This window comes from Pipra filicauda, unplaced genomic scaffold (assembly GCF_003945595.2).
Source record: "Pipra filicauda isolate LSUMZ 115617 unplaced genomic scaffold, ASM394559v2 scaffold30_size5312502_pilon, whole genome shotgun sequence".
Taxonomy (NCBI): Eukaryota; Metazoa; Chordata; class Aves; order Passeriformes; family Pipridae; genus Pipra; species Pipra filicauda.
In genome coordinates this window covers 1,229,707-1,518,064 of record NW_024104432.1, presented here as the reverse complement: position 1 = coordinate 1,518,064, position 288,358 = coordinate 1,229,707, and the positions used below count along the sequence as shown (strand labels likewise).

The 288,358-nt window shown below is 40.5% G+C and overlaps 5 protein-coding genes across 11 annotated transcripts; 2 read left to right on the top strand and 3 right to left on the bottom strand.

The window, feature by feature from the left end:
• Positions 1 to 19,877: 19,877 nt before the first annotated feature.
• On the top strand, positions 19,878 to 21,644 carry LOC113983549 (vitelline membrane outer layer protein 1-like). The gene is made up of 3 exons (XM_039383439.1): positions 19,878 to 20,048; positions 20,632 to 20,735; positions 21,284 to 21,644. The coding sequence occupies exons 1-3, from the start codon at positions 19,878 to 19,880 to the stop codon at positions 21,576 to 21,578; spliced, it is 570 nt and encodes a 189-aa protein (XP_039239373.1). The 3' UTR covers positions 21,579 to 21,644.
• A 25,268-nt stretch (positions 21,645 to 46,912) lies between these two features.
• CWF19L2 (CWF19 like cell cycle control factor 2) lies at positions 46,913 to 117,601 on the bottom strand. Its single transcript, XM_027712755.2, has 18 exons — positions 117,525 to 117,601; positions 106,244 to 106,351; positions 105,404 to 105,523; positions 103,909 to 104,016; positions 101,497 to 101,616; positions 100,240 to 100,333; positions 98,950 to 99,065; positions 97,939 to 98,657; positions 92,331 to 92,424; positions 89,489 to 89,578; positions 77,107 to 77,232; positions 75,826 to 75,963; positions 59,075 to 59,287; positions 57,345 to 57,461; positions 53,381 to 53,536; positions 51,936 to 52,016; positions 49,316 to 49,417; positions 46,913 to 48,474 (listed from the first exon to the last, which is right to left on the bottom strand). Exons 1-18 carry the CDS (start codon positions 117,597 to 117,599, stop codon positions 48,334 to 48,336), a joined length of 2,718 nt encoding a protein of 905 aa, XP_027568556.1. The 5' UTR covers positions 117,600 to 117,601; the 3' UTR covers positions 46,913 to 48,333.
• Positions 117,602 to 134,218: 16,617 nt separating this feature from the next.
• ALKBH8 (alkB homolog 8, tRNA methyltransferase) lies at positions 134,219 to 188,577 on the bottom strand. 6 transcript variants are annotated; one of them, XM_039383452.1, is made up of 13 exons: positions 182,090 to 182,132; positions 177,579 to 177,659; positions 176,824 to 176,964; positions 173,918 to 174,158; positions 172,743 to 172,874; positions 171,780 to 171,875; positions 170,344 to 170,448; positions 166,569 to 166,639; positions 149,438 to 149,544; positions 144,583 to 144,737; positions 143,497 to 143,762; positions 136,099 to 136,248; positions 134,219 to 134,910 (listed from the first exon to the last, which is right to left on the bottom strand). In XM_039383452.1, the coding sequence occupies exons 2-13, from the start codon at positions 177,624 to 177,626 to the stop codon at positions 134,338 to 134,340; spliced, it is 2,085 nt and encodes a 694-aa protein (XP_039239386.1). In that variant the 5' UTR covers positions 177,627 to 177,659; positions 182,090 to 182,132; the 3' UTR covers positions 134,219 to 134,337. The 6 variants fall into 6 exon arrangements, with proteins under 6 accessions (XP_039239386.1, XP_027568544.2, XP_039239388.1 ...); XM_027712743.2 differs by lacking the exon at positions 182,090 to 182,132 and adding an exon at positions 179,806 to 179,867; XM_039383454.1 differs by lacking the exons at positions 177,579 to 177,659; positions 182,090 to 182,132 and adding an exon at positions 188,559 to 188,577.
• A 6,182-nt stretch (positions 188,578 to 194,759) lies between these two features.
• Positions 194,760 to 241,076, top strand: ELMOD1 (ELMO domain containing 1). 2 transcript variants are annotated; one of them, XM_027712749.2, is made up of 12 exons: positions 194,760 to 194,913; positions 210,249 to 210,354; positions 210,665 to 210,752; positions 221,899 to 222,044; positions 222,193 to 222,221; positions 223,403 to 223,500; positions 227,656 to 227,785; positions 230,792 to 230,925; positions 232,131 to 232,199; positions 234,560 to 234,610; positions 236,148 to 236,281; positions 239,690 to 241,076. In XM_027712749.2, exons 3-12 carry the CDS (start codon positions 210,736 to 210,738, stop codon positions 239,860 to 239,862), a joined length of 981 nt encoding a protein of 326 aa, XP_027568550.1. In that variant the 5' UTR covers positions 194,760 to 194,913; positions 210,249 to 210,354; positions 210,665 to 210,735; the 3' UTR covers positions 239,863 to 241,076. The 2 variants fall into 2 exon arrangements, with proteins under 2 accessions (XP_027568550.1, XP_039239391.1); XM_039383457.1 differs by lacking the exons at positions 194,760 to 194,913; positions 210,249 to 210,354 and adding an exon at positions 218,363 to 218,485 and having other exon boundaries at positions 210,693 to 210,752.
• An 18,065-nt stretch (positions 241,077 to 259,141) lies between these two features.
• On the bottom strand, positions 259,142 to 260,927 carry SLN (sarcolipin). Its single transcript, XM_027712742.2, has 2 exons — positions 260,859 to 260,927; positions 259,142 to 259,807 (listed from the first exon to the last, which is right to left on the bottom strand). The coding sequence occupies exon 2, from the start codon at positions 259,698 to 259,700 to the stop codon at positions 259,605 to 259,607; it is 96 nt and encodes a 31-aa protein (XP_027568543.1). The 5' UTR covers positions 259,701 to 259,807; positions 260,859 to 260,927; the 3' UTR covers positions 259,142 to 259,604.
• Between the last annotated feature and the right edge of the window lie 27,431 nt (positions 260,928 to 288,358).

Sequence of the window (288,358 nt, the reverse complement as noted above, 5' to 3'; positions counted from 1 at the left end):
ACTCCAGTACAATTCCTGTCATTTTCACAATGATGTGGTACTGTTGTCTCACACTCAGGTTATGACCTGCTATACTGACAGAGGATCCTTCCCTTTTCCTTCAAACTAAATTAATTTCAGCACTACCTTCCCACACAAGAACAGAAAACACATAAAGGGTCCATTTGTCATAGAGATCTCACTGTGATTTCCACCTGCATAGGATGACCAGCAAGCAAATCAAATATCCTTAAGAAACCTGCTGAGCAGAAAGCAAGGAGAGACCATAGCCAGTACCAAAGAAATTGCTTTGCTTATGTCTCATGGTTGTATACATTCTTTGCACTGAGACATTTATTTCTTTTCAAGGCTGTGTTAGGGGCCAGAATTGGCAGGAAAGGAAGTTCACAAATTAGCACCAGATAATAGTAGCTAAAAAAGTAGGAGTATCTGCTCCAGTAGGATTGTACAAGGGCAGATGGGGACAGAGAGAGGTGCTGTCTGGCTGTAGTCCAGGTGTGCTAGAAGGAGGTGGAGGGAAGCTGTGAAGAGAACAGCTGGGACCTGCAGATAAAGCCAGAGCAGACAACTCCATTCATTTCTGCCCGGGGTACAGGACATCACTGGGTAAGAACAGAAAACGAGGCAATATCTCATTTGGTATTGATATTTGCCTCTTTCTAAAGGTTTAATCCCACATATGCTGTTTTCTAGACCTCTCATCATTTTTGCTGATCTCTTCTGGACTGTACTCAACTAGTCAAATGTGGTTTTGAACAGTATTTCAACAGAGACCTTGCCACTGCAGCATGATGCTTGAAAGGTGAAAGTTTTCTACTTGTTTATTTAGTTAAAATGCCCAATTAGATAGCAAGGGTGAGACTGGCATCTCTCTTCCTGTAGAAATGCTGCCTCGCCAGTCATTCTCTCTCAACTCTCTTTGAAGGTGTCTATTCTTATGTTAGTGTAATACTTTGCATCTGTTTTTATTTTGAATTCTAACCCCATCTTCTACTGTCTCCAGCATCTCCTGGGTTGATGACATCTATAAATTTAATAAGCAAACTCTGTATTCTACTGTGCAAGTCATTAATAAAAATATCAAGTAATTTCAGATGTAGAACAGTCTCCTGTGGAACATGGCTCAATATGTGTGTCTACAATTGGATCAGGCTTTTGACGTTTTTCACCATTGATTCAATTTAATTTAATTTAAAAAAAAAAAAAAAAAAAAAAAAAAAAAAAAAAAAAAAAGGAGAGAGACTCTCCTGTAGTGCAGATTTGCTGACAGCCAGAGATCAAATGCCAATTTACACCCACTGCAAATCTTCAACTAAAGACCACTTGACATATGAAAACTCTAGCAACTTATTCTGAAAATTCACTGTGAAAATTTCTCAGGAAACCTAGCCTTAACCACAGCCACAAGACTGTTCAGTTCCCTGAAAATGAGTGTTGTGGTGTATCCAAAGTGATCCATCCCCTGCTCCATGTCAGAGTCGCACTTCCCTGGCTTTATGTTCTGTGTACACACTAGTGCATACCTGGGTTTCCAGCTTCAGTAAACCAAGTGGGGTCAGGCTGCCACCAGCTACAGCATACATTGCCTTGGGATGCAGATTGATCAGCACTTCAGAAGCAAGCCAGTTCCCACCACTTGGTCATGGAAAGCTGTCTGGTGCTAACAGCAATGCCAGCAGGGGTACTTCAGTCCCAGAGTGTCCCGCAGCTCCCACAGTCACCTGCAGAGAGCTGGGACCTCTCAACTGCTCTTGTCACTGATGTCACTTTTCCCAAGCTCCTAGTGGTGGATCTTGACCATCCTCCTCAGTTCCTTTCCCCCCTCTTTAACTGCCCTGCAGAAAATGGCAGCATGTGCTGTGGCTGGGGTTTGGCCACGCCTGCAGTGGTGGGGTAGCTATGTGTGTTGGCTCAAGAACACCAAGACAAAGAGAACAGACTGGAGTCTACCCAGGGTTGGGGAGGGAAGGAGGAAGGAAGAAGGGAAAGAAAGAAACTCTGCAAAAAGCTCTGAAAATAAAATTTAATATTTGTAGATTATTTTGATAAATACTAGATCAGTCAAAGTTACCTTTATTTTTTAAAAAAGGACTTGATTACCAGATCCTGAACACAGTTGAAGAGAAGGATGAAAAGAAAGGAGAGGGTATGTCTTTCTTTGTCATCAAAATGTCTAAAAGTGTTTAATATATATTAAAGGTTTTTTTCTTATATTAAAATTTCACATCTCCTAAGGTGATTCAGATGTTGGTTGCAAAGACTTTAGCCACCACTGCAAGGTGCGCGCTCATAAACAGAACAGATTACACCCTGATCTCTGCCCAGAGCCAGGCAATATGATGGTCTATACTATGCCACATGTTTTTGCAGAGAGTCTTGAGGCCATCACCCTAAGATAAGGATCCATGGAATAGAGTCTGTGTTTTCCAGGAAACCCACGTGGGGAATTACAATCCCTTTCCAGTCCAGAGTAAGGCAGAAATAATCTATGATCGTTTGGAACTACCATGTGCAATTACTGCTGGCCACTGCAGTCTGAATGTTTGTCGTGATGGGGCAACACAAGAAAAGTCCTCTCCCTCTCAGGAACTCCTCAGTCATGACAACCCAGAGAATTGACTGTGGAACAGACCCTGTCTACTTCAGTTAGCCATCCAGCTCTGGAATTGATGCTGCAAGGTACATTGATTCAGCAAAGCCTTTAAGCACAGTATTAATCTTCCAGAGTTCATTTATATCCCTAAAGTCCAACAAGTGCTAAAGGGTTTTGCTGTACTTGAGCTTGCAACACCTTAAAAGCTCTTCAGTTAGCAGCCTTCAAATCAAGGTCCCAAAGTCCTCACCACTGATCAGAGAACCAGCAACCTGGGAGGCAGCCGTGGTCCTGATACAGTTCTCCTTTGTCACAAAATTGTGTGAACCTCAATGACCTGGACCCAGTGACTTTGCCTGGGAATCTGGACTCACCCATGTGTGATTAACCAGAAGATAAATCAAGTGATCAGCAACTTTGCTGATGTGTTATCCTGGGGCCTCTGTCAGGAACAGATGACTAGGGGAAGCACTAGTTAGGCACAGATTAACCCAAGATATTCTGTACCTGGGAGTAGTTTGGAATGAAAACATGAAGGCTAGTCCTTCAGAGTTATGAATAGATATTTCTTCTGTGTTTTTGAACCTGTTATATGCTTGACTTAACTGCTGCACATGCACTGATCCAAACGTCCATTTCTTGCTTCACCTCTGTCATAGACATCAAGTGCAAGAATTGGTCACCACTTGCAAACAATGGTAGCTGTTTCGGGCATAACCTATTTATTATTTACACTCGGTTAAAAACCTCATCTAGAAAGGTCCAGTTTACCTGCTGAGTTTCCATAGTGTTCTTCCCTGAGGTATCCAAGGGCTCCACAACACTCCCTTGTTTCACATTTCTCCATGCAGTAGTCCAGGCAAAAAAAGAACACACTTACTGCCAGATTTCCTTGATTAGATTTCAAAGTTTCAGGTATTACATAGGATATAATAATTCAAGGCAAAGCTACAACTGCTTGTAGAAAACTTCGTTCTAAAGTTCAGACCCTAGTGCCTCATTGCAAACAACTCAAAAAACACCAAATGATTGGGAATCCATCTATGAATGAGTGAAATGATCCACCTGGAACCACCAAGGAAGGCATGACAGAGGTGCCCTAGGCAGGATTCACACTCAGTCAAGGCTCAGGATCGAGTCCCCAGGCTCTGTCTTGCTGTCAGTCACCCCAGACTAGCATATCTAGACCCTGGCTCCCTGGACAGGACCCTGGTGCTAAGATCCAGTCCACTTTGCAACATTTTCTGCTTTGCCCCTTGCCCAAAAACCTGCAAAGGAAAAGAGGAACAATTATCCCAACATCATTAAAATTGTAGCATTAAATGGGGTATATATGCCACATCCCACTAGTTTGTGCTGTCATAGGTGATGCTGAGAGCTGCAGGGAGTAGGAAAGTCCTGAGGAGATAGAAAGAGTAGTGGAGAGGGAAACAGAGGAGGCAGATGTCTCTCTCCTTGCACCTGGGTACTGACCATTAACATGGAGAGAAGCAAGGGTAGGCCAGATCAGCTATGGATACAAGGCAAGGGAGACACTGCTTGTGGCTCAGGGAGAGAGTATCATCCACATGCCCACAGCGCTCTGTGCAGCCACAGGACTCACTCCCACCTCTTCCTCCAGCCTTGTGCATTCATGGAAGCCCACCTGGAGAAGGCAATGCTGGCTGGGACAGCGCTTGCTGGTAAGAGGAAACTTCTCTTCCAGTGACTTTCTGTATTTCCCACGTTTCCTGAGCTGGAGGGCATGCTTGCAGCCAGCTTCTGGGAAGGTAGTTTAGTCCACACCAAGGCCTGCCACTGTAGTTGGCAGTGAAACATTAACAGACAACTGGTGATCTGAAGAGGGTCTTGCCCATGGCATGTCTCTTACAGCAGCCCTACAGGAAGCCCACCTAACTCCTTCTCTTTTTCTCTTTGCTGCCACACACAGGTTTTCAGATAGCCCAAGAGTTTCTTCTCATGAAAGACTCATTGTGACCATGCCAGGCTCTGCTTTATCTCACTTCTCTAAAGAATCTGCCTATAAGCACTTGCCAGCCATGCTGCTTTTGGCATGTCCTTGAAACCTTCACACTGTTGTTTCCATTTCTTCCCCCCAGCGTTCATCCCTCATGACAGTGTTCATCTCTCATAGCACACTCACACTAGACATGTGAGAGACCCTCTTGTTCAGCACAGTTGCAAAGGGAATACCAGGGAGAGTGCCTGTAGCGTGGGCCTTGCCACCTTGAGGAAGGATCTCTGAAACAGCAGAGAGAAGAAAGCAGACATCTTCTTTCTTTATTTTTATGGATCGTCTGCAGGTCAAAGCCCAAAATGAAGTGGTTTTCTTCACTTCTTCAGGTTTATGTGGGTTGCAGCCAAATGGCAGGTCTGGGTGTCCCTGGCTGCCACTGCATCACCCTGCCTGAGCAAACACACCTGGCCCTTCAGCTACTCTCTGGGGTTCTTGCTTGCTTTCATATTTCAGGCAAAAAAGAGTGTCTTGGTGAAAAATATCCCTTTCTCAGCTATTTGCTATATTGTGGTCCTTTCTTTTTTTGCACTCGGATAAAACTCCTGTGTACCAGCTCCTTTTGAAGTGGGCCCTTGTGTCCCAGTCCTGCTGCCTCTGGTCCCTTCAAAAAACATTTTCTTGCATCACTTTGCTGAGTCCATCTTGTCCTCAGTGTTAAATTAACTATACAAAAATATTAAATCAAACAAATAATTGGTTACACATGCTACACTAGTTCTTGAGTTTCCAATGTACCGTTTATAGTGTTTAATTTTCTAAGTAAAAAGGAGCTCTATCCCTCAAGCAATGCAGACTGTGGCATCAGTAGTATTTAAATTTGCAAATTCATGGCATAAACTTCCACCATCCTAGTGAGTGGGGCTCACTACTGTAGAAGAAATAAGATGCCTTTTTAGTACATTTTTTTTCTGTCTGTCTCTCTCAAGCCATAGTCTTATTATTGTTCCAGAAAACTTTCCAGAGAAACTTTTGCATTATGTCAGGCACTGCAACCACAAATGGGAAATTTCTGCACAAATGGCTATAGACTGGAAAAGCTACAAGAAACTGAAATCAGTCTAGACAAGCAACAGTAGAAAATCAACAGGCATTTCTAGCAAGGCTGTACATAGTAACAATGCATATAACTCTTCCTAGAAGAAAATGTTGGCATCATGCTGAGTCCAGATATCTTGCAGTTCCTCTTCAAAATTGAAATTTATTTCAGGTGGAACTCTAGAAGAGAATTTTGTTTAAAAAAAAAAAAAGAAATTACTGCCTTGAAAAAGACATCTAACAGCCTTTGCGGTGCACAAAAACACTCAGGCTGTGCATGCAAAAAGACAAGAAAACAAGATATAAGTAAGAAAGAGAAATATACTCTGTAAACAAACAACTAAAGCCCTTTACTCTTAATGTACCTTTGAGAAGCACCATTCTTCTTCCCCATGGCAGAGTTAAGGTGAGGTTAGGTTTAGAGTCGGGGTCCCAAGGCCCTCAGAGCTGGAAATCCCCCAGCATCATGCTTGGTGGAAGAGTTTAAAAGAGACAAAACACTATGGTCTAGATAACTGATGCCTGCAGGGAAGATGGAATGACTATCTGCAGAATTCTGAACTTGTTCATAGTGGTGTATAATTATAAGCAATATCAGAGAGGAAAGTTTGAATCTAAAAATATATTTGCCCAGAGCAAGCCTTAAGTGTCAGGCAAGGTTAGAAAATTTAGAGATTGCATGTCCTTTACTGAAGCTAGGAGAGATACTTCTGTGATGACAAAATGTAGGTACAATTTTAAGAGGGAAAACATACTATCACAAGGACTTCTTGGACTTTCCTCAAAGGGAGAAAAATACAGCTATACACTCCTTGCTGTGAAACTGAGCTTACCTTACCTCCAGGACCTGCCTGTGTTCACTGCTCTGGCGTTTGCAACCACAGAAGCATTCCTTGGTAGAAGGTTTTGTTCACCAAGTACTTAATTCTCCTTTCATTTGAGGTTAACCCAGGTTTCACCCCTCTACTCTGAACTGCAGGACCCACCCCCCAGGGTTCCCTATTAGGGCTGCCAGGCAGTGGGGTGAGCAAAAGGAAGCTGTTAATGACAAATGCTGATATGCAAACTACCCACCCTTCCACAGCCTTGTGACAGTGACAGCCAGGACAGGCCATTGAAGACCCGCTCAGACTGTGTGTTAAGGAGCACTGGCTGTGCTATCACTCAGATACTCAACAGGTCACTCACCCAGAGGCTTGGTCTCCTTTTCTCCTGTTGCTTCCAAGGAGCAGGAGCACAAAAGCACATTTTCGTCCTCCCTGTTCCTAATGAGGAGGTTCCTGGGGCAACCAGGGGAATCTCCACTATCACTTCAAGTGGTTACCTTGGATTTGCATTACAGGTAAAAGTCTCCTCCACTCCCATTAGTGTTCCATGCCAGCTATCCACATGTCATTAACTCCCTCTGAAAACCCTCCTTGATTCCAGAACATGATTTTCCACTGCACAACCATCTGCAGTGGCTGCAGTGGTTCACAGTTCCCCCCCTCCCAAAAAAAAAAGAGGCAGTTTTCATTCCAAACTGAGGTAAGTCACTGTGGAAAAATATTAACAGCGTGTGTCTCTTCTGTGGCCACATCTGCACAATTTTATCATGTAATTATACCTTGGCTCCTGCCAATGAGAGATCTATTAGCTAAAAGCTCCTCAGAAAAAGGGAAGCCTTAGTGCATAAATTAATGCAAATCAAGCCTGGGCTCTTCCCTCCCATGATGTTTGGAACTGTTATGATCTCTGTGTTGCTGCAAAAAATTAATGTTCTGCTGAAGCCTGGGGACAACAAGTTGATGAGAGGAGAGACAAGGGCAAGGTAGAAGACAAGGTCCAAGACCTCATCTTTACAGTCCAGATGAGAAGGAAATACTCAGAAAATAGTCTGGTTTGTGGATTGGTATTGAAACCATGTGGTGTGTCAACTTCAGTTTTAATGAAATTTTTTTAAGAGACTCATGTAAAATGAAATTTTTTTGTACAGAATTTTATTTAATCCCTGAATAAAACTGATGTGACTTTTTGTTGTGTTCCAGTCTTTTTTCCTGTCACTAGATCTTTGTTTCGTTCCAGGTGCAGTCTGCCAGAAGTAGAGGTGATGACACAGCTCTGAAGAGCACCTGCTTTATTATACAGGTATCAAAGTCATTAAGTCATTCCCATGAGTGGCAATCGATTTTCTTCTCTTCTGCCATGAAGCACCTCAAACACAGTCATAGGCACTTACCTGTGAGTGGTGCACCTTCTGGGCAGAGGTTGACAACCCTCACCTCTCTACAGGAGGCACGAAGGTTGATTTCTTCAGGGAAACAGTGGGTGGAAAAGCAGGAGGAGGATTTGCACCAACAAACAGGCTGGGTTACCAGGAAAACAAAGACAGTATTTTGGGAGTATGCTACAAGAGTTCAAGAGAGAGGAAATGGGAAAATGTCCCTAGTGTAGATCTGTGTCCCTGGGTGTGGTGGTCTGAGAGCCCCAAAAATCCAATTTCCAAATCCAAGCCCCCCTCCCACAATTTGTTTCAGTGTGAGAGGGTTTTCCACACATAACACAACTCAGTATGGAGGGAAGGGAATTATATTACTGTTTATTACTTACACAAATAAATACTATAATACATTATATACACAATTCTATCTCTCCTATGGTAAAGCAATATATTTACATTGGATCAAGTCCCTCCTTTCCCTCCAATAAAAGTTCAGAAAAGCAGCAGTGTCTCTCCTCTTCAAGGCAGCAGTCGTAGCTGGAGTTGTTGTATCTGGAAAATATCTTTCTCTCTCTCTGCATTACAATGCAAGGGGTCTCCTCTCACCCCTCGGCCCTTCGGCTCCAGCCAAAGGTCTCTCTCCCGTGGACTGTGATAGCCGGGTCAAAGGCTCGCCTCTCCATGCCATATCACGAAGTGCAGGGCATCTTCGTGAAAGTCCCTTCCTTAGGGAATTCAAGCTCCTCCTGAGTCAGAACGTTTAGGGCAGCTCTCAGTTCAGTCTTTGCCACAAGCGTTCTACCAGAGCTCCTTTGCTCTGCCTCAATTGCCAACGTGGCAGCGGGAGGGGCAAGGCCACTTCCCCCGCATTCCGTCCTGGTCCAGCTCTCAGGACGACTCCGAGTTCTCAGCTCTTCTCTCTCTCTCTCTCTAGCTGCTGCTGCATTTCAAGACTCCCTAAGAGTTTGGAAGCCCACCCCTCCTTTCTAGGAGGTCTCAGGGTTTTGGGAAAGTAATTCAGTCTTACCCCAAAACAGCTCTGCTGAGTTTTCTCTGCTCTGTTGCCAGCTTTTGCTCCTTGCAGGACATCTCTGTGTCTCTCAGCCTGGCTATGTGCCATGTTGCTGGTTGCAGGCTATCTTCTTGGCTTTCAGCCACAGCTCTCCACTCAGTGCTGCCTCTGCCACCGCTTTTCCGTCTTCTGCTGCCCATTCACAGCCCAGCCTTTGAACACAGAACCCAATCCAGTTTAACACTGTTCTTGTTTTCTGTAGCCCCAGCCGGGGGCTGAGGGGCCTTGGCCCCCAGCAGGGCTCCCTGGTCCCTCTCTCCTCATGGTCTCAAACCATGGCTGCCTCTCTTCTTCCAGCTACGTCATCTCCCTTTTTTTCCAGCCTGTTGCAATATGTTGATTTCAAAGGAGCAAAATGTAGCTTCTGATTGGGCCCTACACCAAGACCACCAGCCTCAGGGGTTACCACTTTTCTAACTCCAGGGGAAAACACTTTTTACCCCAGGACACTGGGTTAAGTGGTGTTTGCACAGAGACGCTTCTCCTTTCTTGTTTTCACCTTCAGTCCAAGAGACCTTGCTCACACGACCAGGATTTAGTCTGAGCCTTCAGCATCAACGAGACTATAACCTGTGCAGGGTATTTCAAGGCATTCAGTTTCACTTGGAAGTAACACAGAATTCAAGTGCTAGCCCCCTGATAATGCCTACTTCAGACATGTCAGGAAGTGAGCAGATAAACCAAATTGGAGATGGCTCAAATCTCCTTAGCAGCATAGCAGTGTTCAGCTCAGAGTTGTCAAAAAGGAAGATATATATTGATGTTTACCCTTGGAAAAGAAGACCAGCAGGAAGAGACAGAACTGTGAAAGAAATGGATGAAGACCTGTTATTCTTGCTGGTGCCAGGGCAGAGAGACATTTGGAAGCATTGTCTGTGGCCACACTTCTCCCCACAGTAATGGTCACTTCCCCAAACCCTACTGCTGGTAAAGAGGTGACAAGATTGGACAGGCATGGGGCAGCACAGTTCTCCAGTTGGGAGAGACTGGAGTCTTCTGAGGAGTTGGGAATGTTGGAGGCAGTGACTGCAAAAAGACTTCCCTCTGCAACAGCCACAATGCAGCCACTCCAATCTTCTCTCTGCAGCAACCACAGTGCTCCCAGCCTGGCTTTCCAGCCTGGGGCCGCAGCTATTTTGCCCATTGTGGCTCTTGACAATTACTTATTTTACTTTGGCTTGACATGTCCTGCAAACAGGTCCTGCAAACAGGTCCTGTTCTGGTAGTGTGGCAAATGACCCTACAGTGCTTGAAGTACTAGTAGACTCTTTGTCCTTCCCTACAGGGTCTGAAGAAGCTTTTTCCCATTCGCTGTCTGTCATTCCCATTGAGCAGTCTCACACAGTGTTCAAGTCCTTGAAGCTGGTGGAAGTAGGATTTCCCATGAGGCTTGTTATTACTTGGCACTTATCTCAGACAATCCTAACCACTGCAGAGGAGAGCAGTGGTGATGAGTCAACCAGCTGCTGCCATGGCGCTGGCTGCTACTGATGCATTGGAGATCTGCTGCCCCTGCTCCCATATCCGGTTTTCACTGATGCTGCACCAGTGGGTACCCAGACTGGGGAGGCTTTACAACTCCACAGAAGTGTTGCAAAAAAGTGAATATATTACAGGACACACAAACAGTGCAAGTCCTGCTCCTTTGTCCTTGTTCACTTAAATAATTAGTCCCGTTCTGGCAACAGCAGAGAAACTCAGAGGGGGTTTTTTGGGGGGGGGTGTTTTTTTCTTTTTGAGAGAGAGTTTACTCAATTAAACCACTGTTTCTACTCTTCCCTGTTTGAGTCAAAAATGTCCTTTCACCTCCCATCTCTACCTTGAAAAAGAGCTGATGCCCATCTGACAGGGTGTTTCCTAAGCATAACCCAGGCCAGACCTGTGTCAGTGCTCAGGCAGGCGTGCTTGGACTCACCCAGCTCCACAAACAATGCTGTAGCTAGAGAGAAGTGCCAAGTATCCCAGAAAATTTGCTCTATGGCATTTCTTGCATGTAAGTGCTAAGAAGAATTTATTTCCTTGTTTGTTTTCTTCACTGCTGCTTAGGGGATATTTACCCTTTGTTAGGCTCACATTGCTGGTCAGGAAAAGGACTCCCCAGGCAGCAGGAATTCGATGTCCAACAGTTTGCAACTCTAGTCCAGCTTGTATTAATAAAGTTTGAAGATTATTTAGTACTTCCAGTCTTCTGGCCAGCTGCAGAGGGGCTTGGAAACTCAGGACAGGCCTACACTCACAGTAAAACATAATGCATGCAATAATATGTGATTTAATAAATATTTTCATATACTTAATCTGATAAATGCAGCACATGCTGTAATGGATATATGACCCTGTTACTTACAATCTTCATCAACAGTTTGTATAAACATCAAGATCCCAGCTGCTCAACTACCCTTGCTTGTATTCTGGATTTTCTCCCAATTTTACTCTGAAAATACAGAGAAAATAAACACAATGTAACAATGCTTTGGGCAGGAGTCTTCGCCCATTTACCAGTGCGAAGCTCCTGTAGACACCTGTCGCTCGACATTTCACACTCCCCTTTCTGCTGCACCGATGGAGGCTTTGCTGCCCACGAGCACAGTGGTGCAAGGGCCAGGGCAAGCAGCCAGGCAAGGCCCCAGAGAAAGCTATCTCCAACAAGCCTACAGACAAACATGACATGATCATGTGTGGCATCTCCCTCCCACCCCAGTCCATTTGGTCACACCTCCAGCCACTGATACTTCAGCAAGGAGTCTGTGGCTGCAGAGTGCCTGTGGTGAACACTGAACCATGCCCATGGCTCCCCATGAGGCTCTTTCCACCTGGGTCCCCTCCGGCCCCAGGCACAACTACATGTCCAGTGAGTCTCCAGAGGAGAAAATAGCTCCTGGGGGCTCTGCCACAGCTCAGCAGCTGAAGGTCAGGGTGGGCTCTTGACTTGCACAATCATTCGATTAGAGGAAACAGGTCTGGAAAGATGTTCAGGAGGTCTTCTAGTGCATTCCTACACTAAAGCAATCATTGCATGCTAATCACCACTGATGTGTGTCTGCTCAGACTTTGCCAAAAATCCTCCAGTGATAGAGATCTTGCAACCTCCCTAGGTTTAACTATCGTTATCAAGAGAACTCCTTTGGCCAACCTCAGTCTGCTGCAGTTCTCATCCATTATTCTTTGCCTCAGCCAGACAGAGGCCAGGTCATTGCCTTCCACTTTGCAGCAATATTCTGTACCATTGCAGGTTCTTATCCTGCCAACCACCCGCAGCCGCTGTGAGCTGTTTGTAATGCTGGGCACAGAGACTTGCTGACCTTCTCATTCCCTTTAGACCCTCGGTGATTGCACTCCTACTGTGATACGGTTTCTAAGTCCCTGAACCAATGCCTACCTCCCCAATGTACTCCTTACCTCTCCCACTTGAGTGGGGACTCCCATACAGCCACCAGCCACCCTCCCACACTGACTCTCCTCGAAGCCCACCTTGGCCCCTTACAGCTGGTTCCCAGCCTGGGTCTACCTGGCATGGAGGCAGCCCAATCAGGAAGAAGACAGAAAAATTTGGGGTAGATTTTCTCTTCTGAGCATCCTGTATTGTCCTCCCCACATCCTCCCACAGCAGCACTAGCTGCAGACTCCTTACTGAACTACTCTTCCCACGACTCCCTCTCCCCTGTTCTCCCAGTCTCGATTACACTGTCCCAGCTCTCACGCTCGTTATGTACAGGTCATGTTTTCCAGACTGCTGACCATTTTTGTTACTTTCCATTGGACTCTATCCAACTGGGCTTCCTTCTGGAAGCTCAGTGTCCTCAGCTGAGCAGAGCATCCCCACTGGGGACTCACACATGCTGAGAAGAAAAATCACTCCATTTGTCTTGTAGTCTGTAATTTGGTTCATATATCTCAGCATGGAGACGACCTGGTGCCGCTGACTCATGTGCTGCCTTTGATCCATTATGACCCCCAGACCTTCTCTGCAGAGTGATGTTAATGCAGGTATTTTACCTCATGCAGCTGCTTATTTCTGCATAAGGTGGGAGCTCACTCCTGTCCCTGCAGAATTGCATCCTATTTTTCTCAAACTGTTTCTCCAATTTGACAAGATCACTTATCAGACTCAAGCTGTGTCCTCCAAAGCACTTGCAGCCTATTACAGTTGGTTGTGGTTTGCAAAGTTAATAAGCTTGTTATTTATTTTATAGACAACCATTAATAATGACCTGGCCTGGCATTTCCCTCCTCCTGACTTTCTTCCCACAGGCCACCCTGTTCAGTCTTCATGAAGCTTTTCTGTGGAAATTGGATTTGGCCAGGCAAGAGAAAAGAGGAAACAAAGCTAAACTCAGGTTATTACTTGTTTCCCACCTGAGGGTAAAAAGGAGTAACACATAATGCACATCATCTGCTTCATCTTAGTGGTCAGAGCCAGTAGCAAGTCACAAGTATGTGTTCTTATGCTGTGATCATGTTACATAGCCACCAAATCAAGACCACCTCCCACATGCCAGCATGTCCCAAAGAGGAGCTGAAAGATGGAAGAGGTTGCTGCATGCAGTGTCTGGGGCAAAGATTATCAACAAACCTGGGGTAGCTCATTAAAGGGGACACTGCTGATGTCAGGGGTCAAAAGGAAAAAGCCATCAATCCTGCAAATGGGACTGTAAAAACAGAAAAGCTCCCCGACTGCTCCTTTGCTTGGACAACTGAGGACCTAATTTACATCCACTCTAATGTCTGCTTCTCCCATCGATGAACTTCAGAATGTTGCCCAACTGTCCCAGCTCCTCAGTAAACATGGCCAGTTTTCCTGTCTTGTTCCTATACTGAACAGTGCCTCTCCTCCCCCTGACAGCTGCTCTCAGATGACACAGGAGTATATAGTAGTGGTGGTTATAAAGGTTGCATTACTCTATGTTGCTGGAGTATAAATTCATCCATTTGCAAAGCTAGGCTCAAGATGAACTGTTGACATGCAAACCTGTTGCAGCATGCTCTGTTCCTGCATGATAAGGACAATGGAGCTCAGCAGCACAGCACTGTCCCTGCTATGCCTGTGGAGGCTCCTGGGCTAACGAAGGGATTCTGTATTTTTTGTCCTGGGGCTATACCAAGGGATTTGCAATGACATTAAAAAACTCTCCTTTTCCATGATCTCCCCTTCTGCCCTTGTACTTTCAATATCCAGTTTCACAAGGTGAATTAATCTCTCATTGAGGTATTTTCCTTATGAGGTGGTTTGTTGGGTTTTTTCCCCCCCTCTGATTGCAATCAGCAAACAGGCCCTTGGAGTATAAAAGCTGAAGGAATAGCTAAAACTCAAGTTTTAGACTGCGGGGATGTTATTAAAGAAGACTTTTGCGACTGGAGGGATGTTATTAAAGAAGAATTTTGAGACTTTGCAGACAACAGTAACAGAGATTTAACTATTCAAATGTCCAAAGTTTCCAGACAACACAAGAAAATATCAGAATTGAGTGCAAAGGAAGGACTCAGAAGAATAAATCTGTGTGGTTTACGAAAGACAAGGAATGAGATAATGTCTGGAAATTGATTAGAGAAGTGACTGTGTAAACTGGGAAGAAGAGCATAAATCAGGAAAGAAATGTGTTCAGAATTAACTCAGAGGAAAGAAGAAGAGAAGCATTTTTCTGTCACAGTTATGTCAGTGACACTGCCATATATCTAGTTTTATACCAGTTCAGTCCCAGACAGCATCTCAGCAGACATGGCTTTTTCACAGAACCTGAGCATCCTGCTTAAAGGAGGGACAACTTCAAAGAAAAATCAAGTTTCTGAGGGTCATACCCAGTCAAGTTTTCAAGGCTTTTTTTTTCCCCCCACAACAAATTCTTTTGATAAATTTGTTTATTTTCACTCTTCAAAGTGAGCAAGAGCTGTCAGCAGTACATCGTGCAGCACAGCTATTGCTTTGCTTGGTATGAAATACCAACAAAACTTTGCTAGTGCTAAAGTCACCAGGTCTCACCGCCTGTAAGAAATTCCTTGTCAGATTTGATATACAAAGAGAAGCACTTAATTTTAATTCACTTTTGCACCCTCCTCTCTCTTCAGATTTTCCGGAAAACCCTCCTTGTAAGCTCTCCAGGGCAGCTGTGGGACACCATCACTCATCATTCCCTGCCTCAGCTGCAGCCAGGATTCCTGCTCATTGATCAGGAGGGAACAAGTTGGGCAGCTGGCAGGCAAGATGCTTGAAAAAACTGCTGACCTGCCTTCCAGCTTTCCTGGACAACAGCAGTAATTGGTGTAATCTAATAAAGGGAGAATGGTGCTGGCACGGAGCGTGTTCACAGCTGCAGGACGGCAATTTCTCTCTGCATCTCAGGGCTGAGGTGATGCTGCAGGTCTATGTCAGCAAGTCCTCAGGAGTGCTCAGAGTACCTCCTGGCTCTCTATTCCCTTTGCTCACTGACAAACCATAAATACAGACCCTGCACAGGGTCCTTCTCCATTCTTCCTGCCAAAAGGCAGTGTTCAAAGGAAAACCTAGAGCTTGTAAACTGACTGACAGCAGGAGTCTGAAGGTTATGGTGCTGGAAGTACAGGAACACAAAACACAAGTTATTAACATATACTTGAGTAAGGGTAAAAAGAAATAGGCAATGTCAAACCACAAGGCAAGAGAGGCTGCCGGAGACAGTGAGTGCTAAAATTGTGGCCAGATGGAAAAAATAGAAGTAACATATCTGGTGACAGGCTGCATGTGAAAACACAGCAGACAAAAAGCACTTTGAGGAACAAATGGCAAAGGGACTTAACACTATCAGTGTTTCTTCACATCAAAGATTCAGGAGACCATCAGAAAATCTGTAGAACCAGCTGACAGTATAAAAGAAGATTACAGCAGATATGTCTATTTTAAATTATTTACTTGCTCAATGTTCATAGTGGAAGAAACTTGGTGTTCAGACAGTTCCAGTCATTCTTAGGGGATAGGGGTCATAAGAAAGATTAGGTAGAAATCAAAATTACTTTGGAGGAGAGATGAAAAAATCACAGAGTGAATAGCAAGGAATGAGTAGAACTGATAAGAAGTACTCAAGAGGTCTAAGATGTCTCTAAAATGGAAGAGCTAGGGTCATAGCAGTGATGGATAACGTCATTTAAAATTACTGGAAAGCTATACAGTGGTCAGTTGTAAAATTTTTTTTGAAGATTGATCTGAGTAACTATAGGCCTCTTATTGCAGCTTAGATACTACAGCGGGGTCTCTCGATGTGTACCGGATTTATGTGGCAAAGTCTTTGTAGTGGGGGAACTTCAGGGGTGGCTTCTGTGAGAAGATGCCAGGAACTCCACCCATGTCAGACAGGGCCAACACCAGCTGGCTCCAATGACTGCTATCAGTGATGCTGGTGGCACCTCTGCGATAATATATTTCAGAAAGGGTAAAAATGCTGCACAGAAACTGGGAGAGAGGAGTGAGACTAGTGAAAGAAACAGCCCTGCAGGCACCAAGAAAGGAGGAAGAAGAGGTGTTCCAGGCACAGGAGCAGAGATTCCCCTGCAGCCCATTGTGCAGACCATAGTGAGGCAGCTGTGCCCCTGCAGCCATGGAGGACCACGGGAGAGCAAATACCTTTTGAGCCACCGCATCTGTTTTTAAACTGACCTGACAGCAACAGGAGTACTATGTTGGTCAGTTTCAAAGACTGACTGACCCCCTTGGCAGCATCAAAGAGTTCTTGATACTAGGTTCTTTATCAAAAAAACTATCTTTAGTTTTCAGCTGTGGGAACAATTTAGCTGGCTTTATCTCCAGTAACAGCACAAGGGCCATTGCAAGAATGTTTTCAGCCCACACACAACTTAAAGTAGCTGTTTCTCACCACCATCTAAGAAGGTTTATGTTGCTAGAGAAGTTCAACTGAGAACACATCTCCTGGAAAGCCCCATCATCTTATAAATGGGCAGTAAATAAGAAAATACCTTCTGGCCTACAGAAAGTGGGAGTCACCTAATCTGCACTTAGACATCTACAATGTAAATGTATACATGCAATGCAAGCACTTCATTCTTTCATCTTGATGTTTTGGCTCTGTGATCACCTTTTTCTATTCTGCTGATTTCTGATTATTTCGAGCACCTGCACTGTTCAAATATTTTGTCTTCATTGTAACTCACAGCTCTTTTTTGTCATAGGGAGAAGGACTTAAGTTGTCCAAAAAGAAAACCAAATATTTCCTTTTAATTTATATGTTTGAAAAACACAGAACTGATCTTTGGTCTGCATTAGCCATCATATCTTCACTTCTATTGCTTCTATTGAGTCTAATGCTATCCTGCCTTCCAATAGTTTGATTAAAAGAAGATGGGATATGTCACATAACATAACCCTACAACTAGCGGCTATACCTAACCAGCATAGAAGTTGCCAGACTTACTGAGTTCAAACTCCAGCTTTTCAATGTAACATAATTAAAAATCCACCCATTCTGCCCTTGCAGCCTGGAACTTTTCCCGCCTGATTGGAGGACCATAGGTTAACTGAAGGGAAAAACAAGCACAGGGAGAAGAGAAAGAGCTTCCCCAGACGACAGAATGCTGATTAACAGGGATATTAGGAACATCACTGGACACTCAGGGGAGCTCAGCATATGAGCAGATCTACCCAAAAATACTCATTGGCCTTGCACTCCAGCAGCACAAATTCAACTGCTGATACTGATATCATTGTCTTCATTTCAGTCCATTCCTTATTCCCCTCCTAGACCTGGGAAGGTTTTCTGTAGGGAAAAGGCGGGGGAGTGGATGGCAGGATGGAGGGGAAATTCTTTGATTCGAGAAGATGATTTATCACTCTGGAAGAGTCAAAAATCAATGAGAGACAGGAGAGAGAAATATAAAGCTCAGATTAGTTCTTTATTTGTTTTCTTGCTTCCCACTGTGAAGTTATAGAAATGCATACAATGTTCGCTTTCTCCCACAGGCAGTTAATTACTTGTGTGAATAGTTTTCACTGCTTGCTGCTGGAATATCCCATGACCACTGACCCAGTGCCACTGTCTGCCACCTCCTAACCAGGCAGCCAAAAACAACAACAAAAAATGAGGAAAGATGCTGAGCAGGGTCTTTTTGCAGCCAGGATCTTTGTCCTCCCACCAGCAGTGGCAGGACTGTTGGGGCTGGAACCCAGACTGATTAACAGAGAGGAAACAGGAAAAGATGTGTGAAAGTGGAAGACAGAGAAAACAGGCCCCATCAGTAAGAAGGACTTAAACAGAGCAATATTCAGCTCTGTGGATGTAACTACAAACTGTGAAACATCTCTACTTTTTTGGTATCAGCCAGCTCAGGATGTCCTCCTCCACCTAGTTCCTCTTCACTGCTTCTCTTTAAGATCCTTGTACGGTGTCTCTGACACTGCTCCACCCCAAAGCTGTAACTTTCCACATACCCTAAAGCCTCATCCTGCAGTCAGCATGGTCAATGAAGAGGATTGATAATATCACTTATTCATAGCTCTTCACTGCACATGGAACCTGGCAAGGGCCCATTGCTCTTGCTGTGGTTGCTGCCACTCTTATGAGGAAATCCAGCCAACACTTCAAGCTTAGAAAGTCCTATGTCACCAGAAGTAACAAAATATCTATGAGCTATCCATTCTCCTGACCAGGACCCAGCCTTTCATAGCTGTTGTCTTCTTCCTGACATGTTCATGCTGTGTACGAGATACAATGACACATTTCTGTTCTCACTGTCTCCTGTGACTATCTGAAGACTTTTACAATTATACCCAAAAGGTAACATTAGAGGGTTTCAGCTGAAAGCAACACTTCCTCCTGCACCTGCACAAAACAGCTCTTACAGAAGCAGGCTATTCCATTCTTCATTGACTGAAGCCTGGAATAACTCTTTCTCCCTGTATTAGCTACACTTATAGTGCTGGTATATACTGATATATATATATATACTACTCACATATTCTGATATAATGGTGATATAAACCTCACAAGACAAATCTCCAAGTGGCATCATCACTGACTCTTCAATGGACTAGGAGCAGCTCATCCTACTCTGCAACTACTCACAGGATACCCTTGAATATTGCTGTCAATATTGCTGCTTCTCTGCCCAGTTCCTTTGGAGGAACAATGAATGCAACAGGAACTCACACCTGAGAGAGGCACAACAGGAGAAGTAGGGACTGCTTCTGCTGGACATTCTCACCTCTCTGGATGCTCACATCTCCAAAAGATACACGTGAGCAGCTGGGAGCTGCATCTGCACAGCTCCATGGGATGGTGTGACTGCATGCAGTTTTGCTCCCATTCTCCGGTCCCTGGTGCAAGAAAGATGTGAATAACCTGGATTAAATTCAGCAAAGGCTCCATGAGATGGATGGCTGCTGAAGCACTCACTCTGAGTAGGGCTTGACACACTTAGTCACTTACACTTAACGCCTGTCCCAGAGCAAAATGCAATGGCTTCCTGTGCAGGCACTTTCCTCAATCTCAGTGGGATGGTGAGGAGAGAAGGAAAGCAAAGAGGAAACAAGTGAGGACTTCCAAAAGGCAAAGGACCCTGAGACTGCTCCATCTCAAATTTTGCCTCAGCCCCTTCAGAGGTTTCTTCCCCTTGCAGTCCACCACTGCTCTTCCTAACTCTCTCTCTCCAACATCCTCCTGGCAGCATTGTCAGGATCCTCATCCAACCACAGCACTCCCTTGGGAAATAGTCTCAGCTCTGACCCCCTTCCGTTTCCTCACATCCACAAGTTTTCACAGCCCTGCAAGTCCCACGCCCAGTGCATACCAGTGACAGCCCTTCCACCTGGCAAAGGTGGCCTCACCACTGAGGGACAGGCAGTCACCGGGAGCAGTACATAGCAACAAGGAGCACTCCCCATGAGCTTTGTAGACACTCCCCAAGAACTCCCACCCATTCTCCTGGCAAATAAATTCCCCTGTGCCATCACCTCCGTAGCGAGGCATTGAGCAGGTTCCCTGCAATGCAGCTGCTTGTCTCAGCCGTCCTCTGCCTGCTGGGCTCCTGCTGCCTCCAGGGCACAGAGGTACGACAATATGAGTCAGTGCTCATGGTGCCAAATGGAGGCCCCTGGGGTTCCTGGGGGCACAAACAGTTTTGCCCCAGTGGCTACGCTAGGGGATTTGAATTGAAGGTAAGATTTCACTTCTTCTTCAGGGGGGAAAAAACCTGCTGTGAAACAATGTTATTTTGTTCTGGTCCTAGCGGGGCTGGCCACAACACTTTGTCCCATCGCAGCAGTTTGCATTGTGTCTGCGTTTCTCATGCAGGCTTCTCAGCAAGAGTTCTCTAGCATATAATAGCTCTCCAGGCTCCCTGCCAGTAAATGATTTCTTAGCAGAGGAGTCCACTGGGTAAAAAAAAGACCTGGGGTCAGTTCAGCAGATCCTGTTCCCGGGTGTCTGGAAGAAGTCCCACCTAACAGCACAACAGCTTTGAGTATCATAGCACATGCTGAGAGTGTGGGCATGACCTGGGACAGCAGCATTCTTGTGTCCAGAGCCTCTGACCTACCATTTGGAGAAAAAAAGAGGTGGGCAACAGCAAAAAGGCCTTCCTGAGAAATGCTGTGGAGCTGCCTCACAGTCCTGCCCAGCTGCATTGTCTCGCTCTGTACACAAAGCCTCCTACAAACCCTCGTCACGAGGGTTCACCTCATCACTTCTTTTAAATGGGGGATGGTGCTGACCTCTCCTATTTTCTTCCCTTCTTCTAAGGTCCAGCCCTACCAGGGGTTTTGGCTGTTTGCCGACGACACGGCTCTAAATGGCATCCGCCTGCTCTGCACAGATGGCACAGTCATTGAGTCCTCCGTGGGATGGTGAGTATCTTCACTTTCTTATCCTCCTTCAGGGCAGCAGCTTCTGGGAAGCATGAAGGAAAAGCAGCAAGTGGTTTCTGCATAGCCCACATTCCCCTGTGAAGGCGGTTCACCACCTGCTTGCAGAGGTGGGTGAGTTCCCCTTGACCACAAAGTGTGAAGGTCTTACGGAAAAGATCTGGTCCCAGGGAAAGGAACAGTGCTGTCAAAGATGAAGGAGAGTTCAAAAAGATGCAGTTCTTAAGCGTGTACTTTCTCCTGTTCCTCAAACGCTTACTTTGAAAAGGGCATCAAGTAACAGGGACAAAGCAAGCAGCTGAATTGCCAAGGGGTTGTGCAGGAACAGAGCAGCCTGGGGTTGGTGGTGTCTGGGCATCCAGGGAATGATGGAGAAGCAGATAGAAACAGGTGCTCCTAGAAACCTGCCATCTCTGTGTAGGGGTGCAGGATTGCCCCAGGACTGCCAGGATCCCAAGCACATTGCGGTGTTGATTGCAGCACAGCAGAGGCTGAACAAAGTCTTGGCGAGTTGTTTTCTTCTCTGGCAGGTGGGGAAACTGGACTGAGGCCCAGCTCTGCTCCAGCAACAAGCTGGTTTCCTTCTCCCTGCGTGTGGAAAAGTGGCAGTACTTTCGTGACAACACAGCAGTCAACAATGTGAGGTTCGCCTGCTCAAACGGAACAAAGCTGGAGGGCTGGGGACTTTCAGGGGGTCACTTTGGCCCATGGAGCAGCAACTGCACCTCTGGGGCTATCTGTGGGCTCCAAACAAAGGTGGAGGGACCCCAGGGAAAGAGGGATGACACAGCTCTCAATGACCTGAGAGTCTTCTGCTGTCAGTAACCCAAGTCCCCACCATATGGCAGCATCGACAAAGTTGTAGTGCATTAAACCTTGAATCTGTGCTTGCGCAAGTAGCACTGTACATTTTCTTGTCTTGTTTTATCAAGGGTAGCCAGATCCCATGGCTACAGCACCCTGGGAGTTTCTTCCTGCCACCATCCAGCTGATACAAGGTTGCTGCACCTCCTTGCTCCAGGCCCAGCCTGCATCAAGGCTGAGAACGTGTTACCAGGGGGTACACACATGAGCGCACGCAAACACACACATACATGGCCAGCCACGGATGAACACAGAGAGCAGTGCCTTTACACTGTGCCTACACCTGCATAGACTCATACACACACACACACAGCGCTCACACACACATGAACAGTATGATTCCTTTCCTGCTGATCAGCACTGGCCTCCACCAGTGAAATCTGTACTCACACATGGAAAATGAGTCTCTCTGGTAGCTGGCATTAGCTACTCAGTGTGCATCAGAGCTGGCCTCAGGCCCCAGTTTCCCCAAGTGGTGGCACTGGCACCCTCCGGCCTCTGAGGTTTGGGATTCCATTCCAATTGCCGGCACTGGGCTCAAGTGCTGCTGCCCACTCATCCAGATTGAAGGTTGCTGGTGGTCTCTCACATGTACTCAGAATAGAGGGTGTGCCCACATAGAAAGGCAGTGTAAAGAATGTCAGAGTAATTAGTGTCAGTAGTAACAAATAGTTATTATTATGCAGGAATATTTAGTAAGATTGTAGGCTGTGGTGATGAGGTGCAGGTCTCAGTCCTCGGAACATACTGACTGGCAGATGTCACCCAGACCAGCATCTTTGATCCCCGTTTTTTCTTACATTAGTTCCCACAGCAGAACCTCCTCTGATCCTTCCCCTAAATATCCCATACTAATTCTTGCACATTGCCACAACTCCCTTAATACACTTCATAAGTGGTACAACATCCACAAATGCTATTCCCCTGCAGCCCTTATGAGTCTCATGCCCCTGTGGATGCTCACCCCCACAGTTTGCAGGTCCTTCTGGGGGGGGGGGTGGCCCCTCTAACTCTTCAGTGGAGTTCACCAGGTGCCTGTGGCTGATGGCTCTCCTCCAACAATCAGAGGGAGCAGGTCTGGAGCTCTGTAGGCACTGCTGAGCTTACTGGTTTCTTTGCCTGGTGTTGCCATTGATTCCTGCTGGGTCTTTGTGTAGGTGTTTTATAACCTACCCAATTCCTGTGCAGGAGCACAGGGGATTCCCACACCTGTCAGTAAGGTAGGAGGCAAAACTGTAAGAGCTGAACAGTGAAGTAGAAGAAGGTTCATCTACCCTGGCAGAAACCATGGTTTCAAAGGAGAGGAAAGGGAACTCTTTATCCTATCTCCATTATAACGCTTAAGATGAGGAAGGATGACTATCATACAGTTATTCATCCACAAATAAGTTCAAATATACCATGCAGCTCGTGGCCCCTGCTCCACGCCTCTCCTTCCAGCCTGCTCAGCACAGCATCTCAGCGTCTCAACCTCTCCAGGTGTCTGGTGTAAAAGACACATCCTGAGGACTTTTGTTTTGAAGACTGCAGTAATTCACATGTGATGAAGTCAGAAATGTACCGTTGTATAGGTACCTTTCCTGAATTCACCACCATCTCCTTCAGCATCAAAACCTCCTGCTCAGCACTTCTCTGGACTTCATATTTTGTTCCCATTTCTGAGGCTATAGGCAATATCTTCTGTGTAAGGACTCTGACCATGATAACAAGTATGGTACAGGCAGTAGCCACAAACCCAAGTCTCACAGGGTATTATGTAGGAAGAAGTTGGTTGGAGACTGTTGTGGTGCATATGTGCAGGAAGGCTTCAAGGATGGGGAGAGTTCCACAGTGAAATGCAAAGATTTCAACAACAAACCCTTTCCTCAGTCCCAGGACTACAAAGAGGAGGCAGAAATCTGAGAAAGGGAGAGGGAAAGAGAATATCCTCAGCTCTGTAAATTTCATAGACTTTTCCTATACTCATGTATTTGAAATTTGTTTGCTATGGTATTCTTTCTGATAAGTAATTCTTCCTTAGGAAGATGGTGAATGGCCCTCAGTAACACACCTGTGAGCCAGAAGTTTCTGTGCGCACAGCTAACACGCAGACAATGTTATCTTTGTTTAACCTCTGTTGGGATTCCAGATGTCCTACAGACTTGTGCCCTTATGCATCCAAAACAGACTGCTTGTCACTTGGCATGGTGCCAGGAGAAGCCTTATGACAGGTATATTTACAAGCCTATTTAACTCTTTCCACCAAGATTTTGAAAACTGGGTTTTGAAACTCTAAGCAGTCATATCTTTATTGCCTGTTTGCTTGGTTACCACATAATTTTCTTATTCCTTCCTTTACTGGTAAGCCCCACAGAGCCACCTATTATCCCAGGAGAGCACCAGATTTAAAATCAAAAGAGAATCATTGAATACATGATCTGGCAACAAGGTCACACATCCTCATGGGTGGATATCCAATTTTAAGAGATGAAGGCACTCTCAAGTCAGCTCTGTTATGGGAATCTCTGTTTACAATTAGATATAATAGGAAAATCCGTAAGTCAGCTTTTCTTCTGGAAAAAAGGTTCCCTTAGGGCACTCTGAAATTCACTGAGACAAAAAGATGGGATTCTTGTCATGAATGTCTCAAGAGTTTTTATGTTATCTTTGTATTATTATATTGCATTCATATTACTCATTACTCATTCAGTTAAGCAAGTTGTTGTACACAGCACTTTACATGGCATTAAACATGAAAGTGTTTGTGTCTACACAGGCAGTTCCTGCAAGAAAACTGGTCTTAAAAATAATTTCATGGTCTTTCTGCTCAGCTCTTAGTCCTCCCCATTATAACAAAAACATTTGATTAAGCTGAATCCAAATGCCATAGCAGATCCTCTTGAATAATAAATATCCCAGCTTCTGGGCAGAGCAGATTTAACAGTGAAATGCTGGAAGATAGATCGCTGTCCATTACTCCTTCAAATTCATTATTTGACTAATGTCAGATTTTATACTGTGTATGTCACTACTCTACAACAGCAAACCCCAGGGCTTGCCACAGTCCACTGCAAAGTTGCAAGGCTCATGTTGAGCAGTTGCTTCCTGTCCATTCACAGCAGCATATGGCCCCTCTCCTCTCAAGAAAACCTGAATGAACTACCAGATGGGAACACAAGGCTGTTCAATAATAATCCTGCTTCTTGTGCAGTTATTCACCTTGATGCACAGCAAGGGCTGGTTGAGATGTTTAATCTTACGTTCCTCATTTCATGTGTGTTTTGCCTTGGACACCTTTGATAAAAAATAGCCAGCAGCATCTACTCTTCCCCCATTTACTGTATGTAAGATATTCACAGACACACTTCCTCAAAATAAGTAATTTATGTGCAGCAACAACTGTTAATGAAGTAACATCAGTTATTCAGAAATGTATGGATTTGAGCATCTGGGGAATGGGGACTAGCTCTAAAATAACACCCAGGGCTCACGTTCAACACCTTTGTTGTATATGTGGAGAGACAGTGGTCTTGTTCTACCCAAACAACCAGCTTTCCTCCTCAGAAAGTCCTGGTTACTTGTCCAATACAAACTGATTCAGAGAAGTGCCAATGGAGTTCCACTACAATAAAGAGGTGCATCAGGGGATATCCTCAAGCTAAAACCTTTGTTAAGGTAAAGTAGTAAAGGCAATTGAGTGCAATACCATGTGGGACTGGTAGCACTGCTCAAAATAGCTATCCAGCATCCAGTCCAGAACAGAGGCAGCACTATGCTCATATCTGTTCAGAGCACATCTACAAACTGATAGGCCTACTTTTGTCCTTAGCCTTCTCTCTCCAGGGTTCGGCACTGCTTTCCCACTGCTCCCACACACTCTTCTACACTGAATTTTTATGTAGAACTTTGTACTTGTTCTTCCTTTTGTGCTAGATGCAGGGTAATGCCTGCTTTCCCTCAAACCTCTCAACTCGCTCACAAAAGACAGAGGCGGGAGAAGAACAGGAGCATTGCTTTGACAGCTGCTTAAAGCAGCATTCACATTTTATTATTTGCACCTGATAGGCTGTGTACTATTGGAGGAGCTCTGTCTCGTTTTTACTGTCTATTCCAGTGACAGACTCAGTACATAAAAACCCCAGTCGTGGACCAGGGTCTGTGTGGCACTTGACACTGTGCAACCAGGGAACAGAAGGATGGTCTAATCTTTGTTGCAACTTGAGCATACACATTAGCAAGCATCCTCTTCACATGCTAAGTGAGGTGACAGTGCACTTCTTAGAAGTCATAGGCCTGTCCCCCAGCTGTGACAACACCTGTGACACCCTTTCTGGAGTGAGAGAATAAATATGAGGAATAATATAGAGCAGGATAAAAAATGCCTTGGAAATCTTCCGAGTGTTTCTCTCAAGAGTACTGAAGGAAGACAGAACATTTTGATCTTCCCTGTTTTCATTCCAAGGTTGGTTCCCCTGGTGCATTAGCAGCCTCTGGACATCACTGCCATGTAATCCAGGCAGTACAAGCCCCTTTGCAGATTCTCAAATGGGTGGGTTTAAATCCCCCTATAGATCATATAAGCTGAAATAATGAATACTAAAGCTGGGAAGTAGCACTCCAAAGCTTTGCAAAGTGCTCATGTCAGATATCATGAACTCATCCCTAGGCACTGGGCATTTCAAGCATACTACCTCTGTAACAGCCATCAGACCCAAAACTGTCCTGGAAAGTTTGTTTCCTCCTTAAAAGCAGCAAGTGTTGGACTTCGCTCTAAACTGGAAATAAACTGCACTGGGAGACATTGCAGCCCAGAATCTCTCTTGTGCTTATCAGCATTCTCATCCTCTGAGCCTGCCACATTCCCTTCAGAAAAACTATAATATATCTCCAGCACTGCAAAGTTTGAACTTGGCTCCATGTAGAGAGAATGTCCTTGAAGTTCAGAACTCTTCCAAGCCAGCTTATTGCCTCTGAGAAGATCCTTAGTGAAGTACTTATTTATATTTTCCTTGAAGTAGAAGTACTGTATCTGATTTTATTTGTTATTTTTCATTTTGGTAGGAGATTTGGTTTTGCTTCCACAAACGTGTCTTTGACCTGTAATAAAATCTGTACTGAAGTAATGGCTAAGTTTCAACAAGTAAGTAATTATTCCAGTAAATCCAAGGGAGGGTACAAACAGCTACATCCCTCTAACCTTTCTGTGCCCTTTTTCAGAAACAAACATGTACTTTGAGCAAAATAACAAAATTTCTTGTGCTATGGTTCTGCAGGGCCATAACAGAGTACTGCCTGTATCCATATAATTAGAAGGGAGGTTAATGAATTGCTAAAGCACACGTTTCCAGTGGATAAATGAGAAAGAAAGCATATTTAAATGGCCTAATAGTTTATTAAATGGAATTGTAATAGACATTTTACCCCTCGTCAAGTGTAATTTCAAGGTAAATTGATGTAATCCTTTACCTCAGGAAAGTCCATTAGTAAAAGAAGGACTGTAATCTCTACTGATGCTAACCAGTGTCAGCTGTCATTTCTCTTGGTCTGAATGTTTTCTCCATTTTCTTTTGGTCTGAGCATTTTCTCCTTTTTTCTTTTCTATCCCTTGACATTTTATATATTCTCTTTGATTTTCTAGCAAAAAATAGAGTTCTGCCTCAGCCATAATTTCAGATACATGCTTTCTAACACTCATTGCTGTAATGGAGATTTCCTTCTTTTGCCCAGCTTCACCACAGTGTTTGAAGGGACATTTCCATGGAAAGCAGCTGCCTTTCTTGTGCAGGATTCAGAAGATAATGTAGGAATAATCAGTTTGTTGTGTAGCTTTCAAATGCTGCTGTCACTGGGAAGGAGGAGGGGAGGGGCATCACACCACCCATGCCAGTCTGCCGATACCTACAGCAGATCCCTTTGCATGTCTATGAAGAAGCTGATCACCTGCCAAGGGCTGGAGGTGGCCTTGTTGAAGAAGAGGAAAATACACATTTCTAGGGAGGCTACCCACCCACTGGCATGCAAGGGGACCAGCTCCAGCACTGCTGCTCTTCACAGCCACCTGGACCTTTCATATCCATTTCAGCAATGCACTTTAAACAGAACATTTTATCAAAGGAGGTTACAGTTTTTCTGTCTAAGCTATGATGCCTATGCATCTAATTTTGTTGGGGGAGGATGGAGTTTCTTCTCAGTATTTCAGGGGATAAGGACATTTTTTGAAAGCTTACCACTACCAACCTGCAATGGTGATACTGTTGGTAATACTGTTGGGACAGTGTCTTAACAGTAGGGGAAAAAAATCTCCTCTAATTATTCTCCTCTCTGGCATGATTTTCAACTATATATTAAAAAAACTAAATAAATTTGATTATATGAAGAAAATGGACAGCACCGTTTGCTGTTCTCATGGTGCTTTCAAGCCTCAAATACACAAAACATTTGGTTTTACAAGAACAAGACACCAAGAAGGAGCAACAATTTCATCATCTTGCTAAAATCTGTGTCTTGATTGCAGCTGTAGTACATATACCAAAGTCTCATTATGCAGATATTTTTTCCAAGTTCATCAGAAAGGCCTATCAAAAACCAACTATTAAGTACCCACTTCCTCTTCTTCTCTAGATATCGCTTGTCTGCTTATACAGATTTGTCGAAATGCACCTCTGTCATCTGTAGTAAGGTAATAGGCCCAAAAATCAGATCATTTTATGCTTTCCACTGAGGTACAGAACATGTTTTAAACCTAAACTGATACCTCTATTAGACCTCTTTCTTTCTGCTCCTTGTAGGAGTTTCAGATAATCATCTCCCAATAACTGCAGCAGGGAGAAAAAACATAAAACTGTTCCAAAACTGAGCACAGTATTCCAGGTGTGGCCTGACAAGCACTGAGTAGAATGGGATCATGATTGTGCAAGTCCTGTTTAAACCAGTTAAGATCATTTATGCCAAAATCTTTCTTGTAATGGGGTTTAAGGGCCATTAGCTTACAGTATCACCGACAGAATGATGGCAAAAAGATACAAACACCTGCTAGCTTGTATGCTAGAATCATGTTATCGAGAATGGTACTATAGTTGGACAGGGAGTGTTTGTCTTGTTATCGATAAAAGTCAGTTTTCCCAAACTTCTTTCATCAAGTTTGTGCCTTTTTTCTATGGGTTTTAAGCTGTTCAGGCCAGGTACAATCTTATTATATGTGTAAGGTGTCTAGTGTAAGAGGATACTTTGACCTTCAAACAAGGGGGTTTGCCTCCCTCCTCAAGGCTTTTCATTTGAACTCAGAAAATGTGGAGAGGAAGAAAGGTTATGATTTAGGAGAACCTACCTTTGACTAAGGAATCTGCAACTTTTTATACTCCTGGAAAATTTTTCTAGGCATCCTGTTGAAAGCTGAACATTAGGTTGATGCAAATTTCAATGAGTGAGTTGGAAATACCTCAAAAATACATGATTTATAATGGGAGAGAGACAAAGACCACAAAATGGCCACAGAGCAGCTATTATGGAGTCACGTGTCTTCAGCATTATTTTTCATACAAAGTGAGTAATGTACTTTCAGTCAGCCACAACAGCTACAAGAACTTTGTCATTGCTTTGCACAGGAGGAAGTAATTATGCTAGGGATCAAAATGTGCTGAGGCTTCTTAATATAAAAACATAACTGATAGATTAGCACAAGTCCTTGTTAAGTGATGTTGTCTTGAACAGCAGAAAAAGCAAGTCAAGAGCTAGTATTGTCCTTGGACTTGCTAGGAAATCTTTTTTGCTAGGCTGCAACCTACACCTGTTTGGTTAAAAGGTTGGTGGAAAAAAGTCATCTCCAGCTCCTCAGGTTGAATGTGTGTCAGTTATTTCTTTCTGCATTCCCTACATAAGTATCTGAAGACCCTTCTTTTATCACAGTTTCACAAAGAATGATTGTCCAAATGAAGGTTTTTTAAAAGAAAATGAGATTTGATTTTCTTTTGGAAGAAAGAAGCTAGAGCAAATCCCCTGCCAGGAAAAGGCAGATTTTGTTGTACCTAAACACACTGTTAAAAACACTAATTAATGGAGAAAATGTATTTCAGAGACACTATGATCTGTAGGTCCAGATTAATTAGGATAATACTTTAATTATCCAATGCCACCTTTGAAACCAAAATCATCAAAAGTGGATGCATGCAAGCTCAGCAACTACCTCAAACATATTTTCTTCTGATTTTTTTGAGGCAGCAAGTAGACTTAATGCAATTGCAATTTTTTCTGCAAGGCCTAAGCCACCTCAGTTCAGCAGACTGATTCCCAGAAACACACCCTGAAGAGGAGAGGGGGACTCTGCAGAATATTTTTCCTCCTGATTAGAAGAGATGACTCAGACCTCTTCAAAACTCTTTTGTCTCTCCTGATCTTCATGCCAATCGGGGGTGAAAGTAAGAGGGAAAGCATTCACTCCCAGCTCCTTCTCTCAACTGCTCTTCCAATGTCTCATTTTCCTTCTTATTTTCAAAACCCATTTTCGTAATTTCTCCGAGCACCCTCAGCAAGCTCACACAGCATATTTTCAGGGCAATCAGTTTCTCCCTTGTCCTCTCTGATCAACTTTCCCAGTAGTCCTAGAGCAGCTTCCCCTTTCGTGCCTTGTCTCTCTTTTGGGATTAGCTTTTCTCCATGTTGGCAGGACCTCCTATCACAGAAGCAGTATGCCCATCAAAGCTATTAATCAAGGCTCTGCAACAGGTAGGAGCAGACATTAGGCTGTAACTAGAGGCAGTCAGAAAAACAAGGTTATTTCATTAGCAAATTTCAGATAAAGGCTGGATAACTACAACTCCTTCTGGCTTCAAAATTTTAGAGTAAAACAGCATTACTTTCAAGAATCTAGATCCAGCAGCACTGTGGGAAGAGGACAGTGATGGAATATGTATCTGGAAGTGGTCGTTCTCTTTATGTGGTTCTGCCTGTACCACCACATACATCACTGATTTCTGCCCTAAGTCTTACAGTTTTCTTCCTTCATTTGCTTAGCATGTACAGCAGTTTCCCCAGAACTTTACAGCCATTTTTTCTTCAGCTCTGAGTCAGTAGGTGCTGGAGCTAGGAATCATGGAGGTTTCCATCACTGGAAACCCCACTGGCAGTGTTTTGCCCCCAGCCTAATTCAGTGCTTGAGCTCAAACATGCCATTGAACAGAATCATTCTGAAAGTGATGCCAGTGAGATCTGTTGCCATAAAATTGAGACCCCCACACAGAAACTTAGTAATTAAGGAATAAACAGAGGCAATGAGTCATTACATTCGGTGCTGTGGGAGTTTTAGGAAAGCATGTTTTCAGTAACTCATGGAAATAACACACAACCTTTGACATGACTTTTATTTTTTCTTTTGTTGTTAGCAGACAGAGGAAACAGGATACCATATGGCCACTGATTTAAGAGAGCAATTTAATTAAGTCCATGCCTTTGATACCATATACTTAGAGCCTTCAGGAATGCCAGTAAGCTACAAAGTAGTCTTCAAATATCTCAGATGCTTGCGGGTTTGGCCAGTAGTGGGGTTGAGAGAGTGTCCTTCGCGCACGCACACACACACACACACACAAGCACACAAAGGACGCGATGTGGGCTGCCAGAAAGGCTACCACAAAGACAGCATGGCTTTTGCCAGCATCCCCACAAACATCAGCAGTGTTCGTATACAGGCACTGATGGCTCAGTCCCATCCCTCTTCTCCAGCTGGTTGGGACTGAAACTCAGTAGTAAGAACACATATTCCTTTGCTCTCCAGGTTCACAGGCATGTCCATGTTCATAAAGTTCTCAGATGTCAGCAGAGCCCCCATCAACATCCATGCCCAAACCTGAGCCCCCTTACCCCATATCTCTTCCTCTTCCTAAGTCTCTCTCTTCCTACCCACTGGCTGACCCAGCTTGATGCACACCAGCAAAAGATATGCACACACTCACACACTCATCTTACAGACATCCCACACCTGCTGGCCTCTCAAATATGAGCACAATCTCAATCTTCTTAACATCCATGCAAGACAGGACCCTTATCCAGACACCAACTCAGACTCAAGTCTTGCTGGAGGCAGATCTCCTCCAGCTAGTCCAGTTCAAAGTTTGCTGTAAAACATATGAGCATATGCACACAGGATTAAATTCACCACAGAAATATTCACACACTTAGATTTTTCCAGTTAGTGGCATTTAGGTCTCTCATATGCAGTTACTGACAGCTAGACCTCCTCAGTCCTTCTCCAGATGCTGGCACTTGGACTCACAGCTCTCACAAACAGTATAGCAAGACTACAAAGAAAGAATAGTTTGAGAAAGGATTTAATACAAAAATAGGACAGGAATGCTGGCCAGGGTCAGGTCTCAGTACAGTGAACCATTTCTATCCCTCCTTCTCATTGTCTCATGTTTGTTCCTCATTCATTTACCTTGATCCATCCCCTTCCCCTAAACTTCCCATAATATAGTTCACATAATCCCACAAATGTCTTCCGATATCCCATAATAGGCTTTGCATAGGCCCCAAATCCCCCTCAAATACTGAACAACACTTGCAATAATCATGTTCTCTCTATCAGTTACAACACTGAGGCTGATGCCTTCGAGGTTGTGCCTGAGTAGGTCCTTTACTGGCCCATTTATCTGCAACCAAAGATTTTTTGTCTTAACTGGATTGCATTGGCTTGAGTTCCAATTGTCTCACCAAAGAAGGGAACAAAATGTCTAAGAATAAAGCTTTTTACAGGTAGTTGAAAGTTGTTGTGTACATGCCAACACTTCTCATGCTCAAATCTGAAAGGATTGAAAACACACAACAATCATCTTGAATACAAGTACCCATAACCACAGCTGTAGCATAACAGGAAAAAGTATCTTTTTGTATCTCTGTTTCCCATCTCTAAATAAAAAGCTGATAGTCTTTCTCTTACAATGTATTTGGGACAGAAACTGCTCTTGTTCGGTATATGCACAGCATTTCTTGTCTGATCCTCTTGGAGACTCAAGTAGTAACAAAATAATGTATTTTTTTCATTGTTATTCAAAATCACTTTTGTTTCATGAAAGAAATAACTATTAGACAATAAAATCATCATGCTAATAGAAAAGTGACTTAGTAGTCTGAAATCAATATAATCAGGAATAAGCAATCTAAGATGGAAACATCACTGCATATCATTCACAAAGTCCTGAGCCATTCCACCAGAATAAAGTTATTTAAAAAAAACAAAACAAAACAAAACAAAACAAAACAAAAACCAAACCAAAACAACAAAACACAAGGATACAGAAAGATTCTTCTTCTGCTATAATTGCAATTGCAGTAGCAGTCAAGATTTATATTACAATCACATAATCTTCTCAAGTTTAGGGAAATATTTGTGCTACTTTCTGTTCAGGGAATTTTGGAGGACAGATGCCACATTGTGGGCTGTTCTGTCAGGAGCCAGGGGCTCTTCTCAGTCCTTTGAGCAACAGTTTGGAAAAACAGAGATTTTTTTCAAATGTAAGCTGTCATGAATTCATAACCAGAATCTTGGCCTTTACAGCTGTATGTTATTTTTATTAAATCTTCTATTTCCTGATGCTCTTGCAGTGCATCCAGAAATATGAGCCACAAGGAACACTAGATCCTCCAAAGATACATATCCTATCTTAAATAATAGGTTCACTGTCAGCACAAGAGTCCAGAACTCCATGTCAGCAACTCCTCTTTTTGGCTGTGCTCAGCATGAATATGGAGAATGGAGCTACCCTGCCCCTGGGATTTCTGATGACTTGACTGAAAATGTCAAGTCATGTTGTATTACCCACAATGGTGTGAAGCAAGAGATGTCATTTGTTCAGGGGCCTGTACCAGGGAAAGTAAAAACATTCCACCTCGAGTCATTAAATAGAATGGTTCCTAAAAGTCAGAAAGAATTAAAGACAGGGGGCTTAACTGGTCAGAGGGAGAGGCTATTGCTGTGATTTAGGGAATATATAGCACCATTTGTGCAAGAAAAGCATGAGAGCTGGAACTCAGTGGAACACAATTGACATGTTTAAATTTGACTTAATTGGGGAAAAGAAAAGAAAAAATCAGGTATGCTGCTCTTCCCATGTTCTTTTCACTAAGGGCAGGGGAACAAGGAGAAGAGGGATGTGACTGCTCTTGTCCAATTTACACCCTTCTTTATTTTTTATCACCTCTGGTATGTTACCCTCTAGTTTTTATGTGAAAGGTAGAAAAACTACACTCCAGAAGCATCACATGTTGCTACACACAATGCCTCATCCCATCTTGATGAAAATGGTCTTTTGAGGTCCTTCATCTTTACTGGGTATTTGAATACAAGCTAAAAATAACTTCTGTTCCACCTCTTTGCTGTTCTTCATATTTTCAGGGTTGTGCTAAGGCTTTACAAATTATATATATATATATATATATATATATATGATTATATATACATCCTAAACCTAACAATTGTGTGACATTTCATAGCATCATACTGATCATCTGGATCCCAGTGCCACATGAGACCAAAAATGTGTGGAATCTACCAGCATTTTCAGGGGTTCATTATCCTCATAGGTTGCTTACGGAAGTATCACACATGACTTACAGAATCATGAAAATTCTACATATATCATATGTATTGCTTTCTCTGTAGGCCATTCAAAGCAAGAAGAAAAAAACAAACTTGAGGAATTTTCAAAATCCTTCCTTCTTTGTTTTTTCTTAGCCAGGTTATCACCCTTAGATGTTTACTTGCCTTTTTTTTCCATTTCCAAGGTATGCTATAGAAGAGCATAGGTCTCTGGGTTCTCTTTAGTCTGCTTTTAGAAAAATGTTTGTCTTCTGAAAGTCCTCTGAGATGTTGTCCAATCCCTTTGACTTCCAAAATATAACCACTGGTTTATGTGAAAATGTACCCTCAGCTTTTGGGCCTGGCCTCCACTGGTAAGATCCTGTGGCTTCAGGAACAGGAGCCCTCAGTTCTCCCCACAGTCTCCACCCCTCACTAGAACATTAAAATATATTAACAAACATTTAACATTCAATATGTGAAAAATATGAAACTTTCCCACCTTTAATAAGACACAATTTGACTAGTATCTTAGAACAAGAAAATTCAATACTGTTCTGATGGTTGCTGCAAGACTCACAGTAGAAAAGTTATATCCTATGGAATATAATTCCTATATAGGAGTAAAAAATAATGATTATAATTTTCTGTATAAAAATACAGGCTACAATTCGACCTTCCTGGATTCAAGTTTCTGCAATGCAGGTGTCTACATATGAGGCAGCAGGTGTCCAAGTTCCCATTACAGCCCATGGAGGGCCAGGCAGGACATAGCTTGGAGTCCGCTGACTTATCCAAAAACCACCACCCACACTCAGTAGACTGAATCACTTTCAGTTCCTCTCACTATACTGACTGTAAAAGGAGTTTAGATGTCTTTCCCATACTGGTGCTAAATCGCCCCCTTAAATTTAAGGTGGGATATATTCTAGTCCTTGTATGTCACCACTGAGTAGTGAAAAGCCTACACTTTTTGATACATTTCTTAGTGAAACTGCAGAATTAATTTCCAAGCAAATTATGATGGTTATAGAAGAATCAAAGGCTGAGGATTACATGTCAGCACAGGTAATACTGACTTTGATGGCTCCTCAGAGGAGGAAAGGCAAATTGGTCAATGTAAAAACTGAATTCAAGAGAGATATAAGGGGCCTTGCTTGAAATACATCTACAGTCCACAATCGCATATCAGGTTCTCTTCCAGAGGATGCTGATGGACATTTGAAAGATATTTCTTTCCATATATGGACAAAATATCAAGCAGTTCTGTGATTTAGTTGGGAACAAACATAGGCAACCACTGAGGTACTCAGAACTTCACTGCCTCTTGCTGATGCCTGCCTTGGAAAGAATACATAAGTTGTGCCAGCACCAAAGCAGTTTCTCCTCTCAGAGAGCTTGTCCGAACAGAAGGAAGAGAGATGTTTGGACATGCAGACACAGAACCACAGCTTGGGTTTTTTAATTCCCAAGAATCATTTTTCTGTGATACTACAAAACTTGTCAAAGGCGACAAGAAAATGCTGCAGGACTCCTCCCTGCCTATGGTAGTTATTAAGCATAAACTGAAATGTCACAGGTTAGATTTTTTTTTCCCCCAGCAGTGGTAGAGTACAGTGGAAAGAAGGACAAAAATGTTCATAAAATTGCAAAGTTATTGGAATATATCCTTTTGGAAACAGTTGTGGATTACTTGATTATAAGGAGAGAGCACACAGACAGCTTTCTGAGTCTGAACATTTTGCTTCTTGCAGCAATGTGTTTTATCTGCTTCTGGGAAGCTGGGACTAAAAAAGGAGCCTCATGGTCACAGGAGGGTGCAAAATTACCCAGCACAAAGAGCAGGTTTTTTGCACTTCAAAACAACCTTTCTGCTGTGCAAATCCCCAAAAGGATAGTGAAAATTATACTCTCTTTCTTGGCAGTAAAGCTACATCTGAAAGAATTTTTTCACAGATGAATTTTTTTGGACTGCATAATGACAGAAAACCCAAAGTAGAATTACTGCAAGCTTTGCTTAGAGAGAAAGGCATCTTTTTGAGCAAGAGTGAAGATTCCCGTGAAGAGAACACAAAAAAATGAATTCTCTTTGAAAGTTTGATTGCTTTATTTTATTTTTTTAAACGTTCTTGAAAGCAGGAACAAAATTATGGGCAACAGATTGAGGCAATTTTATACATACTATATCTGAATGTATCTGTAAGTATTTATTGTCCTGCAGTAATAGTATTTTCACATCTCCCACAAATATTCTACAGCATCCAGATAGTTTCTTGCTGATTTTTCAGAGATTGACATGCGTGTACGTTATTGAACATTTCATTCTACCTCTTCTTTTCTTATTCATGACAATAATTTTCTCCTTTGAAAACTTAATTGTGTTTAGAGTCTGGTCAAAATCATTCTTTTTTATAAAGTTAGAAGCCAAAATTACTTCATATCTCATTTGCACCATTATTTGATGTTCTTCCTAACTCAGCAATGATGCCATAGTTTCATTGCCTTCCTATTAGCAGAGGTGCAGAAGGTTCTCCCGTTATCTTTTTATGACCCTACAAGTCATTAAACCCACTTCACATCTTAGCCCTTCTAATTTTATCCCTACACATTCCTATTATGTCCTTACATAGATCTCCAATCATTTTACTTTCCTTAATTTTGAGTGGATTATCATCCCTCCCATCACATATTTCCCTGTGTTGACCACATCTGCACAGGAGGGACTGCACAGTGTTAAGTGGAAGCCCCCCCCAGCTCTACTCTCCCTGTGGGTTGTTCCTCATTAGCAAAATGGGAGTGAAAAGTATGAGCTTTCCTCTGATTTTTTTGTTTGTTTGTTTGTTCATTTGTTTAACTCCTTATGACATGTGTCACCTAATTATGTGACTAGGCAAGAGCCAGCACAACAGCCAATTCAGTCTGTAGCACGCTGATAACAATGCAATATTCATAGATTCTAAATCATAATGTATTTGTTGTATTTGAGAAAGAGTTTCAAAATGCCAATGCTAATCCTTTCCTTTCCCATTATAATGACTTGAAAAATATATCAGAGACTACGACAGTACTACTTTGTTAACAGTTCTGTCTTCACTGCAGGCTGCAGATACACAGCTTTTCCAAGCAACCAAATCTTCAGAAGGTCAAACACTATGAATATTTGATAACTTCAAGTCTAAAATATTCTTTCCTAGCTCCCAACTCTGTCTACACATCTTTGTATTCTTTGTATATTTGTTTTAAATAATAATCCATCGGGAAGATGTGCTACACAAGGATCAACTCCCTCTTCATGACTACTTGTGGCATTGGCCACTCATGGCTGCTAGAGTGAAATACAGTCTAACCTCTGGCCAATGCAAGCAATAAGCTGGGAGTTGGCCTTCAAATATAGGGAGACCAGAGATCTGTGCCCCAGCATGGCAATAAGAAGTATTTTGCCCAGCATTGTGACTGCTCACTATGTTTACCACAAAAGAGAACTCTCCAGCTTGAAATGGTGACTATGAATCAGTAGAAAGTCAGACTTTCACATCTCCAGACAAAATAAAACTCTGAATTAATTCATTTCTTTAATCAAAGAATTGAAAGGAATTGAAATTTTCTGCTAGGCATGCTGTCAAACTGACAAAGTGACTCAGCAAGGAGAATAATTGGTCTGTAATGTGATTATATTTGGGGATTCAGGTTGGGATTTAGACATGCTGTTAAAGACTAAATTGAAATAACAAATTTAACACAAAGTTGTCAGGCCTGCAGTTTTAAAAGGTCCTGCTGTCAGTCATCAAACAAGTGAGAACCCAGTGCAAAAAATAATTGGCTGCTGTGTCACCATACTGGGGTTTCATTAGTAAATGTCCTTAATAAGCTGATCCAGATGTGAAACATGCTCCCTGAGAAGGTGAGTGATAGTTTTTAGATTATTCCCCAAGATCTGTCATCTTGCACAATGGTCTCTCTTCAGAAGAAGGAGACAATCAATAAGCCCATCTCTAATAAACAGATCCTGTCCCCAAGACCCTGTCTTTTAGGAAAGGGAACAGTACGGGTCTCTGAGAAATGCCCAGGATCAGGCAGTGCCAGTCTATCTAACAGAGAAGCTAAGCATGACACCACACAGGAGAGGCACTCTTATTGGCACCCTCATATTTGCAGACACACTGCAGGCAACATGTTACAGGGGGAAAATAAGAAAACCAACAACAAAGACATGCAATGAAACCTTTATAGCCAGAAATTGTCTAAAACACATCAAGTAGAAGTTGCACAAAGATGAGTAACCCAAGTAATGTAGTGTATAGGCTAATTTAAGGAAATGAAACATCACAATTTTATTGCCCTGAATAATGCAGCCACATGTGCGAAACACCACAGGACTGGGAGCATCAGAACTGAGGAATCACCTGATGACAAAAGCAAAGGAAATTATATGAGCAGCAGAGAAACAAAAATTTCTTTTAACAAAAGCATTTATTAGGAGGAGTTGTATTGTTATTAGCAAAATACTTGTTAATAGCACTGTCCTTTGTGCAGGGGACTTTAAGGTAGAATTTTCCAGTTAGAAGAAATTAATTTCTGGATGTTTTACATTGCTGACAATTTTTTTTCCAAAGCAATCACACTGAATTTGGTCTCCTTTTGTGTGAAACTGATCCACGGATTCTTTACTTTCCTGTGAAACACCAGAATAAAGTTATAGAAAGATAGGATGTTCTGCATTTGTAAGTGACACTGGAAACCTGTGCAGATACTTTTTTTCACCCACATTCATTGTTAGCAGTTGCCTGACTTCTTGCCTCTTTGTATCATGACTCATGCTCCGTTCCCAGGCAGCATCCATTCTGAAACAAAAAAAAAAGCCAGTTTTATTTTCTCTTGCTTTTTTTCCTGTAAAATTGTAACTGTTTATAGTTTTTCTGAATCTCTGCAAATCACTTTTTGTTTAGACTTGCTGTGTAATTGGTTTGTAATATGTACAGTCAAGACCAATACTTGCAGATTGGTCCCCTGGAATCGGTGACAAAAATATCTCTTTCCTAATCCTACACTCCTGTGACAAAATAACTGAACTGTCAAGCAAAGAGGTGTGCAAATTTCCTAGAAAACACAGGTCAATGAGGGACTCTGAGGGTGACTTAGTGCACTCCATTGCTCCAAAACAGAATCACCCCACCTGTGCAATTCCCCAAAAATGCTCTTCAGCCAGTTCTCTAAAGCTCTGGATCCCAGAGCTGTGGAGCCCAGAGCAGGGTATGCTACTGCACCTCAGACACTCCATAACTGGCTGGAGAAGATGTCACAGACATTCAGATATGTTGGTATAACATTCACTAAAAAAATGAAGGATGCTGCAACTATTGTTATTGCTACCTGTGTGGGTTGTAACAGGCCATGTATTTGCAACTTTGCTCATCCTTCAGGATCTTGATTCCAGACCTTCCAATTTTTTTTCCAAAGGAAAAAATTGTTTTTTTCAGAGTCTTGAATCTCCTTGGATGCAAATGTGACTCCTGATAATTTCATTCTGTTTCTGCCTTTTGTGCTTTTCCCTGCAGAGCCATTGCAGATGAAGGTGGGAAGGCAATGTTGCCACTGATATCCGGTCTCCAGCGTAAATAAAGCCCAGTTCTGTCACCAGATGGACAAATGCCTTGCAAATTAGCCCCTTCCTTTTAGTTTAGATGAAATCCTTATCACTATCCTATGTTTTGACATCTCTGATACCTTAAAAAGAAATATTAATGTTTAAATCACAGCAATTCACAGAAACGAAGTGTGATAAAAGGTTTGAAGATGGATGGAAAAAGTGAGCATCCTCATGGTACAGCACATTCGCATACTGTGCAATTCTTCTTTGAACCCAGAGCAAGAAAATGGTGAATTGGAATCATAGAATGGTTTGGGTTGGAAGCAACCTTAAAGATCATCTAGTTCCAACCCCTTTACCATGAGCAGGGATACCACCCACTAGACCATATTGCTCGAGGTCCCATCAAACCTGGCTTTGAACACTTCCATGGATGGGGCATTCACAACTTCCCTGGGAAACCTGTACCAGTGCCTCACCACCCTTACAGTAAAGAATTTTGTCCTAATAATCGGAACTCTCTTTCAGTTTGAAGCCATCCCTCCTTGTCCTGTATAAAAACATGCCCTTGTATAAAATCCCTCTTCAGCTCTCTCATAGGCTCCCTTTAGGTACTGGAATAAGCTATAACATCTCCCTGGAGCCTTCTACAGGTTGAACAACAGCTCTCTCAGCCTGTCTTCATAACAGAGGTGTTCCAGCCCTCTGATCATCTTCATGGCCTCCTCTGGAGCTACTTTAACAGGTCCATGTCCTTCCTGTGCTGAGGACCCCAGATCTGGACACAGGACTCCAGGTGGGGTCTCACAAGAGTGCAGTATAGGGGCAGAATCCCCTTCCTAGACCTGCTGGGCACACAGTTTTGATGCAGCCTAGGATGTGATTGGCTTTCTGGGCTGCAAGTGCACATTACTGGGTCATGTCCAGTCTCTCATCCACCAGCACTCCAAGTCCTTCTCCAAAGGGTTGCTCTCAGTGACTTATTCCCCAAGTCTGTGTTCATGTCTGGGATTGCCCTGACCCAGGTGCAGCACCTTGCACTTGGACTTCTTGAACTTCATGAGTTTCTCATGAGTCCACTTCTCAAGTTTGTCCAGCCCCTCTGGATGGCATTCTGTCCTTCTGTTGTGTCAGCTGCACCACCCAGCTGCACCACCCAGCTCACAACCTCTTGCATGTCCTCTCTTCCCATCATTTAAAGACAATCCAAGCTTTCTAGCACTGCTGTTTTGTCAGACAGGGACTGACTGATCTTTTTCAATTACTTAATACTCTAGAATCATATTACGGTTCTCATCTACCTGTATTCCTGTTTGTTTTGTATAAAAAATATACTAAGGAAGATAATCATACTGTTTAACTGCAAGACACTACTTGTTTTTCATTAGTGGAGAGGAAGACAACAAAATTATCTCAGACAGCAGTTCCCATCAAGATTTGATTTGGAAGCTTTGCACAGAAGCTAAAAATACAAGACTGTGCAGTCATAAATCATTTAAAACAGCGTTCATAGACAAGAAACACTCAGGGATGATGTGTTCAACTGAAGTGAATGGGATCTCAGGAGTGCACAAGGAGCTGGGATCTAAGAGGACTTTCTGGGTGCTCTAAGCAACCCAAATCCCAAGTGCTGGGTTGGGGTAGGGCATGTGCAGAGACATGGGGGCAAATTCACTTGATCCAAAGGGATAGCAGATTCGCAGCTGGCAGAGGAAGCTGTGTTTGTCAAAGCTTTCAGACATAGAAAGTTAATGTTTGCAAAGAGTTGTGAAGATCAAAGTCCTGAGGATTAAGATTTCCTTGGAGAAAGCTTTTTCTTTCTTTCAGTTATAACAAAGTTTTTAAAAGGTTTTGTATTTGGTAGAAAATATAAAATGCTATTTATCCACAGTTTTCCAGAAAGCTATAGAGAGAGTCAAGAACTACTCACACAGATGTGAGATGAATTCCCTATCATCTGTTTCTGTTCTAATACTGGCCAAAATATTTTTGCTTTAAAGAGAAAATAACCTAAAAGCTTCCCACAGAAGACCACACTTCAATAAAAGTGGGGAGCTGGTGGACAGAAATCTCTTGATGTTGATGATGATCTCATGTGCTGTTTGTAAAAAGAGATAATAGCCAAATTCTCTGTCTACTCTACCTTCTAAAGCATATTAAGTTGTTTAAGGCTTTTAAAATCCTGAATCTATGTTTTAATTATAGACAACATTTCCCATAGAGTTTCCAGGAATGGTCAGTAGTATATACTTTTAAGTTCAACCAAACTGTCTATAAATGAACTCATGACACATAATTTCAACTAAGTCACTCAAAACTCCTGCTGGATGGCAGCCCTCTTGCTATCTGCCAATAGCAAAGGGCAAAGCTTGTATGGTTCTGTGATTTAGATCTGTGACCAAAACAATGCTGATAGGACACGTAGTTTTCAGACTTTGCTGAGCAGTTCCCTGTTTCTCCTTCTGCCCCCCTAGTGCTGAAAATGTGCAAAAGGTTGGGAGGGGGCACAGCCAGGCAGATGACCTGAATAGGAATAGTATCACAGCAATGTCTGATTTTCAGCCCATTTTTCCCCCATGGAAAACCAGAGTTTTCCCCCAGGAAAACTTCCATTCTGGAGTTCATTTCCATCTCACCTTTTCCAGATGATATTAGTCTCTGTCTCTACTAAAGCGACCCTTCCTATTGCATTCACTACTTGAGATGCCCACAGCACCCACATCCACAGCAAGAATAACAGGATCAGAAGTTGAAGCGAGTCCATCAGCAATAATAAAAGTGATAGCAGGGAAACAGTTTAGACAGTGAACGCAAATACTGCAGGATGTGCACAGTTTCTAGTTGCCACAATACAGCATTGCTGCTTAATTTTGCAGATCTAAGTCCTGCAATAGCAGCCAGGAAAGAAGAGAAACTGACGGAAAGAGTATAAGGTCACCATTTCTGATTCCATTTGCCCACATTAAACTAAAAGCCTACATACTCAGTCCCAGTTGGATATGCCATCATCCATAAAGCCACTAGGACTGTTAGTCATTGTCTTCGACCTCGCAGGCAAGTTCTCAGACCTATTGAATTGTGGTCAAACAGAGTTGTTCTGCACTAAAAGGCAGATCACTGGAAGAGCTGGAAGAACTGAAATGCTTTCAAACTATACAACACAAACCTGGAGAGAGACATTAGAGATCTGCTGGCATTCCCAATTGAAGCCCTGCAAACCTGTGACAACAGTAACGGGGAAGCTGTACAGTGGTAACTATGTAATTTTGCCCCATTAAATACTTACCAGTTGTTAGCTGCTCATATCTTGTCTTACAATTGCTGGTCCAAGACATTTTCACATAAAATATCAGAATTAAATAAGATCTTAAAATCACAGCAGAAAAAGCTGGGAGAGACTTTGAAAAGTCATCTTGCCTGATCTCAAAACCAAACTGTACCTATCTCTCATTCCAGGCTGGTGGGTGACCAAGAGTTGTGCATCAATGGCCAGAAATCACAAAACAAAGAAAAATAAAAATATTACCCTCAAAGACAGTGGTCCATGAAGAATGCCTTCAACTTTATTCTAAAAGGTTAATTATGCTTGCGGGTTTTTGCTAAAATTGGTTTTACTGCATGTATGCTCTAGGGTACTCGCTTTACAAAAGCTAGACATTTAAAAATAATGAATTGATGCATTTTAAGTTCTAATATAGAACTTAAAGCAGGCTCATCAGAGCCATTTCAGACTGCCAGCTGTCCTCAGACCACATGTACAAGGGCATATAAAGCTTGGGCATCGAGAAATGAACTTTTTACAACCACTCACACATCACGAGCTCAGACTCTGCTTTCTCTAGTGTAACCAACACACTCGTTTTGTGTTGCATGATGTGCCTCTGGGCTCTCTGTGTATAGTGCTTAGGTCATACATAGGAGCCAAGACACCAGGGATGGTAAAGATGCTTGTAGGTAAAGATGCCCTGCAATTATGCATTCCTTTTAAAATATAGTTCTAGTACTTCACAGATTTTTATAAGTCTCAGAATAAACAGAGAGAGCAGGGCAGTTGTGCAAGATTAATCACCAAGCAGGATAGCGTGTCAAATGCATCAACTTTGACAATGACAGATACCTCTTCGCCAAAGATTTCCCTGGGACAATCCTGGGATTCTATTATTAGTTTCGAAATCCGGATCCCAAGAAAATCTTAAATATTCGTTTAGAACTAACTTCCAGTGGTTCTTAACTTGGGGGGTAAAATTTACACCAACTTCCCTGTAAAGGGTGTAGCAGCATGTCTTCCTTGAAGTATGTTATCTTCCCTTCTCACTTTTAACAATATAAACAAGTGCAACATCTAGAAAAGTAACATTACCACACAGATACATCAATGTGCACATGAGAATTATGATGTTTGCAAGACTGGATTTCTAATGTCTGTTTCTTCTTATTGGATTAGCTTGTCTTGATTTGTGAGAACTGAAAATGGCACTTTTAGATAGGATATTAAGGATCTTGTTTCAAAAACAGCTACACTTTAAGTAAGAGTATAGCAGCCCCTGTATGAATTTTCATCCATAGTCCAGTTGGGATTAGGAAGAGAAAACATGCTGTAATGATAAAAAGACAAATGTAGAAAACAGGAAATGCTCAAGAAATTTCAACCAAAGACAGAATTCTCAAGGGACTCATCAAAATTTTTCTTCTTTCATAGATTTCAAGAGATTGGTGAACTTCTGCCATGAGAGTTACTATTAATTTTAACATGTTGTTTTCCATTCAGAACTCATATGAAATTTAAAACAAGTTAGTTGAATTCAGTATGTAAAATCTCACTAACTCACATTTGATTATGACTCTGACAATAACCCACTCTTTGGGTTCATGCACCAACTGAAATGAAAAATAATCAGCCCAAACAGACCTAAGATTGAATGTTGCTATATTGTTTTTCTACCAAAGCAACAAAAATCCACGTTGTTCTCTTCCAGGTATTTTAACACACACAAAGCAACAATCCACCACTGTTACACTAAAACTGCACTAAACACAGCATCTCACATCCTTACTCCAAAAGGAAACACATAAGGAGAAGTGAAAAGCAAGTGGAATATGGCCTTAAATGATAACTACCTATTTGGAAAAACACTAATAATCAGCAGAAGGTCTTGCTTTCCACTTTAGCTCCACTGAGTTCACCCAGCTTACAACAATCTCATTTTTCATTACTTCAGTTTACATCCACAGATGACTTCAGGCAATCACCCTGACATCAAGCAACACTGGCTATGGATAAGAATAATGACGCCACGGCAGCTTTTGCACTTCATTTTGTAGCTAATGGTGCGGTACAAATTCACAGTGCCTTCTTTCAATTTGAGCAAAAATAATAACGTCCAAATGTGGCTCCTGAACAAGAAGACACGTGCTTCAGGCAACATTTCTACAACTACATGGGCCTGGGGAGTACCCAGGTTGAACAGCACAGCCTGAGAAAAAGCAAAGAAAGTGAACATCTCAATGGAGCCTGTTTAGCTCTTTTACCCCAAGACAGACTAGGCAGCAAATCCTCAGGGTATCAAGGCGTGAGGGAGATCTGCCTAATTACAGCATCCATTCTAGTTCTCTCTTAGAGAATTTTGTGGCAAACGTAATTGAATAAAGACTCTGGAGTGTGAGTTCCTGCTCAGGCCTCAACCAGTGCTTGACCAAACAGCAGTAATAGCGCTGTGCTGGTGCAGCACCCTTCCCTGAAACTGCTGAAAGACCTGGAATCAAAGTGAGAGGACACAATTCCTTCAGCATAGCCAGGGAATGCAAAGGAGTCCTCAGAGTCAGAAAAAGCTGACTTGATACCAGGGAAACATTGCATTTTATGCCAGGTACTATGCAGAAGAGTAGCAGCACATATTACATGATCTCCCTGTAAGACAGGGCAGGACACAGACATGTTCTAACACCTGTTAAATCACACACACAGATTTGCTTGAAGGGAGAAGATCCTTTTCCTCGCTGATTACACAGAAGAGTATGTGGATGCATGCTTACAAGAATGTAAGAAATCCAGCTTCCAATCCCTGTTCTCCCTGAAGACACCTGAATTTACATTTTCCACCTCTTAGTGCCAAAGAATTTAGGTAGTGGGTGTTCTTCTGGATGAAGGAGATTTATTTAAAATATTTTAATATTTATAAGAGTAAGAACTGAAGTCTAAGCATACCAGGCTGTCCACAAATGCCCTAACAAGCTATGTTGACTGTCATGGCCTCATGAATATTTAGAGATAATTATGAAGAAGAACAGCTTACCCTAAAAATATGCATGTCTGGTCTGTGACCAATTACAAGAAGATACTATTTTCAGAGTATGTGGTAAGCACATTCTCTCATTCTGAAAACTTCTAATAGGGTAAAAAACAATTTTCCCATATCACTAGCTTGAGTTACCCTTATTCCATATTTCAGAGTCCTTTCTGTCCAAAGAAAACCCATAGTTTTGCTGAAACCAGAATAATATGCACAGACTATGAGCCAGAGGACTTTCCTACGTACAAGTCAGATATCCTTTGTGAAACACAGTGCTTCCCTTGAGGAACACGAATTCTCAGAGAAGTGATATCAGTTAGAAAAATTGCATTTTCAGCACAGCACTGGATAAAGACTTTTCCGTGGCCTTAAAAACAGTCACCTCTGCTTTTTCCAGCTATCCTCCCGGGGGGCAGATGAGACTGAAGGTAATATACACTTTCAGAGAAAACTATTTTTAGTCATGCTTTACACAACCAAAGACTGGTTCAGCATTATCACATTCTAAGCAACTACCATCAGCTGCTATTTCACATCCTATTTACTACGCAATCTCCCCAGTAGCCTAAGGAAGATCAAAACTTACTGGAGAACAGTTAGAACTGTCCCTTTTGTCCATGGGTTCCTGGTGGACACTATATAAATAAACATTAAATCACTAAAATTATCATGAAAGCTTATTTTTAAGTTATTTTTCTTGCAGTTGACACCATTTTACAAAGATCCTCCAGAAAATAATTCACAACACAGCAGATTTCTATCTCTACCAGACTTACTTGACAAAATGCGGTGGCAGGTGAGGGAACAGGGTAAGTACAAGCTCTTCAGGAAAGCTGCAAAAGACCACTAGAAATGAACACTTATTCAACCCTTTAACATTTAGTGATTCATTTATTAATCTGAGCAGCTCACAATCTCACAATAGTTAAGGGAGCTGTAGAGAGCAATAGTTCAGTAGGAAAAGAATAGGAAGCACGTTGAGACACTTGCACAATGCTTTAAGTTCTCCTATGCCAAGGGCCTTCCATCTGCTGGTTGAAGCCTTTCCCCATAGCACTGCAGCCTTTTGTTCACAAGTCTGCACCCTTTCCCTGGTGCACTGGGAGGACGCTGTGACAATGTTTCTATCCATGACCTTCTGTCCTTGTCTCCTGTTCTCTTTGTTCTCCCAACTCTGCACCTGCAAAGCCCAAGCGTGCTATGTCAGGGTTCCCATGGAAAATGGTGGACAGTCACGCAAGAATCATTCTTCTTCCCCCTCAAACTTCCCTACCCCATTTCATAACATTTACACAAAAGAAAAAACAAAACCCAGCAAATAAAACAGTGGACAGTGGTCCTTTAGTAGACAGGCATTTCCTAGTGACATCCATGCTTAACAATCAATTAAAGTGCAACTCTTGCCTCTCATCAGAGTGTGCTCCAATCAGCACTAACAGCATCACAAGCAGGAAAACCAGCAGGGAGTTTAAGCAGGTCCTGATGAAAACTACTATGGCAAACTACTATTGCAAACCATCTGTAGCACTAGATGGGATGCCTAGGGAGAGAAGAGTCACCTGGGACGATCCCTATGATGGTTTTCTTTGCTGGTCAGTGCAGAGTGTTTTCCCTTGAGATTCTTCCACCCTTCTCATTTGTTTTTTGGTTTTTTTAATTGTTATCAAAAGTAACTGTTACCATTAAAGTTGTCATTTGTCACCAGCTATGGACTGTCTCATCATCCTTTGTGCCATAATTCTTGTGCAGGGAGGCAGCAGCAGGTTTATCAATCACATCCTTTGTGAATGTTTATGTTACTGCAATGACTGCAACTTAAAGACCACAAGGACTCAGAATCAGAAAATCATTTTCTGTACAGTTTTCTTCCACAACAACGTATTTGTTTTAATCAAAATGTTCTTAAAATGTACACCATTTTCTACAGAAGGTCACCATGACAATTCAGCACTGGCTAAATACAATATAAAAAAATATCAGTTGTCTCAAAGATTGTAAAAACTCTAAAAGTAAAAGTTACATTTTTAAGAACTCCAATGGCCACATGGATATTATTCTTTTGTCTCAGTTGAAAAAGGAAAAACTAAACCCACTGTACAATTCTGGTTTGTCAGGTTTGCAGGTTCATGTGATCCACAGTGTCCAAACCAGAAACAGATAATCAGCAATTAAATATTATCCTATGTTTTAAAATATATTAGCAATACATAACACATTGGTGTTATTCTTAACATACGAAGTATCCATTAAGGAAATTTATGGCTTATATAGTTCTTGACTGCAGGGTTGTTCTCATTCTTTCTTTTTGGTAAAGTCATATGGTTTCCACCACTGTGCGAACTGCAACACCTTCTTCCTCTGTTCTTCAAAGTTCTGTCTGATTCCTTTTCTCCAGAGCCGCGGTTCCAAGTCCAGCATGCCACCAATAATTTCCTTTTCGAGTAGAAGAAAGACAGATTACCATATTAAGACAAAATTACCATATTAATTAACGCTATTTTACAATAAAATAAAGAAATATGTATTTTCAAATTACGAGATTGTCAGTTTTCTTAAAGTGCTAATTAAAACTTGAAATCCTGAAAAATATACCAATTTAAAAAATAAGACAATTTAAAAAACAGAACTGCAGCTGTTAGATGGTTGCCTCAGCAAAATTCTTTTAAGCACAGCATACTGATGTACTGCTTAAACATCCTAACATTGCAGTACCTTTGTGACTAAGGTAAGTTCAGAAAAAGAAAGTTGCCCACTTTGCTGTTTCTGGTGTTATATTTCTCCCCAGTCACTCTTAGTGTTTTTGTCACACTGACTCTTCCCAGAGTACAGCTCTTCCTGTATAAACAGTACACTGTATACCATGGGGAGTAATCTAACCACATGAGGATTTTCATGGGAGTTGTCTGTGAGTCTGTATGTGTATGCACCCTAATTTATACAAGCAGGAATCAGTGCACCTATATGTCAATACTATGGCCATGAAAACTCCTAAATAGATGCAAGTATTTTCCACCTGTAAGATTAAATATCTAAAATGTCAAATATCAACACTTCCTACTAATTCAAAAGTAACACAAATCTAGAACCACAATCTGTGTATCAACTAACGAAAAAATCAACTGATCCTTTATTCAACAAGCCAAGTTACAATGACTCATCAAGAAAAGATAGATAATAGGGTATATCAAAGTAACTGTTCTGACAGCGTTGGTTTTAATTACTTAAATTTTCCAAAACAAAGTATAATGTAAATTAATCTTTTACGTAACAATACCTTCCCAAAGTAATGAGGGAAATTGTGTTGATCTTCAATCACATGAGCAAATCCTCCTTGAAGGCCAAAGTCCACAGAAAAGTATGGTAATCCTTTAGGAACCTGTATGTGCAAAACCACATTTTCAGATGTTTAACAAAGTGTTGGCATTTAGTCAACCTCCCCACAACTGAATGAATTTCAACACGTTTTTGCAGTTGATATTATAACATTTTATTTTAAACCACCTCTCAAACCAACTACATGCAGCATAAAAATGCAAGAGAGAAACAGTAAAGCAAACAGGTAAGGGGAAAGAAGAACACACAGCAACCAGATAAAAAGACACAGAAGAGATGACTACTGGGTGGCAGAACCTCCAGAGGCCACTGTGCTGCACCAGGTAAGACACTGGGGATGGACCAGGCAGCAGTGGGCACACTGAGCAAATGCCTTCCTGACTCCACATCTCTGAACTACATGGGTTTAGCAGAAACTTTAAGACAACCACTAGCAAGTTGAATTTATCAAAGGTAAGGTGTTGAGTGGTAACAGCAAATATTTACCCAGTGAAAACACTGACACTCAGGGAGAAGGGGAAACACCTTTATGGAAAATACATTACAAGAAACCCCCTCTATGTGACTGGAAGTTATCAATAACTTGCCAAATCAGGTAAGTTAGTAATTCAGTCAGACTACAGAGAAAAAGCTGGATATCCTGCCACAACATAGACCTTTCAGCCTGACAGAGAGAAGTGGATCCATTTATTGCTACAGTATTGCAAGTAATTTTTGCTGTTTCACTGCAATAACTTATTTTCCACTCTTTTAATTGTTGAGGATGTTCCTGTACTGATAAGATTTACAAAGCCTCCAATTCATAAGCATTTTCTCTGCTACAATCCAAATAGCTACACAATTTTCATGAGGCATGTTCCATATATTGCTTAAAAATTGACTCTAAAAATAATTAAGATTCAATACAGAGGAGCAATGTAGCATAGCAAGAAACATAAAACATTTTAAATGGACTAAAAAAAATTATTAAATAAGGAAAAATGGGTTGGCAGGTGATACCTTAAGAAAAAGGTCAGCTTTATCTCACTTGTGTCTAGCAAAGCATCAGGTCTGACTGGGATGGAGTGAATCTGCATCACAGCAACCCATATAGTGCTGAGTTTCAGACTGGTGCCTAAACCAGTGTTGACAGCATGCCAGTGTTTTGGCTATTGCTGAACAGTGCTGACTGTTGGGTCAACTCTCCTGGTTGTGTACCCTCCCAGCCCACTGCTACCCCCAGCACCCTTGCTGCAAGGAGCAGAAGGAGAAGCAGAGAAGGCCTCGATGCTGTGCAAGGGTTGGATGCTCCAGCTCTACCTCTGGACACAAGTTTGGCACACAATCCACCCATTAGGTGATGTCTCAGCCGTGTCTGACCCTCCTTCCAGGTACCACCCTCTCTCAATATGACTCTCCAACTTCCCAAACTTCAGCTCTGTCTCTAAGCTATACTCTCCGATCTTTCTGAATTTCCATTACCCTAAAATAATATTAAAATCTCACAACTGTGTAACAATTTACACTCAGACACGTATTAAAGAACTGTCTTGACTTAATCTGAAAACTGGCCTACCTTCAAATGAGCATATAATAGTCACAAAAATGTATGGCTAGGAAGATTCTTCAAGAACTCTGGTGTCCTAATGCCTTACAATGTGTCAAGAAAATTATACTTCACTTTTTGGTGACAGATGTTGGTTTTTCCTATTCTGAAATAACAATGAGCAGAAGACATCCCAAACATACTTATTTTGTCTTCTGTTTACATCCACCTTAAGTTTATAGTCTTTCCTAAACCCTTGCTGCAAATTAATTGCATCCCTTTCTCTTCTGCACTCCATCTCCCTTTTCGTAGTATGTGGTTTCATGTCTTATTGTTAAAACTCATCTCCTCTTTCTCCTAAACTATGATCTTCTTTTAGTGAAAAGGTGCTATATTTACCAAAAGACACTATTAAAAATTGAGTGTTATTACTACATAGTAGTAAACTACTTGTGGTAAAGTCTATATAACATACATCTTCCACTTCAATATTAAAAAGATGGAACAATCTTTGAACCTAACAGATCCAGCATTGCTCCTTTAAGATTTGTTTATACAAAGAGGTTTCAGCTCAGTATCCAGGAGACAGAAAGAGCACTGTTCCCTTGTTTTAGAAAGAAAGAAACATAATGCTATTTATATTTTCACTTCACAAACTTAGCAACGCAAATGGTTGTTGTAGGTCAATGAAAAAGAAATATCATAATTTCTCCAGGAAAGTAATTTGCAAATCTTTGCTCTACCTTAATTCTTAAAGTTAATCTAGAAACGTGCTGGTACATGTCCTCAAAGTGTCAGCTTTGTTCTCAACAAATGCTTGCAGCTCAGTCCACCAACTGTTGAAATAAATGAGAATCTTTTCCCTAATGTCAGTTAGGAGTTCAGTCAGACTGTTAATTCTCACCATATCTATGCCACCTTCTCATGCACTAATCCAATTGTGTTCCCTTTCTTCTCTCTTTGAAACAGTTAGTAATGAAAAAAAATGACAAGAATTTGCTGAGAAATTCAGTGTTTAATACATTTCATTACTTACAGATTTCCGAATGTCTTTTGAAGAAAGATCAATTAACTTCTTGTTCATAGACCACTCTTCATCAGACTCCATTATAGCTTTCTGTAAAATCATTTTATCTAAATGTGAAAATAGTCCTACATGCAGCAAGCAAAGAACTAACTGTAGTGAAGTACATTGTACAGCAAGTAACAATTACTTCTTAAAAAGTAACTTTATTTTTGGTAACTTTTCTGATTTCCACAACTTACTTACTTTACAAAGACATCATGTATCTTCAGACTCACTCTATTCATTTCCCCTATTTCTTTTTTTTTTTGAGATTTAACTTTTGCTTTACACAAATCATCTCTAACAAGTTTCAACTACGAAGTCACATTCTCTTTCTACTCGTCCCATACAAACCCCTTTATGAATTCATTACACTATATTAAGCTGTTTTGGTTTTTTTTAAACACTAAGAGGAGAATCCAGCTTAGAAGGCTGACTGCCCTTAAAAACCTTTAAAGCTGATTCTGTATTCTCCATAGTATAGAACTGGGTATTGTGCAGTGTAGGTGTCTTTTCAATTTCATTTGCTGTGTATTTTCATGGTACAAACTTCTGAAAGACAAGTTTTAGGCAAACAACATTGCATTAAATCTTGTTCTCCCTCCTTCCTTGAGTATTCAGACAAAACACAAGTTTTTCAAGAACCTGAAGCATAGTAGTCATATCTAACAGGTGGAAAGTTTCAAATGTGGTAAAAGTTACTGCATTGTTGTTCATCATACTGTGTTTGCTCCACTTCATCAAAAACCAATCACATTATTTCCAGAAAGCAAAACTAATATTTCAAAGAAAAATTACTGATAAAGGGTGAATCATGATCCAGTTGCTGAAAGGCCTCAATTCCAGACAAAAGTTTCAATGTACCTTTTCTTACAGGGTCAGGGGAAAGAAACCAGAAAAGCTGGTGATAGAAGTATCTATCACGCTGTCTTAACATTCATCGCAGACCTAAGACATGTGTAAAATTTGGACTTATTGAAATAAAATGGGGATGAAACAATATATATATTGGTATTACTTAAAACAGTTGACATTATTTTCCCATTTTATGCTTGCCAAGGCACATATATGGTGTTTTAAGTTTATACCACAGGACTTAAGTGAGAAGTATTGCAATCCTTAAAGCAATTCAAGAGACTACAATTCTCTCACCTTCTTCCAGTATTTGTCAGTGCAGTCAGACTTGTGACAAGTGCTCAGTCACATATAGATCTTCCACTGACTACTTGAAAAACTGAATTACCTCACAGGGCTTGTTTTAAGATCAAGGAATATGATCAAAGAATGGATCAAGAAGTAGGATCAAAGAACACATCTTTTCAAAAATAGCACTGGAATATAAAAATATTTTCCGGAAATAGGTGACTTATGATACATACATTCAAATGACTTAAGAAAAAAACATTTTTGTGTACCTTAAAGTAGATTGGAGCCATATCTCCTACTTCTTTTGGAAGAGGAATACATTCATATACCATATGATACCGTTTCTTCATACTCATGTTTGTTTCTAAGAACACACAGTCCAAGTCTTTAGCTTCAAACATTTTCACCAATGCATTTCGGAACATCTGTTTAAAGAAAAAAAAAGTGCAATTTAAATTAACTTTTCAAAGTTTTCAGACACATTATATTATTTAACTAATGTATTATATTTGTAATAAACTCACAATAAAATGGAAAACTGTAACAATCACACAAGGAAAATTCTGTATTATTCAGCAATTTAATATGAACTATATTTCCTATGGCACAAATATAAATTAAAACTATGTTAATCTTCATAACTGTAGCGCTCCATAAAACAACATAGCTTTAAAAGTAGGTCCCAAGCTTGTAATTTCTAAGAAGGTGATGTCTTGGCTTGTACTGACTATAGTTACCATTATCCTTTCACTCCTCTTTCCAATTATACAGTTTAATATATATAAAAAAAAAGGAAGATATTTTCACTAGGCATGCTTGATCTTCAAGGAAAACATTAACATTGCCTTAAAAGAAAGCCATGGCTGTAATCACCATCTTCACTGTATGTAAGTAAAACAAATGCAATACTTAATACATCTGGCATGTTGGCATGTGGTGAGAAGCGTGGGCCTGGCCTCTGTCATTCAGGAGCTGCAGTTAAGTTCAGGCCCTCACTTTTGTTCCTTGCCTGAGCTAAGTTTCAGAGACGCCTGTGCCCAGCCAGATACCTGGCAGTTCTTGGCCCTGACTTCCCCTTGAATTTAAGTCATCAGTGCAGACTTTTCTGGCCACCCCTGGGCCATGTATGACCCTGTCTACCATCATGGGAACTGCTCTCTTCTCTTGGCCTGGGTACATGAGACTGTGCCTTGTCAGTGAGATGACCTCCCCACCTGCTTTGCCTGTCATCCACCCCTGACTTGCCTTCCTGAAGAACAACTCACTTTTGCTGCTCCAGGACTCTTGACAGTTGGTATTTGCATCCAAGATATGCCAGAGCATCATTCTGTAGCTTACAGTGTAGATGCTGAACTAAATTGTAAAGCACGAGGGATGATTTCTGAGAGTCATTTAGACTTATTTTCAAATGCACAAAAGATCTGACTTTCTGACAGGGTGAATGTTTCTGAAAGTTTCTCAAGATCTTGAAAACTGCTTTTAAAGATGAAGATCTTTTTATTATACATGCTCCCTTATACCATTTCCACAGTGTAAGCCAAGAAACCACAGAAACTGTAGAAGCCTTGTATATAGGTTGTCCTTTTTGCATTGTTTCTTTTTCAACTAACAATGCTCAGAAATACAAACAACACCATTAAAAGGTTAATCCCATCTAAAGGATTAATCCCATCTAAAGGTTAATCCCATCTCTATCCTAATTTAAATGGAGCTGATGAATCAAACTAGCTTAAGTAAAAACATATATTCACCAACATCAGCATGTATTGAAGTAAAACAGAGGGAAAACAAATCACTATCAGGTTTTCAATGAAACAGGTCTAGAAATTGAGCTCTCTTCTCCCCACTCCCTCGCCATCTTGCACAGTATGAATCAAACTAAAAGCTAAGAAATTTGGTAAAATATATATCTTAACTAGGTATTTAAGCACTTCAAAGCAGGCCTAGCGTCCTGAATCTTTCCTCAATAATGAGCTGCTCCATACTGTGACAGGAAAACACTACCATCATTCCCCTAACACAGCTGACGAAACAGAGTTAAAAAATACTGCCCAGTGTTCCATGGCTGATAGGGAACTTTACAGCACAGAGCAACAGGCTACTCTGAATTAATAGCTTGTGGCCTTCTCCTCTTCACTCCAACCCCCAGACCTTCTGAAATACAGTGAGACAAGCAACGGTGGTGAGGTAAGGGACATACTAAACCAAAGGTTGAGAAAGACTATCACTTACTGTTGTTACCCTGCAATATCAACTGAAATACAAATCCACCAAAAGCCTAGAATATCAGCAGATGTTAGCTAATATTTCCCCAACTGCATTTTCTTGTTTTTAAATGCATTTTTCCTCCAAATTCTGAGCAGGCCAAACCACCAAGGATAATTTGCACTGGAAAGGAGAAAACCATTCATAAGGGCAAATAAGAAGGCTTGGCTTATGCTCGGATGCACATGCCATTAATACATGCAACAGTTCAGTCAATACAGAACGTGTAAAGATTTATATCTTTTCATATGAAAAGTATTACATGCATATTTACTTTGCAAGTGAGCACATCAGTCTAAACTACACAATATGTTAAATTCAAGTGCTTGAAGGCATACAGTGTAAAAGGAACCCTTTTTAGCTTTACTCCAACATATCTTAAAAAAAATCTCAGCAAAAATAGTTAGCTAAAACATGTGCTCCATCCAACATTTTTTGAATATTTGAAGTGTGATAATTTTTTCCCTTCAACAGCAATATACATTTTGGCATCAGAAAATTTAGTCACTGACTGTCTGCTCATACTTTTGCTAAAGCCTTCCAGACTCCTCCTACTGAATTACATAGAAGCTGGGGAAAAAAAATAATTCATCTGAGTCCATCACCTTCCAAAGTACTTTATTTTAAAGAAATGTTTAAGCTGTTTATGAATACATTCACAGGGTCAAAGGATAACGATTTAGCAACTAGTTGCCTTTTCTAGCAAGTAAAAGTCTAGTGTTAAATACAGGAACTGCATTTGCTTATCTTTCCTTTATCCTATTTTCCTTCTCATACAAATTTAGAAAAATTATAATTATTTAGTTAAGAGGTTAGGATAAAGAGAAGTTCTAGGATAAACATATTTATCACTTTCCCCCATGCTCTTTTGTTCCTCCTGATCCTTTTTTTTGCATTTATTTGCTTCTTATCCAACTTTCTTAGGTCTTTCTGTCATACACAACAGAACTCCTTTTCCTACCTCTGGGTTGAAGAGGGGGTTGAAGGGGAGCATAATTTACTAGGAAAAACTGTATAAAAATTACAATCAGCCATGAGAATCAATGTGGGGAGCAAATTTGGAAAGTCAGAGAATCTACCTGCCAGGCTTGAGGTAAGACCAACATTACTTAAACTATTTCAAACTTATGAATCATGCCAGTTTTAAATCTCAGCAACTGGAACAATGAAGCTATTCTCTAGTCTGAAATAGTCTCCAATATTTCAATATAAGAGGTTGTAAGTTGTTTTCCCCTTGTAATAATCCTGATGGCAGGCAGTGGGGGATTGACAACCACTGTGAATATCTGAGGCAGAAGCTTGTTATATCCCTTCCTTGATTTTCCATCTCCAAAGAAAACAGAACTCCAAATCTTCAAAATGTCTTCATAAGACAGTTGGAAAGCACAGGCCATCATGCTTGGCACTTTATTCTAATAATTCTTTTCAAGGAAGGTAGAAAACTGGATAATAACACTGATTTTAAGAGTAACATCGTTCTCTTTCAAGTGATATCCACCCAAACCCCACATGAGTTTAAAAAACTGAGGATATATAAACAATATATTTTCAGCTTGTATTTAATTTTAAGTGATCTGCCTGCTCTGACAATCCTTGCTTTTACTTGGCACTCCCAAGAAAATCCTGTGAAGCCAGTTATTCCACTTTCTGTAAGGAATGAGCTAATTCATCCCCAAAAGATGTTCCTTTTCAAAGACCTCCAACAATGCATGTTCTGCAACATTCCAAGAAACTTCTTCTAGAGCTTATGAATCGGAAATTTTCCTCGGTATTTACCCTGCTTCTCTTTTAATATTTGACCACTGATTTTCATCCATAATGTGAGAACGTTCTGCCCCTTAGTGGAATCAGAGAATAGCTGCCAGACTGCAAATTATGAAAATAGGTACTTATGACAAGTATATTATTATTAAAAAAAAAATTGTTTTACAGAACTGTCAGAAGACAGGAGACAGTTTCTCAGCTGACCTGGATTTCTTCCCAGATGTCTTCATCCAAAAGAGTGGCTGCAGTATGGTGCTGTAGAGGGGCTATCAGGCAGTGACCTTCAGTAAGGGACTGGTTGCTTGGTAGAGACAAGTACACCTACGAAAAGCAAAGAAAAACTGAGGTGCCAATTTTTCAAGTGTTAAAAACCTTCCATTGCTGAAGCTAGGAAATTCATCATTTGCTAAATTCAAACCAATAGAAGCCATTATCTCCTAATCACAGCAAGGTATTAGTAATTCTAGCGTTTTTTGAAAGATCCCATTATCCACCAGTAGCTCAAATGAATTAGTATTATCCAAACAGTAGTTCCACCAACAAGGCAGTAATATCAGCTTTATAAACCAAGTGGTATCATAACTATTACGAAAGCACACTGTTTAGGCAATTCCAATATTTTTTAATATAGATAAATATCAGCCTGCATTTTCAATAAAGTATTTCATATATATATATATAAGTGAAATGCATACTCTGTGTCATGGTTTATCCTGGCTGCATCACCTAACTGTTCACTCACTCCCTGCCCCCAGTAGGACAGGGGAAAGAATCAGAAAAAAAATTTAAATTTTTGGGTTGAGATAAAGACAGTTTAAAAGGACAGGAAATTGCATAATCAAAATAACAACAACAATAACAACAACCTAGAAAGCAAATGATGCACAGCACAATTGCTCACCACCTACCAATCGATTCCCAGCCATTTTCCAAGCAGTGGCCCCTGGCCAGCTTTCCCTCTAGTTTATACACTGAACACGATGTCATATGATAAAGAATATTCCTTTGGTCAGTTTCGGTCACCTGTCCCAGCTGTGTCCCCTCTCAACTTCTTGTGCCCCTCCAGCCTTCTCACTGGCAGGACAGTATGAGAAGTTGAAGAATCCCTGACCACTACTTAACAACAACTCAAAACATTAGTGTGTTACCAATATTATACTCATCCTAAATCCAAACCGCAGCACTGTACCAGCTATTGGGAAGAAAACTAACCATCCCAGGCAAAACCAGGACACTCTCTACACTTACCTACCTATTAGACACATAAACATATATATAAGCACAGATTATATACACACAGATCTGTATGAATTTATAGTCTCTACTAAAAACAAAAAACACAATGTACATAATACACATCTATGCATTTAATTCCTTGGCCTATAAAGAGTTGTCGATCAAATAAAAACATCAATAATAAATGAAAACTTTGGAGAAAAAAATGACAGAAAAGGCTATACTGAGGCATTTCAGATGTTATAAATACAAATATTTATGCAACTTTTAAAAGCACTTACAGAAACCGGAAGGTTTCCAAACCAAACTTCTATTTCAAAGGATTTTAAGCTTAAAAATGGAATTCTGCACTTAATTTTCTTTGATATCAAGATACAATTCTTGACCAGTTCAAATTTCCTCTAGTGAAGTGTGATTTAGTCTTCCACAAATCCACCTACAGTTTAATCTCCGCACTGAGATCTTTCATTATTGCTCCTGTTTTCCACAAATTCTGATAGCAAAGATTAGCTTTAAAAGTCATGAGAGATTTATATCTTTTTCTCCCTCACCCTTGACGAATTTGTGGAAGCAACTGGAAGGGCAAGGAAAATAAGATACAGAACCACAAATAATTCCATAGAAGCAATTTCATTCTTAAAGCCCTCTAACATAATTTCTTTTTTATTTCTACATTTTGTTAATTGCTATTTTCTTACCTTGGTGCCAATTGCAATAATAAGATGTTTAGAAAGTGCACTGCTATCAAAACAATATGGGCACTTTTCCATGCGTGCAGCAAGCTGCTGGTGCTCCTGTATTGCTTTTCTTCTTTGTATTTCTTCCTCTTCCCCACTACGTGCTCTTTTGGCTGCTTTGGAAACAAACATGTCATCCAGAGTGTAGTAGTCTCTGTCAGTTTTTTCCATGAGCTGAAAGAATACAAAGAAAAATTGCAAATATATATAAACAAGCAAGAAAAAATATACCTAGCTCTTTGTAGTATCTTCTAATGAGAAAAGCATAAAGGATGTAAGCAGCAGCAATTCTTCCCCTCATATAGCATCTGCAGTAGATGCAATCATCAGGTGCATCTCCTGAGAGCAGTCATACACAATCTCAGGCAGCACAGATATTAAAATATAGATGCGTGACAGCAGTGAGAACAGCATATTACTATATTCCATTTCAAGTTAAGGGCTAAGTATTTCAATATTATTTCTACATAACTTCAGCTATCTTTAAATACGTGTCCAATTTTTTATATCATATATTATCATATATCTTTCCCTCTCCTTTCTGCTCCTCCTCTCCTATTACAACTACCATTAAATCATCTTTTGTGAAATAACTAGGCCATGACTCTGCAACTCATATTCACATTCTGTGAAAATATGCCAACAGTGTTTCTTATTAAATGAACAGTACTAAGCCACTTTGTGAAGGAAGCAGTCTTTCCCTTCAATAGTAAGTTTTTCTGAGTGCACCTGTTTCTAAATACAAATAACAAACACAACTAGCACAACACCAGAAACAAGGCTGAATGATTTGCAGGTTTTGTGTTTGCTCATTCATTGCTGTATTTTAGTTAAATGTGCCACATGTCAAAGGAAACTCTGAAAATACCAAATTTGATGTGAAGACAGTCTTCAGGATAATACAGGATCTTAATACAGTAGATAATACAGTAGAAACCTACACATACTGAATATGTCTCACCTCTCACCTAAATGATATTTGAAAGGGATGGAGTCTGTAGACATAAACTGGAGGAACTGAAGGAGACACAAGGAGACAGAGGACATAGTAAGAAGTGAGACAATGAATGAAAAGGAAATTATGGGGATCATGGGACTCAAACCCAAATGGCAGTAGATTCACTAAGCTTCATAACTCACAGAATACTCATACACATATATATATAAAATTAGGTTTTATAAATATTTTGGGGGATTAAAAACAAATCCCATGGCATCTTGCCTAAATCAAGACTTAGCAAATCTTGACTGCAAATATTAACTTTTTAAATGACTTGGGAAAGTACTTCTCCATTTTCTGCTTTGACCACTCTACACAACTTTAAAATTATGTACCATTAATACCCTAAACAGTCAAAACTTAGAGCTAAAGCAAATGTAAAGAGCACTCAGAAGAATTTTTTCAAATTTTTCACTTTAAATGAAATCCCAGTGCTGCAATATTTTCATGCTATATTTGATTTTTTATCTTGGATAGTTTCAGTCATCTGCTTATCAAAATGACAGGGAGAAAAAAACCAGTATGCTATACAGATTTCTTGATATTGGAGGTGCTGGTTCTTCAGTCTTGGCATTTTTATGTATGAGTAGTTCTGCTCCAAGAATTGCTAAAGAAATGGTACAAGTGTCTCCACAACAAATTCAGTGTAAGCTCCTAGTGCAGCCTGGATCCCACCCAAGGTATGTGTATCAGGCTAGAGCAAACCAGTGGAGAGTCTTAAAAAAAATTTTGGATTTTTCCTGGAAATAATAAGATGTGTAGAAGTGTTCTTCATACAGCTAGAGGCCATGGGACCCAGACAACACTGCACTTTTGGTTTAAGATGTAATATATGTTGGTCAACAGACCTAGATGAAGCATATTGGGGAAGGAAGTAAAATAAACCTAAGTTTACTTTGGAGAAGTAAAAAAACAAGAAACGGTAGGCCGAAATGTAGAATTCTGGGGAGAAAAGACATAGTAAAGGGATATTCAGAGAAGGTATATTCACAGATCAGGTTCAGATTACCTCTACCACAGAGTCTCTACCAGGAACAAAATTATAGATCCTACTGCAATATTAATGAATAACAGAAGATAATAAGAATGCAATGCAGTTCAAGAAACCAACACCCCAACTTCAAAGACATTAAGTAAGTGCTTGAAGTAAGCAAGGTCTTAGAAAAAAGTTCAACCTACTCGTGCAATAAAAAAAGCCTAGTCATTAATAATTCAGGCCCACTTGGATGCTCTTCAAGAACTATCCCCTTCCCTTGGTGAATAAAAACAGACAAGGACAAAGTGTAAAAACAACAGGCTACTTTTTTCCCTTTTTCATACCTTTAAAGAGATGTTTATAAGACTTTTATTCAGGTCGTAAGTCTAGCACATTAATTCACAGTGCCATTAAATTGCACTTCTGAGACAAAGAGACCAAGTTACAGATGGTCACCCTGCTCCTGTGAATCCTCATTTCTTGATGTGTTTTATCACATGCTTTAGATTACTTTAAAAGAGTGTTAAAATAAGATATATTTTCACTTTTAATAGCAGCCATGAAAGGAATAAGAATTTTTTTGCAACTTTCCTATTACCACAGTGTCCTTCCAACGTACCTCAAAACAGTTCAGGAAGTACAGAAAATGAAAATCAGGCAAAAATATCATCCAGCAAGAATTCATACTTCTACTGAAATAAGATATATAAGTGGGAAAATCTATTCAGAAATGTTTTCTGTCTTAAAAACAAACATCCAAACAAACACTAATGACACTTAACTCTGCAATACTGCAAAAGTAGCAATGAACATGACTAACATATTCCTGGTCAGTACCAATAAAAAAAAATAAAAATTTTAAAAGCTAGAATTCCTTAAATACGATTACCTCTCAAGTCCTACAAATGCCAAATATCAGTGTCAAAAGTGAAATAAAATACAATGTAGCTGCTACCATGGCAGATTACAGAGTACTCTTCAACTACTACTCTAAATACTGGTCTTTTAAAAAAAGTTATTCAGGAAGAAAATGGAAATTCTCTTTTAAAACATTTATACTCCAATTTGAACAATAAGGCGCCCAATGTGTTCTGCCAATTGCATTATTGGGCTATAACTAAATCTCTCCAAAAAAGTTAAAGGAGAATTGAAAGAACAAGAAGAAAGTGTTCTCCAAAATGTCATTAGGAAAGCAAGTAACAACTTAAAAACTGATTTCTTTCACACATATCTTCTTCCATTCAAAAGACAGAGTTAGTACACATCCAAAGAAGGAATTATGCTGATGTACTAGAGTTGCTGGAAAGCTGCTGTCCTGCATCACAGATGCAGCACCACACCCGCTAAACATGAAAGTCAGTGCATGAAGTTGTGCATTTAGTTCCCTCACTGTACTTATGTTGCTTAGTATTGTCCTTCCTGCTCAGGTGCTGTACAGAGATCAGAAAGAAGCAGGAAGTTGCTTTGATATATCAGTTTAAAGTCAGGATGTCCTACAAAACATCATTGAATTGTCTAAAATTCCTAAAACAGGAAATTCAGATATCTATAAAGGCAATGCACCTGAAGTCCTTTTTTCTATCAGACACTGGCCAAAGTTGAGAGCTGAGCTAAGATGACATGCTTAGACAGATCATCTCTACAGTCCCCAGTCTTCTTTTTCCTATTTCATTTACTTTGTTCTGGGCTTATCTGCCATGTTCTTCCTTCCTATGCACCCTCGTTTTTCCAACTTTCCCTTCTCTTTTGGCAAGCACTGATTAACACACAGGCTTTAGGACTCTTAGCACCAGGCAAAATGACACTGCCTCCCACGTCTCACAGCGTAATTGTGCAACTGCATCCTTTCTACCATCCAACAGAATCACAGAATCAACTAGGTTGGAAAACGCCTCTGAGATCATGAGTCCAACCTATGACTGAACACCACCTTGTCAACTAGACCATGGCACTTGAGACTGGCTGTGTTCAGTCTTTTCTTAAACACCTCCAGGGACAGAGAATCCACCACTTTCCTGGGCAGCCCATTCCAATGCCAAATCACTCCTTCTGTGAACAAAATGTGAAACCTAAATCTCCCTGATGCAGCTTAAGACTGTGCCTTCTTGTCCTACTTTGCCTGGGAGAAGAGACCAACTTCTTTCAGGTAGTTGTAGAGTGATGAGGTCTCCCCTGAGCCTCCTCTTCTCCAGGCTAAACAACCCCAGCTCCCTCAGCCTCTCCTCATAGGACTTCTGCTCCAGTCCCTTCACCAACCCCATTGCCTTTCTTTGGACACACTCAAGCACCTCAATACCCTTCCTAAAATGAGGGGCCCAGAAGTGGACACAGTACTCCAGGTGTGGCCTCACCAGTGCTGAGTACAGGGGAAGAATCACTTCCCTGGTCCTGCTGGTCACACTGTTCCTGATCCAGGCCAGGATGCCATTGGTCTTCTTGGCCACCTGGGCACACTGCTGGCTCCCGTTCAGCTTCCTGTCAAATCCAAACTCCCAGGTCCCTTTCTGCCTGGCTGCTCTCCAGCCACTCTGTGCCCAGCCTGTAGCGCTGCTGGGGGTTGTTGTGACCAAAGTGCAGGACCTGGCACTTGGCCTTGTTGAACCTCGTATCGCTGGATTAAGCCCATTTATCCAGCCTGCCCAGGTGCCTCTGCAGAGCCCTCCTACCCTCCAGCAGATTGACACTCGCCTCCAACTTGGTGTCATCTGCAAATTTGCTAATGATGGACTCAATCCCCTGATGCAGATCATCAATAAAGATATTAAACAGAACTGGACCCAACACTGATCCCTGGGGGTCACCACTAGTGACCGGTCGCCAACTGGACGCAGCCCCGTTCACCACCACTCTCTGGGCCCAGCCCTCCAGCCAGTTCCTAACCCAGCACAGAGGGCCCCTGTCCAAGCCGTGGGCTGCCAGCTTTTCCAGGAGTATGCTGTGGGAGATGGTGTCAAAGGCTTTGCTGAAGTCCAGGTAGACACATCCACAGCCTTCCTCTCACCCACCAGGTGGGTCACCTGGTCATAAAAGGAGATCAGGTTGGCCAGGCAGGACCTGCCCCTCCTAAACCCGTGCTGGCTGGGTCTGATCCCCTGTCCATCCTGTAGGTGCTGTGTGATTGCACTCAAGATGATCTGCTCCATCACCTTGCAGGGCACCGAGGTCAGACTGACAGGTCTGTAGTTTCCCAGATGCTCTTTCCAGCCTTTCTTACGGATGGCCATCACATTGGCCAATTTCCAGTCATCTGGGATCTCCCCAGTGAGCCAGGACTGATGATAAATGATGGAAAAACAGCTTGGCAAACTTCTTCCCCAGCTCCCTCATCACCCTAGGATGGATCCCATCTGGTCCCATAGACTTGTGAAGATCCAAGTGGCTCAGCAGGTCACTAACTGCTTCCTCCTGGATTACGGGGGGGCTATTCTGCTCCCCATCTGTGTCTACCAGCTCAGGAGGCCAGTTATCCTGAGGACGATCTGTCTTATTGTTGAAAACTGAGGCAAAGAAAGTGTTAAGTACCTCAGCCTTTCCCTTATCTTTGGTAACTATATTCCCTCCACATCCAATAAAGAATGGTCCATTTTCCACAACCAGAATGCACTTTTGGTTTAATCAACAGAACAGCATCACAATTTTGCTTGCCCTGGCCAAGAAAGGCCTGTAATACACAAACATTTAAACAGCAGTCAGGGAAGGCATCCAAACTTCTCTCAGAAGTCCTGTGGGATCTCATTTGGACAGCTCAAATACAGTGCAAATGTGGCCAAAACCCAAGAAAAAGGAGAGAGATCTCTAACCATTCAGCATAGGGCTTTAGAAAGAAATTAGCATCTGACTATGCATACAGGAGAATGATTTGAGAGAGGGAAAAATTACAATGTTGTTATTTGCTGATTAAATCCTTAACATGATAATTACCACAAACAATATGATTATATTACATGAATAATTTCATTATATAACATTCTGTTTATAAAATAATTTATGTCCTTTTTAATTTGTTATGTTAGTGAAGCCATCAGGCACCTGGGCACTGGGCTACTTCCTAAAGTAACTCTTGCAGACCTGTACACAGTAGACTGCAGGGTCAGTCTCTTTTTTCTGCCAACATACGTTCAGACCACTGGAACTGTATCTCACAGTTTAATTTTAAACCAATTCTGCTTTTTTTATTCCACAGTAAAACCCCTGGAGTCTTATACACTGCTGGCTGCCTACACGCTACATTTGAAGTGTGCTGGGCGTTGTGTCTCTTATCGCTCCCTCTGCTGCTTTCACTTGCTCTTTGGGTGGCCCTTCGGAAAAAAAAGCCCTACTTAAGAATTTAATATCATTGTGATACTGAAAGGAAATGCTAAGAGACGGAACTCCTAATCATCAGAGATTATAACTATATAATACCTCAAGTACAATTTTTTCCCCTTCTGCAAATTTGTGGATAAAACAGGAAATTCTATTAAACACAATTAGCACGGCAACACAAGACACGTGTATGGTTCCAGTGTTGGCTATTTTCAGCTTTTTTTGTACAGTTATTTTTCTGCTTATTTGCTTGTTCCATTTTGTATGCAACTATTGAACTTTTGCTTTTCCTGTCTTCTTGCTAACGCAATCATAGCTGGAGTTACTTCCATATAAGCTAATAAAAGTGCTTCTGCTTGGGAAATTTGTGGGGAAAAAAAAAGCTATAGATTGTATAAAATGTATCAGTTTGGGTTTAAATTGCCATGGCAACACTGACGTCTTCAACTTTAAATGACAGAATTAATATTTGTGGAATATTGTATCATAATATATTTTGGGAAGCTGCGATAAAGGAGAATAAACTATTATTTTAGAATACAAACCTCAGAGACATAAGAATACATCTCATTACATTTAAATTTATTCAGCATTTGGCACCTATTGTTACAACAAGATCACCTCTGAAAAGTCTTTCTGATTTCAAATAGCATTTGCTTAAGCCAAATCAAGGTAGAACATTATAATGTAAACTTTACTACAACTCTGATCTCCCTGCAAGCACAGACATCTAAATTTGTAGGTTTAATTCAACATATAATTCAGGAAACAGGCACTTCCAACACCTATCATCCCAGGGAAATAATATTCTAAATACATAGTATCAAAAGATTTTAACATATCAACGCATAGAGTGCTTTCAAGGCCTATGTCACTGACAGGAAAAGGTTATCAGCCATGTCGATGAGCAAGGTAGTTCAGGACTACCTTTGAGCAGCAGAGGTCAAGCAATAAAGAGACAACAGAGTACTGCTCAATGGTTTGTTTCTATTTGAAATTAAAACTGCAGATTTTGTTATAATTAGCTAATAGGACAGATAAAACTTTATATTCAAGTCAATGAAATGAAGTGTCAACCAAACAAAATACCTTCAGACATAGAATTCTGCTATTAAAAGTGTTATTAGCATTTAACTTTACAGTTAACCCTGGCCATAATTTTAATGCCTAGAAAAGACTCTTCTGCACAAGTCTTCATTTGCGACACATCTTGTAATTCTAACATAATTCCAGAAGAATGCTTATGCACTCATTTAAAATGGGCTGCAACTACATAGTTCTTACTGTTCCCAGGTTTTCTTTCCTAATCCAGCTGTGACTGCTGCTGATTTGTTTCCAAATGCAGTAACAGCTTTAACTTTGTGTCCACTCAATATTCACAGAAAACTGTTTACTGCACTGAACTGAAATGTAGCAGTCAAAGAACAAGGTGTTTGAAATTATTTTGTCTTGGGTTTTCATATTAACTTTTTTGCAGCAAACCATGAACATGATCTCTAAGTAAATGTAAAAAACAACAGTGCACTAGAGCTCTGTTAGAGTTTTATCATGTCTATTAACTAGTGTACCAGAATGGCTTCACTATGTGAAGAAAGAGGAGAAAAAGCTTTATTACATAACAACAGTAGCAGCAAGCGTTCTGCATTTTTCACTTTAGCTTCTAAATTTTTTTTCTAGACTATTATTTTGATTCATGGTGATGGAAATGCAAAGCTGTGCAACAGGTAGGTTTGCACAGCAAGTAAAAATGATAAGGCTGAAAGCAATTTTCCATTTTACAGAACCAATGAAAGGTAACATGCAAACCCTTTTTGCAAACCTGTAATACCAGCATATCTCTTGGCTAAATCCATAAAGGAAGGTCAGCATTATTAATAAAGTTTTGTATTTTTCACTGCTGAAATTCATGTTAGGGATTGCTGCAGAGACTTTTAAATAAAAGGAGTTTATGGCCAAAATTAAAATGGCCTGATGAGCAACACAAAATAATCATTCTCACTGTTTTTTAGTAAAACATAATCAAAAAGAACAGAAATGCCTTAGCAGAATTTATACATACAAATAGAAGGTAATTGCTATTGAGGTAATGTTCTGGAAATCAGTCTCTATACACCCACAAGCATCTACTGACATAAGTGAAAGAATTATATGTCTTAACAGCATGAATTTTGGAAAATCGAACTACTTACAACAGTCAAGAGCTGAAGGAACTACAGGGTACTTAAAGCTATCAGTAGTGAAAACCTAAGACTTCACACATATTCTGTACTCTAAAACTGTAATGTAAAAAAAAAAAAAAAAAAAAAAAACCACAACAGTTTTCAAATGTTTTGCTGACTTTTTTTAATCCTATTGTCATGCTTCTATAATAGTAAGAACCCAAACTGCTTTCCAAGCTGAATAAAGTTAAAAGTAAAAACACTGTAACTTCAAACAGGTGGATTTTTTTCCTTTAGACATAACAGTGAAACATGAAAGAACCAAACTTTAAGGCCTGCTTTTTTTCCATATATCAAACAGATTAGTGTTGGAGTTTAAATTTTTGTTTGAAGAAAGCTTTTTTCACCACTGTAAATTAAAGATTTGGGCCTGTGGGATGATGGATAGAGTTAAACCTAGAGGGGATTCAGAATTTTAAGGTAAAAAGCAGCTGCAGCTCCCTGATGGACTGAGGTTGACATGCTCCCCAGTACAATGATAAACATCTGCTCACAGAAACAGAACGGAGTGTGGAACAAAGTGGAGGCTATGTGGCCCCCCTCCATTCTAATCCCAACAGAATGGGAGAACATTGTGGTACTGAGACCATACAGTATCTGTCTGATAAGGGAGAATGAAGATGTTCTGCTGCTGAAAGCAACAACCGTGTCAAACTCCTCCTCAGGTGCCAAACCACAACCACCGCTCCCCCTCCCATTAAATACACCAATCAGAAATAAAAGGTATTTGTGACTAGACACACTCAAACTCCTCCCAAATATAAAGAAAATAGTATAAAAGTAAGTTGGGGATAGGGAGAAAGTGGGAGAAGACCTCCACCGAAACTGCTGGGATCAATGGGCTGAGTCCGTCTTCTCCTCCCCCAGAGGGATGCCCTGGATGAGAAATATACTCTATGCGTGTTAAATGTAAAATGCTGCTTTTAGGAGTAGAGCTTTTGCTTGTGCTCACCCCATAGCATATTAGTTAGATTGCTTCATATCAGAGCTTGTGCTTGCTTAATATACGTACATTGCTTTAAAACATATTTTTGCAGTAGACACTACCACCGACAACCTTCGAACCTTATTAATTTGTCACAATTTGTATTAATAAAAAGTGTTTTCCTGTAAACTTTCCTGTAAACTTCCTGTTAAAGCAAGTCCTTGCGGTTGCCAGCAGTGGCAAACACCTTGGCAGGACCCGCTGTGGTGTCCTGGCTCTGTTGAGCTCCCACTAACAAGGGAGGTTTTGGTAACCTCCGATCTTGTGAATCTATTGGCAAAGGGTCTCCTTACGAGATGCTGACAGACTGTCTCAACTTTCCTGAGGGACCGACAACTGAAAATCTAAACTCCCACCTTTCACGTGACAGGGCCTTTTTCATTAGCTTAATAAATGTGACATAATAGCATGCATGGGGTGGCTGTGGGAGAGGCTCTATTTCAAACCGTCCGAGGTAACTGATGTCCACATCAGCCTCCTCTGAACAGAAGCCAAAAGGTAACAGGAGGTAATAGCCTCAAGCACAATTGGGCTGTATTAGAACCATGACTAAAAAAAAGAAGAATGGACAAGAGGGGAATCATAAATCGGAATATAAATTTAAAATGAAGACTCAACAGGTAAACAAATAGCAAGGAGATAGCATATTCTCTCCATCTGAGTTTGTGGACCTCTTGAGAAACGAAACCTTACAGGAGGGAAAAAGACTTAATGAGAACAAATATGGCTTGACCACAACAGATGCTTAGTCTGTGAATCTGAGTGGGAGTCGGGTATGAGACAACATTATATAGACCTTCACATGCCAATGGGATTAGACAGAGGTTTTATGGATAGAGATTTTGAGTCTGTGTACTGACATTTCTTCCAAGTCCCATCTAAGAAAGTTAATCCTTTCATGAATTATATCCTTCTATTTCAACATCCCCATCTCCCTTTATAAAACTGCAGTTATGTCATTATCTTCAGAGATTCATAACAACTAGCCTGTATCTCATTTGAAATACCATTAAAACACTAAATATCAGGAAAGTAACACTCATCTAGAGCAGAGCATGTGTAAAAGCCATAAAACATGCCAGTGTGACTTTCTTATTCCATTCCCATTTCTGAGAGCAGTGCCTATTTACCCCATACTCAACAGCCACGTGGCTGGAATTATCTTTTTGGCATAATCTGGGAAAGTGATAAAAGCCCTGGGAAAATCCACGAAGGAAATAATAGTGCTGCAGTCAGTTCAGACCGAGAAGATGAATGAAATTATTGAACAGAATTTAAGGGACAGGATCTCCCTTCTCCCATCCGATAGGATCTCCTATAGACTTGCAGCAGTTTCCTCCCACCGCTCTTCTGAAACACGACAGATTAATTTTTGTGGATTTTTCCACTTCTCAGATGAAGGCACAAAGAGTAATTAATTCATATGTGTCAAATTCGTGTACTATGTTATCAAACTAAAACTGACAGAAGAGATTTGGTTGCTAGACTTCCTGCTGGACATAAAATACCTTGCTGAATGCACTGAGGAGAGATGGAAGAATTTTGAAGACTACCTCACTGAGCCCCAGATCTTAATGCAGATACTCTATGTAGTAAAGGCTTATAAAGTACATAAATAAAGCATCTAGAATATCTGTGATCACACTCAAATTTTTCAGACTGCTGCCAACACTTCAACGCCAACACTGATCTTGTTATGCCGTGAATAAGAATGCATTCTACAGACATGGAAAGACATGGAAACCTCAGGATGCTTAGGAGTTTGTTTCTTAATTTAAGATCAAGAAACAATCACCATCTGGGGAAGATCATTGTATTTTGTGCTGACAAGAGCTGGGAATCACCTGTACAGAAACTACCAAAAGCATTTCAGATCTTAACTGAGAAGAACAACTGGCATCTATGATGCTTCTTTTTATGAAAGCCACACCTTCGAAACCTAAATGTGACATTGCATGGGACAGAAGGACTACAGTACCATGAATTAGAATTTGGACATTGCAACAGTAATTGACAAAACATCTACTTTGAGCAGATTCTCCAGTACACTTAGCTAGTAAATAAGTAATACAGCTCAATCTTAAAAGATTACTCAAAAGCTAGGTGTCCATTCAAGAAGCTTGTTCTAATAAAATAATGTGATATAGTACATCTTTGCCTAGTAACAAAAAAACCCCACATTACATAGCATCTGACCCAAAGCTCACTGAAGTCCATAGGAATTTCAGAGCCTTCTAAAACTAAAATAAAGCAGTTGCATAAGCCAGGAAACATAATACATTCATGTAAAATTATTAATAAATTTTATCCTTAAAAAACCAAACAAAACAAGAAAGAAAAAAAAAGAAAAAAGCCTTTAGAACGGAACATACTAAACTCAGTTGCTAGTTTACCCATTGTGATTGCTTTATGTTGGCAAATCAATCTCCAGCAAGGGTTAAAACATATGAGGGAAAGTATAAATGAAGCTCATAGAGCTGACTCTTCTGCTATGTATTTGCAGCTCAGCATACCATTGTGGAAATCCTGAGCCAAAAGCCTATCTAGATCTCCCTGTTTAATATTTACCAATGAAACTGCATTTCACAAAGTTGCTATACCTTTTTTTTGCTCCCACTTATAATTAAGGCCTCCACAGCATCTCACGCTCTACAGCACAAATTCTACAATGTCCTTCTTCGCTGAAAAAGAAGTCCCAATTCACATCAAACTCTCTTCTGTGACCACTTCCCACATGACAAACAAAACCTGTTGTTTTCTACTAAACTCTTATGCCAGTTGTTCTAGTCTAGCCACTGCCTTCCCCTACTCACCTACCCACCCCCCGGGCTGAAGAAATTTTGTTTACTTACGTTTTCTTCAAATGGCCACCATTCTGTGCCTCTGACCACAAAGTATGCATTACCAGAGTGGGTAGCATTCAAGATATGGGTGCACCATGGGTGCACTACAGTAGGCTAATACACTTTAAATTGGTTCTAAATTCTCCCTTTTCACAACCTCCAAAATTCTGTTTCTCTTTTTAATCCCACCAGCATGGAGATGATGTTTGCAGACTCACAATGACTCTCAAATCAAGCATCAACAGCCTCTCGTGGTATATGCACAGTCATGGCTTCACGCAGCTTCAACAACTACCATAATTTTGCATTCATCAACCCTGACTTTCATCTGAATTTATTGCCTCAGTACCTACAATGGGATCTCTTTCTGTCTATAGCATAATCTCCTGTGTCTGAGCTAGACATTTTAATTCCTTTTATACCCATAATGTCTTTCCAACAGCATTTAAAATAGAACAGACAACTCACATCACTAAAATATGTACATCTCTCAAGAAACTCTCTAAAGTGAATCTTAAGAATCAGTTCAGATATGTTTCACAATGTCAGAAAAATTCCAGCTTTGTAGTTTGAAATTCTACAATTTACAGTGACCTCTATTTTTGACAGTCGTGTATATTTACATAACGATAACTAACTCTCAGATCATAAAGTATCTCTTCCTCTAAATGGTTTATTTGTGTGCTGAACAGAAGAAATTCCTGACAAATCCACTGGTAACATCCTTTAATTAAAAAAAATTACCACTTACTCCTGCCCTCTGTTCTCTTTTTAAAGATTGCTGTTATACTTGCCATCTTCTGTTCCTCAGGGTGAATAAAGATAACACTCATAAGTTCACAGCTGAGCATGTCACACCTGACTTCTCTCACTTCCTCACTTAAGTGAGGATTATTCAGTTTTAGTCACTGATTATTATTCATCTCAAATTTGACTTTCATTTTAAAAGATTGGATTTCTAAAAATTTGAACTAAAATTAATTTTACTGACATTTAACTTGAGACAGTTTTTCCACTTATTTCATGTAAATAACGGTTCATGCAAAACAATCGCTCTGATCTCATTTATAGAGGGTATTAATGCAAATAGTTCATTAGTCTTTCCAGCATGCACTTATCTTTTCTAAATGCTCTAATTAACCCTTGCTCGCGTTTTTAAACACCACATTCCTGCTGGTTTCTTGCTTTCAATGAATCTAACTCCTAGTTTTTTACTTTTTAGCGAACGCAAAATAATTACTTAAATTCCCTCAAGATAATTTTTTCCCCATTCTCATCAAAACTGCCTTCTAAGCCTGCTAGGCTCACTCTTTTTCATTCTCCTTACTTGGACATGAGAAGTACTTTTTAAATAATGGTTGGGTTCTTATTTTGACTTTTCCGTCAACCTCCAGAAGCTCTTTCTTCTTCTGTTCTCCCACCACTGGATTATTTTTAAATAAAAACAATCAAACAAAGTTTTATCCTGTTTTGAGAGGGTGTTCACTCCCTTAGAAGGTTTTCGCCAGTGACATACATCTGCAAGCATTTTCCCTTTATGTACTCATTTTAAACTCCCACTAAAGAGACTCTACGTTTCTTCATAATTGCTTCTTTACAGAAGTTAAATGCTGCATTTCATTTTATTCTACTACATGGATAAAGAAGTTCAGTTCCCAAAGTTTACCCTCATTTGTACCAAATTTGTATTTTTAAAACAGCTAGATACTGTACCAGGCCATTTCTGTACCACTTCTAGACTGATCAAGTTTTACCACTGCCCCAGAAATCCTTACAGTGCAAGCAACTAGTTCCTAGAGGAGCTGGCTACAGGTACAAGAATGCTAACCCAAGATGTTACACATACAGGATGTGGTTTTCTGTTTTCTATAAATTCAATTGTAGCTCATGCCTTTTAACAACAGGTACAGGTGATAAAATGGAAGATGAGGAGCCACCAAAAGGAAGTAACAGGGGATATTCAGTCTAATCCCCAATTCACATAACTATTCATAAACCAGAGAAAGATATCAGGTAAGGAGGTAGCATTAAAACCTCCAAATTGCTAAATGCCAGGAAAGTACAAGCTGCATCACTGGAAGTGTGACCTGTTCTTATTCTCTTTCTCCTATGCAGTCACTGTTGCATAGAGAATACTGGGCTGAGTGAATCTCTCATATAGCTGCTCTTGCATTATGTGTCTCAGTCATCAAGAACTTCGAAAATGATCAGCATTTAAAAATTGAATAGAAAAAAAAAAAAGAACAGAACAAAAAATTACGAAGAAAAATTATCAGAATTTTTGCCTTTGAAGACTTACAAAACTAAATAATATAGAAATCTTTGATCTCCCTTCAAGTTTGGTAGTCTTTCTTGCATTATTAATGTCAAAATTACAAAAACAAAACCAAGGGCAGCTGAACAACAGTTCAGGGCTCTAAGAGTCAAAAGTAATTTTCCATTTTGAAGTGAAGAAACTTGGAATCAATAAATACACCAAAAGACAAACTATATTTTTTAAAAAGTTTAGAAAGTCCAAAGGCAAGACAAGCAAATTACTGGATAAATACACACATTTCTCAGAAAAAAAGTCTGAATGGCCTTTTATTTGCATTTGGAAAAATACATGCAAAAAAAAATTTCTCTTTTTGAAAGCACTTCCTACTATGTCTTCATAGGGGCACTGCAAATGTTTGCTATTACCAAAACTCAGGAAGCTCAAATTAGCCTGGTTTTATTTACACATCCCTGAAAAGAGTCAAGAGCACAAAAAGCAACCCTCTAAACTGTTCAGTGGAAGCAGCCACAACGAAAGCACTAAACAGAGAACAAATTGAGCACGTTAATAGTAATTTCAGAATGACATGCTGATATGGATTTACAAACTCACCTTCAATGCCCATATGTGAGTTAAAGAATTTCTTTTAAATCCATTCCACTTATGTTTTAATATAGACATTCATACACATGCCCCCCAAGCACCATTTATCATGAAAGTTATCTCTCATAACGAGAATATTTAATGGAGACAAAACAACACAAGATGAAGAAGGTCCTTGAGAAAATGGCATTTCTCTCTGTTATGCTTTTTATCATTTGATGTGGACAGTACAAAGTTTGACTGTGTCCTTAAACCTCCATTTACTTTAAAGTGTTTGCATGACAGATATGCTGATTAATAAATGCTAACAGTTTGCATCACTGCACAAGTCATGAAGAAAATTTTTGTGTGTTTGGGTTTTTTTTAGGACAGGAAGGTAAAGAAAGAAATTAAATACTGGCAACAAGTCATGTTAGTTTAACTGGACCCCAAGGGTATGATTTTTTTTGAGTATGTCAGTGGAATAGAATGAGAACTTCTACCAGAGGCAGTTGAATGAGAAGATGCATAAACCACACTAAGTTCAGATAATCTCTCCAGAAGAACTTCCTGCCAGAAGGTTTATGGTATTAAGCTAAATATTTTCTACTGGCACTATCATGTCTTTTACAATTATTTTAAGTTCCATCTGATGAAGCCTAATTTTCAAAAATTAAAAAAAAAAAAAAAAAAACCAACAAAAAAACAACCCAACAAACCAAAACCTACTCTCTGGGATCTTGTCTGCCTCAGATAAATGGAAAAATAAAATTTTGTCTGTGATGATACTTAATTCCATGCAAACAATCTTTTTCAGAACCTGTTTGGTGATGCATAAAATATTGGGGCAGTAGCATAGTAAAAATTGAAGTATGCTAGAGAAACCATATGTTGTAGGTATTGGAAATCGTCCTGTCAAACACTTGCATATCAAGTGCAAAAAGTATGCCTTATAACTCAGTTTGGATGACAGAAAATAATCATTCCATTTGGGCTGCAGAATCTGTCTGTGAGCTTGTTGCTCTTAAAAGTGGAATCACTCGTGGAACCATACTGCATAAATCTGTGTAGCCTTTAAGCATGAATTATCTCATTATCCAAGTCATCCTGATGAAAATTCATGTAGTTTGCTTCAAATCTCATTGACTCTTTTAACTTCTAGATATAAGTGACATTCTAAACACAAAGAAAATTGTGCTTTTCTCTGTCACTAATCTGGGGAAAATCTGCTTTGTTGGGCATAAGTTATTAATATACAATGCACTTTAAAAGTGTTCACCTCAACCATGTCAAATTCTACAGGCAAAGGAACAATGCAAACACATCTATGAAGGAACTGAATACACCACATTTCCTGCATGTGTGCAGGTTTCCATCACTTTGATGACATCTCGAGGATCATATTACAACAGACTTAATTACTACTCAAGACAGTAAGAATTCTCAACCAAAAGCAACATACCTAGAGCACTCAGGCCTCATATTCTCCTTGATATTTCTAATAATGACATGTTTAATTAGAAATACACACACACGACACATTACCTTTGATGCCATACGCATGAACAGTGAGTTTTGATCCTCTGCTGTCCTCATCTTCTCGTTTTTGACCAAATCCTTCAGGTCCGTATTATCATCATCCTGAAAATACCGTACTCTCTCTTTATCTACATGAGTAGGGACCTGGAAACAAACATATTAAAAATAAATATTTACCTAATGAGAAAGATCAGCTATAAAATTCAGATCCTAATAATTTCAACAAGTTTAAAGAATCATGAATCAAGCTAAGCACATCTGAAACAACTGGGTTGACTGCTTCATTTTATCTAAGGAAAATAATATCTTCCCCTTCTTCAACTGCATCAGTATGTATAAATAAAAATGTAGCCTCTTTCCACAATCACTATATCCTTTATATCCTTAAGGTATCAGAGCTACAACATTATCACTCAGGGAAGATGTAGAGTAATTCACTGAAACAGTTAATAAGCTCACAAAAATGAAATATTCTAAAAAGTAATTTTTATTATTGACAATTCAAAAGTTTTTGTAACATCACAGATACTACTGAAACACAGTAATCACAGAGTGTACTGAAAACTTGTATGAATATGCTACCTCTGCTGGGAAATGTTGCCATCTTAGACAGAGCGCACAAGAGAACAGATGTCCTTTAGCTTACGACTTAACTAAATTCTGAAGGAGCACAGGGAATGGTCATTAACACACAGCAAGATGGCATTTTCTAAAATGGAAACAACAGGAGGATGACAACAAATTCCTTGGTCTCTTATGCCTTTTGCTCCTCCATAGCACTGCTGCAAAATGATCTGTCCTGCTAATCAAGAACAAACTTCTTGTTCCCCAAAGCACTTTCTTACAAAGATTGGGTCATGATTATTATTACTAGCAGTAGTCATTTTTTTTTATTAGAAGAAAAGTAAAATTAGCCCCTGAGTATCTTCGTAAAATCTTTCTTATTTTGGAAATATTCAGCTCTGCTAATCTTCATTATTTACATAACTTTATGGAATATAAACTACTTGGCTAAGAGATCGTGATAACTTGAAAAACCTACTTTTCCATGAATGTGCATTTAAGTAAGCTGTAAAGTGATCCCTAGGGAAATACAATCTGAAAATAAACTTAATATATGCTTAATAAATATGCACTCTAGCACTTAATTACAATCATCTTCTGAAAGAAACATTTTAGCTACCTATTGACATTCTGATAAGACACTCATTAATTATGGCATCACCAAAGTAAAACTACAAAATTATTTAATAATTACACTTTAATACTCACACTTGTAAAACTTACCATCTGTCGCTTTCTCCGTCCTCCTTTTGCCTCTTGTGGTTCAGCTGGTCCAGTCACAGGCCATGCCATTCCACTCTCATCTGTTCTGACAAGGACCACTTGTTCATCTTCTTGACGGCTTGAAGCCTGTGTCAGGTTTTAAGGCATATTTTAAAACAGATGGCACAGACAAACCACACTAAATAAATGTTTAAAATACTAAATATTAAATAACAGATTCTTCACATTTCGTGTGTTCATTGTAATTCAAAGCAGACGGCATTACCTTAACAAGGTATTCTTTTTCACATTCAAAAAGTACAGAATATTAAAAATATATTCAGTTAGTTAAGTGCAGAGTTAATAAATACTTTCCAAAGAACCAAAGTTTGTATTCTTTAGTTTTTTCTCTTATACTTCATCCCCAGAAGAAATACAATGCATATGAAGACTGAAACAGATAATATTGAATTGATATACCACACCATCTTTATAAGAGTGTATTCCCAAAAACCATCTGAAAAGGAGTTTTTCTGTGTTTAATGGGGTTTTTTCCATTTCAAAACTTGGCTAATAAACTAGCCAAAACCTTAGCTACTGGTTTTCAACACATTCCATCAGATCACACTTTTGTTTCCTGTCATTTTTAACACACTGTAATACTGAGATTTTTTAAATCTTGATTGTAGGATATTCAAAATAGGAAATACAAAGAGTTCAACACAAGTTTCTCTATGGTGATGAAGAAACAGATAAATAGATGTACATTTATTATTTAGGTCAAGCTAAATTGTAGACTGAGGCAGAAATGACAACATTTAAATCATCTGTTTGTGTGCCAAAATATATGGAAACAATAACAAGCATTCACCTGACCTATGTCAAATAAGTCATTTGCTTTTGGATGGTAAACTCATTCAATCTCACATAAATTGCACATGTATTTAATTACAGCTTCTACATACCAAAAGAAACTTGGAAATCATGAGCAGGGTAGCTTCTAAACTTAAACCAAACTCTTGAGGTGCTGGAGATGTGAGGTAAGAGGCACAGATAAGACAGGGCAACAAGGGAAGCTTTCACACACTTACCCTTGATCCTCAGGGTGGAATAGAACTACCAGTTCATCTGCTGGAAGAGCAACTCAGTAGGGCACAAGCAATACAGATTTCAAAAGCACTAAGGACAAATGCCAAACAAATTAACTAAGAGTGCTCTTCTGAATTTTCTACTCATAAATTTTTTAAAAAATAGCCTAATCAGGGATATGGAAGTCAGTCGCTCCCTTGGCTACGGCAACAAGATAGTGGAGTTTAAGATTCTAAGGAAAGTGAGTAAGGCAAGAAACAGAACAAAGGAAAAATAATCCTGGATTATAGAAAAACGGACTTCAACTTATTCAGGGATCTGCTTGGCTGGATTTCATGAGCGATGAATGTCAAGGTGTCAAAGAAAGCTGGTTGATCTTCAAGGAAAACCCCCACAGAGGATGAGAAGGGACCATTTCATCTGCTATCCCCACTTGGCTAAATGGGGAACTTCAAACAAAACTCAGAAAGCAATAAGGAAGCTTACAGAAGGTGAAATCTGAGAAGTTACCCAGGAGGACCCCAGAAGCACTTTCCAGGCATACAGGTATAGAATAGAAAACCACAGCTGAAGACGAAACTAGCAAGAGATGGGAAAAAACAAAAAGGGATTCTACGAGCATATTGGATATTCACCTACAAGCAAGGACAACAGAGGTCTGCTGTCGAGAGAGGAAAGGCCATGAAAGAGGTTAAGACACTCAATATCTTTGCCAGTCCTTAGCAGCAAAGTCTGCCCTTGGGCTTCTCAGGCCCCAGTGCCTACCAGTAGAGCTTGGAGGACAGAAGTATACCCGATAGAAGGATCAACTTGAGGCCCAGGTAGCAACTTGAAATATGCCAGCTTAGGGAGCTAGATGAGATGCATATATCACATGGGAAAAGAGGTCTCTCCCAATCACATCTGAGGAGTAGCACTGGATGCTCTTGGAAAAAGGTGAATGTATACAGTCATCTTCAGAAAGGTAAAGAAGAAACACCTGGGGAACAGAATGACCACCTTCACCCCAGTCCCACAAAATATTACAGAACCAGTTCTCATGGAAGGTCCTTCATAGGGCCCCCACTTCACAGGGGTGTTCTCAAACTTACCTAAAGATATACATATACACACACATGTGAAGAAAAGGCAGAAATTCTGCACCAGAAAAGTATTTCATTTTCTAAAATATTAAGAATAATTAAAAAATATTTTTAAAGCCTGAGAACTTCCTGATTACTCTCCAAAGATGTTTATTTAAATCAGATGGTCAAATTAGAGCACATAATGGGGTCACTACTAAATCTGATGATATTAGGACAGCCTTTGTCAACCCTTATAAACAACTGTATTAATCTCAATTTGAAGCTATTTTCTACCAGACTGCTTTATACCTGCCACCTTTGACTAAGCAAAGCTTATCCCAGAAACCCAAATAAAGTCTGAAAAATCTGTAGATACTGAAGTATGATAGTTTCAGTGGCTTAATTACATTTCCAAGAAAAATCTATCTTTCCAAGCTGAAGAAGGTAGAAGTTATGGACCAAAAAGCTGCCTAGGTAAGCCAAAGTTCTCTCTTCGGTTTGGAAGCTGAAGACACAACCACAGATATTGCAGTGAAAACTCAAAAACCCAGAGCATTGCTAATTAGTTTGAAATGAAACAGATCTCTGTAGAGGAAAACCACCACCTTGTCCCAAACCTACAATGCCCACGTGGCCAAACAGGGATCCAGCAGCTCTCCCAAGAGGACTGGTCAAATCCACACACGGGGCAGTAGGTAACAGGAGTTGAATGAGTGGAAAGACATGCCTGAGTGAGGACTTCACATACACAGGACCCCTCAGAAATGGTTACTTGTTAGATTATTCACCAACAGACATTGCAACAGCAGTGCTTCGACAACGACAAAGAACAGTAAACATCAGATTCTTAAGTCAACTTACAAGCATCTAATTCCTTTTAAAGTCATCCACCCCAAGATTTGTCTTCACTAAAATTCTTAAAATACAGACATTTCAAAAAGGACTGTGCAAGCTGTTAGTTTCCAAAAATCAATGGAATTCACAAGGTGTTCTACATGTCGGACTTTTTTATCTGCCTTTGAAGACGGGCTCCAAAACATTAGATCCTAACAATATCTGATTTTCTTTTTTTTCTTCTCATTTCTACATGCCAACACACTAACACAAAGGCAGTAGAAGAGTATATTCTGGATCTGAACCACAGAATGAGTGGAGACAGAGACAGGAGTGGGGTAGGGGGCAGTAGATATAGCACATACTGAATTCTTTGTGTCAGAATTCTACAGCTGGCAAGGTATTTTGTATTTTATAGGGCTTGGGGGTTTTTTCCCCCTAATTTCAAAGACTCCTGAGTCCTGACACAAAGCATGTAATACTGACCATAACATATTTAGATTTATTTTCCAGAGAAAAGGAAAAGGTAAAAAATTAATTTTTAGCTTTAGAATACAGAGTACGAAAAAATAGAAGTTGTCCATCAAAGAAATTAAAAGGAGCAGACAAAAGGATCAACTAATTATGGACAGAATGAAAACAAAGTGCAGTCTTATTAGAGACTAATAGTTTAGCATACTAGGAACTGAGATGAATCCAAAGGATCCATGACAGGCATGATTATTCAGAAAATTAAAGATGTTACTAGAGGTAAAGACATCCTTCAGAAGTCAGAACCCCCTCTAAATACAACTGAATTAAAAACACAACATAACAACAGACACTAATTATATTAACATAAAAAGGTAAGGCAAAAGTTGATTTTTAGGAGGATCTTACTAACAATAATTACTAAAGCTATTTCTAAACACATCAGAAGCAGAAAGCTTTCTGATAGAAAACAAAAGACGTTCAAATAGTTATAGCATTATCAGATGAAATTTGAATAATAAATTAATTATTTGCATTCTAAACATAAGACTTTTCTATTCAACAACCTTTAAAAAAAAAAGAATAAACAGAGTAAACTTTATAAATCATCTTTAAACTGAAATATCAGTAAAAGGAGTTCTCAAGCAAGCTGTCATGAAGCAATGATTTTCACTAGGGGTCACATAAATGAGTTCCAATATATAATGTCCACATTCTTCCACATGCATTATATCCTTTAAATAGGTCTCAGTACAAAAATAATGGAAAGTGGCAAATACAATATAAACCCTTAAAAATGTGCCAAAGGTTGATTTGGGGAATTCCAGGGCAATGTAATGGACAAGCTCACACAAGTATAATAAAAACCCAAATTCCTCTACACTTGAACAAATACGGCACACTGTGACAGAGCCTTTGCAGGAAAAAAGCCATGACTCACAGAAGTAACAGACTTTTCTGAAGGATGTAAAGGAGTGTGGATACCAATCTAACTGCAAAAGTTACTTACTGCTCTCATTTTATCTGTTGATATTTTCTTTACACATTTACATATTTGCATTCCTATGAGTATATGACATGGCATATGGTAACGAACACCTATACGGTGATTGTGATAGAATAATTACTCTTTAATAATTATCATCAGATAAATAATACCTCTATTAATATAAATATAACATAGCTTTAAAAATATATATTAAAGTACTTGAAATATGATACATATTGTTAAATGTTAAAGTTGAAACTGGAGAAGAGGCTCAGTCACTATCCCTGAAACTTGTGATGACTGCTAAACTAACAATATAATTTACAGTCTGAAATAAACAAAAATAGTGTGTATTTCCAGAGTGAGTGAGGAATTGTTTGTTGCCATTAATTAAGGAACATGAATTTTTACTTCAGGCCAATTAAATATGCAAAGTACACAGTTGTTCTCACCAAATGTACAAACCACTATAGAGCGATTAACACCCAACTGAACAAAACAAAGACAGCAAGTCTGGTTTTGAAAGATAAAAGCTTTAAACTAAATACATAAATAAAACGCAGTTCTGAAAAAGATTTTTGAACTCTCCAGAGATGCTGCCTGTTCCATAATCCAGCAGGACAAAGTAGAAAAGCTCTGCCGCACTAGGTGCAGAGCTTAATTTGAGACACTGGAGTAGATGAACAAAGGGAGTAATCAGGCCAAACATCTCAGATAGGATTTACTCAATTAGAACTGCTTTTTAATGCTGTTAGCTAAAGGGAATAAAATACATTTTAAGAGTCAGTATATTGTGGGATAGGGAACAACCAGAGCCAGAAAAAAACACTTTTTTTTTAATTACTGAGCCAACAAAAAGCTGGATGCTGCATGAACTGAGAGCTGTCTGCAAATGTTTACCAGGAGCTACACTCAAGTGGTATACAAGTACAGTGTAATGAAGGAATAACAAAGCTCAGCAATAATCTTCAGCAAAGAACAAACTTCCACAACCAAACACTTTATAGGGAAAAATCAGATGCTGCACTAAGTACGCCACCTGTCTCCTTTCTCTTACAGTCTATGGCCACTGGAAATTGTTTGAATATTGTCTTATTCCTCTCTAGAAAAGTCTGTCCTTATGTTATAATATTAACTAAGCGTCTAGAAGGTATCTAGCACTTCTCAGAGTAATGGACGCAGCTATTTCTTCCATCCACTGTCTCCTGTTCTTTTCCATTGCTCCTTCCCCTCCCATTTCAATTACCCGTCTGTTAGGTTCTTGGGTTGCATTCACACATGATCACCACAGTTATCAGAAGGATGATCCATCCAGAAGGAGCAGTCTGCCTCCTTCAGTGCTGGCTATTTGTAAGGGCACCAGGTCTCATCACTGAGGAGCTGATGTAGTCACTACTTGGAGTCCCCATGTACCAAGTTTCAAAGCATTTAAGTTACCCTTCAGGCTCTGACATTTGTTGTGAATAATGGCACCATGACCTTCAAGGTAATGCGTACAAAACCAGTAGGTAGACCATAATCCATAGCAAGACTGAGGTTTGAATCTCACAGCAAGATGAAATTAAAACGGTCCAAAGTCTTTAATAGCAGTCCATCGTATAAAAGTTGTGTCTTTCATCTGAGTTTCTTATAGCAGAAAAAAAGCTATAAGAGGAAGGAAAGCAAGAGCAAACTTCTAACTAGGTTAAAAATTTAGTATTCCCAGAAAGACTCAGTGAACATGTTAATAAGAATCACTATTACAACTTCAAAAGGTATTAAGCTAATATAGAAATGGGATTTTAAAAAGGTTTTAGAAGATCAGGAAGTCCATCTGCCATATTCAGGATCTTGTACTTAATACAGTGGAGAGAAGCATTAGAAAATCTAATGCAGGTTGTAACACAGAAGTGAACTATTCTACAGAAGAGTATCTTTATCAGGTAGTGCTTCATTTGTGTACAAAACATACAACTAAAAAAACTCCAAAAACTCCAAACCATAGAAAAGGATTAAGTCTTTATCCTTTCTCTTCCCCAGTCAGTGAGTGACACATGTTAATAACATATTATGCAAAAAACTTAATTTTTTCTTACTGATATAAAATCAGTTGCCCACCAATTCTTTGTTCTTATATTATAAAAAGGGTATTTTAGTAAAACTGTGTATTATTCAAAATAAACAACATGACCTTCTTATTAATCTCCTCTTTATAAAATGTGTCCAATCATCCCTGCATTCAAAAATCTTTCTATTTGCATTGAGTATTTATTTTCCTAGAGCATCTCTACGATAGGGTGATCAGAATAATATCTTGTGAGTAGAATGGACACACACACAAACCTCAAACCGAATTCAGTAGGACTCATCCTGCCAGCCTGAGGAAGTAAGGCTGGAACCAATAATACGTAACTTACAGCAGCTTGTAATGAGCCTGTCCAGTGATGCCTCCTGTAATGGGGAAAACTAAAGCAATTAAGTCTAACTTAACAGTAATACTGGATATCAGGAAGCAACATAACCTTGCAAATACAACTTCAAAAAAACCATCTAAAGACGAAGTTTGATATTTGAAATTGTTAGCTACACTTTGAAATGGTTAGACACTTAGCCATACCATCAATGAGCCACTGTAGGTATGAGATGAAAGAAAACTTGGAAAAAAAAAAAGTAATGACTAGATGGCTCTAGACAGCAGTAAAAATATACAGAAATTTAACATGGTGTTAGGAGAAAAACAGAGCCAGAAAAAATGATGCCATCAGCTACAAGTGCTGCATGGAACTTGGATATGGCTGCTGCCTCCGGTGTCAAAGCATATTTCCAAGCTTTTGTATTGTCAGTTTGAACTCTACAAAGTTTTATCCACCCTGCCCTTTCATACTTTTTACGTGTACTGAAACCATAAGCTGTTTTATATCATTTATTGATAGAATTTCTCCAATACTTTTTAATTGCAAAAGCCAATTTCCTATAAATTACATTCAGGAAGCTAAACCACTTTGTCTTAATATGTTTTTGTCTTATGAATAATTGTGTAATCTTCTCTTACTGACATCAACGAGAGTGTCCAGGAAATACACTCACCAATAACTGCATATACCTACTATTTTTAAAAAGTATGCACTAATGATATTAAAGCTGTTCTGCAGCAGTATACCCACGTCATTATTCCCTGTTCCAGTTAGAGCTAGTCAACTCCACACGGAAAACACAAACTTTTGCCGAAGAAAGAATGGCGCAGCCATCTTGCACACAAGATTCAAGTGTGATGGAACACCAGGAATCAGACATTAAGAGCTAAAAACATCTGAGAGTAAACAGACCATGAGTCATCTGTTGCTGCATCTCCCCACCATCCAAAGTTCCAAATAAAATCAGAGATTTTTATTGTGCATTTAGTGAGGGTCATTAATCCCCATCTTTCTAGTTTTTATAGAACGATCTAACTATACTTTCTTGCAAAGCAGTTTTAAATAGTTTTTAAAGGATTCTTTATATATTGTAAGTCTATAAGCATTACTTTAAAATTTTGACAACCAAATATTTTTATTGCAGAAAAACATCTGTGTTTATAGTCACAATTCCTAAACTTAAAATTAAACATTCTGGCACACCTGCAATTTTGAATGTTAATTTTCAGGGTGATTTGGTTTTGTCTTTTTTTGTGTGTTTGTTTAGCTTTGGTTAGGGATTTTTTAAAATTAAAAAAAACCCTCGCATCAAAAGCACTGATTAGTTTCCTTCTTTCTTTCACCTCGTATTCCAAAGTATTAATCACCATTTAAATCTTACATGTATACACACATATATACAAATACACAGACACCCCCCACTGTACTTAAAGATAACTCCCTCTTTTTCCAAGGAATCATTGTCATCTTTAAGCTATTTGTGAAAAGGTCATTCTTGAAAACAAGGACATTATCTGCACTGCAATTAGTTTCTCCGGATAAAGATCCAGCATGTTCCATCCTGTGTCTCCTAATGAAGAACTGTATGTAATGGTATGCAACAGATGTAATTTTTATTATAAATAGGATTTGAGATACAAGCCAAACTGTTGTATTCAGTTTCCTTTTTGAAAAATAGTGTTAGTTCTTCAAAAAGAATTTTTAAAAAATCATATATACTGAGCTAGCTTCCTTAGAATTCTCCCTCAGTCTGGACTCTAATGGATCTCAGGGATCCAAATTAAATATCAGACCTTCAATACATCAAAATTTGTGTTCAGATAAGACGTGTTGGAAACCTAATCATCTTTGTACTCAAGAAGCATAATAAATAAAAATAGCAGAAGCATTTGAAGTATGTGAGGCTCTTAATATTATGATGGCTTTCACTAAAAGACGAGCCCTACTTATGCCATAAAACTTGCTAAATTAACTTTTCCTTGCACTATACATTTTCTCCATCTGAGATGCACAAGCAATGGCCTGGAGACTGTTACTCTTACAGATGCAACAGGTAGCCTAGAAAGAGTTTTCTCTATTAAAGAAGCATCATATCAGTGAGATGCCTACTGTAAAGTGAAATGCTGTGCCTGCCAAAATTCAAGACTATTGCCTACAGATCTCTTCTATGCCCAAGAGGCATATCAGAAACACTACATACTCTTCAGTAGAAAAACTTTAAATTTTTTTCTGATTTTTTTCCTCTATCCTGAGGAATACATTTGAGAGAGAGAGAGTGTATACATATATACATATATCTTTCAATCACTGTTTTATTCCCTATGCTTTAAATATATTTATTAAATCAATCATACTAGACCAAGGGCTGAAAGACTTGCATAGAAAACTCAGTTATTCAAACGAAGATTTGCTATGCTGAAATAATTCATATTTTCCCTACATATTCTCAAAAGCATGACAGAAAAGCCAGTATTTGTTTCCATTTTTCAGAATTCTCTTCTTTTAAATACTCCGTGATACTATGATAGTATATCCTCTACCATGTTATTTTGCTTAAAGTACCACCTTCTAGCTTTCATTTAATTTTGTATTGATTTTGTATTTTGAATGCAATTCATCATTATTGAGAGCTGTCTCTAGCATTTGCTCAGCAGAGACTGCTTTCTGTTTCCTGCATACTAATTAAGTGCTATGGAACACAGAAACAGACTTAGGGTTGAGAAGCTTTTTTCTAAACCATACTTCATTTGGGACTGAAAACAGTTTTAAAAGATGCATACTCTTATATACTATATTCATTCACCATCATGCTGTTGGACTAGGTGACCACTGTAAGTCCCTTCCAACTGATATATTCTATATTCTACCTCTTCCTCATTTAAGTTTTTACCTCCCAATTTTTGTACTACCAAAAACCAGTGCAAATTACGTGCCATGAAGGAGTGCTAATGTTTCAGATATATTTTGTTAAATAAAAAGATTGAATAAAAGCACAAATTACATCAGTTGTGATTAGTACTGACACATGGCAGAGGTGGCATCCTCATAACTAATGTATTCAAATCTAGAGTTGTGTAGCACTCTCAGGTAACAGAAATATAAACTGTACTTGAGAGGTAAACTATGAACACATGAAAGTTATCTTCTAAATGCTGAAGTCTCCACAATTTTCTGCTGTGTCCTTACATTCAATAAGTACTCATTTTCATCACCTATCCTTACTCAGAAACACAGCAGCCTTCTCTTTACACAGTTTCACTAGGGCTCAAACAAAATGTCCATGATAAAGTAGACATAAGCATCTTAAAATAAGCATCATTCTATAACAAATGAAATCAAAAGTTTTTTCATTTCCATAGACTCTGCAGGTTACCTCCTGCTCCAACTTAAAGAAAAACAAACACAATCTACATCTTAATTAATCATTTTAGAAGAATCTTTGCATGTGCACTCATTGCATATGTACACACGACTGAAGTATTTAAGACCCCTAATTTCATTAATAGATACTTTACTCATTTTTGAAAACCATATTTTTGGGGTTGCTTGGGGTAAAATTCCTGTCTAAGTCAAAAAAACTACAAAACTAGTCACTAAGTCACACTGTAAAAGCTAGATTTGCCTTTAGTTTCACTTACAAACAAAAATAAATAAATAAAACCAGGATTTAAGCTAACACTTCACAGTCCCTTAAGTCTATAGTTTCTTGATCACCTTGAGGCAGAATAAACCAGCACCACTGCCAAAAGAATTGATCCTGTCCTCTGTACCAACTCCAGCCACTCATACACCCCCCTACATGCATCTTCACTCAGTCCCACAGTGAACTGAATTGGGAAATTGATCCATGTCCAATTAATCAAAAAGAAAAAACCTTCCTAGGGAGATGCATTCAAAATTGCCTTCACTGCTTCCTGATTTATCTTCCCAGTTCTCTCAACAGAAATTAAAATAAGGCAAAGCCACATTTCAGGACCTCCTAGCATGACATGCAGCTCCAAGGAAGCAGAGAGAGACCTGCCTGAAACATGTTTGTTATTGGTAGTGGAGGCAAAGCTATCAGACTTTGGGATCTATGGGACATCCATTTGGAAAACCATTTCCGTGAAAACTGCTTCAGGTATCCCACTTGTAATACATCTGTCTGAACTGGTTGAGTCTATCAGTTGGGTGGTCAATGCTATGGAAAGGCTGATTTGTACAGAATCAAACAGTCCTTCACAAATCAGCTTCTCTTCTGTTATGAGATGGCTTCTGAACATCTGGGCTCTTTAGATACACAGTGTGATATAGCTGGCCCTTGATACACAGGAGTACCAAGTACATTCTGCTTGTGATCCAGCAGTTCAAAAGTTGGAAGCTGTAAAACCAGTAAGACTACCCTGGCACTATCACAAAGACAGGACTTAGGACAGAGTAACTGACAGCTCTGCTGGACTGCTCATTCTCAAAAGCCACGTAACATAGGCCAGAAGAAGCCAGGAAACAGGCACAGGTAAGGCATATTGAAAAATATTTATATTTGGTACTTTTGAAATGATTACATACTATTAGTTTTAAATATGCTTTAATTTAATTGAGATAAAAATCAGACTGTGGTTAAGACCAAGGCTGACCAAAACTGTTATTCTTGACTCAGTTTCTAAGAAACAGGTGTCCACCAATTTTTGAGGCCCACCCATAACACTCTCTCTACTTTCCAATTTTAAAATCTGAATGGATTTTTCCTATGTAATTACACAACTCCAATCTGCTTTATGCAGGTTTTTTTATATATATACATGAAAAACATGCCCAAGAATTGCACTGCAATGAAGTAGTCTATCTACACAGAGCTTTTGTATCTTTAAATTCTTGTGAATTCAAAGTCTGAGACTTTAATCCTATTGCCACAAGGTAGTTAGCAAGAGGCCACACATCAACTTCCAGTTCAGTTTGCCTTCTAAAGACTGGAGAAATACTAGTCAACGTATGAGGTCTGACATGAAGCCTTTTAGAAAAGAAAAAAGTTAGTGGCTTTTCAAACTCAGATCACTTGCAATGAATTTTCATTGTGGGATTGAGGTCAAATTAAACAAGAACATTAGTTCTTGCCTAAAATTTTGTCTCCCTCATGAAGACAGAACTCATAACTTGAGATATTAACCGTATTTCCTTGCAGCTGTATCAGTGTTGGTATGGAAGATGCTTACTATCTGTTTCTTGAATACCACCCTTCAAAAGGAGTTACATGTAAAATGCCAGCTTCTTCAGAGACATTACAGTTATTTAACAGCCAGCACAGTCAACAACACAACACATAGCAGTTTCATTTTTAATGGAAGATACATATCCTTGCTGAGAAAATTATTACCAGTAAAAAAATCCCATAGAAGTGGCTAAGGTACAATGGAGATAGTTTTGTTTGCCAACAAAAGGTACAATTTAATTTGAACAGTAACTCACCTGAAGTCACATTTTCTAATTTTCCTGAGTACATCTGATCTTCTCTAATTCAATTGCTACCTGTATTGTACCACTGTTTTAGTGCAAAAAAAAAAAAAGAAAAGTATTTTCCCCCTTACCTCTTTGCCAGCCTTTGCTGGAATCTGTCTTTGAGTCTCTCTCAACTTGCGAGCATTGTCAAGTTCTGCCTGAAGTTTTGAAGCCAATTCCTTCAAAGAAAGTGATTATACTCCATTAGTTTAACCATCTGAAACTTTTAAGAGACCTTTATATCGGAATTAACTATTCATTCCATTTTTTTGTGTTTTGAAATTATTTTTTAAACTCTAATGACATAAAAGACTAAATAAGACATGCAATACAATTTACACAATTCTTTACTGGATAAAAAATTTAAAAAAAATGTTCAGAATAAAAGTATCTGAAGTATAGAAACATGAATTGCCATAAAAAGAGCAGAAAAAGTATCCTTAAACATTAGTACCTTATACTAAGAAATGCTTTTTTTTACCAATAAATGCTAAGCATAAATATTACTTTATGTATAGAAAGCTAAATACAGAAGCTCAAACACATCAGGTGTATAACCTTTCCAGGTTATCCTACGCATCCTTTTATTTTTTTTTATATATACACACATACACATTTATACACACACATGCAAGCAATGGGTCTAGGGAAATATCTCTCAGGCATTTTTACAATGCAGTTTTACATCTCCCCACACCGCATGTCCAACCTTTTCACTTAAGACCTTATTTTGAGTATTAAAATGTACAAAAGGTGAAATATGAGAACCGTTTACAATCTTGTGTAAATTGTTTCTGATGGTCCTGCTCCCTCAACCATCTGTTTATTAAATAAATACAAGTATTTTAGAATATCTTGGACTGCTATGAATTGCCAGGTGGCAACCTACCAACCTACACGAAATAGAACCACTTAGACTCTGACCCCTTTGCCAGTTCCATTGACTGGACTCCAACAAGCATGCCCATACTTGCTGCCCCAAAATTAAGTCATTTGGTCAACACCAAGCAGTAAGTCAGTACAAAAACAGATTCAGAATTCATTTGTCGCACATGGCCAACCTTGAGCTCCAGCCATGCTGTTACATAACTATTTGTTCTGGTGTGTGGGGACGAACTTGTTTAAACAAGCTGCATTTTCAATCTGATCAGAGGAAGACCATGAACAATATTTAAAACAAAACAAGTCAAGGATTAGGGTTTTTTTATTATTTATACTGTTGTTATACTCTCCCTACAGAACACCTGTATATTTTTTGTCAAATTACTCATATTCAGTTATTAATTGAATGGGACAGCCCCTCCCCCAACATTTGCACCCAAGCTTCTGTTTGGGCAATACTACTGAAGCTAAGCAGAAGGGGAAGAAAAAAAGTCTACAAATTTTGCTGATCTCCATGAAGGTCTTCGGAAAACTTTCCCCTCCCCAGCACTTTTGCAACTAGTGTATAGATAGCTTCAACCATTTTCCCTTGTAGGAAAATGTCTTACATAATAAAGTAATATCTTAAGTGACTACACCAGTACCTCATAAACCTATCATATAATTACATTCATAAATATAATTTTCTTCAGTAGAGTATTTTTTAATATTAACTAGGAAAACTACAGATTAAAACATGGAGACATCTATTTAAATCATTAACACTTATTATATCTTAGTAGGAAATACATTGTTTGAAGTTACTTTTAATTCATGTTTGAAGCTAATAAGATTTCAAATGGACAGGATTTCTAGAAAAGGTACAGCTGTTGAAATATTGTAAAGCTACACACACACATCTATGCCTAAAGTCTGTGGGAAAAGAATTCATAATATAAAACTGGTTTGAAAAGAAAATGTTTATAAAATATGGACAGCATGTCCTAATCCAGCAATAGTGCCAAAACATCCTAAAACTTCCCACAAATCAAAGAATCAATAGCTCTCAGGGAATACTAATTTAGCTGTTGAAGTCATACTTATTTATTACTTCTTCGTGATGCAGATTTGGTGCAAATATTGTGTCACAAGAGGAAAACTAAACAGGTGCAGTAAAAATTAATCTTAAAAAAAAAAGATACAAAGGCCCACAGTGATAGGATTTGCTCCTAAAAACTAAGAAAAAAGTTTCTTAAGAGCAGCTATTCAGAGCAAGCACTTAAAAACACAGCTTAAAAACTAACAGACTACTACCTTTTTATAACTGAAACTTCCAGACAGTACTACTGAATGGAATTAACTCATTATAGCCATGCTTAGTTGTAATAAAATATATATATATGTATATACTTCCAAAGTTTAGTGTTCTGAAAGAGTGAAATTCTTGATCCTCCAGGATCAGCTTGCTGAATGAAACAAGCCTCCTAAAGCAACACTAAACATGAGACTCGGTCTCATTCAGGGAAGGAATTTTGTGGAGCTGACCACAAAACATTGTTTGAAACAACTACAGTTGTTCTCAATGCTGAGCTGGATGCAATGGCCTATGCAGTTCCTTTCAGTTTTATATCTCCATACCATAATTAATAAGCAGGCTTATAGAGCAGAGCCATGAACCACAAGGACCTACTTGTGACAAAGCTGATGAAACAAGAAAAGCTCCAGAAACTGTCTACCTTGTAACATAGACAGGGAGCTCTGTAGTTTTCACCTGCTCCCTTTCTAATAAAAATATATAAAATACCATAAAAAAGGCAGAGAACAATTGGTTTTGGGTATGCTGCTTATCCTACAAAGCCTAGGGATCTGAATCCTCTCCTCTATGAACCATTGCATTTAAAGCAAAAGTTACTGTAAAAGCAGTATCTTCAAACCCTACCAAATTCTGCAGGTCTTTATTAGCTTGAATCAATACCCTTTAAAAAAAAAAAAAAGAAACCAAAACAATTAAATCACTGTGAGCTCTAAAGAAAAATTGTAGTAAATCATGACAGTTTTCAAAGACATTACCATGTCTCCCATGAGTTCTGCTTTCACGATCTTCGCTCCCAGTCTGTTCATCTCCTCTTCACTAAGGACCCGAGGTGGCTCATCCTTTGACGATCTGTAAAACAGCAGCTGCACTAAACCCATAGAAAAACACTGCAGTATTCACCCCTGTAATTAAGTATTATTTGCCTACTGTACTGGTACATATGCTCCTACTGTCAAAATAATTGAAAACAACATATAAAAATGTATTTGCAGTCAGAAGTTGCCAAGGACTCTGAAGCCAAAGAGCTTGAATAAAATTTTTATGAAGCTTGTTTCCTTTTACTTTTGAGATCAATTAAAATGAAAAGAACTATCTATGAACATTTTCCCAGCACAAAAAAACAGTCAAAGAGACAGTAGCAGGTATAAGCAGGCAAAAAGTAAGGGAAAGAGGAACAGAAAGTTATTTCAACCCATTCTAATTCTCTTTTCTGGCTTTGGCCATGCTTTTACTTCTCAGCAAAACTGCCCTTTTCTGAGTTGTTTTCCTGTTAGCCAAAATGGCCTTCCATCTCTTGAAAAAAACTACTTATTTTCCCATACTTATCTGCTCTCAGTACAATCTCTGCTTCTGAACATGTTATGGCTGATACAGCAGAGTTTCCACGGAAAATTAACTGGTAGTATTTTAAAAATAAGAAGTATCCCTCAGGAAGCCACAGCTAGTAATAAACAGTACTGTATTTTAATTTTAATATTAAAAGGTCAGCATAGGAGTTCTTATAATAATAAATAAAGTCTCTAAGAAACATTGCAAAGAGGCATCAAACAAGTTTGGCTCTTGTTTTCTAACTCTAGGAAAGACTAAAACCAACTAATTCTAAAAGTAAAATATCTAACACAAAAGAGACATAAGAATACAGTTATTATATTTGTTCCTGCTATTAGAAAGAGAATTCACCCACTACTTGATATGGTTAAACCTGTCAGAGTTGAAGAATGGGAAAACTTGAAGATGGTGTCATCTTTAACTGCCAGGTCTCCCCAGTCCCGAGAAAATTACCAAAGGTGCTTTTCTTTGTTTTCAAGACCCCTAATTCAGAACCCAAAAACTCAGCAAAATATACCTTAACTTCACCAGAAACAAAACCCTCAAAGCTTACCTTCTCACTTTTCCTTAACCTATATTTTTCAATACCGAGGAGACTATTTAAATAAAGGTGTTTATTACTTCATATATGTTTTTTTAAGGTGCTAGGGCTTGAGTCATTGTCTGAACTTTTTGAGACTTGAGAAATTGTTTTGATTTGCTTTTTATCTTGTCTCAAATTAAACTTTGAAGAAGTCCCATTATTAAGTGTGACTTCCAGCAAACACTAGCTGATGGACTTTTCCTCTGGGGAGATCCCTTGGATATCCAATCAGCACTTTTAATTAATCTGTGTCATACTACTGTCCAAAATACTTTGATTTATAGGCTGAAGAAATTTCCTCTGTGCTTTAGAAGAGATAAAACTTAAGAGCTATATTTTCAGCATGAGAGATAAAGAACTGAACCAGAAACACCTTTTAATTCAAGCCTTCACGTGAAAAAAGATTTACTTCTTGTAACTGACTGACAACACCACTGAAAAAGGACAGGTATTACAAGTCTTGAAACTTGTAGAAACTAGTCAGAAAAAGAAAGCAGCAGTTTATCAATTATTCCCAACAGATAACTACTGCACATATTGAAACCTGAAATGTTCCGAAAGTCAGAATTTTCTACAACATTCTATGAAAAAAAAAAGACAATTCTCACTGAATGGAATAGGAAGACAGGTCATTTGGTATTTCAAACACACAAAATCTCTGAAGTTAAGAGTCAGCTTAAAGGAACTTGGAAATAAGTTAAATCAGTAAGCAAGGGCTATATGGTTTTCCAAGCCTAAGTAATCACCACTTTACTAATACATCAGCTCAGTAATTGTATTGGCTAAGAAATACAATTAAAATATCAAAGAAGATGTGCAATTAGATTTAATAGTACTAAAACAGAAAACACATGCAAAAGAAAATATCAGCTAAACAGTTCCTATGCTTATTCCTCTTTTGTGAGGAAAAGAATTATCACTTCTATCATAATAATTGAATTTTTTGAACTTGAATAAGCAAACCACTTCCGTACACAATTTCATTTCCCAAAATCTCCAGCTTTGTCCAGTTACAATTAGCATTGCACTTACTACATGTGGCAACCAAAAGCTAAAAGGTACAGTTTTTTGTACTTGCAATTAAAAAAAAAACAGTGAATCACCACTACTGAACATAGGAAAAAAAAAAGACTAATAGTGCAGCTGCTTCTTTGAAGAAAACAATACTGAGGCAATGGTATCAAAAATTACATGTTCTACTAGGTCTGGCTAGGATGGTATTTACATTTCCCACAGCATTGTCATAGTGAACTTGCCAACTCTCCAGTTTGCAAAGCTTGAAGGACCATGGTGGAAAGCTGACAAGGGGGCCTGGGTCAAAATTCTTCCCTCCTTGAGGCTCAACTCTTGCCCATTGAGGAATTCCAAGACATTTGAAGTATTTCATTGAACTCGAGGAACCCTTAAAAGACATACTTTCATACATTTATATACATATATCTTTATATATTTATACACATATATCCCTATAAAATATCTCTTTCTGTCTGTATGCATGTGTGTGTGTGAATTGATTTAAATACCCTATAGCCAGCATAGGATGAATGTTGTCATCTCAGATCTATAATTAAGTCACTGTTGTGATTGTAGCAAATCATGTTGACTCACTTCATAAATGTTAAATTAGTCAATGATTAAGTACTGTTAAAATCTTCTGATCCATCTTAAAACAGTGAACAAAACTCAGACTGGTGCTGTATCAGAAGTCGTGTAAAAATTTCATCTGTGGTCTACTGATACTTCTACAACATCGTACTAGGATCACCTTTTGCTGAAATCTTGGACACTGGTTCTTTAGGTGATCCTAACTGATTACAGATGTAATCCTTTAGATATACACCGTTCATCAAGTCTGAGACTACGACTGAACCTAGCCACACCCAATCTCCATCAGGAGTTTAGAAGGCAAGGGGGTGTTCACTCAAAACCTCATGACACAATGGGATGGTCTCCCTTACCCTTTTGTGTCTTCAGTCTCTGTGTAAATCATTCTAAATCAATTTTCTCTCAATTTTCCTTTGTATGTTTCACTCATGTAGTAAATAACAGAGTGAACCTTATCACCAAACTTTGTTAAGTCACATTTTTGCAGATTCATATTAAAGCCATTTTTGCAAATACCTTTGATGGTGATTCTTTGAGCGACTCTAAACCACTCATTCATGACCAGCAGCCTGTATGGTGCTGTGGTTTGGACTTAACTGGTGACAGCGTTGGTAACACACTGCTGTTTTGGTTGTTGTTGAACAGTGTTTACTCAGCCTCCAGGCTTTCTCTGGGTCTCACTGTGCACCCCCAGCAAGCAGGATGGGGTGAGCAGAGGCTTGGGAGGGTCACAGCCAGGACAGCCAACCCAAACTGGCCAAAGGGCTATTCCCTGCCATGTACCATCACACTCAGGGAAAAATGGTTGGAGAGTGCATTCTTTACAAAATAGCTGCTGTTCAAAGACCGGCTGGGCATCAGTCTGCTCATGGGAGGTGGTGAGTGACTGACTGCCTTTGAATCACATGTTGCTGCCCCTTTCCTTCACTTGTTACATTACCTTTATTCAACAAGGTGTTTTTCTCCCCTTTGCTCCTCTGATTCCCTCTGCAGAATGGAGAACAAGCAAGCAGTTGGGTACCTGCTTAGCTGCTTGCTGGGGGTCAACACACCACACACACAAAGCAACAACCAGCTCCACACCTCCCCCCTCACCTCCCACCCCCACTCCTATCCATCAAGACAGGTGGAAAACAACTGTGGATTGTGGAGACCTTATACCTCAACAAAATCATGCACAAATCAGGACTCAAGAGCGGAGGAAGTCTCACAGGCTTCAGTTCAGATACACCATGAATCATTCTAATGAGAAGTTTACAAAGTACATTTAACTGGTAAAACCCAGACACTTCAGGCCAATAACTATTTGGGTGATATATAGGAAAACAAAGAGGATTGCTAAATTTGAATGTCTAATAATGTCTCATACATAATGCTACAAGACTTTTTTTTCAGAGTAACTAAAACAGGTATAAAAATTTATTTCTCATTTTCCAGCAAAATAGCACCTAGGTAAACACTAAAATACACAATAAAACAAGAGATGACAAACATTTATGAATGGAATTTCCCATAGTATGCAAAACTATTCATACCAGAATTTGGAACTACTTCTGTCATTACATATATTCAAGCTCACGCTTTTAAAAAAAAATTAGATTAAGTGAACATCACGCAAGTAATTTACATTCTTGCTATTAATGAAAATTTAAATTTCATTGGCTTCTATCAAAGTATAGCAAGCTAAATCTGGAATAAATACCCAATATATATAAATAAAGAACTGTGTAGACTAGGATGCCTGCTGCTGGTAACTCATGCAGGACTCATTTATGTACATTTTTTCTTTGGAAATACACAGTGAGGTATCTGCAAGTACTACACATAGGGACAATTATAAATAAAATAAACAATTTTAAGGTATCTTCTTATTAGAATCCAACAAATAATTGAGAGTAAATTCATAACCCCACTATAAGAAGTTTTCTGCACATAACTGACATAAGCATACAAGAAAGAAGGAATTACATTCAGTCATATTTCATCAAATGCTGTTTTTAACTAAATCATACCATTCTTCTTACATACTCCAATCAAGACTATTTACTTGTCCAGCTTTCCCAAACAATTAATTAAAACCACCCTGAAACTAACATACTTTTGCACATGCCTACATATTATTGCAAAGATCGGAAGGAAAGCATTCACCTTAGACAAATCACTGGGAGAACCAGCAAGCTGTTAATACTGGAGAACAGGAGGCCTTGAGCAGAGCGAAAGGTCAGTTCTCTACAACTTACTTTTCTGACCACTTCTCCTTACTACTCTTCGCTGTCTTTCACTAAAGCAAGTCAGGAAAAATTAAATTCCTGCTGCCTATTAGTTTATGTTTCCCTTCCCACTCCTATTAATCCTTCCTCTTTTCCAAACAAAATGCATGTTCTAATCAATACCTTCTACTATTTTTCTTTACTTAAGCATGTGAATTCATCTCACAGGTGGAAAACCTATCCCTGCTGTATTAATTATTTCAGGTTTTAGTCAGCATTTTGTAACATTTCAAGTTTGTCTTTTATAAATTCATTGACAGTTAAGATATTGTTTTGCAGGTTTTTTGCCTAAGAGGCCAATTTTAATGCAGTGTGAACTAACATTAGAAACAAGCAGAAAATAATGTAGCATTAGCAATTCTCAAATAAGCTGAGGAGACAGGACAAGTAAGGGGTGTTCATTACTTCTGCAGTGGTCTATTGTAGCTGCCCTTAGCTGGAGGCTAGACTCCTCCAAACTAAAGAGATCTGATAGGATCAGTTCTCATACTGCCATGAAGAAGGTAAGAGTTTCTGGTATACTTTGCCATGAAAAATACAGCAAAGAAGAAACAAGTAAAGAAGTTCATAAAATACCTAGAGCATGATGTTTTACTGTCAGATAACGTCTGTTTCTTCTCAGAGATATCGCTTGGGTACTCCTGTCGCAACTTCTCTTTTTCATCACTTGGAGGTCTTTCCCAACTATTGCCATCAGTTTGTTCCCTAGTACCTGATGATTTTTGATCAGATAGTAATTTCTCATTGTTATCTTCACAGTGTGTTTTGGTCCACACGGCAGTATCCTCTTCAGGTTTCTGGAAACGACTGCTCAAAGAGCTATGAACAGGCAGTTTGGAAGAGGACTGCTCTGACTTGTAGTGTCTAGGTGCACTGTAAGACGATGAATCATCTTCAGAGGGTTTCAAAAATTTGTGTTTCATATTGCTTAAAGATGAACCCTTTTCCTGATTTCGTTTTTCACTGGAGTATTTTTCTCCTTTGGAGCTGTAGCCCCTTAATAGGGAGTCCATGCTCCTGTGTCCACATTCTTGGTCTCTTCTTGACATACCTCTTTTGTAATCTTTGTCTTCTTGTGCCCATCCCTTGCCATCCTTCTCCCTAGTATGGCCCCCAAACGTGTTCCTGTTTCTATCATCTTCATCTCGTTTCACCTTTTCAATATGCTGTTCTTTCTTCTCTCTCTCACTTTCTGAATAGTCAGTTTTCCTCCACCTTCCACTTCTTTGATAATTTTCCTTTCTGGATGCAGCTTTTTCAGCTTCTTCTAATCGTGACTGAAATATCTCCATTGACTATAAAAAAGAATAAAAAAGTCATGACACTTTAAAGACCATGTGGTATTGTTTAAGTATTTTAAATCTGCTGTAGGATCCCATATCATAAAAAAAAAATTAACAAAACAAAATGCATAAAAGGCTGGGTAGCTTTAAACTCTTCGTCACTTGAGAGAAGCTTCAAGAGGCTGTTTTTTCCTGCTTCTTTCCTTAGGTCTTACACTACACATTAAGTATTTGTGCCTTTTTATGAAAGTAATCTTTTCCAAGCATCTATTAGTATGAAGAAAATTTAATTGAATATCCTCACCCCATATCTCTCAGCTACAATTTCCTCAAAATTTCGTTTCTCTCTCTCAGCCTGCTCTTTCATCCTTTGGTATGATTTTCGCAGCCAACTTAATCCAGCATCTTCTATCACTGTAACTAAAGTAGAAAACAATGAGAGGTCACAGTTTTAAATATCAAGTAATTATTCCTATTTAACCTTACTCTGTATGTGACATCAAACCTTCACCTAAACTTAATGTAAAAAATGAAGGGGGTGCAAATGAAAAACAGAATTAATATAATAACACAGTTACATGTTTTCATAAGTTAATACTGGTTATACCTCAGCAATACCACAGATTTAATTTAAGCTTCTCTACTTTATCATAGAACACAACAAGCAGTTTCCAAGACAGGACTAATATATGAGCATATGAGAAGTTCTGGGTTTTTTTAATGACATTAAGGAGCTTTCTCATTGTTTCCACTTTCTGTGTCCATTCTTTGGCATACCCCTTATACAAAAACAAGTGGATTCCCCTTCTCAGAAAATGAATGAGTAACCAATTGTTTTCCATTTGAGAAGCTAGCAGAGGTCTTAACATTCTGAACACGCACTCACTGATGCCTGTCATCTCTTACAGGTCACTGATCTCTGCGACTCCTAAAGTAGGCATGAGGCTAATGGTTTGCAGGACAGACTGTCTATGGGGAAAGGCTCGCAAAAAGCCACAGACCCCACTCTTCCCCGTTGACAGAATACAAGGACCCCTTCTTATCACATAATAAATGCTTAATGACATCGTGAAAAACGTTTTTCTAACTGTGCTTGCTGGAAATAAGCAGGATAACTCTGGGGTAAGGAAAGCAGTGAAAAGGTTACAGAAGTCGTATTTTTCATAAACCACATCTGTAATGTATTTCATTTTAATGTGACTCAGTCTTCTGTGGGTGAACATTTTAAAACAGTAATTTGTGTAATGGAATGAAAGGAACCAAATGAGTCGACAACAATTTATCTTGTCTTGGTTAAATCATGCTTTCCTTTAATTAGTTCAAAATGGAGAATTTCGGTAAAGATATTGACGGTCAAACCACTCAAGATTAAAAACCAGTGAACAAACAACAAACAACATACTATAATATGAACCCAATATTCACTATTGAATTTCCATCAAAATTTTACTTTATTACATTATTACTGTTATTATTAATAATATATATATAATTCATAAAGCATTTACAAAAACATTAGCAGTAACTTGCTAGCAACATAGAGATCAGAAACTGCAGCAGAAATTTAAGAATATTACCAAAAGTTGCTGTTTACCTTTCTTAACTGAAGCTTCTTCATCCTTCTCTGGTGGCAAACCTGTACCACCGTCTTTCCAATAGGGATTAAGTTCTCTCTCAGACAGCATGGCCTAAAACAGAAATAATTTTAATATGTACATAGCATATGGTTTGTATTTTCTAGATATTTTCTAGAATATCTACTAAATTTTGTGAGACTTGTGTGTGAAGACTATGTTATATCATCAGTTCACCCCCAACACTGGCACGCTGTATGCATCTGTTATACAGATTGTTTTGGGCATCAAAGAAAGAACAGACACTGGTGCAGAAAACACAAGAGTATAAACCTGCATGGACAGTAAGGAGTTGGGAGGAAGAGTCTATAAGAATCATACTCTTCCAGGATTAAGCATACATATAAATTGTCATTAACCATATATAATACATGCTGACATTTTGATGATTTAAGATCTCCATATTAAATGGTCCTTCAACAGCTCAAAAATCACGTTCAGTAAAAAAATTATGTGGAGAAAAAAAACAAAAAAAGATTAATCTCTTCTCAAAAGACAATAACCAAAGCACCACATACTACACAATAACAGCACTCCAGGTCAATCTGATTCCCAGACACAATTAACTGGAACACTTAACAACAACAAAGGACTTACTGTAAAATGTAAGGACAAGTAAATATTAGATGGTGATCAGTAACAGTGTTTTGAGATCAGACTAAATTGAATTTAAGGTTGTCAATGAAACAGTCATCAACTGTACGTAAACAGAATTAATTTAATGACAGTAACCCCTTGCAGAGTGACACCCTGATCACTCGGGTGTTCACCAACAACAGGGACATGAAAGGCACAACAACTGCTCTGAATTCTTTATTCGGGAAAAAACAACCCTTAGCACTCTAGACTTTAAGACAGTAACTTAAGTAAGCTTTTATCACACAAACCAATGGTGCTCCTGTCACAAACATCATGAAGAAGGTGGCCAGACCAACAATCTGTCATTTTCATTAAGTAAAATATCTCAGGAGCCCTTCAAATATTACAGAACTTAGTATTAACAAAACTGCCTTTCTCCTTACCTAGAATATAGTTTAAAGGCCTTTCTCCACAAGATAAACTTGGATATATGAAGCCTTCTCATCCCAAACAGACCAATTTAATTAAAATAACTATCACTTCATGCATCAGGCATTAGTTTAAATAACAACAAAGACTTATATATTTGAACCAAGTAGTAAAATGCAGAAAAAATTTAATATATTAATTCCTCCTACCTGCTCAAGTTCTTGAGCTTTCTGTCGTTCCAATACTTTTTCTTTGTGTCTTTCACCTTTGACAGCTGCTACTGACGTTGTTTTCAATGACATGAAGTCTAAATTCATCCATTCTTCTCTCTATAAAATAAAAACAGAGAATCAGCGTTCATAATTCCAACAGAAACATGGCTTATGTACAAACCAAACTAGTGCAACTACTGACAAATGTTTCTGACAACAAACAGTATAGGCTTTACAAACACATATAAAATACTTTAATGAAAAGGAAATACCATTTTAAGAACCCTAATCTTTCAATTTATTAATACACAAGTAAATTGCAGAAATGTCTTTCCATAATTTGAAATATATCTTCACAACATATTTAAGACACTAGTAAACATAAGATTTTACAGACTGCTAATTATTTGCTTCAAGAAACACTGTACATCTCATCTTGTTAATTTTGACCTCCTGACCTTTTATATCTCTTCTAGTGCATACAAAATCTGCAATCAGTAACTGAGCATAGTTTATACCTTGGATATCTAGGCATTAACTGCACCCTCAAACTCAACAATTATACATCTGAAGCCTGTAAACTGTACCCAAGATATCAGATAGAAAACTGCATTTACAAAACCTAAGCCAGACCAAGGAGATTTTAAAAATAAGGACTACTCTACAGAAAAGTGGCATATAAAAAGCCTAGATATAACGACTACGTTTATACACACAAATCCAGAAGCCTCAAAAGAAGGCAGTGACATACACATTATAAGCAATTACTCTATAAAAAGAAGTATTTGGAGCAATTCTATGATTCTAGCATAGAAATTGAAACATCTTGCAGAAGAGTCTTGCTATCTTCAATAGGGTTCATGTCTGAGCTGTCAATCTGAACAGATGCTACATGTCACGCTATCACTGTTATTTAAAAATTATATTAGGCAACACAACAGGGAGTTTCAGGGGTGAAACCCAACATTCCACTTCTCAGATCTCCTCTAAGAGAAAGAACTGAAAAATAATCTATCTTCAAGTGATTCAGTAATACCTATGCCCATATTAGCCAGCAACATGAATCAACAAACGTGGATGTGCATGGGACCTCTGGAGAAAGTCATCTGGTCTAAACCCCTGCTCAAGCAGGGACACCCAGAGACAGCTGCCTAGGACCATGTAGAGATGGACTGTAAATACATCCAGGGATGGAGATTCCACAACCTCTCCAGGTAACCTGTGCCAGTGCCTGGACACCCTCACAGTAAAACAAAGTTTCCTGATGTTCAGAAGGAACCTCCTGTGTTTCAGTTTGTGCTCATTGCCTCTGGTCCTGTCTCTGAGCACCACTGAAAAGTGCCTGACTCTGCTCTGACTCTTATACAGGCTTCAGATTTGTGGTTTGAGGATTTTTATTTTTGTTTCTGTCTTTTTTTTTTTTTTTTTTTAAGCAAGCACTCTGGACTAGGCCAAGACTGGTCACATCAAGCACCTTAGGTGCACTTTGAGAACACATCTTCTAATTTAGTTTAATCCAACAGGAAATGGATTTATGTGTTCCAAGACTTCTTCATAACATAAGCTAAAATAAAAAAGTAGGGATGACTAGGAAATTCCTGTCAAAAGCACACTCTTCATCCAAAACCAGACAAGCCCAGGCTATACAGTACACCAAAAAATGTTTTAAAAAAAGGTGGTTGCAGTATAAATTATCAAGACACACACTGCATTACTTCATACTTTTCCAAGACAATAGATATGATTCAGAGTCCCTTTTTATTTCTCTTAGCAAGATGCACCAATTCAGAATGAGATACAGGAACTTTTTTCAGGAGAAAAAAAATTCAGACACTAAATTAAAAATCATTTTTACACAACTGAGGATGTTGTGGTATGTGACTATACTTGTTACTAAAATCACAGCAGTTCATGTCAGTATTACTCCATTTTCCAAAACACTGGGCACAGAATTCACTCAGGAAAATCAGAAGAGGCACTGAAGCCATAAAAACTATCGCTGAGAAGTTCTACACCTCTCTTCCTTATATCTGTTTAAGCACCATAGAAGGAAAAATTCATTCATTTATAGAACACCCACCAAAATTATGAAGAAAAAATAACATATTTAGTCAAGGCCATTAAGTTGACCTCTTTAAGAATATCAAGTTGTTAGATCATGAAAACAAATGATGATGAAAGAACTGGTGCAGGGCAACATTAAGAGCAGTGCTTTCTTAAACACTATGAGCTGTTAGGTAGAGATGTCTTCCAGTGAATGAAAAGTAGCATTCACCTAGCTAAGCAAAGACATTTGTCTGTAAAATAGGTTTTGTTCAACACACTGCAAAAGAGCTGTCAAGAAACCTAAGCATGTTTCACAGTTGGTCATGCTGAATTTATCACTGGACTAGTTATCAGCCTGCTCACCTGCAGTGAGGGTTCTTTCACAGCATCTGGTTGCTTATTGACCTTCCCAGCCTTTTCTGTGTCCTCTGACTGTGACACATTTGACTCAACCCATTCAACTGAAGAATCCTAAAAAGAGAGTTTAATGTAAAGAATAATAATAACACCTTAACACATTAGTTGATAAAATGCAATACTAATCAAGTATATTGATAATCAAAATCCTGAATTGATAATCAAAAATTAATCATGATTAGCATTACTAATATAATACTGTTTAATATTTTAAAATACTGATAATAAAACGAGAATACTGATATTCCCATAGAAGAGTGTTCCTTCATGATCAAAAGACTCCATTATACTTCATGAGCACATCACATTATATAACACCACTTCATACCGGTATTTGCATAACACTGCTAAAGCTAAAACTGTCATAATAAAAACAAAATCAAAATCAATTAGGATTACGACATCACAAAAACAAAATAAAAAATGCATTACTTCATTACTAAGTATATTTTACACTAAAAAAATAAAATCAGCTACACAGTACAATATAAAGCACTGTACATGCTATTGCCTCCTCTTTTCATATCCAGCTTCCTACACTTGCACTTTTGCACTTGAAGTAAATACGACTCCATTGACAGTTGCTTTGCTATTTACATGAACCTGTCATAGGAATAACAGACTTTGGATCGAAGTTACAGCCAGGACTGTGTTGTACCCTAGGAGTCACTGTTGTGGTCTGAAGGGTTTTGGTGACTCCCATGTGAAAATGCAGGACATTTGTGCCTTAGGTTACTTCCCACACTGATATCATAGTTCATTTCTGGTATAAGTCCCTAAAAAATAAATCTCATCATGCTGCACATTCCTTCACTCAACAAAAGAGACTCTCTGACTCTCTGAAAATTAAAAATCACAGTGCCAGCTGACTCACACCAAAATGCTGGGAGGATGTTTTCCACAACGTGGAAAAACACATTGAAAGCAGCACCAGATTTCTAATGCAGTCTCTGTGCTGTTTCGCCAGAGTGTCCCTCAATGTGAAGGCATCTGCTTACAGACTCAAATGCACTTGAGTCATGTACAATTTCCATGTTGCTGGGAGTGTCCATGGTTGAATATCCATGGAAAAAGGCAGAAGTAACTCATGCTTAAAATCAAAGTATATTTGCACTTTCAGACACATTGTTCCACCATATACCAGGGTCAACAGGGTACCTACGAATTTTTCCTCTCTATCCCAGAATAAGGATTTTTTATAAATCCTTTAGTTCCTAATGAGTGAATTCAATATTATAAAATTAACAGGCACCCACATAACAGCCTATGTTAAACTGATCAAATACTCAGTATATTAAAATCAATAAATTTTGCCACAGTTTTTTCCAACAGAAAATGGTAAGAATTAGTCTAAATTTTACTAACCATGTCTACCCACAGCAACTAAAATGGTTCAAGTTTTAAGACTGTAATTTGAAGTATTTTAAAATTCCTTACTTACCGAAGAACTATCAGATAAGTCATCCTTCTTTTCAGATTTTTGTTTCTTACTTTTCTTCTTTTCTTTCTTAGCTTTTTTTGAATGCTTATCCTTTTTCTTTTTTTTCTGCACAGAACGTTCCTACAAGTAAATGCTCGTAAATGAGATCCAGTAAACCAAATCACACACATACAAGAAAAATAATCACAACCCACTCACCAAACCACACTGAAAAAAGGTAAACCACACATAGCTATGTTTTGATTTCACTAACCTTTCTCTCTGCTGTGGTGGGAGGGGTGGGCTGGGGTGGGGTGGTAGAGGCAGGGAGGGCATGCCTCACATCCATAATTGGTTTTTCTTCCCCCTTTCAATATGTTTTTCACTGAGGCACTATAACTATACATAGAATATCTACTACACTACATTTATTTTGGTCAAATCTATTTCTTCGGGTATCACTACATCATTAATACACATCTTTCCTTTGTGGAAATATCTGCACAGATATCACTAAAAGGATGTGATATTCAGAGGCTCCATTAAGATTTCTCCTGTGAGTGACCACAAATAAGACTGCTACGAAGCCTCGGATCCTCCAGATTTCTTCCCATGGGACTTGTCTGGCAGCACTTGTTCTTCTGCATTTTGTAGAAACTAAAGATGGAATTGAATGACGGAAATTTTTTGTCTTTGCAAGTAAAAGATTATTTCCATGTTAAAAAAAAGCTAATATCAAAACATAAAGAAATCAGAAATTAGAAAGTTTTTAAAGATCATCTTAAAGCCCTCAAAGCCTTCTATTCACACAAACATGTTGTAAAGCTAACAATCCAATTCAATGATTTACAGTTCCATCACCTTTTCCAGTTGTTCCACACGTTCATTCACATCAGCAAGCATCCACATATCTTCACCTTGTGGATGTTTTAGCAGCTTGCACTTCTCCTTTTCATAATTAATTTTGACCTAAGATGAACAGAGAAGAAAAATAACCAGTGGGAGTTCAGTAGCATTTCTTTACAAACACACCTCTGCAAGCCACACTGACACAACCATACACAATGCTGAAAACTGTGCTTGAGAACGTTTCCTTTTAGAGGACAGCAATAAAAATATTTTTGGATTACATGTCAAAGGGGACATTCAACTAGAACATATTACACACTTGCCTTCTTAAGCTACAGCCTTGTAGGTCCTCTATCACTGAATTCATCCCACCATCCTAAATAAGCGTGACACAAAGACATTCAGCTTCCATTCTTCATTCTGAGAAGTCTTCTCTTATTGCAACCTTCATAAACTGAATACATGATATGATACAGTGGACTTCTGAGTTTCTAGTTCAAAAAATTCTCTGGGCAATTACTGCATTGCAAAGCACAGCTCACCATCTGTTAGCAAGCCTATCTCTGAGCACATTCAACTTTGAAAATATCTCAGCCAGATACAAACCTTGAAACTGCAGAAATCCACACAAATATTCTGAAGGAGTATACAAGTATACAAGGATTAGCATTTTGGGTTGCAGAATATTCCTCCCTTTCTGGTTATGGAGATAAAACTGGAAATACTTTCACTACTGATTCTGAAAAAAATAACCATCACTGCAGACAGTTTCAATTCCTGGAAAGGATTTTTATAAGCCTCATAAATAAAAGAATTATTTTTTTCAGCTTCTGAAGTTCCCTCTATTACTTCCAGCAGAAACTTTCAGAAGCAAGTTTACTTAATGTAACTTGTCATTAGGAAACTCTTTGTCCCAAAGTGCAATACAGTACATCCTAATTAAACAGGAGGAAAGTTATTTTATATTATTACACCCCTGATTTTGTGTTAGATAAGTCTTGCAAGTTTGAGAGTGCTTTTGGGTTTTTATTTGTTTGAGGGTTTTCTTTTAAAATAACTAAAATCAAAACAAAAGGTGGACTTTGGAATTTTTATCCTGAAACACCAAGTTTCACCAGAAAGTGTTGTCAAACATAAGCCAAAAGAACGCATACAAGTTTTAAAAAGACCAATATTTAAAACAAACAAACAAAAAATCTCAGGAGATCAGACAGCTAGTGGAAGTCATTCCTCCTGGTCAGCTATTAGTTCTCTACACATACGCCTGTGCACTGCACAACCTCCCTACCACAGGCCAGTTTCTCCCTTTCTGATACAGTCAAGAAGAAAATCTGCAGCTTTTGTCCTGACAGCAAACAATGCTTGCAGGAGGATGACCAATATACTGTAAGGGTTCAGGGAACAGAAATACGTGCCAAAAAAGGTAAGATTAAGAGGATATTTTTTAAAAAAGCACTAATTCACAAGGTAGGACTGCTGTTGTATTTTTTAACGTTGTCGCCAGCACTACTGAAAGTGGCACAACACAAAGAACAAAAAACTAAATAAAGCAAAAAAAAAAATCAAAATACTACATAGCTGTGCCGAAACAAAGCACCCTTTAAAACCTTTCTTGTCTACTTTCTTAGAAACTCCAGGAGATAAAATTTTTAATGCACTTAAATGCAAGCAAAGCAAGGCTGGTACCCCACTTCTTGATTTTAAACAAAGGAATACCGCAAAACAAAAAATAGTATAAATCTGCTCGAATAAAGAGGCCAAATCTTGGACTTCCACTTCTAGAATGAAGCTGACAGTCTACAAAGGTGAATGCTACCTCTTAAAATACAAAAGGCAAAGATAAAGAATGAGTTAAGAACACACTGAGTAATTTATTTCAATATCAAAATAATTTTCCAGTTTACAAATAAAACAACAAAAGAATAAGCAGGACTATAATTCAGTGAGAATGAAACAGTCGTTAAGCATAACACAGAGTCATCAAAACCACCCAGGACTCAAAAAAATGCAGGCATGTTTCCTGCTATCCCTCCACGATCCAGAGAGCACACTGGCTAACCCTGGCCACCCTAAGGCATCTGGGACAACACCCTTAAAAATTCATGCAGAAATCACTGACTGATATCTTCTGTTCTAGTCCACTTAGATGATGTTGACCCTTTTGTCTTAAAAATACATTCATTTGACTAAAAAAAAGGTAAGTAAACATGGCACATCCATGGACAAGAGAAGGATAATAACTTCAGCTATGCAACTCACAAAATGTCTACAAGCCACATACTCCAAAATTAAATTTATAACTGGACAGAGAGGAAACAGTGGAGATAAAGGGAACCTGAATATGGTTCTAGATGGGAAAAAATAAAAACAAAAACAGACTCCAAGCTCATCTGCTCCAAAAGTAAACAAAAATCACATTGCCAAGATGCAGACTGAGAAAAGGACAGGTTTTTGAAAATTCCATTTCACTTTTGGTTGAGAAAGAACTGTAGCTGGAGTCAACAGTTCCCTTCAACCCCTTTAGCAATTCTCAGGCATATAAATCTACAAAGGCCTCAAATAAAGGCCAGTCAAGATCAGCTTGTCAACACATCTTCATTGAGTATGCTCTCTGCCTGTCACAGGAGATTTAGTCTCATCCTTCTCTATAATAAAAAGTATATTTTAAATAAAATTACTATTTCCTTCATGCTACCACAGTTAGAAATAAACATTGCCTAAAATGAGGTTAATATTACAAATAAGGTATAAAAGAAGATTTTATACTTTTTATTATATCTAAAATAAACAGAAAAAGAAAAGGCGAGCACTTAGGTAATTGAGATACATGATCCTAATGAAAGAGGTGGATCATCATTTTGGCTGAAGAACACATATTTAGAACACAGATTGACTAGAAATCATCATCAGACTACAGATTGTTGTCTCCTGAATACTAAATGAAACAGAATTGGGCAAGATGAATTTGTAGTGGCAGATCAACCACCACGCTGTTAAGAGAAAGACAGAAACAAAAGCATCAGGTGAAAGTTTGTTTTTTCTTAGATGAAGATGCAAAATATAGAAGATTCTTAACAATATATATACATAAAATAATATTAAAGAAAGCTGCCTAGAGATTTAAAAATATGAAAGAAGTTATATTTTCACACTAATTATCATTTTAACCCAAGACTAGAGAGTTAGCAGTGATACCCTCTGAATCTTTCTATCTCTAAAAACTATCTAGCTCCCTCAAATTACAATATTCATTTTTTATTGTTGGTGATGCTTTCCCCTCACACACACACAATTATTTCAAGTGAGGATGAGGAGGAAAATCTGTCTACATCACTTCATTAGCTTCAAAACTTACCTTTATATTCTACTTGTCTTTTATAAACATGCAGGGCTTACTAGCATCTCATAAAATGTAGAAAAGAAGGAAAAATTAATTAAATCCCCTGTCATACTTACTGTTCTATTTGTGAAGGTCAACCCACAGGAATTCAAGCATTTAATTCACATTAAGGTTCATGAATACTTATCATACCACAAAAATATCCAATAATTTATCCTTTCCCCTTTACAAACGAGTACTTAACATGAGGTACATTTTAGGTCATCACTGCAATATTTTTAAGTTTTTTCTCCATAAATACAGGATGCTACATTTCTGAAATATCTCTATTTCAAGAGTAATGCAACAATTATGCAAATGACTGTGCAAGATACACATGAACAGAGAGAACCATTACAAGCAACAACCTGTCAAGAAGGGCAAGCATCAAGCTACATCATGGACTTCTGTGACACCCTAATAAAGGTGCTCATAGTCTCCTTTGCAACAAACACAGGGTGAACCTAAGGCTGGCAAAGCACTTTGAACAGTTAGTTGATAAGGTGCTATTAAAACAATAATTACAGCACTATGTTACCAATGTTTGCCATGGTTAACAAAGCCAAGCTTTGTAGTTTTTATTACCACAAGCAGGCAAAAGGGTTTTGGATTTCACAGGTCCATCTGGATGTGGGAGGAAACCAAGCTCAAAGAAAGTGATTTCCAGTTTTCATTAAGCAGGTCATTAAAGCCAGCCTGCACAGTTGCTGACAACAGTATCTGCTAAACAAAGAATAAAGCTTGCTTCAAAACAGCCTGTAATGCACTGCAGACCCAAACACCAAAACCTGTAAAAATTACACCACGCCACGCCAGGAAGAAGCAGAAAAGATCAAAGACACTGCCAACAGCCAACAGATTTAGGTCACACAATAAATGGAGGTTGTTACACAACAATCCCCAAGGACGTCCAGAAGGGATGATGGGATGTCAACTAGGGATACAAAATTCCCTCCTCAGCTCACAGAAACCTTGACCAACACTCTTTCCTGACCCCAACTCTATTTACCATTTCAGTTCTCACCAAGGCCAGAGGAGGTTTTCAAGACCACTACAGAGACCATGCAATTTTCTATCTTTAACTGTGGCCAATTTCCAGTTCTTCAGACAATAATCCCCACCATTCAATAGTCAATTTCTCCATCCAAAAGAAGAAAAGTCACCTTTTCTCCACCAGGAGAAACTCTACAGCACAAATCAGATCAATACGGCATGATAAAAACATTCAACACAAAGAGCAACAGTTAAGCTGTCTATGTGTCAGTGAAGGGCAGGGCTCCACTCCCATGCCTCTCCTCTCTGCACTCCCCCTCACATGATCCCACCAACCTTACCCACCCAGGCCTATCCTTGCACTGTAGCCTCAGGAGAAGCCACTTCAAGGACTACCCTGACACAAAATCCCACCAAAAGCAGGGTGTAGCTTCCTGCAGATCAAGCTTACAAGCTGCCACTCTGGCAAGGTCATCAAAGCTACTAGTTAAGCACAAGGAACGAAGAAAAAAATGTGCACTTTGGGGAGACGTGTGGAAAAAACCTCCTTTCAGCAACAGCTTTCTGTTAGAAAAGTTCAAAAAATCCCCAGTCCTTCAGACATCAACATAAGGTACCCAAAATACATACAGTGAGCTTTTCTTTCTAATTTCAGGACCACCTCCCATCCTATCATACAAACCCCTCCACTCAATTAATTGTTTTGATAATCTGCTATCAGAAAGGTTGCTGTGGCATGTATTACCCTCCCACCTTCCATCACCCCAAAGCTCAGAGCCAGAGAGCCCTGGTTATATGAGTGCTTACCTTGAGGGAACCTCAACATACCTTCCTTGCAGTTCTCTGTGTGAAAAACACACTTATTTTTGCAAATACTTAAGACTATTTTTCTACTCTCAATATTCCAATTATTGTTAAATCCACAAAGCTTTCCCAAGGAGGACAGCAGCGGAAACACAAGAAAGAGCTTAACTTCCACCCCAACTTGCCAAATCGCAACTGAGTCAGAGGCCTGTACCACCACCACCTCCAGACACAGCTGTGCCAGCTGGAAACATCATCACTCTTTGTCATTTTCACCTGCCAAAAGGTACAGAAGACGGGTCACTGAGAGAACCATCACTTCAATCATTTAAGCTTCTTGCGATCAATAATCATTAGAGAAAAGTCAGATGTGATTTAAGGAGCTGGCTGTAGGAGATGTCAGCCTTCGGTCAGAAACATCTGGGAGGCAGTAACTGTTTCTGCTGGAACAGACACAACAGATAAGCAGATAGCAGTAGGGTAGCTACTCCTGCTAGGAAACTGTAGATGGGTATTTCATGTTAATGTAGGACCTCTCCACTCCAGTGGCAAAGCAAGCTCTAGAGGAAGGCCTTACAGGATATAACAATGAAGACATCTGTCTTCGTTGTTCACCTTCTAAAATGACCTGTCTGTTAAATCAAAGATGTTGCTTGCAAAAATGCATAGAGAGGTGCTTTGTCAAAAGTCTGAAAACTTTTTGTGAAAAGGCAGCATTAATTGCTCAGTGCTGCTACTCTCCTAATATCACAGATTTAAGTGAATATAGTAATGCTGACATGCTTATTTCTTTCAGCAAAGAGTCAGGGATGTAACACTTCATAACGGATTTAAAAGGGAAAGAACAAAAAGAAGGTGCTTAGTATTACAGCACAGAAGCAACCTCCAACAAATAACAGCTCTATAACCTCTTATAGTGATATATGTTTGGCTACTAATTCCTATCTAAGGAGAAATTTCTGTAATTTTCCACCGAAAACTGAACTGTAAAATCTTGCCAAAGCAATCCATCATCTCAGCAAATACTACACTCTCAGGTTTTTTTTAAAAATTAATATATACTGTTATCAAGAGATACTTGCAATCTGTCAGTAATCCTTAACAATTAAAAGGCAGGTTTTTCTGCACAAGGAATGGTCAAATCACATCACCCTCAGAGGCCATAGAGTGAAAGACTCAAAGTCCATGGAAAAAAAACAAGTAACAGAAGAGCAACCCTAAAATACAGAAATATGATAGAACAGATACCAGAATAACCCACAAATGAAATCTTGATAGATTTTACCAAGAGAAGAAGTGTTCATGTCTAGGAAAAGTATACATCCCTGCACTTACCAAAACACACATCAGATTATTTTCTTGCTGTAAACTTGTAAACCAAAACAGCAGTGTCATGAACTATCAGGCTCATCAAAACAAGATGCTATTTCTGAAGGTTAATAACAATTTGCATGTCAACACTTAATTATTTGATTACTGATCATTACCATAAACATTACCAGTTGCTGGGTTTTACCAACGCAGTTGGGAGGACAGACTACACAAATAAAAGAATACAATTCCAAAATTTAAAAGAGAAATCTCAATCAATGAATTCAGTGACATGCTGGTTCTTCAAAAGAAGTGCAAGTTCAATATTTCATAACAAAAAGCTCCTCAAGGTGAGTTAGCTGAACATCTCATCTTTGTAGAAACAGAGTTGCTGAAGTACAGTTAACTGTAAAACTGTACTGAAAACTGAAAACTTCTCAGATTATCAGAAGCAAAGACCTACGCGGCTTCCCAAATGTCTTTCCGAAAGTAAAATGCAGGAGCTTCTAGGACTGCAACCACCAAATAACTGACTTTACTGTGTTAGCCAGCTGTGAAAAGTCCATGCACATCTCTTTCTGCCTTTGCAAGCAAGACAGTCAAAACACATTGAGATAAAGCCTTGCTGTTTTCCCCCAGTTCTGTTCACAGAATCATAGAATGTCCTGAGTTGGAAGGGACCCACAAGGATCATCAAAGTCCAAGTCCTGGCCATGCACAGAACAACGCCAAGAATCACACCATGTGCCTGAAAGCATTGTCCAAACACTTCTTGAACTCTGTCAGGCTTGGAGCCGTGACCACTTCCCTGGGGAGCCTGTTCCAGCGCCCAACCACACTCTGGGTGAAAAACCTTTACTTAATATCCAGCCTCCCCTGACACAGTTTCAGGCCATTCCCTCAGTCCTGTCACTGGTCACGAGAATGAACAGATGAGTTCCTGCCCCTCCTCTTCCTCTCATGAGGAAGTTGTAACTGCAAAGAGGTCTCCTCTCAGTCTCCTCTTCTCCATACTGAACAGACCAAGTGACCTCAGCCGCTCCTCATACAGCTTCACCATCATTGTCGTCCTCCTTTGGACACTCTCTAAGAGATTAATATCTTTCTTATATTGTTCACCCAAAACTGCACACAGCAGAGTACTGACATGGCAACTATGACATCCTCATGTTTTCATGTTATAAAATGATAAATTGACTTTTCACAGAAATAACAGAGTAGCTACAGGAGAAGTCTTAAAATGCTGTCCTTTTATACAGCTTAATATTAGGTTATTGGGTCCATAAATGGGAAGAGGAAACATGCAATAAGTTTAAAAAAAAAAAGTTTCATTCCTAAATTTCTCTGACAGTCAAATTAGTGATAAAGCAACCTCTACAGCCTCCTTTGTTCCATATGGACTTGTATAGGACTTTTGCTAACACATTCTAAAACTCTGGTACAGAAAAGGGGGTGGGGGGAAACTCCCAACCTTCAACATGTCATCTCCTTACTACAAGTTTTAGTTCTTACTGCAAGGAAAAGAAACAGTTTGAGGGTATGCATAAGATGATGAACACAGCAATTCCACAAGCAGCAGCAAAGAAAACCATTTGATCATTAATTTATGTTTCAGTGCTACCCCATGCACCCAGGAGAATCCCTGAAAATCAGAGAATCCGAATTAGCTTTAGGTTGCTTGGAAGTGAAAAGATAACACCATGGAAAAATAACACAGGCTCTATAATGTGCATTTCCAGTAGGAAGCTGAAAAGTCACATCACAGAAGTTTCTCAGTGGTCATAGAGAGACCAAGCATCTCTAATGGTTATATCCTGTAGAAAACAATGTCATTGTCTCCAGATCCCTTCCTACACTCCACAAAAAATGGACTTGAAGAACTGTAGTGACTAGTATTTCACAAATCATAATCCCTTCTGTTTCCCTGTATTAGACTTCTGAGAGCTCTGACATACTCAGAACTGAGAATCTAAGCTAGTATCCCAACTTAAAAATGTCCAGCAATGCACACGGAAGCTGACAAGAGTGTAAAACAGGGTTAAGTCCAAGTGAACCATCTCCAAAACATTCCTGTATCCTCCAGGAATTTGAGGCTCAGCAACTTTTCAATCAATAACTTTCAACATATAGTTTTGCTTTTAGGCTATTATCATCTGGATGGAAGTGGAGTGTCAGCATTTGCTATACAAGAGATCCTACAATTTCTCTGTGCATCATCTGAAAGTTCACTCTTTTGTCTGCTCTAAGACAAATACCTGCAAATCCCTTAATACAACCTAATTCTTGAGTCAAAAGAAACAGCAGACAGCAATTCTCCATTTCCTTCTCCATATCACCTAATGATTTTACCAAACTCTCTCAAATTAACTTTATTTTCAGCCTATTTTTCCTCATCTCAAAACCTTTAGTGTCCTTGAACAGCCTGTACCATGACCATCCCTGAATATTTTCTTCCCACCTTCTCCAAGGCTGTTCAGTTCTTCTTGAGATGCCACGCTCAAGATACCATGCTTTCTAGGAACAATACAAAGTCTGACAAAACCAACCTGTCCCCTTTTCCCCATACATCCTCAGCAAGAAGAAGTGCTCTCATCCCCAGCATCAACCCCTTCCTCTGTGAGAGCAATTTTGGCTCATTGCTGTAGTTTCTCCAGCAACCAAACCTCCCTCTTCAGCCTTCCTGCCTCCATAAATTGAGACTTACCTAAATATGATGAGAGGTTAAACACAAATTCATTGCCTTTTCCATAGCAGATGGAATCCCTGTTGAAGAATGGATTCAGTGCTGGTAGCTCAGTGTAGCTGCAGTGGAGGCCCCAGGTTGTGCCCTAGGTGGTGGGAAATGGTGAGAGCCCCAGGCAAGAGGCCATGAACTGGTGCCAACCCTTTGCACGGCAAAGGGCATGGGGCCCTGTGGGACCAGCCAGGAGAACAGACACTGAAAGACACAGCAGGAGCCCAGGACTCAGCAGGAATACCCCAGACTATCAGACTGCATAGACTTTAAGGGTACAAAAGCCCAGGAATTGTGTTGTTTGAAGCACCAGCTCAAGATGGTTTTGTGTTCTGCACCATCATTAAATTGTCTTAAGGATCCAGACATCTGAGACTCTACTGTGGGAAACCTGGGGTTGAACTGGTAAGGAAACCAGGTCTGACTGTGTGAGTGGGGTGTGTAGCGAGTCAAGTGGGGCACCCGTCAGCTCACAGGAGCCACCCACTCTGAAGGGGCTCCAGTCCCGGCAGAAAAAGTCTCAGGTGGTGGGAGTGTGGCTGCCAGAGTGGCTCCTGGATGGTCAGACAGGAAAGTTCCCTTAACCCCAGCACTGGAGTTTTTCAAGACATGACTCAACAGAGCACTAGATAATCTCATCTAGACTCCCTAATCCACAAGGGGTTGGACCAAATGATCTTTCAAAGTCTTTTCAACCAATGCTGTTCTAGGATTCTAAGCAAATACAAGTGGCACCAGTGGAGAAGAAAATGTAAAGGTAAAGCAGGATAACGGTGTCCTACGTAAGTTTTGCTTCCTGTTAAGTGTATTTTCTGAACATCCAAGAGGTTGAACTGAGCAAAGGAGCATTCTTAAGCACATCATACAGCAGTTCAAATACAGCAAAAGACAACAATAACAAACTTTTGCAGGGGAGTATGGTTCACTGTTACTAAGTTAAAGGAATTTCCCTTCAACTGTTTGTCAAAAAGGGGGAAATCACTGAAGAGAACTTCTAGAAACAAGAAACAGTTCCACAACTGTACAAGGGAGACGCTCATATGATGTATTACATGAAGTCCTCTCTCTGCTTTGCCCTGAGAAAAGACATCACTGGCATGTAAGCTTCAAGCTATTCAGGCCGTTTTCCCACTACTTTTTTTTTGTGAAAATATCTTTGCCCAGTAAGATTTGGTTGCTGCTTACTCTGGCCTTCTGTCAAAAGCCCATCCTCAAAACCTCATACTTATTCCTTACCCTGTCTTCCTCATACTCTTTTCCTTCCATGTAGTTATTTATCTCCTACTCCTCAAACTTCAAAATGAATCATGTCATCCAACTGATGTGCCATTTATGACACCAGCACTCACTCTACCTACAAGTTAAAACAAGAATCAGCACAAGTGCCTAACATGGCATATAGGCAGATTTTGAGCAGAATGGATCAGAATTAGCACAGGTCTCCAAGTCACAGCAACTCCATCAAAGCACCTGTGAGTGGGAGCTTCCTAAGTCTTGGCTCTCACTACAGCAACACAGAACCAAGCAAGTAACATCATGACTCCACAAAAACACTTCTTAACACAAACACACACCACTTTACTTCAGTGATCAGAATGCTGTAATGTAGGGATACAGACTCTTTAGGAAATACAGGCCAGGAAGACAAGGAGGAGTTGCCTCATGTCTCATTTAAGGAAGGTCTGAGACTGGGGCTGTTTAGTCTAGAGAAGAGAAGGCCGGGGAGAGGGGGTGGTGTCATCAATGTATATAAAAATCTGAAGAGAGGGTGTAAAGACGACCAGCCCTGGCTCTTTTCAAAGGCGTAAGCCCAGAAACACGTAGGAAGTGAAACACCACTCGGACCAATACTAGAAGCGACAAAAAGCACAAACTCAGTTCCCGGCTGCGTCCTGCCGCTCCCGGTGCCGCATCCCGGCTCCCCTCGGCGCACAAGGGGCTCTCCCAGGGCGTTCCCCCCCAGGGCGGCCCCCGGGAGCGCACTGACCCCGCGCAGCACCCAGGGCCCAGCCTGGGTGACAGAAGGGACTGAGCAGCACCAGGGCAAGGCCGGGCTGGGCCGGGCCCCCCACCTGGGCCAGCAGCGCCTCCCGCTGTTCCTGCTCCCGCTGCTCCCGGCTCCGCTCCCTCTCCAGCCCGGACGCCATCAGCACGGCCCGCCGGAAACCGTGCGGCAGCCGTACGGCAGCACCGCCGCGACACTGTCGTGAACGGCGTCCCAGGCAACGGCGGGCGGGGACGGCGGGGACGGCGGGGACAGCGCCCGCCCTGACCCGCCGGGGCCTGCCCAGGGCTGAGCTCTCGTGCTGCCGGGCCTCAGTCCCGCCTCGCTCGGCAGCCTCCGCCGTGAGGCGCTCACCTCATGACAGGGTTACAGAATATTCTGAGTTGGAAGGGACCCACAGGGATCATCAAGTCCAGCTCCTGGCCCTCCACAGGACCATCCCAAGAGTCACACCATGTTCCTGGGAGCACTGTCCAAACACTTCTTGAACTCTGTCAGGCTTGGTGCTGTGACCACTTTCCTGGTGAGCCTGTTCCAGTGCCCAACCACCCTCTGCTTGAAGAACCTTTTTCTAATATCCAACCTATACCTCCCCTGACACAGCTTCAGGCCATTCCATCAGGTCCTATCACTGATCACCACAGAGAAAAGATCAGTGCCTGCCCCACTTCTTCCCCTCCTATGGAAGCTGTAGTCAACAATAAGGTCTCCTCTCAGTCTCCTCCAGACTGAATAGACCAAATGACCTCAGCTGCTCCTCATATGGCTTCCCCTCGAGGCCCTTCACCATCTTTGTTGCCCTTCTTTGGACATTCTCTACTAGCTTAATATCTTTTGTATATTGTGGCACCCAAAACTGCACACAATATTCAAGGTGAGCCTGCCCCAGTGCAGAGCAGAGTGGGACAATCCCCTCCCTCAACCAGCTGGCAATGCTTTGCCTGATGCCCCCCAGGACAGGGTTGGCCCTCCTGGCTGCCAGGGCACTGCTCACTCATATTCAACCTGCTGTCGACCAGGACCTCCAGGTCCCTTTTCGCAGCATTGCTTTCCAGCATCTCATTCCCCAGTCTGTATGGACATCCAGGGTCGCTCTGTCCCAAGTGCCCAGGTGGATTCCCCCCACTTCATTCAGAGCTCACCAAAGGCTTCCCACAGCCTCTCAGGCGAAGGTCTCAGAAAGCACTGTGTTGTGGCACAGCACCTTAGCAGAACCCTGTGCTGCTTGACCAACAGGACCACACGGTCCTGGGATGGGTGTTAAGGAAACTTCCCTGCCTGGCCATTCAGGAGCCACTTCAGCAGGTATCCCATAGCAGAACCTCAGACGTCTCAATCCTTATAATAATTTAATCATGGTGCAACAACAAAATAACAGCTCGAGTTGGTGCATGCAAGGAGGGACCCCAAGGAAAGGAGCCCCTGGGCTTTTACACCCTCACAGTCCAAGTGGAGTAAAGTCTGTAGTCCTTGGCTCCTGCTGTGTCCCTGACTGTCTGGTCACATGGCCACCGCCACAGGTCCCAGTACCCTTTGACAGTCCACAGCATCTTGCTTTGGGATCAGGCTCATGCGCCCCAGGAGCTCAACCTGCAGCTCACACTGCAGCTGAATGCAAGAACCATCTACACTGAATGTATTCCTCCACAATGTGGATACTGACCTCCAGGTTCATCCCTCCCACTGGGCCAAAATTGCCTGGTGCAGACCCCAGCCTGCTCACCTGGACCAGCATTAATGAGAGTGAACAAAGGAAACGTGGCCCAAGCAACGCTCAGTGCTCCAGCGCCACGCAGCACCCAGTGCTCCCCATTGCCATGACCCACCTCCAGACCCACCTCCAGTCGACCTCTCAGCCCCTTTCTGCCCTGTTTGCTGCCAGTTCGGTGCATCCGTGCTGGGGTGTGGCCTCTGTAACTCCAGGGTGCTACTGCTTGGGATGTACCTGTGTGAGCGCAGGGAAATTAAAAAATAGACACGTTCAAGCGCTTACAAGTTGCAGTTCGTCAACAGTGTTCTACAGGGCTGCTATACCTCTGGTGACGCAAATGTTTAACTGAGACATAATTTCTTTGGGATGAGATCAGAGCATTATTAATGTGTCTGACACCAAATGTGTTCACAGTTGCCAAGTAATAACATTATTTAGGCAAAGGTCTGAGCAAAGTGCTTGGGTAATTTGTTAGCTATTTGCATGGGACAGTATGTTTTCAAAGTGATAACGGTAATTTAATCATCATCTCCACAGTGGTATTAAATGTGTAAATTGCATTTGCATATTTGTTCAATTTATGCTGACAGTTAACGACATCCCAAGAAAAACCTGTTGTAGATCACCACTAGGTATAGAATAATAACTGATAGAGTTTCATAGGCACCATTTGGAAAAACAGCATGTGAACCCCTTTGGGGAGCCATTTACAAAGCAAACAGATGGATACAGAACACGTTCCAGCAGGATTGACTGATGCTGCTCTCATTCTTCAGCTAGATGCAGTTGAGAGAGGAGAAGCAAGAAAAGCACATGTTCGGCCCAGTAAGGAAAGCCTCTTTTTTGAGTGTGATGTGCTCTTCTCACCAACAAACTGATTTCTTTCCATTACCACTTGTTCCAGGCAGCCAGCAGAGTATCTCAAGTGGGTGCTCCCTAATTCACTCAGCACACAGCAGGCATATGGGCTTAATAGATTTATATTCAATCTAAACAGCAAATTGATAGTCCATGAGCTGAGCTGACTACTTGTGACTGAATCCATTTAGGAAGTATTTGAAAATAAGAACAAAGCCTGGAAACTGTGGCAAGGCGTGGTTGGTGACAGCTGCGGACAATTTTTTTCCTCCAACATGGGAGTGAGATGAGTGAATGTGTTTTCAACAGCAGAAAGTTACAGGCAAAGAAGAGACCACAAAGCATGGGGTGGGGTGAGCTCTTGCAGTATTTGGTGTTATTCTTTATATCTGTAACCCCACACATCATTAATAAGGTGGTACTGTAAATTTTAATTTAGAAACATTTTTCTAATACTCCTGTTTTTAGGAAAGAAACTATGATGCGAGTACACTCTAGAATCTCAAAAACTGAAGAATAATAAAACCTAGAAAGCTATTTTTGAGAACTGCCTTTAATTTTGAAGTTAGGAGTTAGGGAAAGGATAGTATAATTTGATCTCATTTCCTCTCCTCATCCAAGAAAAGCATTATCTCAGAGGAAGCAGGTAAAATGAAAATTTAGTCTTATTTCTTTAAAGATATTAGTATGTCTGAGACCTCCTTACGTGTCTGGAAATCTCCAATGACCCTAGGGAAGAAGTCCTTGATATACCACTTTTAATGGTCATCTGGGCACCTCTGTTCAGTCTTCTCATTTTCAGGGCCAAAATTAAACACGCTAATAAAGTAATAATGCCTTGGAGATACTGATCTTTGCTGAACTCCTACAGGGAGGCACTGACCTTGCCAAGTGAATTATTATTTTCCATTTCATGGTACATTTTACACTTTCTCTGAAAGAAGTTGGTGACTCTCCAACTGACCTGTGTTATAAACCTCCACATTGCTAACCTTCACTGCTTGCCTTCAGCTCTCAGCTTGATGTTTTATTTTTATGTGAAAAGTTTAGGAAAAAATCTCTCCACTCAGTGTGATCCTGTGCAGTTTTCTTTAAGCAAGATGCAATGTTTCACTAGGAAAAAGGGATTCTTTTACTTTGAGAATACAAAATGTTTTTCCACAGTGCTACTGGAGAGAGCTTCTTACCTCAGTTATAACAACACATTCTGAATTCTTCATACTAAGGAGAACACTATCCAGTAGGATGCTGGTAAGAGGATAGCCCAGTCAAAATGTACTTAGTTTGAGTTTATCCTCATTCTGTCCATTTTTAAAACCACCTGGTTTTCAGTTGCCACTGGTACTGCTGAGCAGTCATTTACATTCAATTCTGAGGGATTACATAGACTGTGATGGGAATTTCATTGTCTTGTCCAAGAAGCAAAATGTTAGTACTTGAAGAAATTGCAGGGGGAAAAAGAACAACAGAAAATGATGCAATTATGGGGAAAAGTGTATTTCTTTCATAGAAATTTCATTATATTTCCTTGGGAGAAAATTAAAGCAACTTTGTCTAAATTCAGTGCCATAAAATGATAGAACACCTTGCCCAAAAATCAATGCAGCAGCAATGCCTGGGTTATTAGTTGCTCTTGCCTGAATTGTGCAGTGAGCACCTGAATTGAAAAACCAGACAATTTTCTACTGTCCATCAAAAGAAGTGCTCCTGGCAGAAACAAAAGAGCCCCGGTGACGCTGAGAATCCTGACAGCCTGCCTTGGAAAGAAGAGCTCGGCTTGCAATGAAAACAAATGAGGAGGCTGTGGTGGATCGAAGAATGATTCACCCATTGTTCCATATTCAATAGCAAATTGCATATTGTCTGCCCCTGAGCAATAGTTATTTTGTTAATTTCTTTGAAAACAGAGGATAACTTCAGCTGTAGTTCAGCAGACCAGGAGAATGGGGTTTAGAAACATCCATTTACCCACTCCCCACCCCAGTTTCGTGACTGTAACAAAGTGAATCCTTCATCTGAGAAATTCTCTAGTGACAACTTGGCAGTTCTGGGTTAGTGGTTGGACTTGATGATTTTAGAGGTCTTTTCCAACCTAAATGTTTCCATTATTCTACTAATAAATGTTTTGTGAGGAAGCTATTCTACAGGTGAAATGATAACTCGTTCAGTTAATTTCTTGTAGGGCTTTTATGTGTTTGAGGTTGGGGTTTTTTTCCTTCAAGAAATTGAAAATATTTTTCTCAGACAGGAAGCTCAAAGCAGGGATTTGCTGGGTCTGGTAACACACCTTTAGAGAAAAATGGCTAAGTCTTTTTGTGGTGCCTGCTCATCTTGGAGATGCCCAGAGCTGCACATGTTAGGGAGCTTCAGATAGCTGCTTTGAAAAAGAGACATAAATACTGACTCAGATCACCCAGTTGGGGCGGGAATGAAAACTCTGGGGCTTTAGTTTATCAGTCTCTGTGCATCAGACCAGTGCAATAGTAACTAAAATATTCTTAGACAGAGTTTCAATGCAGCGCAAAGACATTGGGTTTGGGTTTAAGTGAGATTGAAGCATAATTTTGCCTTTTAAAGGTAGGTTAGCTCCAGAAGCCAGGTTGTAGAGTAGTCCCACAGACAGTTGTATCAGCCTACTCATTGCAAGAGCAGAAATATCTTAAGCTGATATTGCAGACACTGTGCAGAGTAACCACAGCCTTTGGCTCCAAAGACCTTGGGGCTGCCTTTACCCTTTTTCCCTGCAGTGCCATAGCTCAGTCCAATGCACACTCACAGGAGCAGCACCTAGCTAACTAAAGGGAGCTGCAGTAACACTCCCAGCTGGACACTACATGTCCCCACATGTATTGTAGGAGAGTCTCCTCCTTTCACTGCAAGAGAGAATCAAAAAAAACCAAACCAAAACAAAACAAAAAACAAACACAACTGAATGGGGCAGTATGTCTTTCTCTAATGAAATGGTGAACACTCACAGAAAAAATTGTTGAGATGAATGAGGTCTTGCTCCATGGAAAGGGCTCCAAGGCACAACAGCACTGTAACGATAATTGTACAGAGAATTTAAGTGCCACTGAGAGTGTCCATAATTGTCTCTTTTGGCAGCAACTTGAACAATTTACTCCTCTCCAATTTTCACCCCACAATTCCTGAAATTGCTTTTCATTTTTCTTTATATTATACCACTGTGTTAAGAGGGAAGGATAATTTCATATCCAATTCTTGTCTCAGCCCTTGACCCAGAAATAGCTGTAAATACTGAGTAATATGCCTGACATCCCAAGTCACCATCTTTGTCACTGTTCTTGACAGCAAACCCTCTCAGGAGTGTGGCACTACCAGCTTGTCTTGCTGCTCACCTCATTTTGAAGCATAAATGACCCTCCGAGCCCTTGTTGTTGCTAACACACAGGCAACACCAAGCAAGCTTATCTTCAAGCTTATGTCACCATGATAGTTACCACCAAGTCAGAAAACAGTCCGTACAGTGGGAGGGCATTGGATTTCTTTTAGTGTGTTCTTTGGGATCTTCTGTCTGAGTCATTTCAGAATGGGAGAGATGAAGCATAGTATATTTCTTAGTCAAGATCCACTTAGTATATGTGGTTTCGAGCCCTCACCTTGCCTGTCAGAAGCATCTTAGGGTGTTGCTGACACAGGCAAGATATACACACATCCTGCAGGGTGTCCTGCAAAGATGGTGGATTCAGAAAACAATTGGTCACACAGGAATAATGTCTTATCATATGGTCTTTACGCCTTATGAAGCCTAGCACTTTTTAGATAGGGTAGATGTGTGACAAGTGATTTGTGACCCTATATTTTCTCCTGTCTGTTCTCCGAGGAGCCTACTTGGCATGTCAGCCTGAACAAGTGGATTGACTCAACTGAAAGGATTATTTGGGAAGAGCAAAGGTGAGGCAAGAGCTCTGGCCATCCTAACAAATCTCATACTAGGGATCTTGGAGAGATAAATCTAACTGTGGCCTGCAAGCTGGCTCCATGTCTTTCAGAAATCAGAAAGAACAGGAACACGGCCAGAGATTGCAGAATTATGTTTATTTAATCTGCACAATATCAACAAAAAGAGTCAGATCAATCTCAGTAATTCCTCTAACTCAAACAATACAGATAAGCTATTTCTGTAAGTAGCATTGCTTCATTAAAAGGAATTGATGCAAATGTTTTTGACTGAAGAATACCTTTTAATTTACATCCTTGCCACATACAGTCAGAGACCCAAGAAAAGTGAATGATAAATAAATATGGGGGGGAGGGTTAGTGTATTCTTAGTACCAATGCCTTAGAAAGAGGGGTTAGAGATAATTTCTGACAAAAAACAATTAAAAAAACTCGAGCCCATGTTCAAAAATGTGCTTCTGATACACTGATCTAGAAACTATTCAGGTGAGGAAAGGTTCAGCTTTAATGAACGGCGTGGTAAATCACTGCTTTCACTGAATATGTTGCAATGTTGAATAAGGTGATCTCTTAGTAGGCATTTCGGTTTCTTTTCTTTTAAGGGAATACAGATAATGGAATAAAATGAAACTGTTTCTTTGTCTGAGGCTTAAGTTAATCTTGATAAGGAGACTATGTTACTTTGTGAGGAAGCAGGGGGGAAAGTACTGTAACAGCGTACCTCTGGCCTGCACAACTGTGAAACCAAGCCAAGTCCAAAGGCAGTACTCCTGCATCCCTCTGTCATCTTAGGTACCATCAGAAGTGCTTGTTTACACAGACAGGAACCTCATAGGGTGACCGGCCTTCCTTTAGCCTCCACCATGGGGGCTTGCAATAGACACTTGTCTTCAGGGCCACACACAGTGTTACCAGCCACAAGTGATAGGCCTCTCTTGCTAGTGTCACAGAAGGGCTTAAACCAAACTACCTCCCAGAAACAGATGCCTCTATTAAAAGTTCTGTCTGAGGCCCTCTCTGCAAATCCCAGTTCACGAAGGCCAGAGTAGAGAGTGCTGATACTGGAAGAGAGCCCAATTTATTTCTCATCGATTAAAAAAGATACCGAACTATCTGGAGGTCTCAAAATTATTTCTTATGCTCTAAATGTGGATGCCAGTTTCCAGTGTCTTTGCAGTAATTTAACTGCAAGATAATTTGAGAGGAAGCAATCTGAAGGAAGATGGGGAACTCAACTGTTGGGCCAAATGAAATATATCCTCTCATTCTGGTAGCCTGGTGAAAGGCAATGATGAATTCTAAATAAAACATACTCTGAACCTTCCTCAGAACATGGGATGAAAAGTGAGGAAAGTGAGATGTAAAGTGAGTAATCAGATGCAGCAGAAATCATTACAGTGGCAATAAAAAAATAATAATAAAAAAAAAAGATAGGAAGCATTCCTCAAAGAAACTGTTCTCTCTTGAAGGGCATAACCCCTCAATAAAAGGGTCATGCCAGAAACTACTAGAAACTGGTTCTTATGATAAATTAAAACCAGCCTCAGTCTAGTTACCAGACGGGCTGTTTACTAAAGAGCTTTATATCAAAATTTCCCATCTTGAGATGCCTCTAGAGGTCCAGAGGCAAATAATCTGACAAAATTATTTGAATAGGAAGTATAAGGTGTTAGGATTTTCAAGGAACTCAAGCATGGACTTACTTGTCAGTCAAGGGGTTCTTTCTGTATTGGTATATTAGGAGATCTGATGTGGGTGAGAATTTAGAAGTCATGAGACCAGAGAGAGGGAGTATGTATATAAATAAAGGTGAAAGGCTGGATGGTGCACAAAAACAAGTCCTCAGAAAGGGATGTTGTGCACAGAACATTGATTTGGTAAGGAAGAAGAAGGGTAAAAAATCAGCAGATTTGTGTTGCTAGATTTAAAGAACAGAAGAATGCATCAAGATTACACTGTGCAAATCGCTTTTGGAAATTAAGCAAGAGGCAAGTGGAAAAAAAGAATGAAGAACTTCTTCTCTGTTTCTTATCCTTGCCATCTTTAACTAGAAAAATAAGGCAGTGTGAAAGGCTGGGGAGCTTTGAAATTAGAACTGAAGGTAAGATTTGCTTTCCAATAGCAGGAGTGTGGGATTCTCTGTCATTGTTCTAACAGAGCTTTAGATATTGCCAGATTGTAACTCAAATGATTGCCAAAGAGAGATGCAGCAAATTGTAAAGGACTCAGCCTCCCTGAGATGGATGCTTTAGCAGTTCCTTGGTCACAAATTTATACTTTGAACTCATCCAAGTGTACGAGAAGCCTAACATTAGAGACTGATGAGTGTTTTAGCAGTCAAATGTGATGAGAAATGCGTTGCTTCATCTTCTACTCTGCACAAAGCATCAAAGATGAACTATCTGAGGAGATAGGATGGCTCAGCAACAGACTATGAACTATTTTCATTGTAATAATTTCTAAATTCTCTCTAGGCCTTGGAATCACAGTTTCAGTTTTGATCTAGAGTCTGAATAAGACATCCCATGAAGAAGCACAAAATCATTTCCAAAAATACATATTTCACATTAATTTATTCTACTTTGGTTCTATAATTTTCCTTTTAATTTAAATTTCAGTAGGAATATAAGACAAAGACACAGCTAAGAATAAGTACATCTATATAGTTGATTATTGTGATAGAAGATTGATTTTCTTTTTTAGATAAAGGGCATTAGTTTCATAACAACAGTAAGTTTGTCATTGTGTTGAAGTGATAATACAGAGCATTTTTGAATTGAAAGGAGAAAATCAATTACTGATACTGCAGTGACACATCTCTCCACCTTATTCGCTTGTGAATTGGATATTTCCTGCCTTTGCTTTCATAAAATCAAAGGAAAGAGTACTGCTCTCATTGAGGTTGCTGTTTTGTAATGGCAAAGCACAGGCAGAGCCTGCTTAAGTGGAGACACAATTTTCACATCAGAGCACTTGCTCTGTGTCCCTGATCTAGTCAGTACCCAGATGTACATCCATAAAGCTGCCTATATGAAGGGGCTGCCTACAGGGAGGTCCTCATGCTCGCAGACCTACAAGCACCTCCACTGCTCTCTCATGCTACATCAGGCCTGGTGTATCCAGCCTGCTGGCTAAGCCACCTACCTCAGAGCCTGATCCAGAGCTCACAGAAGGCAGAGGGGCTACTGTCCATCAGTTCCCAGTAAAGTCCTAAAATAAAATGCTTAGACTACCTTATTTACCGGAAATGAAGGGAAAAAGAAACAGACAGGACAAGGAACCCCACTGGATTGTCTCTGGCAATCCTCTTGTGTTATCCTTCAAATCCACAATATCATATGTTTGATATTATGGCAAAGTCACAGGTCAGACTAATTTAAACAAGGCCACCTTTAAAATAGCTTAAAATAATTGAAAAGTTTCTAAGAATATTACAGTATTTGCATACCAGTGGTGGCTTGCTGCAAATGCAGAAGGGATACTATGCAAAATGAAGTCAGATGGATAAAAACTATCCAGAGTTTTGCTGTTGACCTGAGATATAGGCATCAACATAGATATTTTTACAGTTAGGTGAGGTGGCTCAGCCTAGAAATTTGTATCTAGCTTGTGAGCAAGAGCACCATCAGGCACAGGAACAAGCTGTCTGTATTCAAAAAGTATCTCTGTAGCAAATATCTGATGAGGAGGCAGGCAAGAGAAGGAAAATGATTCATTTGTGGCCACTTGAGATGTCAAGTATGGCCTTTCAGAGAATTTGGACAAAGCAGTGCAATTCTGATTCTGCCTCAAGAGGACACATATTAGTTAAGGCAGAGCAAGTTATTTGCATAAGAAATAAGGGTCCAAATGCTGATGTTGGCAGTGTAATCACTTCATATAAAGTACATTAACACACATAAAAGAGATTTGCAATGATGAATGAAATGTCTTTACCTCTTTTCTTCCCAATAAATTATAGAAAACCATAGTGACACACAGAAAGTGATAATGACAAGAAATCCGTAATTGTAGCAGCGAGAAGAATACACAAAACAAAGCAAACTGGAGACAGTAGCTATTAATCTTCTTTAGTATTCCTATACAGATCTTTATCATTTTCACTTTGCAAACAGAAACTGTTTCTGTGATACTTACAGGCATAACAGAACTGGAGTTCTGAAACTAAAGTTTTTTATATTCTGGTAAACCTGAAGATTTTGTAATGTATGGAAAATGTTATCACTCTAAATCTCTCATAATCTGAGTGTTTGGGATGGCTCTCCATCCACCCAGTACTGTTGGGGAATAGTTTGTAAAATTCAGAACATTTGCTGTATGCAGTGACAGCTGTGTGACATTTATTCCTGGCACACGGTTCCCCAAACATGCTCACTGCCATTCACTTTATATGGAGAATGTCTCAGCTCTGCTCAGGAGGGACTTACCTACACAGCTGACTTGCCTTTCTATTTTGTCTCCCCTGTCCAGTTGAGGAGGGGCATGATGGAACAGCTTTGGAGTGCACTGGGTATCCAGCCAGAGTCAAACCACCACACTGTCATATTGCAACCCTGCACAGCTGAGAGAGCAAATGTCTCTCTCAACCACACAATTCCAAACAGAAACAGAAGCACTGCAAGAATAACAGCTACGTGTCTGTATCTCCGTCTGTGCATGCACTGGCAAAGTGATTTTCCTCATGGCACAATGCAGACCAGGCAGCTCCCTGGTGAGCTCAGAAGAGTTCAGCTCTCCATGCACATTCCTGTGGGTCCTCCTCCTCGTCACTGCTTAAACAGAAAACATCAAAGCAAAGCAACTCCACAGAGCCCTCATACCCATGCTCTTCCCGGATGATAATTTTGAATATGATGTGCTCTTTCTTCTCAAACCTTTACTTCCCAGCTCCTCCAGAGCCTGGGGCCTTGTATTTGACCACTACTGACTCTGAAATAAAACAAAAGGTGGTCCTAGGGAAGGGCACTTGATCCTGAAAGGGACAGGCTGTCCTGTTAGCAAGTACATGATACACCCTGATTCCTAGCACCACGGAAATAGGGAAGATGAAAATCCAAAAACAGAGCACACCTAAAATTGCAATGAGCAATAGCCTTGTAGGCCTGAATGTTTGCACAAGGTACTTGCAGTCCTGCTTTGTGTATTGCTATTACTGAGCAGCTCTTCATCTACCTCCTATCCAAATTTCAAAGCTGTGTCCAAGCCTCAGGGGGCAGCCCTTTCTCAAGGCATTCTCATCACAGCTTGTAACAGTTCATTAGGATACATGCCCGGAATAAAGACAAGTGCCACAGACATTCAAACACACAAAATATCTTTTATTACGGTGAGAATAATAATAATAATAATAATAAACTTAGCAAAGAGAATCAAAAACTAAAGAAGGATACAAAATAACTACCTTATCAGGTGGCATTAAAACAAATACTAAGAACAGCATTCAATACAGTATAATAAGCTTAGTAAAAAGGGAGTCAAAGGGTTACCAAAAAAGGATCCTAAGATGATAATATGGATAACTCTTAACACAATATTGATTAGTAAAAGGGAAAAATTAAAGGGACAATATTATGGATACTAATAAAAGGGTATTAAAGGAACACTAAAGATATTAAATATTTTCTTTCTCGGTTGCTTCCTATCAATAAACTGAGCCTGGGTTCACTGCCAGGGAAACATGCGGCCGGGGGCAGGGAAACAACCTGATAGGTGGATGAGGACAACCAAGGGACTGCATCAGAAAGCAAAGCTCGCCTTTTAAGAAAGAAAAGAGCGAGGCCTGGCATGGGAGGAGCGAGGGAGTGGTTATGCTAAGCGAAAGGGCTCGTCCCTCCCATCCAGGGGTGCTCTCGAACCAGGTCACGAGTTCGAGCACCCAGCATGCTGTTAATAAAGTTCTTTGTTTCACTGTATTTGGCCGTCTTCTAAATTTTAATTAGAGATATTTCTCACAACTGCAAAGGAGAGACATAAGGGGCCAAGATAGTACACCCTATTACCCATACAGAAGGCAAGGCAGAAAAGCTAATGTAATCCAAATTTTGAAATTTGCAGAAATATGGACCCAGTGACAAAGGAAATTTGTGGGCTGCCCATTGAAGCCCCTTCCAGATTGACATAAAACAGGTAAAAACAGACTTAACCAGCCAGTCCAATGGCTGAAGCATGGCTTGCCATAAGGAAGAGTACTTGAAATTTTTCCATATTGGCTTTTTTTATGTTTTACTTAAAGTATAAAGCTTTTTTGTATTGTTCTGTGCACATGGAAATGTCTTTTTTTTCCACATACAGAACTTCACTACAGACATCCACAATTTCTTCACCACAGATTTCAGTAAAACCATGCTGAAAATTGTTGTGCACAGAAAAATAAAGATCTTGACAAACTTCACTAAAAATAGAGAAACAGTTCTGAAATACTAACAAACACTAAACAGGAAAAAAACCCAACAGCATACCACCAAAACAGGCAAATAGCAAACTTAAGACTTCTGTTGCTCAGAAAAGACCTAAATATTCTCTTAGAATGATCATTTGGAAGCTTCCCCAGAAATAGGTTCTCAAGTAGATTTTGATGTTTTGATCAAAGACTGACATATAAATCTATCAAGAATACTTCCATCATATTAAAACTTCTGGAGAAGTTCAAAAACAGGGCAAATTGCCTTTACTACTGCATTCTCCTCTATGCTGCCTTCATATAGCCTTGGGGAGCAGTAGAAAAGCTCATCTTCTGTTCACTGTGCCAAGGCCAGCCCTTCAAACTCTCTGAAGAGAAGCTGTGGTCCCTGTGCAGCTTTTTGTGGTTCTCAGTGAGCAAAGCAATGCAGTCAGCATGTTGCCCTGTGCCATCTGCTGCCCTAAACCTCTCCTTGCTAAACTTAAGATGAGCACTTCAAGGGAAATCCAGCCTCTCTGAGGTCTGAAGGAGTTTTTGTGATTGGCATGGCTGCACCAGGACATCACTCTATGAAGTTAAAAGAAGTCCTCTGTGCTTTGCAGGTTTCATTTTCTGTCTGCCCCTGGGACAACAAATCACATCATTGTTTCCGTAGCTTTAAGCCCAGGGATGCTCTGAAGCACTTGCTTTGTCAGGAGGGGACAGTGCAATATTTGGTTCAATACAGAGTCAGGGGTACCTGACCTGGGGTAGCCTTGGTGGTCTCTGGAACAGGAAGCTGGGAATAAAGGGGACAGGGAACCCCAAAACAGCCACCTCTGGTCACACCAGACATTTGCCTGTGCCCGGAGCCAAACCAAGGGTCATATTTGGGCCAGAGCAGAAACTCCCACCTCCCTACTTCTGGGTGTGCTGAGGCACTTTTGAGGATGACTGGGACATCAGGGAGTACTGCCAAAGGAGGGGTATTTGCATTCACAGCACAGGTCATACCCACACTTTGCTTTGCTTTCTTTTTATCTTCTAGACTGCAAATGAATAAGCATTTAAGCACACTTGTTATTTAAATAAGGCCAAAAAAGGAACATAAGTACTATGGAAACCACTGCACTATGAAACCTTTAACATTTAAATCCAATTGTTCACCTTAGAGAGTTTCATCTCATTACACTTCCAGGAGGTAAAAAGGGGCAAGTGAATACTGTAGAGGGCAGCTTCGTGGCACGTAATTCTGTGTTGGAAGAACTCCTCAGTAAACGTCTGCAATACATTTTGTTAACATCAATGTGCCATCCTCCCTTGTCATTTTCTCCTTCACCACTTGATTCCTCTTTGAGCATCTGAAGAGGCTGCCTGACTTTAATCAAAGAAATGTTTCATAACATTTCCAGAGGATGTCAGAGTACTTTTAACTCTTTTAGCGTCTTTCAAGAGCTGACGTGCTGCTGCGACCATCCTCCAGCTCACAGCCCTCAGAAGAGCCAGGAAAACCCTGTTTGGTAAGGAGTTACGTATTGCATGTTCAACCCAGTGTGCCTGTTCAACCAGCACTGCCCAAGCTTGTGTTCTTCATGCCAGAACCTCCTTCCAGAACCAATATCTGCTGAGACCCATCACCATCGGGCTGCCTGGGACATAGAGAGTAACACTTTCTGCTCCGAGTTAGGGTGAAATGAATTAGAAATGCTGCTGTGACTTAGCATTCGACTGTTCAGGGTTTATGTCAACTTGATGCATTCAAGCCCCAGGTTAGAACACTGCTGGGCACTGCTTAACCTTGTGCCCAGCTCAGAGCCAGCAGTGAATTTGGAGGCAGCACCTCTGAGCTATCCCCAGGCAGAACAGGAGTACATTGAGGAATCGAGCACAGCTGCAGACTTGATTCCTAATTTGTCACACAAGGTCAAGATATGGCAACGCTTCAGACTGTTTCAAGCAATGCTTGTGTTTCTTGCCAGCACACTGTATATTCTTACAGAAAATGCACCTACAGGCAAATGTACAAACAGCAGCTGCCATGTGCTCAGCAAGAGTCCAGGCACCAGCAAACACAGGGCCATACAGACACAGAGCTTGAGAGATGTAGTTCATGGTCCTCCTACTTTATTCTACATGAATGCAATTCACATAATCAGAAATAACAGGAGTTCAATTTAGTGAGTCAGTCACTGCACAGACACCCAGCAGAGGCTGTTCCTGCCCTCTCTCACCAGGGACACACTGACATTGTGTGGCACTGCGTCCTAGCTCTGGTCCTACAGTCCAGCTGGGAACTGGGTGCATTGCTGCACTCAGACACAGCGTCCCAGTACTGAAGCCAGCTCAGAGACCTTGATGCAAAACATGCTTCCAGCTATGTGATATTCCTTGAATGCATGCAAATCAACTCCTGAATGTGCACAAGCAGGCTCACAGTCACAGACAAGCTTCCATGTAGCCCAAAGGAAAGAAATCAGTTAGGACAGGGCTACCTGGACAATATGTGCAGCTCAGGAATGAGATCTTCCCCAAGGGCTCTTTGGAAGCAGATAGTGAGCAAGACACACAACAGGTGAATTGTGGTGGCAGCAAATTTCTCTCTTACCACTGTCATTCCCATCAGGCTTTCTCCATTATAAGATGGGAGCCCAGGAGAAATGGTGACTGCAAGCAAACTGCCAGCACAGCAGTCTTTAAACTGTGAGGCAGGCAGGAGTAGGCCAAGGGCACGCAGCTGATCTCCAAGTTCTCACATGATTTAGGGTGGACACCTCGGTTTAGATGCCATCAGTTGCAGCAACATGATCTGCCTATACCATAGGTCTTGCTACAACTATAGGTAATAAAGCAATATAACAGGCAGCTTAGCAGCCCTGGTTTCCAGAGGCACCAATAACCACTCACCCTGCAAAAGCCAGCCCAGTATGTTTTAATTCTAGAAATGCATTGCAGGTGGCACTCCCCTTGGATAGCATAAGAGTTGTGTTAAATAAATTGTGCTAGTCATTGCAGACCACAGGCAAAAGGGCTGCTGAGTCAGCCAGCCCAGCATCAGTTCCTCTCTACTCCAGTTCTTTGCTCTTCTGAAGTGCAGTAAATAAAACTTGTTCCACTGCCAACTTTCAGAGGTTGAAACTACCCTGTAGAAAATCTGCACCAATATTGCTTTCTCTTTAATATATTTCCTGGTTTTTTCACCGGGGGATCTAAGGGTCACCCCACAACACGAGTCTTGGTGCTACTGGCACAGAGACCTGTGCTCACAGGAACACAGGCATCTAGCAGAGTTGGCCAGGGTATTCCAGCTGGGCAACTCACACCTCAGAGGAGCTTTCAAACAACATTACAATGAAGAGCTACGGAAATCTGGGGAGTGACAGCATGAATTGTGGGTGTTTGAGAGTCAAGGAAGAGAAAAATGGTTGTGGTATCCCCACTGATTTTCCAGTTCCCTTTGAGGAAACCATTATTACCACAACCAAGAGAGTAAATTCTAAACTGAAAGAGATCTGTGACCCCTCATGGATACCAAAACAGCAGGATCAAATCTGAGGCAACGTTTTGACTCTTCACCCAAACTACTTCACATGCCATTCATTCCCTCTTCCCTGGCCCATAGTTTTACACAGCAAACAGCTCTGCTTTTCCTGCCCAGAGCTCCATTCCAATTACCTGTGGGCTGCAGAGAGACCACTACAGCTACACCACCATAAACCAGTGTAAGAGAAGGGAGAACCAGGCCCTTTGTCTTTAAAAGCTCAACACTGATTTGCATGGCCAGTATTTTCCCACTTAATCCTCTCCACTGTAATTCACAGAAGTAAACACTCTACAGATGTAGTATCTGAATTTGGCCATTATTTTGTTAAAATATGCACACAGTGCTAGCCACCATTATTAATTCAAACACAGTCTTTATTCTGCTATTTTTAAAGAGGCAACAGCTGCAGCCTGCATTAAAAATACCTTTCACACTGCAAAAAACAAAGATAGTGGAGGAAACACCACAGGCTACAACTTTTCTAGAATCACACACCAGTTTCCCTGGTCATAGTAACTCTTCTGAACCCTCACACAATCCAGGGATCTGCACACTGCTTCCAGTTCCCCTTCACAGAATACATGGTAATAGCGGTGGAAAACAGGGCTGACTTCTTGTGATTCCTTGGAATCAGCTGGAACCAACACTGTATCAACACTTTCCTCTTTCTTTTTAGTACCACCTTTCAGGTGCCAGGGAACCAGCAAATCTTGAGACTGAAAGGAGGTTCGGTTAGTGTGAACAGGCAGTTTGGAGTCTGCTCCTACTGGCCTTGCATCGCAGCCTTCGTCCTTCAAGTCATTAATGAGTTGATCAGAACATGCTGAGTCTTGGCTGCTGCTTCCAGGCACTTGATCAGTAAGCAGTCTCTGGGTTGTGCCAGTATTGATTTCCTTTTCTTTGCCTTTACTACCATTCTTTTCCTTAAGGTATTTAGACTTCTGGTTTTTGTATTCTTGTTCCATTGCCCAGACATAAATGAGTGCCATTCCACCAGGTCTTAGAAGCCGGGCTAGTTCACGGATAGTAGCCAGTCTCCGCTCCTGGAAAGGAAAAGCAGAAACGTGAAGCTAGTACATAAACAAAAAGTAAGGAGAATGGCAGCAACTCCTCCTTACTGTCCCCCCAAGATACAATAAAAATTAAAAGTAAGGGATTTTTTCACTACTCATTTTCATTCATAATACAGTCCATCACTATGTGCAAGCCAAGACGTTTTTCTAAACACGGTTCTCACTGAAACACATCTTTACCACAAGGGTGTACAGGGTGCCCAGGGTAGTGGTGAAGTCACCATCCCTGGAGGTATTTAAAAGACATGTAGATGTGGCACTTAGTGACACGGTCTAGTGCTGAACTTGGCAGTGCTGGGTTAACAGCTGGACTAGATGATCCAAAGGTCTTTTCTAACCTAAATGATTTTATTATTCTCTTTCCATTTGAAAATAGTCCTGTGCTGAGCATAACAGTCCATCTGAAAATGATGCATGCCTCTTCAAGAAGGTTATTCATTATTTAAAATCCCAGATTTAAATCTACCAAACCTGATGATGCACACCCTAAGTTTGCAGTTCAAGGAGTCAGATTTACAGCTTAAACACAGGTCCTCTGACCACCCAAACAAACACATCAGCCTTCTCCAAAACAGACTTCTTTCTACTTTTTTATACTGGATTTGGAAACATTTGCTGCATTTCTGGTATTGAGAGATCCATGGGGCCCCAAGATGGCTTCATGGTCTAGAAACTTGTTACCATCACGCAGTTCCTGCCAGGAGAACTTTACACAGCCCAGAGATAAAGCAGACCAGTGAGCAGTGTCCCTTTCATTCAGAGATGGAAAATGAATGCACAGAGGGAAAAAACCAAAAACTACAAGATCTGCCCAAGAGCCAAAGATCCAAGCCAGGAAGAAATATAGCTCCTGACTCCCAAAGCAGAGCCCCCTTCTCCTATGCCATTAATTGTAAGCAGACAAAAAGGAAACATAAACATTTAGACCAAAGCACCAGGAGGAGCAAGGGCACCTGACAAGGAGAGAGAGAATATGAACAGAAAAGTCTAAGAAGCAGCAGTAGCATAGCAGCTTAACTCTGCTCTGACAGCTGCTTACACTGAATGCAAATCTTCAACTTCTTCCCATTTTGGTCTTCCCTTTTGCTTTCACTGTAGTATTAGCAGCTCTGCACAGCAGTACAGCAGCACAGTGTAGCACAGGGAGGGGTGACTTACTGCTGTTGAGAAATGGTGTATTACAGCAATAGAAATGCAGGCGTCACAGGAACCACTGCGTATTGCCACCGACAGGGCATCACAGACAAAAGCCTGGAAATGCTTTTCTCCACAAATATCCACCAGGTTTTTGCTGCGATCACAGCCAACCTAGAACAGAAAGTGTTTCGTTAAGCTTTTCATAAGAGGATAATTACAAAACTGGAAAATGATTTTCACTTGATGCTTACAGTAATAGAGTCATCACAGTCTCCTACTGAGGGAACACATTTTAGTTTGAAATCAAAACAAGAGCGAGAGTGAGAAAATAGCCTTAAGAGGAATATATGGTTCCCAGGTATAAACAAGAAGAAAACAACCCTGATGCTAACTTAAAACAAAGCTGGAAGACTGGATAGTAAACAGCTCATTATACCACCCTGATTTTGATAGTAGACAGCTCATTATACCACCCTGATTATGAACCAGCTTAGGATGGACCAGGTTTCAACCCAACTTTTCTTCAAAACTAATTCAAAGTATCTTGAAATCAGCAAAATGAGAAGTGACCTAACCTCAGTATTTTCTTTCCATTTCAATTGCCATTTGTTAACTTGACAACATTTGAAGCACCTAAGTACTGAACTAACAAAAGCTGATCTACTAGTGCAAATGACCATCTGGTGACTTCGGTGGCATCACTATAGTATGTCATACAGTGACACTGATCACAATCAGGTTTTCTCACTTCAGTGGAAGTAAGGAAGTGCTCAGATACAGTCTTCTTACCCCTCAGTATCATGATCCACAAAAAATTTAAGCACAACATCATATTCCAAGGTTCTGTACAGTCCAGGTGAAATGACCCCTAAAAACCATTTCAGAACACCTCATAAAACATCTGGGTTTTGCCCCTTTAAAATTTGCCCAGTGTCCATGCCAAAGACAGCAAGACTTACCATCTTTGAAAAATCAGCATCTAGAAGAAGCTTTTTTACATGCTTGCAAAAAAACAATAAACCCAAACTGATCAATACCCTTTCTAAAAGAAAGAAATAGAGTGAGGCATGCACCACCCTCATTTTCACATCTGCCATGCACACTGAACACTCTAACCAAAGCCCTGCTACCAGGTTGTATATCGAACTCTGCTTGTATAAGAATATAATTTATTTTTGTTTTCAATGACCAGCAACAAGTAGATAGCAGAAAACAGGTTCAGAATCCTAAATAATTACTGCTGACAATATTTATTGCATTCAATACTGAAAGAATACTAAACCATCTTTGACACAAGAAGAATAACAAACAACTTGCTCTGCTTAATCAACCCAGCAGAGAAAACATACTGCCAAAATTAAAAATCTCTTTTGCAGTTATTAAAATATATTTGTTTTCCATCATAATTTTTCATTTTATCAGTTCAAATCATTTTATCCTTTAGCCTACCATTACAGTTTTGAAGAAAACTAGAATTCTGTTCCAGTCGTATATCCTGAAAGCTTCCAGATGAGCCGCTTTCTAGCCAGGTCCCTGACTTTTGATCCAACGTAAATGAAACAGTTGTGAAAATGCCAACCTGACAACACAAGATAATCCTCCACAAAAATAGCACTATGAGTATGTACATATTGTCCTGCCAGTTAGCAATAAAAAGACCTGAAAAGATCAATCCTAGCATTGCTTTCTTCCCATGTATTTCTTGGCCTCTCACATTTACTGAAGCACTGAGAGAATAGAGTTGTTCATGAATAAAAAAAAGAAATTTGTGTTTACTTGGAAGTAAACATAAATCCCCATCACTTCACACTGGAAGCCAACTGAAGTGTCTTTAAATTACTCTGGCAACCTGCATGTTGGCAATTGCACACCTCATTACTGGTGCCTTTAACTACTTTTGCAATTAAGACATTAGCTTGCAGTACTTAATAACAAAACTCAAAGGATCAAATTCACTGCTGGCAGAAGGAGGGAGAAGAACACTTGCAGCTTCCACTGACAGTAAGCTTTCCCAGAAAGAATTGCTTTGGCCCTCCATATCTACAGAGAAAACAGGTTGGATAATGGAACGCAATCCTCTGTTCCCAAAATGACCTTGAAAAGGACTACAATGTATGTTGATGAAATCCAATGAACTGAGAATGAGAACAAAGGCATGACTGCCAGAATGCAAAGTCCTCATTTGCATCTAAATTATATCAAATATTATGAAGTCAGGCTTACTTGTATTGTCATACTTACTAAAGCCAATGTTCACCCAACAGCAAAAAGATGCTGTTTTGCAATGAAAATGGAGACTTTGAAATAGATCACTTTGAATGTGCAGCTGTTCTACAATAGGTATCTCAGCCTAAACTTTATGTGTTTTTAAATGTAAATGTGATAATAGGTGCTATACATATATGCATAAATGGTGAACACAGGAAGTCACCACAGATGCCTGGTGCAGAAGCTAGGAAAATTTAGAATTATTTTACTACTATTATCTCTGTATAATATTTTAAAATAATTATAATCACACATTCCTGCATTTACTGGCTTACAAGAGACATGCATTCAGTAAAAACCAAAATACATTGGTTTAAGTCACTTAGAAAACAATAAGCTGTCAATACCCAGACAACTTTTGTGGTGCAATGCCAGCTTGCAGCTGGAAAATGAGCCTATCTGTGGTTTTTATGAGTACAGAAAACATTTATAGCAAGGGCCAGAGATCCCAAACTCAGTTTTTCCCAATTCCATTACTAACTGATTTCTATATTCTAAAGCATGCAGAAGCTTTGATGTGATGAAGCTTCATTTATAGAAAAGAGTTCAAAAGACTGTTTTAATTAACAACAGGTTTATTTTTCTCTTTCTAATTAAATATGTATTCAAACATTTTTAAAAAACCCTCAAAATATAACTGGAAAGCTTTAATTTTTGCCAGTCCATATCTCTAATTTTTATGCTCAGCACAGGATATTTATTGTCCTTGCTGACATCTTTTCCAGAAGAGTGGAGAAAGATAGATGAACTACTATTAGTTCAGTGTCCAAATCCAGTCAAATCTAGTACATCTCTTGGTGAGACAAGCTGTATACATTTTAACAGTTCTCCATTTCTTATTATCTATGAGTCTTCTCAATCATTTCTTATACCTGTTTTCCCAGTTCTCTAAATCAAATTCCTTGCTCAGTCCCATCAATTTCTCACATATATCTCAAATAGCATGGCTGACTATTCAGCTGCATCTACTCTTAGTGAGACCACCTCTCAGCAAGTTGCTCTACTCTTTTTAGTATTTCCCCAAAGAAGGCTGGCTTCTCAGGCTTCTTGGATTTTTCACCAGGCAAACCACACCCACTCTGGGCATGCTGGGTAACACAAACCTTGAGAAAATAAAAACAACAAAAAAAGACCGAGAGAAAAGAGGAGAAGGGAGGGAGAAACAAATGTAACACCTGTGATTTGTTTGAGTTTGCAGCAGCCCTGTACTGCCTTCCTGGGAACAGATAACACAGGTAGATATCCCATCCTGCTCTCTCATGTTTCTAGGCACCTTCATCTCCACCATTTCAGCCAGGAGTAGCTACAGTAAATTTTATAAAATCTACTTAACACAATGGTTTGGAATAGATCATTAGGGGGCAAAACACACTAAATAAATTGCTTGCTCTGTAATGGTGTTGCAAATCTGCAAAAGATAAATTCTCTTGGAAGCTTAAATATAGGTAAAGACAGGTCGAGGTTGCCCACCATCATATATTTTCTTTCTACATTATCTCATTATAACTATCCTGGTAGAATTAGTTCATTTAAGTATCTGGAAACCTGATTTATTCAGCACATTAGAAAGCAATGAAGAAAACAACATCTAATTCTGAAATCCAGCCACCGAATGGAATTATGTGGCTCCCCAGAGAAATACCTCAGCTATAACTAATAGCATGAGAACCTCAAGGAACTAAATTACATTCCAGCAAACACACACACACACACACACACACACATAGAAAAAGAGACGCCAGCACAACCACAGCAAGACAGACACATCTCCTTGCTCCAGTTGGTCTGAGTCAGGCTTTTAGCATTCCTTTCACATAGTGTTTTGGTTTTCCATTGTACATAGCCAGGGTGTCTCTGGAAACAAAGCGGTATGTCTAAGACGCGCAGTTCATTTCTCAATGACAAAGCAACAGAACCAAGCTGAGCGACTCAGCATTCATTCTGGGTTTATGTTGCTGTTGCCCAGTTCCTTCTGAGCTCTCTTCCCAGATCTCTTATCAATTTAATGACTGCTATCCATTGAGAGAAAAGGGCAGGAAAGGTTCCTCCGTCTCGCCCTTCAATTGCTAAAATATGATGAACTTGCTCCAGGTATACCTTTACTAATTAGTTTTGTCCTTCCTGCTTTTACTTTCTACTAATAAGTCCTTGGGAGAGAAATCTGTTCTTAATAAGCATGAACCCAGTGCAACTAAAACCCACCCAACATTATGCAGCCATACCACAGCAAATATTAATCCTCTCTCTTCCCCACACCCTGGAAAAATCAAACTCTTATAAAGTTCCAGTGAATCCCAGTTTGGGACCATAATGCAGGAAACAGAGATGAACATCTCGCAGAAAAAGGGTGTCTTACAAGGTCTTGTGAAATATAAACTATATTACCAATTACCTTTGAATGACACACACTACAGAAATAGGAACATCTGTATTAAAGCAAATAATTTTGGGTCCTGCATAGCCACAGTTTTTTTCCTAGCATCACTGTTCTGTCAAGGAGAGTAATTTCTTTACATATAAAGAAAAAATATCTACCCAATGGCATTTTCAGTTGTTTGCAACTGGATTTCCTACCAGTTTATTAGTTCAATTAAAAATGTAAACCACAAATTTGAAAGGTTTCAATGTCTTTCATTCACACGCCAGCCCTGTGATGATGTCGAATGTTCTTTCAGGGATTTACACATCACCACTCCTACCTCAACACTGGAAACTAGGAGACAAAGCTAAAGCTCATAAAAATTGATGAGATCCTTATAATAATGTCAACTGGCTCTGGAATGAAACCTTTGTGGTAAGGGGGGAATGGCTAAGGCTCAGACACAGCATTCCATAAAAGCCCTGCTTACAAATATGAATATTAAGCTTGAAAGCACTTAAATAAAATCTGTTAAAATAATTCCCCAAATGAGGTTGGGTGGGGAGAGAATTGTGGATAAACAACCCTAAAATCATGTCTCTCTTTTGCATTCATTCAAACAATAAAAAAGCTGGGCGAGACAGAAAAAAAAAGTAATCTGAAACTCTTTTAAATTCAACCTTTCTCCAGTCTTTGTCCTAGCTACATCAGACATGGATTCCATCTCTAACTCAAACATTCTTAATCTGAATTTATTTGTCATGAAATTGCTGCTCTTTATTGCTGCTCTCTCACTGTGCCAGAATCATGCAGCCATTACAGCACTGTTATTTTTGCTGAGCACAGATGGACTTGTGCATTTCATTGTCACACAAGGATACTCAAGTGGATAAGGCTGCATGTAATCATCCAAAGAAACTGAAGCAAATACAATAGCATAGGCCACAGCAGAGATATGTTCAGACAGTGCCTGATGCTTAAAACCACCAAGAGAGCTACCTTAGCTTTGATCTACCATTAGCACTGCTACTTAAAACATAAAAGCATAAAGTAACCTTTACAGCACACTGCTTGCCTTCAGGAAGCAGTTACATCCATCCTCCTGAGACACTGTGCTGACTTGTAGATGAAAATAAGCAAACGCAAAGTCTAAAGTCTGTCTCCACCAAGAACAACTACTTGTCACCAGTGGAAAATAAAATGTTGAGGGAGGCCAACTGAATGAAGCAATTCCCAGATTCTGTTTTTCAACTGTCTGAACTACTTCTTTAAAAGTTTCCTCCCTTTCACTGTTATTTTTCATGTTTTGTCTTTCTCCTGCAGACACATAAGGAATCAGGTAACTCCTGAAGTAATAGAAGAAAGGGGCTGGCTTTCCTTTGACTGCCAGCTGATATGTGATCTTTCTTTCCCTTAACTGGTTAACTGTGGGCTTCAGGAAACAGACTGGTGCTGCCAATTTTGGAACTCAGCACCTTAAAAGTCTACCACAAACCTCCACGAGTGCAATTTACCAAATTCATTCTAGGACCAGTTGATCTTCATGGGACCCTGATAAAAGTTGCTCCTCTCTAGTTAGGTATGCTGATTTTTTTTTTAATAGCAGTCAGGAGTGAAAGACTGAAAAGTACTGAACGTTAATAATTATATGCAGGCTACAGCAGTCAGGCATAAACACACCTACTTATACATTGCTTGATGTTATTCTAGCCTATAAGAACAGTAAGGAAATAAATCCATTACTAATACAGACAGGGTTGTAAATAACAACTTATGTTTTTAGCTGAATATAAACAGCAAGAGAGAAACTCCTGAAACAGACAAATAACTCCAAGTTTTATTATCAATAATGAATGCTTTGCTCTACATAGAAGTTTTCAAGACTGATGGATTTCAAAGTGTTTCACAGTACAAGCATGTGAAAAAACCAGACAGATCTGGAACAGGGGAGAGCAGATACCATGATGCACACTCCTCTGAGATTTTTGGGGATTTAAAACAACAGGAAGTTTGTACTTTTTTTTCCAAAAAGTCTTTGAAGTATTTGCAATAAAAACTATCTCTTGGTTCATATTTGTATGTGCTTCATCTCTCCCTGATAGGAAGGGGGAGAAGTAAAACTGGACTAAGTACAGACTGTGAGACAGGGAAAGAGAGAACATGAGCAAGAATGATGTCAGAACTGTCTAAAAGTGAAGAAAAAGGAGTGAGAGAAAGACCAGAACTCTGTACCAAAGTTGAGACTTCCCTGTGAATTTTTTGTTGGCATATTTACTGGGCCTATGCACAGAGCCAGAGGTGGGACAGCCAAACATGACATCATTCACAAATGAGACATGCCACCGGGCCAAAAGGAACTGAAGAGGATATGTGAAAAATAGTGCTGCCCGTGGAGATTTCAGGGACATGTAGATTGCATTACCTGTGCACGAGCCAAGTGAAAAAGTTCTTGGAAGCATTCAAATTGCCCAACCATTTTCTCTTTTAACAAGTTTATTCAACAACAAAAGGCTAAACCATCCGTTACAATTTTTCAATCCATTGCATCCATTACTATTTTTTTATTAACATATTTTGAATTGCAAAGCAAAAGTGGCTTTGAAAAAAAGAAAAGGGTAATGCACATAATGAACACATGTGGAAACCTAACACAATTGGCAATTGATCTTGGACCAGGAAACAGCTTTCTGTTCTTGGCATTCTTCCCACAACTGAACTTCCAACATGCTACAACAACACAACAGAATAAACACTAGACCCAATGAAAGGAAATGACAGTAGCTACTACTTACCATGTACAAATCCTCACTGATGCCTAGATATTTCCCATTACCACAGCCAATATCAGCCACTATTGATCCTGTTGGCAGGGACCTGAGAAACTCTACAATTCGGGGCCATGGGCTATGCCTGGTACTGCTGAAGTGTGTGGCAATCTCTTCATACACCTTGTGTACGTATTCTTGCTCCAGCTTTGAGGCCTCCATCTCATTGTGGGGAAATGAAGGTTGTACCAGTCTCTGCTGTCCTTTCTGGCTGTCACAGACAGATGAGTAAACTAGATATAGCAACAGTTAAAGAACATTAATTTTTTTAAGTGATTCGTTATGGGTTAAGTGCATTTAGCAAAATAAAATTAAAAGTGAAATATTAAAATGCAAAAATGCTTCATTCCTCCTTTACCTTTTAAAAACTGAAATGGAGGTCAAACTGCAGAAGTGTTTGATGACCTGAAAACAAGCAACCTGCCCACATGTTCCAGAGGCTGTCTGCAGTGATCATTAATCCTCCTATGTTAATGTTTTCAGAACTGAGATAGTGTCCCTAATGCCAAAGACCATGACATCATTGCAACTCAGCCTCTGAAATTCTGTTCTGAGGGTACAAATGGACTTCAGTTCTATGTAATCATTGAGTCACCTGTCTATTATTATCTGTTCTGCCCTAAGGCACTTACATGGCTCTATCACTGCAGATATGTCTGCTTCTCCTCTCTAATGTACTTACTTTCACAAAATTACAGGCTCACTCAAAAACCAATCAAAACTGAGATATAGTAGTTACTTCTGAAGAATAGTAGTTACTTCTATTCTGTTACATTATTTAAGCACTTGAAGTGTCAATGAAATGCAAGATTCCAGATTACCTGCCTGGCTTTGGAGCAAGCCAACTGACTCCTTGTATAGAGAAACTCCAGCAACCACATGAATGCAACCAACTTAAGCCATATAGTATGCCTAACCCTGAGCCATCCAGGAATGGCTACAAGGACTGCCTAAACTACCCAAAGGAATAAACTGATTTGCTCATACCAGAAAAAGCTTATGTATTGGTGATAAATAACAATTTTGACTTGAAGACTGCCTCAAGACACTTACTGCAATTGCAAGGGTTTCTCCTCACTTTCCTGAATGTAAATGATGTCCTCGTTTCCCTTCGATTTAATGTTATATCTCCAACATCAGCAGTGATTGTTCCAACTTTTTGCCCAAGCTCAGATGCTTGAATGATATCATATTTTCGGGGTGTGATTCTAAAATAAAGTAATACAAAATAAAGGTATAATTCAATTTGCATCAGAAAAAAACCCAATCCATCTTTGTAAGAAGGCAATTCTTATACACTAAGACAAATGTGATTACAGTATGCTATTTAACATACTACTGCTTCTCAGTTTTCTGCTTATTCAATTTTAGAGACAAAAGAGCTGACACAAACTAATGACATTAATTAAAGTCTTGTTTAATTTTAAGTAATTACATTTCCCTGCCCTCCCTCCCTTTTCTTCCATAAAATTTGATTGTTTATTTGCCTAGGACTTAATTTTTTGAATATATTTATTTTTGTCCTGGTTTTGTCTGGGATAGAGCTAATTTTCTTCTTAGTATCTGTGCTAACAGCAACAGTGTTGTCTTCTGGACTTAGTATGAGAATAATGTTGAAAAAACACTGATGGTGTAGCTATTTCTCAGTAGTGTTTAATCTAAGTGAGGACTTCTCCGTTTCCCGTGCTCAGCCAGAGACACGTGGACAAGAAGCTGGGAGGGAGCCTGGCCAGGACAGCTGACCCAAACTAGGGATATTCCATAACCATAGTGTGTCCTGCTTAGTATACAGACTGGGGGGAGTTGGCCAGGAGGCACCCATTGCTGCTTGGGACAGGCTGGGCATCAGTCAGTGGGTGGTGAGCAACTGCACTGGGCATCACTTGTTTCACTTGGTTTTCATTCCTCTCTCTCTCCCTTTCACTACTATTGCTAGCATTGTTATTATTATCATCATTGTGTCATTATTGTATTTTATTTTGTTTCAATTATTAAACTGTTCTTATCTCAACCCACAGAGTTTACTTTTTCCCTCCAATTCTCCCCAGCAGGGTGGGGGGAGTAAGCAAGCAACTGCATTGTAATTAGTTGCCAGCTGAGGTTAAACCATGACAATGTGACATAAAAATATGTATGGTAAAGATAGAATATACTACTAAAAATGGTGGCTATGGGTATAAAAGCATAGAATTGGCTGAGGTCTACATTAGCAGATTGAAGTTTCTTGTTGCAAATGGGCCTCTCAAATGAATTCTGCTTTACAACAAAATTGCTTTTCCGTTTATTGACAGCAGAAAATGCAAAAATTAAGCTCTTGGGAGATCTATTAAACTGTTTAAAGGGAGAATTTCTGTTGTAGATCTTTCTTGAGCAAAATCTACCTAGCAAGCAAGCAAGCAAACTGGAAACAGAGCTTCTTAAGCTACTTCTGGGTTTGGCATGGGTCTTAGAGGAACACAAAAATATTTTTAAATGTCCAAAATTAATAAAATTAAAGTGATGATGAGCTCTCTAATTTTATGAAGAGGTTTACATTATGAAAAAGTACCAAACCCAAGAATTTTTAATAGCTCTACAAATGGATCTCTCTCAAAGTTCAGAAATGGAAAATGAGGAAGTAAAATGAGAAACACAACATGTGAGAAGAGAAACAGCTGCATCTACATGTAACTTCCCATCACTTGCAAATGGGAAAAAGTGGATATTCTTGGAACAAAATGGAAACTCTTCAGGGAAATAGCTCAGCACTTCAAAGCTGTTATTTTCACACTGAAACGCTTCCTGAACTTAGTCATCAAGGAGATTACTGCAGAAGTTTCTTGAAGAAAAAAACAAACAAACAAACAAATCATCTCTAAGGAATTGCCCTCTCAGTGAAGCCCCTTCAAAAATGCCGACTTCCAAGTAATTGACCCTCAGCAGGACAAATTCTCAGCATAAAACTCACTTCCATATTTGTTAGTTGAGTTAAACCCTCACATGTCAAACTAAAAGGGGGGGAAAAAAAGGTGTCTGACATTTTTATAAAGCTGGCCATTCAATCTCATCTCAAATTTGTACCAGATCTTTTTTGCAGGTCACATGAAACTGTCAACCAGTGCCTGTACTTAACCAAGAACGACCCAAATGCCAAGAAGACATCCTGCAGCCTGATAAGCATTCCTGTACTTTGCTGTATGCCAGCTTTCCTGCTGCAGGAAAGCTGATTTCTCATGCAGTATCAGGGAAAAAGAGTGCAGGTCCTTTCTGTCGGAAGGTCAGGAAGCAGCATATTGATGCTCCATACAGATGTTGCAAAAAGGAGACATTGAATAGCCTGAAGAATGGAAATCTCCCAAGGTAGCCATGGAAAGGATGGGATCTAATAAGGAACTGCCTTGCTCACAGCAGATAATGGAGCTATGATGAATTAATCAGCTGAGGATGCCCAAGACTCCCTTGACAGCAGAACTTCAAATCCTGAGTTAGAAGATTTTTTATTTGATTTTCTTTTGTACCTGCATCAATAAGATAAGACATTAGATCTTCTTTTTCAAGGTTGTGGTTTCAATCTTAATAATTTCCTTTTACCTATATGACAAGCAAGAACTCTGGATAAAGGCTAGGCTAAAAACAGGATTCCCAATGCCAAAAATAAAATGCTCCACACCCTCTTGCTTGGCACAGAGGAGTTTTACTATTGCAGTGTCATGAATGGAGTTTTGCCAGGCTACCCAACCAAAAATGAAATTCATCGGAAAAAAACCATCACAAATGAACCTCATCAGAATAGTCAGAATTTTACTTTCACCTATGAGACAAAAAAACCATACATCTTTTGTCCTCCTTGATGACACTGTATAGCTTATTTCTAAATCATACGTTTCTCTTTCAGAGAGAACTGAACAAAAATCCTTTTTTCGTGCACTTTGTTAATGGGATCAAAACTAAGTCTCTAATTCCCTGGTATCCAAGTATACACATCAAAAACATTTCCAGAATAATTTCAAAACTGACTCTTTTGCTCTCTAATTTGACTTCTGTGGTATAGATAAAAGGCATCACAACTGACCTTAACCACCTTTTGACATTATGTGTGCAAGTGAAATAACTACACTTTCTCGCTGGATGATTAATCTTGTTGATTGTGATACTACGTTCCACTAGCATGATGAAAAGGTTACTCCTGTTGAGTATCTTGACCCACTACCACTTTTAAAAATATACAGGAAAACTATTCTTAGGAAAGGTGGACAAGCACTGGGACAGGAATCACTTATATGTAAGTAGAAATACCTGGGATCTTCATTTCAAACGTAGTTTGTCATTGGTTCTCAAAAGACAACCATCACTTGAAGGTACAAGTGAGTTAAGTAATAATCTCATTCCAGTTCTTAATAGGCAGGTGCACTATCCCAACTTGAATGCCTGCTGGCATGTACTGCAAGTGCTTGGCATGCATCCTTCTGCCTCCTGGGAGTGTGGCTGCCCAGGGTCAGCTTGGAAGGAGCACAGCTGGTAGCCTTGGAGAAAGTTGATGCCTCAGCAAGGGCAAGCCCTCCTTCCCCGGGAGATGCTTTTAATGGGAAGCTACCCCACTAGGCCTTGCTCTAGTTACATCCCCAAATGCATCCCCAGCTCTGCCTGTGCATGGCCACTGTCTTGACCCCCAGGCTAACATTCCAATCTGGCCTCAGACCAGCCCCATGGTGCTGCCTGATGCCTGGGGTTGGGGACTGCCCACTGACAGTGTCACTGACTGCACTACGTTCTCAGCGCCGTAGATAACCTTTCCAAAAGATGACTGACAGTACTTGACAGGACAAGAATAAGAAGCTTATAACGCTGGTACCCATGTTCAGTCCTGTATGTCGAAAACCAAGGGACTTCACTGCCCTGGGCTTCTAAAATGGTGCACATCAGAAGTACCAAGTGCTTTCTACAACTATTTATTTCATGAGGGAATATACAGGTGGTATAAGAGCTCTATAAAAATGAACAACGTAAAGGTCATCAAGGAGTTCATATTCATCCTTCTCTATAATACAAATTAACCAGTAAAATTAAAAGGCAGAAAATTTTCTGCCAATAAAAGGATTTGATGTTTAATTTACACAGAATGTAATTAGTGTCTCCAATTGACTGCTGAACCAGTGACAGTTTGGGTAAAAAAAAAGGAAGAAATGTTTACCATGGGCATTTCTGTCCACTATGAGGGTTTCCATATTCTCCTGAAGTGCATTACTGTCAGTCTTACATCTCGTCAAGGTTTCAGCCTTTTTGCCAATTTCAGCACTCCTATTGTAAGTATCTCCCAGTGGGTCACAGTTTAAAAAGTATGTATTTAAATTCTATAATAGGCAAAACATCAAGACATATTTCAAGAGATCTCTTTCCAAACCTGCTCAGTACAATGCAATCTTATCGGCAGCTACAATGTCCCTAAAGCAGTTGGGAATAGCTCAGGAAGACGACCCTTTGTCACCCTCATGCCCTCTGTGCAAGGGAAGTCACTCTCCTAAACCAGCCCCCGTCTCAAGCCTTTGGCATATGTGATCCAATGGGAAAAGCTGTGAGCTGAAAAGAGAGAAAGGAAAAGATGAAGCTAATTGCACTAAAATCAATTCTTTGCCAGCTCAGAGTTATTAAGAACTTTCACACTGCCAATATAAGAGAGTGAGATTTCCCAGTGAACTTCACTTGTGACAGCAGCAGTAAACTACACCTCTGGGACTAGCAATCAGCTTCCTAAATCCCCAAGTTTTATAATTTAACCTGAGCAGCAACTGAGCAGAGGAGTGAATTTGTATATTAATTATAAAACTTGACTTGATTTCTTTCAGAGCAATTTTAAATACAGAATGTCATTAATAAAGGAAACAAACAACATTTATTGTTCTTCTATTATCAGCAATGCAGGGACTTTTACCCATGTGTCCACAGGTATCTGGATTCTCCAGTCATCACCAATAAACTGCATCGGGGCAGCAAAATTGCCACGGTATGGCCATCAGGGTGTTTGAAATCCATCACAATCTAAAAAGAAACAAAACCAGTCACTGTGAATGAGTGTGACTTACAGAGCTTCATATACATAGCAGGTATTCTCAAGTCCTAGCTTTGTTTGCCTCTCCAACGTGTTCAACCGAATATTGCCACGGAACAGCTGCATATTTCCTAGGGATGCAAAAGTCTCCAGGTCTCCTGTCGTAAAGATCTCTCCCCTTCAGCACTGTGTTCAAAAATCTCAGGCAGTCACAAAGATATGCATATATAATTAAAATTTTATATATATAAATGTATATAAAATTTTATTTTCACAGTAAAAACTTTCTCTGTAAGAACACAGTAGCACAGGTTCAATCTCTACATGTACCTGTGAGGGAGGAAAGGATTACTACCCCACAACTAAAGGCAACTGCATAAGAGGAAGAGAGGGTTCATTTGCTGTATCTAAGACCATCAGCTACTGTGTTTTTGTGATATCTATGCAGAGACAAGTTTCTCCCCAGAGCTATTCATCCTAGTGTAAAATGTAGAGCTAAGTGATGTGGAGTGGCCCTATACCCTCTGGAAATGCTTATCCATTCCAGCAGACTGAGCTGAGACAATTAACTCTGTAGATACATAACATTTAGATAAGAAGTATTAGGTGAGAGAAATAATTTCCAACTTGCCCACATTCTCGGAGGTTTGCAGCACAACAAGCACATGCAGTCTCCAAAGATCCTGACTAACATGCCAACTACCAGACCATCCTTTTATTATTTGCCATCTGGCTTCTAGCCATGGCAATATACTGAGGTAACGCTTTCAGCTTTATTCTAATCTCACAGCCCAGATGGCAGTGGTACATTTTGCTTTCGCTTGGGCTAGGAATGTTATCCTTTTACATTTCCCAAATGAGAGAAACTCTTGCTGTGGAAAATAAGGAGCAGGTAATTTAAGCAAGCCAAACAAGTTACAGAAGACTTACTGAGAAAGAAAAGTGGTCAAAAACGATTCAAGTCAGCAGTTCCTGGTACACTGGAGAATTAGCACCATGAAAGTGCTGCCACCTGATTTGTAACCTACTAAGTATGCAATTTAAAAGCAGACTTACTACAGTATGCCAGATTGAAACAAATTGAGCAGTTCTGCTTCTGCATACAGATGCATTTAACAAAGAGAAAACAGTGGTGCAACGATCAGTCATTCAGCACAAAAACACAGCAAGACAGAGACTGAATAACCAAGACTTTTAAACACTACAAATTGCCACTTACGACAATTACTATTTAATGTTGTGCACACTGAAGCAAACGACAAGGGCATTTACATTTTTAGGAAAAAAATTATTTATGCTGTACTACCACTCACATAGAGTGATACAGCTTCTCCTATTGGGCTATCTAAATTTAAGGCAAGAAGTGACAAGGATAAGAAACAGCAGGGTTGAAAGGGGTGGAGAGATATGGGGGAAGAGGAATAAAGCACAACTATAAGCTCTGATTATGAAACACTTCAATAGCTACAAAATAGATGAATGGCAGCCACTTGGTACTGTACTCCTTCCCTTGCACTTTGCAATTTCTAGGTAATGTCAAAGAAGCATGGAGTGAAAAAGGAGAAAACACAGTGGCTTTACAAATCTGATGGGGAGGCTGTCCCATAAAGCATGAGCAGCACCAACTTTCTGTAAAAAGATGTAGCTGTTTGGCAAGGCAAATAAACCAGAAGATAACTAATCAGGACCAACGGACAAGGAAAGGAAAAGCATGGAAAGAAAAGAAATGAGGAGTGAAGTGGTAGGATGAAATGGGTGAGATGATATCTCAGTTTGTCTTTTGCCTCTCTGGTTCACTGCTGCTGAGGACAGGTGTGAGGGGACAAGACAGTATGGCAAAATAAACTGAACGCAAGCATGTCCGGATTCCTTCTTGGAGGCTCCGCCACCCCACTGTCCATCTTTCTGGGTCAGTAGTAGCTACAAAGCTCGGTTTTTGCAGAGCTTTTTACCCATGAGTCAATGAAGAGACCTGTACTGGGTCCTCTACACTTCCAGTTCCCATTTCCCTTCAGGGCCCAAAAGAGGACCTTGTTCCCTTTCACTTCCACATGCCAGGCTCCATATGAAGCAGTGGGAAACAGTACCTCCAGCTCCCTGCTTCTGTGCTGCTTCACCTCATGCATCTCCAATTCCTTTCCCCCCATCAACTGCATGGCCCCAGAGACTCTTCACAGAAGATGCTCCACAAACCCTGTACTGTTAACAACTGCATCCAAACCAACAGAGGTTCAGAGTGCTCTGTAACAGATAACACATCGGGAATGACAGGTCACAAAACTATCCCTGGTAACTGGATTTTCAGGCAGCAGTGGCAGGAAAATAGATAAGAGAAGAGCATGTCCTGGCTGAATTTCAGGTACTCTAACCCAACAAGAAATAGGTGAAACAAAATTTATGATGCTGCAGAATTTGAGGTTGAAAACAGGAGATTATCTCTGTAACATCCGGCAAGTCTAATCCTCACTAGCACAGGATCCCACCTCTGTTCCTGTTCCCTACTTTTCTGTACTGTACTGTAATCTCACATTGTGTGGCTGCTTCCCATGACATGGGAAGGAAAATATAAATAAAGGACTAATTTACTTGCAAATGGGCAACGACATTAAGTAATTAGCAGTAATTAGAAGAGCCAAAAATCCAAATCCAAAACTGACTTTCGCTTATGAAGCAGACTGAGGTCTTCAGCTAGAATATTTTACAGTTTTGCACTTTTTCTATTAACAACAAATTTGACATTGCAATTGAGACAGAGAATCAAATTTAAGGAACCTACTGTGAACCTTTGAAGAAAATCAGTGCAATTCCTATGCTTCACTCCTTTATTTAGATTAACTGTACCTGAATGCTTAAAAAAACCAAGCAAGAGTACTTCCTCTATCCTTTGTTTAGAGCACAGGAAAGAACATTTCACCCAGAAGGGTTTTTGAAGAACTCTGTTCTTATCTCTGACAATTCTGTTACTGACTGAAGTAGATAACATTCCCACAGTCCTATATGTGTCTTTATTCTGGCAGAACATTCTGAATTGTCATGGTCAAACACGCATGCACATAGAAGATTAACGTATTTGGTCCTCTTTTTAATTTACTAAGGACGTACAATCAATAAAGCAACTCTGCCGCTGCTGAATCAATTTGCTTCATGATAGCTTTCCTCCACAGGAGCCATTTCCAATTACTATTTTAGTTCTTACCTATTTTCTTTTTTCTCTTAGATAGCAGAGTCAATAAGGATCAAATTTCCAGCTAGCCCATGGTGCATCATCCAAGGATTACATTCAAAAAATATAAATAGTGGATGCTTTGATCTTATACAAGTTTTACCATTTTTCTTTGTGCTATCAAAAAAGTGTGCCTCTAAATATAGCAAAAAAACTTAAAAGAAAAAAAAACAGTTAATAATATATCTACTTGTGGTTTTAAATAACTTGTCACACTGTCAGGTTATTTAAGAGAGGGTGTTCATAACAAGGAAGCACGCAAAGCAGTAAACAGCCTTCAAGGATGGCTAAACATCAAAGCAAAGGGACATCCTCATCACGAGCATTGTTCCTGTGGCATAAAATACTGCAAAATGCAAAAAACAGAAAATAATCCAGCACAGAAGAAAAAGGGAATAAAGGAGCTTTTTCTTAACTCCTTAGGGAATAAGAAGTGTGCACCACTTTCAGTGCAGTGGTGCTGTACTTCATGAAAGAGCAGGAGGATGAAGGTGAATGACTGATCTATCAAATAAGTAAAGATTCAAAGGCAAAACAGAAATAATGCAATAGGGCTATAAGGACAATGTTAATAAGGATTTCATTGCTACAGCGAGGAATGACAATTGTTTTTCTAAGCTTTGTCTCTGATGCAATTTGTATTTGATGTTAATAGACTACCTTAGACAAAACATATTCTAAAGCTAAAAAAAGTACAATGTGGAATGCTTCTCAAGTCTCTGACATTATTTACTGAATTTTCAGAGAGCAAAGACAGATTATCAGCCTACATAACAGTTTCCCACATGTAAAACAGATGAAAAAGAATGTCTACTTCAAAGACAGCTGAGAGGTTTAAAGCCCACACATGGAGCTTGAACAACACAATGGGGCTCTATGTAGAGACAAGAGCCTGCTGGCTTACACAGGACCGAGGCAATCAATTGGTAATACACAGCGCCTATCACTGCAAAAACCATGCTAAATTCCAAAATTTGGAATTCAGAAAACGCTGCATTTTAAAAGGAAAGTGGATGGGATTATCTTTCCTGAATAATCTACATCATAGCAAATTTACCTTGCTCTGGCCATACTTCAGAAAATCACTGCAATCGTGAAGATGAAATATTTCAGTAGTGCCTACCTCAAAAATCCCTCAACACATGTGCAGGCCTCCCCCATATTAGATTTATGCCAAAGCATACTATCTCTTGCCAAGCCTGCTTATCTTCTTAGGCACTGTGGTGATGTTAGTCAGATGCTTAACATACTTATTCTAGGCTTTCTTTCTTCAAAATTTGTATTCAGTTTTCCATCTGTGCAATGCATTACTATCCGCCTGAATTTTTTGTGTCATTTTAAGGTATCTATGCATTTTTTCCTCTTAATTGAAGTCTAGCACATGAGAGTTTAAAAAATATTTCAATATATGGACAGTACTTCACTCTGTTATATCTGAGGTCTCACCTTGTTACGATTTTCTTGATAAGCCCAAGGAGTACAGTGCATCCACTGAACAGCATGCCAGCATCTCTCCTAGCTATTACATATGCCATCAACTCCATGACACAAATTCCATTACTGTCTGGCCTCTGTTTACAAGATTCAGGTAATGCACAAGAAGAGAAAAACTATTGCAATTTTCAAGCTAAGCTCTTTTGGATGGAGGAGCTTACAATCCTCTGCAGGCCTTGTCACAGCTAGCTGGAATATACACCACTCCCCCTTTATACCCAGGGATTCATCTCTTGAGGTCCACCAACTCCAAGTGACCAGTCATGTCACTAGCTGGATGCCAGCTCCTGGTGGTGGAGTTCTGCCCAGCCTTGGTAGAGGCTGGGATGCTGGTGGTACTTCTGCCACTGTCACACCAACTTTTAATCGCTGCTGATCCCACTCCAAGATGTCTCGCAGCTGCTACAAATTTTTATGCTTCACGCATATGTCTTCTCAAGCTGACTCCTTGTTTCAAAAGCCTCTACATAAGTCCAGGGTTACTGTTTAGTCTTGATGATCGAATAGCCAGACTAAAAGAACACAACAAGCCTAATCCATTAAAGACAACCCATCAAATATGTCGGTTCCTACTACCTCTAAAAGTATCAAGTTTCTTCTGTATGTCAGGATATTACCTGTGGTCTTTGCATCTTCCCAGATCATTACCTGTGTTAAAACTCAAAGTTGAATATAAGACTTATAGATAAAAGACTTTCAATCCCTACACTAAAAGGCAATAGTTGCATTACCACTGCTTCCCTCTTTCTGCCACGAAAGGTATAAATCTCTCCCTTCTGGAAAATGCTATCCAACCCAAGCATAGGACCTTGATGTCCTTTTGTGAATCCAGAGACAAAGACCCAGTCAAGTTCTCAACAAGATCCAATTTATTCAATTTTGCTCATTTCCTCTTCATCCTTTAGTAAATTGTCTCCCTAGCTCTTAGCTTAAACTCTTTTAGGACACAGAAAGCAAGAGGTTAACGCTGTTAGTCTTCATTTAATTTCTTTTCTTGAGTTAGCCTCCTCTGCAATATTTTCCATTCTTTCAGTCTTCTCTCACATCCATGGGAGTTACTACATACAAGGAATTGCATCTACCTGTAACAGGGCAGAATATGTCCCAAATACATCAAATCATTCATCTTCTTTTCCAAAGGAAAGAAAATTTCCAATGTTTTGCATCACTTGCTCTCTAATGGAGTACAGTTGAATAGAAGAGCAGTCTTACACATCCTGACTCTAGTGGCCTCCAGAGAACTCAATCTGTTCCAAGATGTAATGCCCGGTGACAAGAAAGCAGTTCTGTGTCCTCAAAGACATCTCCTCAGACTTGCACTTATTGTATTATTCTATGTCCTGAAAACAAATGATCCTTACTTACATGTTTAATGCTGTACCAAATGTCTACCAAGAAACTCCAGAAAAAGTCCTTACAACACAGACACAGCTGTTCTGTACTAAGTGCAACTTTATATGCAAATATTTAGAGGATTCTGGTATGCACATCTGTCTATGTGGTGCTGTGACATATCTGCAATTCTTTCACACATTAAAAACAAGTTCTCAAGATATTTTCTATCTAAGTAGAAAAGGAAACACTTCAGCATTCAAAAAGCACATCTCACATTTTTAAACCTCGATTGTTTACGAAAATCTGTGGAAACGCACAAAATTTTCACATTATTGAAGTTGCAAATACATGTAAGCAGGACTCCCTTCAACCTTAATTTTAGTTCCATGCCACACTACCTGTACATTTATCATCCTGTCATCATCCATTATACCCTTTAATTGCCAGTTTTCTACAACAGCAGTGGTGTAAGGAACTGTGAATAGAGCCTCCACGTAACATAAACCAAAACTGATACAGCACAAACCAGGCTGTGGCTGACTAATATTGCCAAACATGAATAAAACAGGAGACCAATCTACAGGAAAGAGGACCTGAAATACTTACATTCATAGTACAGACTCATACCACGTACTAGTGTGGCACAGCCACAGCAGTTGTTGAATAATGGCCCAAGTCCTTGCAAGTTCAGGGTGTTCCAAGGCATGGGTAAAACATGCTGCATGTTCATCATCCTACACAGTGGAAAACCGTCTTCCCTCACTCTCTACAGATGTTGGGGTTGTTCATCAAACCTTACTCTCCTTTGCAGGTCTCAGCTTTCTGCTTGCAATGCTGTAGTACAAGAGTTCAAGCTAACTTTAAGTCATAGGGTGAGAATAGTCAAATCAGTTCAAGATTAAGATATCTACATTTGGACTTAGATTTTAAAACAACCCATTAGGGAAGTGAAACCTGTGAAATAAGACAATAGATGTGTAGTTCAGCACGAGCTGAATGACCCTGTAGGATGGATTGACTCAAACCCCATTGACTACAGAGGAACTCAGGCTTGCAGTGCACATGTACACACTACTTGTAAACACCAAAATTTCAGTGTCTTAATCCTGGATTGAATACCATTGACAACAAGTTATTAAATAAGGCACCCAAGTATGGATTCAGCAGATGTCTCAACTCTGTTTAAAACAGTTCTGCCTTAATTAAAACCTCTTCCTGCACTACTGCCACTAAAATCTTGCCCCCTACGTACTGAGAAAGTAGTATGGAAACAGCATGGTGCTCAATAGCTGTAATTCAAAGGGACGAAATTATGATTTTAAGCACTCAAACTGAGTTTTAAACAAAGGTCAATGAGCTCTTCTCATAACTGCACCATACAGCTGTCCCAGAGATCATTACAGTAACAGAGAACTGCCAGGATACAAGACATGCAAACTGTGCCTTCCCAAAATAATTCTTGCATCATACCTCATAAGAGCTGACAAGACAAGGTTTTTAATCTATTGCTATAGAAACTACCATATGGCCTGTTTCTTAATCCTCTACATCTTCACTGTAAAAGAGAAATCTACTGAGGAACGAAGATCTGGGCATGAATTTACAGAAATGGCTTAAATACATTAAGCAAACTCATTTTTTAGCAGTCAAAAGCATAAAGCTACACCAAAACTAAACAAAGCCCAAAGAATGAACAAAAGCCATCTTCTTAGTTAATGAAGGGTCATAAGATAATTTAAAACACTGCATGACACAAAAAGACTTTTAAAATCATTTGAAGAAAACAGTTTTACCAATTCACACAATTGCTATGCTTCACCCCAAAGAATTGCCACACATCTGACATATATATATTATTTTAAAGCATGGAAAACAAACATAAAGGAAAAACACATTCTGAAGTTTGGATAGGCAGTATTTCAATACTGCTGATTTTCATCACAAACTATCATTCTCTCTCCATCTGCTTCATTAGCACAATGAGTGTCTTCACAGAATGCAGCCTGAAGTTATACAAAAGGGCTCGACCAGGGCCTCAACATCTGGTCCTGAATTTACAATGGATTGCAGGAACTCGCACTGCAGAGAGATACAGGCGGTAACGAGAAGGAGGAACAAGAGCACCTCACAAGGAACTGTGAAGTGTCCAGCTTTCATTGCTTTCCACTGCACCATCAGCCTTGGTTCCTTCCAACCATTCTTCTGCTGCCCCAGCAAGCAGACCAGAGCTTCACCTGCATTCTCCCTGTCCTGCACCAAGAGGTTTCCTCCCAACTTGCTTCTCTGCTAAGAGCACAACTCTCCCACTGCCTGGAACCAGAATCTTTCTGTCAAGTGTACCAGCATCACAGGTTTAACAGCTCTTTAACTGCACACTTTAACTGCTCAAAATTGCCAATGCCTCAGTGAAAATTTCCAGAGACAACTCCTCTGAAACAAGAGCTCTGCGGAGAAACTCCTCACAAAACACAGCTAGTAAGAAAAACAGAAACAGAACATCACATTATGCAAAATACTCAGATTTGTAAAGATACTATAAAGGCAGACAGACTTCAAAACTCATTTACTACACTTACGGGTATTATAAAGTCCAGTTCAAAGCCAAGTGAAACCACAGCAGGAGCTTAACAAGTTAAGCTTGTTTCTTTGCTCATAGGCTACTTGTGATTATTATTATTGACTGACTACTTGTCATTTATACATGAAATTTGCCACAGTCTTAAAATAGGGTTCCTATGACAATAGAGATGACATCACTGGCTAATGAAATTAGATTTCTTTATTGAATTCCAGAACTGAAGTACAGCTGAAATGCAACAGCTGAAGATAACTTTTTAATGCTCCACTTCAGCCTGTTTGCTGTTAATTTGTGGCAGACACCAGGATTCCATTCCGTGCAGCAAGTACTGATCTTCTAAAAATAACAAGGGGAACAGAAATAACTTCCACTGATAAACCTCTTGAAGAAATTAAAAATTCTTTAAAAAATTAAGAAATTAGTAACTACTCAAACAACACCACAGGGCTTTCTATAAAAAAATTGAACTGTATTTCAAGAATGACAATCCAAAACCTGACTCAAAAATCATTTCAGCTGTAAAAATACTAACTGAAATGTAAATTTAAATGCTCTCTTAGTTTTCATAGAATGGCTTGGTTTGAAAGGGACCTTCAAGTGCATCTAGTTCTAATCCCCCTGCCTTGGGCAGGGGCACCTTTCACGAGACCAGGTTGCTCAAAGCCGCATCCAGACTGGCCTTGAACACTTCTAGGAACGGGGCATTCACAACTTCCAGTGTCTCACCAGTAAAGAAATTCTTCCTAATATCTAATCTAAATCCACCCTCTTTCAGTATCAAACCGTTACCCCTCATCCTGTCACTACACTCCCCGATAAGGAGTCCCCCTCCAGCTTTCTTGTAGGCCCCCTTTTAGTACTGGAAAACTCCCCAGAGCACCCTCTTCTCTTCTTCTAGGCTGAACAATCCCAACTTTCTCAGCCTGTCTTCATAGCAGAGGTGCTCCAGCTCTCCAATCATTTTCATGACCCTCCTCTAGACTCAATCCAACAGATCCCTGTCCTGCTTATGCTGGCAGCCCCAGAGCTGGATGTAGCGCCCCAGGTAGTGTACCATGAGAGCAGAGTAGAGGGGGAGAATCACCTCCCTAGGCCTGTTGCCCACACTGCTTTGGATGGTCTTTGATTCTTCTTTTCTTTTCTATTACAATAACTGTATTTTTTTCACAGAAATAAATAGAAACTTCATATTTAAACAGTTATTCATTTCATCACCACAGAAAAATAGTTCATGTATTGTAGCGAAGGGTACATGGGAGGAATGAAGTGGAAAAAAGAAAAGGTTTTAGTTTAAAACAAGCAGTATTGTATACCATAATATAATGTTTTTCCAAGATTTTTATCTATCTTTTTCCTACTACATGAAAACCAATTAGAAATATGTAGCAATAGCTACGCAATAGCAAGACACCTTTTAGAGAGTATATTTGCCTCCACTGAAAAATTCAATATCTGTATTTGTGTGTCACAGTAAAGCCTTAACAGCGAGACATCTGAGAATTGGAAATGAAATGATGCTGCCTCGGCATACAAAATAAGCACACTACAGAAACAGCAAATAGCCTGGAGACAACAGGTTCTGTTAAAACCAAACCAAGCTGGCAAAGGAATTATGCAGGAGTTCTCCTCCATTATTTAGCAGTTGTGACCGCAGTCAGAAAATCATAAGCCCTACTGCAGACTTCAAACATTTTTGAAAGTATTTCATTCACAGTAGGATTTTTGTGTGATTGTGAGAAAACTAATTGGAACTATATGACATTTTTCCTAGCCTGTCTATGTATTTTTCCATGTGATATGGACTGGATTTAATCTCCAAATTCCTCCTAACTGCAGGTCATTTTATCTCTGTTTCCACATTCATTTTGGATGCACTGCCCAGAGGAGTTCAGGAGACAAAGAAAACAGTCTTCTCACAATGTTTTCTCAAAACTAACGAGTCAAATAAAACACAGGACTCTAAAGAGAGCAACCAACTGACTGGGAAGAAAGCAAAGTGGTATGAACCAGGAGGAGCTGCAGCTCTGCCTTCCCTCTCAGTAGCCAAAATAATGAACCACGTGCAGGAAACAAAACCACTACAGAGAATGAAGTAAGGCAACTTCCCACTCTAGCAAACCCAAGAGAAATACCTCAGCAAGTCACAGCATATTCTGCAGATCGGACATCCCACAGCAATCAAACTACAGGGCACCTTCCTTCCTCAGCACTGAACTAGGACTCTAGTCAGTCTAGGACTCACTAGGCTTTGCATAGTGGGGAACAGTTTTATGAAAAGGCACACACACTTTCTTCTGTGGAGAGGAAGGAAGGCTGGTATAAATCCAATGAAAGTGAGAAAGGAGACAAATCTCTGCAGAGCCCAGTATTGGTCTGGTAGTAAATGCCCAAACTTAGAGAAAGAGACACTTGGAAACTATAGTGTCTCACCAATATGAAAGGGGAGAAAATAAAGCCTATTTTTACATACAAAACTTTGAAATACAGGCCCTTTCATAGTTTAGCTTTGATTTTGTTCTTCCCAAGTAGCTGAGGAGGTAGAGGAGGTAGTGGAGAAATTAAGACCTCCATGTGCTGTCTTGTTTATTAAGAAATTACTGCCACACAGCTTCTAGAGAAATAATGCTACTATCATTGTTCTGGGGGCAATTCTGACCAAATGCTCTTCTTGTAGCACCTCAATGCAAATCGAGATTGGTCAGCAGATTCTTACAGCACTTGAGAAACAAATGCTTATCGGTATTACTTGCACATGACAGGTGCCTTGCTCTTGTTACCTTTGGCTAAAGCAATCTATAAACAACCAAGGAGGCAATATTTTATTGCAGGACAGATTCCCTCTGAATAGCGTACAGGAAAGCTGGGCTTTCTGGATCCTTCCAAAGGTTAAAATAACTCATCAGGTGGAAATATCAGCAGGATGTGTTGATATCTGCAAACAGAATACTGTAGGCAAATGGGAAAGAGATATTCAGCACAGAAATAAAAACTCAGAACAGCATGTTTGCTGAATATTCACCTTTCCCAAAAGGGGCAGTAAGACTGTTATAAATATTCCCATGAAGGGCTGCAGGCTTTGTTGCTCATCTCAGAGGGGATAATTCAACATTCAGTTACATCAACAGAAAGTTCTCCCTTGATTTGGATGGGTCTTGTATCTCATCCAAGCTCAGTGACAGTACATCATGGTATGACATGGACAGAAACAAACAAACACATAGAATATATATATATATATATATATACAGAACAAATGCAAACAGAAGAAACAGATTTATGAAGCCTGATGCGTTTAACTTGTGGTGGTCAGGTTATCTTTCACATGGAAAAGCTCTTCACTAGTTTTCAAAAATGAAATACCACTTGAAATATAACAAACCAACTAAACTTGGTATACAATTATAAATATAGTCCCTTTGGATTTTGAGCTAAATGATACAGAAACCACTACAAGTCACTATTCTGTAAGAACTGATGAAATTCATGACTGTAAGAAGGGTACAATGCAAGAAACGTGTCTTACAGATCTGAAAAGCACACTATTGAGCTTTAGAAATACAGAGGCAGTATTTCGTATGTTCTCACCTGAACAAACTTCTAAACTCAGCATTGGGTTGCAGTGATTAAAATTAGTGTCTTCCATTTGGGTTAGTAGGCATTTTGGTTCTGCCAATATAATCTCTTTTTAAATACCCATCAATTTCACCTACCACAATCATCCTGCTAGCATAGACAGAGAAAAATCTTTGGTATAGCCACTACCAGAGTAATTCCTTAAATAGGTAGGATGCTTTCTGCCTTCCCTTAAAAGAAAAATAAAGCGATATATACGTAAACCGCAAATTGAACTGAATCAGCAACTAATGAAGATAAGCAAAATAAGAGCTGGACCACAAAATTAGCACAGCAATATCCACTGTCTGCCTACCTTGTTAAAGCTCATACAAGACACAAAACAAGTGCTAACTGTCAAAGGCTGGGTATAGTCTAGACTTTCCAAAGGTTTCTCATAAAATCTCTCCAGCAGTTATTACAGAAACAGCTGCTGCTATGCTAGCTACAGGTTTCTGTTTGTTAACCGAGACAGACTGGAAATAGATCAACCGATAAGAAGCGAAAGTGCCAGAAAAAGGGTCAATTATCAGACTGAGAGATGAGTACAGCAGCACACCTCATTCTCTCAGTTCTAGAACAACTGTATTCAAAGGTCGCTTAAAAGGTCTCGTGGGGTTTTTCTTTGTAGCATTGCTCTGCTTTCAAGGCTTAGGAGAGCTACAGCTTTTCTTTATAGACTCAAAACCCTAAAGCTTTCCCTTTGCAGACATTAGGTCAAGGTCTAGTCAGAGCATCACAGCAATTCTCATTGTTTACACCAGCCTTCTGACAGCCCAAGGTTCAGGGATAGGAAGAAGAGCATGGCACTCAAGGAAAAGCAGAAACTAAGGAGCCCTGGGGCTTCCACATCAGGGCTGGATCTAAGGAAAATGGGACAGAACAATATAGTGTCATGCCCTTCAAGCAAACTTGGCTCTCTGCCATGCTGCCCTGGGTGTCCCATGGCAGTCTTGGACAGAACAAGCAGAACTGATGAGGGACTGCAGGTAGCTGTTGGTTGGGGTTGAGACCTGCAGCAAGGAAGGGAAAATTCTTTCATGGCTTGGATATGTTCATAGCACTACTTAGCTCATTATAGAAATACTGCCTCTGTATTTCTAAAATTTTAATGTATCAAGGCTTACATGACAGCATGTAATATGGCAAATTAGGAAAAGTGGAAAACCAGAAATCTCAACATTGATCAAGCTCCTGCTGTAAACCTGCAAAAGATAATTTGCCACAGGTTTTAAAACTAGGATTTTTTTCAGAGAGTTACAAGCTTGGCCAGGCTTCTAAGACAAAACACTGTACAATTATATATCTTTAGAGACACCAAATGGAGGCACTGAAAATAACACCTAACTGAAATAAAAGATTCTCAACAGAAAGGACTGATCTCTGTTTTGCAGTACTTTGTTCAAATTCACAGACACAGGATGTGGTTTGCCATTAAGCTTAATAAAAGATTGCTCAACTAAATTTACACCTCTGCCTTTCCTTTTCTGCTATGACAATTTTTGAATAAAAGAAAGTTGCATTCAATAACACAGCATTGAAATTGATATTCATTAATATTTTCAGTGTATTGGTTCCTATAAAGGAAGGGTGAATGGTGAATGTGGTGATTTATAAAATGTCATTACAATCCCGCAGCACATTCTATAAGTCTCACTTTATTCTGCAGTTTCCTAGGAGATGCCAAAGAAATGGGTCACAAACAGAAGTGATTAGAGTGAGATCTCCCACTTTTCCGGAAGTATTATGGGACAAGACAAATCACATCTCACTGCTTTGCCCTCAAACTATTTAGTAGGCTTTATAAGCTAGGCAGAAGTACAAAGTAATAATGAGATTTTTCTCCTTTGAATCAAGTTTAATCTGTCTTGTAAACTACTCAAAACACAATGTATTGCACCAACCAGGACAAAACTGAGCCTCTTGACAAAGCTGTTTCAGGTGACTGAGATACGAAAGAGAACCTCACACCTATGTTTCTACCTCATTTCATACACACCTAAGAACTTGGATTGCTATAGGTTATCTGATGCAAGACAAATACAGTGTTGTGAAGAATCATGCCCTTGTTTTCTTCTCAAGACTTTTTGTTCATATTTAAAATGAACATACATGTCAACAACTATTCCTTTTTCAACATAAATCAGGTTTGCAGAAACAAATCAAACTTACAATAATTCCTCTAGCAAAATAGCACACAGTGCTTTGTTACAGGATAAACTCATTCACCACTGAGGAAAAGACTGAGTCTCAATAATGTGAGTTAGGTTGCAAGGTATCACCGAAGATGGCGGTGGCACAAAGCACAGTTGACATGTCACTGGTGGAGTCCCCTAGGGACTGATACTGGGACTAACACTGTTTAACATCTTCATTAATGACCTGGATGATGGGCATTTTTATTTTAGTTACTAATTACCACAATCTGCCTAACTCAGATCCTGGAGGGACAAGCATACCAGCAATTGAAAGAAATGCTTTTTTCATGACTTAGTATAGTGAGGCATTCTGCTTAATTTCTTTTTCTCTGAAGTGTCTGGTTAGCCTACTTCCGAAATAGAATGCAGAATCAGTTGGGTTGCAAGGTTCTTTCTTTACGGCACATTTTATTTAAACATGTGCATTTACTGTTGAGAATAACAAAGAAGGAAAAAACATACGACTTTATGTATATTTTCCACTAAAATGTAGCCTAGTTTATTCAGGTAGAAAAGAAACCAGTCATTCTACAGAGAGAAGAATAAAGAGAAGAGAAAGATACCAAAGGTTGATGCTGTATATGTAGCTCCAATTATTTATTAACAAGAGTGTGTAAATTTTGTACATGGTAAGCTTTCGTGGGAATAGAGAAGGGAGCTTTACTCCTAAAATAGCTAACTCACAAATTACTGCAACTGATATTTTCATTTTAAAAGCAGATGAAGAGCGAAGTGCAGAAAAACACATAAAGAAATCATAAAAAGTTTTAAAGTACTAGAAAGGAAAGCCATTAAATTATTAATGGCAGCATTTCATGGGCCACTAGCTTGTTTTACTACATCTGTGTTTTGATCGCCTGCACCTGAAAAGTGCATTTATGGCCTATTAGGAAAAGGCATTGAAACTTGGGAGATACGTAACAGACTGTAATCCAACACCTATGCCTGAAATATGTAGAAATGGCCCAAGTTTGGCTGTCTCAATGGCTGAAATGTACACACTTCAACTTTTTACAGCATCATAATGCTCCAGGCAGTCCACTTCCTGGAAAGGTTTGTATTTTTCACATGATTAAAATCACTCTGCTTTTGGCCATCTCTGAGAGCATCACAAAGGTATGCTGTAATGCAATAATCTAGAAAAGTACTGCATATGGAGTTACATCAATGCAGAAACAGAGTATCTGTGCCAGCCTCAGCCTTCTAAGTGAAACAGAAAGGATTAGAAAGCTTGAGGCTCTGGACTGAGGCAGAATACCAATATAGCTTTTATAAAGTAAACTAAAGTAACTTTTTATTTATAAGTTCAACATAGGAACAACTGTAAATTGGGGTCATCTACTGTTGCTGTGCTGCTCTGGATGCTCAGCACAGACACATTAGAAAAATTAAACTTAGGATGGATAAACTGCACAGAAGATTAACTACAACCCTTCTCCTAGAGAAACTCCATGAAAGAAATGGATGTTCCCATGTGCCACCTAGCACAGAGGTGTTGGCACTGTTAAAGACAACATGGCTGTTGAACTGAGGAGAATGTACTACCTCTGAGACGTTAGGTGCCAAAGCCACATGAGGAAGTTCCCCCAGACTGGGAGATTTCAAAACAAAAGTAGTAAGAACTCTACTGCCACTGTGCAGCTACCACCCTCACAACTAATCCATGATACTCCTACTCTAGACTGGATGCTTTTGTGAATGGTGGATAAATACACCCACAGCCAAACTGAGAGAACTGGCAACACTGACCTCCCATTTTCAAGTGACAAACAACACAGATGTGCCACTGCCACACATGATACTGAAAAAGCTATCCTTCATTAGATTCACCCCTAGTGCCAGGAGCTCCACAACCACTACACAACTTGCAAGAAACTAGTAAGTCAATGCCAAAGATAAGACTAAAGATTCAAAAAGTATCAGTGCTCAGAATATCCATTCATGTTTATCTCTCTGCTAAAGAGTAAGATAGAGCAAAGTTGTTGTTTTGTAACAGGAGAATACTACCTGTAAGAGAGATACAGATGCTAGTTCAGTGTTCTTCCATTTCCCTTTCCACACTTTGTCTACATCATCTGTGAACATTAGGGGTTTATGGAATTAGAGCCTATCTCTGCCCTCACCTAGCTCAGTAGGGCTCGGACTTTGACTGGATCTTCTACAGGTCAAACATCTACATTAGCCTACTGTAAATGTACTGAATACAATAATAATGGGAGGCTTATGAAGACCAGAGGGAACAGGGGATCTTGCAGGGAAAATGGAAGTAGAACATAAATAGGAGTGAAACGTTTTCTAAGATGAAAACAAAATGAAGGAAGGTCAACGGAGAAATGGATGCTAAGATTTAAAAATAGTGATTTAAAAATCACTGATATCACTGGCAAATCTTCCACTGACAACACTGAACTGCAGTTACTTATTTAATTAGCATATCACATTACCTTACAAATTTGAAATTAAACACGGGTGAATGTGAACAGACATACAGAAAATCAAATTAACTAGTATTAAACAATATAAAAATGAAACTTCTCAGTAAAGCATCAAACCACATGCAAACATTAAGTTTACCTCAGCTCCTAAACTGAGAGAGATTATTTCATCCTCAAAAGCAGAATGTGTATCAATATGAGGAGGAATTCCTGTACAAGAAAAAACAAAAATATCAGTATAATAATAACAACAACAACAAAAACAACAGTAATAGAGTGCTATTTCTGCTAGGAAGCTCTATTTCCATGGATGTCCATATGGAAAACTGGGATGTACAGTTATCATAAAACAACAAAGTTGCCTTCCAAAAGAATTGAGAGCAATTGTCTGATTTACATGCCCAGATTAGATTGACACAGTTAACCTAAATGTCCTGTATAATCAGCGGAAATATCTAGAAGACAGTACAGGGCATTCAAAGGCCTCACCTCTTGATGACTCCAAATACTCTCCCTGCTGCAGGGAGCAGCTAAATGATTTTGCTCTCCTTGTAGGCAGTTTAGCCCTTAGCAATAGCAGTTATGGGACATTTGACAACTTTGGGCTTTAGTTCATCCACAACCATGTATTTCTCCCCCACCCTCTTCACAGAGGAGTAATCCCAAATCTCTCTATTTGCTAAGCAAATGGCTGCGTTAAGGGTCTCAGCTTCGGAATTAGGACCTACTACCACAAAGGCAGGCACTGTCAGGGTCAAGCCCTGCCTCTGCTTTGCAGTTCCTGGCAGAGCACACATCATTTTTAGGCTAAGCCCTCAGTAGTACATCTGTTGATGTGTGTCTGAGTAAACACATACTGTTGAGAACCGCCAAAAGGACAGTAATTTTTTGAGGGTTTTTTTTTTTCCTTTCAGAATTTCTAATTGGAAAGAAACTGCCAATTCCTGCAGCTTGTGCTACATATTTTAACATCAAGTATTGAAACAGCAGTGTGTGTGCCACAGCAAAATCTAACCACATGGTGGGGAACGGCAGTCAGCAGTGGCGCAAGGCCAGCAGACAGCTTGGGAGAACTGCAACTACACCCTCCTCTGACTCCATAGCAGGCCCAGACAGATAGAGTGATTTCCTATTTGATCCAAACCAAAACAGTTTTATTTGTTTTTTAAAAACTCTTACCAGTGTCTTCTTTGGACACTAAAGAATTCCTGAGTTGAAAACAGTTTTTTCTAACAGTGTTGGTCAGCTCTATAAAGCATCCTTATTACATGTCAGATTTTACTTCCAGATGTAAATATTCCGAATTCCATTAGTTTCAGTGAAAGCCATACAAGTGTTTTATGAGGTCAGCATTTAATCTGATAGAAAATCAGTGGGACTTGAAAACCAAGGACAGATACAGTTTGCTAGGCTCTTAACTTTGCCTCTATAAAGCACTGAGGCTCTGCCTTCAGATGCACGCTGCAGTCTGTGTACTTCACTGTGCAGCAGAACATCGACAGCTCTCTGCATCGTCACTCACACAACTCAACTAAGAACACACTGACCTACCTGCCTGCTGTTTATACTCCATATATCCAGCACATAAAAGGAGAGTCACCTAAGCCAGCAGTGTGCCCTTGGAGCCAGGAGGGCCAATAGTATCCTGGGGTGCATCAGGAGAGTGTGGCCAGTAGGCTGAGGGAGGTGATCCTGCCCCTCTGCTTGGCCCTAGTGAGGCCACATCTGGAGTAGTGTGTCCAGTTCTGGGCTCCTCAGTACAAGAAAGACAAGGAGCTACTGGAGAGGGTCCAGTGGAGGATCACAAGGATGATTACGGGACTGGAGCATCTGTCTTATAAGAAGAGACTGCAGGAGCTGGGCCTGGTCACTCCAGAGAAGAGAGGACTGAAAGGGGGTCTCACCAATGCATATAAATATCTCAAAGGCAGGGTCCAAGAGGATGGTACCTGACTCTTCTTGGTGGTGCCAGTGACAGGATGAGGAGCAATGGCCATAAACTAAAACACAACGAGTTTCACTTCAACATGTGGAAGAACTTCTTTACACTGAGGGTGGCAGAGCACCGGAACAGGCTGCTCAGGAAGGTTGTGGAATCTCCCTCTCTGGAGATGTTCAAAACCCACCTGGACACATTCCTGTGTCACCTGCTCTAGGTCACCCTGCCTTCGCTGGGGGGTTGGACTGGATGACTTCTAAACTAATAATTCTGTAAGCATTCAAAAGTATATGGTAACATCCAAGTATAAATCTACAACTTCAAATGTTATTCGGATCCTGAATGGAAAAAGTGTCCTCAAAAAGGAATTCATTTTAATGTGTCTTATGTGTGGCCCCTACAGCTTAAATACCTAAAGCCATGAGTCACTTTCTAAAGTTTCAAGTGTGATTTCCAGTGAAAATATGGCTCGGAACAAAAATACTGAAAGCATTAATCTGACTGCACTCTCTGCTCTTTCATATCCTAACAATTTGCACTTAAGAAAGGGTATTTTGCTTTGGGCTTGGTTTTCTGTTTGTTTGTTTTTAAAAAAACCTGTTTCTATCCCAGATAGAAATCTACAGTTCTAAATAATCTCCTCTGGTGTCCCAGGCAGAAGTACATGACTGTATCAATTTAACAGACTGTCAGATATGCAAATAGGATCAGCTTTTCAGACCCTTGTTGGGCAGACACCGTAATAGCTGTCAGACACTAATTCTGAGAGTAAAGCCATTGTCCTTTCTTCCTAAGGACAAATGAGATATTCAATCTAGAAAGCGTGCCAGATTTTTCTCCTTGATGACTGAGTTTAGCAAAAAGCACAGCATGTGATTTATTCCCTAGACGTGAGATTAGAAGCATATTTCTCTTCAGATGTCTCCAGCTTGGGAAACGTTACAGAAATACAGTAATTCCTTATTTCTAAGGTAAGGGAACACTTCTTGCATCATACTTAAGAGTCCATATATCACATATACTCACATTATATCACACTTAATAACAGCAACAGCCATTTCCTGGAGACTGTATACACATTACAGGGAGAAAGATAAGTTTGGAGTGAAAAAATGCACTTGACTAAACAAAATATTACTATTCCTATAACTTTTTATTTTTATGTCATGGGCCTGGACCCTGAAACACCATCATTTTCTTTAGCAGTGGTATCAAAAACTTCACTTCTAAAAACAAGCTTCCAGGTTCAGAAACCAGTATTAAGACTTTAGTTTTGATTCAAAGCATCTCTGGTCACAGAGGAAACACACTAAGCAGGCGCTTAAATCCTGTCCCTACACCATGTCACATTTCGATGCTATACTCCTTCTGATTTTCAGTGAAATTGTACTGGTTTGGCTGGGATGGAGTTCATTTGCTCCACAGTTGCCTGTATGGTGCTATGTTTTGGATTTGTGATGAAAACAGTGTAGATAATACGTGGATGTTCTAGCTAGTTCTGAGGAATGCTTGCACAGCATCAAGGTCCTTTATGGTTCTTATACTTCGCTGCCAACAAGTCAGCTCGAGGGGCCACAAGAAGCTGGGAGGGGGCACAGCTGGGACAACCGACCCAAACTAAACAAAGGAATATTCCATATGACCATATGACACGGTGATCAACAATAAAACTACAGGTGAAGTTTACCAGGGATGTCACTACGCAGGGACTGGCTGGGCATTGATTGGCTGGTAGTGAGTAACTGTTTGGGCTTTTTTTGCATCACTTGTTTTTCTTTTTATTTCTTTTTTTTTTAACTTACTAAACTGTCTTGCTCTCAACCCATGAGTATTCACCCTTTTATCTTTCCAATTTTCTCCTCTATCTCAGTAAGAGGGAGTGAGCAAGTAGCTATGTGGTGCTTAGTTACCTACCTTACATTGTGGTTTAAACGTGGTAAAGAACTCACAATTTTTGAAAGACAAATTAACTTACCTTGTCCAGGTTCATATTGATTTACAGTCAGTTGATCAGGTTTATGTTTGATATATCCCTGCTTTAAGCACTTCTCCAAGAATAGGTTGCAAATTTCAGGAAGACCTGGTTATAGAAACAGAACTGTAAGCAAAACAGGATAGTTTTTACATTTTTATCCTTTCTTTTTACAATAAATATAACTGTAAAAGTACACAGAAACAGCTTTATATAAATGCAAGTCCATCTTGAATAATGATTACTAACATACATGTCAGAATTGGGGGCCTAATGTCCAAGTCCAATGTATTTATAAGATCTCAAAATTAGAAAGGCCACTTCTCCAAGGCTCCTTACAATTGCAAATTGCAGTATCTCTACACATAAATAAAAGCACATCAAATCAGAGGTAAAGTTTTCACCAATTACAGTAAAAAATTTTCAGTCAAGAAGCAAAATTATTATGCAGAGAGTCAGAAGTTGAGCAGAGAGCTCTAAAAAAATTACTTCCTGAAAATTTGTTACTGAATTAGATTGAATATGACCAAAAAACTCTGCTCAAGATAAGCTGGTCTTGAAACAGGAAGGAAAGTTATAGTCCTTCAGTGAAGCTTTGGTTTCCTATTTTACCCAAGGGCGTAATTGAAAAAGTCTGTTGCAGGTAACACCCACAAATGTTACTAATAGTCCTTCCATGAACCTATTTTTATTTTCAGTTGTTTTCATGCAAGAAGTGTGTATGCTTTTCTCACACGTAAAATAGTCCAGCTGCGAGACTAGAAAACAATTCAAATATCAATGCTCTTATGATGGTACAGCTTCACTGTTAAAACCTCAATATAATCAGAATCCTCCAGATAGATGCTGCATCCATCCCAGTACACATCACCTTAAACACGTTCAAGTTTTACAGGAATTTAACTCCCCTATTTTACTATTTTTAAATCTAAGATTATAAGATGACTCACTTGCTTTGCTCTGACTCACAGCTTTCAACTCAAAACAAGAGTTATTAAAACCTTTTCAAAATTTCTTTCAGTCCAAAGGAAATTTTATTTTGGTATGCATCCAGCAAGCTTCAAGTTAATCAAGATAAATATATACAGCAATATACATCACATCCCCCAAACAAATTAATATGCAATTTGTAACACATAATTGTTTTATGAAACAAAAAGCTAAAAAAGAATGACAATTACACTCCTAAAAGCCTTACTTGACTGGACCTCAACAAAGGGCAGTAAGGTCTGGCTCCAGCTGATTGGAAAATAAGCTTAAAGCACTCACAATAATTTGGAATGGATCTCATTCAAAAGTACTGTTTGATGCGTACTTAAGATACAGTGAAGGCTGTCCAACTAGAATCTCACATCCATACCTCAGTGAGGCTTAAAGGCTTCACACAATGGTTCAAATATCAGTGCAAAATAAGTATGATTTAATAGGGAAGTTCTCACCTCCAGGTAAAGGTTTGTCTTTATCAACATTGTTGTTATCATAGCGAAACTCATATCCAAAATGTTTTACTCTTCTATGCTTTAAATTCTTCTGGGCTGTAAAAACACACAAGTTTAAAGTAAGATTAGACTACACAAAACAGTACAGGCAATTTGCTATCCTTCCCTATTCCTGTTAAGCCTAAACTTTCTTCAATTAGCAGTCAAAACAATATATGTCACCCTTGTCCTTCATGGCACACACTTCTGCCCTATTATCTCTTGTATTTCATCAAGCATCACATTCACTGCTGTTTCAAACCAAATGGATGGTGGTTTTGCATATGCAAGAAGTAGAGTTTTCTTGAGCCATGCTTAATGCATCTTTTTTCTTGTCCTGATCTCCGAACTCACTTACTTGATGAATATCCTACAGATATTCACACAAGATCAAGATCCTTCATATTCGTCAATCACCACTTTACATGTTAGCTAAGGTCAACATAACCCCTTGCATTGCTCCAAGGAACAAAATTTACCCAGAAACTTTGAAGCAAATGCTAAGAAGTTATTTATTAAGGGATTTAACTCCACGGAACTCAAGTGAAAGCAAAAAAAGCAACCAGAATATGTGTCTCACTGAATTATTTTTTATTTAAAAGAACACACAGCTCCTCGGTCGGCCATCAAATTACAAGGGGAACCTCCACAGAACTGTCTTATGCTTGGCACAACACATAAAAAAAGACTTTAGTTAGTTTTGGATGCAGGTGTGTTAATCAAGTAAATCCACTCTAGAACATCAATTCAGACCACTTGCCCCAAGGAGTCTATCACTTGCAGTATAAGACCCAATTTCTAAAATACTAAGAACAAATACACAATCATTTCAGACAACACATTTACCAAGATGCAGACTTCTTGTAAACTGAAACTGCAGGAAAAAACAGCATAAAAGACCTGGATTCCTATAGTTGTACCCACCACTTTGAGTATCTTCATCTCCTGTCCACTCGATATTTTCCAACATCCTCCTTTCCTCCTCTGGAGAAATAATCTTTTCAATTACCGTTAAGCCTGGAGGTAAGCTTGTAGGAACAGCATTTTGCAAGGAAACTAGGGTGTATGAAAAAAAGGAGAATACTGTCACTGTTTGGAGAAAATAAAACCATGTGTTCCCTGAAGGGATATTTATTTTGTATGAGAATATAGTGCAGCTGTAGAAATATTTACTTTAACGATACAATATTTGGAAAACGAATGATCCCCTTTTGTCATGATAAAACAGGGTAAGGCTCAAGTTTCGCATCATGCAAAGCACTTCCTAAAAATTTTACTGCATAAGACCAACAAGACTCCACACTACCCAAACACAAAACCACTTGTGATTTTCCTGTCAAAATAATGGTAAGCAGAATTTCCCAGTCACTTCAAGGTTCTACCTGAATTTCATTTTAATTTTGTAGAACTTTGATGATGTACCATATCAGCAGATTGCTTCTCTAGACAGAGAATACTCTGTAATCAAATATGCACAAATATGGAGTAGTACAATGCAATCCCTAGGTGAACACAAGCATTGATGATGTAGGGACATTCAGTTTGCTATCCTAATAGCTAAAAATCTATTCACTGTCAGAATGTACAGACCAACACCAGGAACCCTTTTCTCTAGACATTATAAAAGCTCAAAGAAAGAGCAACAGTTCTTACAGTAAATAGCTTATAATCAGCCAAAAAAACCCCCACAATTTGGGGGAAAGGGGGGAAAAAGCCATAAAATTTATTGTGCATATTTTTCTTCTTGGAGTTGAGATAGAAATTACAAGACTAAGGTCATGCAAGAAATCCAATGAACTGTTCAGAGATCTCCAGGCTCCTTAATCACAAAACATTCACATGCATACTGAATGGTCAGAAAATTACTTAATTTTTTTTTTTTTGCCTCCAAGTAAAAGAGTTCAAATTATAGTATCCTATCATGAAATACAAGGAGCAAAGATTATTTTATGTCCTGAATCTTAGATTCTAGCTTTCATTCTCTGTGTCTACTTACAAAAACTAGTGGGCTTTTAGCTATATTTAGAACACAGGAAGTAAATGCAAAGGAAAGCAATATGCAGGAAGTTGGATATACAGGAGAGCAGAAAAAACTATACCTTTTTCCACAAAATTAATATATAGAACAACGTTTTGGCCACAGTCTTCCAATGTTACTTCTTTTCCATTAAGGGTATCAAAGGCTTTCTTGGCTTCTTCTGTTGTCTCATATTTCACAAATGAATATGGTTTATTCGGTGGCATTAAGAGTGTTTCCACCTCTCCATATTCTTCTACTATCCTGAGCAGTTGGTTTCTACTCATCCCATTACCAAGACCAGCATTGGCAATAACCAGGTTCTAATTGAAAAGGAATTTTTAAAAAATTAAGAATTAGTGATTACTCTCAGTTCCTTTAAAACTAACACTCTACCAAGAGAGCAGCACTATAAAGAAAAATTAAGCCCATGAGCACTCTTTTTTGTAGTCCACATGGGATATTTACGCTTCCATGACCTTGGTATGTGGCTCAGGCAACCTTTGCTCGCCTAGCACACATTCTGGCAGAAAGGCTTGCAAGTTCTATCAGAAATACCTCCTCAGTTAATACATGCTTTGAATCAGCACACGTGCGTCAAGTGTACTGCAGGCAAACGGTGACACTGGCACACATAACTTTGAAGGTATCTAAAACACAATTTTTCCAGAGACCTGTTAGCACTAACAAAACCAGATAGAAAATCCTTTAAAGACTGATTCCTTTTTTAAGACAGGTTTTCTCATCTTTGTCAAGAAGTCTCTCCAAGCATAGAGATCGATATTCCCAGTCCCACCGTAAGTCCTTCATACATCAGGTTCACCAAAAATAAGCAGCAACCTCTAGAAACACAGCATCTAGTTCTGCTCCAGCATTTTTATCTGAAAATTCTCTCGCTTGTTTTATAAACAAAAGGGATTTATGTCCTATCCTTAGTTAACACAGGCTACTTAATGCATAATGCCTAATTGCTTAATTCTATGCTCTCATAGTGATTTATGTCCAAAACTACCAAGGAACATGCAGTTTGTGAGGACTGTTGCTGGCTTGCCAAATATTACAAGAAACAACAAAATAGCACTATTGTTCAAGAAATATCTTTTGAAAATACATAGGCCTTTTCAAAATAAATTAACAAGTTCTTTTGCCATCTGTATATCTATATGCCATAACTGGATGCTCAATCTAATCATAGTGGTTGAAAGAAGTTTAAGACCCTTTTCAAGGGTAAATGTGACTCCAAACTGCCAGAACAATTTCCTCAGATTAATTCCATGTAATACCTTTCCAGAAAGATTTCAGACAATCTTTTCCTTAAAAGTCTATAAATGTTCTATGACCTTTTCTGAAGGCAGCTGTGAAAGTGTTCAACTGTTTCAAATGACAGCATTTCACTTCTCTAAAAAACCATAAAACGAGGTTTAGCACTGAAGAGAAGGATTATTCAAAAAAAAAAATTATACAGTGAGTGCTGCTGTATTGCCTGTTGCAATGGCTCTGTTAACATCTGTTCCAAGCACTGCATCAGGCTGTCCATTACTGATCACCTTTTTCAAAGTTCACCTCATTATTAATTATTGTTGTTTTCTAGAATGTTATTAATGGAGAGGTCTATGTATGTGAAGGACATGCAGAGGCTCAAACCAGTGCTTTCACTTCATCTACACAGACCTACACTACGCAACAGCTGCAGCACATGCAGCAACTGACCATGTTCTTCTGACTGAGCAATTTGGAGATAATCAGAACTTTGCACAAAGCCTGAAATAATTTTCTGTATTCTTGACACAAATTTACCACTAGCACTATGATTTTGTTTCATATATCACTTATTCAAATGTTCTGCCACCAATAAGGATCTTCCTGGACCACAAAACTTCTCTTTGGATAGACTAGATGCATAATTTCGTACCTTGGACAGTTTGAAGGGGAACAAGTCCCAAATTACAGACCCATTTCCAAACAACACTAGAAAAACATAGTCTTTCTTCCAAAAAGTTTACAATATATACAAGATTCCCGAGTCATTTTAACATCTGTCCACGTAGTGTGAAATCCGAGTAAAGACTAAATCAAACTTTGTTACAAAAATGTATAAAAATCTAAATGATGTTTCCACATATGAATGGGAAGAATTTGCAGGATCAAGATGGACAAGGACAGAATAAACGATACTGCTCTACAGCGTTTCAAGCCATTAGTATCCCTCCACAAATAACAGAGGGAAATTAGAAACTCTCTAACTTCTTCACTCTCTGTCTGCAAGTTTATGTCATCTTTCCCTACACGAGTATCTGTGAGGTCACCTGATCTGCTATAACTCTATTGTGGGAGAAAATCAAAAAGCTGAGTAGTTTTCCGTTAGATTAGGGAATAAAGTGGCTCATGATAAAGTTCATTAAGCAGAATGAACTTTCACAAGAAAGCAGAATTCCTTCCTATCTTGTTCCCTTTTGTGCAAGGAAAGAGAAAGCTGTCCCCATTTCAACAGCAGTATGTCAGTCAATCAGTGCAAATCCCACAGAACCACAGCCTTAATTTATCTAGGTGAAGAAAATAAAGTGGAAAAGATTTCTAAAATAGACATATTTTTAATGGGGAGTTTAGATGAGACAAATTACGCTTGATAAAAAAAAAGTACAGAGGCAAGAAAGATACACAAGTTAAAAGCCTGAGAAAAAAAAATCACAGAGAAAGAGAAGAAAAGTTTATCTACTTCAATAACATTTCCCATGCTTCCTCCTTCTCCTCAACCCAAGGAACTACCGTTTCAGGTTAAAAAAACTCTTATCCGAAGCCCATCAAAGTCTCTCCACGGACACTGAACTGCTGAAGTACAGTTCTGCTTTGAAATCAAAGACGCAGAGAAAACCCTTGGTGTCAGGAAGTGCTTTTTGGAGAACGGCATTTTAAACAAGGCATACATGAGAACAGAACACAGATAAGCAGCATTTTTACACTACCATCAAAATCACAACTACCAGTCACCTGTGTGGCATGGGAGATGCACTCAATGCCTTCATGTCTCATCAGTGTATGCTGAGCTCTGACCTGCTTCCTCAATACCTTCTTCTTCATTTTATGGACTTTCAAATGATCTCTGCTGGTTTTAGCTTCCATGCTGGTGATCTGAAAAGCAGAAGTAATAAGACATAGTAAGTGTCCTGTTTGAAAAATTAAGTACTTCAGTGTGCTCTAGAGTCTCCTATGTCATCTCTAGGACAGTAATAGGAGTTCAGATAATTCCAGATTTTTTGAATTATTTGGGGCTGACAAAACCAAGCCTGCAAAGTACGCTCTTCCTTAGTCAATTGAAGAGTTTTCCCCATCTCTGAAGTTCTGCTATTAAACTCTGCTTTATTAAGAGGATCTCTCCCAAAAATAAAGCTTTAAAAAGACTGTCATGATGTTTGATTTTATTTTCCAATTTTTCTCTTCCTTCTCACTCCTTTATTCACAGTATCACTACACCCATTTGTGGGTTTTAACCTGTCTGCCTCCCCTGTTTTCACACAGTAGTTTCAACTTATTTCCTTCTCTCTACAGTCTCTCCAGAGCACAACATGAGAAAAAAGATACATGTGAAACTGCCATGAGATTTGTATCATCACAGTTTCTAAGTTATTCTCATGCCTCATCAAATGCTTGAGTTGAACTGTTCATTTGGCTCCTAATTGTAAACAAGTATGACATTTGGCCAAACTTGCTTTTTTTGAGACTAGAAAAATGTGTTCAATACTTATATGTTCAAGAACAAGCAACCAGGATGCTCCACACTTCATTTTGTACATCTCCCAAGGCCAAACTTAATGCAAATCACATTCCTGTCATGAGAAGGAACAAAAAACTGTGTACATATATATGTTAACTATTGAATTTCAGGGCAACACAATATTTACCAAGCAGTGAGTTACTTAAGGGTCATTAGCCTTCTCCAGATTTTATTGCATCTTTTGCCACTTTTGGTCTACTGCTATATTGAGATCATACAGCACCTTCCTACATCTCTCTGAGCCTACATTTTTTTCCTTTCTCCCTTCCCACTTCTTTCAAAGCCAAGGGAAGAGTCCAGACCTCATGTAAGATTATAACAAAGTTCCCAAACATTGATGTAGCTTGACTTTGCCTCTGTCTCTCCCTATAGCATAATCTCTTACCCATATTTTAGCGGTTTCTTCTCCCCTTTCCCAAAAATCCTCCTAACAGTACAGCTGGACAAGACAACTGCAGTTGTCTGTCCTTTTCCTTTCTTTCATTATCATTGATCTGGCAACAATCCTTTCACCTAATCTCCTCTTCATCTCAAAAAACATTTTTGTTACAGTATTTTAAAGAAAAAAACAAAACTAGGTCAATCACTTCTATATGTACTTATTTAACTGTGTCAACTGCTCCAACAGTCTGTCATCCACTTACATGCCTTCTAGATTTCGAGACTGCAGAGCTGCTTCCCAATACCTAAACTGCAGACACAATCATAATAATATGATGATGTACCACCAAAAAATGATAAAGGTAAAAAAAAAGTCATATTAGTATTTGCTGCAACTTTGTATTGAATGAATTAGCAAAATTTTTCTTTTAAACAAACACCAATATGCTAGTAAAATTGTTATAAAACATTAAAGTGTTGCATAGGAGCTGTGACTACGTATTCCCTGTGATTGCTGTAGCATTACCATCATCAACCTGCACAACTATTAACTGCACTGAAAGAGAAAAATCTTTAAGGGAATCAGAATGACAAAAGCACTCTGTGGAAATAACAGATTCTAATTCTCCAAACAGGAGCAGAACAAATGCTGCCAAAAAACACTCAGTCTTTTGCCACTCCCTTCCATTTGTTGGTTCTTCCTTCCACTCTTCTTCTTCCACTCCCAAACCCAATTTTACAGTGGTCTCAAATGAATTAAAACACCGTCAAGTCACTGGCATGGTAGGCTCCAACAATTCTATCTGATATGGTTTCAGAGGCCTGCTGTCAAGTTTGAGACAGCACATGCATGGCCATAACAGGTTTGAACCCTGACCTCCTGGCATTGTTAAAGTTTCACACATAAAGACCACATAAAGATCATATTTATCTCTGAGTCTGACAAAAAATAAACTAATAAATTACTCAGCACCAAGATCCATCCTACCACCATTAGACACTTGACAGTTCCTAAGCTTTCTTACTCAGAGTGAATTCAAGCACAGCCGTGCTAACATGCAGTGGAGGCAAAATGTATGAGAAGAAAATCTCACAAGTGACAAAACTCAGAAAGGGCAGAGTTTCAGAAAAAGGAGGAGACTACTGAAATCATTATTTCATGTGACTTCAGAAATATAAAGTGTAGAGGCTGAAAAGATCAATGGGTTATAGAATCAATCTTCATTTCTGTAAAATTATTTTTATTACAGATTTGATAGCAAATGTCTCCCATTTCCCTTCAAAGGAACAATGCTCGCTAGGGTTTTTTGCTGATTTTATACTCTGATTTTTTTTCCCTTCCCTTCCCAAATATCTTAGTATTTTCTTAAATAATTATTTTCCCATCTTGATGGCAGACCTGCAAATAGGCCACAGCTCATTTTTTGAAAAACACATGCTTGCTTCTAAAGACAAGTAACTCAAAATAGTTCTCTGAGGATTCTTCACTTAATCAACAAATAGGGTTAAACACACAGAGAGCAACAGTCCTCTTAACCTTCATTAGTTAAATAATGATCAAGAAATCTCAAACTTGCTTACATCAAAAAAGGCACAGTGAGACACACACACACAAAACTAAAAAAAAACAAACAAAAAACCCAAACCAAACAAACAAAAAAACCCCCAAACCAAACAAAAAAAACCACAAAAAAACCTATTAACATACATAGAAGCTAAGGTACCTGAGAGGGGAAAAATAAAAGTCTCATGAAAAGAAGCCCAAAAAGTTTACATCAAGTTCATTCCTCTAAGTGCATCTAATGAGTTACCCTTACCAGGATTTATCTGATTTGTAAGGTCGTTCAGCAAGCCTACCAAGCTGTCCAATTATGAGATTTCATAGAATCATTTAGGTTGGAAAAGACCTGTAAGATAGAGTCCAACCATTAACCTAGGACCGCCAAGTCCACCACTAAACCACATCCATAAGCACCACCATCTACACAATTTGGTCCAAAAGGCTTGGCACGTCCAACTTTTCTTGCCATACACAGGTGCACAGAGGCCAACAGCTTTATAGATGGCCCATGTGCAGGGTTTTCTGGGGAGGGGGTCAGGCAGTCTCAAACTACTTCATAGGAAAGCACAGGAGAGACACATCTCTGACTTGGTGAGGAGGGGTTACAGAAAGAAAATAGAAATACAGTACAAGTTAATGCTTTGGAACCAGGCAAATCTGGTTCAGATGGAAAAGCGTGGAGGAGACTATGCACATCACTCATACCAGTCAGACCACTGTCATGAAGCTCCTGCAGAATAGACTCAGCCAGAACAAAATGATTTCAAACTAAAAGGCTCAGGTCTTTCTCATAACATCTACTGGAAAACTTCATCTGATCTCTGGGGGAAGCAGTTCTCAAGTTTAGTCAGGCCTTTAGTCAGGTCCTCAAACTCCCACATTCTCCAGGCAAAAGGAGAGAAGTCATTGCCACAATATTTAACAAACTATCACAAAAACTGAAGCTAAAAGACTACTTCCTCATAACCTCTGAACTAAACAACAGAACAAGGGGCAGATGAGATGTGATTCAGCTGCCTAAACAGCACATAAAACTGGCAGAGATGCCCTGCTCCACAACGCCCGTCCTTTCAGCTGCTGCTCAAGAAGCCGAAGACCTTCTTAATGTGCTGTGTCACGCTTGCCAGTATTGCCTCCAGCCCCTGAAGGCATCTCAAACAGTACTACCTGCATGGCTGAGACTGCAGAAGCTTCTCAGACAGCTTCAGCTTGGTCTCTGAACTGGGTCTAAATTCTCTGCCTTGTCTGTTGCATCATTACCCAAGGCTCAATTCTGCAGGCACAGAAACCAACAGTTTGCCTTGATTTCCGAGTAAAGGAATCACACTAAACTGCATGGAAGTGAGAAACTCATTTGGTAGGATCTCACGCCCGTTTTACAAAGGCCAACAAAACTATAGAAGAAAAAGGGATAATCCACTGCTGCATGTATTACTCTTATCACCCCCTTTCACAAGTATTTTAAAAAAGTAGCTCCTGAAAATACATCGAAAGAGTTCGCCCTTGGAATGCGAGCTCAGGTTACAGCAGGTCACACAAATGGTCTGAAACTACTATAAAGGTTAACGTAAAGCTTTATGCAGTGCGGGAACCTTATCTGCTGTAGAAGCCGCTTCTGAAAAGGAAAATGCTGGTGTCTGGGCGGAGTTGAGCGGCGGCCGTCGGCAGAGGGAGCGCCACGATCAGGGATAAGTTTGGTTTTCTTACTCAGTTTTGGCTTGTTTTTGTGCCGTGGACACATCAATAAAAACGTATACGGATGCTGCATACACACAGACATCAAAATTCGCGGGGAAAACAAAACAAAACAAAACAAAACAAAACAAAAACAACAACACGAAATTCAGTAGCCCCGCTGAATTTCAGCAAACCCGGGAGGTTTAAGAGCTCCAGCATGGGTCAAATGCACCTGAAGGCGCCAGCACAACCCCGCGGCTTATCCCACCCCACCTGTGCCACGGACAGCCGGCACACAAACCTCCCACCGACAGCCCATAAACCCGAGGGCCCTGGGCACTCGTACAAACAACAACGATAATCGGATAACTACAGGAACGTGTCACAGAATCACAGAATGTTAAAGGCTTGGAAGGGGCCTTAAAGATCATCCAGTCCCAACACCCCCTTGTCATGGGCAGGGGCACCTCCCACTAGGCCAGGTTGTTCAAGGCCTTATCCAGCCTGGCTTTGAACACTTCCAGGGATGGGGCATCCACAACTTCTCTGGGCAATCTGTTCCAGTGCCTCCGCATCCACACAGCAGTGTCCGTGCTGCTCTGCTCTGAGTAAACACGGGGTGGGGCTGTAAAAGCTGTAAGACAGACGCGGGGGCTGACTCGGCCTTATCCCCCTTACACCACCTCCTCCAGACGGGGTCAGAGAGAGAGAGCCGGGGCCGGGCCGCCGCGGGCTCGGCTCCCTGCACAAGGCGGCACGGCGGGGAAGGGAGTCTGCGGCAGAGGCCGCCCCCGCGGTGCCCCGCTGCTCGCCGTCCCCAGCCGAAGCAGGACACGGCGGCCCCGACCTCGCGGTCGCGTTACCTGGCTGCAGGCGGCCATGTCGGGGCGGGCAGCGCGGCCGGCACCGCCCCCCCAACGCCGTCATGGCGCCGCCCCGCCCCCGGCGGGCGGGTTCGCACCGGCGGTGAGGCGACGGGGACGCGGAGGGGCTCCAAAGAGTGCAGACGTCTGTCCTTTTATTATAGCTCGAGGAAGCCGAACTTTGAGGTTTAACAAGACCAAGTGCGGAGTCCTGCACTTGGATCACACTGACCCTACGCAGCGCTACAGGCTGCCAGAAGAGCATATGGAAAGCTGCCCGCAGTAAAACGACTTCGGGGGTGCTGATCGACGGAGGCTGAACATGAGCCAGCAGTGTTCCCAGGTGGCCAAGAAGGCCAATGGCATAGTGGCTTGTGTCAGCAATAGTGTGGCCAGCAGGAATAGGGAAGTCATTGTCCCCCTGTAGTCGGCACTGGTGAGGCCACACCTCGAGTACTGTGTCCAGTTCTGGGCCCCTCAGTGCAAGAAAGACATTGAGGTGCTCAAGTGTGACCAGAGAAGGGCAGCAGAACTGGTGAAGGGTCTGGAGCACAAGTCTTATGAGGAGTGTCTCAGGGAGCTGGGGTTGTTTAGCCTGTAGAAAAGGAGGCTCAGGGAGGATTTTACCACTGTCTGCAACTGCCTGAAAGGAGGTTGTAGCCAGGTGGTGTTTGGTCTCTTCTCCCAGGTAACAAGTGACAGGACAAGAGGACACAGTCTTAAGCTGTACTGGGGGGGGGGGGAGGGTTAGGTTTAGGTTGGACATTAGGAAGAATTTCTTCACAGAAAGGGTGATTAGACATTGGAATGAACTGCCCAGGGAGGTAGTGGAGTCACCGTCCCTGGAGGTGTTTAAATAAAGATTGAACATGGTACTTTGTGCCATAGTCTAGTTGACACAGTAGTGTTCAGCCAAAGGCTGGACTCAATGATCTCGGTGGTCTTTTCCAATCTAATTGATTCTGTGATTCTTTGACAGCAGCCAGTACTCTGCACCAAGACTTCATGATGACCGCGGTGATGTTCTCCTGGGGCATGCAGCCACTGCTTAGGGGAGGGATATCCATGCCCAGAGGTCTGGGGCTCACAGCGCTGAGGGGAGCAGCTGGAGTGGCAAGGGGAAGGGCATGAGCAGTCCCCTACGACTGCCTGCCATGGACACATGCTTACTGTCACTGTGCCACCTCCTGTTCCTGCTCACTCCGTGCTGCCCAGTTCTGCTTGCCAGCAGGGCCTCTTTGTGCTGCCTTTTCTCCAGGTAGAGCCAACTCTTTGTCATCCTCCTCTCCTTCGATAGAGTCTCCCTCTGAGTCTGCACAGAACAAGTGCTTTAACCCCACGTGCAGTGGTGCACCATCCCTCAACCCCACGCCTGCCTCCGCTCCTTCACTGACAGCAGGTTGGGGCAGAGCCTCATCCAGCATGAGGGATCCAAAACCAGCCAGTGGGAGGCACATCCACACTGCAGGTTAAAGACAGCTTCCCCCAGGCCAAGATGAACTAAAGGCAGCACCCCTCAGGCTGGGGTGCATTAAAGACAGCTTCCCCCAGGCCGAGGCGCTCCCTAGAAGAGACCATCACCTGGACAAGCCACTAGCACTGATCATGTTACCTTTGGCACGCTGCCACACTAGGGACAGAGGAAGACAAAACCATGCCCGTCCAGACAAGGCCACGTGAAGTCGAGCCTCTGGTTGTACATAAATATTTCACTGCTCCATCCTTGAGCTGGCTAGCAACCCCAGTAAGGCTGCAGAGTAAACTCACGCCATTGAGTGACCTGCCCCGCTGAAAGGAAGCGTCTCCAGAGCTCATGACTCCCTCTGTGAGAAAGTGGTCCCTTAAATCAGAGATTCAGTGTGTAAGCCTTTCCTTCATTTTTCTTCATGGAGCTCCACTAATGGAGCCCTTAGGGGCACTACTGTGCCCCTAAACATAGCCTTTCCCCCTTCTTTATCCAAAATACTGAAATTGAGGATTACCTACTTTTTCTGTCTTCACCTGGCAAATATTCTACTTCTCACTGTAGCTTATTACCAAAAGCCTAACTTTTTTCTAACTTTTTTTTTCTTTCTCCATTTAAGTACCAAACTTATTTTTATTTTTCCTCCCTCAGTCTCCTGTGGGTATGTAACTTTCCTCAATATCAATTATGTGTGGGATTTCCAAGTGGGTAGTATGTAAGGTGATTGATGAGCCTGTAAATCTGTAGACAAAAGCCAGCTCCTCAAGTTTGTCCCAGATCCACACTCTGGAGCAATCTACCCATGGCTGTGCTTACTCAGAAAAAAACAAATAAATGAACGAATCATATGCTTCCCTTGGAGCATGTACCTTTCCCTGTGCCAGGCACACAGCTATTCTGTGTGCAGGAGGTACAAGTGCACTAAGGATGTGAGGCTGACAGGGCACATCCACCAGCCTGTGAAGGTGGTATTTGGTCAGAAGGGTGGTTCCACTTCTGTCCTTCCTCCACAGTCTGTGGCATTACATCACTCTCTGACCCACACAGAGGGTAGCAAGGTCTCGTGATAGCACAGATCTTCTGCTTAAGTTGTCTTATATGGAAAGTGTGAACATTAACTGCCTACCTAGTAAGAGTATAGCATATATCTTGTTAACCTTTGTGAACACTAAGCATTAGCATCATCTGGTCTTCTTGTGAGCCAAAATGAATGGGAAAGAACAACCAGGCCACATCAACAGCTGCTGTCTCTATTAAAATATTCTCTGAGGCTCTCAGCCCTGGAAAACACCCAACCCTGAAAGCTACTGAAAAGATGATACTAATGAAATCAATTTGTAATTCATTACCAATTTGTTCTGACAAGTGGAAAATACCTGCCCAAAGATTGTTTCTCTTAAGCACCCACATTCCAGATTGTGTGGGCTCTCCATTCTTCTACTTGCATGTCCATGCCTGTTCTCCGTGTGAGAACAAACTCCCTGTGGGGTTGGGTTTTTTTAAGTATCTCTGTATGATTAGTATTGGTCAAGAATTTATCATGCATATGGCAACATCATTTCCACTGTAAATGCATCGAGATTTTGCTTCTATTAACAGCATTCTCACATAGGAAAATTCCACCACTTAAAGAGAAAACAGTTAAAGGCTGGTTAGAAGGATTTTCATACAAGCTTACTCTGGTCAAATCAGAACTATTATTCCCTTCATAATTTAGGCCCTGAAGCACTGTGCAGTTTTCTCCCATGCTAGATAACGTGGATACAGACTCCTTCTACAGATACCACAGTGCTTATTGACTGCAAGTAAAAATACATCTCTCTGTGATTAACAACATTATCACTGACTAACCCATGAAATAGGTCACGGAAGTGAGGATTCAAATACATTTACCTTTGATGTTAATATGATCTCTGATTTAAAGTGCTTTGGCAGAGATCTCAATATTTCTTTTTAAAAACCTAGTTTTTATGATGAATACCATTTTGGTTTTAAATGTTCTAGTTTGATATTAAGGTTTAATAGTTCTCTTAAGATGAAGTTTATATCAGAAAATCTTTGCTCTGGCTCTATTTTTTTTCATTGATAATGAGGAAATGTCTTCTAAAGAAGAATATCACGCTCCCATTTACTCACAGGTGAAAAATAAAATGCTGCTCACTTTTCTCAGGAGCAAATTATAATATTTGCTATGCTGTTAGCTATTTTATCTTTGCCACATTCCCAGGGAGAGTCAAGGTATTTGTCAGTTCCTGGGAATCAACTTCTATGATAACAAGTAAACACACTTTTGTTTCCTTCAACAAACAGGAGGTTACTGGTCCATATGTGGAAAAACAATTTTACTCCCTAGCAAACTAAGCCAAGCCATGCTTTAGCCTAATGTGATCATACTGGATTTCCATTACTTTCAAACTGAATTAAAAGAGAATCACAAGAAGATAGTAGGATTTTCTGTATCAAATCTCTCGATTTAAGAAACTGCAGTTTAAGAATCATGACAAATAGGATATATTTCAGGATAACAGTTTGTTTCAGAAGTAAGAAGAAACTTCTTAGCACAAAATCCAGCTCAAAATCATCCGCGACTAGTACTGCAGAGGAGTACCGTAGTAAATGATGAGACACAAGATGAATTGTTTTAGGGTAGCATTCATGTAATAGTTAAGCACTTTGACAAATATGTGTTGACCTAAATTCAAAATGTGCTACTGCTGCTGCTTGTGATAGTAAAACTCTCTATATCAAACCTCTGCAATGCCAAAGGCTTATATTTTTCAGGAAGACAGCAAGGCTGACTCTGTGCTGAATGTCATTCTGATTCTGCATTTGTGCTGTTCAATGCTAGATTTCATATTTCTTTCAAGAAAAAAAAAACCTTAAGAAATTTTTTAGCAATTGCATAAGAATGGAAAGAGATGTGAAAAATCTACGTCCTGGTAAAATCAGTAATAAAAAAAGCTTGTATTCTCAAGAGACTAAAAATGTCAAGTAATATCAGTACGCTTTCTGACTTCTAAGCTTTAGGCTATACCCTGTTCATACCTTCAAGCTTTTTTTCCAGAAACTTAAGACTTTGGAGTACTTTTTTTCCCCCTTTCCTTTAATGAAATCTGCAATTTTCCTGAAATCTCAAGACTCAGCATACTGTAACTTTAAGAAATACATTAAATAGCATAAGTCTCATGATAAAATTGTAAGATTTGGCAACACTCTGTTTGTGGCACAAATACATGATTATTTGCGGGTTCACTGCCTCCTTTAGAAGGTATGATGCTTTTGTAGGACAAGTTTCTTTAGTGTGACGACACAACTTTTTTTGAGTAGGAAGATTCCAGTTCTGTACTGGGACAGCTACAGGTCTTGTCATATAGAGAACCAAACTGATCAGTGAATGTTTAGGATTAGACAGAAGTTAGCTAAATTGACCACTTCTGCTATGCCATGAGATTGCATTAATGAAATGCAAGCCTGTCTATCAGAGCCAGGGAGGAACAACTTTAACCTCTGTTGTCAGAGACACAGCAAAGGTGTGCCTATATTGCTGGGAGCCTATATTGCTGACCATTAATATTGCACTAAGACTGGGAGCACAATCTGTAAGCTTCAATAAACAGAAAATCTTTGATCCTTTTGTGGTGAGTCCTCAGAAAATTCCTCTGAACTTTCAGGCATAAGACAGAAATTACTGTAATTATGATGTACATGCTGCAAGTCTGAAGACATTTCATTATACATACTGCCAGTGCAAAAGCATCAACTCTTGTGAGGTTCCTGCAACACGCGGACACATATGTCAAAAACTAGATGATTTCTTAATTTGATTAAGGAAGAATTAAGGAGATGTAAATTCCCTAGGCCCAACTAGTGGAAAGCATAAATATCCATGAAGTTCAGATAAAAGTTCCCAGTGAAGATCCTGCCAGCCTTTTCTGCTCAAATAAAGGCTCTCAGTGAATAGTCTTCAGCCTTCAAAGTCCCACATGCCCCAATACTAAACAAACCACACATTGCAGGAAATTGTTTTGTCCTTGGTTTTAATTTTCTAATTTTTCTCTGGGCGTGAACAATCTTGGAGACTTGGGGCTTTAAATCTTTCCAAAGCCATGCAGGCTTTGAAGAAGAGATGATAATTCTCTGCTGAACAAGAACTGTTGCTTTCACTGCCCACGTGACTCTTTCTCTGCAGTTCAGGCAAAGTCTAGGGAAGATCTTGTGCCAATCTAGTACACTTTTCAGGGTGTCAGAAAAGTAATATGAAGTAAGAGAAAGAAACATTCCAAATCAGTGAACACACGGTTTAGTTTAGCCTTGAAAGCAATGTTGTTAGAAAGATTCCAACAAAATATTTCTGTTTTCTCTGACATGAAGACTGAAAATTATCAACTCTTCTTCAAAGTCTGCATGTACTTTACAGTTTCACTCTTGATGCCTGTTTTCCATAAAGAAATAGGAAATATATATATTTTTTAATTACTGTTGGAATTATATTATACTCTTCTGGCCCTACAGTCAAAATCTTACACTAACTTGGCAAAATTCAGTTCTGTCACAAGCAATTAGGATTTGATAGGCATGCAGAAAGCAATGCGACCTTACACAGGGGTCCTCCCTGATATCTACACTGGGCAGGCAGCCTGCTTTCCTGCATATCTTTGGAAACCATCATTTCTCACAGTTATAACTTTAGGGCACAAATGTATCATAAGGACAATAATGAAATATCAGGCACTAATTCTGTCTGCTTCATCAATCAATACATTTTTAAGGATGTGGTGATTGAGGCTGGACACAATCTGTGAAGTTATTTTTTAAAGACATAGTATTGTTTACATACAAAGAATTAAATATTTCATTTCCATCGTAAGTGAGATCCTTGGGGCCTCCAGTGAGACTGGAGAGAATATTGCAATGTATTCCTTAAACTAGAACTCCATCCTTTCAGTTCCGTTCAGGCATCATCTCAGGAGGTCTTGTTAGCTGTTGCTCATGCAATTGGTTTACCTTCTTCGTAAGAAGAATAGCTGTGCAACTCTAAGTTGAAATTTTCTACACAAAACATGGTTGGATACTTGGGTCACCCCACTTGCTGCTCTTGTAATCTGGTTTTCATTTACTTCTCTGGATCTATATGCACACTTGACATATCTGAAAAACAGAAGTTGTTAGTTTTTCAGCTGAATAGGCAAAACCAAAGAAGATGCATCCTAACTTACTGAATTTTTTTTACAAACACCACTTCTCTGTGACTCAGTTTGGCAATCTCGATGACATTTACATAAATATTTACCCAACTCGCCAAGGTTGTGAATCTTCATGAATCATTGTTTGTGAAACACTTTGTAATCCTTGAATGAAATGTAGCACATGCATTCAGAGTATGGATCTGATAAATGGCAGAGGATAAATGAAAAGAATAGATGAAAAAATTATCACATCAGCTTTTTTTACTTGTTCAATAGTGGTTTAAAAAATTTTTCTTTTACAAATGCAAATCTTTCTTTTCCACACAGACATAATATGGTTAGAACACATCTTGGTGAAGATTAGGACACAGTTACAGCATATTTGAGTGTGTTCACTTTTATAAAGACAAATAAGCAGGCATTGCGAGCATATAGTATTTGAAATTCATGTCTACATCACTCTATTTTACTCTTTCCATATAGAAATATCAGTCAGAATTATTTAAATTAAAATATTATAACATTAAATGCTCTTAACTCATACGTAGACAAAGTCCTTTCTGGCAAATAGCTTTGCTTAAAGAGACGGCTGAACTAAATGAGCATACTGGCTGCTTCACTTAGCTGTCATCTCTCCAAAGGCTCTATGAGTAAGCCTGACAAACTTCATCTCTCATATTTTCATCATCTACATGCTTCTGTTAGTGTCTTCCGTGTTAAACTTAATAGCATCTTTAGTCAAAGGAATACAAGTGAGGCAAAGCGTGGGACTGTAAATGAACAAAATAACGAGAAGATTGGTTTAAAAAATTATCATGAAGCTTGTGTACACACTGCTCTAGTTGCTGTGATATCAGTCCATGAAAGCCATATAATTCACCATTGCAGGACAATCTGTATTTGATGCTTGTCCTAAGCTAGGCACGAAGAATTGACAGCTGTTCAATATTTCAAAGTAGAATGTAGATTTGAAATAGATGCTCAGACATGACAATAAAATAGTTTTTAATGTGAGGAATCAGATTTCTTAAGCAAGAAAATTATAGAAGTTAGAGTTTGGAAATATATTTTTTCACCCATCCTTCCCGTCACTGCAGCAGAATGGTTCTTTACAACATACTTCTATAGTGTTCTACAGCTCAGTTTGTAGGAATGCATTTTGGAGGTGAGGATATCTGCAAGGAAGTCAACAAAAACCTGCCAATTACACAACACACTGTCCTAGAAATGGAATCACCACCTACTTGAATGTGCATGGAGACCAAAGAGAGGAATCTATGACCGAATCACATAATTCAGGGTCATGCCCACTACCTGAGCACTGCTTGGAATGGGGAGGAATGAACTACAGACTCCAGATCCCACCCAGTAAATCCCAGTGCAGATATATATGATTGTATAGAATAAAACCAAATGGCTCCTACATATGTTGTGCACTATCAAACATAAAACAGAGATGCTAACTCATGCTAACACGTGAGTATCCTCAGATGAAAGGCTCCAAAAGAGCAATAATTCTTACCCATAAGCGAATCTACAGATGTTTAGTACTCTTTGTAGATTCTCATGGATACCCAAGAAAGCCTGTTTCCAAATATTTAATTTCTTTTAATTATGAGAAGTAAACTATAAAGTTCCATGTAGATATAGAAAAGTTCGTGGCTATGCTGGCACAGAAGTAAGAACTGTATTGGGAGCACCTGTCCAGCTGCATCCATAGTACAGTCCAGCAGCTGGAATTCAATTTACTATAGACACTTTTCATTCCAGAGCTTGCTATAGTTAGTGTATCTCTCACATGATTTCTGCTCCCACTGGCAGCCTCCAAGACTACAGATTCAAACCCTGCAATGATTCTTACTGGAGTTTTCTTCTTTTTTGGTCAGCGAGTACTTTACACCCCAAATGTGTAGAAACACTGGATGGTTTCAGTTAGAAGAGACCTTAAAAGATCATCTAGTTCAACCACAAAGATCATGTAGCCCCCTTCCACTAGACCAGGCTGCTCAGAGACCCATCCAACCTGGCCTTCCACACTTCCAGGGATAGGGCAGCCATATCTTCTCGGGACAACCTGTTGCAGTTCTTCACCACCCTCACAATGAAGAATTTCTTCCTAATATTTAATCTAAATCTATCCTCTTTCAGTTTAATACCATTACCCCTCATCCTATCACTACACTCCCTGATAAAGAGGTCTTCCCCATCTTTCCTGTAGAGCCCTTTTAAGTACTGAGAGGATGCTTTAAGGTCTCCCCAGAGCCTTCTCTTCTCTAGGCTAAACAACCCCAACTCTCTCAGCCTAATCCTCATATGGGGCATGATCCATGAGAGCAGAATGGTGACAAACTTTGCTCAGACAAGTGTTCTCCCATCTGCACCTTTACCTGAACATCCCACTAACTTGGACCATATAACACCTTCCAGAAGACGTCTGGAATTTTGCTTGATGATGTCCTACGCCTAAGGTAACCTGAGCTTGATTCTGCTGTGAGCAAAAGCTGTAGCTCAGACTCACTGATGACAGCATTCTTTTGTCACCTGTTTGTTACTGGCTTTGAAAAGGCTCCATTTCACCACATACCAGTGTTTGGTCATTTCTTATAGAGGTCTAACACCAAGATCCCATACAGTTTCACAAAAACTTGAGTTTCCAAATTACAGGAGTTGAGATGCCTTTTCCTATGGAGAGCAAATAGCTGTTTAAACTGAAACCTTACTCCACGTGCTCCAATAGCCAGGAATACTAGGAGAAAGGTATAACCTTTTTAATGCAAAGCTTTTCTCCACAAGCAAAAATATTTGATCATCTCAGTCAAAGTAATAAAGAAAAACAGCAGCTGGTCTTGCAGTACTTAATCCACTCTTGTTCCTTTGATATCACGAGTCTCATTATACTTAGCAGTATGCCTCCATTACAGCTACTTTCTTCTAAATGCACAGCACTGTCACCAGTTGCCTAATATACTATGGTCTCTTAAATCACACTTGGATTGATTGAGCCTGAAGATTAAACACTAAGAAATAAAAAATAAAAACTTTCTGGTGATCCACAGGTCTCTGGAAAACTCCTGTCAGATTAAAGCCAAGGGTGTGATCCCTGATAACCCCCAGTTGACTTGAGTCCCCTCAAAAGAGGCAGGTGAGGAAGACTGAAAACAGCCTTAGAAATTTTTCATTTATGGTGAGAGTATCCTCTCTCATGCTGAATAAAAACTAGAGAGATTGATAATCTGGACTATAGATTTTGAAAACTGAGGTAAGAAAGATCCTTATGGAAATAAGGAGATTGTTCTTATTCCTTCCTTATCTTTTTGCACTACAACTTTTTAGATTATTTCAGGAGTACTAGGATTGTTAGATAAAATATATTTTTTTCTTGTCTGTTTTAAGTAAAAGAATACAAGTGTAGCTAAAATATTTTTGTCACCACCGTATTGTCACAAAATTAAAAATTACTTGTTAAAAAGAAAACAAAATAACACAATAAAAACATTACCTAAAACATAACTCCTTATGGTGCATTTAATAATGTTTGGGGGACACATTGAGAAAAGTGCTGGGTGGTGTCAAAATATGTTAGGTTCTTCACAAGGGCATAGCACATGTCCTTGTTATCAATTTCATCTTTAGCAGTAAATTGTGTAACAGCAAGAGCTTCTATCCAAAATAATGAGGGACTTGAGCTTTTGATTTTTCACCAATATCTGAGCAAGGAATGTTGCTATCTGGGGTTTTTGCTGCTTCTGTCACCTTCTTTCTAATGCTAAATTAATCATGCAGGTGACCTTGCTGGTTTTTATTAAGCACAGCAGGCTGTATGAGCTATTGCTGGAAAAGTGTGACATTGCTCAACTAGTGGGATCCTACATCTATTTTTTCTAATGTGGTTTTCACTGCCACTTCCAAGTACGAGCTATATTTCTGCTGTCATGCACAGTTTCTCTCATTTGCCATAAATTAAAAATAATTATGCTGTTGGAAGGAAAGTAAAGCATAGTAAAATGTTCTGTAACTGCTTATAATCAAAAGATCTGGGGATATTTTATAAAATACTGGTTTGCCTCAACTTTCCATGAGAACAACGATGCTGAACATAGGAGTCATAATAACCTGGGTAGCTTCCATCCCAAGATACTGAGTGAATGGGTACATCAAACTGAAATTTGGTAACAAATGTTTTTAAAAAATCCTGTCAAGTCTGAAATGGCACTTCATGACTACAGTATAGCCACCTGCCACTATGTGATTCCAGAGAATCACATGCCATCTGGAAACTCCAAACCTCTTGTTCAGATCCCCTAAATTTGCCATAACAGTAAGGAAATAAGTCAATAAGTCTTTCCAGCTTACATTTTGAATTCCTTGATATTTGTGAACAAGAGCATGTTGTCTGAGAAAGTAAGGCTACTTCTGTAGCAAGGATCTGGCTTTTCATGCTCGTGATTCATCTTGCATAATTATGAATGAAATGTCTTACAAATCTCTGTTCCTAAACTTATTTTGGGAAGTGTAGCTGAACTCTGCTCCTGAAGCCCCTGAAAAGTTCCCCAACACTGGATTTGCTCTCTTCAGAGAGCTAGGGACTCCTAGCCTACAGTGGCTCCTCTGGCCTAGTGCTAGAGAAGTTTCTGACAGGCACAGGACCTGAGAGCAAGAATGTGTTGGGGGTGGAAATCAATTGATATAGTAATTAGAAAAACTGCTGCAATGCAGGCAACAGGAGAAAGAACTACTTTTCTACTTGCATTGATGCATGGAATTAAACTTGTAAGATTACTTCAACATGCAAAACACGATGCAAATAAGAGCTGAGGCAGTAAAGCTGAAGTCTAATACCGACTATTTTAGTTGTTCCTTTGAGCATCAGACCTTGTTTGCTCATGACCACACAGCTGAAGTGGAGGCTGCTGGGACCTCCTCTGTTCCTGCCATTTGATCAGCTCTGCAGATCACAGCATCTGCCAGCCAGGTGCATCAGGCACGCTCATGACAAGTGGAAGAGGGACTACATAGCTCTAGCTAGAAGGAGAATTCACTACCATTCTGCTTTGTCTTAAGACATGAAGAGCATTTCCTAGTCATTAAATGTTTAACTCAATGACACTAAGGTTTTCACCATACTTCTTGAATGTGACAGTTGATTATGGGATCAAAATGACTGAAAAAGGAGATTCAGAAGAAATTAAACCACATTCCTGTAACAGGCATGCAGAAAGCTATTTTCAAGTTAGGCATAGAAAATACTTTGAAAAGTAGGTTAATTAGCATTTTCAAAGGACTTCTGAAAACCCGAGACTATTGGACAATGTTGGGATGCCAATGTGGCCTGACAGCCTGCTTACATCTTCAAAGGAACATCTGGACAGATGCATGCAGCAGTAAGAATGAACAAAACAGAGACTATTTGCCTACGGGCAGTAGTTACAGTACTGGACAACTTTAAATGATTCTGTGGATGCTCCAGACAACAGTCATTATTCTCTTGGGGGGGAGAGCCATATAAATATACTGACATGCCTGTGATCCTGGTTAGCAGACTTTAAACTTTGAAGATCAAAAGCCTTCAGGATACACTGCTGGGGAAGAAAGGACGCTGATCTCCTTGACAGATCAGTGGGATGGCATATGGAGGCAGAATGCTGACTCGCTGGATAATATCCTAGCTAGCCGGGACCTTAACTCCTTGGAGACGTTCCCCCCTTTCTTATAGGACCTTAACTGTACTACTGTGCTGGATTCCTCTGAATCGCAGACAGGTATCGCCTTTCCTCGGCAAGCGTGGGGAGGGCGAGGGGGGAAGGTCTCGAAGTCCAGAGATGAGAGGTGCATCCTGCGCCGGGGGCCAGGTACCACGATGGCAGGCGGCGCGCAGGGACCCAACGCGCCCGCGGACGCTCCCCGCGCACCGCCTGCTATCGGCCCCCGGCCCCTTCCCCTCCCTGCGGGGCGGGCTCGGGCCCCGCCGCAGCCTCCCCCCGCGCTCGCCGGTAGGCGGCACCGCCACCCGCCTTCCTCCGCCTCCTCCTCCTCCTCACCTTCGCCGGGCGCCGCGCCGGGTGACCCAGATCGCGGCGGCGGCAGCTCCGTGTCCCTCCCGGCGAGGCAGGACGGCTCGGGACGGCTCGGGAGGGCGGCTGCGCTGCGCCGCGGGGATGTAGCGGCGCGGAGCGGTGAGTGCGCGGCGCCGGTGGGCCCGGCGGCGGCCCCGCGGGTCGCTTAGCGACGGGAGGCGGCTCCGGGCATCGCATCGCAGCACCCTGCGCCGCTTCCCCCCCCTCATCTTCCCTTCCCCGCCCGGCAGTGGGAGCGAAGTTTTGGCCCTTTGAATGCGGGACGCTTCCTGGGAAGACCTTGGGGCGCAAGGAAATTTGGAACCGCTGAGTGGTTTGCGCATTTAGGGTATTTTTAGCTGATTTTTAATTTTTTTATTTTTTTATTTTTTTTTTTTTTACTGCCCCATCCTTTGTAATTGGGCAGGAGGAGGGCGGCGCTGGGCGGCCGACAGGCGCGCGGCTCTGCGGCTCCGCAGTGGGCTCCGCGCCCTGCCCTGCCTTGCCCCGCAGCCAGACTGCCCTGACCCGCAGCCCACCCTGCGCGGTCCCGCCGGCTTGGCTTGCCCCGCCGCACCTGCCCTGGAGTCTGTGCGCCTCAGTGACACCAACATGTGCACACGATAATGATGACTTCTTTTTTTCGTGGCGTTCTCTTCTTCCCTGCCTCCCCTTCATCCCCCGCATGGTCATTGTGTATTGAAGTTACGCTTGCTCCCGAGTTTAGTCCAGGATTGATGTCTGTAGTCTTTGATGTTTCCCTTTGTCCTTGCCGTTTCTGGTTTTCTTATAATTTCTTTTAAAATGGTAAAAGAGTAGCGAAAGTCTGTGTCAGAATGGGGGCGGCGTGCCGGGGGGGGGAAGGGGGGCGACGCTGGAGAGGGAAGAACAACACCTTTGTCCCAATTCAGTCAACTCAACAGTCAGATCACAACAAGCTGGGTTTTTTGTGACAAAGGCATTTGAAACAAAGGAGCCATTTTTGAAACTGGAAGAAATTTATTTTGTGGTTTGCATGCTTTAATAAATCCAGGTTTTCATTCTTTTCTTTTCTGCATCCCCATGCCCCACCATCCCACCCCTCCACTATTGTAATGTATCCTAAAATGCCATAGAAGAAATAGCATCTCTAAAATCCTGCATCATCCCTATGCACTACAGCAGCTTACGCATTGCCTTCTGTTTCAAACATTTCATTGCGTGTTTTTAGAGAATGTTGTTTTGTACTGGTAGATCAATGAATAGTTGAATCAATTGAGTGTGCTTGTGATAAAAACATCTTGTCTCCCTAAGAACAGAACAGCAAAAGACTCCTTATGTATTATAATTTGGTAGGTGTTGCATACTTATGTCTGTTTAGCAAAGTGCAAGTTCAGATGAGACTTGCTGATTCTTAGGAGACCCTGCTTTTCTCTGACTGTCTTAAAAAATGTGGGCTACCGCACTGCCAAACCAAACCAGTGGAGTCTAGAAATATCTTTTGACTTGTTCAATTATCATAATTTGCATGTCATTTTAAGCAATCATTTCAACTAAAACAAATGCAAAACTACATTGCTCTAACAATTGACTTATCAAGGCTAATAGAAGCTCAGAGACAGGAAGCCTATGATTTTCGGGAGTGAAATCATGTGACAGCATCAGATGCTGTATGTGTCACTCTAAACAAAAAATGGACAGAAAATAATCCTGGGAAAGCACCAAACAATGGAAAAACTGTGCAACAGAATGAATTTGTTAACTTTCCTGCTGGTTCACTGATAATACAGTAAAACATGTTCTGCTAGTGTAAAAACCTGCTACAGCTGAGCACATAACAAAGTGCCTACGAATCCTTTGCCTGCTCAGCTCTTGAGACAGGGCTTTATTAACCATGGGACAGCATCATATTAGCTGCACTGACGTGTGTGAACCCAAGAATTTCCTTTGATCAAACATCTTTCTGTTGCTCTTGACGAGGAATTACAGCCCCTTCGGCTAAGCAGAGAACTTGTACTTGCAGTTAATCTGTGATCAGCTATTAACCAATTAAAAAAAAAATCTGTTCAATTATACAGTTAGGGCATAAAAACTATACAGAGTCAGGTGAGCTTTATTTTTCCCAAGGGGTCATTTGAAGTCTTAGCAGAAAAATTGCAAGAAGAACAAGCTTGGGTTACCTGGAGATCAAATCTTGTTGGATTTAATGCCCTCTGGCTCATGAGACTACTTTTTTTTTTTTTTTTAAATGAACATCTGCTCAGCCTTCTTGATTGGAAAACTTCTTTTATTTAAAATCCTTTACTGGTAATGGAGGGCAAAGGACTGTGTGAAATATGTTACTCTCATACAATGCAAGCTTTGGGAAGGAGGTGTGAAGAGTAAACTCCAGAATAAGGTTTACTGGAATACTGAGAAGGAAGCCAGGTGGTAAGAATCCAAGCAGGAAAGAAGGATAAAGTAGAGAAAAATAAAATGAAAAATGAGCCTGATGTAAAGAGATGTGGATAATGTTTATGTTAGCGCAGGACTGTGGCTGTGGTTCAGGCTTAACATCCTCAGCGTCCGTCTAACATGATATGAGCTCGAGTATTGAGCAGTGCTATACTGTGGGATTTGCCAAGCCTGAGCCAGAGGTGGAAATGCTGCTTGTTCCTGCCAGGCAGTGGAAAGAGAAGACTGACAACAGAGGCTGCGGGAGCAGCTTCCCAAATCACTTCTTATGGTATGTGGGACTGCATGAGCACTCCTTTTCAAGGCAAAGCAAGCATTTTGGTGGCAAACTGACCTGTTTGACTTTGCCTTGAGACAAACTATGAATATGTTTACACTAGTGATTTGGCTCACATCCAGCTTGAGTATCTGAAACATTCCCTGAAAACCATCTCCAGTTGCCTTGTGGTAGTTAAGGTCTCAGGGCAGTCTCGCTACAAGAGACCCGAACTCTCCCATTGAAACTAAACCAGGACTTCCACTTTGGGAGCATTCCCATTCAATTACTGAGTCCTGTGCGAAAGACATTGGTTTCTTCAAAGTACCTCTCAGCTGTAATCGAGTGAGCAGTTCTCATCCACTTTAGCATAAAACCGGTGAAGACCCCCACACCAGTTTTTTTAGCTTGAAACATTTCTGGCAGTTTGTTCCGGGGTGCTGTGTCCTATTTCCCTGAAAAATGTGAGCAAACACTTCTCAGCTTTCTGTTACAGCTGAGAGGCCCTTCAAAAAGATAGTTTCTAGCATTACAGTAGGTATAGTACTTACTACATAGGAGTGAATATATATGAGTGAAACTAATCCATTGGGCATGGTGTTTTTTACATGTCCTAATCTGTCTGCAGATCCTCAAGCTGAGCACTCCATCTTGCTTCAGACGGATACAGTCACAAACATAAAAAGGAGCCTGGGGAATAGGAGAAATACAGGAGGTGCAAAGACTGGAATTGAAAACAATTGACAGTGTAAGCATGTGAAATTGCAAATTGTTAGAGCAGATTTAGGAGGTGCAATATACTGTGGTCCTCATGACTATATCTATAGGAAACTGTGTACCTGTGAGATCTCCCCTCTCTGGTGATATTGTACCTAGAATTACTTCACAGGCATTTTTAGTCCAGTTGTCCCTGCCTTTTTGTTCTTCACCTCACTTTGTTGGCTTCGTGGAGCACCTGAGAATAAATAGGAGGAACTATTCTGGGAGCACATCAACTGCAACCCAGCATTTAGTCCCAGGGACCAGATTGGAGCTACTCCAGCATCTGTATAGGGTGTTTTGTTTAAAAACAAGCAGCCTTTCCCCAATCTAGATGGTTTCAATTTCAAGTGCTTGGCAGGACTTTTTTCCTTGGCAGAGGCACTTCTGTTGGTCTGTGCTCTGCACTGATGTAGCTGTACCTTCAGCAGTAGTTCTGTATTTTGCTTTTCTGGGGAAAGATACTGAGATAGAGAGATTAAAGGGCAGGACCAAACCCAAAAATATTATTTATACCAAGTCCTGTCTCCACAGCATTCTGTGTCATCCTGCTAACTCAGTCATTGATGTCTTCTGATGGTGCATAAGAAGGAAAGGCAGCTTCTGTAAAGAAGGCTTGTTTAGGACTGTGTGCAATCAGCTATCAGTTTCACAAACACAAGAGTTATTCCTTAGCATATGTACGCCATCTGCCATGTGTGCCCATATTGTATGTCTATGTCTGTCACAAGTGAACCAATAAGTTTCCTAGGACTCCAAAATCATAACACTGTTGGGGTCAGCATATTGAGCAAGCGCTTGTGTGGCCAATTACAGATTGCACTGATAATGAACAGAAGTTTTCCGCTGGTTTTATGTTCTTCTTTCTCTTTTTAGTCATCTTATATATTTGAAAAATAAAGATAAATCCCTACCTTTCATTGTCTTCCAGGATGACTTTGGTATTGAGATTTGTCCGTGGTGTAGCAACACCATTTGTTACTACACTCATAATACTTGCACAATCATGTGGGCGTGCAGGTGATATGAATTGGGCCCCTTAGTACAACACTGTCCTGTGGTCATGGAAACGGTAGTCCTCCTCCATAGCTCTGGTAGGCAGTTATAAGAGCAAGTCTCTTATTCCCTCTCCCACTCTGATTTCACAAAGCCATATCCATATCAACATTGACTTGGATGTGTGCCATCAAACAGGTTGTGCCTCTGAAACACTAAGATCAATGCGGAGTTTGTTAATTTTGGGCTTACTAGGCCTTCATGCTGTCAGTGTTAAAGCAGCCTGAGGAGAACAGATTGGCTGAAGGAGGAAAAGAGGAGTTCTTCCTGAACCATGTGAAGAAGGGAAGAGGAGTGGGAAAAGGAAAGGAATGGTGGTGCTCCCAGAAGACGATATGGAAAACAGGACATACCAGAGCGCAAATTAAGACAAGGCCACGCAATCTACTCCCAGCTCTTTCATGCAGGCTATGACATTATCTCCAAGAATCTGAGACAGTCACGTTCTTCTTTGAACCTCATTTGTCCTGAGCAACATGTGCTATATCATACAAGTTACTGCCTCAAGGATAAGATCAATTCACATTAATGAACTATTATATCTGCTGCAAGTATTCTGGAAACTTGTTTTATTTTCTTTTAGAAGTTTTTCTATCACTTTACACTTATGGGGTAAATGGTAGGACTATAAAAAAAAAAGTATGCTCACTTTTCTAAGTAGAGACACTGAAGGAAGAAGACTTTGTGTTGCATTTTGTTAAGAATAAACCCATTATGGCAGTCCTGTCAATCATCCTGTCCTAGTTTGTATTTCTCCTGGCTCTGCTTTGTTGTTCTTCCCCTGGGTGATGTTGTTACAGGAAGAGTTTCCAATGGTCTTCATATCTCTCTTTTTTCTTTCCACATTGTCTTGTCCCGCCTTTCCAGTTTGCTGCTATCAAATCTTTGCCAGTATCCTTTTCTGTTTGAGACTGGGCACCTAAAAGAAAGTAAACATTTGGTAGGACCAGGCAGGAAGTGGAGAGGGAAGGAGAGCACCAGAGCACCTTGTACTTCCTTTGTCACTCACCTTTTCCCTGCTTGGTTGAGAAAGTACATTTTGTGCAATTACCACATAAAAATGGTTCCTGTACCATGCTTCAAAGTGTGCTTCATAGGTCTTGCTCACTAGCTGGTATAACTTCATTGACCTTCAGACCATTCTTTCCACCTTTACCTTTTGCAGATCTTCATCAGCTTTTTTTCTTACTTAGTCATGTTAGAGTGGTGGTTGTGTTGCTGTATCCCTCCTTTCTATGAATCTCCCTGTCACCAAACTCTATCATAGCTTTCTTTCTCCACTGCCTATAGAAGCAGCGCTTGATTTTGATGCTACTTGGAGTTATCTTAAGCTACAGTAGGGTGAAGTGAGTCTTAATGCACTTTTACAGTTGTTCACAACCCTTGTTAATAGAAACTAAAATTTCTTAAGATACTTGTGAGTCTTCCAAGTTGAAGAGTCAACTGGTAGCTGCTGGTACATAGGCCTGTCTGGATAACAGATTTGAGAAGATACCCTAAAGCGATGTGGGTTTTTTTTTACCATGTTGCCATTCAAAACTTTTCCTTAAAGAAGGGCTTAAATCTGTTTCAACCAAAACATGGAGTTTGCAGTATATATTGGAGAAACTTAAGAAACATTTTCTGTTTTTCATGTTAAAATAGATTATTTCTTCCCCTTCTCCTCACCCCAGGCATTGAAAAAAACAGAACAATCTGCCTTGCATATGTCCTTCTGGGCAGAAAATGCATAACCAGAGATTCAAGCAAGGTCATGTACCTGGAGTTGTCCTGATTTCCTTCCTCCTGGGATGCAGAACATCTCACTGAGCAGCAAACAGGAGATAAAATAGTAGGCCATGAAGTTTGCAAAAAAACTGCAGTGGGATTTTAGGTCCTTCTGTCCACTGATTAAGTATGTTGCTCATTTATTGTGGTCTCTCTGCAGACTGCAGGACTCCAGGCAGCTAACAGCTGGTGCATAACACTTGCTGTAGGATGCCCTTGGTTTCACAAATGTGATGCTTTGTGACATCATCTAACTGGCTTACTGCATGGGAGATCATCATTCTTGAATCCTGTGTTAGGGAAAAGTTTGTCTGTAAAACCACAGAAGGAAATGCAGAAACTCTCATGTACCTAACTTGCCCTACTCTTGCATGACTGTGTCTCAGAGCTCTGTGGAAAAGTTGTCATTCCCATGCCGAAGTAATTTGGCGCAATGTTGAGAAAATGGCACCACATGGAGTAATTTTTTGTTAGATCAGTATGAATTGTGTCTGATCTTCACCAGGTTCCTGGATAAATAAATTACTTTATGCTCCTTTAACCTGAAAGCTGAGTTTGGACGTAGACCTGACACCTCTGGTGTCTTTGTCTTAACTTCTTTTTTTTTTTTTTTTTTTGGGGTGGGGAGGGGTGTCAGCAAACTAAATCTCAAAGTCCTTAGTTTTACATGCTTTCAGGCTGATGCTTGGTGTGGGCTTGTATTAATCTGATGGCTGAGTTCACTCTGCTTGGTCCAAGCAAATATAATGGTAGATGGAAAGGTAGGGAAAGGATAGAGCAAGCATCTCTGGTGTAATTCCATTGGCATTGCAGATCTGCATGTGACCCATTGGATGGAAAGATGTTCCTTCCCCACAAACTACTGTTTGTTAGGAATTGGTAGAGCTCTAAAGCAAATCTAGACTTCAGTTAATTTTGGTGGCAAGGGAATACATCCTCTTTGCCTTTTAACTTGTACTCTCCACTCATCTTCAGGCAATGAGGTGGAAACCAAGAAGGGAAGGCAAATGCGCATCAGTCATTCGCTTTTGAAAATAGTAATTTTGGTTTTTTTCCATGAAGCTTTTGCAGTAATTAGTCTGAGAGCTAACCAGGCAGCATTTTTGGATTTTATGCATCTAGCCTTGTAGGATTTATTCTAAACTTGATGGAATGTTGCTATGAAGTGTGATGTTTTATTTAGAACAGACTTCCTTGAAATTCAAGCTGTTGTACAGTGTGTCTGGAAGCAGAGCAAGTGGGCCAGAAACTTTGCACTGCAAACCATGTAGACATGTATGAGCCACCCAGATGATGCTGCTGTTGTCCTAGGTGAACTCAGCAGCCAAATGAAAGTTCATGAGAGGGGGCTAAAAATTATACCATTTTATAATATATGAAGGAGGGGGGTGGAGGAAGTTGCTGTGGGTTGAAGGCTGTTTTCAAGTATGACACTTCATTTTTAGCTGATATGTCATCTACTCTGTTCTCTTCCATGTAAAATACACTTTCCTCAATATGTAAGGTGAGCTTGTTAAGAGTGGAAACACTATAGATGGAGATAACACTTGGATGCTTTAATTCTGTTGAATTTAGGCATCTGACAACATTTCTAGAAGTTTACAGTTCTCTGGGGTGTGGAAAGCTTCCTGTGTTTTTTAACTTCGTATTTATTATTAGAAATAGAATGTACCCAGCAAAGTCTTCACTGGTAACCTGAAGTGACTTCATGTAGTTTTGTCCTCCACATCTTTCAACATTGTAATAGAGCAGAGCTAATAGAAATTGATAGAAGTATTACCACAGTTCTGCATGCGAAGCGTGTCTGTATGCATGAACATCTCCTTTGTTGAATTTCTGGGATATAGTTTGCTTTGAACAGTCAGGTAGAGAGCCATAGCCTTCTCTTTTAAGGGGCAGAGATCAATCATAAAAGGTGGAGATGCTTCTACAACTCTGAATTCTGGTTTGATGTTATCTTCATTAAACTGTAGGTTATCACTGAACAAAAATCTGTGGAGGAATTGCATTGTGTAGACTGAATTGGGTGGTGTTAGAGGTAACCTGCCATGTGAGACTTGATAAGTGAATTTTCTTGAAGCCAGATACAATCCTACATAACTGCCTCTTACAGGTATTGCAAGACCCTCTTGATCCTTCGTTGTTGTATATCAGGGATGCTATTTACCGTTTTAAAGAGGCAGTAATGGTGCTAAGGTAGAACTACAAAATTAGAGACTTTCAAAGCATTGTTCTGTAGCTTGAGAGAAAGTGGGGGTTTTTTGCTCTCCCACCCCCCAACTCTGCTTTTAAGCTTTTATTCAGGGCTCTTTTTATTGCTTAATTGTGTTGTACGTGCTCATGCTCACAGGACTAAAATTCAGTTAAATTTTACTTCACATCTAGCCTTTCCTTCACTCTCCTAGTGAAATACTGAAATGGAAAATGTCAACCAGTGATGGAGATAAGGAGGGGAAAAAATTTTATTACCTGTGACAGTGTGACTGAAGTCAAGTCTTGCTTAGTAACATCATCAATCAAGTGTGACATTTTGTTCCAAGACTTTCTTCTAAAGAGTGTTTTACATTGAGTACAGCCTCATCATGGGCACATGGAAATGAAAATATCCTTCTGTACTGAGATGAAAAACTAAGCTCAAACAAAACAGGCATCCACTGTTGATCTTTAAGGTGAGTCCTAGCAGTGGCTGCATCCACTGGTGTCAGGCAAAGCAGCTTCTGAGCCGAAACAAAGTGCTTTTGCACTCCATGGAACTGCCATTCGAGGCAATCTGTTCTTGGGAGCTTTTTCACCAATAGAGCCATTTCCCAGGATGCATTCTGAGTTGGAGAAGTCTGAGCAGTGTTCTTGCTATAGCATTCAAAGACCTATAAATGACTATGCTGCAATTGAGATGGTTGAAGTTCCTCTGGTTTTACTGGGTTTTTTAATACACTTGAAGGGACTTTTATGCCACCTTTGGGCATGAATGCAAGCTGGAAGATGCAGATAGGTATATATCTACTCCATGGACAGCCTGATAAACAATATTTCCTGAGAATTAGAATGGCTTACCAAACTGGAGTCCTAGAGTTGTTGGGGATTTATTTGTATCTGGGGGTTTTGTGTGCTACATTGATACTGGCAGGCCTCTTGGAGACTCTCATTTTTGAGTTGTACAACCCTTATAATGATTTGGTTTTGGTCAAATTGTATGGTGGAGGCTTCTGAGTGGGAGTGGAGGGGAGAGATAAGATAGAGCGAATGATTTTGTTCCATCCTAAAGCTAAACTTGTTTCTTGGGAAACACTAAAAAGTATATAGGAATTTAGTGAGAAGTTGGTAAGTCTTAAACTGATAAAAGAGCAGGGACTTGGGCACCATATCTGTTGTATCTCGATAGCACTATAGTACTGTGAGTACTTGGGTATAACTCAGGTTATCTGAGATCTTCCTGTAAAAGTGACCATGGGGGAAGCAGAGAATAAAAGGCTGAAATAGACATTAGAGTATCTCCAGTCCAACCTCCTGCCCACATCAGGGTCAGCTCTGCGGTCAGGCTTCTCAGGCCTTCATTCAGCTGGGACTCGAAACCTCAAAGAATAGAGACTGCACAGTCTCACTGGGAAACCTGTGCCGCTGTCTGACTGTCCTATTCAGGAAAAATTTTTGCCTTGTATCCAGGCTGAACCTCTCCTGTTTAGGTTTCTGTCTGTTGTTTTTAGTCTTCCTGCCCTGCACTGCTATGAAGAATCCATCTAAGACTTCTCAGTGATGTCCCTGTAGCACTGGAGGTGCTGTTACGTCCCTCCAAAGCTGTCTCTGCCTGGGGCTGAACAAACCCATCTCCCCCCCCCTCCTCTGCCATCTCAGTGGCCTCTGCTTAACTCTCTTCAATTTATTGATGTCTTTTGTGTATTGCTGGAGCCTCAAACTAGACAGTGTCTAAATATGGCCCAGAGTGCTGAGCAGAGGAAGATAATCTCTTCCTTCAATCTACTTACTGGCCGTGTTTGTGTTCATGCAGCCCAGAGTGCTGTTGTCTGTCTTTGCATACTGCTGGCTTGCTGCCAGCTTGCTATCCTGCAGGACCTCAAGGGACATTTCATAATGTGTGTCAGCTATTCTTCCCCTTTCTAATTCTAGTTATCGCAGGTTGGTGTTTGAGATACAGAAGCACTAACATTCCCTTCAGAAAAAAAAAAAAAGAGGAATATACAGAGGCAAAACTCTTTTGCTGATGTAAGGCTCAAGCCTATTGTCCCTCACAGATTAATACATGCAGGTTTTTGAGGTAAATGAGGGATAGGTGGTGACCCGGGATACTGCTGGAAAGATAAGTTGCAGCCTGAAATCAACATAATGATGGTGGCATTCAGAAAACCATACTTTGAAACTGTAACAACTAAACTTAAAAATAAATTACTGGGCTTTGGGGTTTTTTGGTAATCTAAGGATCCACATAAACAAAGTTCTATATTCAGCCTACTCATATTAATGGTTCCAACAATTTTTCTCTTCAGCACAGATACTCTTTCTTTATAATTGGAATATAACCCTTCTAAGTGTTTGCAATATGCCAGCTTGCAAAACAAATATTGTGACGGAAGCTACCTTGGATTTATATTTTACTCTGAAAATATGGTGATTTATATTAAATAACACAACTTTTCTCTTCAGCTGTATCTTCAGCTTTCTAGAAGACAAACAAAGCAAATTCTGAGCTTCAAATAAAGAGGTGACTTTTAAGGCTTACTCTTCATTTCTTTGAGCTTCCAGCAACTGTTAACCTTTCAGATTGATGCATGTTTTACTGTACTACCAAAAAAATCATAGAGTCACAAGAAATTCCAATAGTTTGATGTTTATTTAAGGACTATTTAAGGACTATTTAAGGACTATTTATTTAAGGATTCAGTTATATTTTGAGGCAGAGTTTGCAATAGTTTTGCAGTTCTATGTGATTACAGTAGTACTGCTTCTCTTCCAAGAAAAGCTGTGGTTAGTTTTAGGAGGGAAAACTGTTGTCTTGTTTAAAATAAACTGGATGAAACAATTGGCAATGAATTGGTATGTGGGTGTGGTGTTGGAGGGAGAAGGAAACTGCTTTGTAGAAGTGGTGTGGTACAGGATAAAATCCTGCAAGCCGAGAACTTGAGTGTATGGGACATCCAAACTGTGTCCTTGCTCCATCATTCTCAATCTAGAGCCTTACAACATGGATCACTCTCTTCAGACTTCAAACATTGAGTCAAGAGGTTTTCTGTAGTGGATCTGTATTGTTGGTGCAAGCTACTTCTAGAGAGTTAGTGGAAGATAGCTGACAAAGTCAGACATACTTGTCTTTAAACTTACTTCAGCTGCATGACTTAAAATCAGAAAAGGCTGAAAATCTGACTACAAAAGGATAAGAAAAGTATCTTGTAGGTACCTTAGTGAGAAAATGTGTGCATAGCATGAAGCTGGAACATTTTCTTAAGCTCTAGAAAAACACAGCTAAAGTTCAGACAAGTAAAATCATATAAAAGTGCAAATTTGGGCTCTGGGTTGTGAGTGGATGCTGTTTCCAATAGGTTGCTCCCTACAGGGCACCTGCTGGCTCTGGGTGTCCCACTGAGAGTCTGGCACTTTTTGACAAAAGTGATATTTGAGAAGTGCATGAAGGAGGCTGGAAGTCAAGTCCTTCTCCCTGACCAAAAATGGAGGGGTGGGGGAGGGAGGAGGGGACGGTTTGTTTGTTTTCTGTTGTCTTTTTTCTAAACACATCTAATACAATTGACTTTTTGGATAAACTCTGAAGTGTTGATAGAACATGTTATCCTGAGCTATAGCTGCTCTTCCTGTTTACTGAGATGCTGGAAGTTTCACTTATGAGAAATCTGTTACATATTGAGATAAAGAGACTGGTGGAAATTTGGTCTTGTGGCTCTATAGGTTTTTGAATAGTTGAACTTAATCAGCTGTGAATTGTGGTAACAGTCTTTCTAAAGAGTTTAAACACTGTTTTCTTCACGGAAAATCTTTGCTGAATTCCCCTAGAGATTCACTTATGGAGATATATGGAAATAGGGAATCCTGCCCTCCAGTCCTACTTGTTTGAAGATGACTGTAAATTCTCAACTTCTGATTTGGCTTCCCAGTCTAACCTGGATGCGAATAGCTTAGTGCCACATGTGTGTGTGTCCACAAAAGTGAATTGTTGCAAGAATCGCAGAGCACAGCACTGATTTTTTATCTCTACTTAGCAGACTACAGCATTTAGAAAGCCTGTCTACCACACATAAAAAGTAAACTTTTTACCTTATGAACCAAGACAGCAGCATAGATTCTCTGTGCGTCTGCTTGAGCTGGAAGTCTTGCCTCTAGGTCTTGAAGCCTTCTTGTTAACAGAGTCAGGTGGAATTTGATTGCGTTGAGCCCCAGTGGAAACTGCTTTTGAGGCCATGGCCTTCCTATGGGCCTGGTTATTATCTGGGCCTGTGCTATAGGGAACTGGCTGTTGAACATGCAGAGTGAACTGTTCCTCTCCAAACTGAAAGGCTTCAGTATTGATTTCTGTGGCATCAGGACTTCAGCTGTAAAGTTTCTTTCTCATGACTTTCCCACACACATTTTAATTAAAAGGGAGAGAATAACAAAAATTATTCTTGTAATTCCAAGGGTGTGCTTTTAAAGAGATCCAAAATTGGCACTTTCAACCATTTGTCATGCTTGTTTTGTCACTTAGTTTTTTGCTCTTTCTTTGCAACCAGTGACCTTCCTTTGAGTTTAGCTTTCTGGGAAGAAGACAAGGGTGTATGAACAGCTTTTCATTCACTCATGGCTGGGCTTCACGAATGAAGATTTGGGAAGGGCTCTACCCACGTTTGCTACAAGCGCGTTGGTGGCTAAAAAGGCCAATACAAGATAGACACGTCCAGTTGCAAAAGGCACAGCAGAAAGACTCCTTAGGTGGTAAATTCTGCAGGGCATGATTCCTTCTGTGTTGTCTTTTCTCCTCGAGAGTGATCCTGCGTGCGTTCTCAAAAGCATCAGCAGCGTTATAGATGGTGTGTCTCCAGGCCTCCCGATTGGAGGCCAGAGTAGACCAGTTATGTTGATCAATGTGGCCAAGGCTGAGATGTTGTTTCAGGGAGTCCTTGTATATTCTCTTTGGGGCTCCTCTCATGCGGCAGCCAGTGGCAAGTTCACCATAAAGCAGGATCTTAGGGAGGCGGTGCTCCTTCATCCTGGAGACGTGTCCTGCCCAACGTACCTGTTCTCAGCAACATGGCCTCAATACTTGTGACTGCTGCTTATTCTAGAACAGATGTATTGGTCACATAATCTGAGCAGTGGATGTTTAGAATTGTACGGAGACAGCGTTGATGGAAGCGTTCTGGGAGACGCAGGTGGTGGCGGTAGATGACCCATGGTTCAGGTCCGTATAACAGAGTAGACAGCACAATGGCTCTGTAAACACTGATCTTTGTACTTTTCTTCAAGTGTTTACTTCACTAAACTCTTTTATGGAGTTTTCCGAAAGCACTATATGCCTTTGCTAACCTGTTGTCTATCTCTCCATCAATCTTACCATCCAAGGAGATGAGACTACCCAGGTAATTGAACAGCTACATTGACTTAAAATACAGTTTTTGAAACAGTCTAATTTTTAATGAGCATTCAAAATGAATTTATAATTGGCTGTAGCTGGTAACTGTTCTTGCAGGGAGGGTATCTGGAGGCTCCATGCCACACTTGGATGAACTGGTTCTGGAGTTCAAGCAAGTTGAACTTCTTTTCCCTTTAAAGCAGTAGTAAAGCAGCATAATTTTCAGCAAGTATCTTGATCAGAATCAAGAGGGAGCTGACCTTGGAGGCTGAGGCCAGCTCACATTTTTAGAGGGGGTTGATCTGACAGCTCGTGGCAATTCTGGCATGTCCTTTATACTGATGCCCTTATGGGTCAAATTTTGTGTTGGAGCTTCCTTTGTTCAAGTTGATGCTAAAACGCTGAGACTCAGCTGTGAGAATTTTTCACAAACTGTATCTTTTAAACAGCAAATTATTAGACTGGGGAAGGGGAGCAGGTTACATCCTCTCCAGTTTTTGCCTATCTCCTGCGCTCCCTGTGCTTTCTACAATAGAAGACCTATCAAAAGCTCTATCAGGAAGTGTTAGGAGCCTGCCTACTGTGTTCATTAATGAACTCCCGGAGTTTGATGTTAGCATCTCTCTACCCTTGCAAGCAGGTGTCACTGCAGCCAGCACCAATTACAGCTGTATTCAGGGGACAGCAACATGATTCAGCCAGTCAAAACCAATATAAATGAATGAAGCTTTCACAGTTCAGGGATTATATATTTTTAGCAAGCTGTACGTGATGTAATGCAACAAGATAGCTGCATTTTTCTGAACTTAAATGCTTGTTCTGTTCCTGTCAGCAAGCAATAACAGAATGTGAAACTTACAAGTAACAAAGGGGAAAGTGTATGAGAACAAGGTAGGGCAAGAAGATTTTTATCCCATCAGTGCCGATAGGTCCTGGAGAAGAAAATAGATTTGAGGTTCTCTAGATTTATAACTTTCTGACAAAAGAGGTCAAATTTCTTAAGGCTTTCAGTACTTTTCAGCATGCTGCATGCAGTGCTAATGGAAAACAGGCTCTTAAATGATTTCTTCGCAGCTTTTACTCAGGTCTTCATGTGTGGTTTGTACTAGTACAGAGCTTGAAAGTGTGGTCTTGTTCCCTTTAAGTCTTGGATTAAGCTGTCCCAACAGCAGACACATGTAGCAGTAGCTGTTTTCTGGCAAGTAAAGAAATTAAAAATGTTTTATTACCTTTTACAGGATATTAAGTACAGTAATCTGAGAAGTCTGCATCTTTTAGTCAAATATCACCTGTAAGTGAATACTTCATTTCAGAAACATGAAGTAAAGAAGTGGTGACCAGGGAGAGTCTGCAGTACTGGGTTATATTTATAATGTTTCTTCATTATTTCTTCCAGTTCTCCTCTACTGGGACTAACTAGTAATCATAATGAATATTAACTGTAGGACACCTGATCTCAGAACCGATGGGCAACCTGATCAACTCTATTTTAAGATCTCATATGTATCATTTAATATAGTTGGTCACCAGGAAAATTGATTACTCAATATCTCTTGTAGTGAATTAAATCAGGATCAGTATTATCTCTTTGCTTACATTCTACTTTTACCCAAGGTCTCCAAGTGCTGTTGGAAATTCTGGCAAACAGAGGACTTTTAACAGCAGAGTGAACCGAGTGTCTCTTGAAACTGCCACTTGGAAACTGCTGTGAACCAAACAGGTATTTGAAGAACACAAGAAGCGTTTGAAATTGTCTGGATGTTTCTTCAAGCTTTCTCACCTTTTTCTGTATTCTCATTCAAGTTTTTTACTTCTCTGAAAAGAGACATAGGTAGTATAGTCTGGCCAAAGTATGTGCACAGGCTGAAGTGTGAACAAATTATGATTTTTCATTTTGTTTTTGTTGACATGAGAGCTTTTTAACATCTTTCCCATGTATTTCCATAGATGTTTGTTTCAAGAGCCATTTAGACAACTGAAATATCACTTTTTTTTCTATTAGTAAATAAGTCTCAATTCTATTTCTACAGCACCAATATCCCCTCCAAAGAAGAAGTCATCAATAGATTACAGCTCTAGCAACACAAACCAAACCATCACTATGAAGCACTTCCTGAGGTAACTGTTCTGTATTTTTTCAGAAGTGTTAAATTATTCTGATTAATGCTGCAGTGAATTAAGTGTTTTTACTGTTACAAGTATTACAGAAGGTGTAAACTAGATCATAGAAGATTGCTTTCTGTTCACCTAGATCTCGCTATTTAATTAAAGCTATTTTAATTTAAATTTTCCTTTCCAGTTTTTTATAGAAGAAAAGAATGTGTCAACTGTCTTGTGGGATTGGAGCAGTGATGTATCAAATATGTGAGGGGAAAATAGGGGAAATAGTAATGTAGAACAGTACTTGAAAAATTATGGGCTTTTGCTTTCCCATTTTTGTCTACTGTCTGGATTTTTGGAGTGTTATTTGTGAAAGCAGAGAAGGGGAAATGTTTGGTGAAGAGGTGCAAGTGTTTTTGAAGCTGATCATGTTCAGTTTGGGGGAGAAGTGTCAATTACTTGCTCCTACATATGACTTGCAGTTGTTTCTCCATAAACCAGGGGTAGAGTGAAGGACTCGAGAGACAACAGCTATAGGTGCAGAAAGCCCATGTTGTCTTTGTTCTCTAGTCAATGGAGAGAGCTGAGCACTTCTCAAAATTAATACAGATCAAGAGCCTAATTTATGTATAAACCAAAGAAATCATAATCTGTCTGGATGAGAGAAACCTTTTCAAGAGAGCTAAAACATATGCTTCTGTATAGAGCATCTGTCACTATATTTTTCTCCCTTTTTAGACTGTTTACAGCAGAGAGTCTTATACACTATGGATATTAGCATCATTACTTCTAGGCTAATCATCTGTAATGACTTTGCTGCCAAGCCAGACTTGACTTAAGCATTTCTGTGGAGTGTTTGGGTCAGCTTCCTCAGGTATCCTGAGCCAGCTGCAAAAGGACGCTGTAAGCAGGACATATACAGGCCAAAAGTATAAAGCAAATATTTGTTTGCTAACATCCACAAAAGACAGATAAGATTGAATGAGCTAAACATTAGTGTACTTACCACCCTGATAGGCACCAGCCAGGAGGGAAAGAATTGGCCTTGCAAGTGGCTCATGCCTTGGGTGGTCCCAAGTCTTCCACCAGCTCCATTGATATAGGTCCAGTGAGCTGACAGTTCACAACTAACCTGGATAACATCCCTGTGGTGCTTTTTCCCTTTATAATTTTATATTGTCTCATTCTGGAGCCTTCCTTCTGGGATCCTGCTAATCATTTCCATCTCAGCAGTCCTGCCTCTATAATTTTTACCTTTTTTTCTCTGTACAGACTTATTCAGCAGCCTGACCCAACGTCACAAATTGGTGCCGTAAGGGATTTGGGTCATGAGTCCTGCATAAAGTAGACTCTACCATCCTGTGAGTGGGGTGAGAGCCTCTGGCTGGGGTTGCAGAGGGTGTTACAGCTTGCTCCCATAGTGATCTGGGATTTCCTGAGCATAAAATAATTTTGATCCCCCCTGATGGAGATGCTGAGCTGCTGCCAACTTCTAAACTGCTATCTCTCCTCCTGTTAAACTACCTGTTCTGCTCACCTTTGTCTGTCCTGGCCCCTTGGTGATTTTTCCATGTTGGAGAAAGTGTGCTGTTTTGGAGGCTGTCTTGAAGAAACTGCCTCCTGCTTCTCTTTATGGTATTTCTGAAGTCAGTGAATCCTAAAAGATTTGAGAAGTCTTGGTGGTGTTGGATTCTCTTAAAAGAGAATAAAGTAGATATTCTGAAAAAAATTGCTTATCTAAATAGCCCAGTCCAGGACTTTGTTGTGGAAAGTCCAGTATTCCAAATGCTGAACAGGAAGTTGGACTAAGGAATGGGGAAGAGGGAGAATACAAAGCACCTAAAATAGGAAAATACTGTTGAAATAGGGAACCTATTTCTGTTTACTTACGAGCATCTGGATTTTCTTATTTTATGTTAATCCTTTGACATGAACTGATAAGAGTACTCTCCTCATAATTTGTCAATATAGAAGAAAAACAGAGATTAAAAAGTAAGCTGGGGTCATACTGGGGATAGTGATTTCTGTTATATGTGTTGCAGCCTGTGGTTGCAGGTTTGTGTGATGAAGAATAAGGCAATGAAGGGCGGAGCTGCAGGGACATATACATGTGAGGCAAGGATATTAAGTCTCCCAGCTTGGAAATCAGCTGGAAAATAAACAAGTTAATATATATTGTGTCCCCTGATGTTTGTCCATTACTACTAGCAGCAGCCACCTGAGAGCTTAAAGTGTTCTTAACTGTTTGTGAAGATCAAATGCAAGGCTGGGTGTTGTGTGCTGATGGCAAAGGCTGCTCAGTGGCACAGTGTTTTCCTTGTTGCACAACATGGAGCAGACACTGGACTAGTTGATGCTGATGGCAGAGATTATCTCTACATTTGAAACCAGTGAGCTTCTTAGTTAAACCTGCTCAAACTGCAAGTCATCTTGTTAATTGCAACATGGAAAATGCCATAAAATGGACGGAGAGAGGAACAGGGCTTTTATCTGTGAAGTTAAAATAACCTCAACTTCGCTTTCTAAGTAGTGGCAGTACTTTCCCTGAAGCAACTTCATGTAGCATGTATTTGCCTGGACACCCAAGGAGGACTTTGAACAGTGGCTTTCAAATCCAGCTTGATGTAAGAGAAAGCTCTTACCTATAGGCAGACTTGCCACTCAGCTCTGAGTTAAGTTTGTCAACTGGAGACACACTGTAGTCTCTGGTTTTTACTGGAGCTGGTCTTCTAAACAAAACACTACAGTTGTGAATACAGTAATTACTCATGTAATGTATGTTGTTGTGAATAATGTAATTACTCATTAGTGTAATTTGCATGCTACTTTTGCTGTGCCTACTACTCATCTGTTGGACCTTTGACATGACTTTTTAGAATCAGCTTGACATCTCCTGTTTCTCTTTTGACAGTCTGTTTTGTGTTTAATATTACTGAATTGTCTTTTTCTTCCTCCCCCCGCCCTAACCTTTCAATTTAAGAAGACTTGTTTAGTGTTCTACCATTCTGTGTTTGGTAAGGTTGAAAGACACCTCTGGAAATCAAATCCTATCGCATTGCTCAAAGCAAGGTCAGCTATATCAAGTTACTTGAGGCTGCATCCAGTCACATTTTGAGCATCTCCAACGATGGAGATTCTGCAGCCTCTCTGAACAACCTGTTCCTTTTGTTTAGAATCCTAGGTGTGTTATGATCAGGTTCTTCAAAATTATTAGAAATGCCTCTGCCCAAATTAAAGTGCAAATGAGACTGTATGCCAAAGCAATAGTATGGATTGTTATTTAACATTAAATGCAAGGTAGAGATAGAAAGAAATAGGAAAAAGAGAGAAACAGGGTAGAGAAAGAGAGTGACAGAGAGACAGATTAAGTAAAAAAAAAGTACGACCACTCCATGGATTCTGACAGCATCCTGTTGATCCTCTTCTTATGGTCTTCTCAGGGGTGAGAGTCACAGTTTTGTCGAAGTGATGGTTGCGGTCTGGATCTCTCAAGGGAAGCCCACGTTGGTGAGGGAAAAAGCCCCATGTGGTGATGGAAGAAGCCCAACATAGTGAGGGAAGAAACCCAAGTGTGGTTAGGGAGGAAGCCTCTGGTGGTAAGGGAAGTCCCATGTATTTATTATGCATAATAATACATAATAAACATTTAGGAACATCCCTGGTACCTCCACTAGGACAGGGAGTTTTTCACTGGATGATGTAATACTGGATCACTGGATGTTTTCTGAGTTTTTGACACCTTCTGAGATGTTAGAGCTGCCTAATGTTACATCAGTGCATTGAATAATGATTGAGTCCATTATGGCCCATTATGGCCTGTCAGCAGAGATGAATATCTTCAGGCTACATGTGAATTGTTGCAGTAGTTCCCCAGAGGGGAGTTATCATAGCTAAGTCATTTGTGTAAGGACAAAGAAACACTACCCTGCCTTGCAGGACTTGCCTCTTTCCTTACCTTGTTCAACATGCAGCTTGTAGCCTGAGGTGTCGAGTGTGCATGCCTATAGCATCTGGGCGGTTCCTTCAAACATAATCAGCTTGCATCTCGGTTGTCTGAGCCATCAGCATTCCAGTCTCTCACAGCTGTGGATATATCCTTCTCCTGGGATGATTGGACAATAGTACCACCTTTATCTTATCTCAGTTATTTACCTTATCATGGTCCAAATTAGTAGGTGTGGGCTTTGGGTGAGCAGTTGCTTCTTTGCAGAATTTGCTACAGTGGATAAAAGTCTTTCAGTGGTTTTGACAATGTTTAAGCCATTAACCAATTTCAGTCTCTCAAAAGGTTGGAAAAGACTTTTAAGATCATGCAATCCAACCATTAACCCAGCACTGTCAAGTCCACCACTAAGCCATGTCCTCTGAGTGCGACATCTACGTGTCCTTTAAGTACCTCCAGGAATGGTGATTCTACCACTACCCTGGGCAGCCTGTTCCAATGCTTGACAATTCTTTTGGTGAAGAAATTTTTCATAATTTTCAATCTAAACATTACCTGTTACAACATGAAGCCATTTCCTATTGTCCTGTCACTTGTTACTTGGGAGAAGAGAACGACTTCCACCTGGCTACAACCTCCTTTCACACAGCTGTAGAGAGTGATGAGGTCTCCCCAGAACCTCTTTTTCTCTAGGCTAAACAACCCCAACTCCCCCAGACACTCCTCACAGGACTCGTGCTCCAGACCCTTCACCAGCTTTGTTGCCCTCCTTTGAACATGCTCCAGTGCCTCAATGTCCTTCTTGTAGTGAGGTGCCCAAAATTGAACACAGGATTCAAGGTGTGGCCTAACCAGTGCCAAGTACAGAGGGACAATCACTGCCCTGGTCCTGCTGGCCACACTATTGCTGATACAGGCTAGGATGCCATTGGCCTTCTTGGCCACCTGGGCACACTGCAGACTCAAGTTCAGCCACTGTTGGCCAAAACCCCCAGATCCTTTTCCATCAGGCAGCTTTCCAACCACTCTTCCTGCAGCCTGTAGCATTGCCTGGAATTGTTGTGACCCAAGCACAGGACCCAGTACTTGGTCTTGTTGAACGTTATACGGTTGGCATCAGCTCATTGATCCAGCTTCTCTAGATACCTCTGCAGAACCTTCCTACCCTCTAGAAGATCAACATTCCCACCCAACTTGATTGGAAAAGGAGAAGCTTTTATTAAACAGACAGTCTAGTAGTTGGAATAACTCTAAATCCTTGAATTTAGACTCTTGTGCTCATAGCTCTAATTCAAGGTGATGTCCAAATGAAAAGAGCTGGTTTAGGTTTCTTTTCCTTCTCAGCTTGCTCTGATATTAATTATTCCTGAAATCTGAAATATTACTTATGAAATAATAAAACTGTTTCTCAGTTAAATACTTAATCTTTCAGTGCTTTTTTTTGTAAAGGGGTTTTGTGGAGTCTGTCAGTGACAATTCCACTTTGACTTTAATTTATCTTTAGCAACTGAAATAATAACAACTTGGAGAGCCAACTGTAGCAGACAGTTAGATTTTCTTCAGTAAACCCTAGAAACTTGACACCCTCTCTTGATCTACTGCAAAAGAATCTCAAAGCACTAGCAGAATTTTAGCATAAGGTCTGTTACTGGAGTCATATCAGATAAAATGAAAATCAAATCAGCAAACAGCAAGAGAAGCAAAGTGAGAAAAGCTGCTGTTAAAAACTATTCTTATGTCTTCCTTAGTTGCCACGGTGACTTGCTTTCATGTCTAAATGAGGAGATAAGGTGGATTTCAGTTGTCAAGTCTGCAAAGGCACAGAATGAAAACAATTTCTTGTGTTTTAAAGGAGGTGATAGCAGGTCTGCCTATGGCAGAAATGGTGATTGGTACATTACTTCTTGGTTGACGTTGTATATACACTGTAAGTTACGCACATAAACCAAAGACAGTCAAGATAAATAAGCTCCTCGCTTGCTTACTCACCTATTTGGACACCTTATCAGCCATAACTAGTTTGATTTCTCAAACTGTAATCAGAATTCTCAGAAAGGAAATACTCCTGTAATCCACTCTTTTCTGAACTGAGTATGTCCTTCAGGAAAAATAGTTGTGTAAGAATCTTTACTATCCGTATGACCTGAAACAGGACACACAGGAAAGAAAATGATGTGTAAGTAGATTCAGTGACTTCTTTTCATTCTTTTAAACTACTGGATTTGATGTTGGGGTATTTTTGGTTGGTTTTGGGAGTTTACTTGCTTCCCTCCCAATTTTAAGTCCAGTAAGTAGCACTGAGTATCTAGCTGAAGTTTTCATTTTACCCAAAGTATTTGTGTTTGTTACTGACTCTGAAAATACTAAGGTTCTGAAATTACTGGGGGAGGGAATAAGCACCTTCTATTTTATTAGTTTCAAAACTGTTGCACAGTAATTGATCTCTACTTTCCTTCAAGAGGTATTTCATGTTGCATTATACATACATCTTGTTATTTAGGTGAACAGGTAATGGAGGAAAGAGCTTCACAGAAAAACTAGGTAACTTTGGAAACCTTTGCTCAGTTTTGCTTCTGCCAGTTTATATGGAGAATGCTATCTAGAGCCAGTCACCCTGAAATAAAAAGACAGACTTCATGAAAATGTGACGTCATAATGTCACTGGAGAGAGATGTAAATTCTAATAACCATCGCATGTGCTGTTCCTGTCACAATGAAAACATCAGATGGCTAGTCAAGGGCAAACATTGAGAACCCCTTATTGAGAACCACTTGTGTACTTCCCTTCACACCTTTAGGGTGTGAAACAACAAGCTCAGCGTTCTCTGCTTCTTGCTGCCTCATGCTTTCTTTCCCCAGACAGATCAGCACATGCTGTGGAGAACAGAAGCACTGTGAATGTAGCATCAATACTCTTACTTTTTGACTCTAAATTTCTCCATGTCTTGCAAGGATCCTAACAATTGTAGAAACCCCTTTCTTCATCCCCTTCCTCACAGAGGAGAGCTCTCCAGAACCTCTGCTGAGCCCCATTATTGCTGATAGAGATGGGTTGCTTAATCGTTTTTTTCGTAGAGCATCCTTGGCAAGGGAACTGGCTGTTCATTTGGCCTGTGCACATCAGCATCTTATTGTGCAGTTCTTTCTTTGTTTTACTTGAATAAATGTTCATATACTGTTGAAATGCAACTATGAATATATGTGGGTCTATACAACAGCTTGTAATACAGAGGAAGAAGGCGCTTGTATTGAAATGGGAAAGAGCAGAGTGTGAGTCTCTGAGGAATGCCTTAATTTCTATAATATTTCTGTTTTTAAACCCCACCTCAGGATCTGAAATCATACTGTACATGACCACACAAACTGTTTTCTGTGCTGCAAGGGCAAGAGGGGGGAAAAAACCACAAAGCAGCCAACCAACCAACAACAAAAACAACAAACAAGAACAACAGAAGAGATTGACTGGAGAGGAGTTTTGGAATTGGACACTAAAACAAACCAGAAGTTAATGCCACTGTGCTGTAGTCAAACACATGGCTCATGCTGTACTTTCATGGGAGTTGTTTTTCATGATGCACTGTGTTTTGTTTTATAGCTGCCAGTGTCTCAATTTTGCACGCACTGAAGTGCATAGTGGCTAGCAGAAAACTTGTCTTACCTAATCACTAGTGTACTTTTATTACAGGACTTCTGCAAGCAAGAGGTGCCTTTTATAAAGAGCTTGTGTTACTTTTTATGCCTTTCATGTTGCAAATGGAAGATTTCAACTAGTGTAAGCCTGAGATGGATGAGTAGTAGAAAACTGAAGGTACCCACAAAGGCTAACTTTCTTCTAGTCAAAACTAGTGTGTATTTGTTTGATTAGTAATAGCTGATATTTTAGTGAATCACAGATGTAGTGTTTATGTGCTGTAGCGTCATGCTTTTAGTAGATGCATTTTTATTAACCTTTATGCAAACCACAGCCAAAGCAGAACTTTAGTGGGGAAAGTGGTTGCAACTATATGCTCACAACACTATCCCATCTGGAGTTTTTCCTTTGATTTGCAGATCTGTCATTGAGCCTAAGGCAGAAACACATAATTCAAATGCACTTAATACCTTCCCTGCTCACTCCCCCCCCAAACTTATGCACATCACACAATACGGTACTCAAAACCTTGTATTTAAATAAATGGGTTCAGTCCTGGAGGCAACTAAGTATAGACATGAACTTCCTTAAAGGACATGAATTTTTGGGGAGCTACCTAGCTCATTAGAAGGAAATCTTATTACATGGACTGTTGACATGAAGTTAAGTGACTCTGAGTCTTTCCTCTCATTTTTTCTTATAAATGAGCTCTCTCTGTGGTTGCTCTATCCTAACCTTTGAAAAGAAAGCAGACCTAAAGAAAATAACTCTAATTTCTATTACAAATATATGATGAAAACTCAGAACTTTGTTTTACCATACTCCACCTTTCAGCTTGGCATTTTTCTCTTGTGTTTGTTTTTCTGTGCCTTCAGCCTGACTACAGAGCTGAGTTGTGTTGAGGAAGCCAAGGGATGGCTATTCTTCGAATTCTTCAGGGATGGTAGACTAGTCAAAGCTATAAAGGTTGATATCAAACGTCTGTTGGAAAACCAAAATGTCCAGTGTTAACCTATAGGGTTTTCTGAGCCACTATTAAAGGTTACAGTTGACTTAATGTGAGATTGACTCTTTAACAGACATATATCCTAAGAACAGGTTGGATGGGGCTTTGAGCAGCTTGGTCTAGTGGAAGGTGTCCCTGCCTATGCCATGGCTGTTGGAACAAGATATCTTTAAGGCCCTTTCCAACCCAAACCATTCTATGATGATTCTGTGATTCTACTTCTAACTATTGAAAACTTAAAGAATGGCTGTTGGTTGATGATGGCTTTGTCTCCTGGTAACCGGTCTTGTTCTTAATACTGAAGGCGATAACCTGCTGTAAAACACAAATTAACTCCTCACAGTAGTGTGTTCTGGCACGTCGTGCGGCAGGGATGAGGGGATGTTTTGGTGTCAGCACCTGAAAGTTTTTTTTGTCTAAAACTTGAATAAACCATGGGACTGATTTCTCATTCACTTTGTATCTAAAATAGTGGCTTCCCATTGCATAAAACCAAGGGGGTTTGCCTGCATGCAGGCATTTGGGAGTGCTAAGTGAATTAACTAAAAGTGTGAAGATAAAGTGGATGCTTTTAAAGCATGTTAAGTACTTGTGTTGATGCTTTCCATTTAGACATAAAATGTCTTTAGTTCCCTTAGCTTAATCCCTCTTCAAAGATGATTAAACTAAAGTTAATATAAAGCAGATTAAACTCCTGTGTAGACATTAACATGCATTAATTCATCTTCCCTTCCTTGAATGTCCTTCTACAGCATGCCCTTCAGGATGATTTTAGGAAGTGATCGAGCTCTTCAAGCTTTATTAAATCTATAACTGATTTGAGTATCTGAAATTCAGTAGTTCGAAATAACTACCGCACTTCATTGAAAAGGTTAATAGAGTTTGCAAACAAATAACCATCCTTCGAAAACATCAGCAGCAGAAAATAATGGGCTAATGATGAATATGCATACGCACAGGCTTAGAACATAATGGCCCAAATTATTTTTGACTATTTATTGGCAAGCTATCATGTCAAAGCAATATAATAATGGAATATAATCACAGAGAGGTTGAGATTGGAAGAGACCCATGGAGGTCATATGGTCCATCCCCACTGTTCTAACAGAACCATCTAGAGCCAGTTACCCAGGACCGTGCCCAGATGGCAATGTCATATCTTTGCAACTTGTCTTTTATGAGATGTGCCTCTGAACCCAGGGACCACGGGTGGATCCTCCCCCACCTGGTGCACCCTGTGAATCTGTGCCTTCATAACCATAGAAACAAGAAAGCTAAATTGTTTCGAAATAAGTTTTTTCCCCTTAAATCTGGGTTTGGGGTGTGTTATGTAATTGTGGCAGTATGTGGGCTTCAGTAGCAGCTGCAGTGCTAATAAGGTTTAAAATAGAGCATTTCTCATGTATGCAGCCTTTTTCAGGCTTTCATAGGATCACAAGATAGTTGAACCTGGGAGGGACCTAAACAGGTCTCTGGTCCAACCTCCTGCTCACAACAGAGTTAGCACTGACACCAGACTGGGTGACTGTCAGTCAGCCCACTGCTCAGGGCTTCTTCCAGTCAAGGCTTAAAAACTCTGAAGAAGTAAACTGCACAGCCTCTCTGGGAAACCTGTGCTACTACCTGACTGTCCCCATGGTGAAAAAACTTCTCCTCACAAGACTGATCATCTTGTGATCATACTTGCTGTCCCTTGTCTACCTGCCCTGCAGCACCGTGAAGAGCCCAGCTCTGTTTCCTTCATGATCTTCCCACAGGCACTGGGGGCTGCGGTTAGTTCCCCCTGGAGGTATCTCTACATCAAGTGGAACAAGCCCAGCTCTCCCAGCCTCTTCTCACAGGGTTTGTTGTCCAGTCCTACCATATCCACTGAAATACATCCTGTTTGTCAAAGTCTGTCTTCTGTTGCTGCAGCTCAAAACTAGATGCAATAGCTAAATAAGGGATTTCTTGGCTTACTGTCAGTTCTGTACTTTGTGCAGCATCAGTGCTGTGCAACAGTTGATCTTGGAAGAGCTGGTGAACCTCAGGTTAGGTTCTTAAACACCCTTTCTGCTGAAGTGGAAGCTTTGATTTCCTTAATTATAATTCTTAGGGACCTGACATGAATGCTGTCAGGATGTCAAGTTTGTCAGGATAACCAACCAATCTGTTTGGAGCGGCTGGTTGCAGAGGCAAAACTAAGCCAGGGTGTAATGACTCCCTGGATCCTCAGCATCCATTATATCAGGGTGAGCTGTACTCCCTTCTCATGTTTCCCCAAAGCATTTGTAGGAACTATACGGCTTTTTTTTTTAAGGGGACAAAGAGTTTTTTATAAGTCCTCTTCTGAGAACTCTGGAGTTGACTTATTCTGTGCTTCCAGTTCTGGTGCTTTGTGCGTGAGTTGTTTTGTTGGCTAAGACTAAAAACACAATTTAACATTTACCAGGATAAATGTTTGTAGTGTGATTGCTACTTTTGCTTTAAAGGTTTCCTTAGGCAATGGGAATTTAGGATGAGGAAGTACTTTCTGTCTGGGTGGTGACAGCATTGAAACAAACTTTGCTCCAGACTCTTATTTTCAGACTTCTTCTTTTGCCAGGATGTTTGTCCAGGTATGCCTGTACTTCTACTGCAAATGCTTGTGGCGCTGCCTGAAGTTCGTGGTCAGGAAACTAACAGGTCAATGTGAATTGCAAAGGATCTGTTACAATACCAAACCTGGAGCTGCCAGAACTATGAAAATAGGTAACTGCAAATATTTAGTTCTGCATGCCTTTGTAGCTTTCTGCACGTGCTAAAAATAGTATGACATTATCATAAATAAACTGTTAAATGGGTCCAATGTAAATTTAGCTTTTCTGACATGGTGCTTTCAAATACTGTTCTCTTACAGAGGCATCACTGAAAGGTTCAAAAAGTAAGGTAAGTGAAAGATCTCATCATTCACCTTTTCTATTGTGTTGTTGGATTGTTCAGTTCGCTGTTTGCTCTCCCCAAAAAATCACTTTAAGATTTCATATGATTTTACATTAAAACAATTTTCAACTGAAGACGGTCTTGTGGCTGCAATAGCAGGTGATCTTGCAAAGTCGGGTAGAGTGTCCTACGCTCCAGGGACAGGCAAACTGTAGCAATGATGGAATCAAGGGGAAAACAGGCCATGGTGGAGATGATGAGAATGATGTTTTGTAATTTGGGGTTTCTTGGCTTGATTCCTCATCCTGTCTTAGAATATCTGTAATCCGCAGTCAGTCACTTACACACTTACAAAAAAGATCAGGATTGAGTTTTTTGTCTGAAAAGCAACTTTCACAACCGGAAGAGCAATTTTACCAACTTTATTCTTTTCTTTTAAATACATTAATGGAGAAAAACCTCTGTCACTTCATCCTTTCACTGTGCCACTGGTTGTGCTAACCCAAGTTCTTCTCTAAGGCATTTGTGTATATGTTAAATAGCATCATTCAGGCTTTAAATTCTCTGTCATGAAAATGAGTGATGTTGAAAAGTTTACTTCAGCATTAACAAAAATGATGTCATGTAGCTCTTAGTTCAGCATAGTGCTTCCAAATATATTTCTAGTACAAAAAGAAAGGCAGAATCCTATTTAAAAGCTTGCATTTAAGCAACTGTGTAGTTTACAAACGAAGCATCAGAAAATTCAGATGACATGTTGGTTTTTGAATACTGAACTTCCAAGAGCATCTCTACAAAGTGCAATGACAAGTGAAATGAAAAATGTTCTTACTGTAACATGTTGGGAGAGGGAATGTCAGATGAAGGCTAGCAATTCTGGTGGAATTAGGTGGATGGTCTGAAGCTCCTTCTTGATCTGCACTGAGGCCTTTGATCACCTTCACTGACAGCTGCCACAGAAATGCGATACGCTACAAGGGCATGGCAAAGCAACTCAAGTTTTTACAGGGAGAGTGTTTTGAAACTAGTCAGTAGGGTTGAATAGACTGGAAAGATGTGCATATATATTGAGTTGGGTCTTCTGGACTCCTAATCTGGAAGCTTTTATGTATCACATTTGCCATTGTTAAATTCTATTGAGTAATAGCTTTTATAAGAATTAATATGTGTTTAAAACCTCTTTTTAGCGACTGCAAACATCAGTAAATGTTCACCCTGATGCTATTGAAAAAACAATAGATGACATCATGGAGCTGAAAAGGATTAATCCAGATATAAATCCACAGTAAGTTTCCTTACAAAATAAATGGGAAATATTGATATCTTCAGTGCCTAGGTCTGTGGAGAGCTGGTTTTCCATAGTTATTGTGGCACATGATTTGAAGATGAATTCTGTCTCTCAGCATACAATTCCAACTTCAGTTCTGCTGTCAAAAAAATTATGGAAAAATGAACGATCTTTTATGGTGACTGTAATAAGCAAGTTCTATCTAGCTGCTTCCTGAATCACACTGTCTTAGTATATTGTTGATGCATGGACTTATGGGGGTCACTTCTCCAGGGATACAATTCCACCAAAGCAGGGAGTCCTGGCAAGGACAGTGATGGCTTCTCAGCAAGGCTATATGTGGCCTTTTGAACGAGGAAGAAATCATCCTGTTGTAACTGATACAAACAGTATACTGGTTAACATTTTAAAACTGCCTTTAATTTTCGAAACACAAGTTTTAATGATACAACATAACTGATATTGGTAAGAAGAGATTAACAACCAACCATTACATTTACAAGTGTGTATTTCAAGAGTAAGCAATAACACTTTTGTGGCTGCCTTACTTCACAGCCCCAACTTAAGGCACAAGGTGCCTAAGTCAGGAATCAGCAGGAGAAGTGTTGAAAGCTGTATTATTCAGGCAATCAGTCCGAGGTTCACTCCTCTTCCCAAGCTTGAAGTAGATATACATAATACAAAATGAGCATCCATACATTGATAGCTACCTTTCATTAAGTGATCAGCAACATAAACAAGGTCTTGCTGCAACAACAAAACCCAAAAGATAAGTTGGTAAAATATCTCCTTAAAACAGTGAGGAATGGGGGTCTGAAAAGTGCAAGGTGATGCCAGCTACATAGAAACATGCCCTGCCACTAAATTGCTCCTTATATTAAAGTAATCATAGTTCTGCTAAACTTTGGACATCTGCACTGAAGTTTTACGTGTGAGCCATCTATTTTATACTGAAGTTTTCTGGAAAAATTTCATCAAAAGCAGGTCAGCTGTTTCTCTAGACATGATTAAGGAAAATCCAATGCCTTGTCTTCTCTTAAACAATTAAAACCTGCATCCAAACTGTCTTGTTCAGAAGCTCTCGCCTTGCCTTGCATAGTAGACTTGAAATCTCCCAGGGTAAGGACAAGGGGGCATGTGTCATACTCTATGTGTTTCTGCAAATCTGTATGCAGTCATTTTTGTTAATGTAGCATCTTTGCAGAGCTGAAGTAGCTCCCCGGGGGTGCTTGCACTGAGCTTTTCTTGAAGGCTGTGGGCTGCCGTGACCTGAAGAGGAGGAGGCAGGACACAGTAATTTTCCTTTGTCAATGCCTCTGAGATAAGCGCTTATATTTAGTGGTAGGAGCAAGTAGGTTGAATAACCAGGCGGTGACATGTGCGGTCTACACTAACTATGGAAGTAGACATAGAATCATAGAAAGTTTTGGGTTGGAAGGGAACATATCATCTAGTTCCCATTCCCCTGCTCCACTTTTGGACTTGCTTCCATCTGGTGGAGCACCTGAAGATGAGTACAGTGGGGATGGATGCCCAGGTACTTTGCTCTAAGAACTGCCACAGCCGGTAGAAGGATGACAGCGAGGAAGCATGGGACATCAGCAACTCACCAGCATTCCTGTGCTTGGCAAGCAGGAGAACAAAACCTTAATAAGAAGGAGAGTGGGGAAATTAATTCCACCCCCAAACCTCCACCCAAATAACATTGCATGGAGCTTTTGACTGTCTTTAGATAAAGTGGAAACATGGCTTACTTTGAATATGATCTGCAATGTGTATCTTAAATATATATATATATATAAAAAATATAAAATTGTGTGTATATATATATATATATATAAAATTGCTCTGCTTTGCCACATCCTGTGGTTTGCTTCTTTAAACTACTCTGAGGCTATAGAGTAGCTAAAAACATTATGGCTGTGGTTTAGTGAAACACTACAGGATTTCACATGCAGTCTGTCTGGCATTTCAGCTTTTTTTGAAGTGCAGTCTTTCTGTAAAATTGAAGGCTAGAGCAAGTGAAGCATGTTAAAAAAAAAAAAAAGGACAAAGCCCCCCAAAATAAACAGATAAACAGCAAAGGAGGGAAAATGCTGCAAAAGTTTTTCTTAAAGGGTTATAGCCTCAAATAGCATACAATTGCAGGACTAGAAATGGCCTGATGCTGACATCTCTGTTTCTGTAGATTAACCATGGAATCATTTAGATTGGAAAAGACCTTTAAAATCCTTAACTGAGCACTGCCAAGTGCACCACTAATCCATGCCCCTAAGTGCCATATCTACATGTCTTTTAAATACCTCCAGGAATGGTGACTCCACCACTTCCTTGGGAAGCCTGCTCCAGGGCTTAATAACCCTTTTGGTGAAGAAATTTTTCCTGATATCCAATCTAATCCTCTCCTGGGGCAACTTGAGGCCATTTTATCTTGTTCTGTTACTTGTTACTTGGGAGAAGAGACTGATGCCCACCTGGCTGCAACCTCCTTTCAGGTAATTGTAGAGAGCAATGAAGTCTCCCCTGAGCCTCCTTTTCTGTGGGCTGAACACCTCCAACTCCCTCAGCTGCTCCTCGTTAGACTTATGCTCCAGCCCCTTCCCCAGCTTTGTTGCCCTTCCCTGGGCATGCTCCAGCACCTCAGTGTCTTTCTTGTATGAGGGGCCCAGTGCTTTACCTTGTTAAACCTCATACAATTGGCCTTGGTCCATCAATCCAGCCTGTCCAGATCCCTCTGCAGAGCCTTCCTACTCTGCAGCAAATCAACACTCCCACCCAGCTTGGTGTCATCTGCAAGCTGACTGAGGATACACTTGATCTCCTTGTCCAGATCATTGGTAAAGAAAGTTATTAAACAGAACTGACCTTAAAACTGAGCCATGGGGAACATCACTAGTGCCCAGCCCCCAGATAGATGTAACTCCAGTCACCACCACTCTCTGGGCCATCCAGTCAATTTTTTACCCAGCAAACAGTGCACCCGCCCAAGCCATGACCAACCAGTTTCTCCAGGAAAATTCTGTGTAAAGCCATGTTAAAGACCTTACTAAAGTCCAGGCAGACAATATCCACAGCCTTTCCCTCATCCACTGAGCAGTTTACTTTGCCATAGAAGAAGATCAGTTTAGATAAGCAGGACCTACCTCGAAAGATAAGCAGTGAAAATCCTTCTGCTCAGAAAATTTAACAGTATTATGGAATAAACAATATGTTTCAGTGTATCAGACAAGACAGATGAGGAACATGTACAGCTTAGTATCAGTGCAACCTGTGTGCCACAGAGGAATGAGGGTGCAGACTTAGCTATGCCCTCCAAATTCGTACTAGATGTTCTGATAATTTCAGACTTTATTAAATATTAAAGAATTTATTCCCATATAGAAGTAAAAATTTCTATGAGCATGGCAGTTGTGTACTGCATAACTTGCATTTCATATTATAAAATCTTAACGTAAACTGAATAAGCTGCTGCTTGGTGCAGTATTTTGTTGGGATTTGGGTTTTTTGGGGGATGTTTTTTCATGTGTTTTGGTTTTGGGTTTTTTGGTGATGCATCAGGAAATGTAAAAGGAAGCACAAAATCTGCATTATAATGAAAAGAGCCATTGTGATAATTCTCAACATGAGACCAAAAAAATCCCTGCCTGGCGGCAGATCTCTGAAACTCTATTACTTCGGGGTTTTGGCTTCTTTATGCTAGTTTTGTGGCATGGAAGCAAAATGAATATTTTTAGCTTTTTGCTGACTTTCCTCTCCCCCTCACCCCTTTTCAAATTCACATCTCTGATCTCAGGGCATTGTTTGAGAAGCTGTCGCTTGAATGAGGAGAAAGATTAAGTAATGTGCTTGTTGTAGACATTCGATGCTGCTGTGTATAGTTGTAATGGGATCTCAATGTGAAAATCACCGTTCAGTTTTTTAAAAAATCCCAAATTTTATCATCTAAGAAAGGCACTAAATATGACTATACATTTCACAAGGCCTTGTTTAATGTAATATTGATTTCTTGGAAATTTTCCCATTGCAATTAAAGTGTTAGACTATCAATTCATGGATGTAAATGCTACTCATTAATTAAATGGATATGTACATGGTAACTCTGTTTCATAGCTACACATGATTGAGTTGGATTATGTTGTTCCCCCCCCTCAGATTGGGAGTATCTCTTCAGGCATGCCTGCTGCAGATTGTGGGGTACAGAAATCTTATTGCAGAGGTCGAAAAACTGCGCAGAGAGCCGTATGATTCAGAGAATCCGCAACATGAAGAAATGCTTCTGAAGGTGAGTGCTTAAGAGATACTTAGAGGGCATCCTTTGTTCATGTTAGCTCCAAACAGCCTGGTTTATAAACCTCTTTAAAACATTGAGAGGTATTGTCACCTTCCTCCATCGTGTACTTGTTTTAAGACAAAACTATACAGCATTATAATCAGGTCTGGGTATAACACCTGCCAAGCAAGCAGCTCACTCCCTGGTTGATGAATGGATTTTCCTTGGCTGGACTATATGTGGGCATTGGATACGTAGTTCTTATAGTGCAGAGCTGTTATCTGCAGTGAGCTCTGGAAAAATAGCCCTAAGTCCTACTTCAGTACAGCTTTCTTCAATGTAAGAAGGGTATTTTTCTTTGTTAACCAGAGTAAAAATTTTTTCTTCAGTTCCTTTTATCTTTGAAGACAATAGCTATATATCCCAATGGCAAACATCTAGATTTTTATTGTGTGGAATGGAAGGATTAACATTTGTAGTTACCAAATATGTTTTGAAATGAAAACAAAGTGAAACTGTTCTTTGGAAAATACAGGTAGAGTTATGAAAACCATACCAATTGGGTTTTACTTCCTTCATGCTTTCAGGAAAGCCTCACACTGGAGCAAATGATAAAAGCATTTTTTTATCTTGACACGCCATAAGCAGAGGAAGAGCTAGTGAGTTCCTGTATTAGAAAGCAATTGAGGAAAGAATAAAGGGTCTGGAAAATAGTCTAATAGCAAGCCCTGGTATTTCTTCCCATCCTGTTTCTGACCCTATTCCACACTTCAGAGAAATGATAAGAAACATAGAATAAGTGATAGTGAGCTTATTATCTGAAAGCAAAATGCCTTCTTAGAGAATTTTCGGAATTCTTATAAAAACATACCACCTGTTTGGTTGTTGTTTTTTTTCACGTATTTGAAACAAAAATATTGAAAACTTAAATACCACTGCATCCAAACCGTGCTCTATCTTGCAGTGCAGTGCTTTACACAAATTACAGTGAGAGCTTTTGGAAATTTTACCGTAGTTACTCAGCCTTCCAGATACTTCCAAAAATCCCAGTAGGCATATTATATAGGCACTGTCGGATGCAAATAACTGTTTCTAAAAAATGCCTCACATGGTCAGAGTTTGTGTAGGTGTCTGGAAAGCTGCTGTCTTTAAGGTTGACCCCCCTGAGAGGTGGGAGTCTCACCAAGGAGTTGTTAAAATCCAGAGCTGCCCTGAAGGAGGGCTCTAACCATCAAGTAGGCTTAGGCAGATGGACTCCTCCTGTTCAAGTCCAGCCCCAGTGCAGCCAAATGCCCGAATTTCTGGGGGTAGAGTGAGTTTTAACTAAAAGGACACACAGATTTACCCATTGAGGAGGCCTGTGCCTTGGAGGTGAGCCTACATTGTTGGTCCCTGAAAATAACGCTGCCAGTTAGTGAGTGCCTTTGACTCCAAGAAAGCAGTCCTAAATACACTGGGAGAGAGCAAGAAGTGGGGTCTGAGGATGGGATCATAGGTGAGAAAGACCAAGGAGCTGGCTGTGATCTCTTTCCAAGCCACTCAGCCTGTGAGGGCAAGGTCCTGAGAATCATGACAGCAGTGATGTGTAGTCATGTAAATGCTTTAAAAACATAACTGCTTGAGCGTAAAAGCAGAATGGAAACAGTATTTGTCTGTGCAGCTTATGCAACATTATGCAAACTCATACTGTTGAAAAAAGTAACAGTTTCACCTGAGTATTAGCACTTGTTTACAGCAGGTGTTTTGCTTTTGCAAATGTCAAATGGAAATATGTCCAAGGGTTTAATTCATTTTCCAACCCACACTGTGGAAGAATAGGCCAGTTGCTTTTCATTCCTTCTATGCACTCTGCCAAGTGATCTCTGCAATGGGTAATTCAAGTTCCTAATGACTATCATTTATTCATGTTTACCAGGAGGGCACTTTATGAATGAGAGAGAGATTAACTTAATGTGATTGAACTAATGATTAATACTGTATTTACTGTTGATGGATGAAAGATAGCAAATATGGTTTAAGCAATGATGCTTTACACAGTCATTGCAAAGTGAAATCATTAAAGTTTTAACATTCCTAGGACACTTAATTTTAAATTCAGCTAGGATTGCTAAAATTAAAACAAATTTCTGTTTTTACTGGGGAAATGTGCATACAGCTCTTTCCCTTGGGTAGGCTTTGTCTAAGTGCATTTGTTGAGGCCCTACTCACCAACTCATGATTGGTTATTAGTTCACTTTCTTAATTCTAAATACTGATTTCTTAATATACTTTGGAAAGTATATTAAGTTTGAGATATGGCACATGAGGTTTGTATTTGTCAGACGTCAATTTAGGCTGCTTTTAGGTACCCAGCAACATAGTATTTAGGCACTAAAGTCGCTGGACCAGTGCAACTAAGTGGATTTATTCCAGCTGGCAATCTGGCTTCTTGAATCACTTTCACCTTTTTTTTAATGTGAGATCAATGAATGATTCTTCCCTTAGTTAAATATGATGGTGGCACATGCTATTCTTGTATGGATTTTATTTTTTTTTGTGTGTTCTCTGATTTGCTTTTCAGCACCGTTGTAGCTAAGTCAGCATTCTTGTAACCTTTCCAGAGACTTGCAAAAGATGCCAGAGAAGAGATTGCTGTAGAGCCTCAGGGACTTGAGGGCTGATTGCCTGCTGCTCTGTCAGTGATTTACAACCAAATCCAGCCCATTCCTGTCTCTGTGCTTAGGGAGGCAGACACTACATTGATGAACAAAGCGTGAGCAAAACAAGTCTGTGTGTGAGATGTTACAGCAGCTGTCGATAAGGTTGGAAGGGCCTTGTAGGGCTGAAACATCTGCAATACTTCAGAGCTGTTTGGGATTTCCCCCCACACATGCACACACAGAAGAATTTATTTGATTTTGTGTTCCAGTTTCTGGGATAGCAATGCAGTGACATTACATCAGAACTTAGTTTAAAAAGAAAAAAAAAGCCATACTAATGTGTGGAAGTTTAATTATGTTTTACTTGTAATCTTCCTAGTTGTGGAAATGCTTGAAGCCCAATTCACCACTGAAAGCTCGGATTTCAAAGCAATGGTGTGAAATTGGTTTCCAAGGTGACGATCCTAAAACAGACTTTAGAGGGATGGGTCTCCTGGGCTTATATAACTTGGTGTAAGTACGTTCCTCTGTGTATGGGTTTGTGTGTGTCTGAAGTCATGAAAAGCAGCATTACTTGCAGATTTTAGCAAGTCTGTGGGAATAACTTATAAAAGTGGCAGGGACTTCATATTAAAGAAATGAAAGAATTTATTTGCTTGCCTAATTTTTGGAGAGTTTCTCTCTTCAAAGAATTCTCCTCTCTTTCAGTATTCCTCATTCAACCTGGTAATACCACTTGCTAAGCCCTTTTTTTAGTTTCTCTGTGACACAGTGAGTTAGCACTCTCTTCCCACGAGAAGGAAACTGTAAAGCATATTTTCACCAGTATCTAGATCTCCTTCAACAAAATGCCCTGGAAGTATGTGGGTGGGAGGGTTATGTTACTGCTCAGCCACCTTCTTTGGGAATTTCATGTTGAATCCTTAAGCAAAACACTTAAAATGCAACCACTGATGGCAGACTTCTGTGGTTTGACTACTACTTCAATTTCTGTTGATACTCAGAATGAAGCATTGAGCGTACATCACTTCTTCCTTCCAACTCAGGAACACCAGGTGTTAGTACCATAACTGTGCTTGGTAATTTGGGAATTGACTAATGTCTGTTATTTTCTCCAGCCGTTGTATTTACTGCAGGTAGTTATGTAATTCAGAAACATTTGATAAAATAACCTTTCCCTATGAGAGGAAAAAGAAATATTTTCTGCTTTTACAGATTGAAGGACATAAATCGTCCGCTGTCCGTATGTTCTTTTCTAGCAAAGCTTACTCAAGGATCTGGACTCTTGACTCCAGCTTTGAACTTCCATGGGAAATTAATCCCTACTGTGTTTTTAACTTCTTAATCTTCCGTGATGACTCTTATCTTGCATAATGAATCTGCCAGATCAAGAAGCCTGAACTGCTTTCTCTTGAGCTCAGCACCTGACATGCTCTAGCAATAAGCAACTGATTTTCTGTAGGGTAGAGAGGGCACTCTGGTAATGCGCATTCACTAAACACAGGATTGCACTTGTAGTTTGAGGCTGCTTTAATCTTTTATTTTGAGGGTCTGAGTGGTAACTTAATGAGTTTAACATGTCACAGGCTCCTCATACTGTGTAACACATGCAGTGACCTTTAAAAGAGTGTGTATGAACAGCTCAGTATATCTCAAGATGGTTTTTTTTGTTGTGTTTCTTTAACAACTCACCCTAAATATCCTCTATATGTCTGCAGGTATTTCGCTGAATGGGACACTGAGATAGCTCAGCAAGTTCTCTCTGATTCTCTTCACCCTAAATACAGGTAATGCTTGAAATAATAACCTGAGAGAGCACTGTTCTGGCTCTGTCTGGGGAAGGGGGCTGGGTTTTCTTCTCTTTGTTGTGTGTATGCTTGGGTATTGCCACATGCTGTCTGTTTTCAAGTACTGATCCTGTAAACTGATCAAGTACAAGAGGCGAACTTGTATATTGAATCTTGGAAATAGTTAAATTTAGTGTTAAATGTTTTCACTTCTAATTTCAAGTGATTTTTGTATTTTTATTTACCTTTCTTTCAATTTGTTTGTGTTTTTTCACAATTAAAGAGAAGTCACTAAGAAGGAACTAAGGTATTTTTTTTTCTTTTCTCTAAGTTTTCTGAGACACTACATGTAAATAAACATCAAACCATACTACAATTTGGCATGTTATAAACTGAAAATCTTTGTTGCAACACCAAGAGATCCATATTCTTTTCTTCAAACTTGACTCAAACATAGCTGGTGGTGCAACACTGGGTACATATGAGCATGTTTATATATCAGAAATGAAGTTCACCTTGCTTGATGTAGCTGAAGTGACTGACTTGATAATCATAAGTAGTCTAGGCCAAAAATTTGTTAGCAGAGCTGAAAGGGCCCTTTATTTATAGTCATATACTCTGTCTACCTTGACTAATGATGATCCCAATCTGGCGAGTCCATTGTCTTGCTTGTTGAGAGATCAGGTACTTTCAGATGTCAAAAGCTGTGTTATTATGGGCAATTTGGGAATATGAGATTTACTCCATAATTATTGGAGGGGTCCGATACCTCTTATCCAGTTACATAGAAATCAGTTGCCTTAAAAGACATTTTTCTTCTGCCAGGAATGTTAGATATCCATACAACTGGTTCACATCTGAATCCTGTGAAGCTTTTGATCTCCTTAGGGGTTTTTTTGTGATTGAGTTTCCAAGGTAATTCTATGACAGAAAGCCCATGGAACATATTAGTATTCTTCATTTGCATGTTTGATTACCGAGGGCGGTCTTGGAGTGCTGTGTGAGTATGTGCAATTTCTATGCCTTGACAGAGCATTCAGCAGAAGGATAGATGCTGCTGGGGGTGCCCATGGTGATCTTCCTGATGCAGTTGCTTAGCAGCTGTGCTGTTTTCTGATAGGATCATGATCAATAAATTTTTTGTCTTAGTTGAACTGTATTGCTTACCCATATCCTGTGCGTGCCGCCCTTATTATTCATCTTTACCTAGGGTTTTCTAAGTGTTGTTATGCCACATCCTGCAAAGATGGTTAAGATTTTAGAGAATGAGTGAAGAATAAGGTGTTCTGTATGCTAAGCCATTTAAGAGGTGAAGTTTTGTCCTTGTGCATGCCACCTGATAACACTCAGGGTGAGGATGGATATGAACCTATTAGTATCTTAAATACTTAATGACAACAATTTTTATATACTATATTTACATGAAGCTCAGGGAATTGTTTTTAGTGTAATATATACTTATTGTAGTTCAGGTATAGTCCAAGAACTATGCTTTCACACATGGTTGTCGATAATATGGGATCTAAAGCTTGCAAACTCTGATTTACTTAACCAAGGCAAAACTGCCACAGCCATGTCAAGGTTGTAGCCCACTGGTTAGGGTCAGTTCCATGCCTGCTTTTAGCTGGTTATAAATGCAGGCAATGATTTCTGCTAAACTTCCTCTTTTGAATAGACTCAGACCTGGCTAGTGCAATATTGGCTGACTGGTTGGATCACACGGCTTTTAAAAATCATCGAACAGCTGAAATTTAGTCTAAAATCAATCTGTTCCCTAGCTAATTTTATTTTAAGGGAGGTTTCTTCTGTGTCCTTGAAAATCTCCACATTATTATGCCAAATAATAGAAAATGCTGTTCTTTATTTTTGGCCGTTGAGTGGTTTCTAATTTGGATAGTCATAAAAACTGACAGTCAGAGGAGTATTTTTCAGGCTTGCTGCCTCAGGTGAATCATGCCTCCAGTGATGAGTGTTGTGTATTTCTGAAAACACAAAAAAGCTAAAACCATCTTTGATTAGTTAAATGTAATTTCAACTTTTTGTATAGCTGAAACTTAACTGAAGTGGATCATCTTTGTGGTCAATATAGAAAAGAACTGGCTTTTACTGTGAGTGTTGACATAGGTACCTATTTTATAATGGTGAGACAAGTTTATGGGCAATGATACAAAGCCAGTTACCCATTTCAAGTCTGTTTATATCAATCCATGTGGTCAGAAGCAGTTAAACATGCTTGGCCATGTCAATGGAAGTAAAATACCATGTTCAAATGTTATAGTATCAAAGAAATTGAAAGAAAATATTTGTCAGTTTGTAATTCATGGCAATATCTGAGTTTTAATTACTTTTTTTTTCCTCAGCCAACTCAGCAAAGCTGAATGGGAGAAGAAAAAGTTTGATAAGGCAATTGGGTAAGTTTAAAGATCTTTTTAAAGTTGCAACAGACACAGCAGGTAACAATGATGCTGTATATTTGAGCAGAAAAAGGTGTTCCCTGGTTACATTTTAAAGGAAATTTCTGGGAGCATCTGTTATCTTAACCACACCTTGGTTTTGATCGAAGATTACAGGAGAAACAGTTTGTTACATTTAGAAAAAAATAACCCAAAAATTCTGTAGCAAGGAGAACCTTTCTCTGTATGCAATACGTGTAGTGCAGTGATGAATATCTGTTTAATTCTTCTTAATGCATAATGTAATCAAATGTCACTTCTTACTGTCAAAGCCAGGTTCTGAACTGCTTTTAGGAAAATACAATAGGGAAAAAATTGTAATGACTTTTTTTCTTCTTAAGAAGTGGGTTTGGTGCAGCTGCATTATATACGAGTATGGAACTGGATGTTCCTCCTGTGTGTATCTGAAGATCTGTAATATATCCTACTGTCCATATTTCACTTTTCTGTGAAACACGCCTCTAGGTCTCATGCTGCAGTTGACTTCTAGACTAGTGTTTATTATTTTTTCCTCTTGAAATATAACAAAGGTTGAAGAAAAGGAAAGTATTTTAGTTTACTTGATAGAGGCAGTTGAAAAAATACCCAGAACAGTCTACAGAAGACAGCTGTGTTTAGATGAGAAAAAAAAAAACTGTCACTGAATATCCAAATATGTTTTCTTTTATCACTAAATGTCAGTGTGAGACTTAATGTGTTTTCTTGGGAAATAATCACTGCCAGAAATGTCAAATTCTTTATGCACGAGTCTCACAAATTAACTTTCAGATTCTGGGTTCTGTTATGCCTAAATATACTTCACTTGATATCTCTTAGCAGGACAGGAGTTTGCTTCATGAGTTTGATTTTTCTTGGGTTCGTATCCAGTATGCTTTTACTTAGGTTTTTCTTGGGTTCGTATCCAGTATGCTTTTACTTAGGTTTTTGCCTGTTTTCTGGCCTGTGTATCTAGTTCACTTCTAGGAAGAAGTGTGAGGTGACTCAGATGGATCTTTTTCACAGGCTTTTTAGCCGTATGAATGTCTTTATAGGATGGATTGTTAAAACCTGATATTCCTAACTGTGGGTAATGAATTCCTGTGGAGCAGATAGTTTAAAGTAGCAAATGGTGGGTCACCCTGCAGCCACAGCCACTGTGTGGAGTCCTTGCCCTGTTGCAGAGGTGAGCACAGGAGCACAGGGACATCTGTGCTTGTTTTTATTTCGTAGGAACTAATCAGTGCTGTTCCACTGAAAAGGCTTGCACAGTGATGAATCTCCTGTTTTCACTGTGTTCATGTATTTCCCAAGGGAAACCTGCTGGTAGAATGTACGAGGCATCCAGGATAAATGTTTTTTTTGCTTTCCACCCCATACGCACCTTGGAAACTCACAAAGGAGAAAATTAATATACCTCAGTAACACACAAAATCTGCAATGTCAGGGTCATCAGTGTTTCTTACAGTGTGCTGAAAGAAGGTGAACTCTCTACAAATGTTGCTGCTTTTTCTTACAGCTACTCTTTTGCTATTGTGGGCATTAACATAACAGACCTGGCATACAACCTGCTTGTGAGTGGAGCTCTGAAGACCCATTTCTACAACATTGCTCCAGAAGCACCAACACTCACTCACTTTCAGCAGACATTCTGTAAGTGGGGGGCAGAAGGGATGGGGGGTCGGGAAATACAAAATTTGTACTCTGCTAACCCTTTTTGTACTAGACATAGTTTTAAAAAAAAATAATCTGCTGACACAACACAGAGACTGTAGTGCTAGTCTTGCTCTCCTGTCTTTAGGATGCTTGGATTCAGCTCTTAGTTGTGATAGATTCCACTACCAAACCAAGGGGTAAAATAAAACACAAAAACAAAATCCCAGACCAAACAAAAAAACACAAATCAAAAAACCGCATTAAGTGCCTGAACATGTGACCTTCCTGTTTTTTTAAATAAGAAGAAAGTAAAGGGACTTTAAGGACTTTCTGGAATTTGCTTCCCCATAAATCCAACTGTCTTACGATACTTCCATCTACATTCAGGTGTTACTCTCCACACTTCAGCAGAGTTGCTCCCCTGCTAAAATAATGCTTTCCCAGCTCTTTCCCCTGTATTTGATCATCCCTTTTACAGCAGAGGCCTACTGTGCACTTTGCACAGTGGGAGTAACACTATCTAAACTTAAAGTATTTGGCACTGTTTCCCACAGCATTTTCTTGGAGAAACTGGCTGTTCATGGCTTGGACAGGTGTTCTCTTTGCTGGCTATAAAACTGGCTGGATGGCCAGACCCAGATAGCTGGGGGCTGGTCACCAGTGGTATTCCCCAGGGCTCAGTACTGGGGCCAGTCCTGTTTAATAACTTCATTGATCATATGGACGAGGGGATCAAGTGCCCTCTCAGCAAGGTCTCAGACAACACCAAGTTGGGTGGGAGTGTTGATCTGCTGGAGGGCAGGAAGATTCTGAAGAGGGATCTGGGACAGGCTGGATCAATGTGTTGAGGCCAAAAGTTCAGCAGGGTGAAGTCCTGGTTCCCTCACTACGAGAAGGATAGTGAGTGTGTCTGGGGAAGGGCAGTGGAGCTGAGGAAGGGCCTGGAGCACAAATCTTATGAGGAACAGCTGAGGGAGCTGAAGTTGTTTAGCCTGGAGAAAAGGAGGCTCAGGATGGACCTCATCACTCTCTGTAGCTACCTGAAAGGAGGTTGTAGGTCGGGGTCAGTCTCTTCTCCCAAGTAACAAGTAACAGAACAAGAGGAAATGGCCTCAAGTTGCCCCAGGAAAGGTTTGGATTGAATATTAGGAAAAATTTCTTCACCAAAAGGATTATCAAGCTCTGAAACAGGCTTCCCAGGGAAGTACTGGAGTTGTCATTGCTGAAGGTTTTTAGAAGACATATAGATGTGGCACCACATGGCTTAGTGGTGAACTTGGAAGTGCTGGAGTAGCAGTTGGAATTGGTCTTAAAGGTCTTTTCCCATCCAAACAATGCTATGATTCTGTATCCTGTTCTTGATTTGCATTTCTTGCCATGTCTAAATCTCCCACCACTAAATCTGGGGGAAGAAGAGACACGTTTTAGTGCCTTTGCAGTGTCATGTTACCACCTACAAAAATTTGGCTGCAGGATGGACTGTTCTCTTGGTCAAGCCTGGGACTTTGCCCCACAACCAGTGTGTCTGCTGACCAGCATACTCAGTCCACTGGGATGACAGTGGAGGGAGTGCTGGTTTTGACAGTTCTTATCCATAAAGCACATGAATCTATGAGTTATGAAACTGGATTAAACTTCTGTGGTTTTGGTATAATGGGCCAGTGAAGGTGGTGGATGTTCATATACACCCCATCTGCCTTCCTAGGAAAGACTACAGGTTATCCCATGAAAAACTTGAGGTTATCAAATGGATTTTATTGTAGAGAAACACCAACATATAAACTTTCCTGGAGCAAGGACAATTTGTCCAGAGTTTGTCTGTTTGTGTCTGATAAACCCCTATTCTTATGCTCTTAAAGTTTCTCTCCTCTCCCTACTGCAGTCATCCTATGTTTCCTTCAAATTTCCTTCAATCCCAGATAACATTAGGCTTCATTAAATGTCTACGGGCTGCCTGACTGAACTGGAAAGTCAAAATTACATTGACCAGGCAGCAACCTAGGGGGACACAGTGGTTGTACTGCATGGACTTCCTAAGTGCTGAATCCACATGTCACCTCATCTGCACCCTTCTGCTCCCTCAGGCTGTGGGGACACACGTTAGAAGCTGAGAACTGCGCTTGGCTCACTGGTCTTGGCCTCTGTTTCCTTCTCTGACTGTAAAAGCAGTGCACAAAACTGCATTGCTCCATGGCACGCTTGGCATCCTCACTGCTGAAGTACAGGAGGTGCCTCTTGGAAATCCCCTAAATTTTGGAGGGGGAAGATCTAACAATATTCTTCATTTTTTGTAGTGGGGTGTTTTTTAAAAGGGGTTTTACTGGGCTTTTCTTTGAAAGTAACATCTCTGAGAATCAAACTGCCCATGGCTACCAGAATCTATGGAAGAGATTTGAAGATGTACCTAGAGTACCTTTTGAATGAAGTTTCTCAAATTGATGATGGAGTAAACAACATGTCTATCCAAATATATATTGAAATTGAAGTTAGAAGCATGTGTTTTAATTGTCATACAACAGAAAAAAACATGGATAAAAGCAATTAAGATTTTTTTTTACAGCAAATGTCCTCACTTTCTGCAGTACAGAAAACTGACTTGCACATTTTGCTGTGTTGGGGTGAACAATTACGCTCCTTCAATGGTGCATTTGTTGTGGAAGTTGGGATCAAGAAACTGGGTCTAGTTCATTGAAGCTCTAATGCTGGATGTAAAGCTTTTCCTGTCAGTGAAAGACTTTGAGGGCAAGGACAGCACAGAACTGAGAGGATAAAGGCCTTAATCGAAGCCCATATATTAAACCTCCTTTGGAATCACCTTTCTTCCTATAACAGGGATGTCTTGCCAAAGCTAGTGGTTCTGTGTATCACCTTATCATCCATCTTTTCACAACCACAGGCGTAAGTGTTAAACAACATTTTCAGCAAGGTCATGCACACACAAGGTAAAAACGTGCACGAGGAAGAAGTGTTAACACAAAAAACCATGATGGCAACTGTTACTTTACCTACGCTCTTTTTTTAGTGGAGAGTAAGCAATGTTCCTATGAGGTAATATCTGTGAGGCAGAACTTGAATATGAACAAAAGGCTGGTGGGGCAGCATCAGCAGCATCTTTCTCTGCTTTTATACTCACTAGTTTAATGTTTCAATTAGTGAATCCATATGTCAAGACAACTAGTGACTTCTTGTGTTTATGGTGAGAAGTTCTGACAGTGTGTAATATTCATCCAATTTTTTGTCCAAAATACGTTTAGTCTTGTCCCTGCCCTGTGTCCTGAAGTGTCAGACTTCAGTGACCAGGATTCCCTGTGCAGATCATAATTATTAATTGCAGGCTTCTTTCTAATTTTTTATATCATCTTTACATACTGTATTCATCTCTTCTCCCTTTTTATTATTTTATAGGCTACTTAATGCACGAATTCCACAAATTCTGGATTGATGAGGATCCACTGGACATAATGGAGTTCAATCGTGTCAGAGAGAAATTTTACAAGCGAATCTTGAAACAGCTCCAGAACCCAGAGATGGCTCTGTGCCCTCATTTTGCTGCATCAGAAAGTTTAATCAATATGTAGTTACTCACTTGATTTTCTTTGGAAACACTGTCTCACTCTTGTGTTAGACCACTGTTAGACCATCGCTAGCATACTGAATGACCATGGCAATTGTGTGCATGTTTTTGGCGCAGTATTCATCTATTTTTGTAACATGATCCCCTTATGCTTCTCTGGTTGGGGATTTTTCATTTTAAATGGGTGCTCATATTGCCTCATTATGCAGTGTTACCTTCTGAATTGATGTCCAGATATCAGAGTTTTTCTATTTTTTTAGACTTTCCTCATAATTCAGCATTGACAATTGAATTGTATTTCTCTAGCTGTGTTTTTGTATATGTGGAATAAGTAGCTGGATCTCGTATTGTGAAAGCTTTTTAGCTTCTCGATATGTTTTAAGGCTGGCATAACTACTGGCATTTCAAGCAAAATATATGTTTGGATCTCATCTAGAAGATAATATGTGTAATTTAATCTGATGCAGGCAAACACATTAAAGTCCAGTTTTCTCCATGCAGCCACTATATGCTTAATGCAAAATTAATGAGGCTTATGAGACACAAGTTTCAGTGAGAAGAGTTTGTGCAGAATTACAATCAGCTGCATGAATACCAAATGGTCTGGTGATGCTAATACATTCACAGTGAACTGCAAACACATTCACAACTACCAGATACTGGCAGGGGCCAAAAATTATAACATAAGGCTGTTCTCACCAACACCACCATGCTGAGGCATGGTCTAAATTCCTGCACATTCCTTTGAATATACAGAAGTTAGTATTTTGTATCACATGCTGGAAGGCAACGTGATTTGGTCACGTGGTGCTTGGTGAATTCAGGGGGTCAAAAATCTAAATCTTCTGTTTGAACTACTGAAAATGTTGCTTTTGTTGTCAATTCAGTTCCTAAGATCTGGGAGAAATAATTGATCAGAAGGTTTAGAGCAAAATCTCTCCTCTTGAGTTTCCCAGACTACTTATAAAAAATAATTTAAAATGGCAAGCTGCCTTTTTTCTAAAACCATAAGTGAGTAAAAGTGTTTGACACTAAGATTGTGTAGTATATTGAACAACATCTACCATGGCATTTCATACCCATGGTATTTTTTACCTTCTAAGCAATCAATTTTAGTATTATATGTTTGTGTAAATCACTTGCATATGGAGATTAAACTGAGTAGTGTCCAACTACTTGTGAATTATATCAATAAATTATACATCATTCTAAACTGAAGCAATGTGGGTTTTATTTTTGAGATATGCAGTAATACAGATGAAAGCTATTTTACTTTAATGGATTAGGTAAAATGGGAAGTAACAGCTCTGTGGTATTCCCAAGTCTGAAGTGTGATCTCAGCTTCCCTAGATCAGGTGCTTTATATATTTTAGTTACTGCTTGGGCCATGACTTTATAAGCAAAAAAAAATAAAGCAATAGGAATATTTAAACTTCTTGAGAAGCTGCTTATTGGATTTAAGCTCTCTCATTTCTTTGCTGGAATGTAAGATGGGGTTCAGGGCTTCTCTGCAGGGCTGGAAAATTGCGCTCATTGTGGAGTTAATCAGCAAAATTCTATGGGTATTGCAATAATTAGTCTTCTTCAATGAATTTGGAAATAGGGAGCATTTGCATATTTTGCATGAAAATACAAGGAATAAAACTCTGCACGTTTAACTTACTACCATTGATTTTGGAAAGTTGTTATTTATAGTCCTTAGGTCTCAAGGACTTTTTTATGTCACTCTTGAAGCCTCTAAAATAAGTTTCTAGTAACAGTTTTCATAGGCTCAAATCTTAGACTCTCACTTTCTTTCCTTGTCCCACTCTGACTGAAATACCTTCTGCAATTTGTTAGGTTACACTGGTTTATTTTTAATACTCAGCACTGGAGTTCATGGAGTTGAGGGAAGGGGAAGGAGGCACAAATATTCCTGCTACCTTCTTACTGGTGTCATCCTCTCAGTTATGCCTTGTCTCAAGGTGTCAACTTCAAATAAAATCAGAAAATGTTATCTGACTCCATGTCAGATTGTATCATTATAATCTAACTGGTTTGGGTGATAAATTTTCCTGTCTTTCAGGGCAATGGATTTAATGAAGCTAAGTGTGATTTTCCTTCTCCTGTGGAGCCCTTGCATGCGGGTGCCTTCAGATCTTACCATCCTGCCCTCTTGTGCTTCAGCTTTGTCCTAACATGCTTGTTCTCAAAATCCTTGCCAAACCTGCGGCAGAGAATGTCCCTGGTGAGTGCCTAACGCTGGCTGTGTGCTGCTGAGGGAGGATGTTTGTCTGACACTGCCTTCCCTCCTCCCCAGGAATGACCCCCATGATGCAAACGTAAGATTTTCTTTAAGAAATCAGAATTTACACTGTCACTGACACAAATCCAAACTGACCTGTCAAAAACTGGGTCCTGCTGTCCCTAGGGAGAAGAAAATGAAGAAACAGGGGGAAAAAAAGGTATATTTCAAGAAAGTAGAATCAGTATTTATACCCACTGCAGGGTGCAGAATTTGGTTTAATTAAGAATAAAGAAGATTTCTGTTGGGTCTTTTGAAAAGCCTTCCACAGCCTCATGGTTGTTGCACTTCACCAGATATCTCCTCTCCCACAGGTTCATGCCTGGCCATGTGCATCTTGGGAAGCAAGTGCTGCCTGCCCAGAATGTAAAGCAATATTATACCTTTCTTTTTTAACAGGTAATTTTTGTCAGGCAAAAAATTTACATTGGCAGTGCCATGCAACCCTGTGTAGTTTTAAAAAGCCAAAGCTGCTAATTTACTTTATAAAATACAAGACAGCATACTGAACCTATGCAGAATGTCTTGCCTTGGGTGGGGAGATGAAAATATGATTGATGAAAACATAATATGGGGAAGTAGTATGTGATCTAAAACGCAGAAATGATTACCTTAATCTGTTTAAACCCAGAAAAAAGGTCCATGTAGTGTTGGAGTTCTTTAATTCTGTGTGCAGAATTGTGTAAGGGTGGCCCGTATTTCTCTGTTACAGATTCAGCCACTTCTCATAGCACAGCACTTCCTTATCCCAGTTAATGTGTATTTAAATTGATACCAGGGCTCCTTTAACAACGTTGGTGGATACCAACTTGCCTTCAGTAACCTTGGTTCTCCACTAGCATCTGTGGAGCTGGAGCTGTGAGAGCCAAGAGGATCTATGCCTGGGGGTTTAACTACAGCCAGGAGGAGAGCAAGTGCTACTCCAGCTTCCGAAACTTTTTGGCTTGTAGCTTTTTTTTTCCTTTGAGGGAGGGAGAAATATTTTTGCTGTGATTTTAACTGTCTCTTTTTGAAGGTACTTCTGGTGCTGGTGGTATTTCTGTGTACTATTTTTAGAAGCAAACAAGGTCCATCTTATCTATGTGATTTGTCTTGGAGAATGATATCTCCAAGCTGTTTCCTGGAGCAGCACCAAAGCTGGGTTGAAAAATTTACTGTCGTGTACAGGGTAAAGGGGACTAATTTATGGTCGTTTTTAATGGAAGAGCAATCTTTAAAAGCACTTGTACCCACTGTGTGCCCTGTGGGGCACAGCCAAGTGGTGATAACTTAGCAGGCTGAAATACTTTGCTGCAAGCAGGGCATTTTCAGCATGCCTCCAGTTGAAATAAGTGCTGTTAGGTAGAGCAGGATGTATGTGAACGGAGTGCTCAGGTTCATGAACCCAGATCTGCTACTACTGACCCAAAGAATCATTGGCTTCCGTTATGTGAGATCATAATTTCCTCCTTAAATCCCTCCCTTCACAGACTGTGGTTAGCTTTTAATGTGTCGTTTTTGTCAGAATGTGACCAGAGGTTTTTGACTCTCCCACAGGGGTGATCAGCATTGCAGCTTTGTCCGCCAGTGGGGTATTGCAGGTTGTAGAATGAACTTGCCATAGTAGTCATTCCTGCCTAAGCTCTAGAGGAAACTTCAATCCGCAGCTCTGCCACTTGGATGAATCTGACTGAGATAGAAATCAGTTACAGCCTGAAATAGTAACTGGAGTGCAATTCTATAAATGTTAAGTCCATGCGTTTGACAAGTACTGTTGGGGAAACAGGGGAAACTCTGTATACAACGTGGGGAAATATGAAAATTCTGAATATATTTCCCTCTGTCCCCCAGTTGGCTCTTGACAAGCTTGGCATCATCAGCATATGAATATTTTGGCATCATAGGAAGAATCCTCTGGAATTATGATTTTCAGAGAATTGTTCTACTTTGAATCTTGTTAACCAACCTGATTTCCACCCCTCACTCCTCACTTGGAACTTGGTCCAATGCGAACTCGAATTTTGCACTAATGAATCCTCCAGGCTACACTGAGAAAAACAGTAGGGTTCCCCTCTGTACTCTTGCGTCTGCAGTACGGTGCAGCTAAAGATCACATGAATTATTAAAATAGATGTTTTGCAGAAAACAATCCTGAAACAGATAATAAAATGAATTATTCATTGTTTTCCTTAGTTTGCGGCAGTGCAGGTTTTCTATAAGACTTGCCAAAGATTAGACAGGACTCTTCATACAAGATCCTATAGGAATAGAACAGGACTGGCTTTGTGCTTTCCCCTATGAGCACTGCACATAGAAATCAGGTCATTACTTATTCTAGCAAAGAAAACTGTTCTTCTCTATATAGTACTATAATTAGAAAAGAGATTTAGCTCTAAAACCTCCAAGCAAGAATCGGGTACAGCAGCTTAGCTCAAAATGAGCTGTGAGGAAGGGCAGAGGGCTGGTGACTTCTGTTGCTGTGTTCTTAAGGCCTGGGCTCTGCTGTACTGGAGGACTGTAAAAACATGTAACCATAGGTGGTGTATTCTCCAAAGAGCTTACAGCCTAAAACAAGGGAGGTGAGCAGTATGAGGGATTGGAACTAGATGATCTTTGAGGTCCCTTCCAATCCAGGCCATTCTATGATTTTATAATCCCTGGTGGATACAACACGGCTGAGAAGAAAGTCTGTGATCCTCAGCAAAGGCTAGTTAGGAAGTATCAACAAGATGTAGACATAGCCTGGATGTAAAGCCTTGAACAGAGAGCAGGGGCAAAAGTCAAGCCCTTGTTCCTGGTCCATAGACAAGATGAGAGCATTCTCCAGAGCTGGAAAGTGCTTGTAGGCACATCAGGCTTAAGCTGGGGAGAGTTGTTAGGAAATGGTGAACAACCTGGGACTGTAATATGGATCAGGATAGATGAATCCAAAGGGCACAATGCAGAAGACCCACAGACGCAGTTTGCTGTCTCTCTTTAACAGGGGTATTTGTAATGCTGATTTGACTCTGGCTGGTCTCACATGTTCCTTTAAGATGTTATGACTAAGCCATCATCTGCCTCCATCCTTTCTCCCAGTTTCCATCCTCAGTGGCTGGTTGGTTTGAATGTGTCAGCTGACACACAGTTTGCCCCCAGTTTCCATGCCTCTGTCCCCACTGACCCTTCACACACATTTGTCAGCAAGCCATTTGGCAGGGAACATGAGTGTCACTTCTCCATAGCCCTAGGGCCAAAATAGAGCACAAAAAGAATGATGGGAGCAGAGGCCTGAGCAGGCACCAGCTGACCTGGTGAGCCCCCTCCTCCGGCTCTGCCCTGGCCCAGCTTGCAGGGGGCCACTGTGACACCAGGGGGAGGATGGTTGCTCTAAGCTTGGCCCTCTCAAGGCTACTGTCTCCAACTGCTTCAACTTCTTTGTGCCTTTCACGAGGGCTGTGGGAAAGGGATATGAGCATGTGTCTGCATGGACAACGCAAGGCTTGTCTAGCTCAGCTGCTAACTTTGTGCATGCGGTTGTTCTACGACTAAAGCACCCTCAACCTCCCACCAGGGTCTCTCCGGGGAGAATCAGTTTTTTCTGTCTTGCAGAATAGAATGAGGGGGGGTTTTGTTTGGTTTTTTTCTTCTTTTTTCTTCTTTTTTGTTGGTCCATGCACAGTTCTCTCCTCTATTTGCTGGATCAAAAGGCAGGTCTGAGGGAGATGTGAACATCAACTCTCCACTGAGTGGGTCAGAAAGTCTTCCTTGATTGCTGGTATGAGTGCCCTTGTATTAAAAGGTAGACTAAACATTCGTATCCTCAGAGACTATTTAAAAAGCTAGTCAATTATTTTTTTTCTCATTATGTGAAGTATCAGTGCTTTTGGAGCACTAAACTAATTTCTAATTCCAATAGAGATCTGAAAGCTACAGAGAGATGGTGCAGTGCATTTGGGACCCTGCAGTTTGGAGGTGTCTGAACTGCAAGTCAGAGAGAGATGCTGGCACTTTAATGTTTTATTCTATATTCTTAATTTGCACCTATAAATGCAAATTCAACATCGATGTCTAGCAAAAGTATCTTTTGTGATCCTCTTAAGTTTATTATAGATGTCTATAATCACTTCCTATAAGTCTCATACATAACAGTAATTAACTTCTATGCCACAGTTCTATTCCATTATTTTTCAGGCACAGCAATGACAGCTCCTAGACATTTGAGTGATGGGAATTAGAGACTTTCTACTTTCCAAAGAGACAATTTTCTCTGGGGATAGAGCATGTGGGAGGCAATGCAGCTTATGCCATTTGGGAGAGGTCACTCTGATGCTACTGAAAATTTAATCAATAATAGGACCCTTTAATCAAGTGCCTAAATTTCAGAAAGGGAGATAAGCACAAGCAAATAAATGGTGAAGGGCCTTGAGGGGAAGCTTTATGAAGAGTGGCTGAGGTCACTTTGTCTGTTCAGCCTGGAGAAGAGGAGACTGAGGGGAGACCTCATTGCAGTCTACAACTTCCTCATGAGGGGAAGAGGAGGGCCAGGCACTGATCTCTTCTCTGTGGTGGATAGAGACAGCACCCGAGGCAATGGCATGAAACTGTCAGGGGAGGTTTAGGTTGGATATTAGAAAAAGGTTCTTCACCCAGAGGGTGGTTGGGCACTGGAACAGGCTCCCCAGGGAAGTGGTCACAGCACCAAACCTGACAGAGTTCAAGAAGTGTTTGGATGATACTGTCAGGCACATGGTGTGATTCTTGGAGCTGTCCTGTGCAGACAGAAGTTGGGGCATGGGTCTCTTACAACTTGGCATATTCTGTGATTCTATGTACCTATCGAGGAAAAAAATAACTCTCAAATACCCATGGCAGCTGGGGACTATGGAGTGATGCATTACCTGAATAAGCAGTGGGACTTCTACATCAGTCTTGTACTGCGCCAGGAGTTAATTCCCTAGCTCACTGCTGCTCTTAGGATCAAAGCAATTGTAATAATTTCATTTTCTTCATATTAAATTACCTATAACAAACACTGCAATGGGAAAAATACTTTGGTTTAGAGAGAGCAGTATTTTTTTATTAACAATCCCACCTAATATCAATGTATCTCAGAAAACTGCTGTAATATGACTGAGTCCCAACAGCTGTGCTCCAGCCAAGACAAGGAATGCTTTGCACATCATAAGGAATTCAGTTTCACAAAATCCATGTGCATGGACAAATAACACATCATATTTGGGGAAAATGAGGTTAAATGCAAAATAATCTAGGTTTTAATTATGCTAATGCAAGAGAGAGGCCTGAATTCCCATGCTGTCCCTCCTTACTTCAACCATGAGAAAACTTTCTCCAAAAACCTTTCTCCAAAAGACAAGTAGGATACCCTTTGAGAATGAAATATCTTGGTTTATAGTTGGTGAATAATAATGTTGGGTGCAATCTCACTGTCTTGACTCAGCTACTGTAGCAGCCTCTTCTCTGACATGGCTGAATTTTTTATTATTTAATATATATGTATGCACTGATCATGGAAGACATTGTCTCATCTTGTTTAAAGCTGTCACATCATCATTCTGCAACACTTGAAATCTGACCCTCAAGTGACATCTGTGCTGGTTTTGGCTGAGATAGAGTTAATTTTCTTCATAGTAGCTACTATGGGGGTATGTTTTGGATTTGTGCTGGAAACAGTGGTGGTAATTGACGTCATACCATTGACATCTTTGGGTTTTGCCTTCTTGCCTGTTTTTTCACCTGCATTCTTATCTGCTCAAAACCAAAGTCTAACTCCCCCTTCAAAATTCTGCTTTTCGCAAGGCACCTGCACCATTGATGTCTGACTATACAATTAATTCGAAGTCATAAAAGAAAATAAAATGCAAAAGACAATTTTGAAGCCATAAGCACCAACATTTTTGTGCACAGCCTCACATTATGGTGATTGAAGGGCCATCACGATAGTGAAAGGTCTAGAGGGGAAGCCCTATAAGGAGTAGCTGAGGTCACTTGGCTTCTTTCAGCCTGGAGAAGACTGAGGGGACATCTCATTGCAGTCTACAGCTTCTGCACAAAGGGAAGTGGAGAGGCAGGTTCTGATCTCTTCTCTGTGGTCACCAGAGACAGGACCTGAGGGAATGGCATGAAACTGTGTCAGGGGAGGTTTAGGTTGGATGTTAGGAAAAGGTTCTTCATCCAGAACATGGTTGAGCACTGGAACAGGCTCCCCAAGGAAGGCACAGCGCCAAGCCTGACAGAGTTCAAGAAGTGTTTGGGCAATGCTCTCAGGCACATGATGTGATTCCTGGGGCTGTCCTGTGCAGAGACAGGAGTTGGACTTCGATGATCCTTGTAGGTCCCTTCCAACTCAGAATATTCTATGATTCTGTGATGAATTGCCTTCCCGTTGACACCTCAGAGTTATAACCAAAGCCGTTCTGGGGTAAAATCAAGATATTTCTGATCTTGTTCTAAAAAACACCCAGAGGTTTTGAACAACCCCGTTCCCCCGGTGCCAGGATCCTTCCCGCGCCCGGCGCTGCCACCGCCCCCCGCCGGGCAGAGCCGCCCCGGCACCAGCGGAGGGTGAAACCTGGACAGGATGCTTCAGCACCCTGGACAGGGCCGGGCAGCGCAGGGCCAGCACAGCGCCCAGGGCTGCTGGGTCCACTGGGCCTCTAAGGCAAATAAACAGCCCTCTCTCCTAGCTCCTTGTAATTCGTGCATCTACCGCCGTGTTAAAACTCTTTGGTGCATGTGAGTGCTGGAGCAATAGTCGGGATGCTTAGTAACTATCTCCAAGGAAGCCCTGTTAATCAAAATAGGTTAATTACACTTGAGTTTCTGGTAGAATTCAGAGTTTGGGAATCAAGTTGAGGCCATGCCCCTTCAGGGTTTTGAAACTGTACGGGGGGATTTTTGCTCAGTTTGCCTGTCAGAGTTCAAGGAGCAGCTGGACAATGCTCTTGGCCATATTGTTTAGTTTTACGTATTGCTGCAAGAAACCAGATGTTGGACTCGATGATCCTTATGGGTTCCTTTCAAATTTGAGATATTCTATGATTCTATTCTATCATGTGTTGCCTGAATAGAAATTGGCTGTTGTGAATACCCTCACCTTGGAGAAAGTCTGCCAAGGATCCTGCACTTCAGGGCCTGAGAGATCCCAAAGACATGGCATCAGCCTGTAGGAAATAAAATTGGTGTAGCATTTGTCTTCCCTGAGGCAAGCATTTTCCATACTGGGAAACGCTGGTCTAAGTCACTTAAACACTTTCTAAATTCCGTCAAGGAAAGTGCAGATAGGCCTATTCACATGCTCCTTCTTCATTCCTGTAAGCAAATTACAGCAACTTCCTATCAGCATTTTTCTTCATTGTAAAATGTCCTCCACTGAGCCAGGCTGAGGAGGCTGAGGCCTCTTAAGCATTGAAAGAACCCTTTGGTATTTGCTTTCATGGAAACTCCCCAGGAGATAGTATCCCTCTCCAAGGTAGGACAGTTGTTATAAACTGATGGATTTTTGAAGTCATTCTTAAGAACCACTGACAACATCTCTTGATATTGGCAGCCCTGCACCTCTCTACAGTGCAGCATAATAATCAACTACACCATCCATTAGTTAGACTAAGAAAACTGCTCTGAAATCTCCTTTGCTAACATTCAAGCCCATTAGTTAGTGTGCATGGAAAAGAGTTTATTGCTTTCTTTTCTACTAGGTTGTATATATTTGAAGGCTGTTAACAATCTTTTGTCTTATTTGGCCCATCCCCATTCCCAGTGAGGTGCTTGGTGTGTGCTGCTGGGGCTGCCACTGGTTGCCTCTGGCCTGCCCTGCACAATGGCTGGGTGGCAGGATGGGTCCGTTCTTCCTTCTTTGGGAAGCCCCTGTCCACTGTGGTGCCCTGACAGTAGGTAAAACAAGGAGCAATAACTCTCCAGAACACCTCCTGAGATTTAGCAGTTTGTGGGTTAAGTTTCCTATGGAGACACCAAGTTTATCCTCATATTTGTAAGGACTCAGTGTCTTTTTTTCCTTCTGCAGATTTGTCTAAACATTTTTAAACACATCTGTTCTGTATTCTTTCAGAACATCTTGTACTTTTCAGTTTTACATTTCAGTTTTGCTCGGTAAAATGCCTTTTTTCATTTTATATGTTGCTGGATGGACTGAGAGAGTGTAAATAGCCAGTTCTTGTGCTCTTATTTGTTATTACTCATATCTTTTATTTGGTTATCTTTTTTCAAGTTAAAGAGATCTAGTCTTAGTTTCTTCTCAAGTTGAAATTGTCACAATGTTGTTAATAATTTTATTGTCCCTCTTTGAAGTTTTTCCAACACTGATTATTATAACACATTATTATATTATGCAATTTCACTGTTCACTTCCACTCTCTTTGTCTTTCATTAGTTAAAGGGAGAACTCCTCTTTCTGTCCCATGACACTTTGTGGTTTTTAAAATTTATTGATCAGCTCACTTTTACTGACTGTTTTCAAATTGTAATGGATACCTAAAGCAGAATTTCCCTTTGCGGAAGCCTTGCTGATTTTTAACACTTAGAATCAGAGATTTGTAGAATTGTTTAGATTAGAAAAGACCTTTAAAATCATCACCTCCAAGCATTAACCCAGCACTGCCAAGTCCACCACTAAACCATGTTGCTGAGTGCCGCATCTACACATCTTTTTAAATACCACCAGGGATGGTGATTCCACTGCTTCCTTGGGCAGCCTGTTCCAATGCTTGACAACCCAAGGCACTTACGCACCTTTGAATTCAGTCTGTTTGATTTTCTGTGTTTGTTTTTTTTTTTCCAAAATGGAAATGGAACTTCCTGGTCTGTAACTGCCCGGCTGTCCTCTGCAGTCCTCCTACAAACTGATACTATATCTGCCACCTCCTCTTCCTCTGGTACCAGTCTGATGTAAGCAATAAGTTACACTCCACAGTAACTTGGCAGGCAATTTCATATCAGAGCTCCTTTAAAATCACTGGATGAGCATCTAGTCCTGTTGATATATCACTGTTGATGCTATTGGCTTCTGGCCCTTCAGTTGAGACCATTTCTCATCACCTGCAGATAAAAGTTCTAGCCCTTCCACAGTGAGCACTGCTGCAGGTAATTAATATACCTTTCCTACACCAAACGTATATTCTCTGAGCAGTCCCGTTCTGTATCTATCATGTGCAGACACTGCAGTTTCCTGACAGATTGCCTGCTTCTAGTATGTTTTATTAGTAGTTTTTAATGCATCTGCCCTGGTGTTACTCAATATTTTTTCTTGCCCTCCTTACAACTTTTTATTTAACTTTTCTGACTTCTTTTCAGTTTTGCCAGTATGGATGCAGTTTCTGTTTTGAACAGTAGTATTTTATTTATAATTACTCCCTGTAATTTTTTCTTTGCTAATTCTTCTTTTAGCCTTCCCATTCCCATAAGGTTGTTTTGCTTACGCGCATTGTGATTACTGTCACACAATCATTTTCCAAAGGTAACATTTGATCCTCATCCTGTATTCTGCTAATGGCTGCACAGACTCTCCTTCTGTGATGTCTGTCCAGGGAACAGTAATTCAAGCTGTTAAAAAATGCAGCATGAATTAGAGCCCAGTATGACATTTTCCCACTTCATGGAGGCGATGTATAGCTGAAGTTTTCTGTGGCCATTGCTCTCTGCCTTACAGCCTTGCTGGTGTCCTGTAGCATGTATTATTCTAGTCAACACTTCAGTCCTAATTGCACTGTTCCTATTTTTGAAAAGTCAGGCTAGAGGGGCATTATATTATATTTTGCAACAGTTAGTTTATTTGTCTAGAGCTTTCTTTAATGTATGCTGCACTTTCCTTACTGATACTATCTTCTTTGTCTTTCTGATATTTGCTTTATCACCACATCCTAGTGGTTGTCTCCCACTTCACACCTTTCTCATGGGCCAGTCCAGATTAACAACCAGATGTTCCAATCTACCCAACTTCATTTTGTATAGTAGTATTTCAAAAAGAAAAATAATTTACAATATATTTAACTTTGGTCTTGGTCTGTTTCTGGCTAAATGGGCCTTTATTTGTTGAAACTGCTGTTTGTTCTGTTTCTCATCTGAATTTCATTGATTTCCATCCTGTTCTATATCACAGGATGCAGTATGATATGATTTTACATATAGAAGCTGAGCACTATAGTTTTGAGGACTGGTTGTTTATGCAGGCAAGCTTTCCCAAAACCTGAGAGAGAGTTGGGAGTTTTCAGAAATTTCAGTGCTCAGCTGAGTACAGCCTCAGCAGAGAAAAGAGCCAAAACTCACAACCCAGACTGCAAAGGGAGTGTGACTCTGGTGCAACAGGTATAAGTTCCCACTTATTAATCTCACAGGAGACTTTATTTAGCCTCATGAATGGAATTGATTGTGTCTCATGCAATAGTTTCAGTTTAACTGTTTTCTTGATAAACAAGTGAAAATGCAGAGGTATCGTTGAGTAGGGAAATATCCTAGGCTGAAGAAAAAACCCAAAACAACCAAGGCTTAGTGTTTTCAATACTTATTAGCTTCTGACTTCACTTAGATTTAAAACATTAAAAAAAAAAAGAACTAGATTTAAAATTCTACTGGGGTTGTAAAAATAAATTTGTTGCAAAAGAAGTATATGTAATTCAGTGAATTGTTATTAATTATTTTGTTCCAAGCCCAGCAATTCTTAGAACTTAGCAATTCAAAAGTATAGTTTCAAATACAGGCATAGATTTAAAGTGTGAGGCTCAATGTTTTCAAATCTTAGGTTTATTATAGTGTTGGTTAATACGGCTTAATACATATAAGATGTAAGCTTGCTTATAGTGAAATTCTTCTATTCAAAACTGGGTTTAAATGAAAAATCTAAAGCTACTTCTGACATATCCTCTTCCAGGTGATGCTGAAAGAGAACTTTGTGGAGGGAAGATCAGAACTGGAGAAACACAAAGGGGCATATCCTTGTCTGGCGTAACCAGGCCCAGCTCCACTGAAGTCCATTGGGGAAATGACTTGCAGCATTCAGAAGCAGGTCCTTCCTAACATGGTAGCAAAGTTCAGGTTAATCCTACTGAAACTGGCAGTCACCAGTGAAACTGTGATGCAGGTATTAAAAAATTATGTCCCTGCTTTCAGTTATGCCAACAGATGTCTGTGGACAAGAAGCTGAACAGCAAAAGGGTTGAATACTGCAGGGAAAAGAGGTACATGCAAAATCCATTTTGGATTATTTATTGCTCAGCGTGTCCCATAGTTTTGATTAAGGAATTAGGTCACTCCCACTAGATGTTTTGGAGGATTCATCTAGGCCAGGCTGTCACAGTCATGTGCAAGCCCAAAGATATGCCAAGTGCACGCAGAAAGATTTCTATGAGCACAAGGTAGGATCTTCTCCAGGAGCCCTTCTCCCAAGGCACATCTTCATGAGGGATTAAGTCCCTCTAAGAAATAAGGTACCTGAGTCACTGTGAATATCCTGGCCCCATCAATTTGATCTTCAAGTCCCCTGAGCCACGCTGATTTCAGGCCTTCATACACACAGCAGGGATGGCAGTGCAGAGCAGATATGAACAGGGCACGACATTATTGTGGTAGACTGTGCACATCTCTGGCCATGAGGCTGAGAGATAAAAGCCACTGCTGCTTCCAAAGAGGAGAGAGGTGAAACACAAGGAAAACAGTCATTTGGAAAAGAGATAGCTCTGGCTGTTCTGGGTACACCAAGAGGTATATATGCAAAGCCAAAAGATTAAGGCACATCCAGGCACACCTTTCTGGACCCTGCCATACAAGCTGTAGTATGAGGAAGCCTGGGTCCACATTTATCTGACACCTGCTGCCAAAATCAAATTATTACTCATTTCCCTCATCCACCCACTACAGAGAACTGGCAAGCACAAGTGCAATACAACACACAGCCAGCACAAGCTGACCATCTCCATTCATTCTGTATATGAATTTATGCTTTTTTACACTCCCTCACAGATCAGCCCAGTGTGAGTAGAGATTAGCATTGACTGATACGCATAATGGAACCTGCTTGAAAATGCTGTCATCTCTCTTCAGAAGCTGACAGCTGAACTGTTAAGCTAAGAGGTCAGAGTTGATTGGCTTGTGCACCAGCTGTATTCGACACTGGGAAATGTGCCAAAGGCTTTTCCAGCTCAGACCTGTGAGATGCTAGTCTGTGAGTAAGCCATACGCACAAGGGGCAAAGCAGCTCAGCTGTGTAGGTGAAGAGTGATTTAGGAGCCCCAGCAATGGCAATTCAGAGTGTCAGCACCTGTCAGACTTCTTGATCCCTTCTAGCTCACTGCACCAGCAAAATATAGATAATGATTGTGCCAAGTTCTTCTTAAATTGCAAGGGCATCTACCGCCTCTGGCACACTTCCAAATGCAGTTGTATAAATAGAACTGTGCTGGACTTGCTACGTAGTAAGGAAGTTATTTATGCTTCACTTTTTTTTTGGATCCAGAGAAATATTCTATGCATACATAGAAATGCTGTTTTCATAAGACTGAGAACCTTGGGTTTTGTCTTTCCTCCTTCTTTTTGTGTGTCATCTGCTGAACACATACACGAAGTTTATACATTTCACATTACATGTTCACATCTGCTGAACACAGAGCTTACACAGTGTGCAATTTTTTTCCACAGAAAACTGAGTTTTGAGTGAATCTTTGCAGACTAAAAAATGTCAGCAAGAAAATATCTGTAATCAATCCATTCAGAAATGTAGCACATGCAGTTCTTTGATGTCAATCACTTTTTTCTCCATACTTGCCTCTCTCTCATTGCATGACAGTTTCCTACCTTGTGACTTGGAGGTAACACATAATGAGAGTGGTTGGTTAGGTCACATGGGATAGAGAGCTGCCTGTCCTGGAGCCTGGACTACAAAGGAGAAAGAGGGCACAAATCACACAGCCTACAGCAGCCATGACACATCATTCAAAAGCAGACCGGACACAGTTGACTTCGGGCATGACATTTGCCTTTGACAAATTTTAGTTTTCCTTGATAAAAATACTTTTCTTGAAAAAAAATAGAGAAACTGTTTTCAACTGAAAACACACTTGATGAATAAAAACGTTTTCGTAAACCCCAGAAAATAACTTTCTAGTGGTTAACCAAAGTTTCAGATCTTGGTGCCTAAAATTTTTTTAAGTTGGTATCCAGGTACATAAACTAGTGGTCTGATTTTTCCCAAAAGCATATTGAACACCCTATGTGTCTAGTTTCTGTGGAGTGAGGTGCTAAGGGTTTAGCAATTCAAAATCACCAGGCCTAGAGCCAAACTTCTGAAATCTGAACATCTAAAATTAGGTAGCTACGGTCTGATCTAAAGCCTGGTAAAATGCGTGGAAAGACCCCTGATGAACTTCTATTTCTGGGTGTGGTTAATTCATCTATACTTACATGTCAGAATGAAAATTAACTTGTTCAGGTCAGGTCAAAGTCATGAGCAACCACTCTTTTGCTCGTCGTGGGCAGTCCCTGCTACACAGAGTGCCTTCAACAAAGTAGGTGGGATGGCAGAGGAAATGGAGTTAGTACAGTTAGTGTCACCTTGGCAATCCTCTCCATGAGCAGGTACTGTGCTGCATTCATGCCCTGTGCGCACTATGTGCAAAACTTCCAGAAGGTCAAATGTTGATAAACACATATGTATGTGGGGCCAAACAGCTGGAAAGCAGCTCTGCAGGGGACATGAGGTTCATCATGGACACCAAGCTGACCATGAGCCAAAAATAGGCCCCTGTGGCAGAAGCCAAACAGCCCCCCTGGCTGCATCAGGCAGAGCACTGCCAGCAGACCAAGGGAGGTGATCCTTCTTCTTTGCTCAGCACTGGTGAAACACGTCTGGAGTGCTGGGTCCAGTGTTGGACTTTGCAGTACAAGAGAGACACAGAGAGACTCCAGCAAAGGGCCATGAAGATGATGAAGCACCTGACATATGAGAAAAGGCTGAGGGAGCTTGGACTCTTCTGCCTGAAGAAGAGAAGATTCAAAGAGATCTTATCAGTGTATGTAAATATCTGATGGGAGAGGATGAAGAAGACAGAGTCAGAATCTTCTCAGTGGTGCCCACTGACAAGATGAAAGGAAATGGGCACAAACTGAAATGCAGGAAACACATTTAAACATAAGAAAAACCCTTTTTTACTGTGAAGGTGGTCAAGCACTGGAACACTTTGCCCAGGGAGGCTGGAGGAGTTAGAGCAGCTATTTACACAGAAATATTGTTTTAATAAAAATTTTTCCAAAAATAATTTGACAGATAAGCTAAAGATAAATCATTGATAGCACAGAAGTCCTTTGGGGTTCTCAATCTCCCTTACACTGCAAAGGGCTGTAAAATGCTGATGATATACATCACCAGAGAGCCCCCTCTCCTCCAGGGCTTCTTTGGTGAGCAGGAAGAAAATAGAGAGAGTCTGAGAGTTAAGGGTCAAACCAAACATCTGCATTAAGGTCCCTCAAGCTGGAAAATATTGTATTTATATGTCTGTATTTGGCTGAAGTTCTTTGGCATTAATGTGTCTGTGCACCTACATGATGCTGACTCTTCATGGCATCTGGCACTAAAAGTTGAATTGCCTTTTTCCTCAGTTTTAGGTAAATGACTTAGGCAAATAATTTATCTCATTCAAAGTCTGCTTAAAAACTAGAAATGCCTGAAAAGAAAACCACTTAGGCTGGTATTCAAGAACTTGCTTGGAGGTGATTTATCTTAATCATATTGTCAAAGTTAGATGTATGTCTACTCTCAAAAAGACTGGTGGCTAAAAGCTGTGGATGACACAAACTCTCCAGAACATTGTCTCAGCATCTCTCTCAAGCGCAAACACAGGCTGTGTGGAGAATGGATTGACAGCAGCCCTGAGGAGAATGACTTGGGGCATTGGGTAATGAGTGCTCAACATAGCCCAGCAGTGTGCACTTGCAGCCCAGAAAGCCAGTTGCATCCTGGGCTATATCAAAAGCAGCGTGGCCAGCAGGTCAAGGGCGGGGATTCTGCCCCTCTACTCCGCTCTGGTGAGACCTCACTTGGAGTGCTGTGTCCCACTTTGGGGCCATCAACATAAGGACACAGACCTAGTGGAGTGAGTCCAGAGGAGGCTACAAAGATGATCAGAGGGCTGAAGCACCTCTCCTGTGAAGTCAGGCTGAGACAGTTGTGACTCTTCAGTCTGGAGAAGGGAAGGCTCTAGGAACACCTTCTAGCAGCCTTCCAGAACCTAAACGGATCTGCAAGTGAGGTGGAGAAGAACTTTTTACAAGGGCATGTAGTGACAGAACAAGGTGCAATGGCTTAAAACTGAAAGAGCGTAGGTTTAGATTAGATGTTAGGAAGAAATTCTTTATTGTGCGGATGGTGAGGCATTGGAACAAGTTGCCCAGAGAAGTTGTTGCCCCGTCCCTGGAAGCATTTAAGGCCAGGTTGGATGGGGCTCTGAGCAACCTGGTCTAGTGGAAGGTGTCCCTACCCACAGCGGGGGGGTTGGAGTTAGATGATCTTGAAGGCCCCTTCCAACCCAAACCATTCTATGATTCTTCCTCTCTGAAAGTTGCTGGGATCACCCTGAACTGTTGATGAACCACTTCTGCTTCAGACAGTGAAGCCCACACCTCTAGTTTTTCCATTGCTAGCCCAACATGAGCCCAAACATGTCGATTTACTCACGATATTGCTCTCTTCTGGGAGTTGCAGCGTGAAAGATGAGAACTTTTCATACTGAATTATCAAGTATTCACAGTATTTAAAAATAGATTTTCCATGTCCTTCTCCAGCCATTGCTTGCATGTCTCAGTCAAGCTTATGAACACAAACTGACCGTGTGAAATAGTGATAATATAGCAGCATCTGGGCTGCAGAGAAAGGCTGCATCCATTGATGGCAAAAGTTAATTTCAATGTCTTGGCTTTCTTTTATTTATTTTTTTTTTCAGAAAATTTGCCATCCCCTAGAAATGCTGGAGGCAAGTTTGCTCTTTTGCAGCCAAGAGTAAACAGGAGGTAATTTTTTATCATTGCACTGGAGTGGGGATTTCTTGACTGGGAAGATGAGTAGCACAAGCTGCAGTGGGATGACTGCAAACCCGGATGGATGGTACAAATGGCACAGGGCAAGGGGACATTTATTAGCAACCTTTAAGCAACACACACCCTTAATAAGTGGTGCTACAACAATATTTTTGGTCTTTCCTTAAAGCCTGGCCTGTGTCTCCACTGTCAATGCCTAACCATCCCACAGACCAGCCCTGAGTAACTCAGCACAGTCCTGCAACGTTACCTGCTCCTTGCAGGCTCTCAGAGGACAAGGAGATCTGTATCAGCAACACGGCACACATCTAACTGCCCTCCTACAGCAAGCTACATTTTGTAGAGGATACTGGTTCTCTGAAGCCATTAAAATAGCAGGTGGGGAATGCCTAGGAGGAGTTTGACTACTGATTTCATATCCCAGGGATTGTGGGCCCTTCAAGCTGGCTCAAGATTTTTTAGCGGGCGACAACACTATCGCAGCAACCCAGACACAGTCACGCCTCGGCCTGCTGGGGCTGGGCATGGCTGTGCCACAGCACCTGCTGTGCCGCGCTGGACCCGAGGGAATGCTGCCCCGGGCAAGGCTCCTGCAGGACTTGCGTGCCAGAGGGCATCTATGCCTGCAGCTGGCCCAGGCCCATCCCTCCAGGCACTGCTCCAAGTATAGCTTGGCCAAAAATAGGACTGTGGGAATCCCTGTCCGAAATCCAGCTTCAGAAAACGCAATTATTGACAATGCCCCGTGGGACAGAGGTTCTCTCTGAAGTCTGTGACCACAGGCACCAACTGTGTAGGTCACTCTGGGCAGAAAAGTGTCCCAAACAGGTCCATTCTGCTGCATTTTTTTAAAAATGCAAATTAAAATGCAAGTGGGAGGAACAAGAAAACCACCACACTTGCAATATCACACTGTACCACAGTTATCAATTCTCTCGGTTAACAGCAGTCAGGCTGGGAGAGGGAAAAGGAGTGCTCCAAAGAATGGGTTTACATGGACTTTATTTAAACAAAATGTGCAAGTGAAAGCAGAGGTTTCACATTCCTTTCTGCTAAGCGAGTTTATGCCTCTTACACTGGTAAATACAGGTGCTTTCACTCCATACTGCAGTTTTACACCCTCGAGAACCTGACACTGGTGTCAAACAAGCCTGCATGGTGGGCAGGGGGATACAGCACTCACAGTAACTACCAGAGGAGAGAGACATGTTGAACAGTGCCTAAGCATCTTACATTTTACATTTTACAGCTGGATCACTACACAATAAAATGACTACATAATCACAGACCCGTTACAAACATTAACACAGGCAACAGACAGGAGAGAGTAAAAAAAAGGTTCACGACATCCTCAATTGGCTGAAAGCTAATCACCGCAGCATGCTGTGGCTGTTACTTTTCTCTGGAGACACACACTTAAATCATCTCCCAAAGTTTCTGATTGTCTTTCAGTCCTGGTAAGACTTCACAAGGAGCCACATGAGGATTACAGTAATCAGGACAATCATGAAGTTGAGGCAAATTTCTCGTGTGGATCGCTCCATTTTTAGGGAGTAATGAGGAGAGAGCAGAGGTCAGCAGGCAGAGCAAAGGAAAAACTTCAGTGACTTGCCTGGGTGTGTCCTTGAGCTCAACCTTCAGGGCATGGGCTCTTTTAAGAAAAGAGAAAAATATGTGAAGAACAGATGCATGAAGGTGGCAGGTTCAGCAAAGCTATTTATGTTGGTCTAAATAAATGTTTCAGTGGCCAGGATGCCAGGATGTCAGTAAGCACTGGGGTGCTAAGAAGTAAAAGCCATCTTTGGCAGCTTATCGCCTTCTTTGATTTACAGCACTTGACAAGAAGCATTCCAAGTGTCACCCCAAACTACAGTGCTACTGTGGAAATTAGTGCTACTTTGTACAAACATTTACAAATAAATAATGTCCAAGCCCCATTTAATACTTTCAACAGATATACATTGTAAATATACTACTATTAAGAGTTTTAAAAGTCCTATATTCATCTGCAGATTTTCTTTTTTTTTTTTTTTTTTAAAGAAACTGAGTGCAAACTATTCCTTTATGGAGAAGGACTAACAAATCTGAATTATTTATATTACCACTAAAAGTACAAGGAGAACCTAAGGTAAGACATTTTCGTTTCTGAAGAACTTCACATATTTTGTGACTTAATCCTACAGATGAAATAGTATTTTCTAAGGAACCTTCTGCCTTTCCTGCAATTTCAGGATGCTAAAAATATCATACTTCAAAAATCCCATTCATGTTGTACTCAAAAACTTTTCTGTTGGTTATTGCTTTTATTTACTTTATGACAGTAATTTTTGAATTTTATATGTTTTTGGAGTTCATGCAGAGAAGTGAGAATGCTTTATCATGAATATCATGCACTAATCACATCTGTATGCCATGTAAATAAAATAAAAACCTTTAAACAAATAAGGCATAAACTCTAGACAAAGAATTTCAGCTACAAAACCAGATTAGGCTGTAACATCTATGGTGCAAATGAGAAGCCCTGGGACCATCCCAGCATGAAGACAGAGAGTTTAAATTGAAACTGCTTTAGTTTGCAGATTAAATATTAAAAGCTCAGTGCATGCAGTTAACAAATTCCTACATTTTCAAGTTGTTTTATCAGCCTCCTGTGTCCTTGCATAAGAGAAAATCTGACCTAATAAGTAAGCCATTTCTTTTACCTTGAGTAGGTAAATGCAGCCCAGTGTTTCTGCCTCTGGACTTTGGGTCAGTGCAGATATTATTTCCCTCCAAGCTTCTGCCTATCTCCCACTCGGTCTGAATGCTCTGTTCTCGTGTGGGAGCTAAAGTAGGCTGAGGGTGGAGACCAACAAGTGTGTTGGCAAGCCAGGTGCTGACATCACCTCCCTCCCCAAATATTTTTAAAGGACTATGTTGGGCTGCAAATTTGGTCAAGGCTGTTTATGCAGTGGGCTCTGTGGGCTGATTTGCTCCTTTTTGTTCCTTTGTTGTGGTGCTGTGCTAAGGGCAAGGCTTGTGTGCAGCCCTTGGGAGTTAATTGGATTTGACAGAGAATTTTATACAATAATAGAATGGTTTGTGTTGAAAGGGACCTTAAAAATCATCTAGTTCCTCACTACCCTCACAGTAAAGAATTTCTTCCTAACTCTAAACCATCTCTCTTCAATTGGAAGCCTTTGCCCCTTGCTCTGTCACTACTTGGGTTCCTTTGGCCTGTTGGTGTCTTCCCCAGTGTGGGTAAAAGGAAAGAAAGAGCCACTTGAAGAGTTCTGTGTGCAGAAATCTTAAGATATTTCCCAGATATGGAGATCTGTCTACATATTTACCTTCTTAAGTATAATACAGCTGTTGCTGTTCCATGTGCCTATAGTTTACATAGCTTCTAAAGTTTATATGCATTTAAAAGAAAGTGAATAGGAGCAAAATATTCTTTGCATTTGAATACAAATTACAGAAATCCAGAATCATTTGCTACGTAGAAAAGTTTGGGACTAGGAGGTCTGAAAAGCACAAACCATTGCTTTAAAAAGCTGCTGACTTCTTGCATGCTCTTCCCTCATCAATTTTCAGTGCTGGTATGAATGCTCCACCTGCTTGAGCATACAGACAAGTATTTTTGCCACCCTGCAGCATTTCACCCCAGAAAGCACACTGCTCTCTGGCCTGGAGAGCTGTAACTGCCACATCCCCTTATCTTTGCTCAAGGCACTGCTAGGACTTGCCATAAACACGAACAAAAAGAAATGGCTAATTCTTTCCTTTAAGTCGATACAGCTGAACCAGAGTCTCAGCAGACCGAGCTGTACTGAAGTGGAAGCACACCCCTGCACTGCCATGGGTTTCCCCCTACTTGGAAAATACAGGTATTTCCACTGAAGTCAGAGGGGTCACTTCTGCAACACAGTGCTGCCAGATAAGTGCGAGGATCCTGATCAGGTTCAAGTGTGTAAGGCTATCCACAATGCTGGCCTTATTCTCACTGCCAAGCACCACGTGATATATAGCATGCAGATTATTTATTGATTCTGATGCCTTTTGTATATTTATATTCAGGCATGCTGGGACATACCGTAGCTCAGAGTATCCAAGACTGTTTCACGATCCCCCTCCATCAGCTCCCAGGTTTCTCCCTTTGCACTGCTGCTGGCGCTCACATCATGGTGAGATGCCCCGGTGAGGGAGGCCAGCTGGCTGGAAACCTATCCAATGGAAAACACAACAAAACAAATAGCTGTGGGTAACCAGGGGGGTGGAGGGGAGTGTTGCTTGGGTTTTGCTGGATGATCTCCATAAATAGTCTTCCCACACAAACAGTGGAGGTAGGAAGGGGCCAGAACTGTAGAAACTTTCCCTTCCATTGGTTTGACTGCCTTGCCCCTACCCTCCTACACAACCAGACAGCACGTTCAAAAAAGCCAATGTGCTGCATGGGAGTCCTGTGCTAAAATAAACAGCAAAGGCTTAACCCACCCCTCATTCAGGAGTTATACTCCTAAGTAGGTTTGCAGGGCCCTATCACAATGCATGCTCTGTTGGGCCATCCCCTCAAGGAAAATTTGGGCAATCACCTCCCACACTTATAGGGTATTTGGGAAATCCAGATTCAAAATGCTCCCTGTCAGCCAGAGAGAAGCAAGATGTATGACTGCCATGAACCTGCTCTGGTCTATTGCCTCCCCTAACATGTTCTGAAGCAGAAATCTCTGGATTTCTCATGCAATGGCTAATCTACTTCACCTTAAATCACATAAATATCCACTAGGAAAAGGGTAAAGCATTTGAATGCCATTGACCCTAATTATTAAATGTTGCACATCAGGGCCCAAATATTCCCCCTTGGGCTGTGGAAACCTTGGGGTTAGTTTTACTCTCTGGCAACAGAAAACTCAAATAATTTATGTTCTTACTTAGAACCCCTCAGCTCTGGTCCCCATGCCTGTATTTGCATTACCATACTGACAGGAGCCCCTTCCTGCTCCATCCTAGCTCATCTCCTTCTTTTTGAATGTCCTTCGTGACAGCTAGAAAACTTTCCTTTTAAAAGCAGGGAAACAATTAATTAAATGTCATTAATCAGCACACACAACAAATGCCCTAACTTGTCTCTACAGACACAGATGTTTCTCTCAATTTTTGTTGTGGATCCTACAGGAGACCATGGATGAGCATATAGGACTGCGGGAATTCATTGGTGAACCAGAGCAAAGGTTCATCTAACCCAACATACAGACTGGTATATGGGGGGAAATTTGAGGAAAGTATATAGAAACACAGCAAATGTAACATAATCTCTGCATATATATCCTCAAATGTCTGGCATTCGGTCTATGGGAATGCTAGATTGGGACTACAAACTGGGTTGAGTTTATGGCTCCCTCTTGCTCATACTGTCAAGGTGCCCACTCAACACAAGGATCTGTTCCTGCAGCTGTGGTGGCTCATTCCATGAACAATTCTAGATCAGGCAACTTGTTCATAGTTGAGCTCTCTGAACAACATCCTACATGATTGCAACACTACAAAAATGATATTGCAAATTAAAATATTCTGTAAAGCAGAGAAAGTAACTTTCCTCAACCAATCAGCAATTTGAAAGCAACTCATTTGCTAGAACTGAGAGCATCTAGCTAAGAAACACTCTTTGATTGACAGAGCTAGCCCATAGCTTCTTTAGAAGAGCCAAATTATGTCACAATTTCTTCTGATGTCATCTGACAGAATGTTTCTATATATTACATATGTGTATACACACACAGAGAGACTTGTGGAAAAACAAAAAGGCTTAGCACTGAACAGGGGGTGCAATAAACACCCCTTAGCAGTGGAATGTGCCTGGATGTTAACTGCCAATCCAACCAATGTCTGAACATCTGTCTTACACAAGCCATAGATTAGAGTTGCCCGTGGTTGAAACTTCTGCCCCCTCTCCTCACCCTCCAAAAAAACCCCACATACTCCTGCTGTTTATGAACAAAAAGCACAAAGACCTTAAAGGCTGTATCTTTAAAAGGATGGTTTATTTACCCAAGTGGTTTAGTGCGGATTAGGAAAGCAGAAAGAAGAAAAAGAGAATTATAAAGTGTTTCTACTTTAAATGCTAATCCAGAGGTTTAGATGCCATGTTGAATATTTTTCTCTTTGGCAGTTTTTCTTCTTTTTCTGACAGATACGGATGTTCTCAGCTTTCATATGGCCCATGCCAAAGCTCCCTCTTCATGCCTCGCATACTCAAACTTAAGGCTCTAGTCTATATTTAAAGTTGCTGTAACTATCTCAGGTTCTTTCCAACCTACTAAACAAATATCATGGAATCTTTCAAAGCCATTCTTACACAGTTACAGTAGATTGTGTTCATTTTTGTTCTTAGCATTACCTTTCTCACTAAGTGTGGTATATTTATTTTTAAAATCTGCTATTAATTCGTTCATTTTTAAATTGGCACCTACTCTCTAGTGTAATCACAAGTATCTTCTCATTAACCATTTGAAACACTGATGTCTTATCTGTATGAAGTCAGGTTTACAGAAACATGCAGTGCTTGTAATCACAGCATGTATTTCACATACAACTATCACATCTGTCTATAGGAACTGAAGACTGCTCAACAGATCTTAAATCTGATGATTTACAGGACTTGTAAACAGACCCCACCACTCTGCAAAAAGGAACCTGAATATTACCATGTCTTGGGTTTAGGCTCCTACATCAGGATCCTACCTGCCAGGAAGGTGTGAGACCTGTGGCTCTCAGCACGATGGCTGCATGACTACAGCACAGAGCCTCACACAGAACCTGTCAGCATAGCCTGCCTTAAAAGACTTAGCGAAGGAAAACCAGGCTCTTAACACTCGCAAGTCGTCTGCCTGTTGTAGATGTCTGCCGTAGGGTCAGCCTCCCTAAACTCCATCGATTACCTTCAAAGGGAGTTTGGGGGGACTAAGAAGGCTGGACTTGGCCAAGTGGCAGAGGTCTATCTTTTTAGCAGATGAACCTACCTAATACCCCAAGAAAGGATTCACACCACAAACAGAGTGAATAGGATACTATGGGTCAAAGCAAGTCTTAAGTGCTTTTATCATTTGAGAGCCAGGTACTTTTCCTGGGACTGCAGAGAGATGGTACAGTCTACTTAGAATAGGTGGCATTAGCCCAGCTTTCAACCAAAATAGAGTTGATTTAGATTAGATATAAGGAAGAAATTCTTCACTATGAGTGTAGTGAGGCACTGGAACAAGTTGCCCAGAGAAGCTGTGGATGCCTCATCCCTGGAAGTGTTCAAGGTCAGATTGGATGGGGCCCTGAGCAACCTGGTCTTGTGGAAGGTGTTCTTGCCTGCAGCAGGGAACTACATGATCTTTGAGGTTCCTTCCAACTCAAACCATTGTATGATTCTATGAAATCACTGAAAATATTGATGAATAAGACTTCCAAATTTAAATTATCACAGAACCCTCTCTTACAATCTGTCCAGCAGCACATTTCAAGCTGATGTGGAAGAGCATGGCCACAGTAACCTGCATCTCTGTGACCTTGATCCTGATTCCTGAAATTAGCTTTACAGGCATTTAAGCTCAAAACCCTCACCATATCTTCCACCAATACTGTCTGGACAAGGAAGTGTAGCAACAGCATAGCCCAGTGCATAACTGATTTCTGAGTGGAAGAGGAAATTTCTACCGGTGGTGGAGGGAAGACTTTGGTGCATGAGGGTCAGAGGCACAGGAGGAGAAGTCCAGCTTTCTGTACTCAGGCCTTGATGTTCAGTGCTCTTTCATCAAGAATGACTGATGTCCTTGAAGCTGTCACCATGTCAAAAGTCTCCTGGAACACAGAGCAACAAGGGGGGCTGTGAACCTACAACCTCTTGGTTGCATCCTTGTAACTGATTGTATAAGAAAAGACAGGGTGCTTATCTCCAAAAACAAAGGCGGAAACTTACTTTAAAGTTGCTTCTGAGTGGGAGTTTGGCCATGAGATTCCACTGATGTCAGGCAGGTTCTCTCCTTACTCTACCACAGAGTGAGGTATCTGTGCATTCACAGCCTGGTTTGATCTTTTCCATGGAAAGAAGTGAGTCTTCAATAAACTATGTCCTGGCACCATGTAGAAATATAATTTTTATCTCTGTGAACAACTATATCAGCACTATTGGTATGTGACAAGCTTTCAGCTTAACTCATACAGCTGTTGTGTGAGTTCTTGCATCTCTGAAGTAATTTACAGGGCAGCCTGTAACTCCTCCTGTGAGGAAGGTTTGTCTTTAGTTACTAGGTAGCCAACAGCAGTTGTACCAACACACTCCGGTGTTTTCAGCCAGAAAAAAACACACAGTGTTTGTGTGGTTTTACAGGGCTATGGGCCAATGAACATCTCTGAAATTTCACAGCCCAACTCTGCTGCAATGTGCAAATGACACAGCTGCCCTCACCCCTCGTGTGGTGTGTGGTCCCTCCTCCTCTGTGGGAGAGGATGCTTCATATTTACCACAGAACGACAAACACAAATGCCATGGAGCAGGTGCTGCATTTCAAGAAAGCAGCACTGTTTCTCCTCAAACAGACAGTATCCTGCCCAATTACTCATGAAAAAGCAGTGGCAGCCACAGAGAAGTGTTAAACATCCCTGATTGGCTATAAAAATACAGAGGGGTATGCTCCAGAAGGGTGATGGGGGCTGTTCTCGAGGATAGGGACTACTGAAGAGTGCTGCAGTGGAGCAGGTAATACCTGGAACAGGAGTAAGACAACCAGCTTTTGCAAGATTTAGATGTGCTCTACAAATGTAAATGGGTGTAATGAACAGATAAACTGCCACTAAACAGTACCTAAAATATGTCTCTTCTGGCCAACCACTACCACAAAGACCCCTTGCAGAGAGATGCTGTCACTAACATTTCTGTGTGATTTATTGAGACAAATCCAAAGCCAATATTATTTTGCAAGGAAAGCTCATTAAGGATCTCAACCTTCTCTCATTGAATTTCAGAGAAATCTTGCTATGGGTTTTAGCAAGGACTGAGCTTAGCCCTAAGCATATAGTGGCATTGCTTAGTGTTTGTTAGGACAAAAAGAGCTAATAAGGACTGGAGTGACATGATGGGGAGGGAAGGCAGGAGCAGATCCTCACTCAGCACCGGTTCACCCTTCATTTTTGAGGTGCTTATATACAGCCAAAGAGAGTCAAGAGGTCTCTAATCAGAGCAGTCATTGACCTTCGTGAGTGGAATGAAATCTGAAATTAATCTTGGCTCACTACAATGCAGATCAGAGTTTTGTATCCAACTAATGGAAAGAAATTGTTGTTCTTTCTTGGAGCAATGTACTATTATGGAATAAATGAGAAGAAGTCAAACACACATACTCTCAGCAATTCGGCAACCCCTTCCCTCTCCAGGATCCAAATGTTTGCTCCAGGCTATGAAATGTAGCTGAAAATTCTTTTGAGACTGTCAGGATCTATCCCAGAAAAACAGTTTGAACAGCCAAATTAGTGTAACAGCCCAAACCAGCACCCTCAGTCTGGTTCCCCCTGTGCTTCTTCTTTCCTCTTACTTAGTCAAAATCCACATTCATTATAATTAGACACGTGGAGGTTGGTCTCCCAGTCTGTTTTGCTAGACATACGTTTGGGGTCTTTGAAAGAGAAGTGTTAAGACTGAACAATAACTTTTAACAGGGCAACTGGCCAGTAATATATTGGGAGCAAAGTCTTTTAACACTAGGTAGCTAAAACACTAAGGTTAAGCTTCTTCTTCCATTTGTGGTAAATATTCCTTTTCCTCTTCTTGTCTTAGTAATCACAGTTGAAGAGTTAAATCCACTTCTTGCTTTCTACAAAATCAATTAACACATCTCGGCATGAGCAGATGGAGGCTTCGCTACCTGAGGGTATACAACTGCAGACAGACAGCAGCAAGTGAGCAGTACAGACACCTACGCTCATGCCTACAGACTCAAGTGTTATATGGCTAAGGGACAAAAAAAAGGAGATCCGCTCCCTGCTCAACTATCATACCTTTCCTTGGGAGGATCATACCCTCTACTAACACATTATCTTTTATTCCCTTCCCTGAAACAGAAAATTATTTGTTTTACCCTCCTGGGGTTTGGTTAGGCAACTTCTAATATCAAACTTGGGCACTACTAAACCAGCTGGCAGCATGACTCTCTCTGGATCAGGCCATGGACATAATCCTGCAGCAGTGAACAGCTGATCTGCCAGTGCACAGTCAGTGTTTATGGCAGCTGGAGCCAGGCACCTCACCTTCCCATCACCCTTGGGTGTGCTCCTCAGTGCTACTCATTTCACACAGTGCAAAGCTTGCACAGGTGGTTACAAGATGCTCTGCATGAAAGTGCTGTGTTGAAAGTATTGGCTTAATGCACTTCTGGCATCTGCCCCTCTGAAATACCTTCCAATTCTTCTTTATAGGAAAACATGTTATCTGTCATCTTCCAGACCTTTCTGCATCACAGGAAATGCCTTCCAGGTAGGTGGTCTGGCTAAACTAGCATCAGGAATGAATTCCAACTCATTGTAGAACATGAGCTGACAGTGTACTTAGGTGGCCAAGAAGGCCAATGGCATCCTGACCTGTACCAGCAATAGTGTGGCCAGCAGGACCAGGCAATATTGTTCTGGACCCCTCAGTGCAAGAAAGACGTTTAGGTGCTGGGGTGTGTCCAGAGAAGGGCAATGGAGCTGGGGAAGGGAATATAGCACAATTCTTATGAGGAGTGGCTGAGGGAGTCGGGGGTGTTTAGCCTGCAGAAGAGGAGGCTCAGGAGGGACCTTATCACTCTGTGCAACTCCCTGAAAGAAGGTTGTAGCGAGGAGGGAGTTGGCCTCTTCTCCCAGGTAATAAGTGACACAAGAGGAAATGGCCTCAAGTTGAACCAGGGGAGGTTTAGACTGGATATTAGGAAAAATTTCTTCATTGAAAGGGTTGTCAAGCACTGGAACGGGCTGCCCGGGGAAGTGGTGGAGTCACCATCCCTGCAGATGCTTAAAAGCGTGTAGATGTGTCACCAAGGGACAGTGTGACATGGTTTAGTGGTGAATACAGCAGTGCTGGGTTAACAGCTGGACACAATGACCTTAGAGGTCTTTTCCAACCTAAATGATGGTGTGATTGTAACTCTTCCTTGCAAGGGAGGGTCAGGAATGCAGGTCAGTGCACTCTTTGGCTTGATTCAATAATATTAACAAAATCAGTACTTTGCCCATACCTAGCAACCACCTGACACCTAGCATACTGTCAGGCTGGATGACCTGTGTCAACCCTGGCTAGTAAAAGGATCTCTTAATCCAGCAGGAATAGCCAGGGAACCACACTCTGATCCTCTGCAGACCTCCTGTGGGGTTCATTATGCTCTTGAAGAGGCAATCTGTGCCAGGTCAGACAAGAAACTCATTATCCCAGGATATATTAGAGGGATGTTGCTTCATTAGCTTGAGCTAAAGTACAGTTTTTCCACCCTGACACACTGACAAGGGTTGAAGTTGTTGATGATTACCTGGGCAATAAGGTCATGAGAACCTTGCTAGCTTCTGTGGTTTTCTATATGCAGTCCTCCTTGTAATAACAAATTATTGGTTCTGTGCCAACTATTTTCTGAGGTTTGCCAGCTCGTGCCTTGGGTATGACTGGCCTGAAAGAACGGAAGGTGCTGGGGAAATGTCAGCCAAGGAGCAATGGAGAAGTGTGTCTGTGTATACACCCTGGGAGGACAGGATGCATGGGATACTCTGAGCCAAGGAGACTGATTACTCCCTACCTCCCCCAGAGGCGTGACTGTGCATGCCTTTGCCTGCTTACTCTCTCCCAAGGCATTTGACTTGGAAGAAAAAGCAGGTCTTGCCCTGTGAGTGTCCTCAAGAAATACAGCCTACTAAACTTGGTTGTAAGGAAAAGTGGCCAAGCAGAGGCCTATTCAAATTCAGGGAAACTGGTGACAGACAAGTCACAGTGTCTTAGAAAATGCTGTCGGGCTCCAGGTACTTACAATGAGGTTAATAGGACTCAGAGACCATGTCCAGTTAGAACAGGGCTGAACATAGCTGGAGACAGATGTAGGGCACAGAGCTTTCTGCATCCAGCCACAAATATTTTTGAACAGGGTTGACCCCACCACCAATTTTCACTTGGTCAGCAGTGGCACCTAAAATGGGATTCACTGTTGTTACTGGCCAAGGCTGGTGCTTTTGGCTGTACTGGACTAGCCAGGTATAACAGAGCCAGTTTGGAAATGTCAGGGAAATGCATTATTTTGGGCAGAAAATTGCAAATCAAAACATGGTTGTATAAATAACTGGTTTTTACCAACTAACCTCAAAAATCCCTTCTTCAGCAGAAATTCAGACAATTACAGTTTTAAAAACGCAGATGGCAAGAGCACAAAAAGCCCACCCCAGTTTCAGTATGCAGAGACTGTTTCTAATATCAGGCTATTTGGGTTGCTTCCCTACCCTCACAACAGTCCTCTATTCTTCAGTTCATAAACACTAAGCCCAGATCCACATTATCTTAATTGTTCAAGCTATGAATTTCATGAATACCTTCGGCACTTTAGCAGGCCCATGCCTGCAAAATAACTGCAATCTCAGTAAGGAATATTGCTGATCCCACCTACAAATCTAACCTTGGATTTGGGTTGCAACCTCGTTAGTGCATGTCTTGTCCAAAACACATCACAGAAGTCATGCAGGAGGTGATGAGTTTTCTGACTGACCTTCTGAGTGCACAACAGAGACAAAAATTGCAGCCATCTGTCTGCAGCATCCCCAGTGCCCTTCTGAGTTTCTCAGTGACATACTCGGTACCCACCGAGTCCTGTCCTCATGGAGGAAGGAAATTTGTTCTTCTGAAATCTGACTCAGTGCCCACCAGCTCTTCAATTCTGCCAGATTTACTGCTCTGTATTTTTTATTCCCTTTCTTTTGTGTTTGATTTGGAAGTTTCAGATTCCCGTCACAGGTTACACATGACATAGTGAGTGAGGAAAAAGGCGTGTTGTACTATTTGATCTCTGTCCCACCAGGTTTACCATAAGCCCAAAAGTATCCCCTGTAGAAGGTAAGCTCTCAGATTGAACAATGCACGGCTTGCCACACCTGACCTTCATCTTCACACATGGCTAGGTACAAATCCTCGTTTACTGGGTTGCTGAAAATTTAGCTAAGCTCCGGTTTGAAAAAAAAAAGAGGTGCAATAGGATTCACCCACCCATACATTTATCAGGACTGTGTCTCTGCTGCTCCTTCTATTTTCAACAAAGTGTCCAGGTACACAGGGAGGAGTGGAGGGCTTGCTCCCCTCTAAAACCCTAGAGATTCCCTCCTTGCTGCACAGATGGCCCCTGCCTCTGTGCTTCCCACTAGTCCCAAAGGTACCACCCATACTAGTAACACTCAGGACATACATTTGGCTGAGCCCAAGCATGACTTCTGCAGTGTGACACTGAGACCCTTCACTGGAGGGAGTCTGGATATGATCATCACATTTGAAGAGGGAAGAGAGCCACGGGCATGGCAGCTGGGCCAAGCCTTCCCTCAGGGCAAATTATGGCCCTGGTTTGTTTTATTTAGCAACACAGGCATAGCTGTGCGGGACTAACACCAGCCAGGCTGGTCAGACTCAGCACAACCTGAACTGCCCTCACCCCCATTCCTTGCCCAGCTCTCCAGGCCTCCTCCCCTGGTACACCTTGTTGGACCTTTTTTTGGGTGCATTTGGGCTGAGATACAAAGGACAGTGTTAAACTGAGCCTTGGAGAGGAGCAGCAGCAGCAGCTCTTCCATTGGTGATATAGGAGAGGGGCAGAGTTGAGGCAACCACAGCAGAGGATGGGACTCCTGACAAAGGAGATCCATGCTATTAACAGTGTCACAAGGGAACAGCTGTCCCACTTACAGTCCATGAAATATTTATTAAATAAACTTCTGAAATGTGATAAGAAGGTTTAATAGGATGTCACCTCCTGAAATTAATGAGGCATTAGAAGAACTGTAAGGGCACATCCTGTGGCAAAGAGTGGCTGTGAATGAAAGCCACTGCTCTCCTCTGCTGCTTGGATTTGTAGTAGGCACGTAGTCAAAGAAGTCCCTTGTGCCAAGGGCCATTCAGGCACAGGATTAGCCATGACCACTTGTACAGTCCTGGGGAAAGAAGTGCCAAACCCAAGCAGGTCTCACCACTCAGAAGGAAAGACAGAGGTTTGTCCTCTCTGAGGAATTCATTAGGGGCTTGAATGGCCCTAGCTTCTGTACATACATGCAGGCTAGAAGAACATTTCCCTTCCTAAGCTGGACTATGGATTTGTCCAGCCTCCTATGTTGATGTTCAATATCCACTTCCCAGAGCAGGAGGAGACAAGACTCACAGCTGGGGCAGACAGAGCAGCACAAAACAGAGCATGACAGCTCCAACACCCTCATAGCCAGTGCTGGTGCAGTGCAGGTGGGCAGAGAGCACCCCTGGGCTGAACATAGACAGGAAGGCACTGCACTGATGCAGTGCCCACGCTGTGAACACACCATCCCAACAGAGGAAGGTGTTCGGTAACTCAGACATCATTGCACTGCCCTTTGGAAGCAGCATGCAAACGGGAACCCTAGGGAATTGCCCAGTACCCTCAGAGTCTATGCTGTGATGTCATGGTGATGTAAAAGTCACAACCTAATTAGGCAAGTTCAGGAACCCAAACTATAGGAATCTTGTGACATTTTCCTGCTTATAATGTAGATACACTAATCAATGAGTATCTGAGGAGGTAAATTATTAATAGCTACTCTCCTAATTTCAAGCGCTTTTAAAGGGTAATGTGTTATACAGGTGGAAATTAGTGACAGGAGGCACACAGATACTGCACCACAGGAATATCCTGGTTTCCACCACAGAAAGGTAATGCAAGCAGAGTGGTAGTTTATTTCTCACTATCTTTCCTGAGATCCGTTCACTGAGGTGATGAATTTACATAAATTCATCTCATCTGTAAATACTGTACTATTTCTTAGTATTCCTATAATATGTTCCTGGGCTAATGTGAAAATTTCAGTAGAGAAGCAGTTAATGTTTACTGCTCAGGGAGAAACAGCACAGCTGGCAAAATAACCTCCCTCTAGGGCCTAATTTAAACCCCAGGAAATACAGAGAGACTCATCCATGCTTTTTATTCCAAGCAGTACTTACTCTGTCCATCTTTTGGATCTCTTACACTCTTGTAAAAATTGGGTGGATCTGCAGGACAAGACATTGCAAAAAGATGGAAAACATTTTCAGGTCTGCTGAAATTTCCAAATGAAATATCATTTGGACAAAAAAGTCTTTGAAATAGTGTTGGATGCTTTATTGAAAAGAGACAGAAAGAGGAAACTATTACTTCTACAAAAAAAAAGTTGTTGGTTTTTTTTTTCCATTCAAAAGCCTGTTATTTGTTTACTTTATAGACAGCAAGTTCTTTTCTTTGAATTTCAAAGCTTCTGAGGATCACTAAAGACCAAGCTATATTCTTTCCATTTGATAAAGACCATGCTGGAAAGCTGTTTGTCATAAGTAGTTAATGGACAATGAAACAGTTGCATTGACTCTGTTTTATTCCTAGATAATTCCAGAGGAGAGGACCACGGGGGGAAAAAAAAAAGAAAAAAAAAATAACATGGGAAAGACACAGAAAACCGGCATGATTTTTTTTTCCCTGTACAATGAAGACGTAGGTGCATACAAACAAAGCACATCTTCAGCCCAACAAGGCCAATTTTTCTGAGTTGCCCCAGCAGTCAGTGGGGAGAAAGGCCTGACCCAGAGTCTGTGGAGACCCTTCTGTAGGGTCTCAGCAGTGCAGGCTGCCACAGACAGGGAGGTGTTGGGCAGAGGGGTAGTGCTAGGGCAGATGTCTGCCTTGGTCCCAACCACCCCTTGTTGGGAGGGTCTAGTCCACAGCCCCTCAGGAATGGGGATGGGGCTTCTCAAGCCAAGTTCATCATATCTGGTGCCTGCCCAAGCCTCCAGCAGGAGCACAAGGATCCCCACATGTCCAGCACTTAAGGATGAGTCTTGCTGCAGTTTGGTTCTACACAGGACTGAGACAGTTTTGGTGATATCTGCAGAGGCCAGAAAACCCAAGAAGAAATTCCTGAGAGTGCTGAAGGGCTGGGGCAGCCTTTCCTTAATACAGCTTGAGTTCTCCAACTTTCACAGGCTATCTGCTTCAGTCTTAGGGAGAGATGAATTGTGAAAAGGCAGCTGTGTGGGTATGTATGAGCCCAAGACATTTACATTTCTTTCCATTGTAGTCCAAAGAAATAGACAAATAGCTTCTCTTGCTGTTCTAGGAGATGGAGAAGAACAAGAAGGAATATTTTCATAATTGGACACCATCAAGAATGCCAAAAGAGCCCTCAGCTGCCTGTTATAAGCATTTTATTCCAATACAAACTTGCCCCCTGAGCACAAAAAGACCATGGCCATGGAGCAAGATGCTTTCAGCAAGGAAAATGTGTCTAGATAAGAAGCCTGGAGTTCATGTAGGATTCACCAACCCCTTTATTGCAACTGAAATAAATTTGCTTAAAAATTGCAATCCAAACCCAGCAGGGATCAGTCTCACTCATCAAAGTTATAAATTAGAAAATATTTATATTTTGCATATACTTTATGTACTGTAAATTTCTTCTGTAACAATATAAGAAAGTTGGGTTTTTTAAAGTCTATTTCAAAAATTATTTCAAAAAAAACAATACCAACCACAAATTCCCTGCCCTTGCTCTAGGTAGCAACTTTGATTTCCCTGTTGGTACTGTGGTTCTTTTATGATTGTGAATACGTGTCTTTTGTTGTCATTCCTATGGGTAGATAATCTGAAGCCCTTGGTGTTTATGGAGAGGCAAAGGACAGATTCTGATAATTTATAGAGGGTTGAAAGCTAATCTTCCTCAATGCAGAATTCCAAGGAGAGTTTGCCTTTTCAATCATTAGTCCTTGCTACGGCAGCATGTGAAGAATTCTCTACAGCTTGCAGTTATATATATTCACACCAGCCCCGTTCCAATGTAGTCTTGAGGCCTGGCACGTTTCCCGGAACACGTTGTGTGGTCTCAAACAACCAAGGCACAATGTACAGCCAGAGCCTGCTGTTGACAACGTGGCCAGGGCAACGTCATGCCACTGCCGCCATGGGTCTGGGGCTTTGAAGTTCCCCCCATAGCTATCCCTGGAATGTGCATCCATCCCTGCCACAGGACACCTGTCAGCTCTTGCTTCAGAATCTCATTAGGGACCAGGCTTGGCATTATCTAATCCCAGAAGGACTTGTTTGGATGAATTATTTCTACAGTGAGGATCCTGCAGGATAATGTTTCAGCTAAAGTTTGGTGCTCTTACTCTTCCAGGCATGGAAATCAAGAGAACACAGGGAGAAGGATTGGAAGGATTAGATAACTTCACCAAGGGCACTGGTTAGATAATCCACTGTCACGTTCAGCCCTTGTCTGACTACCAAGGGGCAACCCCAAAATGGGCACAGCTGATGAAGTCAAAGTAAGCAAACAAAAAATAACCCTGTAAGTGGTCTCGGCCTGTAAAAATATCTCTTCACATAAAAGCAAAGTGTGTAAAGACATTTAAATAAGAGCCTGAATTATACAGTGGAAGGAGTATGGATGTGCAACTTGCTGGGTGCTTGCAGCCCAGCAGACACTAACAATTGCATTCAAGTGCTCCACAGGAGGAGACTTACATTTGAGTGTCTTCTGAGAGCTGCACACCTATTTGAAACTGGAGGAGCCAGGACAGGGAAGGAAAAGCTCACCAGTGCCAGTGGTTCTTAGATCCCCACCTCTTTTCTGCCTAGTGGCAAAAAAAAGTAATAATAAAATAAATGTACAACTCAGGGGGAGGGTTTGTGACCCTTCCCTGCACCCACAGCCTGGCTGGGCACCGAGCTACCCTGGGGCGAGGAGCCACTCTGCAGCATTCCAATAAGTGTTTAAGTGCATGTTTATCTGTATATGAGTCAGCTGCTGATTTCAGAATAGCTCTTCTCAATGAGAGCTGAGTGCACTTGAGGACCTTTGCTGAATTAGGCCACAGGCAAATTGTCACATAGGCATGTTATACTCAAATAGTGATGTCCTTAATGCAAAAATGGATCTATTGTTATTCTACCCAATTGAGATTTTGCCACTGACCAATAGAGGGGCTCTCTGTAGCCCAAAATATATCATGAAAATGCAAATACAGCTAAAGTGTAACCAGTTTCAACTTTGAATTTAGTGAGGACCCTGCTTCTGGAGTTGTGGGACACAGGTGCAGAGACCAATATATGGACCCCAAGACAACCAGGTAGGACCTCTGAAGACCTCCAGGTGAGATGCAGTGCTCCCTGTTCAGACTCTGCTCCCTGTTCAGACCCTAGAGCCAAATGTGGTGGTGCGTGATGAGTGTGGGCAATGTATAGGAACATACTGTTGCTTGGTTTACATCATTTGGAGGGATACCCTGGATCTGGAGTGACTCAGTTCTGTCTCAGTCCCTCTTCAAATCCCAGTGATCATTACCATAGCTAGCCTGCCAGGTTTAATTTTGGGATCACTGACCATTTTCCCACAGATCTTCAGTGTCATTCTTTGCTCAGTCTCATTCTAGTGGCAGGTCAGTAAAGGAAGGTGTTGCCCTTTGGACTACTGCTTTGCCTGTTGTAGCATTCATATGTGCTGGAAACCTCAAGGAGGATGTCAGAAGTCAATCAAAGTGCTCTCTCTTAGGACTAAGTGCTCCAAAAAGACATATAGAGAAAAGGCTCCCAGGAATCCCCACTAAGACTCAAAAGTCCTGCACCCAGGCTGGCCTTGCTAGAATTGGGAGGTTGAACTTGCTACCAAAAAATTATGATAATGGTTTCTAATTTATTTAGCCCCTGCCATTTTTTTTTAATCTGGTTCTTTTGATTCTATTATGGTTTTGTTTTTTGTTGTTTTTTGGGGTTTTTTCAATTGCTGTGATATCTACTTCAGTATCATGTTCTTTAACACCTCAGTTATAGAATTGCATGTCCTTGCAGACGGAGTATTGGTAGGGTCGCTCCATATCAGTACAGTGTAGCCAAAACAGGCTTAACACCTATAGAGGAGATGTGCACAAATCAGGAAAACATCAATATAACTTGCCTTCAGCCTGGATGCTAAAATAGAATTAACAACTTCATGCAAGTATTTTGTAACATTGTAATGGCATAGGTAGGCACCATTTTTCAAAAGTATGTAAACAGAGTAATCATAAAAGGGGCAAAGACAGCTGTGGTTGCACATCAAAGGTATTCAAGTAACAAAAGTTGTCAGAGAGAGGTGAAAAGAAGTGCAGGGTCATACGAATAGATGGGACGGGAAAAACTGATCGTAAGACAAAAGAAAATAGTATAAGTGGCATCAGGAGCAGAGGACATCTTCTGCCCTTCTTTTGAGGGTGTCAGTTAGGCATAAACAAGGAAAATCAGAGAAGAAAGAGGCCACTTGGGCTCTGAGTTCTCTTACCAATGAGCTCTCAGGACCTCAGTGATTATGAATGACCAAAACCATAGCCAGCAGTGCAAACTGTTGTCTCCATGGTATCATGTACTCACAGTTAATTTAGAGTACAGTTGTTAGGCACTAAGACTTTTCTCTATGCAGTGACAGTGATTAATATTGTGTAAGAAATACCCATTTGCAAGTGTGTTGCTAATGAATAAATTTAGCAGACAGTTTAGTTTTAGAGTTAAATTTGGTGTGATTTGCCAGCCTTTTAAACGCTGCCATCAGTGGTCTCTAGTAACTTGGCTGATATAATGAAAAATACATTCAGTTACATAAGCAGGACTTACCCAAGCTGTAACTGTATCGTGTCAGCTATATGTAAGTACAATTTTATTCCCACATTAACAGCTACGGTATAGCCAATGGCTACTTATGAACTTAACAGTGATATTGTGGCTGCCCTTTGAATTGGGACCTGGAAACCAGAACATTTGCTTGAAAGGTGAAACACAAATTGCTGGGGTAGGAGGTCATTTGCCTGATGGTTTTGCACCTCAGGACTCCTATTTCCAAGCACTTACAACTACAGTAGATGCATATTCACTTTTCAGTTAAAGTGGAGTATTCGTCTTTGCTAATATGCTTCCATGTGCTGGAGCTGCAAGGAGGACTTCAGAGACACTGTGAAAATCATTATAAATCACAAGACTTGGCATGGCTATACCAATTAAAAATGCAAGTTCTCAAAGATTTAACCCAGCTGTTGATTGATAATGGAATCCCAAACATGTCAGAACTTTTAATCTGTTTTAACAAGGTCAAGGAATTAAATCAGTTCAGTGACTTGGTTGCAGTTTTAGGGAAAGGATTCAGACTCACAATTAAGAGACCCCTCTCTCATTCCAGGTTCAGCTAAACCTCAGTCTTTTATGCTGGGACCTCACTGATCAGTCTCCTGATGCCCTATCAGGCTTATCTGAAAACCTCCTTTTGGTGTATTCTCATCCTCCACAACCAAGCGCAGAACCTTTTCTCATGATCAGAATGAGCTCAGTGCTGCTAAAGATGTTCTGGTCTTGGTTCCTCCATCAGGATGGCTGTAAACAGCTATAGCACATCCGCCTCTGTAATGAAAAAGAGAGGAAGGAACGTGATTTGGAAAAGATATTGTGTCTATTTACAAGGCCAGCACAAGCTATAATTAGGCAGTGCTCAACTGGATGTGAAGGAGGTCCCTGAGCTGTAATGTAATACTTGTGTGGAATAGAGTAGAAACAAATTGGTAATGTCAGACCAAAAGAACAGATAAAATATGGAATAAAATCAGCCAGATTAAAAAAAAAAAAAAGGCAGGATTAAAGTCTACACTGAATTTACTACCCACATTTTACACCAAACCTTCTTTTTAGCCTACAAATTAAATCCCTTCATGTCTAAATATTTGCATCCCAGAAAGGGAGAGAGGCAAGAGCACAGAGAAGAGAGCAGTGGCTTTAGGGAAGCTGGGACCCTGATGAGGTGTCCTGCAGCACCGCAGACACTGGTGGAGGCACAGGTACCCTCGGGAGGAGGCAGGACACTGACACAGCCCTCTCAGAGAGGCAGTGCCCTGTGGGACAGCACCTCAGCTGCCCAGTCCCACCCATCTCTGCTGGTCCTCATCCCTTCCCTCAGCCCAGTGCTGCTCAGTGTCTTGTCAACCAGATGTGAGTGGCTCCAAAACTCACACAGCACTTCAGAGGAGAGCAGCCATGGTAACTTCCCTAGGACACCTTGGGGAAGCCCTCCTCCACAGAACTCTGCCTCCTGCTGCACCTCCGGTCACCGCTGGTGCCCCACTCCCTGGGAAGCCCTTGGTGCAGCCAGCGAAGAATGGGACCTGAAATGCGTGTTCAGCCAATGTGGCCTGGAAGTGATCACTCCGACCTGCATCCAAGGCTCGTGGCTGGCTGGCACTGGCCAAGGACAGGCATGAGCTGAAGAACTACATTTCCAAGAGTCGGACACCTGGGTGGATTGGCACAACCTGTGAATCCCTCTCAGGTCTGGCAAACAAGAGAGTGGCACTGTCACTGGAGTCAGCAGTGACACACACCATGTGTTTATTAGCGATCACTAAGCACTTAACAAGTTGCAACTTCTTTTTTAATCTCATCAGCTATTTAGCTTTACCTCTGGATGTGTAAATTAAAAGCATCCCTAAACTGAACTGCTGTCTGTATCTGCTACACCTTCAGGAAGGCTCATGGTACCTACCTGATCAGGAAGAAGTCTCCAACCACTGAAAGCATATGGAGTAAACTCACATTTGGTAAAATTGGGGATGAACGTAAAGAAAAGGTATTTGGAGGCTGATCAACCCCATCTGTTTTGTCTTGCTGAATCAACATACTACAAATTTCTGAGCTCATATTGATTTCTGATTTTAGTAGGGATGGTGTTTATAAGAACGTGACCTACTTAAACTTTCCTGGTCTAAGAATAGCATATTTGGGCTGCTGCTGCCTGCCAGGACTGGCAGTTGTGTCAGAGATCACTATCACACATACTTTAAAGGGTGTTTTCCACTTACGGAGATCTACAAGATGCCTTTTGCCTTTTTTAGGTTTCACTTATTGATGGGGGGAAAAAATACTAATTTCAAAGTAATTGTGACCTAAAAACAATCTTGCAAGAAGCCATCCATCCTCTCCCTGCAGCAGCACTCGGCATCAACCAGCACATCTCTTCATAGTGCTTGGAACTCAGCTCTTGCTTGTCCATTGCAAGCTGTACCAGGCCCTAATTTTACACCTGTCTTTCCGTTATCCTTTTCTGGGTTTTTCCACTTCATTATAACATATTTTTTCCAGAGATCAAATACACTCAGGGGTTTCTAGTGACAACTAGATATCTTTGATTTTTTTTTCTCCTCTTATTTCTAACTTTAATTTTTTCCTACTTTTAGGATTATACAGCACCTTCTAGGTAAGAGATGTCAGACTCTCTCCCTGAGAAACACTTGTGTTTTACAAAAAAGTGAAACTGAAAAGTAACTAATTGCAAGTATTAGGAGTTGTGGGGGAGGCAGAGAGAGCATGGAATAAGGCTTGAATTTTTATTTTAAAGAAAGTGAAGGAGGAACCTCTGCTCCTTTTCCATTGAACGGTAGTGAAGTCGATGCAAGTCCTTGGGTGCATTTCCCAGAGAGTGTGAGGGAGACAAGAAAGCAGCAGGCAGTATGCCCCTGACTCTGTGCCCTACCATGTGGGGGGGGGCTGCAGTGCTGCCCTGGCTTGTGTCATGGCTGTAGCATCCAGGCTGTGCGGCAGGTTGGACTCTTACCAAGTCACCCAGCCCAAGCATGCTCTCCTCAGGGCACCATGGACTGCACAGGCACCTCGACTCTCCCTGCACACTGCAGGGACAACTCTGCACAGGGAGCTGATCAGCAACGGCAGCAGCCAAGGCTGCTGGAGACTAATCCCCGGGAGGATTTATCACCAGGGCTTGCAAGGTGCAGACAGCCCCCTGCGGGAGTGCTAAGCTGTAGCCGTTTGCGGGTGCAGGGGCTACAAGCCCCAGCAAGGGCAAGGCCAGGCGTGAGGGCTGCAGCGACAAGCGGGCAACAGCTCCCCCAGCGGGTCACAGCATCCTCCCCAACCACAGCCAAGGTTGCCCTTTGGTGTTTCTGGGATGCTGAGTGCTAATTACACTGCGCATTCCTCCCCACTGAGAGCACCCGACAGATCTCAGGGAAAAAATACGTGCTTCGGTGTTGCTGTTGGAGACACAAATGGTTCTTTGCTCAGGGAGCACTGGGGAGTAGTGCAAGGGAAATCATAAAGGAGTCCCAATGGGGGTCTTCACTGCATCGACACCCGTGCTCCCAGCCTGAGAAAGATGCCCTGCGGTGCATTAGACCAGAGCCCAGAGATCCCAGTGCCAGGCCAAGCTGAGTGAAGGGAAAGCGACTATCATGCTCCGGGAAGTCCTGTGTGGGAAAGAAGAGCTATTCTTGCCCTGCCTGGGCAGACCCTCTTCCCCAGCTGGTCCTGTGCCAGGGCTGTCTCCCTCCCAGCTCCAGCATCACTGCTTCCCACAGGTTTGCCTGTGAGATATCAGTTTTCCCTTTTCAAGCAGAGGATCAAGGAGGACTTACTCTGGAGTGAGCCTGGCCCCCAGCTAATCAAATCTTGTTTTGATGTTGGCCAGCTTTTCACCATGGAGCATGGCTGTGAGGCATCTTCTCCCCTGCACACCAAGCCCTTTCCCTTCTGGCCACTCAAACCACTACCCCACCATGCAGTCATCTACACTAAGTGCCAAACAGAAATTTAGAGCTAACCTCTCCATTCCCCAAGCCTTCAGAGGCCGAGGATAGGATTTATCCAACCCCATGCACAAAGCTCTCTTTCTTCTGCTGCTATTCATGGAGTCTACATGTGGCCAAGGACATGCCATGGAAGGGCATGGCTGAAAACTGATCCCGACTGAGAGTCGAGACCTATAGGCTTTCAGTCTTTGAGACAATGGCAAGAAAGACAGACTGTATGTAAAATATAAAGAGCTTTTCAGCAAAATATGATGTTGGTTAATGTGATATTTATTTGCATTAAAATGAGTGTTATTTATTGACACTTGCCACTCATAATGGACATGTTTTTTAGAAACATGTTTTGATCCATCATTCTTTGTCACCTGATAGCTGTTACTAACTGCCACAGCTACGTGATTTGCTGCTATAGAATATCATAAATCACTTGAATCACACATGATTGTCATCTTCCTGACTGAGCACTGTAGATTTGATGAACAGGAGTCCCCTTGTCTCCTTGAAAAATACATGCAGATAAGTTCAAATTTTTCATGACTACCTCCAATTTATAGTCTATTAACCATTTGGTAAATAAAAGTGCTTGATAATACCTAAAAAGTAATTTCAGCAAGTGCCTTCCCAAAGGCACTATTATCATCATGTTTTATTATAATGGTAATGTTTAAAGATCAGACTTCCACCAGAATGCACCTAGCAGTTAAATAACAGTAATATCCTTAAAGAACTTATGCCTATGCTCAACAGTATAAAGAGGTAGCTGAACATACGGGTTTTATTTGCATTTTCTGCAAATAAATGCATGAGAAAGCACAAGAAATCTAGAAATGCTAATAGGGGAAAAATCTTTTCTATTGACATAATCAAATATAATGTGTTTCATTCAAATTATCCAGCAGAGAAGACTTCTGCATTCAAATACCTGGAAAATTGTGTGGTTCACTTGTTTGGTACTCATAATAATGTTCTCCATGTTGGTTTTGTTCTGCACCATTTACCCAGTCCTCATCTTCAAGACAGCCTCCTTTGTCCCACCCCAGCACCGGAGCAATCACCACCCTGGTGCTGTGATGCACAAGGAAACCAGGGCTGTGGACTGTAGCTTGGTCTGATGTGGCTAGGTAGTTGCTTCTTTTGATCCAAGGAATTGAACAAAATTGCAAAATGTTTCTACTAGAAAAAAGACTGAGGAGTATATTATTTTTCAAGTATGTGAAGAATTTTTTTTTCCCCTGAGCATAGTAAGAGACCACCAGGAAAGTACACTGTCTCTGACTTTGACTCCTTCCACCCAAAGTTTCATGTTTGGTTTCTTTTTTTTCTTATAGTTTCACAGAACTCACCTCTCTGTCCATAGAGGTGAACCTTGGTGGCTTCCCTCTTTCAAATATGCAGCAACTACCACACCTTTCCTTCCTCCTGAGGTTTGTCCATCAGAGCTTTAGAAAGGATCCTGGACCCCAGGGCCCAAATTCATCACTTCATCATAGAATAATAGAATGGTTTGGGTTATAAGGAACCTTTAAAGGTCTAGTCCAAGCCCTGACCATGAGCAGGGACATTTTTCACTAGATCAGATTGCTCAAAACCTTGTCCAACATGACTTTGAACACTACCAGTGATGAGACATCCACAGCTTCCCTCAGCAACCTGTGCCAGTGTCTCACCACCCTCATCAAACATTTAAATATCATGAACCAGGTTCCCCAAATCCAAACAATTTTCTTTAAATGGCATCAGCTGGTATTATTCTTTGGATTACATTTTCTCTGCAAGCACAAGGGCTAGAAACTTATTTTTTGTAAAAGGCAAGACCCAGAACTCTCATGTCTAAAAGGTCCCAAGATGACTAAAAACATCACAGGCATAAATAAATAAACTTGCCTTCAAATGCTTCTTTGGTTTCCATGTGCACTGACTTGGTACCTGGCCTTCTATTCTTTTCTTTTCTTCGGTGCTTTTTTGTTTCACATACAGAGGGGAAAACAGTGCTTTTTTAGAGGATAGTATGATAACATCCTTGCGAGTAGATTCAGAATCTCTTTTTCCCCTTTGAAATGCCCTAGATTATGAGATATTTTCAAGTTTAAAAACTTCTAGGAGAGGAAATTTCTTCAGAAGTGTCCTTTGAGTCAGAGATAAAAGTGATGCCCAGCAGGTATAGGCTAGCAGTAGTCAAAGAAAAGATGAACTCCCAGCAGAAGCTGTGAAATTCACTCCCTCTAGTTCTGCTACTGTATAAAACTACACCACTCTTTATTCCTAATCTTTTTTTTTTCCTATCCACTGGCTGTACCAATAAATGTGCAAATAACCTGCCTGTGAATCTGAGTTCTTAGCCTAATTATCCTACTGTTTATGATATTTTCCCTGAGAACAGGACTTAGACCACCAACCATTTCATGCAGTGACCCAAGCTCCATCAAGAGGTGGCACAACTGGACACCTCTGCAGAAGGTGGAACACATCCCAGGGCTGTGGAAGCAGGCACCACCTCGCACATGAGGAAGGCAGTCTTCAGCTTCCAGGTTTAGCTTTGATCTTTTCATACATCAGTGAGCATTTAACATCTTCTGCCTTGGTAAATCTGAGATTTTGAGAAAGTTCATTGAGAGTCTCTGGAATTATACATTTGGATGCAATGCTGTGAAGAGGTACCAGAAGAGATGCTGGTAGTCAGAGGAGTGTTTCTGAGAAACCTGCTTTTATCTCCTGAAAATCTGTATTACCATTTCAGCCCTTATTCCTCATTTGCCCTCACCTTATGCCATGCATGCTGGCTCTCACTCCAATTTAAACCTGAGACAAGCCGAGGAGAGAAGCACAAACTCAGGTCTGTGTCCATGACACTCATGCCACCTCCAGCTTCTTCAAGAAAGCCAAATATGCAGAGGAGACTGACACAGATGCTTGTTCTGGCAGGGCAAATTATAATGGTGTATTCATTGGTGCTACAACATAAAATCAATGTTGCACATTAAAGGGACCTTTAATGGACATCAGGGAGGAAATATCATTCTTGTCTGGCTAGATAGATTAACTTTTAGACATTAACTGCGTTTCTAGGACATTTCTAACTCTCAGTCCTTTAAGATTATTTGAGGAACAGACCACTCATAAGCTGCTTCTATCTCTAACTTCAGAAGCTTTTGCAAAGGGTGCTGGTGTCCTCATGTCTCACTCTAATAACTGGGGAACTTGAGTTTGGAAGATCAAATGACTTTCCCCAGCCAATTAACAGTCCTGTGTTAGACTGAGTCTCCCTGGCTCATCTCCTGGGATCCTGGCTATCAGTACAGCTTCTCAGACTATGGCAGTTCCATTGTGTTATTTGAGAAGATGTAATAAAATAGCTTATTTCCATGCTTTCTAAATAACCTGTGCTCCTGCATCCCTACTATGCCAGTATTGCAGGCAGAAACCCGATAAACTTGTGCTGACTCCTGCAAACCCAAACAGCAACCATAATCCCTGTAAACAAAGTGCCTTTAATATGCTTCTTCCAAGTTAACTAAATGTTGCTGATGTTCTCTGATAAATAAAAGCCCTACAACGTGTTCCCAGTGGTACAGTAGTGAGCAGGGAGAAGTGTATCTAAAGGCTTTAGATATACTTTACACTTTACTTTAGAAAACTCCTTTACACTGAAGTTTTATATGAAGAATGTGCTGAAGCTTCATCATAAATAGTTAAATATCTTTCTAAACTATTAATGCAGTTTGTTGATGGCTTATGTTTTGCTTATGGTGTTTCAAAGATGTTGACTGTAGGCAAGTATAGATCTTTATCACTGATGAAAAAAGCCTTGAAAGTAGCAGTTGAAAATGTTTCTCCAGACGGGGACTTTAAACTGAAGTGTGCTGTCTGCAAGGCAGAACTCCTAAGGAATAAATTCTAAAGATCAAAACAAAGCACAGTAAAGTCACTGCAAACAAATCTATTTAGTGTTTGACCAACTAATGTCAGCCACTTACAAAAACCACAAGTTTGAATCCATAAGCCACCACCAGAAATATACTAGGCTAGATAGAGATGGTCTACAGCAGTACTTGACATTATTTCCAAACTAACACCAAAAGTAGTTATTCAAAGCCCTTCAGTGATGAGAAATCAGGTACAAGACTGAAGTACCTCACTTTTCTTATTGTTCCTCTCCATTTAAGAGCTTATGGGTATCAAGGCAGATGGTACCTAACTAATGAGTACTATCCCAGTTTTTGGAGTCTATCATGATGTTGCAAATAATCAGAACTGTATTTTTGAACTTGGAGAAATATGACAAAGCTTTTCCAGTTATTATTCTGTTCAGAAAGGTTCAAGGTTTCCATTTAGCTGATGAGGAAGTGCACAGAGGAACCTGGAGCATTCCAGTCTCTGTGCTCCACCAAGCAGAGGGCACAAATGTCACAGCTCTGGTGACAGCTTTATGAGTAAAAGCCCTGTCTAAGCTCACTCTACTAAGAATGATCCCATTTGGCCAAGAGCAGTTTGTGTTGTGAGCCACATGCCCTTGGCACCAAACAACTCCAAGCTGATCCATAGCTAATATTTCCATGCACTCTGTTGATGATGACAGCCCATTAAGGGCAAGTGTCCCAGTGGCTTGCACTAGCTATTTTGTGTCAAAACAAAAGGGTTTTTAGCAAAGAAAACAGGGAAAATTAAGTACAAAATCAAAAAAATCTTCTGCTAGCTTGCAAGTAGAGTTCCAAATGTGGAAAAGCACCTCCCAAATCCTTGGCTTTGTGCTATCACAGTAAAATAACTGCTTTCAGAATGCCAAACTAGATTGCCTCCTGTTACTGCAGTAAACCTGCAGATGAGCACTGCTAACCCGTGGTACTGAAGGCAGGGAGTTATTGTTTCTGTTAGCGGCTGGTGAGCCAGGATTCCACCACTGCACACAGCTGCAGGGCATTAGTTTTCTGGAGGTCACCTGCTCTGGTCTTTCTGTTAAATGGGTTCACATAAATACCAGTGTAAATGGTCAAACTTATTATTTGCTCCTAGGAATGTGCTCTGTTTCAAAATAAGAAGGGAGTGATTCTGTTGACTCCTGGGGCCTCATCAGAAAGCCAGAGCAAGGTCTGCCTGCAGACATGTCATTGCAACTTGATCGCTAGTCAATTAGGCCATTTCAAAACAAAAAGAGAATATTGAATGTCAGTGGCAGATGGTAAAGATCTGTACAAAATAGATAAAGTCAACATATGTTTTTGAGGCACAAGAATGAAATGTATAAGCAGATAAAAACAAAATTTTGCTTGACTTTGGAGCAAAAATGTGGCTTTCTGGGTTATGTTCTACTTCAGCTGGGCAGGAATAGCAGAGCAAGGAGCGGTGGCATCAGAGGGGGTGTTCTCTTGCAGCTTGCCCTGAATCACATTCCTACTGATATTCCCAAAAGCCTCCACTCAAACAGAGCCTAAGCAGAATAATTAGTCTTTTAGCTCTATAAACAAGGACGTGCACAGCTTCCTCCCCACCTCATATAGCACCAGCCTTTGGTGGTGACATGTTGGGGCAGAGACTTTTTTCTAGTGCCTGGTCCATCTTCCAGAAAATGCACTTTCAAAGTTATTTCAAATTCCTTTTGTACAACACTATTGGTCTAGATCCTTATCTTGGCAACTTAGCATCAAAACGTCACTGCCTGATCAAAGGGCTGGAATTCACACTACTTTTCTTTGCTTGGAGAAGTGATATTATTAACTAGGTTATTAGAATAAAAACTTAACACTGTATGTATTCACAACATTTTGCTCCTATTAATTAATTCCTGATCGAATACCCTGCCAGAGGATCAGCTTACTACTGAGATAGAGATCAAGGACACAGAAGCTTTACTGGATGGGAAGAAGTCCCAGAAGGACACAGCTCTGCTGCCTCTTGATGCTGTGCTGGATCAAAGGCTGTCATGGGCTGGGCACAGCTGGAACCACGTGAACGTGGCTGCAAACACAGTTGCATGGCTTTGCTGGCAGCAGGGCTCTCATTGCAAGCATCAGAGCATCAGATCACAGGAGTGTGTACGTCTTTCATAATGAAGAGGGTCTTTAATCAGCTTTGCATCCCCAAAGTAAGGCAGGGTTACATTTCAGCAACAGGATGGTCAGGTGTTCAACAGCACTGTGTCCAGGCTGGTATGTCAGCATACCTGAGGTATGCCTCTGCAGGGCACATCCCCAAGCCTGGCTGCCAGGGCTCTTGCTTGGGTGACTCAGAATTGCCCCATCACACCTTGGTGTCCTGGCAAACACTTGCCTGTGCAGTCTGTAGCAGCAGAAGGGGAAGGCAGTGAGACCTGGGGTGGGCACCATTCTCAGGACCCTCCTTCCCGGACCCCACAGGGCTGTTCAGGTCCCTATCCTACCT

Excerpts from the sequence above, each read along its gene's own strand:
- LOC113983549 (XM_039383439.1), top strand. The coding sequence starts at position 19,878 with ATGCAGCTGCTTGTCTCAGCCGTCCTCTGCCTGCTGGGCTCCTGCTGC. Across the intron at positions 20,049-20,631 it reads CTAGGGGATTTGAATTGAAG|GTCCAGCCCTACCAGGGGTT; the intron begins GTAAGATTTCAC and ends CCTTCTTCTAAG. Across the intron at positions 20,736-21,283 it reads ATTGAGTCCTCCGTGGGATG|GTGGGGAAACTGGACTGAGG; the intron begins GTGAGTATCTTC and ends CTTCTCTGGCAG.
- CWF19L2 (XM_027712755.2), bottom strand. The coding sequence starts at position 117,599 with ATGGCGTCCGGGCTGGAGAGGGAGCGGAGCCGGGAGCAGCGGGAGCAG. Across the intron at positions 89,579-92,330 it reads CAGAACTCATGGGAGACATG|GAATTGGCTTCAAAACTTCA; the intron begins GTAATGTCTTTG and ends CTTTCTTTGAAG. Across the intron at positions 77,233-89,488 it reads CAGCAAAGGCTGGCAAAGAG|GCTTCAAGCCGTCAAGAAGA; the intron begins GTAAGGGGGAAA and ends AACCTGACACAG.
- ALKBH8 (XM_039383452.1), bottom strand. The coding sequence starts at position 177,626 with ATGTACAAAATGAAGTGTGGAGCATCCTGGTTGCTTGTTCTTGAACAT. Across the intron at positions 172,875-173,917 it reads TATTAATTTTGTGGAAAAAG|TTTCCTTGCAAAATGCTGTT; the intron begins GTATAGTTTTTT and ends CATACACCCTAG. Across the intron at positions 149,545-166,568 it reads CTCTCAGTTTAGGAGCTGAG|ATTGTGATGGATTTCAAACA; the intron begins GTAAACTTAATG and ends GTTTCTTTTTAG.
- ELMOD1 (XM_027712749.2), top strand. Across the intron at positions 223,501-227,655 it reads AATCCAGATATAAATCCACA|ATTGGGAGTATCTCTTCAGG; the intron begins GTAAGTTTCCTT and ends CCCCCCCCTCAG. Across the intron at positions 232,200-234,559 it reads TCTCTTCACCCTAAATACAG|CCAACTCAGCAAAGCTGAAT; the intron begins GTAATGCTTGAA and ends TTTTTTCCTCAG.
- SLN (XM_027712742.2), bottom strand. The coding sequence starts at position 259,700 with ATGGAGCGATCCACACGAGAAATTTGCCTCAACTTCATGATTGTCCTG.